This window comes from Rhineura floridana, chromosome 5 (assembly GCF_030035675.1).
Source record: "Rhineura floridana isolate rRhiFlo1 chromosome 5, rRhiFlo1.hap2, whole genome shotgun sequence".
NCBI lineage: Eukaryota > Metazoa > Chordata > Lepidosauria > Squamata > Rhineuridae > Rhineura > Rhineura floridana.
In genome coordinates this window covers 61329610-61617967 of record NC_084484.1, presented here as the reverse complement: position 1 = coordinate 61617967, position 288358 = coordinate 61329610, and the positions used below count along the sequence as shown (strand labels likewise).

General features: G+C 42.3%; 1 protein-coding gene and 1 long non-coding RNA gene across 7 annotated transcripts; one reads left to right on the top strand and one right to left on the bottom strand.

The window, feature by feature from the left end:
* Nucleotides 1–97475: 97475 nt before the first annotated feature.
* LOC133384954 (uncharacterized) lies at nt 97476–106580 on the bottom strand. 2 transcript variants are annotated; one of them, XR_009762731.1, is made up of 4 exons: nt 106407–106580; nt 101354–102470; nt 100190–100528; nt 97476–98482 (listed from the first exon to the last, which is right to left on the bottom strand). It is a non-coding gene; the product is annotated as an uncharacterized LOC133384954 (long non-coding RNA). The 2 variants fall into 2 exon arrangements; XR_009762730.1 differs by having other exon boundaries at nt 100190–102470.
* Nucleotides 100491–279727, top strand: ATP10A (ATPase phospholipid transporting 10A (putative)). Of its 5 annotated transcripts, none has more exons than XM_061626940.1 (23): nt 100492–100600; nt 101303–101453; nt 101893–102338; nt 180575–180779; nt 200486–200571; nt 215383–215489; nt 215596–215727; nt 217779–217912; nt 221606–221858; nt 229887–230104; nt 233715–233909; nt 236218–236776; nt 242655–242758; nt 243000–243126; nt 246974–247158; nt 249135–249456; nt 253819–253895; nt 257809–257934; nt 266340–266540; nt 268245–268325; nt 275474–275578; nt 277000–277187; nt 278493–279727. In XM_061626940.1, the coding sequence occupies exons 3-23, from the start codon at nt 101896–101898 to the stop codon at nt 279190–279192; spliced, it is 4548 nt and encodes a 1515-aa protein (XP_061482924.1). In that variant the 5' UTR covers nt 100492–100600; nt 101303–101453; nt 101893–101895; the 3' UTR covers nt 279193–279727. The 5 variants fall into 5 exon arrangements, with proteins under 5 accessions (XP_061482928.1, XP_061482924.1, XP_061482923.1 ...); XM_061626939.1 differs by having other exon boundaries at nt 100492–100604; XM_061626943.1 differs by lacking the exon at nt 101303–101453.
* Nucleotides 279728–288358: the final 8631 nt, after the last annotated feature.

The following is a 288358-nucleotide window of genomic DNA, read 5'->3' as shown; positions in this document are numbered from 1 at the left end:
GCATGCCCAGGCACAAACTGTGATACATGAGAGATGTGGCACTTCCAGGACAAAATCTCTTGCATCCGCCAGGACTTAGACTGTAATGTTGCAGCAGTTGAATCGAATGAGGTGTCCAGTGCACAGTCTTGTCCTAATTCTTTGGATGAGTTTCAGTTGGTACAGCTTGAGGACGTTGACAAGGTGCTTGGACTGGTGCGTGTGACTACTTCTAAATTGGATCCTTGCCCTTCTTGGCTAATAAAAGCTAGCAGGAATGGAACAGCCGGTTGGGCCAGGGCAGTGATAAATGCTTCACTGCAGGAGGGAGTGGTCCCTGGCCTCCTGAAAGAGGCAATAGTGAGACCACTCCTGAAGAAAACGTCCCTGGACCCGGCAAACTTTAACAACTATAGACCGGTAGCTAATGTTCCATTCCTGGGCAAGGTCCTAGAATGAGTGGTTGCCAACCAGCTCCAGACACTCTTGGATGACACCGATTATCTGGATCTATTTCAGTCAGGTTTTAGACCTGGGTTTGGCACAGAGACAGCCTTGGTCGCCCTGTATGATGACCTTTGTCGGGAGGCAGACAGGGGGAGTGCGACCCTGCTGATTCTCCTTGACTTCTCAGCGGCTTTTGATACCATCGACCATGGTATCCTTCTGGGACGACTCACTGATCTGGGAGTGGGCGGTACTGCGTGGCAGTGGTTCCGCTCCTACTTGGTGGGTCGTCTCCAGAGGGTAGTGCTTGGGGAGCATTGCTTGGCACCCTGGGACCTCCAATATGGAGTCCCACAGGGGTCAGTTCTGTCCCCTATGCTTTTTAATATCTATATGAAGCTGTTGGGTGCTGTCATCAGGAATTTTGGAGTGCGTTGCCATCAGTATGCTGATGACACGCAGCTCTATTTCTCCTTTTCATCTTCTTCAGGTGAGCCTGTCGACGTGCTGAACCGATGTCTAGCTGCGACAATGGACTGGATGAGAGCTAACAAACTGAGGCTTAATCCAGATAAGACTGAGATGCTGCTGGTGGGTGGTTCTCCTGATGGGATGGGGGATGTTCGACCTGTTCTGGATGGGGTTGCACTCCCCCTGAAGGAACAGGTTCGTAGCTTGGGAGTTCTTTTAGATCCATCCCTGTCACTTGAGGCTCAGATAGCCTCTGTGGCACGGGGTGCTTTTTACCAGCTTCGGCTGGTGGCCCAGCTGCGCCCCTATCTGGACAGAGAGAACCTCGCTTCAGTAGTTCATGCGCTGGTAACCTTGAAATTGGATTACTGCAATGCGCTCTACGTGGGGCTGCCTCTGAAGACGGTTCGGAAACTGCAGCTTGTGCAGAATGCAGCGGCCAGATTGTTAACAGGGACCAGACGGTCCGACCATATAACACTGTCTCTGGCCCGCTTGCACTGGCTGCCTATTTGTTTCCGGGCCCGGTTCAAAGTGCTGGTTTTGACCTATAAAGCCTTACACGGCATAGGACCACAATACCTGTTGGAACGCCTCCCCCGTTATGAACCTTCCCATACACTACGTTCATCATCAAAGACCCTCCTCCGAGGTCCTACTCATAGGGAAGCTCGGAGGATGGCAACGCGGAAAAGGGCCTTTTCTGTGGTGGCCCCCGAACTGTGGAACGATCTCCCAGAGGAAATACGGCTGGTGCCATCATTAATATCTTTTCGGCGCCAGGTTAAAATTTTTCTTTTCACCCAGGCTTTTTAATTAATTATGTTTAGTATACGCTGACATTGTTTTAATTTTTAATAATTTTTAACTTTTTATATGTTTTATATTGATACATGTCTTGTACTTTGTTATTTCTTGTCTTGTGAACCACCCAGAGAGCCTCAGCTATGGGGCGGTCTATAAGCTTAATGAAATAAATAAATAAAGCTTAATGAAATAAATATGGTTCAGCTAAGGACTACTGCAATTGCTTACACTGCCCTTGTATGAGGTTTTAATCCAAGCCAAACAGACAACTTTCCCCTGCCTCACAGAATCTGGACTGCTACCTATTTAATTTCATGAGCAGCTTAGCATTCCATGTCATCAGAACAGCTCATCCAATCACAGCTGGAGGCACTACCTCCACAATCAGAATGCATTATATGCTCCATTGGAACATTGGAAAGATTGTGTTTCAGGCCCTATTGAAAGTGGATGTGTTAGGGAAACTTGTCATCAGAAATGGTTAATGTCATAGGGAATGCCTCAACCTATAGAAGCTGAGATCAGCTGAAAACAGGGCAATATGTAAATATCAAGCAGCAAATATGATACACAGTGTGTGAATAAAGCACAAAATTGGTTTGGAATAGCATTTGAGAGCTGCTGTGGAGAGTGACTAACAGTGAAAACCTAACCATCTCTACTCAGAAATAATTCCTGTTGAATTCAGTGGGTCTTACTCCCAAATAAGGAGAGTTAGGATTGCACCCTAAAAGGATGGCTTAGGAAGGCCACTTTAATGTCCACATCAGCCATGAACTTATAGATGGTCCTAGGAAGATGTAATTCTTTAGCCTTAGGTACCGCCTGCAATATAAGAATAGCAACACTGGCCTAAATTACAAGTTTGTGTAAAGGTTATTGGGTTAATATGTGAAGCATGTTGACTTTAGGGAAGAAATACTGTTTTATCATCATCATTAAAGTATACATGAGTGTACCTTGCATTTCGAGAATAAAGAATTATGGAGAACTCAAGCTTAGATATTGATAATGTATCTATCATGTAAGTTCAGACACTGTATGTGTTTACAGAAAATCTGTGTATTCAAAAAAACAAAATTCCATGATGCTTTTTCCTTCAAATAGGCACTGTAGAAATTGTATGCAAAGTTCATATCACTGGCTGGAATGCAGAACCAAACATGATCCTCCTGTTTGAATCTAAAATAGTACTGCAGTTGGCAGAAGAACTCTCAAGTGAGTAAAGATGTTATTGCACAAGGGCTGGCTTAATCACTGTCTCTCAAACTAATCCACCACACAGGGTTGTTGTGAGGATGAAATTGGTGTATTCATGGATGTTGCCCTGAGCTTCTTGGCAAAAAGGCAGAATAAAAATGGGAAAATACTGTTAAAAAGTAATAAAGGGTATGCTAAGAAGGTATATGTTTTAGATTAGGAGCAGACAGAAGGTAACTCGTGATCTGTTGGTAGATCTGTGGATGACTTGCTGTAGATTTATATATTGCTTAGAAAGCTGTTTTGGCATTAAGGATATATAAATGAAGAACAGATCATCAAGGCAACAACGAAGTAGTCCCCCCCTCCCAATTTTAAATCAGATTATTAGCATCCCTGGCCTGTAGTAGATATGGATTTGTACTTTTGCGTCTAGGTAATTCCAGTATATGGCTCACAGGGCACAGTAGTCATTGGCTCCACCTCCAGAGCCAACATATGGCATCTAGGTTACACCCCCAAGCTAACCATTTTGCACTTGGCTCCTGTGTATCCCATAAGCCTGAAGTCTGCTGACGCCTGTTTTAGATGATTTATGAACTGATTTCCCACCCTACTCCCAGCATACGAAAAGCAAAAGAATTGCTGAGGCTCCCTCATGAGGCTCCGAATAGAACTGCAGTGTAAGTGCTTTCAGAATGCTACATTTCAGCTGGTCTCTTAACAGAAGATCCCAACTGGTTGAGGAGCAGACCTATTTCCCCTTACTGCATTCTCATTCAGGTCTCCTCTTGGTACATTGATCATTCAGGCTTTTAATAATTCCACTTTTCTGCAACGTTAATCATGAAATTTTAATGTCTGCTTTTTAAAAAAAATTAGAATACAATATCCCTAAATAAAAGAAATCACAGTGTGAATGAACGTTGAGAGCTGCATGTTCCCCCACCCTCTTCCTCTATAAAGAACATAGTGTTTCTTCTTCTTGAAAAAAACTTGGGTTCTTTGATATGAAACAGAATTTTTAAGCCATTGTTTTCCAGTTCTTGATGGGAGAGATTTTTCCCCATGTTGTCTTGTGGAGCAGTTACCATAGCAACCTAACATCAAAGGCCCAATCATGGGGGAAAGCAAAAAAACCCCACCCCAAACAGAGGCCTCATGTCTAGCAGAATATGTTTATTTAAATGTATGGATGAGCTGAAATTCACTGCATCCTTCTCCTTCATCCACATCCTTCCCCTCTGGCTCCTTTCTCCCTCCACTTCATTCTTTTCCTACACCATCCATTTTTTAAACAATTTTTTCTCTCCACTCCACCCCCTTCTTGCTCTCCACCTTCTCCCTCATCACCTCCTAAACACCCACAGAGCACAAGGGAAGCGTGACGCTATGTAGAAGCCCAATTTGGGCACATAATTTTCATCCACAAATCAGAGAAACAAAATTTCCCCTGCTGCCCCTCCCCAACGCCCAAAAGTAATGCTGGAAACATTACAATTACGCTTCAAAAGTAATAAAATTACTCCTCATTCTATTAAAATGTAAAGAACTTACCCACTCATTCCTCAAAAAAAAAATTACAAGTAATTCCTTTTTCCTAATGAATTGTTTCCAAGCTATGATCCAGAAGGGTGTGACCAGCCCTCCCTATCCACCCTGTGGCACCAATCTGTGAGCCCTGAGGAGGGTCAATACATCCTGTCCTGAAGATGGAACCACTCACTCCACCTTGCATCCGTCCCTGAAGTTATCTGGGGGCAGGGGGAGAAGGACCATAATCTCCTTCTCCCCACAGTCCCAACTGAGAGCAGTGAGTGGAACTGCACAGAATGAATTCTCCTGCTGATCCACTGATAATAGGGTTGCCATATTGCCTGGTTAGCTGGGTTTTACCTGGATTATAGCCCTACTACCCGGAGCCCACTTAGCCCATTAGGTGGCCCAGATTTTCTGGGCGGGTACCAAGCTGCAGAGACTGGTGAGGAGAAAAGAAGAGAGGCACGTGGAGAGGGCAAGGTGGGTGGTGCTCAGGGCCAGCACCAGCCTGCCCCGGGCCCCGGCACATGCACTCACGCACACATGTTCCACCTATCTACCTCTCCCTTGACATAAATGCTGGTCGTGCTGTGGGCACCACTCTGCCATCAACCAAGATGGCAGCTGAGGCTTCCCTAAGGGGCTGATGCTGCCATCTTGGTTGATGGCACACGAGCGTGCTATGCACACGCATCCCTGCCATCAACTAAGATGGCAGCAGGGGCATCACCCCTTTAGGGAAACCTCGGCTGCCATCTTGGTTGATGGCAGGGTTGCACCCACAGAGCAAACAGCACTTATGTCAAGGGAGAGGTAGGTGGAGCATGCAGGAGGGCATTGCAGGCCTGTGCAGTGTTTGTGGGGGTGCCTGGGAGCTCCCTCTCGTGATCCATGGCAGGGTTGGGAGCCCGGATTTGTGGGACTGGAATATGGCAACCCTACCTGTATCACTCTTGGCTGCCATACCCAACCCATAGCAATCCAGGGTTATCTTCTCAGCCCAACTCAGCCAAGTCCCAAATGCCTCCAAAGGCATTTGCAGTTCAGATACTCATACAGAGCACAGCCCTACCAGATACTCATAATCTGGGAATGGGTGGGGAACAGAGCAGACTGTTTTCCCCAATGTTCAGTTCTCCTCTCCTGCACTTTAATTTTCTGCTAGCAGGGGTCATGTTTGGCTGGTCACTTCTGGGAAAAGGGAGAGAGCTTCCTGGTTTGAGGAAGCTCTGGGCAAATGCTGTCTGGACAGTCCTCTCTTCGATCAGTGGGTCCCAGGAAACGTATGTGGTAGTAGTCATGGGCTCTGACTTGTGCTCTGAACAGCAGCAGGCAGCTGGGTCTAGCCATAATTTAAATTTCCCAGAATGCCCCACTGCAGACTCACTGGGGGGCATGTGGAAAATTAAAATAGTGTCCTCCTGGTTCACTGAATCTCCAGTGGGAGATCCTATTGTAATTTCCCACAAGGCTCCAGAATGATGCTACATTGGGTGGGAGTGTTGTAGGTATATTAAAATGGCTACTCCAAGCTGGCCACCTAACTTCTACTAAATGGAAAGCTTGTGGTGGGGAAGAGCCCTGACAAGTATTAGCAGTGGACCCTGCTAGGGTGCTAGGGTCTTGGCAGATGCCTGGGGGTGCTGGATGCTAGCCTGACAGACAGACAGACAGACAGACAGACAGAGATGTCTGGGGGGGGAAACGAGAGTATTTATTACGGCACTGTTTCCTCAACTGTCATTTGCTCTACCCTCTTCCCCAGCCATATTTAGAAAGATAGGAACACGGGAAGGAGCTGTATACCAGTTCAGACCATTAGTCCATCTAGGTCAGTATTGTCTACACAGACTGGCAGCAGGTCTCCGGTGTTTCAGGAAGGGGTATTCCCAGCCTTACCTGGAAATGCTAGGGATTGAACCTAAACTTTATGCAAGACAGATGTTATACCACTGAGGTATGTCCCTCATAGTTCTGAATAAAGGACATAATTGAAAAAGAGCTTAGGAAGTTGCCTTACACTGAGCCAGAGCACTGATCTGTTTCTCTCAGTATTGTCTAGATGAACTGGTAGCAGCTTTTCAGAATTTCAGACAGGGGTATCTATCTCCCAGCCCTATCTGGAGATGGTGGGGATTGAACCTGGGTCCTTCAGCTCTACCACTGAGCTCTAGCCCTTCTCCCAATTGGTGGCTTCTTCATTGCCATCTGCAGCTCAAGAACACAAGAGCCCTGGAGATTATACTAAGGGTCCGTTTAGCCCAGGCTTCTGTTTGCAACAGTAGTGAGCCAGCTGCCTCTGAGAAACTTACAAGCAGTTCATGAGGGCAACAGTCTTTCTTCCTTGTTTGTCCATAAGTACGGGTGAAATTTTCAATTTTGGCTTCTCTCAGTTTCTCATTTTTCCAATCTTAAGTTGAGTTCTCCATATCAATTTGGAATTTTGTATGCTTTATTTTTATTCTTTATAAATAAGTTTTATTGATGTTTATCCTTTTGATGTTATTTTAAACCTTTGTATTATTATTTTTACAGTTGTAAGTCGCTTTGAGACATATTGTGTAATAGGTGATTAATAAATGTTAATAGTAGTAGTAACAATGAATGTTGCTTCAGATTTGGGGAGAAGGAGTTGAGTCGAGTTGTTTGGGGAATTGGAAAGCTGGTGTATGAAATGGAGTGTGTGCTATACATTTCATTCTTTATGCTTTGCCCAAAACATAGGAAGGGCCAAGGGGATCATTAGTAATCTCTCTCTCTCTCTCTCTCTCTCTCTCATTCACATATTGGAATAAAAATCATGTAACAGATTTGTTGTTGTTATGTGCCTTCAAGTCGATTACAACTTATGGCAACCCTATGAATCTGTGACCTCCAAGAGCATCTGTCATGTATCACCCTGTTCAGATCTTGTAAGTTCAGGTTTGTGGCTGCCTTTATGGAATCAATCCATCTCTTGTTTGGCCTTCCTCTTTTCCTACTCCCTTCTTCCCAGCATTATTGTCTTTTCTAGTGAATCATGTCCTCATGATGTGTCCAAAGTATGATAACTTCAGTTTCATCATTTTAGCTTCTAGTGACAGTTCTGGTTTAATTTGTTCTGTCACCCAATTATTTGTCTTTTTCGCAGTGCATGGTATGCACAAAGCTCTCCTCCAACACCACATTTCAAATGTGTTGATTTTTCCCTTATCCACTTTTTTCACTGTCCAACTTTCACATCAATACATAGGGATCGGAAATACCATGGTCTGAATGATCCTGACATTAGTGTTCAGTGATACATTTTTGCATTTGAGGACCTTTTCTAGTTTTCTCAGAGCTGCCCTCCCCAGTCCTAGCCTTCTTCTGATTTCTTGACTATTGTCTCCATTTTGGTTAATGACTGTGCCGAGGTATTGATAATCCTTGACAAGTTCTGCAACAGATTAGTGCATCAAATTGTACAACTTGGCAACTGTTTTTATTATTTTTAAATGCTGGATATTACAAACTGGAGGACTATAACCCACTTCCTTCCTCCCCGCATGAAAGAGGGCTATGTTTGTGGATGATAAACATATCATTGTCTGCATGTTTGTGAATGATATGAAGCTGTGTGAGCAATGGGGTTGTTTGGGTTGGAGGGCAAAGGATGAAAAACATAAAAGGATTTTCAGCACTGGAGCTTCTCTCCCTCTTCCCATCCCTGCTTCACCACACTTTCATACCAAAACGCATACTCACACAGTTCCCTTATGCTACTAATCCATGTGCTCCCCCCCCAAAAAAAAATTCTAGTACCGTGGTGGAAGGAATTTCCTGAATTTCCCATTACCCAATCTCTCATTCTTTGTTTGAAGACTGTTTAAGAAAACCTAGAACTCCAATTAGAAATGTTCTTATAGCAGAATTATATGTAAAATAAACAGGAGACAAATATGTCATTAGTTGAATGCAGACAAATTGGCAAGATTGTAGGAATGTTTATTTTACATGGCATGTTGGCATCATGGTATTGCAATGTTACATTTGGTACTGAACATCATTTATATCTGAAGAAGAAAAAAGCAGTTTCAACACAAAGGTTAATTTACTAGCATAAACACTTATTTTGCAAAGATCCCATTAACCTTTTCAGACTGTGAAGATTTCGATACAGCAAAATACCGATCTTTTAAAAACTGCACTGCCCTGCAAAATGTCTATTCATTTGGAGTTCATTACTGAAGGAACAACAAAAATAAATATTTTTGAGCTTCCTCTGATTTCTGTTATCTCTCGAGCAAGGGAAAGCTATACAAAGTGATATTGCAATTAGCTAGGGTGGGATGTGTCTTTCACCTGCAGAAGATGTGGAAGAAGATGTGGCCTTTTGGACAAAAGACCAAAAGGCTTTGTTACCACCTTTTATTTACCAGCAGTGATTGTCTGCTCATATTTTTGCCCAGCATCTTTTCATGTGAGGATTTCAGTGTGAATAATTAACAAAAGATACTAAACCAAACTGCAGCACAGCCCTCCTTTCTGAATCAGTAGAGCATTTTCCACTGCCCTCCAAGATAATGAAAGAGCTATTCAACATCCCTTAAATATTAAAATCTGAAGCAAAGAGGGCCTGGATCTAGCCACATTAAATCCAAGGGTAGTCTGCTGAATTTTCTCCTATGGAACATGCCGTTCACAAACAGAGGCATCTGTGTAGTTCTATCAGTCATACAACTGCAGCACCTCTCTTTTTGCTCTGTGATTAAAAGCATCATGGAGGATTCCTAGCACCAAGCTTCATTGCACAACATTTGGGTTTAGTGCATTGCTTTCAGTGTTCATGCCATTTCCTGTATTCCAGCTGCCCATGAAACTTCATTATGGATAGTAATTAAAAATCAAGGGTCATTCTTGTACAGATATCACTTCCATTTAGAATAGCTGACTATTCCAATGGGTATTGCATGGCAGGATGTAGCCACTAATTTGGGCATCCTCCTGACACATGAGCATGTGGCAAAAACATTGCCACTCATTTGAAGTGATAATGGGTGCATAGGATAAACACTAGTGGTATGCATTGGCTTTGCGTACACTCTGAATTGTGAAGCAAATAAGGGTGATTTGGGGCAGGTTCTCACATTTCCAAGTCAGATCACACCATTGACAAGGCATCTTGAGGCAGATCAGGGACTCCATAAGCTTCTGAGTGGCTCTGTGCCTTTGGCTCTCCAAAAATTGTATGGCCATTTCCCCTGCCCCCATTCCAGAGAATCAAAACCAAGCTGATTAGGGAAATGCTCAAGAGAGGAATGGGTGGAGAGGTGAGGGAATATTTTGTTCTGATGGACATGTCTAGCTTTTAATCACAGCGTATTATTTTTCCAGGCCACTCCAATCACAGTGATTTGGAAAAGCAATTAAAAATGATGGATCTATTCCTTCATCTAGGCAAATCAATTGAGAGATTTTCATTGTATCTCCAAAAATCCATGGAGAGGGCAGAGGCCACACACACACCAACAACTCATGAGGTAACAAGGCCCTTGCTGGAGGGTGACATACCCCCCCATCCCAGAATGTCATGGGGATCCATGCTTTTTCCTTTCACCTCCACCCAGAGAAGCACTGCAGCTATCGTTCTGAAATTTGACAGGCTTCATCCCCTATGAATGAGTGACAACACATGCAAATTGTATCCAATTTTGTAAGAAAATCAAAAAGTTATGTGTGTTCCCTTTGTTTTTTAAAAAAAGCACAAAATTTAAAGGTGTTTTGCACTAAACTCCCTACTTAGAATTTGGCAGGAGGCTTAATCCACTCTGGAGGGGCTGCTGTGCCTGCAAATTTTATTCACTTTGGCCAAAAGGGGAAAATGTTATAGCCATCTTTAGATTCTCCATTATGTTAATGAGGAACAAAGATCTTCATTTTATACAGAGTGGCTTGGGTGGAGCATAATTCAAATGAGAGAGAACACAAAGAAACTCAGCAACTGACTGGAATTTTTTTAAAATGCACAGATACAGATACAAAGTGAATTTTGCAGCTCATTCACACCCCTAACAGCTTTCTGCAATAGTTAGTTAATAATTTCTGATTTAAAATTTTATATGGTTTTATTCTGTGTTTAGATATGTTGTAAACCGCCTTGATTGTTTTAATGTTTTGAGGTGGGCCTCGCTTCACGGCGTTTCGCCTTTGGGCATTGCGCTAATGGGGCGGCTTTCAATTCTGGAAAGTCCCCGCTTTAAGGCGCTTGTTCCGGTTTTACGGCGGGTTTTTTTGTTGCATGCCATTTTTTGTCATTTTCGCACAACACACACCATTATTATCAATGGGTTCCGCTTTTCGGCGGTTTCTGCTTTTCGGCGGCAGTCCGGAACGGAACCTGCCGTATAAGCGGGGCCCGGCTATATAGAAATATTTTTATAAATAAATAAATAATTACATAAAATTTTGGTACATAGGAGTAAACATAGATGCAAACAATTCAGCATATGAGAAGCAATCCATAATAACTTCAGTAGTTATTTATTCCTACATGTTACCCAGTGCAACAACAGGGCTTTGTATGATGGAGGCAAGGAATCTTCTGTTCTGCTGAGTGCCATTAGTAATATTGTACTTCATTTCCCCAAAGGGAACTTCCATAAAAGGTTTTAAATAGCTTAGGCATAAAGGGATCTCTATTTCTACCACATGTCTTAGAACAAATTTATTAATTTGATATCACTTTTGGGTTTTTATATCATTCTGTGTACTGCTAATGTTTGAACACTCCAGCTGATTCAATTTTAATATTAAAGAGGCCTTTACTTGTTTCTTTATGAAGTCAAATCCATCATTTCTCAAACACGACAATATTCCAGATTGAAACAAAGTGATGATAAATGTAAGAGGATTTAATTAAAAACAACAAATCATTTGGCTACTTGTAATGGGTGAGGCCATAATCCAACACTCTAGCTATGTAAAATAGTGAAATATGAAACAATACCATACCGGAAATGAGATTGCATTGTAAACTGTTAGACCTATGTTGCCCTGAATTTACCTTGCATGGTTGTAACCACTATGGGACAGCGGTCATACTTAATGTGTTTGCACAGCAACAAACACATTGTGCTACTACAGTGGGAAGGGGAATGAGGATTGCAAAACACTTTTCAGCCGAAGCTGGAAAATGCCTTGCCTGGAGGATCCAGTGCCATAGAATATGAAAGTCATGTCATGCTCTGGGGTTGCCATTTGTACACTAAAAACAGAAGCACTGGAAGTTCATAAAGTCTGTCATTTCAACATGCAAGTTCCTTTTGGTGGGGGATTTAATGTGCAGACCCTGCTGTGTATACTTCATATCTTGGGGCTGGCCCTACCAGTGGGCAAAGTGAGGCAGCCTCCTCAAGTAGCTGACTTGAGGTGTCATGAAAGGCAGCCTGCTTGCTTTATTTTATTTTTACTGCCAGGATGTGAGAAAGGTGGGTGTGATTTTTCTTTTTTGCTTCATAAACTAACTTGTATGGCTTTGGATATTATGCACCTTGACTAGGGTTGCCAGGTCAGAAGCATCCCAAAAGCTGAGATTTTAGGGGCGGGCCCAAGTGATGTCATGGGGCGGGCCCAAGTGATGTCACGGGGCAGGCCCAAGTGAAGTCATTAAGCATGATACATTAAGCATCAATCACAGTTGCTTGGAGAGTACAATTAAAAAAAATACCTGACTGGAAATTAAGCTAGACATCTTAGCTAAAAGATGGAGCCTGGGTAGGGAACATTTAATCTAGCCTACTTGCTTTCGGCAAGAAGGGTTTAAGTGCCTTCAGGCCAGGCCAGTCACCAGAAGGTCACTGTAGGAAGAAAGGAGCCTAGTGTTGTGGAGATGTTAGATGGGAGCATTCGGGAGTAACGATGGATGCCCCTGAAGGCTGCAATTCTAAACACACGTACTAAGGGACTAAGCCCCCATAGAACTCAGCAGGACTTACTTCTGAGTAGATATAGTTTGGATTGTGCTGTTGGTAAAGCTTGACTAGGGATCCTCTGCAAATACATCCATATCCAAGCAGGGTTGGCAACCCACTGCCTGGAATGCCCTGCCCTTATCTTTTAATGTGGCTGCTCCAAACCTCTTTACACATTTGACCCTTCACTTCAGAAAGAGGTCTGAGAAATGAGTAAGAGTAAGAAGATTCTCTACCCTTTCTGTCTGCATAGATAATAATAATAATAATAATAATAATAATAATAATAATAATAATAATAATAATAATATTTAATTTATGTGTTGCCTATCTGGCCGTTGGCCACTCTAGGCGACGTACATGTAACAAGTAAAACAAAATACAATAAATACAATAATGCAATGCAAAAACAATACAGCAGCAAAAACAATGTCAATACAGGGTTAGAGGCATTTCAGTCACAACAGTTAACCCTCCCCGGAAATCCCAAAGGCCTGTTGAAAGAGCCAGGTCTTTATGGCTTTACGAAATACATTTAGGGAAGAGGCGTGCCGTAGATCTTGTGGGAGGGAGTTCCATAGAATGGGGGGCGCCACTGAGAATGCCCTCTCTCTAGTTCCCGCCAATCTAGCTGTTTTTGTCGGCGGGATTGAGAGACGGCCCTGTGTGGCTGATCGTGTCGGGCGGCATAATTGGTGGTGTTGAAGGCGCTCCTTTAGATAAACTGGGCCGAGACTGTATAGGGATTTAAAGGTTAATACCAACACCTTGAATTGGGCCCGGAAAACAACTGGAAGCCAGTGTAGATCGAACAACACTGGTGTGATGTGATCCCGGCGGCGACTATTCGTAAGTAGTCGAGCCGCCGCGTTTTGTATGAGTTGTAATTTCCGGACCGTTTTCAAGGGTAACCCCAGGTAGAGCACATTACAGTAATCCAATCGAGAGGTGACCAGGGCGTGTACTACTAGTGGGAGTTTATGAACAGGAAGGTAGGGCTGCAGCCTTCGTATGAGGTGTAGTTGATACCAGGCTGCCCGGCTCACTGCCGAAATTTGAGCCTCCATGGACAGCCTGGAATCAAGTACAACCCCAAGGCTGCGGACCTGATCCTTCAGGGGTAAACTCACCCCATTGAATTTCAGGCCAACATCTCCCAACCTTCTCTTGTCCCCCACGAGTAGCACCTCGGTCTTATCGGGGTTCAACTTCAGCTTGTTCCTTCCCATCCATCCACTCACGGATTCCAGGCACTTGGACAAGGTCTCCACAGCCAACTCTGGTGAAGATTTAAACGAGAGATAGAGCTGAGTGTCATCCGCATATTGGTGACACTGCAGCCCAAATCTCCTAATGATTGTCCCCAGCAGCTTCATGTAAATATTAAATAGCATGGGAGAGAGGATAGAGCCCTGTGGCACACCACAATTGAGAGGCCAAGGGTCTGAAACCTCCTCCCCCAGTGCTACCTGTTGGTACCTATCGGAGAGAAAGGAACAGAACCACCGTAATACAGTGCTTCCAATTCCCAATCCCTCCAGGCGATGTAAAAGGATACTGTGGTCAACAGTATCAAATGACCTCATCCTTCCCCTGCGCCCAGCAGAAGCTCTGGGCCAGGCAGGACGCAGTGGCATCTCATAGAGGACACCCTCCCCTTTCATGGGGTGTATGATTTGTCCTGGCCCAGAGCAGATTTTGGGGTGGGCACCCCCAATTACTTATTTTTCCTGTATGTTTTGGTCTGCTTTGATTTTGCATAGATGCCCTCTTCTGTGCCCTGCGCCCAGCAGAAGCTGGGCCAGGTGGGACACAGTGGCATCTCATAGAGGACACCCTCCCCTTTCCTGGGGTAGATGATATGTCCTGGTCCAGAGCAGATTTTGGGGTGGGCACCCCCACTTACTTATTTTTTATGGTTTTATGACATCATTATGTATTTATGATAATATCAGAAGCCTGATGATTTTGATTGCATAAATGTATTGTTATTCTTGATGGGGAGAGTCCCCCAATCACAGTGATATATCATACAGGGTACCCCAACATATATATGGTTGTGGGATGCTGAATTTTCTGCTTTACTCATAGGAAATATTGTTGTGGTTGGTATGGTAATGAATTTAGGAAATCATCACTGTCTTTTATTTTCCTTTTTCTATTTGCATTTCATTTACCTTTAACCTCACTCCATTACATCCATAGAAACAACAACAGTGGTTCCATGCACTCAACTCAACCCCGTTAAACCCACTGATGATGCATCTTGCAGGTTGTATGACAGTTTGTTTCTTGCCCAATAGTGGTAAAAGAGAATTCACATACTAGGAAGTGTGGCTGCAATTGTTGTTGTTCCCAAGCTGCTGCCTGTGAAGGTAGACCAAACCATGTGTGTTTTCTCTCTGTCAGTTATTACTCACTGGAATCGGATTGGTTGTTAAAGTGAATTTATAGCAACCCTTAGGGTAGACAGAAAAGGGTAGAGAATATTCTTACTCTTATTCATTTCTCAAACCTATTTATGAAGTGAAGGTTCAAATGTGTAAAGAGGTTTGGAGCAGCCATGTTAAAAGATAGGGGCAGGGCATTGCCAACCCTGCTTGGATATGGATATGTTTCCAGAGGATTCCTAGTCAAGCTTTACCAACTGCACAATCCAAACCATAGGTACTCAGAAGTATGTCCTATTGACGTCTATGGGGCCTAGTCTCTTAGTAAGTGCATTTAGAATTGCAGCCTTCAGGGGCATCCATCTTTACTCCTGAGTGCTTCCATCTAACATTTCCACAGCACTAGGCTCCTTTCTTCCTACAATGGCCTTCTGGTGACTGGGCTGGCCTGAGGGCACTTAAACCCTTCTTACCAGAAGCAAATAGGCTAGATTAAATGTTCCCTACCCAGGCTCCATATTTCAGCTAAGATTTCTATCTTAATTTCCAATCAGAGAAATGTTTTTGTTTGAATTGTACGCTCCAAGCAACTGTGGTTGATGCTTACTGTATCCTGCTTAATGACATCACTCAGGCCTGCCCCTGTGGCATCACTTGGGCCCACCCCATGACATCACTAGGACTTGCCCCTGAAATCTCAGGGTTTGGGATGCTTCTGACCTGGCAATCCTAGTGTGAACCAGCACTCATGGTTCCTTTTCCTCTGTTGTTTGTTTCAGTCTGCGGCTTACCATGACATGTGATCAGGCCAGAGTCTCTGCCTAGACTTACAGTCAGCATCATATAGATAAGACAAAATGGTTGGAGAGGGAGGCCTGGGTTAAACAGTAGAGAATGGGATTTAAGTGGCACTGGATGGTCAGATAGGGTGAAGCCAGTATACTTCAGGAAAGACTTTGGTTGCTTCCATGTTGCTCAGGAATTCCCATCACTTTTTATGGAAAATCCACACAAGGTCAGTGTCAAATTGTTGCACTGTAAATTTTCTGTGTTGTCTTCCCATATTATTTCACACCTGATTTGTGCCAATTATTTTGCTAAACAATGCAGTTGTGACACCAACCTGTCCAGTGTGAATTGGCAAAGTGTGATTGAGGCTATATTCTGAGCAAATGTTTCTTTGAATTGAAAGATTCCTGTTTGGAGGTTCAGTCTGCTTCACTGATCTGCATAGTTGATGGATCAGTACAGAACTGCTCCTTAGAAACAGTCAATTGCTATTTCCTGAGGTTGGGGTAAGGAGATGTTAAATTCTGGCTTCTTTCACTGTTAACAAAATAGCTACAATCCATGGGAACAGAAGCTGACAAGCTGCAATTAAGAGACAATTCAAGTAGCCCTAATTGTGCTGAATAGGAAAGCAATAATATAGGTTGAACAAGAACCTTTCAGTTAACATTAGAAAGGACTTTTCTGAAGTAAACTTACTTGTGAGTAGGCATTATAAAAACTTCTTTCCCATGGGAAAGATTGCTGGATAATACTGTGCGTGTGAGGAACCTCCATTTTAATTCCAGATGATTGTGGAGAATCAGTGCCTCAGTAGCATTAAATACAATTTCTATTAAATAAGTAGACCTAGAAAGAAGTTTAATAAATAGTGAAGAGAAGGTTGTATGATGTGGAACACAAATATTTCTTTTTAAAGATGTTCCAGTCCTGGATGCACTTCTACATTCGACTATTTGTGCACTTAACTTATGGCGGGGGGGGGAGGAACTAACACCTTGAGGGAGTTTCAACTGCAAGAAGTTAATATTTTCTCTCTCTTTTTTCCTTTTACAAATGCCATGATAAATATTCCCCTAGAGAGAATGGCACCAAAACATCATTTCATGTCAGTGGCAAACTTTTATTTATAGGTTGTCCACTGATTATATCCGAGAAACACAAAAATAAAAAAGGTCTCTGTCAGCAAGTGATGGACACTAAGTAAATCAAAATAGTTCTGGCTTATGCCCAAACAGCTTCCACTCTTAAAAAAGGGGGGGGGATATAAGCAGTTAACAATAGTTAGCAAGTTAAGAATCTCAGAACCATAATCAAGTTGGGAATAGATGCTGACAGTAACATATCAGGGATGGGTGAACGCTAGTTATAGACCAGACCCAGTCTCTCATTTCAGCATGTGTAGCAAAATAGATTTCTGTCCTTGCACCATTAACAACAGTACAGGGCAGCCCCCAACATCATGAAAGCTCCTCATTCCTGATTTATACTTGCATAACTATTAATGTTTTGTAATCCGTTCATGCTCTCTGTCCACTTCCCATTCAGCTACCCTAGGAAGTACAAAGGACCAGCTTCTAACAGCGCCAGCCCTACCATTAGGCAGAGTGAGACAACTGCCTCAGGCAGCAGATGTTGGGAGGCAGCATTCCTCTAAACTAGCCTGCTGACCTTTGGTGCTGGTCCACTTCTCTCCTCCCACCCTTCTCTCCCTCCCCCACTTGCTGTTTCTCCCCATTGCTCTCTCTCTCCTGGCCATCCTACAAACGGATGTCTCATACTCCAAAACTCCTGTCCCCAATCCTGATGTGTTTTGCCAGCACTTTTTCCAGCAGCTGCTGCTGCTCACCTCATATTCTTTTATAGCAGCCACAATGGAGGGGGCCAGCCATCAGGGGCAGTGATGGTGGCCAAATCATGGCAAATGTAATGTTGTTTTATTCTAAGGTGAAGTTGTATTATTTTATAGTGGTATTGTATTTTATGGTTATTTATATTTGTGCTTTATGGCTTATGTAAACTTCCTTGTGAGGGCCCTAAAAGGTGGCATAAAAGTAAATAAAATAAAATATTTTTTAAAATGTCCACTCTTAATATTCTCTTACATTTTTGTGAGTATCTTTGTCATTAAACAGTATGGTGTTTGTGTCAACGGAGCTCTCCAAGTGATATATTGCCATGGTAATAGAATTATTTATTGAAAGAAATTGGGCAGCATTTTACAAAAGTGGAAAAGTCAGTGATGGCACACATGATTAGTTAGCCTGTTTCCAAAAACAGCAAATTGTGCTCTGCAGGACACATCCTGTCCCCCATCTGATGAGCCATTAAATGCAAGTTGCAACAGGAAGATTTATGGGAAGTGGAATTTCTAGACATAAGCAACCATGAAACTTGCTCTGTGGTATCAGATAGCCACCAGTGGAGATGAATTACATCAGCAGGGATTAACTTGGTGCTAAGGAGTTTGGAAGTATTTTATCTTCAAGGTGGTGTTTTACTATTCCATTTTTCACCCCAATTAAGTAATTGCAAAACTTCTTTTTTTCAGATGAAAAGTGTACACAAGGAATGTGCATGAACAAAACTCCTTTAGATGAGTGTTGGACTAGATTATAACAGTCACTGAGTAAGGCTGGAAGGATAGAGCTGAAAAAGCTGGTTCTAAGGCACAAGTTTTCTTAGGGCTCACTCACATTTTATGTTTTCTATGAATTTTAGCATATGTTAGAATCACTCCTATATCTATTGTATTCATGTTGGAAACTCTGACACTGAAAGTATAACAGATTTAATATATATTTGTTACATTTTTATTCTGCCCTTCTCCAAGGAGCTCAGGGTAGGGTTGGATGAATAGATCAATTTTGGTTTCTCTCCTTTCTCATCTTAAGTTCATTTCTCCACATTTCCACATTGGTTTGCAAATTTTTTCCTTTAAAAAAATTCTTATGAAAATTCATCAGCTTTTAATGCAATTTCCTCCTAATATACACACTTCTATATGCAACTTTGCCTAATATACACAATTTAACAAAGCGATGTTCCCTAACACAATGCATTTTGCACATTGTTTTCACTATGGTAATATGCCTTTATGCACATTTCCTCCTAATTTGTTTTACATCTTGTTTAGTTAGAGAATTGCATTGCAAAATTCAGGGAAGTGTGAATGTCGAGTGTGTTTCAGTTTGCATGAAAGTGCGGATAGTTTCTCATTAACATACAAGTAAAATATAATTTCTCTCCCATTCCTAGCTTAGGATAGATCTTCTCCCATCCAGATTCCCTACTGGGCTAGCCCTGTTATTAGGCAGAGTGAATTGACCGCCTCAAAGCAGCTCATTTTGGGTGTTATGACAAGGCAATACATCTTTAAATTATTTTATTAGACTGGCATTTGTACTGCTGGGGGGTGGATGAGAGGTGCTTGTGGGATTTTTTCCCCATGTGCCAAAATAACTTGGCTAGCCTTAGATTCTATCACAGTGACTTTTTCATTTGCTGCTGCATCTTAAGCAGCAAAATGCCTTGGGCCACCCATGTCCCCTATGCTCCCTCCCAGACAGATCCATAATGCCAGAAAGTTATGGAATGTCATATTTCTGCCTACGACTGGGATCCATGTATAACATTTATTGTATGTTTTACATGCAAAGTGACTTTTGCCTCTGCAAAAATCTGTTTGTATACTCCATTGTATTTAAATTTTATAGGGTGCTGTTCAACAAAGTAGTTCTGTAGTGCAAGGACTTCTGGCTACGCCACAGAACTTCCCTTCCTTCTCCTCTCCCTGGGCACCCTCTAAATTTGGAGCAAATTTGAGGAGGGTGCAAGGAGAGGGAGGGGAAGTTTCATTGCCCAGTTAGAAATTCTTGTGCTAACTAAACTGATTTGTTAGATACCACCTGTTGTTTTGTTCTGCTCTTCCTTAAGGAGCTCAGGGGTAACTGGTTCTCTTTTTCTATTGGATCCTCACAACAACCCTATGAGGTAGGTTCTTCTGTGAGATAGTGACTAATCCATTCCTATTCATAGGTGAATGGGAATTGAACTCAGTCATACTCTCTGATCGCTATGAAAGCTTAAATAAATTCACGGAGAGTAAATTTTGCTCTTCCCTGAACCCAGCTATCCCTCTTCCCCCAAAAAAGTGGTCTGGAGGATGCGGGTACCCTCCTGAGCAATGTATATGGTGCACTGGGAACTGCTGCAGGAAGGAGTGGATGAAAAACTTTCATTCCATGAACTTCCTTAACTTATTTTAGGATCTAAACTGGATTTAGCACTGAGTAAGGAACATTTAATCTAGCCTACTTGCTACTGGCAAAAAGGGTTTAAGTGCCCTCAGGCCAGGCCAGTCACCAGAAGGCAATTGTAGGAAGAAAGGAGCCTAGTGTTGTGGAGATGTTAGAAGGGAGCACTCAAAGAGTAAAGATGAATGCCCCTGAAGGCTGCAATTCTAAACACACGTACTAAGGGACTAAGCCCCCATAGAACTCAACAGGACTTACTTCTGAGTAGATATAGTTTGGATTGTGCAGTTGGTAAAGCTTAACTAGGAATCCTCTGCAAACATATCAATATCCAAGTAGGGCTGGCAATGCCCTGCCCCTACCTTTTAACATGGCTGCTCCAAACATCATTACAGGATTGACCCTTCACTGCAGAAAGAGGTTTGAGAAATGAGAAAGAGTTGGAAAGATTCTCTACCCTTTTCTGTCTTCCCTATGGGCTGCTATAAACTCACTTTGACAGCCAACACAATTCCAGTGAGTAATAATTGACAGAGAGAAAACACACATGTTTCACAGCAGTAGCTTGGGAATGACAGCAATTGCAGCCACCAGGGCCGGCACCAAAGGGTGGCCAGGTCAGGCCATGGCCAAGGGCCCTGAGGTCCACAGGGGCCCCTGAAGGGCCCCTCGTTAGAGTGGGGAGTAGCGCTCCCCTTTCGTGATCTGCACAGGGTCCCTGGTGCGAATTTCAGGGAGGGAGCTGCCTGCCTGCCTGCCTGCCTGCTCACTCACTGGCCTGCCTGTGCCTGCTCGCTCGCTTGGTAGCTGGCCCTCCCCCACTCTCCCCCCCCGCCCACCTGCTCACTCACTCACTTGCCAATTTGCTCACTCACCCCACCCGCTCACTCACCCCACCCTCCTACTCGCTTGCCCTCCTGCTCCTCGCCTGCCCATCTCCCCACCCTCCCACTCACTCGCTCACCCCCTATCCTCCCGCTCACTCACCCTTCTGCTCACTCACTCACCCTCCCACCCCCTCACTCACCCTCCCACCCCCTCACTCACAGGGAAGTGTGCAGAGAACTGCACCCTCAAGTGATAAGGAACTTCACTCACCCAACCCAAAATTCAGAATCATGCCATTGTTTTGCAAGTGTTTTATACTTGTTTATATGGTTATTGAATTTTAAAGGAATTTATTTCTTGTTGTGAGCTGCCTTGTTGTCCAATTGGCAACCCTACCTCACAGGGATGTTGGAAAGACTCTATATATACACACACTGGAGTTGTAAAATGCATATACCCCATATAATTGTCAAAACCAGTTGGTCATTGCAGAACATTTTTAAAAAATCTGCATTGGTTTCCTACAAAATAAAAGCAGTGACACCTAAGTAAGCCCTGTGTAATTGCTTTAAAAAATAGGATTGGAGGGGGAGAGAAAGTTTTACAACACAAACACAATCTTTTGCTATGTTTGCTCAAAAGTCCCATTAATTTACAGCATAATCTTAACCATGTCTACTCAAAAATAAGTCCTATTGAATTCAATGAGGTTTACTCCCGGTATGTGGGATTAACATTGTAGCTTTACTCCCAGAAAAGAAAGTATAGGATTAAAGCTTCATGTTTTCAAAACACTGTCCTCTTCAACAGCCCAAGAAAATGTAAACTTGTTTGACTCCTCATAATTAGAAAAGCATAACACATTGTAATGGTGTTTAGATCTCCTGCAAATACAAAGAGACTTTTGCTACTGCTGAAAGCTATAAACTTACTCAGTTTATGAGATTTTTCAGACAAGCGAGAAAAAACAACAGTTTTCTGGGTTTGCGATGGGTTCTAGCCATTGCCTTGAGATCAATAAATCCCTTGTCAATCACAACCCTGACTTCACTTATTAGCTATAAACCTGAAAGAGTGGGGTTAGAGCAGCCAGCTATGAGCTCTTTTAACAGAAATTGGGGGGTGGCTGGCTGATGTTTTGGTGTATATCTCTTGAACCAGACTACCTAGAAACTTAATTTTAAAAAAAATGAAAGCTGAGAGTCCAGAAATTGAGGTCACTTACCCAGAGACCCAGAGAAGACCTTAAAAATCCAGAGTCTCTGGGCAAAAACTGGAGACCTGGCAATCCTAGTTTGGAAGATATTGGAAATTACATTGGAGCATTTAGCTGAGCTTCATTTAAAAACATAAAATGCACAACAACAACAAAATCAGCAAGGAGGATCCCGCAGGTGTATGCTTTCACACTGGATATAGCAACTAGCATTTTTCTGCACTTAAAGCAGAAATAAATATGCTGCAAAATGAAGTCTAGCCATTAATTGGGACAAGTGATCTTTACTTACAAGGTTATCCCTGCTGTGAGACCCTTTGCAGCCGATTAACTTTCTCATGTGCTTCAAAAGAGGGGGGGAAGGAATAGGGAGACTGAAACAAAGCTCAACAGTCTAGCTCTAAACTCTTTTGAAAACTGGTGCAGCAGTTAGGATGCTACAATTCATAACGTTGTTGCAGGAGTTCAGTTTGTGATGAAAATAGATAGGAACAAACAGTAAACGTAATCCACATTTACTCTACTTTCTGGGTGGCCCCAACTCAGCATTACTAATCTGCTCTTCAGGAGAGTATACTGAGATACAGTAGATCCTTGCTCACAACTGTGTACATATAGACAGTTGTGTGCCATTAATGTTGGAAAATTTAGTACAGACAAAAGAAAGTACTTCTTCATATCACATAGCTAAAACTACGGAATTTGCTTCCACAGGGTGTAGTGATGACCGCCAATTTGGTTGAATAGAAGATTAACAAATTCAATGAGGATAAGCCTATCAATGGCTACTAGCCATAATGGCTATGTTCTTTCTCCAGTGTCAGAGGCAGTAGCCAGGTCCTGCTTGTGGGCTTCCCATAGGTATCTGGCTGGCCACTGTGAAAACAAGATGCTGGGCTAGATGAACCTTTGACCTGATCCAGTAGGGCTTTTCTTATGTTCTTAGACTGTGGTTGCATCACTATGGGTTGGACAACGATATTAGAAGGCAAATAGAGCAGGACATCTCCACACTTTTCTAAACCCATGTGCAGGCAGACAGTCCATTTTGGGATGATGGTGCAGTTACCCCTACAGTAAAAACATTGTAGATTTGGGAAGGCTGTGCTCATCTCAGGATCCTACCGCTTCCTAGAACTGTGCCCCCCCCAATGTTCCCTCCAAAAGTGGTGCCACCACAGTTTGAGGACTGCTGAGGTATAGACTGCTATCAAAATAATGTGGGGTTTAGCAAACCATTTCACCCACATTCATTATTGAACAAAATGCCTTTTCATACATGACTTCTTCCAAAGTTTTACAGAGAAAGGGGGCAATGCATAAAAATGATCCTGGTCCTGATCACAGTGCCATGACCCCGTTCATCTCATCTTGCCTAGAGGAGAACACCATTAGCATGCATCTGGTAAGTGGCAGTAACGCAGCCGAAAGCTCTGCTCACGGCCGGAGTTCGATTCCAACGGAAGGAGGAAGTCGAATCTCCGGTAAAAGGGCTCGAGGTCCACTCAGCCTTCCATCCATCCGTGGTCGGTAAAATGAGTACCCGGCATATGCTGGGGGGTAAAAAAAGGCCGGGGAAGGAACTGGCAATCCCACCCCATATATACAGTCTGCCTAGTAAACGTCACAAGATGTCACCCTAAGAGTCGGAAACGACTCGCACTATACGTGCGGGGACACCTTTACCTTTACCTTTCATGTAGAAGTCCCCAGGTTCAGGCACTGAAATCTGCAGCTATCAGTAAAAGATCAGATAAGGAGAGGCTTCATTGTTTTGAAATCCATATTAGGGCAATCCCTATATTCGGCCAACCAAAATATCACAACATAGCATGCATGCTGTTTTCATCCTTAGACAAAACATACAAGACAGACCTAGGTGACTGTCAGTTCTGTTGTTTTCAGAGACAAAGAATCAGCCATTTTTATGCTTCTTGTTTCTAGCAGGCCTCAGTGCAATCTGACACCTGCATAGCACAACAGCCTCATTTTAAAATATGCTACCACCTCCCCCATTCTATCTTCACACTGTGACCAGATGCAAACTCCATGGCTCCAATACTGGCCATTTAAAAAAAAATCCATCTTCCCACTTGCTGAGATCACCATCTAGTCAGATCAAGCAACAGAAATGCCCTAATATCAATTCTGGAATTTCTTATGGCCAACATGGTTACGTTTACTTTTTGTACTCACTGCTTGGGTTATGCATATGCTGACTGCAGCGTGAAAGTCTGATGCAAAGACATGGAGTTTACCAACAAGCGCTTAGTGGAAAAGGAAGATCAGGGATATAGTGGCCATGAACAAAATCACCAGATAGAAATAGTATGGAAAGGAAAAATCTGTCAATACAGACCTTTCAACAGAATTGGACACTTTATTTTGTACTGGAATCAGTTTAAGACAGATGAACTGGTCGCCATGAATATATTAAGTTTGCGATAGTTAATTGTACAGAAGAGATTGTAAATAAATACAAAATAAAAACATTTTGTTGGAAATGAGCTGCAGTGTACTATTTGGATGGAGCACATTATATTAATCTTATATCATAGTCCTTTCTTCCATTTATATCAGCATGCAAAGAAGAGCCAGATTAGAGCCCATTCAGACATTTAGAGAAAGTGAATAGGATCAGGTTATTCTGGGTGCTTACATTAGTAACCTTGACCCATAGTAGCACTGTATACATCCAGTGAAGGAAACATAATCAGCCTCCTGTTTACAGCCTGATGATGCGGGTATCAACCTTGCACAAAGACATGTTCCACACTATTGGCTGTGCGCTAGAGTGTGTGAAACCAGAACCAAGGTAGCTGTCATTCATTAGCACAAGATATAAACTGTGAAACACACTGCATCCACACTGTAAGACCCTATTTCCACCTAGTGTCAATTACACTGCTGAGTTCCACGGTAGTCACTGACATACCAATTTTTTAAAAACAGCATATTTTGCTCCTTTTAAAAATTGCTTTTGATAAATGTTCATGACACAACAATGCTTTGAAAACAACAAAGGCTTAGAGTGAACATATCTTTCAAGAAAGGAAAGAACTGACAATCTTTTACTTTGGTTGGCCTTTCCAGTTTCTGAAAGATCTACAAATTGTATAAATATATGTGGCTGAATGACATTCTCCCTGTATTTTCCCCTGCCTATACTTGAGTTGACCTTGGCTGCCTTCCCATATCCTTTTCTAACTCTGTGAAAGAAGTGCCTTGTTTTCCATCAGGTGCTACCAGAAATAACTGCTAATGTTTTCAGACATTTTGCCTTGCAAGTCCTAAACATGCAATTCTACACTCCTACAATAAAATAAGGTACAGTTGTGCACCAACCAAAACACTTAGAAACGTTAAGTCTGAGGTGCTTCAGAGGCTGTCTGATTTGGTTAAGCTCTGGATCTGTATTCCAATTCAGGGAAATGAAGCTTCATATCTCCCAATTCCCCTCATTTGTGGGGAAATGGATGAAATTTGCAGTCATAGGAGTCCCTCCTGAGTAGGCAGACTGGCAAATCAGTGACAAACAGGTTCAATGGCTTTTGTACTGGACACTTTTAACTTTTTTTTAAAAAAGGATCTTTCTATACCTTTTTTATTTTTTGACAGAATTGGGTGACACTTTCAGACATAGCAGTCACTTCCGAGGGTGTGAATGCTGCCACATTTGACAAGGATGGCTTCAGTGGTTTTCCTGCAAAGTTTTGGGTTAGTTAAATAAGGATTCACTTAATCTCCTTGGTATTTTATGGGTAAATTGAATGAAAAGACACAAATATGATATTTTGTTATGATAAATAAATAAATAGCATACCTGAGACAGGTGCCCCTAGATAAGAAACCTGCCAAATTTCAGACAAGTAAGCCCAAGGTTGTTGGTTTTTGTTCTAAGCCCCTTTAACATTGATTTTGAGGGGCAGAACTCAAAGGATTTGCTTCCCACTTTTGTGGGCAACAGTTTTATTATGAAAATGTCATACATCAAAGAGGTGCCCCTAGGAAAGTAACCTGCAAAATTTCAGAAGGATGGGAGCAGGGGCTAGGGAGCTATGACGAATGGGGGGAGGACAGCTTCAGACTTGTGTTCTGCTCAAGTAGCACCAAACACCACAGAATCTAAGTGTAAAGCTGATTTGACAGGAGTGGATGTGTGGGAATGTGGCATAGAGGCAGAAAGGCTTGAATTTCTAGCATTTTCCAAGCAAGCACCACTAGCAGAACTAGCAAAGACTACAGAACTGATAAGAACAGAGTGATATATTTCTTCAACACCCTTTCCCCACAGCACTATGATTGGAGAGCCCTATTTGAAGCTAAACCTGTTAGTCACAAAATAACTCTTCCTCTCCCCCTCCTCACCCTGGTGTTTTCCTGATACAGCAGTTTTTCCAGACACACTGTTTGCACAGGGTTTTGTTTTAACATCCTAATATCTGAATTGCCCAAATGTGCTCAGAAGTCCCTACTTCAGTTCACGGTGCTACAGAGAGATCCTGCTTTGGCTCAGATAAGCCCTGAATCTGTCCAAAGTGGCCCACTTCAGTTCAGATTTGTCCAAATCTGATGCACGCCCTTAACATAAAGATCTATAAGGATCCCTGTAGCCATAAACTCCAACAAGAAGTAAAACTGATCATAAGAATTCTTGCAGGTAGACTATTTCTGTCCATTAGCAGGGGTATGAATGTCGCTATTCCATCATATAGTATGAATAATTGAAGGTATTTATAGGAAAATTGTGATTCTGCTTCTTCAGAGTTTCCAAGGCCAGAAATCAGTGTTAGTGTTCTTTCTATCCCTTCGATGGTAAGAATTTGTGCAGCAGAATATATGTTTGAGCCCATTAGATCCTAATGATTAGAGGGAAGACTCTTCATAGCACATTATGCTTGTTGACAGTACCAGGTTCAATCGTAGTGTCTCCAATTATGGAGTCGCAGATAAAGTTAGAAAAAAAGGACCTCAATCTTTACAAAACCAAAGATGGGGAACCACAGGACTCTCCCCAGGCCAGGCCACATTGTCTCTCCTCAGGCCACACCCCTCAAAAGCCTAGCTTTGCATCTTCTTGGGTATTTCTTTATTTGACTGGAATGTGGCCTTCAGCTTAATGCCTTTTGCTTGCCTGGATGGAGGATAGAGTGTGTGTGTGTGTGTGTGTGTGTGTGTGTGTGTGTGTGTGTGTGGAAACTAGCCTACTGCACAAAGGTGAAATTCACATTAATTGCTCCACCCACTTTTGCCCACCAGTGGCATGTGGCCCCCAGAAGGTTGCCCATTAGGGAATGTGGCCCTCAGGCTGAAAAATGTTTCCCACCCCTGGTGGAAATCTATAGCCTTCCAGGCCAGACAACACTGAGATAGATGTCCCCTTGGTTTGATTTAGTACCGCTGCTGTCTTATTACTAGAAAAGTCTTCTGATCTCCACAAACGGTTCCTGGAACTCACTGCTCAGTGCCTTGATTTTTAGTACAGGTCCTCAACTGATGTCCAATGCTTCAAAACAAGTGTCAACATTGCTATTGCTTACAGCACTTCTTGTTGTTGTTGTTATATGCCTTCAAGTCAATTTCGACTTAGGGCAACCCCATGAATCAGCGACCTCCAAGAGCATCTGTCATGAACCACCCTGTTCTGATCTTGTAAGTTCAGGTCTGTGGCTTCCTTTATGGAATCAATCCATCTCTTTTTTGGCCTTCCTCTTTTTTTACTCACTTCTGTTTTTCCCAGCATTACTGTATTTTCTAGTGAATCATGTCTTCTCATTATGTGTCCAAAGTATGACAACCTCATTTTAGCTTCTAATGATTGTTCTGGTTTAATTTGTTCTGTCACCCAATTATTTGTCTTTTTTGCAGTCCATGGTATGCGCAAAGCTCTCCTCCAACACCACATTTCAAATGAGTTGATTTTTTTCTTATCTGCTTTTTTCACTGTCCAACTTTCACATCCATACACAGAGATCAGGAATACCATGGTCTGAATGATCCTGACTTTAGTGTTCAGTGATACATCTTTGCATTTGGGGACCTTTTCTAGTTTCTCTCATAGGTGCCCTCCACAGTCCTAGCCTTCTTCTGATTTCTTGACTATTGTCTCCATTCTGGTTAATGACTGTGCCAAGGTATTGATCATCATTGACAAGTTCAATGTCCTCACTGTCAACTTTAAAGTTACATAAATCTTCTGTTGTCATTACTTTAGTCTTCTTGACGTTCAGCTGTAGACCTGCTTTTGTGCTTTCCTCTTTAACTTTTATCAGCATTTGTTTCAGATCATTACTGGTTTCTGCTAAGAGTATGGTATTGTCTGCATATCTTAAATGACTGATATTTCTCCCTCCAATTTTCACACCTTCATCTTGGTCCAATCCTGCTTTCCGTATTGTATGATCTGCATATAGATGAAACAAATAGGGTGATAAAATACACCCCTGTCTCACACCCTTTCCGATGGGGAACCAGTCAGTTTCTCCATATTCTTGTCCAGAGTATAGGTTGTGCATCAGAACAATCAGATGCTGTGGCAGCCCCATTTCTTTCAAATCATTCCACAGTTTTTTGTGATCTACACAATCAAAGGCTTTGCTGTAATCTTTGCTGTAATTTGTGTCAGAATTGTTTAATATGTTTTTAATAATGTTTTTAACCCTTTTTAAGGTTGTTTTTTTAAAATGTTTTTAATGCTGTTTTGTTTTAATGTATTTTAAGATCTGTTTTTATGATGTTTTAAAGTGTTTTAGTGCTTTGTTTGCCACCCTGGGCTCCTGCTGGGAGGAAGGGCAGGATACAAATTAAATAAATAAATAATAAATAAAATAATAATAAAGCACAGGGTGATTTTCTTCTGAAATTCCTTGGTCTGTTCCATTATTATTATTATTATTATTATTATTATTATTATTATTTATTACATTTATACCCCGCTTTTCTTTTTAGGATAGAAACCCAAGGTGGCTTACATACGGTTCCCAAGCAGTCTCCCATCCAGACACTGACCAGACCTGACCTTGCCATTATCCAACATATGTCTGCAATATGATCTCTGGTGCCTCTTCCCTTCTAAATCCAGCTTGGACATCTGGCATTTCTCACTCCATACATAAGAGCGTGTAAGAGCCTTTGTTGTAGAATCTTGAGCATTACTTTACTTGCATGGGATATTAAGGCAATAGTTCGATGATTATTGCATTCTCTGGGGTCCCCTTTCTTTGGAATTGGGATGTATATTGAATGCTTCCAATCTGTGGGCCATTCTTTTCTTTTCCATATTTGTTGACAATTTTTTGTCAAAATTTGGACAGATTCCATCACAGTAACTTGTAGCAGCGCAATTGGTATACCATCTATTCCTGGTGATTTGTTTCTTCCAAGTATTTTAAGTGCAGCTTTTATCTCTGGTGAAATCTCTGGTTCTTCTTTATTCCATGAATGAATCTGTCATCCTTGCATCTCTTTTATATAATTCCTCAGTGTATTGCTTCCATCTTCCTTTTATTTTATCTTGGTCAGTCAGTGTGTTCCCTGTTGATTATTCAACTTCCCTACTCTTGGTTTAAATTTCCCTTTTATTTCTCTAGTCTTTTGGAACATGTCTCTTGTTCTACCTTTTTTATTCTCCTCTTCTATTTCTGTACAATAATTACTGCAGTAGTTCTCTTTGTCCCTACATACTGTATAGTTGCATTTAGGGTTCTATTTCATCCCTGTGAGGTAGGATTGCCGATTGGACAACAAGGCAGCTCACAAGAAATAATCCAGCTTGGACATCTGGCACTTCTCACTCCGTACCACAATCTCAGTTGCCTAACACTGTCAGTGGCTTAGCAACCCATTGACAAGAAGCCCACTGATATGTCTGTCCCACTGTTTCCAGTCTCAAAAATGTTTGCAGAAGTCTGCAGTGCACCCAGCTATGAATACATATTTTGTCTCTTTCCTTGTAGGCCTTGAAATACTGACTCTTTATCTTTCCTAGCATGTTTCACTCTGTGTGTGCATGTGTGTGTGTATGCTACAAGGAGGAACTGCAACAACATGCTACAGTGTAGAATGTGCTCCTGTTCAGGGTTCCAGCCAGCCATGCCTTTTCCAGGATGCTCCATTCAATCCTTCTTCCTCTCTCCCCTGTACCCACCCACCCCCACTGCCAACCATGCCTTTTCAACCCCTTACATTTCTCTCCCAACAGTCAGTCAGAATTTCATAGCCACTGAGCATTCTCTGCCCTCATTGGGCTGTTTTGTGGTTTTTCCCACCTTAGGATTTTTATTTTTAATAAAGCACTTGAAAAAATAAAAACGGCTTCAAACTCGGGGTTCACCCAAGCCTGCTGATTATGGCCACATCTGCACCATACACTGGAAGCATTAGGTTGCCACTTTAACAGTAATAGCTCCCTCTAAATCATCCTGGGAACTGTAGTTTGTGAAGGGTGTTGAGAGTTGTGAGGAGACCCCTTTTCCCTCACAGAGCTACATTTCCCAGAGTTCCCTGGGAAGAGGGATTGGTTGTTCAACCACTCTGGGAACTGTAGCTCTGAGAAGGGAATAGGGGTCTCCGTACTACAGCACCCTTCACAAACTACATTTCCTAGGATTTTGAGGGGAAGCCATGGTTGTTAAAATGGTATCATAGTGCTTTAAATATATAATGCAGATGTGGCCTTGTGGATGGTGCCATTTTGGTGACATACGTATTGCACTTAACAAATCAGTATGATATTAGTAGATAGAATTCTTTTTCTTTCCTATGTATCAAAATGGTCTCTTGTTCAATATAAACTTCATTTTTAAGAGAGAGAGGGGAGGGGAGACAATCTTTAATGAGATTCTGTATCTAGGTTACGTAACCTGCACTCTGAGTCTTCCCATTAGCTATCTCTCTCTCCCTTCTATTTTGTTTCTGTACTTCATCACTTGTTTATTTCAGCAACTGCAATTTACTCAGGGTCTGGCCTTGGAATGCAATGAAGAAGAATCTGTGTGAGCATGGGGGAAAAGGAAGATGTTGTATAACGTGTTTATAATGATATTGGACCAATTTTTCTTGTTATTGACTGCATTAGATTAAGCCAAATAAAGAGTGCTTTATTTATACTCAGGATTTTGAGAAGCTAGAAGGCAATGGGGTTGCTAATGCAGGATGAGGGGAAATTCTCAAAAGCATGTTCCAGACCCTCTTCATGTTCTCCCAGTGATGGATCATTCTCTCCCACTTTGGCACCAAGAGAGAATCTAGCTGGTTTCTTTTTATGACTTTGGAAGATACAGTGGCCTAGGTTACTTGTCTTCCAAGTGGATAAACTCTTTGGAAATAATTCCAAATCTGACATTACTGGTAAATCATCATTCATTTAGAGCAGGGGTAGCCAGTGTGGTGCCCAGGAGATAATTGTTGGACTTAAGCTCTCATCTACCCTGACCACTGGCCATGCTGGCTGAGGCTGATGGGAGTTGGAATTCTTCAGCATTGGAAGGGTACCATGTTGGCTACCCATTTAATAATGTTATTGTTTATCTTATCATGTATATACTTCTTTATGAAAAATACCGGGTTTGTTAAACAGAGATACATGCCACGTAGGAGTTTATGCCTGTTACATGATTTGGTCAAAATTAGTCACGGTCCCACTCAAGGACCAGATTTAAATGCACATATCACTTTCAAGATGGAAATTCCCTTCTTTGCATGGCAACTGTTAGACTTGCTGTTTAGGAAACTGCTGTGTCCTGTACGCTTTATACAGATTTTCATATCCCTGTGTTTTCTCCCGTATGCCCTTCTCACTGCCATCACTTCCCCTATCTCCAGTTGTGATCATTTGTGAAGGAAGCTGTCTTCATTTTCTTCTAACCTCCTCCAGGTTATTGGTGCATTTCTCCTTCGTTGTTCAAGCCTTGAATACTGTCAACATTCATGATACGTTCGTGTGAGACTATGGCTTTTAAGAAAATATTCTCATCACATCAGAAGTATCCAAAAGAGCCAGTGTGCTACAGTGATTAGAATGCTGGACTAGGGCCTGAGAGACCCCAGTTCAAATCCCCTCTTCCAGAACAATCCTAACTATAGGAAGCCAGCGTAATTTAGGCCAGTGTAATTTACACTGGCTTAAGTTACGCCTGTTCCAAACTCTGTTCAGGAGAGGCTGCTGCTGCCTGAGCTGGCAGGTGAATGTGGGGGTGAGTTTTGAGAATTGGGCCCTAGGTCATATGACCAAGCTGAACACTTTTTGAAATGGGTGTAATTCTTCCCTTGCCCTGCCCCCACTACTCCCCAAGAACACTCATTTTAGGGGACTTACGCCGATGTATGTTCTGCTGGCTTAAGTTCCACCGGCTGAGCCAGTGTGAAGGACATATGATGGCATAGCCCTGGCTGAGCCCTGACTCAGCCAAGAAAGCCCAAGATCTCCTGAAACACTTCCAAGATAAGATCACAAACATCCGCCGGGACCTTGACTCCAATATTGTAGCAGTTGAGCCTAATGAGGTGTCCGGAGCACAGTCCTGTCCTGTTTTATTGGATGAATTTCAGTTGGTTCAGCTCGAGGACGTGGACAAGGTGCTTGGACAGGTGCGGGCGACCACTTCTGCTCTGGATCCTTGCCCCTCATGGCTAATAAAAGCTAGCAGGAACGGAACAGCCGGATGGGCCAAGGAGGTGATCAATGCCTCTTTACGAGAGGGAGTGGTACCACCCTGCCTGAAACAGGCGGTGGTGAGACCGCTCCTAAAGAAACCCTCCTTGGACCCTGAAAATCTTGACAACTATAGACCGGTAGCAAATGTTCCGTTCCTGGGCAAGGTTTTAGAGCGTGTGGTCGCTCACCAGCTCCAGGCTCTCTTGGATGAAACTGATTATCTGGATCCATGTCAATCGGGCTTTCGGCCGGGGTTTGGTACAGAAACAGCCTTGGTCGCCCTGTATGATGACCTCTGTCGGGAGAAAGACAGAGGGAGTGTAACTCTGTTGGTTCTCCTTGATCTCTCAGCGGCTTTTGATACCATTGACCATGGTATCCTTCTGGGACGTCTTGCGGACTTAGGAGTGGGAGGCACTGCTTGGTGGTGGCTGTGCTCCTACCTCAAGAATCGTCTCCAGAAGTTGGTGCTTGGGGAGCATTACTCGAGTCCCTGGATACTCCAATATGGGGTCCCACAGGGTTCAGTTCTGTCCCCCATGCTCTTTAATATCTATATGAAGCCGCTGGGCGAGGTCATTAGGAGATTTGGAGTGCGTTTCCAGCAATATGCTGATGATACACAGCTCTACTTCTCCTTTTCATCTTCTTCAGGTGAGGCTGTTAATGTACTAAACCACTGCCTGGCCGCGATAATGGACTGGATGAGAGCTAATAAACTGAGACTCAATCCTGACAAGACTGAGATGCTGTTGGTGGGGGGGCTCTCTGCCCAGATGGTTGATGTCCGACCTGCCCTAGATGGGGTTACACTCCCCCTAAAGGAGCAGGTCCGTAGTTTGGGGGTCTTATTAGATCCGCTCCTGTCACTGGAGGCTCAAGTAGCCTCGGTGGCACGGAATGCGTTCTACCATCTTCGGCTGGTAGCCCAACTACGACCCTATCTGGATAGGGAGAACCTCGCCACAGCTATCCATGCTCTGGTAACCTCTAGATTGGACTACTGTAATGCACTCTACGTAGGGTTACCTCTGAAGACGGTTCGGAAACTTCAGCTGGTGCAGAATGCTGCGGCCAGAGTTCTTACTGGGACAAAAAAATTTGATCATATAACACCTGTCCTGGCCCAGCTGCACTGGCTACCAATATGTTTCCGGGCCAGATTCAAAGTGTTGGTTCTTACCTATAAAGCCCTTAACGGCATCGGACCGCAATACCTGGCGGAACGCCTCTCCCGCTATGTACCTACCCGGTCGCTGCGCTCGATGTCGAAGGCCCTTCTCCGTGTCCCAACACATAGGGAGGCACGGAGAACAATAACTAGAGCTAGGGCCTTCTCAGTGGTGGCCCCCGAACTATGGAACGCCCTCCCTGATGAGATACGCCTGGCGCCTTCTTTGTTATCTTTTCGGCGCCAGGTAAAGACCTACCTCTTCGCCCAGGCATTTTAAAAATTTAAAAATTTGAATTTAAAATTGAAAATGTTTAATTATGTTTACATCCACTTGTATTTTAACCTGTTTTATTATGCTGTACAACGCCCTGGGAGCTTATTGCTATAGGGCGGTCTAAAAATGTAATAAAATAAATAAATAAAATAAATAAACCAAGATCTCTCATCATGGCAGTTCATCTTGGGTTTGGATTGTGCTCTCAACCGTGAAGCATACTCAGTGCCTTTGGGTCAGTCACTGTCTCTCAGCCTAGTCTACTTTGCAAGATTTTTGCAAGGATAAAATGGGGAGGGAAGGGTCATGCATGCCACTTTTAGATACGTAATAATAATAATAATAATAATAATAATAATAATAATGCCGTACATTTAAAATCTGTAATCAGCTTACTCATTAACATGAAAACTGCCTGGAGGAAACCCTTCTCCAGTAGAAGCTTAAAAATCTGCTTAGTTTCAAAGGGGAGAAGCAGACCATAACAGTAAAATACAGCTAGGGCTCTTTTTCAGCTGCATCCCAATAAGGCAGCAGGGATATTAATAGTAAAGTCTCAGCAGAAAAATGTTCACAGCTCAGTGCTGGTGATTTAGGGTTTGTCAAGGACTCTGGAGACATTTTAATCTAGCAGGAGCAGAAGGTTGAAAAATACAAATAAAAATAAAGTTTATGATATGGTAGGAAATTCCTCAGCATGAAGATACTGAGTCTGAGCAGACTGTTAACACAGTAGGAGGGGCACCATTGTTGCTGTTGGCAAGAGATGCCAAAGGTGGCAGGAGCACCTAGAGCGCCCTCACTTGTTCAACCTTTTTTCACAGAAAGCAAATGATGTGGATTATTTTTTTTGTTTTGGTACTGGGGCCCTACTTGTTAGCTTCCAGAGGAAACTAAGGCAGCTCACAGCAAGAATTAATGCACATCCAACTCACATTTAAAGTGCATGACTTCCCCCAAAGAATCCTTGGAAGTGTAGTTTCCCCCTCGCAGTTAGAGTTCCCGCCACCCATGACAAACTACAGCATCCATCTGTGCTCCCATCTACCATCTCTGCAACACTAAGTTCCTTTCTTCCTATAATGGCCAGGCCTGAGGGCACGTAAACCCTTCTTGCCAAAAGCCAGTAAACTGGATTAAATGTTCCCTAAAGATGTTGAACTATGACTTGGCAGACCAAGGTTTGAATCCTCACACAGCCATGAAGCTCACTGGGTGACCATGGACCAGTCACTGCCTCTCAGCCTCAGAGGAACATAAGAACATAAGAACATAAGAAGAGCCTGCTGGATCAGGCCAGTGGCCCATCTAGTCCAGCATCCTGTTCTCACAGTGGCCAACCAGGTGCCTGGGGGAAGCCTGCAAGCAGGACCCGAGTGCAAGAACACTCTCCCCTCCTGAGGCTTCCGGCAACTGGTTTTCAGAAGCATGCTGCCTCTGACTAGGGTGGCACAGCACAGCCATCACGGCTAGTAGCCATTGATAGCCCTGTCCTCCATGAATTTGTCTAATCTTCTTTTAAAGCTGTCCAAGCTGGTGGCCATTACTGCATCTTGTGGGAGCAAATTCCATAGTTTAACTATGCGCTGAGTAAAAAGTACTTCCTTTTGTCTGTCCTGAATCTTCCAACATTCAGCTTCTTTGAATGTCCATGAGTTCTAGTATTATGAGAGAGGGAGAAGAACTTTTCTCTATCCACTTTCTCAATGCCATGCATAATTTTATACACTTCTATCAGGTCTCCTCTGACCCGCCTTTTCTCTAAACTAAAAAGCCCCAAATGCTGCAACCTTTCCTCGTAAGGGAGTCGCTCCATCCCCTTGATCATTCTGGTTGCCCTCTTCTGAACCTTTTCCAACTCTATAATATCCTTTTTGAGATGAGGCGACCAGAACTGTACACAGTATTCCAAATGCGGCCGCATCATAGATTTATACAACGGCATTATGATATCGGCTGTTTTATTTTCAATACCTTTCCTAATTATCGCTAGCATGGAATTTGCCTTTTTCACAGCTGCCGCACACTGGGTCGACATTTTCATTGTGCTGTCCACTACAACCCCGAGGTCTCTCTCCTGGTCGGTCACTGCCAGTTCAGACCCCATGAGCGTATATGTGAAATTAAGATTTTTTGCTCCAATATGCATAATTTTACACTTGTTTATATTGAATTGCATTTGCCATTTTTCCGCCCATTCACTCAGTTTGGAGAGATCTTTTTGGAGCTCTTCACAATCCCTTTTTGTTTTAACAACCCTGAACAATTTAGTGTCATCAGCAAACTTGGCCACTTCACTGCTCACTCCTAATTCTAGGTCATTAATGAACAAGTTGAAAAGTACAGGTCCCAATACCGATCCTTGAGGGACTCCACTTTCTACAGCCCTCCATTGGGAGAACTGTCCGTTGATTCCTACTCTCTGCTTTCTGCTGGAAGGCAATAGTAAACCACCTCTGAATACCGCTTACCATGAAAACCCTATTCGGGATCGACGAAGGCAGTCCATTTCCATTTTGCATCCATGCTCCCTAATCTTGTGAGAAGGAATGACCTCGTCACTTCAGCTGGACCTGGGAACACCCTCTTTTAGGTAAGATTTCTATTTTAATTTCCAATCAGATAATTTTTTTTTTGAATGGCATGCCCCAAGCAACTGTGGTTGATACTTAATGTATCATGCTTAATGACATAATTAGGGCCCACCCTGTGACATCACTAGGGCCCGCCCCATGACACCACCAGGGCCCGCCCCGTGATGTCACTAGGGCCCACCCCGTGCTGTCACTAGGGCCCGCCCCCGTTTTCTCAGGTTTTTGGATGGTTCTGACCTGGCAACCCTACTCACAATCCTAAATTGTCCTGGGCCTCAAACATCTAAAATGTTTCCCAGGAGACTTTCCAAATTCCCCTAATTCAGCAGTGCTGAAACTATCCTGGATCATAAAATCGTGCCATGAAACTCATGTACTCACAAGAAATACATGAATGAAATAATTAAAGGCTCCTGTGGACCAAACATTTATTTAGGAACACAGGAAGGTGCCTTAGAGTGCGCTAAACCATCTAGCTCAGTATACTGACTGACAGCAGCTCTCCAGGGTTTCAGGCAGGAGTCTCTCCCAGCCCTACTTGCTGGTGACCTTTGGCATTCAAAGCAGATGCTCTATCACTGAGATACAGCCCTTCCCCTACTTGCTCACAGAGGCTGCCTGTTGCATCTAGGGCTAGCTCTGTGTTTGAGGAAGCTCTTGGCTAAGTGTCATCTGGTTGGCCCCTCCTAAATTGGGCTCATCTGGTAGCAGCAGCACTGTTGTCATGAGTACTGGGTGAGTTGGAGCTGCCATTTAAACTTCCCACACCACCCCAAAGCAATGTTAAGTCAGGGGCATTGTGGGAACTTTAAATGACAGGCTGTTTCCAACCCTAGCCCCCTAGTACAGGAGGCTTCCCAGTGATGACTCAAGAGCCAGCGTTTTTAAGATACCCATAAGGGGTGTGTTTGTTTTGCGAATTATCGCCTTGCACCTCTTCTGGCCAGAATGAAATAAAGCTTGTTGGACCCTTCAACCTGGGTGTGGTCTTTTGGCTGTACTGCGCACCGGGCAACGAACCCATTTGGGAGACAACAGTTTCTGGCGACCCAGATGGGACGTGACTGAAACAATATACAGCTTTGCCCGGTTCAGCCCTCTGACTTCAGAAGTGACATGGATTGAACCAAGGCCGAGGCGCCACAGTGATTTCACTGACGGTCAAGTTCTCTCCAGGCCGTGGACGAAGCCGGTGGGTGACACATCGGCGCAATGCCTGAAGGGCCAACAACTTAGGGGAACGGGACGGGGAAAAGACTGCCTGGTAAGTAATATTTACATTGTTTCTCCCCTGGGAAAAGGAAAAGGAAAATATAGTGGGGAGAGTAAAAAGTGTCTGTAAAAATCCTACTGCGTAGACGCTGTGGGTGGCAAGACCGGGTTCATGTCCCGTGAGGCCCCCTTAGCCCATACAGGTTGGGAGCCGAGCAGAGGTCGACACTGCAATCCTACTGCATAGACGCTGTGGGTGGCAAGACCGGGTTCGAGTCCCGTGAGGCCCCCTTAGCCCACACAGGTTGGGAGCTGAGCAGAGGTCGACACTGCAATCCTACTGCATAGACGCTGTGGGTGGCAAGACCGGGTTCGAGTCCCGTGAGGCCCCCTTAGCCCACACAGGTTGGGAGCTGAGCAGAGGTTGGCACTATGGGTACAGGCCAGTCTAAAACCCCTTCTTGCTCTCCTTTGGGATGCATCCTTGTTAATTGGTCTAAGTTTTGAGAGGATCCCCTGACAAAAAAGAAATTGATCATGTTTTGCAATCAATGGTGGCCTCAATATACACTCAAGGATGGAGAAACATGGCCTGAAAATGGATCCCTACAATATAACAGTATACTGCAGTTGTTGTTATTTTGCCGGCGTGAAGGAAAATGGAGGGAAATACCTTATGTGGAATGTTTTATGAGTTTGTTTAGAGATAAAGATGTGCAAAAATCTTGTGGCATAGGCATGGGAAGTGTGATGTTTGTGGCAGGGAAAAAAGAGGTTAAAAAAGTTTATCCGGACGTGCAAGAGGAAGAAATACAGCTCATGGTTGCTCCAAAGGAATGCACCGCTTGTTTTAATTTGACTCCCTCTGCTCCCCCTGCTTGTGTGAGCCAGGCGTCATCACTGGGTTCAGGGGGGGGAGTTGTTAGCTAGCACCCCTGAGAAAGATCTGGCAGCCACCCCTCAGGATGGCCCTAGGCTCCTAGAGAATCTTCGGAAGATAGGGAACTTGCAGGATGTGCCCAGGAGCTGAGCAGCCGAGTAGCCAGTCGCACTCGCTCAAAAGACTCAGAGCGTCCAGTGCTTCAGGCCCCTTTAAGACAAGCTTTGGGAGGAGGGGGGCCAGCCCTCATTTATGTCCCTTTCTCCACTGCGGATCTGTTGAACTGGAAACATTCGATGGGTCCCTACCGGGAGAATCCAGAGGAATTGCACAGACTTACGTCTATCATATGTCTTACTCATAAACCCAGTTGGTCAGATATACAGGCATTATTGAATTCCTTTGTAACTCCAGAGGAAAAGAGAATGATTGTGGCTAAAGCTGGGGAGGAGGCACAACCGCGGCACCCTCAAGAGGAGGCGGAGGAATATTGTCCGGAGAAAGAGCCACCGTGGGATCCAAATGTGAGGGTTGTAAGACAGAGGCTGGAGGAATATCGAGAGTTAATTTTAGAAGGAATTCGAAGCGCAGTTCCGAAGCAGAAAAACTTGGCTAAGCTGTATGAACTATGTCAGGGACCGGAGGAGGATCCTTCCTCATTTTATGGGAGGTTGTGTAAAACAGCGAGACAGTTTACTGATTTAAATCCAGAAGAGGAGAGTAATCAAAGACTGTTTAACACTTTGTTTATTGGGCAGGCTGCCTCTGACATTAGACGGAAGTTGCAAAAGGTGGACGGGGCTGGGGCTATGTCAATCAGTCAGTTGATTGAGATTGCTTACAAAGTATACACAAACAGAGACCAGGTGAAGAAAAAAGAGGAAAAAGAGAAAATGAGAACAAAGGCGTCTTTACTGGCAGTAGCTTTAGTTGAACAGAGAGGGGTAAGAGGACAAGGAAGCACCCGAAAGTGAGACAGAGAGAAAGAGGGAGAGAAAGTTAAGCTCTTGCTCCCGACTCTGGCCTTGAGAGAAAGTTGACTCACATTGAGTCTAACCATTGGTCCATTTTGCTATTGTCTGCACTGACTGGCAGCAGCTCTCCAGGATTTCAGGCAGGGAATATTCCCAGCCTTACCTGGAGTTGCCACTGCCGAATTTGGAAAAACAATTTGATCTGTTCATACATGAGAGACAAGGAATAGCAAATGGAGTACTGACTCAGTCATTTGGTACACAGCGACGTCCAGTGACATATTTTTCTAAGCAGTTGGATCAGACCAGCAAGGGATGGCCAGCGTGTCTAAGAGCAGTAGCAGCAACAGCTTTGCTGGCGGAAGAAGCAAAGAAGCTGACTTTGGGACAATCTATGACTGTTTACACCCCGCATTCAGTTCTGATGGTGATGGATGCTAAGGGAGGGTCATGGCTTTCAGCCAGTCGATTGACAAAGTATTAGGCCCTGCTTCTCAACCAAGGGGATGTGAAGTTGGCTACAACAAATGTGTTTAACCCTGCTACTCTGATGCCTATAGAACAGGAAGAAGGACTTGTTCATGATTGCATTGCTACAATTGAAAGTATTTATTTGAGCAGACCAGACCTGAAGGATCAACCTCTAGCAAATGCAGACCTGGAACTGTACACAGATGGAAGCAGTTTTATTGAGAACGGAGTGTGAAAGGCTGGTTATGCAGTGGTTACTTTATGGACTGTGCTGGAGGCTAAAGCCTTGCCGAGCAATACATCAGCTCAGAAGGCAGAACTGATTGCCCTCACTAGAGCCTTGGAGCTTGCAAAAGGACAAAGGGTTAATATCTATACAGACTCAAAATACGTTTTTGGAGTGTTGCAGGCCCATGGAGCTATATGGAAAGAGAGGGGTTTGTTAACCTCTGCAGGTAGTCCAATAAAGCATGGAATGGAGACTTTTAAGCTTCTGGAAGCAGTAAACGACCCTACAGAAGTGGCAGTAATGCATTGTCGTGCCCACCAGAAGGGAGATCAGGATGTGGTGAAAGGAAATCGGAAAGCAGATGGCTCTTGTCCCACAAGTGAAGTTACCATCAGAAACTCCAAAATATACCGAGAAGGAAGAAACATTGGCCTCTAGATTAGGAGCTAAAGAGAAAGTTGATGGATGGTGGAGGGTCCCTACTGGACAGATATTAGTACCAAAGACAATTCTAGTCCATTTGATTAATCAGTACCATAATGACACTCACATGGGAGCTGATGCAATGACTCAGAATTTACAGAGGATCTTGGTAGGACCTAAAATGTGAACTTTGGCAGAGCAAGCTTCTTGCAGGTGTCTGATATGCTGTCAGAACAATCCAAAGATACAGCCTAAGCCTCCACTGGGGACAGGACGACATGGAACATCAGCTGGAGAATACTGGCAAGTAGATTTTTCAGAATTACCAAGATTTCAACGGTACAAGTACCTATTGGTATTCGTGGACACCTTGACAGGATGGCCAGAAGCTTTTCCTTGTAGAACTAACCAAGCCAGAGAAGTAGTCAAATGGAAGATGAAGGAAATAATTCCCAGATTTGGAGTGCCAGAAGGACTCACCTCAGACCGAGGACCTCATTTTGTAGCAGGAGTTACAACCTCTCTAGCCAAAGCTTTGGGACTGAGATGGGATTTACACACATCATGGAGACCCCAATCCAGCGGGCAAGTGGAAAAATGAACCAGACTTTGAAAAGACAATTGGCAAAGATTTGTCAGGAAGGGAATTTGAAGTGGCCAGATGCATTGCCTTTAGCATTGTTGAGAGTTAGGGTGTCACCAAGGGCCAGGTTAGGAGTTAGCCCATTTGAGCTTTTATATGGCAAACCATATCCAAGGAATCCAATGGTGATGCAGGGTACCCAAATGCATGTAACAGGGGGGTTGTGGGTACAGCAGTATTTGTCTTCTCTGTCTGCTGTGTTATCTTCTCTCCACAGATACGTTCAAGACCATTTGCCGTTGCCATTGGAGGCGCCAGTCCATTCTTTTCAGCCGAGAGACCAGGTGTATATCAGGACGTGGAAAGACGAGCCATTAAAGCCGAAGTGGAGGGGACCAGTGACGGTTTTACTTGTCACTTATGCACCGGTGAAGGTACAAGGTGTCAAGCCATGGATCCACTACACCCAAGTGAAGGCAGCTCCACCCGAAAGAGAAGCACCCCCTGAGAGTGACGCACCGGAAGCCGTCACAAAAGGACAGCGGTGGACAGTAGAGCCTGTGGAGGACTTAAAGTTCCTGTTTAAAAAGCAAGCATGAGCCGAAGGTTTCAGTATGTTATCTTTTTGGGACTGGTTTGGGGGAAAGTTACGGGGTACTTTTATACTCCCTATGAACAAAACCAGAATGTATGGTTGTTTTTAGCAAAGAACGTTTTGAATACAAGTGTGTTTTGCTTGCAGGGGGGAAGTTCCATGGAAGAGATCTTTAGAACATGTCTGTGGGCGGTGCCTACTAGTCCACACATTATTAAGAAATATACTCTGTTCAAGGAGTTTGAGGTGGATACAGGGTTTGACACCATGAGTGGATGGGGTAACCCCATCTATGAGAAAAATAAGCACATGATTAGACTACGAATTAAAGGAACCACCCCAAATCCAACGGATTGTGTGGTGTTTGTAAATTGCACCTCTAAAGTCCCCCACTGTCTCAATGTGACTGAATCGGTAAATAATAAAACCTCCCTCATCCATGACCTAATTGTGGATGAGGCGGCCGATCTGGCATGTATTACCGAGACCTGGGTGAGCGATCTGGGAGGTATTAATCTCTCCCAGTTGTGCCCACCTGGGTATTCGGTTCAGCATCTGGGTAGATCCGAGGGTCGGGGAGGGGGAATCGCTGTGGTCTATAGAAGTTCCATCCCTCTTGTTAGGCACCCTATCCAGGTGGCTAATGGTCTAGAGTGTCTGCACATAACGTTGGGTCAGCGAGACAGACTGGGAATACTGTTGGTGTACCGTCCACCCTGCTGCCCAACAGCCTCCCTAACTGAGCTGACAGAGGTGGTCTCGGATCTATTGTTGCATTCCCCCAAACTTTTGGTATTGGGGGATCTCAACATTCATGCTGAGGCCACTTTATCTTGAGCAGCTCAGGACTTCATGACCTCCATGACAGCCATGGGGCTGTCTCAATTTGCTACTGGCCCTACACATGTGTTGGGGCACACTCTGGACTTGATTTTCGCCACTGGATTAGGGGATGGTGATCTGAGAGTGAGGAATTTTACATCTATTCCTTTGTCATGGTCAGATCACCGCCTATTAAGGTTTAGACTCACATTGTCTTCTCCCCTCTGCAAGGGTGGAGGACCAATTAAGATGGTCCGTCCCCGGAGACTAATGAATCCTGAGGGTTTTCTGATGGCTCTAGGGAATTTTCCGGCTGATAGAATTGACAGTCCTGTCGAAACCCTGGCCACGCTGTGGAATACGGAAATGGCCCGGGCAGTTGACACGATTGCCCCGGTGCGCCCTCTCCGTTGCAGAGCTCAATTGGCTCCCTGGTTTACCCCGGAGCTAAGAGTGATGAAGCAAGAAAGGAGACGGCTTGAGTGCAAATGGAGGCGAACTCCCGACGGCTGTAATCATGCACTTGTGAGGGTCTCTACCAAACTCTATGTGAAGGCAGTGAGAGCAGCAAAGAAGCAATACTTTGCTGTCTCTATTCAGTCATCCCTTAACCGCCCAGCGGAACTTTATAAAGTTGTCCAGGGACTTTTACACTCTGGTCCCCAGGACGCAATAACACCATCAATTGCCCGCTGTAATGAGTTTGCGCGACACTTTCGTGATAAGATCATGGACATCCGCCGGGACCTTGACTCCATTATTGTAGCAGTTGATCCTAATGAGGTGTCCAGAACACAGTCTTGTGCTGTTTTACTGGATGAGTTTCAGTTGGTACAGCTCAAGGATGTGGACAAGGTGCTTGGACAGGTGCGGGCGACCACTTCTGCTCTGGATCCTTGCCCCTCATGGCTAATAAAAGCTAGCAGGAATGGAACAGCTGGCTGGGCCAAGGAGGTGATTAATGCCTCTTTACGAGAGGGAGTGGTCCCACCCTGCCTGAAACAGGCGGTGGTGAGACCGCTCCTAAAAAAACCCTCCTTGGACCCTGATAATTTGGACAACTATAGGCCGGTAGCAAATGTTCCATTCCTGGGCAAGGTCCTAGAGCGTGTGGTCGCTCGCCAACTCCAGGCTCTCTTGGATGAAACTGATTATCTGGACCCATTTCAATCGGGCTTTCGGCCGGGGTTTGGTACAGAAACGGCCTTGGTCGCCCTGTATGATGACCTCTGTCGGGAGAAAGACAGAGGGAGTGTAACTCTGTTGGTTCTCCTTGATCTCTCAGCGGCGTTTGATACCATCGACCATGGTATCCTTCTGGAGCGACTTACGGATTTAGGAGTGGGAGGCACTGCTTGGCGGTGGCTCTGCTCCTATCTCGGGAATCATCTCCAGAAGGTGATGCTGGGGGAACATTACTCGAGTCCCTGGGTACTCCAATATGGGGTCCCGCAGGGTTCAGTTCTGTCCCCCATGCTTTTTAATATCTATATGAAGCCGCTGGGTGAGGTAATCAGGAGTTTTGGAGTGCGTTTCCAGCAATATGCTGATGATACGCAGCTCTACTACTCCTTTTCATCTTCGTCAGGTGAGGCTGTTGATGTACTAGACCGCTGCCTGGCCGCGATAATGGGCTGGATGAGAGCTAATAAACTGAAACTCAATCCTAACAAGACTGAGATGCTGTTGGTGGGAGGGCCCTCTGCCCAGATGGTTGACGTTCGACCTGCCCTAGATGGGGTTACACTCCCCCTAAAGGAGCAGGTCCGTAGTTTGGGGGTCTTATTAGATCCGCTCCTGTCACTTGAGGCTCAGGTAGCCTCGGTGGCACGGAATGCATTCTACCAGCTTCGGCTGGTAGCCCAACTACGACGCTATCTGAACAGGGAGAATCTCGCCTCAGTTATCCATGCTATGGTAACCTCTAGATTGGACTACTGTAATGCACTCTACGTGGGGCTACCTGTGAAGACGGTTCGGAAACTTCAGCTAGTGCAAAATGCTGCGGCCAGAGTTCTCACTGGGACAAAGAAATTTGACCATATAACACCTGTCCTGGCGCAGCTGCACTGGCTACCGATATGTTTCCGGGCCAGATTCAAAGTGTTGGTTCTTACCTATAAAGCCCTAAACAGCATCGGACCGCAATACCTGGCGGAACGCCTCTCTCGCTATGTACCTACCCGTTCACTACGCTCGATGTCGAAGGCCCTTCTCCGGGTCCCAACTCAAAAAGAGGCCCGGAGATCAACAACTAGATCTAGGGCCTTCTCGGTGGTGGCCCCCGAACTATGGAATGCCCTCCCAGACGAGATATGCCTGGCGCCTTCTCTGTTATCTTTTCGGCGCCAGGTAAAAACCTACCTTTTCGCCCAGGCATTTTAAACATTTTAAATTTAATATTTTAAACCTAATATGGATCTTAATTTATAAACTCAATGGCAATTCTATTTCAGATTTTTATCATGTTTAATGTTTTTATAATTGTACTATATTTTTCACACTTGCTCATATTTTAATTGTGATTTTATTTGTTGTACACCGCCCTGAGAGCTTTCTGCTATAGGGCGGTCTAGAAATGTAATTAAATAAATAAAAAAATAAAAAAATAAATCAAATCACAGGAATGGTCTAAATTGTACCAAGGTACACCAGGGAAGCTTCTTTTATGGACATGTTCCCCTCCCTTCAGGTTGGTTCCTTGTATGTGGAAGTCAAGTGTTTTCTTATATACCAGCAAATTGCACTGGAGGACCCTGTGCTATAGGGAGGCTGTCCCTAGCCTTGCCCACAAAGGAACAAGGAGAGGCTCATAAACAAGAAATACTGACCCTTAAAGAAAAAGGGCGAAGAAAGAGATCAGTAATACAGCTAACCCCAGAATGTGATTCAAATGTTAACCTGAAATCTGATAGTGAAATGATTGCAGCAGCATTCTTTACTCCAGGGGTAGCGGCAGCCATGAATTTTAACATGATAAAAAAATTGGCGTGCGCAATGGCTAAAGGTTTGAATTTTACTTCACAAGCGCTTAAGGATCTAGCCTCAGATGTTCAAAGCCTTACAGAAGGAACCCTAGAGAATTGAGCTGCACTTGATTATTTGTTCCTGAGACTGAACATAGGGTGTGAAGCTGTCAAAGGGATGTGTTGCTTTAATCTGTCAGATCATTCTAAACAAATAGAGGAAGACATTCAAGGGCTACAGCACCTAGTACGGAATATTGGGCAAGAAGAGGGAATGGATTTTTCATGGTTAACGTCATGGCTTCCCAATTTTACTTGGTTAAGACAAATGTTTGTGATTGTTGTATTTTTAATTATAGTTGGTGTAATCATATGTTGTTGTGTACAATGCTTACCCTTTTGCACTGCTGCTTTGCAGATATGTATGCCTAAAAATATGATGAGACAAAAGGTAATGATCTTACAGCAACTAGTAGAAGGCCCAGTGGAAAGAAATCACAAAGAAGCTGAAGCGTTCTTACGAATGGGCCAGATAAGTGAGAACTGCGAATCCATTAAATAATGGACTCAAGTCTCAAAGGGGGGAATATGATGACTCAAGAGCCAGTGTTTTTAAGAAAAACGCACAGAAGAGAAACTAAATGTTACAAGGCCTAGAGAAGTTACATGCCCTGCTGAAGCTTCTCAGCAAGAATATGTGCTGGGAAGCTGTTGTGTGATGGCTAGCTTGGAATGCAGATATGGGTGGAGAAATTAATGTGCTGGGTGCATAAGAAATGATGGGCATGCATAAGTTAGAAGATGAACCAATGGAAAGGTGGCAGGATGGCATTAGGGGGCCAATTAGAATGTGTCATGAATTTTTGCTTGCATTGTATAAAAGTGTAGCACCCCCCCCATAAGGGGTGTGCTTGTTTTGCGAATTATCGCCTTGCACCTCTTCTGGCCAGAATGAAATAAAGCTTGTTGGACCCTTCAACCTGGGTGTGGTCTTTTGGCTGTACTGCGCACTGGGCAACAAACCCATTTGGGAGACAACACCAGGACAGATGTCAGAGCATTGGTGGGCCCTGCCAGGCTGTTGAGCCCTGACGTCTGCCCAAGGATGCCACATGCTAGCGCTAGGTCCTCCTGCAATTGTAAATTATTTGCTGTTCTAGTCTTTTCTCCTTCCAATCAGCATCCACCAAGGGACAGGTGGTTCAGCCCCATCTCTGCATTCAGTGTGACTTGATCATTCAAGGGCCCTCAGGCAAGTGATTCTTGCAGAAGGATAGTATTTATCTGTACACACTCAAAAAATGTATGCCTGGGGATGGGCAGGCAAGAGTGAAGTTGCCTCCAACTGTAATTGAGCAAACTGAAAAAAGGGTGCTGCAGCTATCAGAAATTTGGGGAACAGTGGCTTAATTTATATCATTTTCCTTTATCCATGGTACTCCCTGACAAGCAATTATGAGCTAGGCAAAGGGCCAGCCTCCATAGCCTCTTCAACAGTGTTGCATGCTTTATATCCTGGCAACAAATTAAAGGAGATGAGGTTCACTGCAGAATAAAAAATGAATACAACTTGGAATGAAAAGTATGAGAAATTTACCTGAGCTGTTCCAGAGCCTACTTTCCTCCTAGCTGTACAATGATAATCAGAAGCGCTCCGTAGCTAAAAGAATCTGAGAACAAAGTCTCCATTTTCTATAACTGCTTACAAAAACATAAGCAAGTTAGCCACCCTGCTGGCTCCTGGAAAGAAAACTCCAAGGTGGAGATTTGAAATCTGAACTAATTACCTAAGAATACTTTTTTGTGGCTGAACCAGGTATTTCTAATGGGGATAGTACCTTAATTAAGTCTCCAGTGGAAACAGAAGACTTTAAGAAAAACATTAACTGGAATTGCTCAGGCTGATGGAAAAATATTTGCACCTGCAAGCTGTATTTTGTCCTAGAAAGCAAGAAAAAAAATGTCACCTAATTGGTGCCAACTGTTTGCAGGAGAATTATTGAATTTCCTTCCCATCGAAAGAGTGCTATAGAAATGTTCCCAGGGCAGAGTAGCTAAGTCCAAATATAAACCATCGCCTCTGTTAGTTAACGAATATGTTTTTCCTCTAAATAGCCAGCATTGATGCTGTTGATTTTTCCCTCTACAGCACAGTACAAAATTGCATCTATGAGTAGCGAATATTAGATCTGTTGGCAGCAGTGTTCCTATTCCCCAAAGGGAGGCAAGGTGGTTAAAATCATCACAGCAAAAGTATTTTAAGGGGAGGGAAAGAATTAAGCAGAGATTATCCTCTCACAGCCAACCAGTGGAAGAGGATATGGACAGGGAGCCCAGGTAGGCTTATCATATCTAAGGCTGTCCCACCAGGATGAAATGAGGCAGCCAGATGCCTGCTTAGCACATCTTTTTGGTGAGCAAGTGAGCAGAGGCACAGATCAGGTAACCAACTGATCTGCTGCTTGGAGCCAGGGTGGAGTTGCCTATTAAGGAAGACAGCAAGAGAGGTATTCTCTCAGCACTTGCATGATCAGTAGGGGCTGTACCAAGGAATTAAGTTTGCCCACTGATAACATGGGTTTGCTTGTGGACCACTGTATCTCACAGACTGTCTCATATCTTCATGTCAAGTGTGTGTGTGGGAATAAAATGGTTACTGCTATGGGAATGAGTCTTGAAGGACTCTTTGGCCACATGCTCTTCCTTTCTCTGCCCCTCATTGCGAGATCATGTTGCCAGTTTGAGACAAATCATAGTTTGTCACTGCATCTAAATAAAAACTATTGTTTCTGCTTGCCCTGCAAACCAAGACCAGGAGAGCCTGGATCAAGAGTGCATGGTTCCGGATATTGTTTCTTCTGTTCTAATACGTCTTCTGATTGCCTCCAGAAAAACTGAATACCATATATCAGGTGTGGAGAACTTTTGATTCTCCAGATGATTTACAACTCCCATCATTGCTGGCCATTCGCCATGTTTGCTGGAGCTGATAGGAGCTGTAGTTCAGCAACATCTGAAGGACCAAAGGTTCTTTACACCTGACCTATTTAAATACACATATACAGGGACATACGTTTTCATGAACAACAGTTATTGATCAAGCATGAAAAAGGGGGTGCACCACCACCTTGAAAGAAGTAGTAGTGCGTCCCCTCCTTACGAGGATCTCTATTGCCCAGCAGCAAATATCCCCTTTTTGGACAAGGTACTCAAGGGGGTGGGCCACTGTAAGCATGCTTGGAGGAAATTGATTACTTGGATCTATTTCAGTCTGGCTTCAGGCTTGGCCATGTCACTGAAACCTTCTTGGTCATGCTGGTTGATGACATCTGTCAGGAGAGAGATGGAGTGTAACTCTGCTCATTTTCCTTTATCTCTCACCAGATTTTGATGCTGTTGACCACTGTATCCTTCTGCAGCATCTCAGGGAGGTGGGGGTTGGGGGCACTGTGCATCAGTAGTTCCACTCATACCTCCAGAACCATTCACAAAAAATAGTTATGGGAAGCTATTTTTTTGCATCATGGGAACTACATTATAGTGTTCCACAGGGTTCCATCTTGTCCCCCATGCTTTTTAACATCTGTATGAAGCCACTGCTAGCTGTCATTAGGAGATTTGGAGTGAGGTGTCATCAATATGCAGATGACACCCAACTCTATCTCTCTGTTCCATCTGAATCAAGAGAGGTGGTTGAGGTATTGGATCAGTGATTGGAGGCAGTGATGGGCTGGATGTGGGCCAATAAATTGAGGCTGAATCATGAAAAGACAGAGATGTTGTGACCAAAGTCCTCATGTCCAGGAGGTAGGGAGATGCCTGTTCTTGGTGAGGTTTCATTCACCTAGAAAGAGAGGTCTGTAGCTTGGGGGTACTCCTGAATCCAACATTGTCACTGGAGACTCAGGTGGCCTCAGTAGCTAGGAGTGCTGGCTGGTTCACCAGCTTTGGCCACTTTTGGACAGTGATGACTTGGCCACAGTGGGCTCCTACTGGGATAAAGGGTGGGATATAAATCTAATAAATAAATAAATAATCCATGCTCTGGTAATTTCTAGACTGAAACAATGTAGTGATTACTAGAAGCCAACATGGATTTGTCAAGAACAAATTATTCTAGACTAATCTTGTCTCATTTTTTGATTGGGTAACCTCCCTGGTAGACTGTGGGAATGCTATGGACATAATATATCTTGACTTAAACATTGCTTTTGACAAAGTGCCCCATGATATCCTGATTAGCAAGCTAGCTAAATGAGGACTGGATGGAACAACTATCAGGTCAATCCACAGTTGACTACAAAATTGTAGTTAAAGAGTGCTTACTAATGGTTCTTTCTCAAACTCAGGGGAGGTAACGAGGTACCACAGGGCTCAGTCCTGGGCCCAGTGCTCTTCAACGTTTTTATTAATGAATTGAATGAGGAGGTGCAGGGAATGCTTATCAGATTCACAGATGACACAAAATTAGGAGGGATAGCTAATGGCCTGGAAGACAGAAACAAAATTCAAAGTTATCTTAATAGGCTGGAGCACTGGGCTAAAATCAACAGAATGAAAATTAACAGGGATAAGTGCCCAGGAAAAAGAAACCAAATGAACAGTTATAAGATGGGGGATATTTGCAAAAGATCTCGGAATTGTTGTTGATCACAAGCTGAATATGCACCAACAGCGCAAGGTCACTGCAAAAAAAGCAAATGCTATTTTAGGCTGCTTTAACAAAAAGATAGCTTCCAAACAGCATGAAGTACTAGTCCCCCTCTATTCTGCACTGGTCAGGCCTTATCTTGAGTGCTGCATCCAGTTCTAGACACCACACTTTAGGAAGAATGCAGACAAACTGGAACAGGTTCAGAGGAGGGCAACAAGGATCATCAGGGGATTGGAAACAAAACCCTAAGAGGAGAGACTGAAAGAATTGGGCATGTTTAGCCTTGAGAAGAGAAAACTGAGGGAAGGTATGATAGCAATCTTCAAGTACTTGAAAGGTTGTCACACAGAGGAGGGCCAGGATCTCTTCTTGATCATCCAGAGGGCAGGACATGGAATAATGGGCTCAAGTTACAGGAAGCCAAATTTCAGCTAAACATCAATAAAAACTTCCTAATTATTGGAGCAGTACGACAATGGAACCAATTACTTAGGGAAGTGGTAGGCTCTCTAACACTGGAGACATTCAAGAGGCAGCTGGACAGCCACCTGTCAGGTATGCTTTAAGTTGGATTCCTGCATTGAGCAGGGGATTGGACTTGATGGCCTTATAGGCCCCTTCCAACTCTACAATTCTATATTATTCTATATGGATTATTGCAATGCACTCTACATGGGGCTGCCCTCGAAATGACTCAGAAATTTTAAGATGCTCACATTAGTGTTTAAAACCCAGATATCTGAAAATAGCCTCCTTCACTACTGACCCTCTTGGATGTTGAGATCAGCAGAGGGGAGCCCTTTTGGTTGTTCTGACTCATTTGGAAGCTCCGGGGATGGTGATGCAGGAGAGGGCATTCTCAGTGGCAGCCCCTAAGCTGTAGAACTCCCTCCCCACAGAGGTGCATCTGGCAGCTTCACAGTAGAGTTTTCAGAGAAGATGCATTTCCTGACTTTGGCCTTTGACATCTGAGATGTATATTTTAGGACCCACTCTATTTTTGTGATGTGATTTTAGGTTGTTTTTAACTGTTTTTAATTATGTATTATGTAAATGTTGTGACCCACCCTGGGACCTTTGAGTGAAGGATGTGTGGTGGTAATCATCATCATCATCATAAAATTGTTCCTCATGTTTATAGGCTTGCTACCCAGTCTGTGTCTCATAGCTCCCTGGGGCCCTAGCCAAACTATGGTTTAACATTACATATGAACCAGTTCTATAAGTGATCCCACCACAGAAATAAGTGAATGCGCCAAACCCATGCATTATTTCCCTACCAAAATGTATATTTCAGGTATTTTGGTCAGATTTAGCTTAAGGTTGTAAGTTTCATTCCTAAGGAGTTGGAATAGTAATTGGGATGAAAGATGAAGTAGGAGGGGCTATGAGTTCTATTACATGTACCTGGAAGGATCAGAATGAGAAAAGAGCTGATTCCCTTTCAGGCATTTGGAACAATTAGTTTTATAATGCCCCTTCTCCCTACAATGAAAACAAGTAATCCAGCAGAGGGAGCAGTTCTCCAAAACTGTTCAGTGCCTGGGAGGAACTTTATTATAAGACATATTCCAATTCCAAATTAAAGTCCATAATAGTTTAATTGAGATTAACTAATTCAGAGGTAGGTAATATGGTGTCTCCAGATATTGTAGAACTACAACTCCCATCCTCCCTTGCCATTAGCCATACTGGCTGGGGTTGATGGGAATTGCAGTCCAAAATGTTTAGAGGGAACCATTTTGGCCTTGTACCAATATGAAGTTGACATGAAATCTTTTATTAGCTCAGCTGTTGCCTTCTAGTTTCACAAAACTATTCTTCAGGCAAATTGGAACAAAATTATTTTAGAGGCATTTTTTTGCATATAACCATATTGGATACTGGTAGATCATTAGCACATCAAATAATTCTTTCTACCTTAAGGGAAAAATATTCCTCCATATTTAATATTACAATTTTGGGGCAAATTCAACTTTTCTCAACTTTTTTTCTTTTATTTTTCAGCCCCATGCAAAAGGCTTCCAACTGGAAAAGATTCCGTTCTGAGAGATGAGGGCTGGCCATAAGTATGGCCACACCACCATTGCCATGGTAACAAAATCACAACCATCCCTTCAGTGACCTGGTTGTACCTTCCCCTGGGATGCCTAGAGGTACCTCACTCTTCTCCAGTTGAAGCAGATGCCCCATTACTCAGCTCAGCAGCACTGAGTGAACTGATGGAACCAACCCCCAGAATATCAGTGGCGTTACCCAAACACAGAAAGTCTGCTGTGTTTTGCAAAATTATTCAGCCACTTAATTTGGCTGGTTTTGGCACAGAATCTGCTCAGAATCAGCTCTAAACAATGCACAGAATGGGTAGTTCTAAACAAGAGTGGCTAACCTTTCTTCATCCAAAGGCTGCATTCATCTGTGGACAAATTCTTCAGCAGCCGCATGCCCATGGTAGGTGTGGACAAAAGTCTTTCAAACACACTCTCACATACATGCACATGCACACACACAGCCCTTTCCTCTTCAGCTGATCTATGCAGATCAGCTGAGGAGTGGGGTTATTATTGCCCCCTCTCCACTCAACAAATGATTAATCTGATGACCAAGATGAGGGAGAGAATTTGCTGGCCTCTGTCAACCCCTGTGCTGCATCTACTTTATTTATTTTTCTTTTTGCTGCTGACACCAAAATTGGTGAGGTTTTGAGGAACCAGAAAAGTTTGCTTCACTCTAGCAGATTAAGCTTTTCTCACCACTGCAATGTTATAATAGGACAAGCTTCACCAAGCCAAAATCTGTGTTCTGTGCAAGAAGACATAAAAGAGCTGTCCAGTATTGAATCTGTCATGAACAGTACCTGGAATAATTTGCAGTAAAACACTCTTTCTAAAAAAATTGGAACAACCATGGATTGACTTGTTAGGGAGCTCTGGATGTATGGTATACTTCTGAATGTGTCATCCCTGCCACAGTTAGCCTGTGTGGAAGTTCTGCAAAAGCCTTCCTGCCACACAGCATTCAATTTTATCTATTATTAAAAGATTGTGCTTGATATTTGAAGAGTGTGCTGGTGATCAGGGGTGTCAACATGATTTCCCGGGCCCAGTGCACTGTAGGTAGATTGGGCCCCCTACATTTGGCCCCCTACATTCCCTCCCACCCATCTCCCAGCAATCTGTTGACAAGAACTGCTGCTTAGGTGCATTTATTACCAATATTAACAGTTATTTTGAATTCCTGATAACAGCAGCAACAACAAATACTCAGAGTATGTGCAGCTTTACAACACTGGTGACAAAACCAACTCTCAGCCTAAAATACTTCACAGAATTGTTGCTAAGATAAAAGGGGAAGGGAGGACTCAGGAAGAAAAGCAAGCTGCAAATATGTCATGTCATATTCACAAACCATGCAACGAGAGGGGAAAACATGCACAAAGGCAGCCCTCCCCCAGTTGCTTTAAATGCAACATTCCAGAGTCCTGATATTTTGCAGCAAGTTACCAAGAAAGCAAAACAAAACTTGCCAACACACACACACACAAACACAAATACTCTAAGCATGTGCAGCTTGACTGAACCAACTCTCTGTCTAATCTACCTCACAGGGTTGTTGTAAAGATAATAGGGGAAAGAAGGACCCAGGGAAACAAGTGAGGTGCAAATATTCCATGTTATATTTAGAGACCGTACAATTGGGGGGGGGAAACATGCACAAAGGCAGCCCTCCCCCAATTGCTTTAACTGCAACATTCCACAGTCCTGATATTTGACTTACCCCCTAAAATTACCCCGCTAAAAAAACATTTATTTATTATTTGATTTATATCCCACCCTTCCTCCCAGCAGGAGCCCAGGGCAGCAAACAAAAGCACTAAAAACACCATAAAAACAAAAGAACATACATTAAAACAAAACAACTTTTAAAACATTTTTTTTAAAAAGCTTTGAAGACATCTTTAAAAAAAACCTTAAAACCTTTAAAAAAAGGTTAGAAACAGAGCTTGGAAAAGTTACTTTTTAAAACTACAACTTCCATCAGCCCTAGCCAGCATGGCCACTGGACTGGGCTGATGGGAGTTGTAGTATAAAAAAGTAACTTTTTCAAGCTCTAAAAACATTGTGGGTTTTTTTTTAAAAAAAAGTTTGAAAACACATTAAAAAGCAATTCCAACACAGAAGCAGACTGGGATAAGGTCTCAACTTAAAAGGCTTGTTGAAAGAGGAAGGTCTTCAATAGGCACTGAAAAGATAACAGAGTTGGAGCCTGTCCAATATTTAAGGGTAGGGAATTCTACAGGGTAGGTGCCGCCACACTAAAGGTCCATTTCCTATGTTGTGCAGACAGACCTCCTGATAAGATGGTATCTGCAGGATGCCCTCACCTGCAGAGCGCAGTGATCGATGGGGTATATAAGGGATAAGACAGTCTTTCAGGTATGCTGGTCCCTAGCTGTATAGGGCTTTATACACCAAAACTAGAACCTTGAACTTGGCCCAGTAGCAAATGGGCAGCCAGTGCAATAATTTCAGCAACTGGTGTGACATGTTGGCGATACCCTGCCACAGTGAGCCGTCTCACCACCTCATTTTGCACCAGCTGCAGCTTCCAGACCAACCACAAGGCCCCACATAGAGCACATTATAGTAATCCAGCCTGGAGGTTATCAGTGTGTGGACAACAGTGGTCAGGCTATCCTGGTCCAGAAACGGCTGCAGCTGTCTTACCAGCCAAAAGCCACTGAGGTCACCTGAGCCTCTAGCAACAAAGATGGATCCAGGAGCAACCCCAGACTACGGACCTGCTCTTTCAGAGGGAATATGACCCCATCCAAAGCAGGCAACTGACCAATTATCTGAACTTGGGAACCACCAACCCACAATGCCTCCGTCTTGGCCCTCATCCAGCTCACCACCGAGTCCAGGCACCAGTCTAGGGCTTGCATAGCCTTTCCCCATTCAGATGTTGCAGAGAAATAGAGCTGGGTATTGTCAGCGTACTGCTGACACGTCGCCCCATATCTCCTGATGACCCCTCCCAAGGGCTTCATATAAAAGTTAAACAGCATGGGGGACAAGATAGTACCCTGCGGCACCCCACAGCACAACTGCCAGGGGGCTAGAAGACAATCACCCGATGCTCTTCTCTGAAAATAACCCTGGAGATAGGATCAGAACTACAGTAAAACAGTGCCTCTGATACCCATCTCACCAAGTCGGCCCAGAAGGATACCATAGTCAATGGTATCAAAAGCCACAGAAAGATTAAGTAAGAACAACAGGATCGCACTCCCCCTGTCCTTCTCCCGATAAAGGTCATCCATCAGGGCAGCCAAGGCCAATTCAGTCCCATAACCAGGCCTGAAATGCTCATAAATGCAAACGATGTCATAAAATCATACAAAAATAACTGGGTGTGCTCACCCCACAATCTGTTCTGATCCAGGATAGCTCATAAACCCCAGGGAAGGAGAGAGTGTCCTCTACAAGATGCCAGTGTGTCCTGCCTGGCCCAGAGCTTTTGCTGGGTGCAGGGCAGGGATAAGGGCATCTATGCGCAACCCAAAGCAACAAAAATATGCAGAAAACAATAAGAAACTGGGGGTGCCCACCCAAAAATCTGCACTGTGCCAGGCAGTAGTGTAGTGGCATATTCAGAGGTGTGGGGTCTCTTCATGTTAGTCACATCCACGCTCCTCCCCCCTTTTTTTGCTGCTGGGTTGAGAATGAGATCCTTGTTAACACCTTCTCCCACAACAACAGAAGTCCCTAGGAGCCAATAAGCAAGAAAGAGTGTTAGCTACGACTCACCTCCTTTCACTCTGATTGGCTCCAATCAGCAGGAGAGGACAAGGAAGCATAACAGAAGACTCTTCTCCTGGCTAACACACTCCCCTTTCATGCCAATCAGCTCATATGATGCTGGAGACATAGGGACATTGCTCCCAAAAAAGTAAGGGGTCTAGGAATCCCTGAGCCCCTGGATAACTACACCCCTGCTGCCAGGACATATCATGCATCCCAGGAAGGGGGAGGGTGGACTCTACAAGATGCCAGTATTTCCCACCTGGCCTATAGTTTCTGCTGGGCGCAGGACACTCATAAGGTCATCTGTGCAGAACTAAAATAATGAAGAGTAAGTAGAGAAAAATATGTAATTTGGGGTGAGCACTCCAAAATCTGCTGTGGGCCATGAAACATCATTCACCTGAGCAAAGGAGAGAGTGTCCTCAACGAGATGCCACTGCATCCCGCCCGGAATGGATTTTCCTGTGGACACACGAAACAGATATGTGCATCTATGCACAACAAGCAATGTAGAAAGTATATAAGGAACTGTGGGTTCCCACCCAAAGCATGCTTTGGGCACTACAAGTCATACATCCATGCATGCAGGAGAGGGTTCCCACCCAGTTCAGAGCTTCTTTTGCATGTATGGTACAGACAAGAGCATATATGTACTAGAAAAATAGTGAATATGCAGAGGAAAGAAAATAAGAAACTGGAGTGCCCATCCTAAACGATTATTTGGGGCACCACATATCATACTTCCATGCATCTGGGAGAGTGTATTCTATGAGATGCCATCCATGCATACTTTAGGGCAGCCTTTCCCAACCGGTGTGCCTCCAGATGTTGTTGGACCACAACTCCCATCAGCCTCAGCTCTTGGCAATGCTGGCTGAGGCTGATGGGAGTTGTGGTCCAACAATATCTGGAGGCACACTGTTTGGGAAAGGCTGCTTTAGGGCGTCATCTATGAAATTACATCTTCTTCAAGAAATCATTGTTTGTTGACCCTGCCACAAGTCCTTCTGTCACCAACCTCAATGGCTTTTAAAAATAATAATTCAGCTATAACAAAGTAACAGGGAAGACCAATGCAATTTTTTTTTAAATCCACATAGATCATAAGCACTGACATAGCATAGAGGATCCTATCATTTTCTGGGGTGTCTGATTTGTCTTGGCCCAGAGAAGATTTTGTGGCAAACGCCCCCGGATATTTATTTGCTTTGCTTTTTGTCTCTTTTGGTTGTGCATAGATCCCTTTATACATGCCATGAATCCAACAGAAACTCTGGGCCAGGTGGGAAGCATTGGCATCTTGTAGAAGATATCCTCCCCTTTCCTTGGGTGTATGATTTGTCCTGGCCCAGAGCAGAATGTGGGGTGGGCACCCCCAGTTTCTTATTGTTTTCTGCATCTTTTTGTCCATTATGGTTGTGCATAGATGCCCTTAGCAAAAGTTGTGGGCCAGGCGGGAAGTACTGGCGTCAGGTAGAGGACACCCTCCCCTTCCCTGGGGTGTATGAGTTGTCCTAGCTCAGAACAGATTGTGGAGTGGGCACATACAGTTATGTATTTTTTATGATTTTATGACATCGTTATGCATTTATGAGCATTTCAGAAGCCTGATCATTTTGATTGAATAAGCTTGTTGTTATTATTTACAGAGAGAGTCTCCAGATCACAGTGATATATGATATGGGGTACCCCAACATATATTTTGGGGTTCAGAGACATGTTAACTTTCCTATGGAGTTGCTGTAGCTATGAACTTTTCTTGTTGTTTAGTGTTTTGAACTTTCAAGCAAATAAGGAACTGGGAACTAGGAACCAACTTCAGCGTCGTGACAACATAACCAATTATCAGGGATGATGGAAATTGTAGTCCTACAACATCTGGAGGGCACCATGTTGGCTATCCCTGATCTGTAAGGCCCCACAAGTAACTTTTGTTGTTTGTTGCAATACATACAAGAACATAAGAAGAGCCTGCTGGACCCAACCAGTGGCCCATCTAGCGTAGCATCCTGTTCTCACAGTGGCCAATCAGATGCCCTAAAGGGAAGCCCACAAGCAGGACCTGAGCGCATGAGCAGCACTCTCCTCACTTGTATTTCCAGCAACTGATAATCAGAAGCATACTGTCTCTGACAGTGGAAGTAGAACATAGCCATCATTGCTAGGTGCCGCTGATAGCTTTATCCTCCATGAATTTGTCTAATCCTCTTTTAAAGCCATCCAAGTTGGTGCCCATCACTGCTTCTTGTGGTAGTAAATTCCATAGTTTCACTATATGCTGGGCAAGACCACATTTTTAATTGCAGGAAAAGGGATTAAGTTTATGCTGGTGGATTACTTTTGATATGTGCATTTTCTGTTTACCTATGTTATGTCTCTTAAGTTCTGCTTCTGACGGTTCAATTGTGCATACTTGTCTATCCAGTGAGTTCAATGGGACTTCCTGCCTGGTAAGTATGTACAGGAATAAGTTACCTCTAAATTATACTGTTGACAAAAAAAATTACAAAGGCAACTAGTAAAGTACTAAAGTCTGCATTTTTCTTTGATGATAGGGGATTGCCATATTGATCGAAATGTGTTTTAGTTGAAAGGGGTGCTGCGTTGTTTTTCACAGCACAACACAGGCGCGCCTTCAAGCGCTGCAGTAGAATGCCTGTTCAGTACTGGTGGCAACATAATCTGTAAAAAGACATTTCTTGTCTGACGTGCTCTTTGAGCATCCTGTTCTTTTGAGACATAACAGAAATGCATTGTAAAAGCAGCATTTCAAGTGTAAAATTTGATTTCAAGTGAATTATATATGTATTGGGGTATCACCATTGCTGGGGGTGGGGTGGAGGGATGTGGGATTCTGTTATGCCATTCTGTTAATCTTACAGATAAAAAAATATATTCTACTACCCTCTGTGTGTGTGTTCTTATTTTTAATGTTGTTTTAGGCTACTTAGATGTGCAACAGCCAAGGCCAGCACCTTGTAGGCAATTTTTTTAAATAAGTAACTAAAATGTAATTGTAGTGATTACTTTTGAGTAAAAGTAAAGTAATCAGTTACTTTCAGAGCAGTTGTAATTGGAACGGTAATTACTACTTTTTGGGCCATGTAACTGTAATTTATTACTTTTTAAAAGTAATCTTCCAAGCTCTGCCTATGTCTACTGAAAAGTCCCACTGACTTACAGCACAATTCTACTCAAAAGTAAGTCCTATTGAATTCAATGGGATTCACTCCCAGGCATGTGGAATTAGCACTGAAGTTTTACTCCCAGATAAGTGAGTGCAGGTGTAAAGTCTCATGGTGGGAAGGTTTTCAAAACAGGCTATTAATTAGACATATAAACTGACACGTTCAGCAGTCCAGGAATTTTTAACTTGTATGACTCATTATAGTTAGAAAATTATAACACATGTAATGGTATCATAAGCTGTATGTACTATTTTTATTTCTGTTCAAAAATTATTTGATAGATAAAATGTATATGCTAATTTTTGCAAATATTTTTTTAAAACCTGTATGTACACTTTTGATTGTCATCACTGAAATTGTTTACTGTGCATGCCTACCAAGATCCTACTGTGCTGTGTGTGCTTCTTTAATCTTCTGGACCTTGTGCTGGATATGCACACAGAGAGAAAAGTGGGTGGGCAGGTACATGTGGTGCTGCTGAAAGCTATAAGCTCACTCAACTCATGTGATGTGCACATGCACAACATCAACCAATATGCAGAGAAAAGCAGGAAAAGGTAGCTGTTTTCAAGATTGGCAAGAGTTTCTAGCTATTACCTGGTGTTCAACAAATCCCTCATCAATCACAGCTCTGACTTCACTCATTGGCCAAAAACCTGAAAGCATGGGGATTGGAGCAGCTGGCTAGCTCATCTGACAGAACTTTCCAGGGTGTGTGCTACATTTTGGTGTATATCTTTTAATCCAGAGCACTTAGAAACTTACTTTTTTAAAAAAATGAAAGCTAAGAGTCTGGGACCCCTGCTGACCCAGGGCCTGGTAGAAATGGACTCTTTCTACCTGTCTGGTGGCAACTCTTCTTCTGATCCCATTGTTTGGAATGTTTCTTTTCAGTCATGTACAAAAACAGCCAGATGAATTTTTTTTGGTGTTTTAAAACAGAGAGAATGAGAAGGGGGAGGGGGAGAGAAATTTGGTCTGTGAGCTATACTAATTCTCACTTTCTAGATGAATACACAAACTAAAAATGCAGCTGTCCTCTGAAATCTGCACTTCTGCAAACTATGTGTACAAAAAAATGCATGTACTAGAGGAAAGTGTTCAAATATGTGTACATTGGTGAAAGTCATGTTCAAAATTGCATAAAATTAGGAAAAATGGCTTGGAAAGATGTGTATTAAACAAAAATGTGTACAAAAATGTGTATATTAGGAAGAATGTGTATGAAAATTCATATAAATTTCTGTGTATAAATTTAAAAATCCCCCACAGACCAATGCATAACCAGGATAAACTGAACTTGAGAGTGGAAAAAAGAGATATGGGGGTGGGACAAAAATGACAGATTTGTACTAGTATGCTAGTAGCTAGTATGCTAATTTATTTCCTGGGACTTCTTAGCATGTGACAGCATCTCAGTTTTTGAAAAGGGTGCTTAGGTTCTGCCACCACGCTATGCAATTCCTTCTAGTATTTTGTAATAATGAATATAACCCTGGAGACTTGAAATGGATTTTGTGCTGTAAATAGCTTTCAAAAATGGGATTGCACTATACACTTTAATTTTTCATCCGTGCAAGGCTTCAGGTTAATGATTCATATAGAGTAAGGGAACTCTATTGCAGATGTTGAATTTTGGAAAAGTTAATGAGCCTTGGGCTCCTGTATTTATTCCCGTCCTCTTCCCCAGACGAGGCAGGTGCAATCAATGTGTTTGCTTTTCTTTTAAGACTTAACTAACCAGTGGCTCATTAAAAATGCTGGTTTACATATCAACATATTGAAGGGATAGAAAGATCCATGACAGTGTGCGCTAAATGCCTTGCAAAACCTTACAGCAGAGTATTTAAGGCAGTGGGATTCTTTTTTCTGATACTGTGAGGGTCTTCTGCACAAGTCTGTAGAAATGAATGGGATTTGTGCAAGATTGGGCTTTTGTGCATCTTTTACTGGTTTTAGTTGGATATTTTTTTCAGGAAACGTTTGCGATAGATTGCACTCTGTGCCTTCTAAATAATGTTCCCAGTTTATAGTTCAGTGGGACACACCCAGGTAAACATGATTAGGAATACATCTCATCAGCCTAGTCCTATACAAGTTACTTAGAAGTAAGTAAATTACTGAACTGATTCTTCTCTGACAAGGATTGCCTTTGCATGCTTCCGTTGCCACTGTAAGCACGCTTATCTTCAGGAGTGAGTCCCATTGATCTCCAGAAACGTACTCCCAAGTAAGAGTGAATAGGATTGCAGCTCTGGTTTTTATCCTTGTCACCCTTTAGTTCTAAACAGCAATACTGAAAAATGGAAATGGACTGCCTTCACGTCGATCCCAACTTATGGCTACCCTATGAATAGGGTTTTCATGGTAAGTGATATTCAGAGGGGGTTTATCATTGCCTCCCTCCGAGGCTAGTGCTCCCCAGCTGGCTAGGGCCTGCTCTGCTTGCCACAGCTGCACAACCCAGCCCCTTCCTTGTCAAAAAACTGCCAGTTGGGGGGCAACTGGGCTCCTTGGGACTATGCAGCTTACCCATGGCTGCACAGGTGGCAGGACATGTAACCCCTGAGCCACTCACTGTGGGGGTGATCTTTAGCTGGCCCATGACACTGAAGAGGCATGAGCGGGGATTTGAACTCACAGACTCTGGACTCCCAGCCAGGCTCTCCTCCCCACTGTGCTATACCAGCAATATTAGAACTCTGTTTTTTAATATTAGAGGGGTATTATTTTGCTCTATTCTAGAATGCAGTCAGCTGCTATGAAAGGAACAATCATATGTTGATGAAAGCTGCTTTAAGCAACATTTTTTGAGTGAAGCACAATTAACTGTATTCATCTGTGAGTCCAAAGGCACTTCTTTTTAAAGTAAGGATGTTAACCCAGTATCCTGGCTAGCTTCCAGTTCAGACAATTAGATTCTTTCTACAGTGGTTAAAAATCCCTGGATAATGTATTCTTCATCCCTCCATCTCCTAAGTCTGATGAATAGTGCTGCTACTGCTATTACATGGTTGTCGGATTCCAACCCAGAGGTCCTTGAATTTTCGTTATAAATGAAGTGTGTATGGCTTGCAATTTTGTAAAGCACTCTGGAGCTTGTGAGCGGCACCGCACAGACTGATGCATTGCCGTGTTTGATGTTATACACTTGACTTAGCGAGAGGATGAGAAAATATATGGGTAAGGGATAAAATTGCCAAATAGAAGCAGCTATGATGTTTGCAACCTTTCTTCATACTGGAATAGCTAACAGATAATTGCTGGAGTTTCTTTCTGAGGAAACATACAGAACAACTATACAGAGTTGAGCAAGAGCATGTAAGAGGCCTGTAAAGAATTCTACCTTTTCATGGCATCATAAGAAGGTACCTCAAAAGCAGAGCTTGGAAAAGTTACTTTTTTGAACTACAACTCCCATCAGCCCAATCCAGTGGCCATGCTGGCTGGGGCTGATGGGAGTTGTAGTTCAAAAAAGTAACTTTTCCAAGCTCTGCTCAAAAGTCATCTAGTCTACTCCCTTGCCAATGCAGGAAATCAGTCCTACAGCAGGTTTATATGGGAGCAACAAGTCCTTCAAATATCCTGGTCAGTGCCAGGCCAGTTAGGGTTTTATAGGTCAAAATTCAACATTTGAATTACACTTGGAAACAAACCAGAAGCCAGGGAAGATCTTTCATTACTGGAGGCGTATGATCATCGACAGAACTGGGAGTGTTTGGTACAACAACCTGGCTGCTGTGTTTTGAACCATTTGAAGTTTCTGGATGCTTTTCATAGGCAGCCCAGTGTTTAATGCATTGCAGTAAGTAAAGCAGCAAAGTGGTAATTAAAATTTAACTAAACCAAAAAATAAAAAGTTTAATGCTGAGATTTCCAATATTAAGCATCCGATTTAAATTGCTGGGTAACTGATATCAGTAGCGGATGGTGTGGTGGTGTGGAGGCACTCACCTGACCTCCCAGAAGGTAAATTGCTACTGCTTACTGGGTAGCGATGGAAAGGATGTGTCAATTTCAGTTCTCTTCATTTCTGATTTTTCTTATCTTAAATTTGATTCTCCACATTTCTGCAGCAATTTGCTTTTTTAAAAAAAATCCTCATGAAAATTCATCAGCATTTTAGTGCTAATTTCTCCTAATAAAAACATTTTTGAATGCAGTTTTGACTAATGTACGCATTTTTGCAAGCAATTTATCCTAATATAATGCATTTTTGTATGCTGTTTTCACCAATATATTTACTTTGTGCACATTTTCTCCTAATGTATGCACTTTTGCAAACTTTGCTTGGTTGGAGAACTGCATCACAAAATTTGGATAAGTGTGTTTGGGTTCTCTTGTTGTTTTGGAAAGTGCGAAAATAATATTCGGCTTGACATGTGAACGGAATTGAATTTCTCCCCCATTCCTATTACTGGGAGGGAGAGGGAGGAGGAACAAAGTGATGGGGAGCACTAGATTGACTCCTCTGGAGTATTTACATTGTGTCAACCTTCCTGCCTCTTCACTCTTCCTCCTCCCAGTAAGCAGCAGTGACTCACTTGCCAGAAGGTCAGGAAAGTGCCTCTGCCTCACCATGTCACCTGCTACTCGCTGATATCATAGGATCACAGAGCTAGAAGTGAATAAAATGCCATCTAGTCTCACAGCTTGCTCTAAGACAAGATAATCCGCTCACTGATCTAACAAGCTCTGCCGGGATGCCGCTCATCACATGCAAGGGAGGGAGCCGTTTGGACTAGTAAAGCCCACACTGCCCTCTCACCACACATCAACCTAGGCCATGCTAAGGACACAACAATTACAATTGATGGTGGTTGTATCCTTCATGTGAGCTAATTGTGGGTTTTTTGATTATTTATATATTTTCTTCTTTCCTTCATTTCTTCTTATTTTTCTTCTTCTTTGTTATTCATAATAATTTGGGGGGGAAAACCTAGGCCACACATGAGCAAAGTATTGTTTCCCACAGTTTAATGACATGATTTTATTATATATCTTGCATATACACATTACTATGGGAAGAGTGCCCCTTCTTATTAAGTAAGTTGCTTAAGGACAGTCCCTGGTCAAAAACATTATTGCAGATTTGATTCAGACTACCCAAAACACAACATAGCACAAACATCACAAAAGATGTTCACTGAATAAATAAGACTGGGCAAATTCAAGCCGACAAGCAAGCCATGTACACAAAAAGAAGTCCTTCTTCCCACAGCATATACAATAGTTAAAGTGCCACAGCATGTAGTGATAGCCACCAACTGAAATGGCTTTAAAAGGGGGCTAGACAAATCAATGGAGGATAGGGCTATCAATAGCTACTGCTAGCCATGATGCCTATATATTACCTCCAGTGTCAGAGGTAGTACGCCCCGGAATTCCAATTGCTGGGGAACACAAGCGGGACTGTGCTGTTATGCTGATGTTCTATTTGTGGACTTTTCATAGGCATCTGGTTAGCCATTGTTAGAAGAGGATGTTAGATGGGCCTTTGGCCTGGGAGACCAGGGTTCAAATCCCTACATAGCCATGAAGCTCACTGGGTGACCTTGAGCCAGCCACTGCCTCTCAGCCTCATGAAAACCCTATTCATAGGGTCGCCATAAGTCGAAATCGACTTGAAGGCAGTACATTTGTTATTTGTATTCATACTACACCAAAAGAGGGCAAAATGGCTTCCCAGTCCAAATGGTGCTAAATCAAGTCCATAAGCATAACTAACAGTTATCTGCCAGATAATAAAAAAAAATAATTACTACTCTCTAGAACAGAATAAGGTGAAAACATCCTTTCTTCCTCACTGCCCAAGAAGCTAGGGATACATAACCCCAAATGTCTATGTTTCCATGGAGAGGATCTTAGGCAGGAGTGGGAAACGTTTGACCACCAGATATTGGTGAATTACCATTTCCATCAGCCCTAGCCAGCATGGCCAGTGGGCTGAGATGATGGAAGTTGTAATTCAGCAAGATCTGAAGGGCCAAGGGTTCCCCACTTCTGATCTAAAGGACAGGAGAGATGAGCAAATGGTGTAACTATTCCTAACAAGAACAAGTTGCATGGTTTTTTGTTCAACATCCCCTGGTCCATATTGTACCCTCATGCTTTCCCATGATTCCTCTGGCCTGCCACATGGAAAGACGTGGGTATGCAGAGGTAAACAATTGCTATGTGCATTGAACATACCAAACGTGCTAGAACTCAACCCTGAGAATAAAAAAGCCTACATGAGTATGACATGCCAAATCAGATTTCAATGTTGACTGGAGTGTTCAAGTGGGAACTAGGAGGTGTGGGCTGAAATGTAATTAATCAATGCCTCAAGCAAATGGATTATTCTTTTTTTAAATGGAAATTATTCTGTTAATATTTTTATTTATTAGGATTAGACCATTAGCTATGATATGGAAGTGTAGGGATGCAGATATCATTGGACTCCAAATCCCATTAGCCTGAGCCAGCATGGTCACATGGCCACAGGTTCTTCATCCTTGCGTAAGTGGGATATAGAATATAGAAGCAGAATGCATCAGAGACTATCATATACTGGGGACAATCAGCTGGAGTTGACCATCAACTTTCTTAAGGCTACTGCTGGAAAGAGAACTTGGTGGGCTTAAGGCAGATCCAGCAAAGCACTTATTTTCTTAGCATTTTGACTTACCACAGGTCATTTCTGAGACTCAATGACAAATGAACGGCTTATCCATAGCTTTACAAAGCTCCTCCTCCTTTGTGTTGGATTTGCGACATTCTGCTGGCTTTAAAGCCCTGGCAGTGGGAAAATGTGACAATTTATAGAACCCCAACCTGAGATTAGAAGTTGCCACAGAATATTAATAAGGGAAGGACACAAAACTGCTGATCTTCTTCTGCATCCCTTTCTTCATTTGTAATCTTTCTGTCTCCAATACATTATACAATGGACCTTTACGAATATGCTGGTCTTGCTCAATGCAACATTGGCCGAGTTGGAACAAATGATAGATTATGTGCATAACCTCTGAGGCATTCTTTCAAAATGGTACATAGCCTATTACTGGAAGAGGAGCTGGTATGAAGTTGCAGCAAATTCATGAAACAATTATTATTATTATTAAAAAAGTAGAGCAATAAAGGGAAAAAGAACATCGGGGGAGAACATAGAGATGAATTATGAGGCAAGTGTTGCCATTTATCAGTGGAATTATCTGTAGGATTGTAGCAAGCAAAGACCAAATAGGAATGAGAAGCCACTGTGCTAAAATATTTTGCAGCGACATACAGTAAGGGTATCATCCCAAAGGATTTGTGTCACAAAATCATAACTGAACTGGTTTTTGAACCTGGGTTTCCTGACATTCATACTTTCCAACATTGGGTCCTATTTCGAGTAGATTCATTAAAAATTAAGGCAGCTAAGTTGAAAATGGAAATGGCCTGCCTTCAAGTCGATCCCGACTTATGGGGACCCTATGAATAGGGTTTTCATGGTAAGTGGTATTCAGAGGGGGTTTACCATTGCCTCCCTCTGAGGCTGAGAGGCAGTGACTGGCCCAAGGTCACCCAGTGAGCTTCATCTGTGTGGGGATAGTTCATTAACTTAATGGGTCTACTCTGAGTAGGATTAGCATTGGGTACCTTCCATACTTTCTAGCCATTGTACCATCTTGGCTGTAGCATTTGGTTGAGCTCGCTACAACACTGACACTTGGCAAGAATAATGAGCCTTTGTAGGAATGTAAATGGTAGCAAAATTAAACAGCAATAATATCTTGTTTCCAAATGATAAACTGCAATCCTCTGCAGCAGAAGTAGGATGTCACTTTTATGCACGTCATCTGTTTTTCTATTATTGTATCTAATTGTAAAAAATTAGATGTGTGTCACTGCATCCATGCATTTGTATTCATGTGGACTAATTTTGCCAGCTAGCAGATCGTAAGGCATCCAAAAAGTTATCAAAACCAGGTGACCAGTGGGAACAGTGGGACAAAAGATAAGCACACATATAACAATGTACTCTTCGACTCTCTTAAAAATGATAGCCTGTCTTCAGCTTATTTTCACCACCCAGAAATGACTGGACCATGCAACGTAGACATTTAGTGTGCTAATACAATATTTTCTTGCTGCCATTTGATTGTCCTTGCCATCACTGGATGGCAGAAGGCAGAATGTCTCATGAAAGGCAGTGATGCAGGTACTGTAGGCACTTTTACAGAGCAATCCTAATCTCCCCCCCCAATCTGCCATGCTGAAGCAGGTTACGATGTGGTGTTGTCTCTTTGTCTAGTTCTGCTGAGCACCACTGGGGTCCACCATTGGAGTGGGGTGCCTCTGCCGCCATTGAGGTCTCAACTGAGCGTGATGAAAGCGCAGACCCCTATTCTCCTCACAGAGCTACAGTTCGCATTGGTTCAACAATCAATCCCTCTTCCTATTCCTCCCCCACTCTCAGCACTCTATGGAGAGAAAAAATATCACTTCAGCAACACTGGATCCCAGCTAGTTCTTTTGTAATACTAGAAATAAAAGCCAAGGGGTGCCTGCTTCCCCTTCACCATCTGTAAAAGCTCTAAGATGAAGCAAAATGACTTTCACAAGGATTCTTTTGTCATTAAAGTATAATATGAGAAGCAGCTCTCGTTTGTAATGTTCAGGAAGGCGGAGGAGGCATATGTATAGCCTGACAAACTCACGGCTTATGAACAAAAGCTGAAGTCTGTTTGAGGAACTAGCCCACTAATGAAGACCTTTTAAAGCCTCTCTTAAAGGGAAAAATCTGTGCTATGAGTCACATGCTTCTTATCTATTGATTTCCACAGTGCCATTTTGAAGTAATGGTTCTTCACACTCCTGAGTTATATGCTAAGAGTTCAGCTCCTGGCTCGTGTAAAGATTTTTGACTCTGTACCCCAGAAAGGCCCCAAGAGCTACAACTGAACAAGTTAGCCGAGAGAACCTCCGCTTTTAGGTTACTGCCTTTCTGATCCAATCTACCAGAGCACAAATTTGATTAACTTCTTCAGAGGTTTATGGACTAACTGAGGCCTCGTTTGAGGTTGGAAGACCTCTTTTAGCATTTTCTAAATGTTACAAACCTTGCTTCTCTTTCCCCCAAAAATATGCAATGACTTAGGATTGTATTCCACATGGTGCTAAGGAGTGATCTCCCCCTCTCCTCCCCCTGTGTGCCCCCTAAATCTGTTCTGGGGGTTCCAGGAGTGATTTTTTTCATGAAAATTTATCAGCATTTTGTGAATTTCAAATAAACCCATTTTTGTATGTAGTTTTAACTAATGTACATGTTTTGCAAGCAATTTCCCCCATATATAATGCATTTTTGTGTTATTTTCACTAATATACTGTATTAATTTTATGTGCACTTTCCCCTAATATTTGCATTTTTGTAAACATTGTTTGGTTGGAGAACTGCATCACAAAATTCACATAAGTGCAAATTTAGAAGGATGGTTGTGTTTCAGTTCTCATATTGTTTTTGTAAGTGTGGATGTGATAGATTTGTCTTTAAATGCAAACTGAATCAAATTTCTCTCCCATCCCTATTCTTTGATAAGAATTTGTGACAAATTTGGATATATGCTTCATTGCTTCAGTAAGAGTGCACACTCTTTTAGTTTGGAGTTGATTTAACATTGAGTTCCAAATATGGTGTGACCTGTGAAACAGTTCTGCTGATGAAGTTAAGCAGGTCTGGCAACGTGAGCTGCCTAGATGAGAAAGTTCCTATGAACTCTATGCAAACTCTATGACTAAGCATTCTGGATGAGATACTTCCTAAAAATCTGTGTAGGCTTTACGAGTTCCTTGGAAGAACAGATTACTTGAAGTAAATAAAATGAGGGATAATTGTAGACCAGCACAGGTTGAGGCTACACTGCCTTAAAATTCTAAGGCAAAATGTCCACAGATGGTTGTCCCACACACATCATACTGTGCTTTCTTTTACAGGGGAGGCCAGTAAAAAGCTCTATTTAATCTGAGAAGAATGTTACTTAAAGGATACTGCATTTATAAATGTGTAGGATTATCTCACGAAAATTAGAGGAAGTGGTCAGGCTAATCAACGATTATAACAAATTGCATGTCTTCCAGAAGCAATTAGAGAAATTAAATTTTAATAACCAAATAAGTTCCAAAGTCCATGCTTGGCTATGCTCCCTAATGAATTTTAGATGAACAAGGACTAATTAATGATTAAAGTATAGATGAGTTATATATGGATGAATTAGGAATCACACAAAAATTACATTAAAAAAACCCAGTCAACATATTCGTTTTCTTTTCCTAAGTGTATTTGATACATTTCAGAGTTTCAGTGGAGTCTCACAATAATGCAAGATTTCTGTCCCAACTGGTGTGCTTCTTGCAGACAATAATAGTGGAAATGCAGACTCACTATTCTCTCAGTCTGATGTACCTCATAGGCTTGTTGTGAATCAGGGTGGGGGAGAGCTGCCTTGAGATTGATGGAGGAAAGGGTGGAAGGATGGAGGAAAGATGGAATATAAATTTAATCAATCAAATAAATAACAGTGTATTGTCATTTAATGAGAGCAAGAACCTTTTTCTCCTGTTTCAGGCTGAAGCTCGAGGGGAGATTCTAACCAGGTGTGGCAAGGTACACATTAGGTAGCAGAGGGTCAGGACCACAGATTGCTTCCTGAAGAACAAGATCCAGGCTAGGACTGGATACCAGACTCACTTAGAGTCAGTCAATCAGCCAGTCACATTTATTAAGAACATGAGAAAAGCCTGCTGGATCAAGCCAATGGACCATCTAGTCCAGCATCCTGTTCTCACAGTGGCCAACCAGTTGCCGATAGGAAGCCCACGAGCAAGACTGAATGCAAAGAGCACTCTCCCCTCCTGCAATTTCCAGCAATTGGTATTTGGAAACATACCGCCTCCAACTATGAAGGCAGAGCAGAGCCATCATAGCTAGTAACCACTGATAGCCTTATCCTCCACGACTTTCTCTAATTTTAGTGCTTTTGTTTGCCGCCCTGGGCTCCTACTGGGAGGAAGGGCGGGATATAAATCAAAACAAACAAACAAATCTCTTTTAAAACCATCCAAGTTGGTGGTCATCACTGCCTCTTGTTGAAATGAATTCCATAATTTAACTATGCACTGTGTGAAGTACTACTTTTGTCTGCTCTGAATTTTCCAGCTGTCAGCTTCATTGGATGTCCATGAGTTCTAGTGTTATGAGAGAGGGAGAATTTTTTTCTCTTCCCATTTTCTCCATGCCATGCATAATTTCATACACTTCTATCACTTTTACCCACCTTTTCCTTAAACTAAAAAGCCCCTTTCATCTTAGGAGAGTCACTCTATTCCCTTGATAATTTTGGTTGCCCTTTTCAGAATGTTTTCTAGCTCTACAATATCCTATTTGGAATGAAGTGACCAGAAGTGTACATAGTATTCCAAATACACCTGCACCATAGATTTATTGGTTAAAAACAACTAGTCATCACAAAAATACAAAAAGTATAGAAGTACATTTTAGCATAGGTGGTCCCCAGCACATGGGACCCCATGTTTACAATGAAATTTTGTCTGATCCATTGGGTTACTAAGGCAAACATAGACACTTTCTACATAGCGTATTTATCCCCATCCATTAGTCAAAAAGGAAACTCTCTGGAAAATTCCTTTCAGAAACCTAATCCCTAGGAAAATTATGCAGGATATAATGAACTGTTGTGCCCCAGACTGAGGATGAGCTAGATCGGGGAGAGGAGTCAGATGAAGACAAGATCCCTTGGGAAGTTGGGGGAAGGGAGAATATTGGGGAGGGTTCTGACAGACCCCAGACTCCCATGTTCAGCACGTCTGTGGATGCAGTTCCTGCCCCTTCTGCAAGTCCGACGTCTGAGCAGTTGTGGCAAAACTCCCTAGTTGCTCCCTCCAAGCCTGTGCAGGAATCCCCGCCGGACAGTTCGAGCGCTTCCCAGCCAATCAGAGTCCAGCTTCCAGAGCCCACGCTGTCACCTAGAAAAGCCCCCCTTACTGATGTGCCATTTGAGACTCACCCCCCTCACCCCATGCGAGGAGGCACAAGAAGAGAGACCTTCAAAAGTTGGAACTCAGGCGGAGCCGCTGTTTACACATGAAAACCTTCCCTACTTAAGCCAGTGTCGTCCGAGGCACAAGTGCTGAGTCAACTTTTCCCAAATGCTGCAGAGACTGCTTAGTTAGGATAGTTAGGAAAAGTAGTGAGTCAGAGTAGTCAGGTGTATGAAGTGCACCGCTTTGGATGTAACCATAACTTTAATAAAAAGAGACAAAGACATCACCTCGCCTCAGTCTGAATCCTTCGACTCTGGGCAGGACACGAACAATATTTTCTACCTCTCCATGGCTGCAGATATACAAACAACAGTTTACAGGTATTCTGGCATATCTCCCATCCAGATATGCTGCGGGCATAGTTTGAAATCTCAGAGCTGCGTAAATGCTTTCTTCAGTGCATCAGAGAAGTAAAGCAGGGAAGTAGTGGTGGTGTTTCAGCACTGGTCTGGACCTCACTGGTGGTTTATATCAGGGATGGGGGGCTGTGGTCCTCCATATGTCATTGGTCTCCAATTTCCATCAGCAGCAACCAGGATGGCCCATTGTCAGGGATGACACAACTTGTCATCCATCAGCATTTGAAGGGTTCCCCATTCATGGTTTATATAGTCCTGCAGAGAATGTGGCTTGACCACTCTGGACAAATCCTTCTTCCATTTTATTAGAAAGGCATGTATCCAGCAGGTTTGAAAATCCATCCTGTGCTTTTGGGCTTGGTAGGGTAAAGAAGGAAGATCTTCTTGGACTGCAAGTAGTTCAGAGGAAGAGACCTCCAAATCTGAGGAAGGTGGCAGAATTGCCTCCTCCCAAGCCAGGCATGGAAGCTCACTGTCTGCTGAGGCTCATCCTCTGTGATGGGCTCTAGTGAGATCACTGGCTTAGAGAAGCTCTAGTGGAGCTTCAGAGATGAAGTTATCCCAATCCTTGGAGTAGTCAAAGCTCTCCCTAGCTGAGTGGGTTGGAGTCCTGAGCCTTAAGGAATACATATAATTTTCTTTCTGTAAAGTCATGATCAGCTTCCTATTTTATGTGTTATGTTGTTTGAGAGCTGCACTACATTATTGGCAGTCTCAGGAGATGTACTGGTTGCTGGACTGGGCGAGGCCAATGAGTGAACCAGTCCATTTGGAGCACTGGTTCACCCCAGCTATGAATTTTCTGGAAAGCAGACTTTTACATTTTTGACATGACAGCTTTCCATTTATTAGGAATGCTGCTTGTAAAGCAGCATCAAGCAGGGTTGCTGCTTCCCTGAACAGCAGTTCAATGGAGGCAGCAATCCTGAGGGGTGCGGGTGCTAGTTTGCAAGTGGCTTTCCTTCAGGAAAGCTGTTTGCAAAAGAGCACCCCACAGGATTGATCCCCAATCTCATTTGGGGGGAGGAGACATTGCATCTCCTTCCCTCTCCCCTTCCCCCTCCCCTTCCTAGTCATATGTTTAATTGGGGATTCTTTTTACCCTGATTAAATATTAGACTCACTTCTGTACTTATTCTGGCCTGGCTATGGGGCAGGGTGGGTGGCCCCAGGGCAAGTTGGTCTGATGGTCCCCCCAGATTGGGGTGGAGCGGGTGGGGGTACAGATCCATACTTTCCAGTGCATTTTCCTGTCACTTTCTTTATTGCAAAAAAGTATTTTTGGGAAGTGGGTTTGTTATGTAAGACCTCCCAATCAAGAATTTGCCAGTATGCGATTGAATGCCATCCAAGAATAAAGACAGTCTGGAATATACACAGGAAGGCATGCCTTGGTGTCTGATTCTCAACTGGTCCCCTACAAACTCATTGTTTTACCCTGGATATCATCAGTAGGGATGCAGTACTTTTTTGAAATGGTTTTCCCAACCATCAGGGCTAACTGACTAGCTTACTCAAAGTTACTTTGCTTTCTACATACATAGTAGGTATGTTGTTGGGTATTTTACTTTGTTTTAGCTGCTACTGAATTTGAGCCCTAACAGCAAGGTGGACTACAAATCAAATCAAGTTTAAAAGAAATAATGATACCAACAACATTTCTATCTGCACAGTATTCTAAAGGCAAAGAATACCAAGTCCACAATCCGGTCCACTCTTACACATGCTCAAGTCCCATTAAAATAAATGAGGTATGAGCACATATGTTATGGCCTAAACCAGTACATACAATTAAAGGTTTACTAAAGGAAAAGATCTGGGTAAAAAATAATCATATAATGAGGCACAAATATTGTTTGAAATACTCTTGTTTCCAATAAAATATGATTCTAGGAACTTGCTCATAGATTCTAGGACCACACAAAACATAAACATGTTCTTATCAAAGTATTACACTCAACAGATGGTTGCAAAAAAACAGCTGGAACTTAGATGTAATCAACTGTGCTTTAGGTATTTATCTGATTTTTTGACAAATTATTAACCTTCACTAATTAAATTATTTTGAAGGCAGCAGCAGCTGATGAGCAAACCTGTGAAGCAAACACTGAAGATGACTGATTCAAATAATATTTGTGGAAACACATTTTATATTCACAATCTTTGGAATGTGCTGTGTTCACTGTATTCATTATGATTCATTATTGATCAAAGCTGTCAATCTCTTCCCAAAGTGTCATCGATGCTGGGGTACAAGTTTTCTGAAAACTTACAGTAATGTCTTTTCAAAGTTGACTGCTATCTTTACCTCCCATTATGAGATTATAGGGATGAAATAGAAATAGCTTCCTATGGGGGCCAATGGAAACACTTTTAAAATATCTGTTACTTTGCATATTGTGATTGACCAATCATGTGTCAGTATTTACTAGCTTAGAGCAACACAAGTGTAGTGTTTTCTTTCTTCATGATTTTGTTTCCTTTTGAGAACATTTTTTTTAGTATTTGAAGATCCCCTATCTGCTAGTTATAACACACAGCTGTAGAGCAAATCTAAAAGTTAAATGAAAGAAATTGTTAACTTTGTATATGTAGTTGGAATAGTGGGATTGCGTTTGCAGATGTGGTTCTTTATGTATGACCAGCATTAATTGGGAAAGAGAATTTCTATAAAATGATCTCTTTTGGGCATCTTACCCGTTAGGCCATGATGCATTCATCCAGATCATTCAGGTATGTGTTAGAAACGAAACAGTCCTAGAGCAGATTTTCAACAACTTTGGTTGTGTTCAATGAACCCACATTGTCTTCAGATTCATGGTGTAATAAACAAGATCTTAGGTAATAAAAGATACATTGTATACTCTGTTGTTGCTTGGATATGTAAAAAGTACAACTCCAACAAATGTTTACACGCTTCTAGGAAATGTACCCACAAGTAACTGGAGTAAATATGTACATATGAAATAATCTATTAAAATAATTTGAAGTAGCTGCAGCCGCATCATGCATTTATGCATTATGTGATACATTCAAAGAATGGATAAGTCAAAGCAATTTGTTTTCAGCACATCAGCCCCTCACAGTTTTACTACAGTCTGCAAACTACATTGGGTTATATCTAATGCTGCATCACCTGGTTCCACTGGTGCTGTAACAGGACTTGCATTTCCTTTCCTCCTCCCCACATACTCCCAAAATCTGCTCTAAAGGTCCCCCAACTCTCTGAAGCTGATTTTGAGAGTGTGAGGGCTAGAGAAGACAGGAGAGAAAGCTCTGTTGCGCAGACAGAAGTCCCTTGCACCAGTGAAGCTCCAGTGTTGGATACGGCCCACAGTGTCACAGAAAGAGAAAAGAAACAAAGGTACCATGCAGATACAATTCCAAGTGGCTCAAGCCAAGACACATGCGACAGAAAACCAAACAAAAACACATACCCAGAATTCTGAACCTAATTCATAGGGCTGTCCATGGGCCGTCAATCCAATTTGTGGCCCATTCCGGTGCTTTGGAGCGGTCCTGATCTGATCTGGGACAATCCAGGGCCAACTCAACCCCGATCCAGGTCCCAAACTGATTTGTGGGCCTTGCACAATCATGTGGTTGGGAGGGGGGAGAAGAAGAAGTGCCTGCGTGAACCTCTTTCTCTCCCCCAACCCGGTTTCAACCCCTGATAAAACATGTGGTTGGGAGGGGAGAAGAAAATGCACGCAGGTGCTTGCACATCTCCTCCCCCCTCTCCTCACCACCAGAATGCCCCTTCTTTTGACATATCTGGATCATTCCAGGTGGACCCAATCTGATCCAGGACTGCCTCAACTTGATCCAGCCAAATCCTGGGTCAATTCAAATCGGCCTGATTCAGTTTCGGATCTGGGATTTGGCCAGAAGCAGATGACAGGTCTACTAATTCATGTTTGAGGAAGTTGTTTCCTGTCTGAGCCCTTAGGATGAAGCAAAACACATCATGACCTGCATCCCAAACACATTTTACTTGGTGAACATCTACTCCATCCAGTATTCTTTATTGTTTTCATTACTGAAATGGGGGCGGGGGTGCGCTTCCATGAGGTTCCAGGACAGAGAAAGCTCCTGCCTTTAAATAAAAGGGCAATATACCATCCCTGAACCTGTTACAGCAAGAGCAATGAAATTCCAAACCTTTTTAAATAGCTTTTATAAATGTATCCAATTCTGTCTTGAAATTGAAAGCTTTCTTTAACCAAAATGTATGAAGGAAAGAACTGGGTCTTGTGCCCGTAACATTTTCGACCTAATAGCTCTCCTCCATTAATTGTTTATCTGCCTCTCAGTTTCTAAGATTCCACTCGGTTTGCCTGTTAAAAATCAAATACCTTATCTGCCAACCATTCAAGCTGCCTTTCCAGTTAAATGAAACTGGACTAACGTGATTGGATCTAATGTTATTCCCTGCAGCGTGTTATCTGTCATATCCACACTACTTTCCACAATAGAGCACATCTGACATGCTGTCTCTGATATAGCTGGGGAGTGTTGTTTTCTCTTTGCAGATTGAGCAACAATGGGCTGAAGAGGTTTATCATTGAGCACTTTTTGAAACAACTCAATAGCAGCATTGATTTTCCAGTGTATTTAAGGGGAAATGTAATCCTCAGGTAAGCAAGCTATGGACAGTAGTATTTGCTTCCTTTTTATATTGCATGTAAATGTTTGAACCTGGAGGCCTATACAGCTCCCCCTAGAAAATTCCAACAGAGGGTAACTCTAGGCTTAATTTGCAAATGGGTTGTTGGCAACAGGTTTTTGTTTTGTTTTTAATTACTGAATTTTCTTCAGAAAGGGTAAATTAAAATTAAAAGGGGATGAGGATACAGGCTGGCATTTTGATGTCAATAACATTAGAAGGATGCTTAGTTTCCAAATTGCATGAAGTTTCCAATAGTTTCCAATAGTTTCCAAATTGCGTGAAGTACTAGTTCCCCTCTATTCAGCACTGGTTAGGCCTCGTCTTGAATACTGCGTCCAGTTCTGGTCTCCGCACTTCAAGAAGGATGCAGACAAACTGGAACGGGTTCAGAGGAGGGCAACAAGGATGATCAGGGGACTGGAAACAAAGCCCTATGAGGAGAGACTGAAAGAACTGGGCATGTTTAGCCTGGAGAAGAGAAGACTGAAGGGAGATATGATAGCACTCTTCAAGTACATGAAAGGTTGTCACATAGAGGAGGGCCAGGATCTCTTCTCGATCGTCCCAGAGTGCAGGACACGGAATAATGGGCTGAAGTTGCAGGAAGCCAGATTTCGACTGGACATCAAGAAAAACTTCCTAATTGTTAGAGCCATATGACAATGGAACCAATTACCTAGAGAGGTATTGGGCTCTCCGACACTGGAGGCATTCAAGAGGCAGCTGGACAGCCATCTGTCGGGAATGATTTGGATTCCTGCATTGAGCAGGGGGTTGGACTCGATGGCCTTGTAGGCCCCTTCCAACTCTACTAGTCTATGATTCTATGCTGCAAAAACAAAAAACAAAACACCAAATAAACCACCCCTGCATAATTTATTTTCAGAATTTATAATCCACCCAATAATTGAAGTTATCTGGTTGGCTTACAATAAAAACGTTTTAAAAGGTATATACAAAAATAAAACCTTATAATTTAATACATCATAAAACCAGCAGCAGAAGATAACTATAAAACAGAGGTACAAAACCTGCAGCCTTCTAGATATTGTTGGACTCCCAACTCCCACCGGTGCCAGGGGCATGGTCGGTCAGGAGGAGTGACAGACTGTAATCCAGCAACGTCCAGAGGGCCACAGCTTCTCCGTCCCTGCCATTAGCAACACCAAAACTTCTTACCCATATATGCCAGAGCAAATCATCAGTGAGTGACGTGGAACAGCATTTGTCAATAAGGCTTTATGCAGCTCCATAACTCCAGAATGATCTCTTCACCGAGCTGCATCTCTTGCTAAAACTTTCAGGCGGTAAATGTACCTCTTCCACCAGGCCTTTGGAGGTAAGGAGGTGTAATTCATTGGGATCAGTTTAAATAGTACCTGCTGCTATTATATGCTTCTATTTTTAGCATATGCTGAGTCTATTTTACACTGATGTTTTAATTGGTTTTAGAAATGTGTATTGATGTGTTTTAATGTGTTGTACAGCGCCTTGTGACTGTACTGTGAATAGCAATATAAAAATATCTCAATAAATATAAATGTTAGCAATGAGACACATTCCAAGGAGAAGCGATTTTTAAAATCATGAAACTGTACATTTAATTTAATTTAGAAGTGACCATAAAGGTCTCTACACCTCTCCTATTGCCAGTGGTCTAATAATATGATCATTAGAATGTTTTTCTGCTTGTCTGGGTGGGACAGTGATCTTTAACTTTCCCTTTAAGGCATGAGGTAACAATGGCTACAGCACAATACAAATGTTGGGAAGCCGGCGGGAGGGGGGGCAGCAGAGGCGGAAAGCTCCGCAGCATCCATTTCCTGTTTGGGAGCTGTTGGCCTGGCTGAGCGTTGGCTCTGTGAGGAGCTGCTCATGGGAGCCAGCAGGGAAGAGCCGGCTCCCACAAACTGTCCTACTGGGGAATAAGTGGTCCCTGTAGGCCACCATGGGGATATTTTTACTGCTGCAGCCTTTTAGCTGGTGGAATTCTTGTGGAGATTGGGACTCTGAGGGGGACTTGAGTATCCCATAAGCCCCCCGGCTCCCCCTCCCCCTCCCAGAATGTCCCATTTTTATATTGACATACTGCCAGCTTCTGCCGGCTCTCCGTCCACTGGGCTGGCTATCTCTGGAGGACTCCCAGCAGTCCTGGCAGGGTCCTGGCAGCACCTCAGCTCAACCAGGACAGGGGGCTTCTGCTGGTGGAGCTCAGTGGAGCCTGGCAGTGCCAGGAGCCTGACAGCTCAGCCGAGGGTCTACCACATCCACCTCCCCCTAGCCCAGCACAAATAGGACTTGGATTGTGCCCCTAGTCTACTAAGAAAATTTGGCTGATTATTTGCAATGAAATAAAACTAGCTAATTTTCTAATAGTCAATTACAGATAGACTTAAGTTATATCACCTAAAGCAGGGGTGGGGAAGCTGTGGTCCTCTAGACGTTGTTGGACTTCACTTTCCATCAACACTGACCATTGGCCATGCTGGCTGGGGCTGATGGGAATTGGAGTCCAACAACTTCTGGAAGGCCACAGGTTCTCCACCTCTTCCTAAAGGTTCTTTTTTTAAAAAAAAGAAATTATCCAGAAGACTGGGCAAGATGCACCTGAAAGGCACCAACCAAGAGGCTTTTTACTGAGTCAGATTACAGATTAGATTCACCACTGAGAACAGCATCCCTGTCATACTGTGTGAATCAGGGCAATCGTGTCATGAATTTCCAAGCAACTGCAGTGAGCATCATTGATCTTGATTGTAAGCAGAGCAACTCACAACATGATGGCGTTGACTCACCACTGAGACCCACAGGCTTCCCATAGGTATCTGGCTGGCCATTGTGAGAAAAGATTGCTGGACTAGACAGGCCACTGGCCTGACCCAGCAGCCTCTTTTTATGTTCCTTTGTTATGTTCCTATCAACCTTGTCCCCATGCTTACTGGGAGCTCTATAGAATGTCACCACAATGTTCAGGTTTAACAGAGGCTGTGAAGAAATGAAATTGTTCCATCATTTTGTGTTCTGTTTTGTTGTTATAAAATGGTTGGTTTCTGTTCTGGGCAGAAGACTCAGAAGTTCGCAGGAGAGTCAAAAGTTTAGCCCAAGAGCCTGGTATTTAAGGGGAAATGAAACCAAAATAGTTAAGAGAAAAAGCGAGTGGTTGAACATTTGACAGCATCTGGGCTACAGAATGAGTAGGCACAGAGGTCACCTTGTTGTAGTTTCCCCCACTATGGTGAGTTGCACTGGATTTCTATTTAGATTGCAGTAGTTATTTTAAAGTTTGTATCTATTCATATAAATGGACATATGCAAGTTTTATGCAAATATGTGCCCTCTTTTGTGATGATGCGTTTCCTTTTGTTTAGTGAAGTAAGTATATAAGTAGTAAGCATATTCGGTTTGGAGTGCATTGGGGTGCCTTTCTCCATTCATGACAGTTGGAGTGAAGATTAGTTTCATTTTAATCTTTAACATTAGTTTCATTTTAATCTTTAACATTTTATCCAGAAGGTTCAAAGATGCAGCATCTGCCTGGAGAGGTAAAAAAGGAGATATACCTGCTCTTTTAGGACAAATGTAAAAATCAGACCCATTCTGCACAGTTCAGATTGGCCTGCTCTAGTAGGCTTTTTTTTTTGTATACTTACTTTGATGTAAGAGTGATCTTTATGTCGGCAAAAGGTATGTACAATTAATTAAAAAGAAACGTCAGTGAGACCAAATCCAGTATTACTGCTGTAGGCTGAAAGACTTGTGATATACTGGGGTCTAACTTACCACTGTTTTACCAGTGTTGCCTTTGACACTCATTGACTTATATGAATACAGTAGCGCCCCGCTTTACAGCACTTCGCTTTGCAGCGTTTCGCTAATACAGCGGTTGTGAATTGTAGAAAGGCCCCGCTTTACAGCGCTTGTTCCACTTTTACGGCGGTTTTTTGCCACCGGGCACCATTTTGGTCAATGTAAGTCAATGGGATCCGCTTTACAGCGGTTTTTGCTTTACAGCGGGGGTCCGGAACGTAACCTGCTGTATGACCGGGGCCCTACTACACAAGGGATGAAAAGAAACCAGCTTCCCTCTATGCAGTGAATATTAGGGCCCAAAATTAATGACTGTTTTGACACTAGAGACAATGCATGAGACTGGCTTTCATACTCCTCTGGGTTACTACATCAACTGTTTATCTACAATGACTATTCAGAAGCTTAATGTTTGAGATATGTTTGCAAACAACAATGCACATGCACAGACATACAAAGCCCACCCCAAAATTCAGTTAAATTAATGACCCCAAAGTGATTGATGTAGTACTCTGAATTGTGAGTGTATCTTAGGTTTTGAACAGTATATGGTTTTGCAAATTAAATTAGTTGTGATATCACAGTGTATGCTTGCAGAGGTAATTTTTTAAAAAATATATCAAAAAACACATTTTTCAAAACTAAAACCTTACATATTTGCTGAGGTTAGACCTAAAAGAACAGCAAAATGACATGGGAATGGGGGAGTAGAGTCCTGAGGCAGAGTGCACTCTACCACTTCAGACTGCAGGTGAACATAGGAATCTACTTTATATCAAGGCAGCCCATTAGTCCACCTGGTTCAGTATTGTCTACACGGACTGGCAGTGGCTCTCCAGGCTTCCCAACTCTATCTGGATATATCAGGGATTGAATGTAGGAGCTGCAACCATTGAGCTATGGCCCTTTGCCTAAATGAGGGGTGGAGAACCTGTGGCCCTCCAGATGTTGCTGGACTACACCTCCCATCATCTCTGAACATTGGCCATGCTGGCTGGGGTTTATGGGAGCTGGTGCCCAACAACATTCCAAGGGTCATAGGCTTCTCACCCCTACCTTCAATAGTTGCCCCCAGAACATATCTGCAAATAGAATTATTGACCTATATAGTGAAACAAAAAGTGCTAGAAGAAAGAACTGCATGAATTTATGGGTTAGCTGTAGTGAACTGGAGCTGAAACATAACAACAAGCATCTGGTGTTTAATGTAGCCATGGTGATTTTGCAATTAAAGGGAAACAGCTACTGTGTTGAGGCTGGAAATATCAGAAAGCTCTAACCTATTTATCATGCTACATCACATCCCTATGCCAAGCTGGCATAGAGCCTCATGGGCTCTAAATGATAACAAAATGTGTGTCAGAAAATTGCCTTTAGAGAAGCTTTGAAACACAAGGTCATGGTTCCCTGAAATTAAACAATTGTGTATATTGGGCATATTAGTAAATGACTGCCACGTACCCTTTGTAGGCTTAGACAAGTCTTTCCAGATTGGCCTCCAACCGAGCAAGCAATGTGGGGAAAGTCAGCAATAGATAACGCCTTCTTCAGCCAATCATCTCATGTTGGTGTTGGCTGGGGGCAAACCCACATTGCAGGAGTCTATGCCCCCACACCAGTGAAAACAAGACACTGGGTTGGGGTTAAACAGTCCTTCTGCTTTATTTCAGTATGGTTCAAAGCCAACAATAGGTCAGAGTGATTACCTCACCCTGTCTCCTACCTCCTTTCTTTCCCCATGGGATCTGAATGCCTGCTATCTCTCAGCCTCCCTGCAGCACCTCCATTCTCACAGCTCTGTTTCTTTCCTTGCCTCCAGCAGCTTCCGGTCAGGGTCTTGCCTCCATCTCAGCTCCTCTCTGGCTTGGGCCCAGTGGACTTCATTCTTGGCTATCCTCCTACACAAGACCCCCTCCCTGGTTTGAGAGCCATGCCTTTCTTATACAATATTTCTCCTTTCCTCACAAGGTTTCCCTTTCTTATATCCTTGGTCAAAGGACACCTGTCTCTGGAAGCCCCCCTCCCTCCATTAACCCTTCCCTTGCCCAGGCAGCACATCCTTGTTAGCCCCCAGGAGGTTAATGCCCTCCTAGCTACAATGTCCAAGTAGACTCAAAGTCCAGCAAGATGGCAGGGGTTAGCTCCATAGGCAGCCTGAATGAGCTGAGTGAGGAGAATTACAGGAACAAAGTTTGTATTGAGAAAATGCTGGTGCTGGAATAACCCCCCCCCTTATCTTAGCACATGAGAATTCATGTGTTTATCAGTGCTATTACAACATCACATGTTTTAACCTCCAGTGTTGTTAGAACTAGAGCTCAACATTTTCCTAAGCACAAATAAGGCTTGAATCAAATATTATCAGAGAGCATTCTGGTTACTGTTTCTACTTGGTTAGACTGCATGCTGCTTTTTCAGGATCATTCATGCCACCATTACCCCCACTATATGGGTTATTAACACTGAATTGGTAGCATTAGCATTTACATGATCATAGCAATCCCACATGACTCCGTCCTTCACAAATATCCCGAGCAGTGAGGAATAATGGTACAGGAGAGCAGCAGCCATGCTTTTCCCAAAAGTTATGACTTGGGTCTAAGTGTCTTCCTTAAAGTTGTGGCAAATTTATCATGATCAGCAGGGATAGCATTAACCTTTGACCCTGATGCACAGACCTCTGATGTCAACTCTGGATTATCTACATTAGTTTGATACAGTATGCTTAAAGCTCCATATAGTCACCCTGAAAACAATTTTTAAAAAAAGGTTTAACAGGTGATTTGTCTCATGCCTTGATGTGAACTGAGCCCTAAGATCTAACAAAAAATGTAACAATTCCTGCGGGCATGGGCTCACTCAGACCTGTTCTGAATCAGAATGCATATATTAAATATGAGTTCATAGTATGTGTTGCTTTCATAGAAGTTGCTATGTAAGTTACATAGTCTGCTGCCTTTGGGCTCCTTTGGGAAGAAGGGTGGGATACAAATTTTATAAATAAATAAGTTACTCTGATGGCATCAGAGGGCTATGTCTAAATAAGGATGGGGAATCTGTTTTCCCATCAAGGATTGCATCTGCTTGGAGACTGTACCGCTGGATTTGTACTTTCAAAATGCTTGGCTCCCCCGCTCAGGCAAAGGAAGCCTTTCGAAAGTGAGACCTGTGCTTTCAAAATGTTTAGCAACCGGAGTCAGTGATGCCTTTTGTGAGCCAGATCTACTCTTTCTTAGTGCCTTCTCTTTCCTGCCCTCCCTGCTCCATGAGCTGGCTTTTGAAAGCTCCACCTCTTGCCAGGAATGGCTTGAGATTCAAGGGATGAAGCTACCAGAAACACCACAGGTCACATATAGATAATGGGCTCCCCACCTTTAGTCTAAATGGATCCTCAGTGCTTCCACAAGACTACTGTTTGCTGTGTTGCACTCTTTACATAGCCAAGCATTAGAAAATGGAGCCCTTATATTAAGGGTAGAGAGACACTTACTGTTCAGCCAGTTCCAGTGCATCTCCACCTCTCTTTTCTTAAAATGGGGGGACACAATGCTAGTCAAACCCTGCCCCTTTTTACTGTAAAACCTGGAGAGATTAGCTTGAGTGCATTTTTTTTAAATGGCTTCAAAAAGATTTTGCAACTGATAGGCAAATCAACCTATTCCCCCCCCCAGGTGTGGCAAACTGAAACGCTTTGCCTGTTAGTGACTAATATGCTAACAGCCTAATATTTAAAGGAAAGAATGTAATCTTGTTAACTGCTCTTTCACTCAGTAGGTGCAAACTGGCCAGTTTCTCAGAGATCTCATTTTGGAAGACAATAAACAAGAATTCTGGAAATCTAGAAAGGTTGTACACTGGTAGTAGATCTAAGGACTGGCCTAAAATTTATCACACTTTTCTGATGGATTTTCAGGCTCCTTCTAATCCTTGAGAGAATTTCAACGCCCTCCCTCAGATAATATTCATTGAATTCCTCCCCCAACTTCTCTGTTCATGACTATTAAGTATTGCAGCTGTAGCTCTAGATTTTATTGGTTAATGTTATTTTAATATTGTTGACATAAGCAATGGGCTTGGTCTTTACTCCTTCCAGCTCTTCTCTCTTAGCCCACTGGTTCCTTCACCCATCAGCATGAATTAACAAAAGAATTTCATTTAGTGTTAAATGAGGTGTAATTTATGATAAGAGAATTTTCTCATAATTTTCTTTTTGGCCATCCCGAAATGGTTGGAAAATCCCTCAATGGATGTTTTCCCCCCATGTCACCACCCACAGATAGGATCGAGAATTTTGGGAAGCCATTTTTGCATAGTCCTAGTGGTAGTAATAGGGGAAATATTTTGTCTATTAATTTTTTTTCAATTTTCTTTTATTGGAGAGGGGACGAGTTGGACAAAGCGCTAGAGTGAACATACGACCTGGAGAGACTTCAGATATTTGAAACTGTGGAGGGAGTATAATGATCCAACACTTCCTGTCTTCAGAAATAATAATAATAATAATAATAATAATAAATTTCAAGATAGTAAAACTGACATAACAATCATAAATGTTCTCACGACATTTCAGATCAAGAACATAATTTCTCCAAACAAAAATAATCATTGACCTCAAGTTTCAGAACATATATGGAGGTATGAAAAAGTTAATAGATTCTTCTTATAGGTCATATATCTGCTACATAAGCTGATAAACAATAACCATTTAATGCTGAGCAAAGATGTTAATAGCCAGTGCAATCCTATATCACGTTTCTTTGGAAGTAATCCCAAGGTATTCCAGGTAAGTGTAAACAGGGTTGCAGCTGCAGACAATTCTGGCAACTCGTAAGAGAGAGGAGAACAACCATTTCTTTGTAACATTAACTTATCTCCCTTGACCCCCTGTTTTGCATTTTCTATAGATAGGTAAAAAACAGGAAGTGCCAGACTCTCATATTTCTTGTCCACCCTCAAGTTCCAACATCTAAAGCTTTTATATATTGGATCATAAAAATGTGGAGGCTCTGTTATATAACTTTGGTGGAGAAAATGGACTAGAATTTCAAATTTGAAATATTCACTTGATGCTTTTGTTTTCATTGGATTTGAACAGTCAGCAAAAGCTAATTTACAGTGATAAATTTCTAGCTGCTACTTCAACTGGCTCCAGGGAGCATGGCTATAAATTAGCATGGTTAAGTGGACAGTTCCTTTTGTGCTGAAACAAACAGTGCTGGGCTATATAACGAATGCATGGTGGATATGCTAATTGAGCTGTCTAGCCTCTGAAGATACTGAAAAAAGAAAAGATTTAGTATATGGTTGATAGATCCAAATGTGTTTTTTTTTAAAAAAATAGGAAATTAGATATATATGACTTGATTACAGTTTGAAAACCATAAGCCAATGTTTGTGTGGCTGTAGACTAATTGTTGCACCCTGTACACTAGGCACAGTGAACTGGGAGTAACCTCCACTGAACATAGTAGACTTACATATGAGCTAACATGCATAGGATCATGGTCTACAACAATTTTGTACCCAGTTCAAACATGCATTGCAGGGTGCTTCCAGACCTGTTTATTGAGCATTTGTCCTGATTTGTTTGTGGGGAGATGATAAGACATTGCATCAAGCAAGTGTTATCCTATACTTTGTAAGTGCATTTTCCTGTCACGTTCCTTATTGTAAAAAGTCCAGTCTTTTGGGAGGGGGGAGGGGAGAGTGGGTTTGCTGTGCAAGACCTCCCAATCAGCTGTAATTGAGCAACATGAATTTGCTGGTAGGCAACTGAATCCCACTCAAGAACACTGGCAGTGTGGACACAGTCTTCATTTTGGTTTTATTTGCATCTATATAGGAATGCATCCTCTCTAATGTGTCAGAAGCTTGTAAATCCTGCCTAATCTATTTCTTCAGGAGAAGGGTCGAAGCAGACATGATTCAATGCAGAAGATCCATAATTAGTTCTCCCAACTCTCTTCCCCACTCCTTTTTCAAAGCAGTTGATTTTGATTAGATGAGCAATCATGAGGTAGGTGGGAGCTTTCATCATTTTCCCAAATCTAAATTGCTTTCCCCCCAAGCTGCTATTAGATCTGCTGAGCAGGGAGGGGAAAACAGCTAACTATTAATATTTACCCCAACTGAATTTAATAGCAATGGGGGGACAGGGAAATTCTGTGATGAAAAAGGTAACATCTCACCCCTCTCAGCATCCCTGCTCTAGTAAAAAATTGGAACCTCCCTTCAACATCTGCTTTAAAGTAGAAAATAAATCAGAAGATCTTATCATGTAACATCTACGTCAACATATTTTGGCTCTGAGTCATATCTGCAGGATTTAAACCTCTATACCCATAACCCATAACCTCAAAACATACATCTACAGGAATCTATTATTTTTTTCTTTGCAGTAGTTGTTGTTGTTGGTGGTGGTGGTGTGTGTGTGTGTGTGTGTATTTCACATTGACTTTGAGGGCTATCTATAGCAGATATGTTAGGGGAGATGTTTATACCATTTGATTACCTTGTGTTGTGCCTTGCTTTTTATTATTTTGATTTTCTTTTGTTCCATTGTGTATTTTACTATTATTTGTAAGTTGCTTGAAGATGCTCCTGTAAAATGACTGGTAAACTTAATACATAACAAAAATAAATAATAACAATAACTAACTGGAAGAGGAGACAAAGTAACCCTTCATATAATGATAAAAACTGTAACAATAGGCAAAGATTAGCAGATAGTAAGCTTTCACTGTCATAAAAATAGACCTTGATTATTCCAGTATGGAGATTCACTGGCACTCCAAGGTCTATGTATTTGCTAAGTACACCCCTGCCTTGTCCCATATGTACCATTCTGTAATACTTATTACCCAAGACAAAATGGAGAAGTGATTAAGCTTGTCTTTTGAGAGGCTATTAAATGTCCAAGTTCTGGTTTAAACAAAAAAGGTTTTGATTTCATACTCAGACCATGCAATATATCATTACAATCCACCTAACTATCTTATGGGGAAAATACTGAGAGCAGATGGCCGGGGAGGGGGAGACGGACTTGTGTCCTCAGATGAACTTTGAACACTTGATACTTCTCAATAAAGGCATGTTAGGGCATTTGATTGATTCACTAAGGCTGCAGGCCAATGAACACTTCCTTGGGAGTAAGCCCAGTCAAACATTGTGGGACTTACTTCTGTGTAAACATGTCAGTAAATGCGCTGATTTAATGGAAATGTGAATACTCTTGGTCAAAAGGAGAAGGGAAACTTGTACAAGTAGGAGCTTCAACAAAATGTTGCAGTGTGGATTAGGATTCTAGTCAGTCAATTATGCCATCTTCCTGGATACTCCATTCATTGCCCCCCTTCTGGTTTTCCATTCCGCCTTACAACAAATATCCAGAATTCTGTGACAAGTTAAGCATTCAAAAGATCCAACTGCCCTCACTAGTCAACAGCCCAGACCATTGACCATGCTGGCTAAAGCTAATGGGAATTGTTGTCCAATCACATTGAAGGGCACCATGTTGGCTACTCCTGTTTTGGAGGATATTCTACCCCAGAATAATACCATTGATCAGAAAAAGGTAGAAGCAGCCCTAATGTACTCATATTGCACAAGTGGAACCTTTAACCAAATATTGCAATGCATTCCACCTCCTAAAAGGACTGCTCCTATTCAGGGTTCCAACCAGCCATTCTCTCTAAGCAGGACATTCCATTTCCTGGTTTTCCCATTTTCTTTTTTAACTGACATTCAGCATTCCATTCAGGATGCTCAGACCTTGTTCAGCTGTTGGGTGAGGGTTACCCTATAAGATTTTTTTTTTAAAAAAAAGATATTTGTACTTCTGCAAATCATGGGTTCCCTCCAAGAGTGAGATATCTCCATCTTGTTTCTCAGTGTTTCCATTTTAGCTACAAATCTTTTGGCACTCAGCTGCTGAGTTCTTAATTAGAAGGAGCGATAATCCTACATAAGCTACTTTGAGTCCTGCTAGAACAAAAGGCAAGATAGAAAGTAATTAACCACTTTACCCTGGCCTTCGACACCTGAGATGTGTATTTTTAGGGCTTACCCTATTTTTTGTGTAGGATGTTTTTAACTGGTTTTAATTATGTGTTTTAAAATTGTTGTAACCTATCCTGGGACATCTGAGTGAAGCGTGGATAATAATAATAGTAATGATAATAATGATGATGAAGATGATGATGATGATGAAGATAATAAATAGGCCAGAAAGACATGACACCAATCTCAAAATCCTTTGGAAGCAAGTCTCTCAAGGCATGACACAATGACAGCAGAGAGATGAGCAAACCTTGGTTAATTGCATACCCTTCATATACTGGAAGGGCATGTTCACAAGCAACACATACACACACGTTAACACACCTCCCACCAGCTATGCATTTGACAAGTATGAGAACTGACTTTATACATGTATGTGCGTAGAGCATCTCCATGTGTGGGGTGGATGCTGGGTCAATCAGAATCCCTCCTTGAATGAAGAGTTCTATGCACATATGCCAGTACACATGCTGGGCCCATTCTCACATTAACACCTCTGTGGCCAGCCGGCAAGGTGGCATAGGCGTAATCAGTGGAGGGTGGCAGAAGCCCGTGTAACTCTGCAATCCCCACATGCATTCTTTAATGCATTAGAGGTTAGTCTGAACCCCCCTGAGGTTAGGATGTTAAGTCCAGTATTGCAGAACTCTTGAGTCCTGTTCAGGTGGTCCTCACATGTTCCCCATCACAAGAGAAGGAAAGCACAGACACACTTGCTAGCCCTGCCCCTTCTCTTGCATTCCTAACCACCAAGCCTTACTGCCTTTCATGCATTGGGACTGAGTGTCTGCAATGGAGAGCTTGCTCTATGCATGTAGAATCCTGGTGCAATTTAGAACCCTTTCTGTGCCGAGTTTGTAATTTGGATTGATGTGCTTCTGTAGAAGGACGATGGTGGGTTCTTCTCATTTTTGTTCCTCCATTAATGTGAATGACGGTAAATTTGTTTTACTAGAAGCCAAATTGTTGTTTTTAAAGCCTGCACAAGAGCTTCCATGATCATAGTTAACAGGCAACAATAAATCTTACATCTTGGACTAAGGGCACACAGGAAGTGTGTGGGCAGACAGTTTCTGGATATAAAAATTGTGAAGGGTAATATAAAACCTTGTTATTCAAGTTTGAGAAGATAACAATCTAAGGTGTCATGGGTAGGTTTTTGTAAGCTGAAATGAGGGTACTGAAGATAAATAATGTTGTGCGATAAAGATGCAAGGAGCTCATCTAATTGTATACCTAATGATTATTCCAGAAGTCCAAAGATATCCGATTAAACAGAAGCAGACCATTAAACTAGACACAGTAGATTGATATGTGTGCTAGTTGACCATCAGCTGTTGTATAGCAGATTGCTTCTTAATAGGATGATCAGCTGATGGGGGTTAATAACAGGTGATACTCTAGATCAGCCTTTCCCAACCAGTGTGCCTCCAGATGTTGTTGGACCACAACTCCCATCAACCTCAGCCATTGGAAATGGTGGCTGAGTCTGATGGGAGTTGTGGTCCAATCTGGAGGCACACTGGTTGGGAAAGGCTGCTCTAGATAGCTGGGAATGTTACCTAGCTTTTGGAGTGAGATACCTTCCAGAGCTTGAAGAAGATGATGCTCCTCCAGTTATAGGCAGAAGGTCGGGAGACAGGGAAAATAGCATTCTCAGTGAAATCAGAGTGGGATGTTGTTTCCTTGGAGAGGAAGAATCAGTGGGCCATGTAGTGGAGCAGAAGAGCCGCTTCTGATACCAGTGTTACTGAAGCTTACCTGGATGGGGATGGGGCAAAGAAGATATGAGAGACTTGTTTATCAGCAGTTACAAGGGGTCAGGGCTGGCCCAGAAGCCCAGCTGCAGAGCACCCAGCTGGAGGTAGTCGAGAAAATGATGGATGTGCACTTGATGGGCTTGGACTGTGGAGTATAACAAACAAAAGCTGAGAATCAACAAGGTTTGTCTGACCTGAAGCCTTCCAATGAATATGAGTGTGCAAAACTGGATGAACACAACCCCAGGAGTTGGAAAATTACTTGGGAGAGAAAGTGCAGGCCATGCAGGAAGCAAGTGTCTTTAGGCTGAGCACTTACATAACATCACCAAAAAAGAGGATACACGAGGTTGCAGATTTGCATAACATTACAGCACAAAATGATTAAAATGACTGGCTGAGGTTATATGATGCTGTACTGAGCAACTGTTATTCCACGCTTTCCAGCGTATTTTCCTGTCACCTTCCTTACTGTAAAAAGTCTGGTGATTTTTGTTTGTTTTGGAAGTAGGTTTGTTGTGCAAGCGTGCCAAATCCAATGTAACTACCCAATGTGAATTTGCCAGTATACAATTGAATCCTACTGGCAAAATAGCAACATGCTGGAAATGGGTGCTCTTCAAACTAGCTAAGTAATGGGGAGGGGGTTGGGGAGGGGCTGAGAAATTCTAATTTGTTTTTGTGAGGAGCAAGAATGAAACTGGGTTCCTGGAGGGATTATATTTCTGTAAACAAGCTTGTGCCTGTCAGTGAGGCAATTGCATGTGTTGGTAATAGTGATGATGTGAACAGAACAGAACAGAACAGAATTGTTGTAAACCGCCCAGAGAGCTTCGGCTATGGGGCAGTACATAAATGCAATAGAAATTAACAAATAAATAAATAAACTCACAAAAAGGGTTATTATTATTATTTTGGTTTGGAGGAATAAAAAGATTTGTTGGTAATATGTGAAGAATGAATGATAAGTCACCTTGTATGTTTTTCATTTTGTTGTCTTGTTAACCTGCCTAATTGCCTTTCCCTCAAGCAACTTGCAATAAGCCTTTTCAGCAATCTTGGCATGGTAGCCCATTCTTTTTTCTGGAAGGAGCTAGTGGTACGGCAGCTGACTGAGGCTGACTGTCCCTTGGCTAAAAATCCACATCTTTGCTCTTCGATATGCCAGTAGTTTGATAGTGAACAAATTGGCTCTGACCAGCTCATCTGCAGAGATCTTAATGTGCATTTCCTGAATCAAAACATTATTTATTAGGCCCTACCAACTGCTAAATGTGGAGACGTTCCAGGGGCAACACTGTGGGCCCTGGGTTTTTTGGTTGTGAGAGAGCCAGAGACACATGGAAGTTTTATAAGGCTTGCTTTATTTGTACATATACAAGCAGAATATAATGGAAGCAAACTGTTCTGCCTATTAATGCATAGAAAGAATAAAGCATAAAACTACTGAACACGATTACAAAGCTTACATCCCTATTGTTGCTTGGAACCTCCTCATGATGTATTGCCAATCTGCGGAAGAATCTAGATGTAATCAAGGAGCTTAGGAGTGGCATGTGCATGACCTCTGTCCCATAATTCATGTCTCATACCCCTGAGTTATTGGGGTGCTGATTGCTTTGCACACTGTAATTGCAATGTATTGAAGTTTAGAAAGCCCAAAGCACAGGCTTTTTGACATGATTACAAGAAGATGAGAAAAGAAATGCTTCACTCTGTGTTCAAAAACAGCACTTTGGGGAAAAATTATTCAGTTAACCAAAACAATGCAGCTTGTCCCACGCTTCTGCTCTGTCAGGTAGGACTGTGTATAGCTTTCTCAAGTTTTGAAGGGGCAGTGAGCTAATTGGCTTGCAAATGTTCTCACTTGGCTTATGTAAACAAAGCACTTGATAGTCTAAACAAAGCACTTATGCCCATTAGCTCATTTAAGGGAGGGCATGAGCAACGTCTGAGAATAAACACCACGGCTGTATGTCCAAGGCCAAGTTGTATAAGAAGAAGGTAAACAAAATCACCTGAGGGGGAAACCAGCAACCTAGATGATGGGAAGATAATGTTCTCACAGGTATAGGGTGCCCCCTCCCAGAGGGTATTTCAGGTATAAATAAGGAAACCCTAGATTGGGGCAATTAAGCCTCCAGGGGGTAACACAGCCTCAAAGTACCATCAAGAAGATGGAAGAAGACTCAACCCTTCCCAGGCAAGAAGTCTCATCGTGCTGTTGGGAGGTTTCCAGCCAATGAGGAGAGTAAGACCGGGGGGGGGGGGAGAGAGAGGCAGAGACCTGCTAGCTATTAGTTTTGTTTTAGTGTTTTATGACTTGCACATGATAGCCTAAATGCTGACAGCCTAAATCTAAACAGCTTGCTCCAATAAACACTTTAACCTCTTCACCACCAGTGTGTTCATTGTTCTTTTGAAATTTTGAACTACATTGTCTTGTGTCTACCCAGGGCAAGGCATTTAGCAATACACATGGCCAGTATGCGGCACCATCTGTATAGCCTAGATCTGCACTGAGGTTCCCTCTTCCTGAGGAGATGTCCCTCCAATCATCTGGAGCCCCTCAGAACCACAGCTTGGAAAAGTTACTTTTTTGAACTACAACTCCCATCAGCCTCAGCCAGCATGGCCACTGGATTGGGCTGATGGGAGTTGTAGTTCAAAAAAGTAACTTTTCCAAGCTCTGCTCAGAACAGTGAGGGACAAACTCCTCTGAGGTCTGGTGCATAGACTCTTCTGGTCTATGCTGAGGTTCCTTAAGAAGCAGAGCTTCCTACCTCTGTATATAATGTTCTTAATCTCATAGACCAAAATGCATTTTCCCAAAATCTGCCGACAAAGCTGATCACCTGCTATTTGGATTACAATCTACTGGCCTGACAATGTTTTCTTGCACAGATAAGGGATGCAGTGGGCAAGAAGCCAATGTAGACTCCTTTTAACAGGTGGCTGGCCTTGAGAAGACTCCAAGAACTATCTCAAGATGCAGGGGCATCACTGGGGCAGTGCGGCAGGTGCGGGCCGCACCGGGTGACACCACCAGACGGGGGTGACACCCAGAGCCGCCCCCCCCCCGCACTGCCTAGGCTCCAACGAGAGCCTTCGCGTGCCGCGCCGGCTGCCTTCCTCGGCTGTTAGAAGGTGGCAGCAGCTGCGGCGGCAGCAGCGAGGTGGCGGTGCGCTCCCAGGCCCTGTTGTTTGGCCACTACTCACACTCTCAGGAGACAAGGTGCTGAGGGCCGCAGCGGGTGACACCAACCCTAGTGACGCCACTGTCAAGATGAATAACATGCTACTCCCATCTTGTATCAGTCTCTGATACTGACATACCTAGCCAATATGTGGGGAAATAATGAAGCTGGGAAATAGCAAAGAAAGAAGCAGAAAGAGCATGGCATGACTGAAAAAACATGGCTGATCACTAAAAGATTCAGGCAAGCTGGGCATGGAAGGAGGAAGGGCAATCATACCACACTAACTCCTCGATATCACAATGGTTTTCCACATATTCTAGTACACAAACAGGAGCTCTAATTCAGGGTTCAAGCAATGCATTAGTGTAAAATGGGGAAAACCCGGCTAGGACTGCCTTTGATGTGATCTGCTGTGTCCACCATCTTTATGATGAATGTGGACATCTGCAAAAATGAAGCTTCATGTGTACAGATGTACAACAACAACAAAACACTCTGTGCAGACATCCACAGCAATGTATTGACGTCAGGGAGGCAAGGCTGGCAGGGTGCATGATGTTCGTTAGCACATCTTTGCTCATACAATGTGTGCATGAATTTATACCCAATTGTATAATTGGATAAGGAAAGAGAGATAACGATGGGAAAGTGGGTTTTAATTGTACATTAAATCCAATATTAGGTAAGTCAGAAAGTAAAAGGTATACAAGAGTCAGAGTATCACATTTAAGGATTTTTTTAAAAAAAAAGTATAAGTGAATGGGAGGATTTGGTAAGGAAGAGAAGGTTTGAGAAAGGAAGAACCCAGCTGACTGTGAAAATGACGAGTAATTTAACTGATAACAAAGATAACAGTTGCCAGCATTATTCTTGTTCTTGGCTTGTGGACATGTATATACAAGTATTTAAAGTAACACTTGCTCAACAATTTGCTTTTAATAATGTTATTTGTTATTTAATTTTGAGAACTGCTATTTAATTTTGAGAATTGCATTATTTTATTGATGTATTATGTTCTATTGATGTATTGTTATGTTCATGTTTTTTGTAAACCGCCTTGAGGGCCTTTTGGCCATAAGGCGGGGTATAAATTTAATAAATAATAAATAAATAATTTTCTTTTTTAGCCATTGGCAAATCAAGCTGTTGTTTGGATGGAGAAGAGAGAGAGAATACACAACAATCTTCTCTTGCACAAGGGCAGGAGAAATAAATGGGTGTTGTATAATTGTACAGATGAATCTCAGAGAGCCCCTTTTTTTAGCTGGGGCCTTGAGCAGGAAAAAAAGACAAGTTAAAGACATACAGATGTTTTCAAGCAGCATAGCAAAGAAATAAATATGAGTGGGTCCTAAGGGCTTGCTTCTGGTAAATTCTGAACATATTTGGTTTTTATCAAATCTTCATGCATAGCCCTTGGTGGCCTCTGGAGTTTGGATGATTCAGGGGTTGCTCACTCAGCTAAGGGCCAAGCTAGACGAAATGATGGTGATCTATCAGAAGATTGTCCAACTCTCAAATGCAGTCTTTGAATTGGATCAGGACTGTAACACTAGGGGAGGGAAGTAAACCTTTCCTTATTTACCAATTTGCCTATAAACTCCCTCTCGGTTACTATTTGCCCAGTTTGGGAAAACTGATTACATAATTTTTCCTCCACAGGACAAATAGCAGCTTGTTATTTAGATGGGGATAATTGTGCGTTGGGAAATATCAACCCCCTCCTCCAGTGATCTGGTACTTACCCAGTTCAATGGCTTTGGTGGCTGGTTTAAAAAGAAATTAAGGCTGCAATCTTAAACACTTATCTACCATTGAAAACAGTGGGACTTGCTTCAAAGCATTAATAGGATCGCACTATAGAAGAGTTGAATGATCTGATTTTGAATCTCCATTGTTTCACCTAGTTTTGTGAGAACCCTGACCAGCAAGTCCCCAAGTCAACTACACACAGCCTCTCATCTTCCTATGCTCTTGTATTAGGGTTTCCCCACCCCTCTCTCATAAAACTGATCTTGCGTATCTGTCACAGAAACCGCATAGTTTCTGTCCTATGCCTAACCCTCTCCTTGCTGCAGTTAAAATATTTGTGAAAATCCCATGACTTCACAGCAGCTCAGCTAATGGCTGGAGGGCATATTGGAGGAGAGGCTCCTGGACAGGGGCAGGTGGTAGCCAATTGTCAGTTTATAATGTATAGTATCAGCATTGGGTTTTGGGGGGCCCTCATGCCCACAGTGGGGTGGGAGAAGGCTGAGGTGAGGGTTGCCCTTCCTGCTTTGTGCCCATCCCTCACAGCACCAGCTTACTATAGGCTTCTCAAGTGTGCACTATTGTGAAAGGGTGTTCCCATCAGTGTTCACTAGGGATAGGGGAGAAATTCAATTCAGTTTGTATTTAAAGCCAAATTGATCAAATTACACATTCTGAAACAAAGAACTGAAACACAGCCATCCTTCAAAATTCATATTTATCCAAATTTTGTGATCCAGTTCTCCAACAATGTTTACAAAAATGTGTGTGAAAGTGACATGCAAAAATGCATTATATTAGAAGTTGCTTGCAAAAATGGGTACATTAGTCAAAACTGGAGACAAAAATGTGTTTATTTGGAGAAATTTGCACTAAAATGCTGGAGAATTTTCATGAGGATATTTCATAAAGATTTCACGAATTTAAGATTGGAAAAATGAGAAACCAAAAGAACTGAAACAGAAAGATCCTTCCATCCCTACTGATCACCATGGCTAGGGCACTGTTACCCACTACCTCTGTCGATCTTGCAGCAGGACCACAGTGTGCGCAGTGTGTTCATTGCCCCAGCAACACATCCATTCCTCTGTTCACACTAAACCTGATGGCCACAACAAGCCTGGTGGTCACCTGCACTAAGTGGCTTGTTTTGAGGAAGCAAGTGGCTTATCATTTATCCATCCACCTTTCTACCATGGATCTGTCCCTTCCTCTTCTTTTACTTTGGCAGGTGAAGCTGAGCTAGCCTGATCATTCCTCCCAACCTCACCCCTAGGCTGATGACCTGTCCCCCACAAGGAAGGGCAACAGCAGGTCCTATCTCCTTGTCCGCCCACTTCCTTGTAGCCCACATCCCTGTCCCCATAACTGGGGCAGGCATTGATGATGGCTGCTCCTCCCCCAGGGGCTCCTACGTCCAATTCAGACCCTTCATGGACCCCAACAGCTGCTGCACTATGCCAACTGCTGGTGCCAGGCTGTTAGATACATGGATGTGCTGTATCTGTAATAAGCATTGGTCCCGTTGGGTGACAAAATGGCTCTATTATATGGTCTCTAACAGCAATCAACCAGTGTGGTGTAGTGGATAGAGCTTCGGACTAGGGCTTGGGTGTGCAAGGCTCAAATCCCTGCTTGGCCATGAAGCTCACTGGGTGATCTTGAGCCAGTCACTGTCCCTCAGCCTAACCTACCTTGCAGGGTTGTTGTGAGGATAAAATGAGGGTGGGGAGGAGAGCACATATGCCACCTTGAGCTCCTTGAAGGAAAGGTGAGATATGAAGGTAATAAAATTAATAAATAAAACAAAAATGAAGCAAAGTCTGCCCCATGCATTCATATTCCACTGTAGTTATTGTGTAAAAGCTATCCTGCAGGTTTGGGTTTATTATTTTTTTTATGGAGAGAGAGACCATAGCTCCCCCCATACACATGTTTTGTACACTTAATCACTGGTATCTTCTAGTTAAAAGGCTTTCTGGTAGCAGAGGCAGGGAAAGGCCTCTTCCTGCTGTCAATGAACATAGGCCATACTGGCCTAGATGGACCAACAGTCTGACTCATTATAAAGCAGCTTCATAGCTCAGTATTTTCAACATTGACTGGCAGCCTCCCTGGAGAGCTGGGGGCTCTTCTGCATGCAAAACAGGTGTTCTGTCACTAAGCTACAGCCCACATAATTCTAAGGACTACCCCATCCAACTGGCTCTTATTCAGTTATTTCTTTATCATCTCTCAAATTTGCAGAGTTGAGATTCAAATTCGGCAGTCAGAATGAATGAATGAATGAATCTTTATTTTTAACCTGCCCTTTCCCCAAAACTGGAACTCAGGGCGGCTTACAAATAAAAACTACACATAGGTAAAAAAACATACAAAAATAAACAATTAAAATAGAATTAAACTATTTACGACATTAAAACCATACACTTAAGATACTAAGACAATTTAAAACATTAAGAATAGGACCATAGAACAATACAATAGACCTTATGAGGCCCTATCTTAAACATCTTCTAGTCCAAAAGCCAGTTGGAATAAAAAAGTCTTTGCCTGCTGATGGAAGGATAGCAAGGAAGGGGCCATTCGTGCTCCCCTAGGAAGAGAGTTCCAGAACGTGGGTGCAGCCACCGAGAAGGCCCTATCTCATGTCCCCACCAATCACGCTTGCGAAGGTGTTGGGACTGAGAGAAGGGCCTCTCCTGAGGATCTCAACGCCCGGGCAGGCTCATATAGGGAGATACGGTCTGACAAATAGCCTGGACCTAGTCCATATAGAGCTTTATAGGTCAAAACCGTTCCTTTTACAAGTCCCACCCATCTTATTCTGAAAGATCAGAGCATCCTGGATCCTTTGCTATGGCTGCTAATTGTATATGTCTCGCTGCTACTTATTAACACAGATTTAGGATGCCAATGCCATACTAAGCACTGTACAGGACAGAATGGCACATAATGCCTGGATCTTATGTATTTATTTTATTTATAACAGTATTTATAAATGGCCATCTCATTACAAAATATCATGGTGGTACACAATAAAATCATAAAAAATCATAAAATTATAAAATACAGAGCAAATGATCATAGAATAATAGAATAGTAGAGTTGGAAGGGGCCTATAAGGCCATCAAGTCCAACCCCCTGCTCAATGCAGGAATCCAAATCAAAGCATTCCCAACAGATAGCTGTCCAGCTGCCTCTTGAATGCCTCCAGTTTCAGAGAGCCCTCTACCTCTTTAGGTAATTGGTTCCATTGTTGTATGGCTCTAACAGTTAGGAAGTTTTTCCTGATGTCCAGCCGAAATCTGGCTTCCTGCAACTTGAGCCCATTATTCCGTGTCCTGCACTCTGGGATGATCCTCTATGTGACAACCTTTCATGTACTTGAAGAGTGCTATCATATCTCCCCTCAGTCTTCTCTTCTCCAGTATGCTCTGCATAATTATAACAGTATACTCTGCATAATTACCACACACACTGCATAATTACCACACATTGCACACATTATTTTTATTTTAAACATTCTTTTTTAATACTGACAAAAGACCACAAACCAAGATCCACAAACCACCTATGCTTTCCTAGAATTACCCACCCCACCTCTAACTCTACCAGTCATGCATATTATAGAATGTGTGTAATATTCATACACTCAACACCCATGAAAAATACCAATCTTCTCTCCACAGCAGTCAGGGATATCAGCAGTGTTCACTGAAAGAAAAAATGGGATCCAATGTGCAGCATTCCCAGAGTGACAAATTCCAGTTTTGTCACTCCAGAAATGCTGCATGTTGGATCTCAGTGTATCAGATCTTCACAGTGCACACACAGCGAATTTTTGAGACTATGTTAATCACTTCCAACAGCCCGTAAAGCTGACAAAGATGACTAGAGTAGAGGTGATTTGCCATTTTTTATTTTTGGAAAAATAATTCTGGCAAGACTTTTGTGCCTTTGATGGCAACATGACAGGCAAAAATCCAACTGGCAAATCTTTCTCCTGGCATGGAGAACCCATCACCTGTTGAATTTCAACCTGCACAGTAGCACTGGAAGCAGTGTTCCTGGAATGGAAAATAGAATGGAATGCAAGAAGCTGCCAACTCCCAGTGCCTTAAATAATAACTGCTGATAAAACTATTATAAGATCTGTTGACATTGTGTGATTTGATATAATTGGTCTCCAGAGTATTTTGTTTGAGTGTGATCCCAACCTTATAGTGGATGAGTGGGTTTTTTTCTTTGCAAAGTGTTAGGTAGCCAATCTCTTTGGCATCACAGCAGAATGTCACTTCAAGGATTGTTTTTTTACACCTGTATGTTAAGTGCTTTACATGTACACTTAGTTAGTTATGCAAATATATGTCTGCAGCCACCCTATATAACACACAGGTACAGGGAGTTGGGTGTACCTGTAGATCCTTGCTTCATGAACACACGGTGGCAAATACCCACTTATCAGTTGGATTTCTGTCTGTTATGTTGCTGTCATATGCACAAGAGTTCTGCCAGAATAAAAAAAGTGGCAAATATAAGTGAAAGAGCTTACTTTCCCTCTTCCATTGGAATATCTCTCAAGGGGAAACCAGCAGAGCAGACCACAGTTTTCAATAATCTACACTGGTATGGTCTCCATTGAAAGGAGTGGACTTGTCTTCATTAGAAATGTTTAAGCAGATGCTGGCTGACTGGCCACTAATCAGGGGTGCGGTAGCAGTGGGCCTCCTTCATCAAAAAGGGGCTGGACAGAAGACCTTTGATGTCTCCTTGAACTCTTAAGATCTTTCTTATTTGCCTTCTTAATATATGAATCAAGGTACCAGTGGGGTGGTTATTAAAAACAGGTACAGGAACATTACTTGATTGTTGTACGCATCCTAACAGAAAGTGGGAATTTGCTCAGAGCGTTTGATATGAAAGTTCACTCTGTGGTCACTAGATCTCTAATGCAGTGATGGGGAGATTGTGGTCCTCTAAATGTTATTGGGATGGCATCTTCCCAGAGCACTGGCCTTGCTGGCTGGGCCTGATGGAAGCTTGTGTCCCATCAACATCTGGAGAGCCAAAGGCTCTCCATCATTGCTCTAATGACTAATTCGCAGAAACATCTCGGGGGCTGCACTCCAATGCACACTTACCAGGGAATTAAGAGACCCCACTGAATCCGCGGGGACTTACTACCGAATAAACATGCATAGGATTGTGCTGCAAACAGCCACCAATCCATAAAGATCGCCTCCGGGCTCCCACTTAACCGGTGGCTGAGGTCTGTGGTTTCTGCTCTTGGCTGTGCGTCTGTTTATAACATGCAGATTAACGCCTGTCTGGCATCAGTTTCCCCGCCCCGTCTGCTCGCTTGATTTTCTTCTCACTTTTAGTAATTCGAAACTGAACGAGAAGTTCGGGGGGGGGGGCTGGCGGGGAGGAGTCTCGTTCCAGGAAAGAGGCACACAGCTTGAAGACGTTGAAATGTTTCTCTGTATGTGCGTCAATACGTGGGCGGAAAGTTTCGGGACCAAAAAGGAAAAAAAGAGTGTTAAAACAACCCTGTAGGTAGGAGAAATGCGGCATTGTGAGTTCAAAGGGAGGGGGGGTCGTCATTGAAAACGTTTGCGCTCGTAGCCGAGCTCTTTGAAGACAAAACGTTTTAACAAAATCTCTTCCCCTCCGTCCGGACTCCGGAGGTGTCCTGGAAATTCTGGGACAACCCCTTTAAATGTAATCTTGGGAGAAGCAGCAGCCAGGCTTCTCTTGAATCCATCAGGACAGAGATGGAGAATCATGTTGCCCGCCAGATGTTGTCGGACTACAACTCCCATCATCCCTGCACGCTCGCCTCGCTGGCTGGGGCTGATGGGTGCTGGAGCCCGACAACGTGGTTAGCCACCCTGCATTAGGGAAACGAGGCTGCGATCCTCACCCTTCCCTGGGGGCAAAGTTCCAATTTGAACTCAGTGGGCCTTACTCCTGAGTAGAATTGATACAGGATGGCCCAATAAAGCAGCCCGTGTGTGTTTAACTTGGGTTGGGCGTTAGCCCCATTGAACGCAGCGGGAGGCTGATTCCCGCGGAAACCTACCTAGGATCGGGTTGCGCGTGATGTGTAAACTTCCCACGGGCACACGCACGCTGCTGCGCCCCTTCCCTCCCGGCTTAACTTTATACCTGTCTTTTTCTCTCCTGCCGTATTCTCCGTGGTTAATATTTAGGGAACTTTTCTGCCCTCCTCCCGGCTTCCCACCCCTTTTCAGGGAGTTTCCAGAGCCTTCCCCACATGACGCGGTATGAGTGCAACTCTTTACCCCATCTCCAGCGTGCCGGCTGCTGCTGCTTTCTTCGGTCCCTTCCCTTCTCTCCCGTAATCAAAGCCCCTGTTCGCGGCGGTGAAGCGGAAACGAGTTGGTGAGAAATGACATACAAAGACAAGGGTTACTTTGTGCGAGTCGTCTCCCGAGCGCTTAGGAGCCCCGACCACAGGGGCAGTCATTCAGTCGCCTGGCTGTCGGCAGCAAGAAGCGAAGGAGAAAGTTTGGAAAAAGAGACCATCCTTCTAAACTGGGGGAGGGGGGAGGAAAGAGAAAGAGATCGATCCTGATTCTAAACAAAGTTTTCTAGGGGGCAGAGAGAAGATCCACACTTGCCTCTCCCTTCACTTAGGGGGGAAAAAAGTAAGGGCATGACTGAAACTTCAGAAGATGATCACATAGTGCAAAGGGAGGGAGGGAGGAAGGGAGGGAGAGAAAGAGGGTTGGTCACTTTCTCCGCGTGCTGCTGGGAAAACGCAGGATAAGTTCTAACTTTGCTTTTCTGTTTTGTTTTTGTGTGTGTGCCGGGTGAGAAGACCATGACACCAGGCAATGGTGGAGGGGAATCTTCTCAAGAGCAGAAGGTGGAAAAAGAAAGGAAGAGGAGGAGGAGGAGGAGGAAGAAGAAGAAAGAGGCATGCCAGACACGAAGGGTGTGTTCCAACTTGCTGGCAGCCTGGCCTGAAGGAGAGCACCCCACTCCTTCCCCAGCCAACAACAGGCTTAAGACAACCAAATACACCACTCTGTCCTTCTTGCCCAAGAACCTGTTTGAGCAGTTCCATCGCCTGGCCAATGTTTACTTTGTCTTCATTGCCCTGCTCAACTTTGTGCCCGCCGTCAATGCCTTCCAGCCTGAGCTGGCTTTGGCCCCCGTCCTCTTCATCCTGGCGGTCACCGCTCTCAAGGACTTGTGGGAAGATTACAGCCGATACCGTTCAGACCAGGAGATCAACCACATGGAGTGTTTGGTCTACTGCAGGTAACAGGAAGCAATAGAAAGCGCTCCTCACCGCTCCTGGTGGTGGCAATAGTGGAGTGTACAACTTGGAAGGGTGGGCGGACCACCATCTGGGGGATGTTGTGCTTGTGGGCCTCAGCAGCTCAGAGGGAGCTGAAAGGGAAAGTGATGAGAAAATGGGGTGCTCTATCGTTGTGACAAATGATGGTTTATCTCTTTCCCCTCCACCACCACCACCACCACTAATTGTTGAAAAGCTTATATTCCCTTTGAACACATACAGCTACCCCAACTATCCATCCCCTGCGGCACACAAGCAGTTTGTGTGTCGCAACCTCTTTCTGAGTTTCCCTTTCCTTTGCCACAACGAAAGCATGGCAAAAGAGAGATTTGTTACTACCCGATGCTTTTTCTTGCCTGGACAGCTGTCATCTGATTAATTACCTTTTCTTTGCATTTTTTTATACATGTCCTGCTCCTCCCCCTTTGCCCACGCACATACATTTGTCATCGCCCGCTTCCTATAAAATGACACAGTATTGCCTTTATTCCATATGGCTCTTTGTTGTGGAAGGGTGTCCCCCCCCCCCTTGAAGTGTTGGTTGAAGGTTTGAGCAGTTCTGTAGTTTGGTGGTACTATGTATGTAAGCTTTTGGGGTGAGTTGGCCTGATTTACAGGTGGTCCCTAGGGAGTCAATCCCACTGAGCACAGTGAGGCTTCCCCCCCCCAGTAAATATGCTTTGGATTGCACTGTTTTGGCTTGGACGGAAGCCTGTGAATCTCAATGTATGCACAAGCTCACCGATGCAAGCCTTTGTTGATGTGGTGGAGAAGGACCGTAGCTCAATGGAAGAGCACCTGCTGTTCATGCAGAGGGCCCTAGGGTCAACCTCTAGCATCTCCCAAGTAGGGCTGGGAATGTTCCCTGTCTGAAACTTTTGGGAGTCCCTGCCAGTCAGTGTACACTATATTGAGCTAAATGGATTAAGGATCTGACTTGGTGTAAGGCAACTTCCAATGTTAAGTTTCATTGACTCAATGTGTAAGAAGTGCAGAAATGCAGCATTACATTGTGCATTCCCCCAAGCGTATTGTGTCCTTGACTGACCTCTTCAGTTATATACCCTCGGTTACCTCATTTTATCTGAAATTGTTAATGTTCCTAAAATAGTTTCCTTACTGATTTTGGAAATAGGAAAATCAATGTTCAATCCATCATGAACTTTTAATGTTATTTATGTATGATTTCCATAGCACTATTTGATTGACTTTAAATTACCTAACCAATTACTATATTATTAAACTGTTGGGATGCAGGGAGCCCTATAGCTCTGTTGTCAGTGCAATCTCGTGTGATATGAAATTAATTTTATTCCTGAATATGAAATGTGTTGTTCTGTTCATACATCTTTAAGATTACTTCAGTACAGAAAATGGTTATATTTATAGCAGTGCAGTAATTCTGCCCTAGTAATTTGAAACCTCATTACAGCAATATGCAGTTAAATCTTTACTGACCAGACAGACAAGGATAGAGATTCCTATTTTTTCAATTATAGGGTGTATGGCTTGGGGAGATGTGAATTAGTGCAGTTTTGCTGCATTTGCCTCTCTTAAGTGCCAATTCATATGTGCACGCACATCTCTTGATGTTGCTTCATTTAATGACTTGTAGGCGAACACATGGACAGAGAAGACTTCATTGGAAAGCATTGGCCTGATGCACACATTAGATCCCTGGACCTAATCAACCATGAATTGTTGGCTATGAATACACTGAGTGTCTGTGCATTCCATTCTCCTTGTTTCCTTTTTGGGCTCAGATTAACAGAAAGCTTCCTGATTTATAAAACCACAGTTTGCTCTGAATTGAGGAAACTGTGGTTTGAGCACTCTGTACAAGCCAGAGTTGCAAACTATACTTTGAAAGGATGCTAAAGCTCTGTCTGTGGTGTTTAAATAGTATGTGTGAGAAAGCCATCGCAAATAATCACTGGTTTGCGGCCATTGAATGGCAAACATGCATGTACAAACCCTAAGGATCTGAGGTGGTAGTGTTGTGCTAAGCTGCTTTTAATCAAAGCTGTCTAATTTTTATATATGGGTGTCATTGCCCACTCTCTGTTTAGCTTTTAAGAATGGGTGTTTTTGCCTTTTTCTGTCCTCTCTCTTTTTTGAATAAATTGTCAAAATGTAAATACATAGCAGTGCTCAAATTAATAGTGAGATGGTAGCTTGGCCTTTAAAGAAATGCATGAGCCTCATCCCTGATTTCTGATATCCTTCTAAAAATGGTTAGATGGTCAGTGGGCTGGGCCCCCATAAAACCTGAGCACTGATTCATAGTGTCATTTCTGCAACTTAACTGAAATTGTAGTAAATTAATAGAGCAACAGTGGATAACACTTGTGAATTTTGTCTAATGCGAAGCTTAGAGATGTACACGGTATTGGTAGTGATTCATGGAAACTATTTAATCTGATGTATTGGAACTTAAAAGTACTTCCATCACAGTTATTTTAATTGGAATACTAGTTGATACCAATTTATGCAGTTGGCAAATAGCTTCTGTAGCTTTAAAAAAAAAATTACGGTGGTATTCAACTAAATAATTGTGCTAGCACAAGGGCAAGTGCTAGCACAAGAGGATTTCCCCCCCAGCATGCACCTTGCCCCATCCCCATATCTGCTCCAGAAGGTTGGGGAAAACCGCAGAACAGGGACTTGTGGGGAGAAGAGAGAGGAAGAACATTCCATTGTGCAATAAGAAATCTTTGTGCTGACAAAACGAAACAATTTGCTTAGAGTTACATTGAATGCAACCCTTAGATTCTTAGAGATTTAGCAGGTTCACCACCACTCCGTTGCTCAAAGTCCAGGTAGGAGTAGCAAGGGGAATTCATGGGTAATCCACAGATCATGGGTGGTCTCAAATATTCATTGATGTAGAATAACTGATTGTTGATTGAAGTTATTTGAAGTTACACATTTCTACCTTGCTCAGTTCAGACTTGATGGAAACCTGACTTTAAGGTTCAGGATCAGGCTGTGTGGTTGGCCGTGTCTTCCCCTTGCTTCTCCTGCTGATTTTGACATCTCATCAACTTTAATCAGTGTGATAACGTTGAGAACCCAGCTTTAGTGAAATTCCTCTATGCTCCAGAAAGTTACTGGAAGTATAACTCAAGTGGTTTAGCAAGACAACTAGGTACATTAGCCAGTAACAACAGGCTCCGGGGTATTCCCATAGAAAAAAAAGGTTTTATTTTACTTTCATGAAGTTTCTTATATGGAAATTCACAGTGTGGAGAGATTTTTGGGAGTGACAGCAGTAACTCCCTGGGTGTGTACAGGGATCTGTTTTTAAACCATGACAGCTATCCCTAAAGAGATATAATGTCCTTCGGACAGTTGTGGGATATACATGAGCAAGTTTCATAGCATATTGGAGGCACCTATAGAAGATGCCATTTCTGTAGTACGTTTAGATTCTGTCTGATTTTTAAAAAATGGAATAATAAAAAAGCATAAAGCATGAACAAAAGAAGGACTTTTCAAAGTGTTGTGCCAACCTTAGTAAAAGCGTGCATTTGTCTTAACTAATTCTGATAAAAGAGCCCAAGGGCGTAAAAGCAGAGCTTGGAAAAGTTACTTTTTTGAACTACAACTCCCATCAGCCCCAGCCAGCATTGCCACTGGATAGGGCTGATGGGAGTTGTAGTTCAAAAAAGTAACTTTTCCAAGCTCTGCGTACAGGCAGGTATGTAGCAGCTGGCTTCATATTCTTGGGTGTGCCAATAGATAGCACAGGGTGTGCTGAAAGTTTGGCCAGATATAACACGAGAGGGTGGCAAAAAGTGAGAATAAAAGAACTTGGAAGTCAAGCATACTTGGCTGGAAGAAAAAAAGTTCCTCTCGGAACGTGCCTCTTTTTGTCATGCCTGGTTTATAATACGCAGCGAAGTAAGAAGGAGCAGTGGGACATGTTGTATTTTGAGTCAGTGATGCTGGTAGCTTAGAAACTGTGGTCTAAGCTAAGTATCAAATCGAAGGCCACAAGATGCCCAACTCCTAGAGTTCTCACCTACCTTGCAAGGTGGGGAAAGTGCTGTTGTGCTCAGATTCTGCATGTGGGCTTCCCACGGCATCTGGTCAGCCACTGGGAGAACAGAGTTCTGGACTAGATGGGCCTTTGATCTGATTCAGCAGGGCTCTTCTTATATTCTTGTGTTCCTTCAGCAAAAGTCTTTGGACACCTCTAGTTGCTGTTGCTTTTTACATAGACCCTGGCCTCTTTCCTCTTAGTTAGAAGTCAGTGTTTTTCCACCCTTGCCAGACATCACCGCCCAGGCTCCGAGTCATAACAACGCAAGAAGGGAGTTCATCCAAGTAAGCACTTAACTGTAGAGTTCCCAGCAAATCCCGTTATTGATTTCATGGTTTCACATGGATGTTATCCAATAGTGCTGGAAGGTCTAAAAAAAAAATGGAGAGGAGTGGGGAAAAGCAATGATTTCACATCTCTAGTTGAGGTGATATTCCAAAGTTGTGGCTGTTTGGCCCCCCTCTGGCTCTGGCACTTAAAACGATTTTGAACATTAGTAATTAGAGAGGCCATCATGTGAAATCTTCTTACAAACTTGTTTACAGAATAGGTGCTGCTCAATGTAAAAATAAAGGAAGGGCACTCAGTAGGTAGCAACAAATAACTGAAATGAAATGATCGAGGGCCCTCTTACTTAGCCAAGTAGATTTGTTCCAAATTTTGGGAGAACCGTCGCCATAAGTCGGAATCAACTTGAAGACAGTACATTTACATTTATAAGTTGGAGAGGTGGTCTGTGGTTTACACGGCATATATCCTAATATCTCAAGCAATTAGAGGGACCATTGATTCTGAGACTAGATTGAGAGATAGCAGGATAACAGCAGTGGCAAGAATACTTCCTAAACAGTGGCTGTTTGACAGACATACAGAGGATTGTAGTCATGAGATACTGGTTTGGGAATTCTAGACCCAGGCAGTTTGGAAAAGGAAGGCCTAAATATTTGGCCCTCAGGTGTGCACATATTTTAAACGAGTCTTTCTACAAGTCACAAATTCAAAACAGTTTCCTCTTACCCCCAGCTTAGTGTTTTGAATCATGAGTAGCTGACATGGTCCCCTGCAGATATTGCTAGACTCCTTGAATATTAGCAATGCTGGATGGGGTTGATGAAAGTTGCAGTCCCATGATATCTGAAAGCCACTGTGTTGGCTATAGCTTGCTTTGAATCTTTGCACCCAAAATAGTCTGAAACCAGGATGGCCAATTTAGCTCCCCCAGTTGCAGACAAGGAAGGGGCTGGCTTGTGCAGCTGTGGCAAGCTGAGCAGGCCTTACCCAGCTGGGGAGGACTAGCCTCAGAGGGAGGCAATGGTAAACCCCTTCTGAATACCGCTTACCATGAAAACCCTATTCATAGGGTCGCCATAAGTTGGATCGACTTGAAGGCAGTCCAGTCAGTCAGTCTGGTTGCATCCATGCCTGTCCAACATACATATGGAGATACTGGTTGCAAACCTTTCTCCAGCATGTGTAGCAACAATGTAATTTGTTAGTATTGTTATATGCAAAGCTGGCTGTATCACCACAGAGAAGGGCTGTTGATGTAAAGCATCTCTGCATCTCCCAGTGGGAGAACTCTTGTATGCAACACCGGTTTTAGAATCAGTAATCTGCATTGAGCATTGTGTGAATTGGCTTGGCAAATTGTATGTGCACCATTTGCTAAGGTGGTGTTAGTTTAGATCAGGAATGGCTAACCTGTGGCCCTCCAGATGTTATTTATTTATTTTAATTTATTTTATTGCATTTATTCCCCACTTTCTTTCATCAAGGGACCCAAGGTGGCATACACATGGCTCCCAGGTGGTCTCCCACCAAGGCACTGACCAGACCCAGTCCTGCCTAGCTTCAGCAAGGTGGTGGCCTCATGTGCCTCCAGGCCATACCCTGGAACTCCAGCTCCCAGCAGCCCCAGCCAGCATGTTTAATGGTCAGGGATGATGGGAGTTGGAGTCCAGCAACATCTGGAGAAGGGCTGCATGTCAAGCCACCCCTTATTTAGTCCAAATTCTGAAGTGTGTTGGCATTGCCTTTTTTGGTTGTCTAGGCTTTGAACTGGATAGCATAAAGTAGTTTTGTTGTCTCCTCAATTATTCCAGCCTTTGAAAGTCTCTGCTTTGGCATGTAGAACAATCCTGTGCCAGGACTTATTTATTTTTATGGAAACTTTTTACCATCCTAATAGAAAGAGAAGTTTCGGTGAGTAGTCCCTAGAGGCCCAGAAGAACATTGAGTTTATTTGAAGATACTGCACAGCCCCTATTAGTTTAATCTGAAACATCTTGTTATCTGAGCACACTGTCTGACCTCCACCTAATCTGTGTTTAAATAACCCCTGTGTAAACAGCAACTTGGTTAATTGAACTTCGGATCTTTCCAAAAAAGCCTAGGTTGTTCTCCCAGGTTGCTCGGACTAGACCCTTGCTACTGCATCTGCATTTTTCAGCTGGTTTCATTACTTTGGGGGCCTGGAAGGTGTGATTTGATGTTGCTGCACCCAGTTTGAGAGTCTTAATTGCTCTCCCCCACGAGTAAATAATTAAAGTCTCATGTTTCGTAGAAGTTGTATGACAGTTAAGTTTCTCAACTATATTGAGAATTAGAAAACAAGATAGGGTTGGGTGTTTTCAAACTTTATCACAGCTGGGAAAACTGTGAGGCCAGTCTGGCTTCCACCTGCTGTTATGGCCAACTGGCTGCTGTGAAAGTGGAGGGGGATTCCCGAGAGAGAGAGAGAGAAAATACTTATCTTTTCCTACAACACTTCCTGTACTTTTCAATAATTGCTACAGGGTGGAACCCAACTAAGAATCATATAAGAGGATAAAACATCATTTCTCAATCTGGCAGCTTCCAGATGTTTTGTGCTACAGCTCCCATCAGATCCAGCAAGTATGGCTAATGGTCAGGGGTATTGGTAATTGTAGCACTAAATGTTTAGAGGGCAATAGATTAGGGAACAATAGGCTTCAAGATAACCTGTTCTAACTCCCTGCTTCCATTCCTCTATAAGGCCTTCATGGAGCATCTGGACGTGTGTTCAGTTGAAGATGTGAAGCCCATAGGATGGCAAAGTGGGATGTTAGGGAGTTGCTGTTGTCTCCCATTTTATAACTCCCGGTACAGGCTGTCTCACCTTGACAGGGGTATACCACTTGGAATCCACCAAGCTGAATGTAGTAATCCACTGTGGGACTCAAGTAACATTTCTGTTGTGCTGCCTCCTTAGAGAGCTGTAGAAACACAGGCATTGCCAGTTGGCAAACCACTGGTGGGCTGTGTTTAGCTTGGAGGGTCACCAGTTGTACAGGTCTGTACTATGAGACACTTAACTTCAACACTCAGAACCTGCAACGTAGTTACTTCATAAATCCACAATATGAAAATAGTGTATCACTGAATGCTAAAGTCAGGATCATTCAGATCATGGTATTCCCGATCTCTATGTATGGATGTGAGAGTTGGGCAGTGAAAAAAGCGGATAAGAGAAAAATCAACTCCTTTGAAATGTGGTGTTGGAGGAGAGCTTTGTGCATACCATGGACTGCGAAAAAGACAAATAATTGGATGTTAGAACAAATTAAACCAGAACTATCATTAGAAGCTAAAATGATGCAACTGAAGTTATCATACTTTGGACGCATAATGAGAAGACATGATTCACTAGAAAAGACAATAATGCTGAGAAAAACAGATGGGAGTAGAAAAAGAGGAAGGCCAAACAAGAGATGGATTGATTCCATAAAGCAAGCTGCAGACCTGAACTTACATGCCTATGAGTCCTGGATCGCTGGATCGCTGCTGCTGGGTTCCGCTGCTTCTGCCTGCTGCTTTGTTGCTGTTTCATCGTGGCTTTCTGCCTGCTTGCCGCCACTCCATTCAAGTTCGCTGCTTGGGGCGTGTCCTGTCCTTCTGGCTCGCTTACTTGTTTGTTTACTGGGTCGCGGGCAGATATTTTACAACTTTATTTGATGACGTTACTTACGGACGAAGCTTGATGTGGAGGAGAATTTTTAATGTCGGCTGCTATTGCTGTTGTTTGGGTGCATTTTAATTGTTTGTTTGTTTGTTTGTTGTGTGTGTGAATGAGATTGTGTGGATGTGTTTGTGTGTATTTATGTGCATTTTTATGTGTTGTTGTGTGAATGTGCCTGTTTGTGTTTAAGTATTTTTAAATATGTGCCTGGGAGAGCATACTTTGTATTTAACGGGGGGGCTTTTGGGGCCCCCAATTAGCGTAGTGACGGGTTATGGGAGGTATGGCGCTAGGAGAACGTGCCAGGTAAGGGGAACTCGCCCCAGACAAGTTGTGTCTGTGCCTTGTTCCGGTTCTCCTCAAGGCCACAGAACTGCTGGTTGTTCTATCAGCCAGCCCTTAGATCTCCAGGTGCTGCTTTTGAACGCCAGGTCGGTATATAATAAAACCTCCCTTGTCCACGATTTAATTGTGGATGAGGGTGCCAACCTGGCATGTATAACCGAGACCTGGGTGGGTGAGCAGGGAGGAGTTGCTCTCTCTCAGCTTTGCCCACCTGGGTATACGGTGCAACACTATGGTAGATCTGAGGGTCGGGGAGGCGGGGTCGCTGTGGTCTATAGGAGTACTTTCTCTCTCACCAGGCATCCTGTCCAGATGGCGACTGGTCTAGAGCGCCTCCACCTTGTGCTGGGCCAAGGAGACAGACTGGGAATCCTGTTGGTGTACCGCCCACCTTGCTGCCCAACAGCTTCCCTAGCTGAGCTGACAGAGATAGTCTCGGAGGTGTTGTTGAGGTCCCCCAAACTTGTGGTGTTGGGGGATATCAACATTCATGCCGAGACTGTCTTATCTGGGGCGGCTCAGGATTTCATGGCCTCCATGACAACCATGGGGCTGTCTCAATTTGTTACTGGCCCAACGCATGTGTCGGGTCACACTCTTGATTTGATCTTCGCCACTGGTCATGGAGATGGTGATCTGGAGGTGGGGTGTTTTTCATCTACTCCATTGTCATGGACAGATCACCTCCTGCTGAGTTTTAGACTTACGACGACTCTTTCCCTCTGCAAGGGTGGGGGACCTATTAAGTTGGTCCGCTCCCGGAGGCTTATGGATCCTATTGGTTTTCAGAGGGCTCTGGGAGTTTTTCCAGCTGATAGTACTGGCGCTCCTGTCGAGGCCTTGCTCAAACTGTGGAATACGGAGATGGCCCGGGCTATCGACACAATCGCTCCCGCGCGCCCTCTTCGATGCAGAGCACATACAGCTCCGTGGTATACCCCGGAGCTGAGAGTGATGAAGCAAGAGAGGAGGCTGGAGTGCAGATGGTGACGAACTCCAGACGGATGCAGTTATGCTTTGGTAAGTGCCTCCACTAAGTTGTACATAAAAGCGGTAAGGGCGGCGAAGAAGTCCCACTTCGCTGCCTCTATCAGGACATCTCTCTGCCGCCCTGCAGAGCTTTTTAGGGTTGTACGAGGACTCTTACATTCTGGTCCTCGAGATACCATTGAAACATCCAAAGCTCGCTGTAACGACATCGCAGGGCACTTCCAAAATAAAATTGCATGCATCCGTAGGGACCTAGACTCTGATGTTATGACAGATGAATCCACTGAAGTGTCCAGAACACGGTCTTGTCTTTCATTATTGGATGAGTTTCAGTTGGTGCAGCTTGAGGAAGTGGACAAGGTGCTTGGAATGGTGCGGGCGACCACGTCTGCTCTAGATCCTTGTACATCTTGGCTAGTGAAGGCTAGCAGGACTAGTACCACCGGCTGGGCCAAGGAAGTGATAAATGCCTCCTTGAGTGAGTGTCGGAAGGCAGAACTGGGGTCCCAATCCCGGGGAGCTGGATCCCGGAGAGTTGGGAGAAGAGTATTCGGATGGATGGCAGAGGGAAGGGGGAGGAACTTCCCCCCTTTGGAGCGAAGACGAAACAGAGGAACTGCCAGTGATAAGGTCGCTTAGCAACGGGGAGCCTGAGCCCTCCCTGGACATTCTCACGCCTCCCCCTCTTTCAGGCTCAGAGCAAGAGGGGAAAGAGGGAGGGCTGCTCACAGCCGAAAAGCAGGGAGGCAGTTTACCATCAGCTCCTCCCCTATCCCCCATCCTGGAATCGGAAACTTCAGAAGAGGAGGGGGTGATGCTTCCCCCCTCACCACGCACACGCAGACAGCTGAAAAGACAGGAGAGAAGGGGGGGAAGGCGGGCAGTACCTGAGGGGCAGTTAAGGAGGAGCAAAAGATTGCGCGCCCGTTTGGCCCCTTCTTAAAGAACAGGCGGGAAGAAGTCCCTTGCTCTGTCAACTTTCTCCCAATGCCGCAGGACCTGTATCCCTGTATTGCTTCATGAGAAAACACAGTCTTTGTTTGGACATTACCCTAATAAAACACGAATTAACTACAGCCATTGGTCTGGTTCCTGAGTCACATCCTGGGCCTGACAGCTTGACAGAGCCACCTAAATCACCCTCAACGCTCTCTTCACTTGACTGGGACAAGATGTCAAAGGGAGCAGCGGGGGGGACGAACCCCACTTCTGAGATGGAAGAAGTGGAACTCTTGAGGACTAAGGTAGCTGATTTGCAGACGGATGTTCAAGCCCTGCTAGCAGCAGTCAAGGCGCTGAAGACGGATAATCAAACCTTGATAGACCAGATGCGAACAGCCCCTCCAGCTGCCGTAGTAAAGGTTCCCATTGGATTGCCCCCAAAATACGCGGGACAAAGTGATCAGTTGGCAACCTTCGTGGCTCAATGTGAGTTATATCTGGATGTCAGGCACACGGAATTTCCAGACGATGGGGCTAAAGTAGCTTTTGTGATTAGCCTCCTGGAGGGAGAAGCTGCAAAATGGGTGACTCCGTATCTCGTGAGAAAGGATACTGTCTTAGGAAGGTACAGAGGATTTATACAGGAGATGACCGAGATGTTTCAAGACCCGCAAAGGGCTGAAACAGTAGCGCGGCAACTAGGCGCTCTGAAGTAAGCTAAAGGGACTGTTTCCGAGTACACTAACGCTTTTAAAATTCTGTCCCAGGAAACTGGTTACAATGACGCCGCCCTGATGTTTATGTACCGGAGTGGATTAAATGCTGAAATCCTGGATGAGTTGGCCAGGACCTCCCCCCCCGCTGACCTACCAGGGCTCATCCGGCTATGCCTACAGATAGATCACCGGATGGAAGGAAGGCGCCTGGAAAGGAAGCAGGAGGTCCCGAGATACTCAGCCTCGGCATCCCGCAACAAGACCCTTCCCACTGCAGGGATGGCAGGTAATGCAACTGAGGGACAGGGAGGGGCTAGGCCAAGACTGTCGGAAGAAGAAAAGGAAAGACGACGCCGGGAACGTTTATGCTTTTATTATTCAAAGCCGGGCCAATGCCGCAGGACCTGTATCCCTGTATTGCTTCATGAGAAAACGCAGTCTTTGTTTGGACATTACCCTAATAAAACACGAATTAACTACAGCCGTTGGTCTGGTTCCTGAGTCACATCCTGGGCCTGACAGTGAGGGAGTAGTCCCTAGTAGCCTCAAGGAGGCAGTAGTGAGACCTCTTCTAAAGAAACCTTCCTTAGACCCAGATAACTTGAACAACTATAGACCGGTGGCGAATGTCCCCTTTTTGGGCAAGGTTCTAGAGCGGTCAGCTCCAGGTGCTCTTGGATGAGACTGATTATCTGGATCCGTTTCAATCCGGTTTTAGGCCTGGGTTTGGCACTGAAACAGCCTTGGTCGCCCTGTACGATGACCTCTGTCGGGAGAGGGACAGAGGGAGTGTGACTCTGTTGATTCTCCTTGATCTCTCAGCGGCGTTTGATACCATCGACCATGGTATCCTTCTGGGGAGACTCGCGGAGTTGGGAGTTGGAGGCACTGCTTGGCAGTGGTTCCGCTCCTACTTGGCGGATCGTCGCCAGAAGGTAGTACTTGGGGAACATTGCTTGACACCTTGGACTCTCCATTGTGGAGTCCTTCAGGGGTCGGTTTTGTCCCCCATGCTTTTTAACATCTACATGCAGCCTCTGGGTGCCGTCATCAGGAGTTTTGGAGTGCGTTGCCACCAGTACGCTGATGACACGCGGCTCTATTTCTCCTTTTCATCTTCTACAGGTGAGTCTGTGGATGTGCTGAATCACTGCCTGACCGCGATAATGGACTGGATGAGAGCTAATAAACTGAGACTCAATCCAGACAAGACTGAGACACTGTTGGTGAATGCCTTCCCTGCACAGATGGTGGATGTTTACCCTGTTCTAGATGGGGTTACACTCCCCTTGAAGGAACAGGTTCGTAGTCTCGGGGTTCTTTTTGATCCTTCCTTGTCTCTTGAGGCGCAAGTGGCCTCGGTGGCAAGGAATGCGTTCTACCACCTTCGGTTGGTAGCCCAGCTACGCCCCTATCTGGACAGGGATGACCTCGCCTCAGTTGTTCATGCTCTGGTAACTTCTAGGTTGGATTACTGTAATGCGCTCTACGTAGGGCTGCCCTTGAAGACAGTTCGGAAGCTTCAGCTAGTGCAAAACCCAGCAGCCAGACTGCTGACGAGGACCAGCCGGTCAGCGCATATAACACCTGTTCTGGCCCGTTTGCACTGGCTACCCATTTGTTTCTGAGCCAGATTCAAGGTGCTGGTTTTGACCTATAAAGCCTTATACAGTGTGGGACCGCAATATCTTGTGGAACGCCTCTCCCGCTATGAACCGACCCGGTCACTTCGCTCAGCATCTAAGGCCCTCCTCTGGGTACCAACCCATCGGGAAGCCCGGAGGACAGTTACTCGATCTAGGGCCTTTTCTGTAGTGGCCCCCGAACTGTGGAACAGCCTCCCCGAAGAAGTACGCCTGGCGCCGATGCTTCTATCTTTTCGGCGCTAGGTTAAGACCTGGCTATGCTCCCAGGCATTTTAAGCGTTTAATGTTATAACTTTAAATCTTTTATTTTTTGTTTGCTGTTTATGGTTACTGTTGGTAGGTTGATTTTATTGTGATATTCTGTATTTTAACCTTTTTGTACACCGCCCAGAGAGCTACTCGCTATGGGCGGTTTATAAATGAAACAAATAAATAAATAAATAAAAATCTGAACAGGGTGGTTCATGACAGATGCTCTTGGAGGTCGCTGATTCATAGGGTCACCATAAGTCGTAATCGACTTGAAGGCACATAATAACAACAACATGAAAATATGAGAAGGAACTAGATTTTTCCAGACATCTTGCTCAAAAGAAGCATGCAGCATGTTCTTTCTTTGTATTATTGATAAACAATGTCCATGGGCATTATTCTCTGGATGTTGCATTTCTCCCATCAGTAGTTCAGTTACAGTTACTTACCTTGGGTAATTTGCCTATAAGATGATATAATAATAATAATAATAAATTTTATTTGTTAGTCGCCCATCTGTCCGACTTAACGGACACTCTGGGCGACTTACAGCAAAAATACAATATAAAACAATATACAATGAGCAATCAAACATAAACATCAATCCATCTACAATTAATATAATATAAAACCTAGCCCACCCCAAGAATCCCATAGGCCTGCCTGAATAACCAGGTCTTTAAGGTTCGGCAATGATTGCTTTACTTGCCAGTGTCTTAAAAAGCACAGATTCTTGCTCAAAAATGTAAGCTGGTGAAGGGGGCAAAGATAAATGAACTTGGCAGCCACAGTGCCTGCTTGCAGTGGTATTTCATCAGTGCTATATAGACAGGGACAGCGTCTGCAGTAAGAAATGTTTGAGGAGAACCAGATAACTCTTCATGATAACTCTTTGGATAATTGAAAACACATTCATCAGACAATTTGAGCTGCAATCCTTTCCTCCATTGCTTTCCTTTTTAAACAGTGCAGGTGCCGCTGCAGTGTTGATCCAGGAATCATTTGGACTGGACTTGGCAGGAGCATTGCAGTGATAGGGCTATGAAAGATGATGCAATGCAGCAGCAATAGCATATGAAATCAGGGCAGCGGCTGTTATTTGCTTGTAGTTCACACATTCCTTGCTTAATAAGAAAAAGGGAGGGAACGCTTTGAATGAGGTTTCTTACTGTTGGAAAGTTGGGGGCTGTTTCAAAGCTCTTGCTTTCTGGAGTTTGCTAGGTTTCTGAGCCAGCTCCAGATCTGAGGAGACTCTTGGTAGAATGCTGTCTGATGCCCTAAATCCCCAGCAAGCTCACCTTTCAGTGGCAGTGGAAACAGTACTGTCTAAATTTTCTACAGCCTCCCCCCTGCCAACATAGCATAGTGTAAGTTGTACTGCACATTAAAGAAATGGAAAGAGGAAGACCTTGACACAAGATTGCTATTTTTAGGTTTAGGTGACAGCTTCCTGTTTCCTGTAACAAGGAATTTTGCCCTAAGTCCCTGGCACCTAGCATGCTTTAGTGAGTTTTGCCTGATTGACTTCTGTAATTTCCAATCATTTTTAATCTTTGCATTTGCCATCTTGTTTCCTCTAGAATGTTTTGATCTCTTATTATCCTGAAATCAGCAAGCATGCTGAAACTACTGGCTAAGGGACAAACTAGATGAAACACAGGAGAAATGTGACTGGTGTCACATCCACACCATACATTTAAAGGACTCTTATATCACTTTAACAATCATGGCTTCCCACAAAAAATTCTGGGAACTGTAGTTTGTTAAGGGTGCAGGGAATTATACTTCTGTGAGGGTAAACAACAGTTCCAGGATTCTTTGGGGGAAACCATGACAAGTGGAATGAGTATTCTAAATGTATGCTGTGCATTGATCTGGATCTTATGCCTGGGGATGGGTGATTCTGACTGGAATAGTGGTGCTGGGGGAGGGGGGATAATCTATGTAGTTTTCCCATTCTAAATTTTACCCCCCCCTCCCCAGCTGCTATTAGTCCCATTGGGCTAAATCAGGTACATTATGAGGGAAAAACAGGTACATGCATGATGTCTGTGTTTTTTCCCAATGGGGCAGGGTTTTTTGGGGTGTGTGAGACTGGGGAAAATGGTATGAGGGGAAAGCTTTTAAAAACCTTCTCCTGTTGTTGCTGCTTGGATCAGCATTGGAGCCATCCATGGCTGCTTCAGCATAATATAATAGTGATGATGAAATAGAAATGGAAATGGACTGCCTTCAAGTTGATGACAATGATAAAAAAAAATAATTGGAAGAGCCAGTCACTAGTCATCACATGCATCATTTCTGTTTTGGTCCTGACTTGTTCTGCTTAGATCAGCGTTACCCAACCTTTTTTGACCCAATGCCCCTTTGCAAAATATTTTTGTGCCCAACACCCCCCTCAGATTAAGTATATGCCAATGCTTCCTATTCTTCCCTTAAAATATGAGTAATGCATAAAAGGTATTTTCAATGATTATTACTGATCGTTTTTATCATGCCTTTTTATTGCACTTAGATTACACATTGAATTCTTATTATGATTTATTAATATACATACATAGTTATAGAAAAGTAAATAAAATGAGATTTATTATAAAAATACTAGTGTGATCCTTGAGCTTGATGAGTTTTGGCTAACTTCACAATATCTGGAGTATACTTGGATAGTAATAGTCTTAAGTCACCACGACTAACAATATCCAAACTGTTTCGATTCTTCACTAGTACAGTAGGGCCCCGCTTATACGGTGGGTTCCGTTCCGGACCCCCACCATAAAGTGGAAATCGCCATAAAGTGGAACCCCATTGACTTTAATGGGGCACGTCGTGCGAAAATGCTGCAAAAGTGGCAAAATCGGCTTTAAAAGAGGGGAGGAAAGCCGCCGCATTAGCAGAGCACCAGGAAGCAGAGCGCCGGGAAGCGGGGCCCTACTGTATGCGATTCACTGCACTAAATCCTCGTTCAATGACATAAGAAGATGGAAAGGCAATATAAAGAAGTTTTGCTTTTCTCCATAGAGCAGGAAATTTCACATGATGTTTCAGCCACAAGAATCGATGTCCTCTGCTGTTGAAGATTTGCTTCGATTCTTCATCATTTTGAAGCTCAACAATTTCTTCTTGCAAACTAAGTTCTTGGTCTTCTGCTTTGCAAATGAATGGATTTGTTACCAAGACAGGTATTTCCAAATCAATCAAATCTTTAAAGTGATTCTCAAAGTCTTCTGCCAATGTTATGTTTAAACAACTCCAACTTCACGATGAAAATAGATATCGCAGTTTTTGCCTTAACTAAATTGAAATTATCACCCTGAAGCTGCATATTCACCGTATTCATTTTGTCATAAATGTCGGCCAAATATGCCACATCTCCATGCAAAAGTTTAACTTTCTCGCATAATTCATGGTCAACAGACTGCAGAAATTCTATAACGGTGTCAAATAAAATACAGAAACGTTTCAAGCATAAGCCTCTGGAGAGCCAGCGCACTTCAGTATGAAGAAGAAGGCATTCAAACTCCTCATCGTTGTCTTCACACAGCTGACGGAACAATCTGCTATTTAATGAATGTGCTTTAATCTTGTTTATCGCTGATATTACGATGGCCATAGTTGAATGAAGCCGTTGACTTAGCTTTTTGGCGACAAGATGTTGACGGTGAATTACACAGTGGATAGAAAATAGATTTGGAATTTCTTTTCTTAAAAATGCGATTAAACCCGCATGGCGACATAGCATTGATGGTGCTCCATCTGTTGCACATGAGCTGATATTCTTCATTGGAATCTCTTTGCTCTTTAGATACCGTTGTAGCTCTTCAAACATTGACTCTCTCTTTGTGTTGGTCGTCATTGATTTGCAGAACAGCATTTCTTCATATTCTTCTTCGTTTTTGATAAATCGTACGTAGGCCATTAGTAGTGCTTCATTGTCTCGCACCGTTGTTTCATCCATTTGTATCCCAAATTCATAGTTGCACAGATCTGCACACAAGATTTGCAAGTGTCTGCAGCGGAAAGAGACTGTGTACCGCAAAAACTTCCTACTGCAAAGGCGCATGCCGCTCCTGCAGGGTCTTGCCATCTGACTCAGACCCCCTCATATGTTGATGAGTTCACAGCTCTGTAGTTCTAGCCTCCAGCTTACATGTCTTGAGAAGGCGAAAACAGCTGAAAAACAGATAAACATACTTCTCCTCCTCACCCTGACCCTCCAAAAGAACACAGCTTTCTCAGCTTTGAAATGCCTTCTTACCCTAGCTTCTCATTAAATCCTCATAGAAGGAGTGAGGGTATGAGGATATTTAAATTAGGGCAAATCAGAATGTAGGAGAGAAACCTACCTCAAAGAACAGGGCAAAATCAACACCATAAGGTAATAATAGAACCCCCTCATCTTTTCCACCCTGCCCAAAGAAATCTGTAGGTTACTTACCAGACCGAGCCTACAGTCTCCCTTCTTTTGTCTCTGGGGATATAAGCAGATCATGGGGCCTTTCCCCTACAGCTCAAGAACTCCCGCAGGCAACCCTTGCCTCCATTCCCCCAAACATATCTATAGCCACCATCGATGTTACTGGCAAAATAACCCGCTTTACTCTGAAGTAGCATACATGTGACTTCAGGTACAGTTAAGTAAGCCTGGATTGGATTGGCTACATCCTCCTTATGTTTCAGTAGCTGTGGTAGGTTAGTGTGGGGCAAAGAACGACGCTGTGCTTCCGCCCTTCTTTCTATTCTGTCTGTGGATGGCAAACTTAAATGCTTCAACTTCAGACCGCCAAATGTCAACGCCCCCCTAATGAACCCAACCCCCCCAAAGTTTGTAGTGACACCAACACCTCCCCTGAAAAGCTGTAACACCCCCCAGGGGGGCGCTACTGCCCACGTTGGGAATCGCTGGCTTAGATGAACAACAGATTGGTGCTGTCACTCTTTAATGTTCGGGGTCCTTGTGCTTTTTTAACAACCGATGAGAAAGAATGGGTTTATATGAAATAGTGGGTGTGTGAATGTGAAAGTAAGTATATTTTGTGAGGGCAAGGGTTGAAGGTGTGCTTCCTCTGAGATGTATTTTGTACCTAGCAGCAAGGTGCTGTTTTGAAGGTTTACAGAGTTAGACTACCTCTCCTATTGTTGTTTTGACAAAAAAGGAGGTTTGACGTGTTTTATACTTTGATATAACCTATGTTTTGTTATATTAATTATTCTGATTATTTTGTGTTAGTTTTGTTGCTTTCTGTTTACTGTAGGGTTGCCAGGTCAGAAGCATCCCAAACCCTGAGATTTCAGGGCCGTGCCCGAGTGATGTCATTAAGCACAATACATTATGCATCAACCACAGTTGCTTGGAGCATACAATTCAAACAAAAACATTTATCTGATTGGAAATTAAGAAAACTTAACTAAAAGATGGAGCCTGGGTAGAGAACATTTAATCTAGCCTACTTGCTTCGGGCAAGAAGGGTTTAAGTGCCCTCAGGCCAGGCCAGTCACCAGAAGGCCATTGTAGGAAGAAAGGAGCCTAGTGTCATGGAGATGTTAGATGGGAGCACTCAAAGGGTAAAGATGGATGCCCCTGAAGGCTGCAATTCTAAACACACTTACTAAGCCCCAAAGAAGTCAATAGGACTTACTTCTGAGTAGATATGGTTTGGATTGTGCTGTTGGTAAAACTTGACTAGGGATCCTCTGCAAAGATATCCATATCCAAGCAGGGTTGGCAACCCCCTGCCTGGAATGCCCTGCCCCTACCTTTTCACATGGCTGCTCCAAACCACTTTACAGATTTGACCCTTCACTTCAGAAAGAGGCTTGAGAAATGAGTAAGATTAAGAAGATTCTCTACCCTTTTCTGTCTGCCTTGTGGGCTGTTATAAACTCACTTTGACAGCCAACTCAATTCCAGTGAGTAACAATTGACAGAGAGAAAACACACATGGTTTGGTCCACCTTCACAGGCAGCAGTTTGGGAACAACAACAATTACAGCCACACTTTCTAGTATGTGAATTTTCTTTTACCGCTATTGGGCAAGAAACAAACCATAATGCAGCCAACAAGGTGCATCATCAGTGGGTTGAGCTGAGTGCATGGAACCACTGTTGTTGCTTCTATGGATGAAAGGGAGTGGGGTTAAAGGGAAATGAAATGCAAATAGGAAAAAAAAACAAAAGACAGTGATAATTTCCTAAATGCAATACCATACCAACCACAACAAGATTCTTATTAGTAAGTCAGAAAACTACCTCCCCCTCCACCCCCAAAAAACACTGCCCAAAGCCTGTTAAAATCTAAATGAGTCTGATTCTAGTGAAGCTTGTGTGGAAATGAAGCCACAGATATGGTGGCCTACAGGAATGATTCTCAAGGTCTCTTGCCTTCTTCCATCCTATATAATCTTAGGTTTCATGCATACTGGGCATAAGCCTGTAAGTGCTTATATGATTACATTTCCACTTGTGCAGCTCTTCTGCGATGGGGAACAAAGAGATGGATAACTGCATAATTGGAGTTTCTTGCAGTAATACCTACATATGCTCCAGTTTTCATTAAAGGTTATATGCACAATGGAAAACAGTACACTGGCCTAAATCATGCTTTCACAGGCCGCCCCATGTATAACGTCATACTTAGGCTGTGTATCACCTCAATTGTGCTGTGTTACACTTGAGACGGGACCAGTTTCGTCAACCGTATCTCTCCTTATTATGCAGAGATTGACCATGGAACCTCTTGCCATAATAAACCAGCTAGTCTCTAAGATGCCACTGCACATTTTGTGAATTTTGTGTGTGTGCATTTCAGGAATTTCTTCAGGAGAAGTGTCACAAACCAGCATTCATCAGAATACATAATAACAGTATTCTCTAGTACAATAGTCTCAGACATAGTGATCTAAAACAAACCGTGGCTGACTGTGAACGAGCAGCGTGTATGCTGCTCACTCATTTGTGCCCCTTTTCTCGCTGTGCTGCGCCAGAATGAAACAAACCAGAGTGCTGGCTTAGTGTAATGTGCAAACCAGCACTCATTATTTTTCCCCCAAACAAACCATGAGCAGTAAACCATGAACAAACCTTGGCTTCTGCTCATGGTTAGTTTGGAGTGAAACAAACCATTAGCGCTGGTTCACATGTTACACTAAGACATCAGTTTGGTTTGTTTCCTCCTGCTGTGGCACAGGGAGTGCCATTGAGCAGTGTTCACCAGCACGCGGGTCATTATGCAAACCAGACTAATGTCAAGTTTGTATCTTGGATAAAATCCCCACTGAGCATAGACTCATAGAGTGTCATAAGCAGGTAATAACCCCAACCAGTAACATAAGAATGATAACAAGCCCAGACCCAATGGAGGGATAAAGGACTTTCAGAGATTCCCTGTACCTCCTACTCACAATGATTGGTTGACCATAATAAATATTTATTGACCTCCTAACCACTGCTGCTGTGGATGGGACTCGAGTTCAAGCAGAAGGAGCATAGCAATGAGGTCTAGCAGCAGTAACTGTGGTGTAGGAGGAAGCTACTCTAACTGCAGTTGGCATGGTTCCTGGAAGACCTTTTAGTGGAGGGCCACTTGGCAGTTCTTGGGCCTCGGGTAGCTTTTTAGCTTGATCAGCTACTGGTGCCAACCTTGACTTTTATTTCCTGAGGTTGGGATGAGGTCAAAGCAGATAAAGATTGTAGAACATTTTCCTGGTGAAAAGTACTTTATATAAATAGGCAGAATAGCAACTATAGATGGGAGAAAGCAGTGTTCCTCTGGGAATCTCTAATGACATAGTTTTACTGCTTGGCCATCTCTCCATACAGTAATGCTGCTCATGAGCGAGACTGAGAGGTGCACCAGCCAGGCCTTGCCTCATGTCAAGTCGTTTCATAAATTCTAGCCAACTTGGAGTGTTGCAGTAATGATAGATTCAGTGTAGCTGGATGTGTTTTTGTTGTGGTTGCCTAGTAGTGTATATCCCATTACAGGAAGTTAATATTAAAAGTTTCTCTGTTGAAATATATTCAGTGACTTCCCCATTTTAAGAGGTTCAGGCTTAGAATAAGGGTATTTTATTTTGAAATATTTGCCAAGGTACAAAGTACAAATTTTGCACAATTGCATCCTATGCACACTTTTGGTTTGCACCTTGCTCTTGGTGGCATGATGCTGACATATTTCTCTTGCCACATGCTTAGCATTAACAGGTGGGTATTTCATTCTGGAAGGACATAAGATTCTGGGCTATGTGCATGGAAGTAATTACTGCATACAGTTATGAGGACATAGCTTAATGCAGCCACTGACTACAGATGGTGGCACCCATTTAACTGAACCAGCTCTGAAAAATGGGAATAAAATTTGGAATAATTTGTACTCCATATAAGGGCTGTGATGGAGGGAAAACCCTGACGATAACAAAGAAGAGCAGTTGTCTTGCTAGCTGTGGTCCTTGGAACATGCTGCACAAGACAGGTGGGTAGCAGGTGTTGGTGGAGCTCAACAGCAGACTTCCTAAAGCGAACCAGCTGATGATGTATTTTAATAATGTTGTACTGTTGGTTTTTATTTTTTTTAAACTGCTTAGAAGACATCCAGGCATTGTGGTATATAAGTTAACAGATGATTATGATGATGCCATCACAGGGTGATGCCCAGGACAGAGGAAAGCCAAGTCACTGAGAACTAAAGCAGAGATGGAAACCTGTGGCTCTTCAAATATTGTTGGACTACAACTCCCATTATCCCTGATCATTTGGCTTAGACGGATGGGCAGTTGGGAATCTTATGCCTGAACCTTTTCACATGCCTGATTCTGGTTTGTAGTCCATAAAAGCATATGCTGAGATAAATGTATAAATCTGGCACAAGACCCTGCTGCAACAGCAAGGAAGCCCGGGCCTGGGAGCATATAACCAACAGCTACCTGAGACAATTGTTGGGGAAGCCCCACTGGACCTTCCCTGGGACTACTTAGGAGCTGTGTGCCCTGAGGGAAACCAGAAGATAAAAAGCCCAGGCCAGAGACTTAATGCCATCAGCTCCTGAAGTCTTCCTCAGAATATTTTGTACTTTTCATTTGTGTTACCTTTTAAACCGCGTTGGATGCCTTGGTGGAAAGCGGTATATAAATGCAATAAATAAATAAAAATAAACAAACAGCATGTGGAGTGACACAGGTTCTCCGTCCCTGCACTAAAGGGAAGGAAATGGAAGAAGTTTGGAAACATTGAGAGAGATCTAAGAGGAAGGTTGAGATGAGCCTCTGCCTGGCTATTGCTGGGATTGGGGGTTGTGAGCTGTGGTAGGTAGGTGCAGTATCCTCATTTCCATCTCTGAGGCTGTCCTCTGTGCCTTGGATTCTATATCCAATTGGTCCTGGTCAGAAATCCTCAATTTGTGGTAATCAACATGAATCTTTAGCATCAATCTGACTCAGACACGTAGTTTTCTGCAATGTGGTGATTCTGAAAGCATAAAATTAAATACCTAAACCTTGTGCCATGTTGTGGTTAGAGTGTTGGACTAGAACTTAGGAAGCCAGAGTTCAAATCCCCACTCAGTAGTGAAGTTCACTATTAACCTTGCCCAGTTACTGTTTCTCAGACTAGCCTACCTCGCAGGATTGTTGGGAGGATAAACCATGAGAAGGGAGAGCTATGTGTGCCACCATAAGCTCCTTGGAGGAAAGGTGGGGTATACATGCAATAAACAAAACAGAGCTTATTTTAAGGTTATTTATTTATTTATTTATTCAGCTGTAGAAAAATTCCATGGCCAGTTTGCAACATGTTAATAAAACAGCAATAATCCCACCTACAATAAATAGCAAAGGCACCAATTAAAACCCATTAAAGATTAAAAGCTTGTGAAAACAAGAAGGAATTTTTAGTGCTCTGAGACACCATTTGCTTGTTCTTAGGAGTTTTGTCAACCAAATCTAAGCCTGAGATTTTTCCTTTGATCTCAGAGATAAGTTTCTAGAAATCGCATTAAGAGTCAGCAACAAGAGAGAGGTTATATAGTAATTCATTTATATCTGATTGCCTTCTTCAAACCTCAGCCTAGTATCGCCACAGTCGTGTTACCCTTTGGGACAGCTGTGAATCTGTGTTCAGGACTTGTGCTCATCATTCTCCTCTACATCTTCCTAGCTTCTTTGTAGGTATCTGGTGAGAACTGGACAACTGAATGGGGTGACCATCACATCGACTTATTTTGTGTTGGCTGTTGCTTATCATGAAAACTTTTGGAGTGCATTTTAATTAGTTAATGTCTTTATGTAATGCTGTAATGCAGTGCAACAGGATGGATGCTCCTTGCTCTGAGGAGCATAGAGTAAGGGGTGGGAAGCAACATGTGGTTGTTTCAGTTAGACATGCTTAGGCTTCACTAAGGGCTCAGTTACAGTAGGACAAGGGTAGTGAACACGTGGACTACATTTCCCATCATCTCTGATTATATTGGCAGGGAATGATGGGAATTGTAGTCCAAAACATTTGGGCACCACATTGGCTATTCCTGCATTAGAATATGGAATGTAGATGTCCCAGCTTCACAAGTTATAATGAAGAAAAATAGTGAAACAATCACATGGCAATAATGTGTGCATTCCAGGTAATGTTTTCACCCGCTTCTTTTTCAAATTTTAACTTTCTGAAGCAAGTTGTGGGGAGGGATAACTCCAGATTTGGTTGGATTTCTATTCAGACTTGATTTGGTGGTGATTTGCTCCTCTTCAGCTGAACCCATTTTTCATTTTGATACCAAATTGACATTGATGGTCTCTGTGGTATCAGTTCAGATTGTGTAGGTCTGATGTCAGAAATTAGATGAGAGTTCCACGTGCTTCCATTTGGTGTGGCTTAGAAGAGACGCCTAATGTGGACCTGTCTCAAGGGTGCCTATGCACAGAAACTTCCTGAGTCCAGCTTAACAAGCACAAAACACAAACTGGAGGAGGAAGTCCCAGATTGTGGTGGTGATAGTGATGAGATCAGGAATTATGTAGTGTTGGAAAAACAACATTGACATTTGCCCTGCCAGGTAGGTGAAAATTGGTGCCCTCTGTTTTTTGGCATTGCACTGGTAGGAAATTCATGTGATTTGAGAGGACAGCCCAGTTTTGAAATTCTGTGATGAGTGCTGAAACTGTGCATCCAGTTCCCCAAGATGCTGCATGTTTAAGAGGAAACTTGCTCATTCTACTTATGTCCTTACTTCTCCCAAAGTTATTTGTCCATGGATCTCATGCATCTCTCCCATCTGGTGCCCTCCAGAAGATGTTTTGTACTACAAGTCCCATCATCCCTGAGCATTGGTCATGCTTCTGGGGCTGATGAGAGTTGTGGTCCAAAACATCTGGAGGGCACCAAGTTGGGGAAGATTAATCTAAGTGTCAAGTCTCATTTCACACATTGCAAGAGAAACTAGGAAAGCAGAAGCAAGAGTTAGTTTTCTAACTTTTACAGGAATTAGAAATAGGCGCTAAGACAGGGAGTTTTACTTGGATGCTGGCTTGGTAGGACTTTGACTTTTTCAATTTTTTCAGAATTTTTACTCAATATGAGGTAGGTATAAACAGAAGGGAATTACAGTGATGAGTAAAAGCAAGAATGACTCCAAGAATGTGGAGGGAGAATAGCTACCTTGCCTAGATGTCGTAGAAAATAATGCTGTGTGGCCACATTTTACATAAACACATTCTACAAATGGGATTCATAACACTGGTCAACACTAATTTTATTGCCAATGATGTTTGATCGATTTTAGGGTACCTTTGTGTTGCTGATTCCGAATATGGCATCGGTTTTGCTAGATTGGCTCTAATTTTTGAGATAATGGATGCCCCCATTGAAAAACATAACAAATTCAAAAAATTTAATGGTCAGGCATAGCCTACCCACAAATGACATGGAAACTGTCTCAAATCATACAAAAGTAAACCCATGAAATACCTAATGGTGTTGTATTCAGTACAATAACATTATAACAAAGTAAGCTGATTCAGATAATCACAATTAATGCATAGATAAACGCTGTGTGTACGATTTTCTTTTATGTGGGGCATCAGGACAATCACGTTGGAGGCTCCAGCAGTAGTCTGCCATCATGTGTCTGTCCCATCTGCCTTGATACCTTTCCTCCATCACATTTATATCCTGATGGAACCTCTCCCCTTGTTCCTCACTAAAATCACCAAGATTATCCGGAAATCTGTCTAAGTGGCTATGGAGATAGTGTACCTTTATGCTCATATTAGTACCCAAATGTTTAAAGTTAGCAAGCATGTTTTGCACCAATTCTTCATAATTGTCTGCTTTGTGGTTACCCAAGAAGTTCTTGACAACTGAGACATAACTGCACCAGGCAGAAGCTTCAACATCATTCATAAATTTAGTGAAATTCAAATCATTGATGAGTTTACGAATTTTAGGACCATCAAAGATTCCTGCTTTTAGTTTTTCCATAGTCAGTCCAAGGAACGATCTACAAATATATTTGAAGCAATCACCATCTTTGTCCAAGGCCTTAACAAATTGCTTCATCAGTCCAAGCTTGATATGGAGTGGTGGGAGAATGATTTTTTTCTCTGTCAACCAATGGCTTGTTAATGATGTTCGCTGCACCTACAGTCATGTGTTCCCTTGAAGGCCATGTCACTTTTTTCCAATGATCTCGCTTTGCCCTACTATCCCACAAGCAGATGAAACAAGGGTACTTCGTGTATCCACTTTGGTGCCCAAGCAAGAAGTTCACCATCTTTAGATCAACACAAATAGACTACTGGTGCTCATGATAGCAGAGCTTCTGCAAGACCATTCTGATATTTTCATATTCTTCTTTAAGTTTTGTTGAGTGAGCAATTGGAAGAGATGCATAGCGGTTACCATTGTGCAATAAAACACATTTCAAGCTTCTGGTGGAGCTGTCTATAAAAAAACGCCAATCTTCTGGTCGATATTCCGGTAGTCCCATTTGGAGAAGAAGTCCAGGAATGTTATTGCAGTATACAAGTTCTTCATCTTGGCTGAAGTATGGAAGAAGTCCCTCCTCTCTTGTCCGATAAGCTGTTATGTTAGCTTCCGGCTGTAGACAGTTCTTTTCCATTAGCCTGGATGCTAAAAGTTCAGATGCTTGCTTTGACAGACTGAGGTCTCATATCAGATCATTGAGTTCCTTTTGGGAGAACCGCTCAGGTGTTGAAAAGCTTTCTTCATATCCACTTCCAGGGCTACCACCTGCACTACACTCCACGTCCAGCATTTCTTCAACATCTGACAATGGAAGGTCAGGCAGTGAGGTAAACACTGGTATGGGAACGTCTTCGCTGTGTGGCACAGGTCGCCTTGCTGAGTCCAAATCAGGATAATCCCACTTTCGTTTCTTGTAGCGATTGAAGCCTTTCACATTCACAACACAAAAATAACAATCATTGTGATGGTTTTGCGGCTCTCTCCACACCTTAGGCACACCAAAGTTTAAACGTTTCCTTTCTCCATTTTTCCACTGTCATAGGCACTCTACACAGGTTTTGCAAACCTTATGGGGAGCCCAAGACTTATTTTGATCTCCAAGCTTCACTCCAGAATAAGCAAGATATGCTTGTTTTACAAAGTCAGTGATGTTTTTTCTTTGTTTTTGCAGAGTGTATTCGCCATCAGGGCCAGCTCCAGGAATGCAGGGGCCCTTGGGCATTAGCCTGCCCCAGGCCCCTCTGCTTCCCTTCTGCGATCCCATGGATCGCAAGACGAGCTTCCGAACCGCCTGCCATCCCCAGCACTTCACCTACCTTTCTCTGCTGTTCGCACAGGGTTGCCATCAATAAAGATGGCGGCCAAGGTTTCCATCAATAAAGATGGCGGCTGAGGTTTCCGTAAGGGACTGAAGCCTTTGCCGCCATCTTGGTTGATGGCATGCAGTGCGCACATTGCTGCCATCAACCAAGATGGCGGCAGAGGCTTCAGTCCTTTCTGGAAACCTCGGCCGCTATCTTTATTGATGGCAACCCTGCGCGAACAGCAAAGAAAGGTAGGTGAAGCGCTGGGGATGGCGGGGAATGGCGGGCGGTTCGGAAACTCATCTTGCGATCCATGGGATCGCGGAAGGGGAGCGGAGGGCCCCCCAGGGGCTCCTGGAGCTGCGGGGCCCTTGGGCCAGTGCCCAACCTGGCCGCCCTTTGGAACTGGCCCTGTTCGCCACAAATGTAGCAGAATGCATTAGGATTGTTTAAGCAGCCTCTTCGTGACGATCTCATATTCCTCTTCCAACAACAACAAAAAAGTATCAATATGATATTATATGCAATGGATAAACTTGCAAAACAATGTTCAAGAGTAAAAAGACAGACCAAACCCTGCTGCATATGTCAGCAGCTACAGGTCGTATTGGGGTACAATAATCATTTGAGGGGTATCCATTATCTCAAAAACTAGAGCCAATTCTAGTAAAACTAATGTCATTTTTGGATTTAGCACCCCCAAAATACCCTAAAGTAATTCAAACGTCCTTGGCAACTAAAAAAAAGTTTTTTTTTCTTTGTTGGGCTAATCTAACTCCAGGTGCCCTTGATGTGTAAGAATTTTCACCCAAATGTGCACATCAAATGATAAATCTTTTGAAGCCAAAGCGAATTGTATAAAATCCAATCTAGCCAGCTAAGGCATTAGTATAATTACAGTGCCGCGATTTCATCAGGTATTCAGTTGAACTTTGTGGTTCATAAGGTTGCCATGTTTCATAAGGCTCTTTTGCATGCATGGTCTATTTTTCTTTCCCTTTCAGTATTACTTCAGCAGCTTCATTTGTCATTTTTACCAACTTACTTTCCTCCTGGCTACATCTCTAAAAGGCTAGGGTGAAGGTGGGGTGGGGAAGAACTGACTACTTTAGTATTGAGGGGTGTGTGTGAAGAGGCCTTTTTATTTTTAGCACTGAGTTTTAACTCCTCCTTAACGACAGACCCCTCTAATTTCCAGCTAGTATTATGACTTAGGTTTATAAAATATGAGAAAGAATATGTCTTTCCCACTAACTTTGGTCTTGGCTTTCCTTTCCGCGTCTCTGTAAGATCTGCCTGCCCCCAGCTCTCAAAATGAAGGATTTCATTTTTCCTCCCCCATCTCTGCCTCCAGGGTATAGGGCAGCAGCCTGAGTTAGGCTTTTGTAAACTTCTCTCTTTATTAACACAACATTGCCTAATTAGAGTTCCATCACAGGACTTGCCCCACAAAACATTGACTTTCTAGAAGCATCCAGAAGTAAGATTTTGATGGTTCTAAAAAGATGTGTTTGGTTTCAGAACCATTCTATTCTCTCTTTTTCTTTTTACCTGGCTATTGGGCTTTCTTACTCAGTTCACAGAAAATTCAGTCATATCTCTGTTCTGTCAGAATTTTTGTTCCTCTGAAACTGGCAATCTTGTACCCAGTTGTTTAAACTTTTATGTATGTGTCACTAGCAGTTAGTCTTTTCAAGCAGGGAGAACTTTCATTTAGTCATAATAAAATTCCTTCTGGCTATGTTATCTGTTAGCCTCTGGAAAGTTCTTTTTTAAATTACCATCCGAATCCCACTTTTAAGTTTCTAAAAGAGGTTTCCACTGTTAAAAAAAAAAAAAAAAACTGTCAGAAAAGTGGTGGGGAAGATTTAGTGCTATTTTGGTCATAACATACCTCACTACGCACTGCTCTCTCACAAGTCCTATTAGAAAGAAGATGGGCTGGTGTCAGAGCAATTCCATACCTAGGACCCAACCCTCACAGCTGCAAGTACCAAAGAAGGTCATACACCTTCTGCTGTACTCAAGGTTCCAAAGAGTGAAAAGGGCAGGACAGTACCTCCTATAGGCCCACGTAACTTCCTGTGCAGAGGCCTACATCAGTTTGGCACTGCAAGTGAATACTGATAGCCATGTTTTTCAGGTAGTAACTAACTACAGCCACTTGGGAAGTCAATTTCTAACCTCCTGCCATAAGCAGAATAACACTTGAGGAATGTCGTGGGACATGGCTAAGCAATCACCGACCAAGTTTCTCCAGTTTGCTTCTAGACACATTTCAAAGTACTGCTTGTAGCTTTTAAAGCCCTAAATCAAAGGCCATCGATGTGGCAGCCATGGCAGATCATGTGCCTAGCGATGCCTGGTGCCCACAGGGACCTTTCCCCCCCACTGAAATTAGACTTGAAAGAAGCCTTATATTGTAGCCAGTGGAATAGATTGGGGGTGGAGAACCTTTTTGGTTCCATGGGCCAGATCCTTATCAGGATCGGCATTGTGGGCACAATTTGACAGCTGGGCAGTCATAGTGATGTCAGGTGATGCTAAGTTTTGAAGCCCCGATTGTCGAGACTTCAAAGCATAGTGTGGACTATGTAAAAGCCCTTTGCAAGCAGCTTCACATTGCTACTTAAATCTCCAAAAAGCAGAGGTTTAAAGAACAGAGTGGGTCTCTTTACAAAGGGCTTTTAAATAGCCCCATGCTGCTCTTTGAACCTCCAATTTTAAACTCCAACTGCCCACTTGAACACTTTAAGCTTCTGATTGTTCCTTTGAAGCCGCACCTAAACTTGCCCCACACTTGATGCCATTTAGGGCATCAGGTATAGGGTGGGTGACTGGGGGGGTCCCCAAAACAGCCTCAGGGCCAAATGAGGGGGCCTGATGGGCTATGTTTGGCCCACTGGCTGGAGGTTCCCTACCCCTGTTTTAAACCATATTTTAAATGTCTTTCATGTGTTCAGTTGGAATATATTTAAATCTTTTTTTAAAAAAATAGCAACTACATTTCTTTTGAGTGGTGAGCAGGACAGTTTCATGATGTACTGAAGCTCCACCTACATTTCCATGTGACACTATTGTGTTGCAGACATAGGCCAGGCTTACTGCCAAAAGTAGGAAAGACAACATAGAAACGTGAAACTCTGCTTTCCACAGCCACTTGTGAAGAGAGTAGAGGACTTTTTAATTCTAAGTGTATATTTCATTTTAAATACATTCCAAGAGTAGAGCACTTTTAATTGTGGAGGCCTGCAGAGGGCAAATTATTATTTTTGGAAGATCTGCAAGAATGATGGCTTTTTTGGGCCTGTTTTAAATGGCAGCTTAAATCCCAGGCATCACTTTCTTAAAAATAAACACTCATGAATTACATGGCCTCTCTCTCTCTCGCCCGCCACCATCTTACAAACTGTGCCCGATTGCAGCCAGGAGTGGCTGGATCTGAGTTATTAGAGGGTTTTCATGATGCTGTATGAAAACATCCTTAGGTTAGTCTTTTTAGAAAGCAGAGCAAAATAAATAAATAAATCCAAAAACCCCAACCAAAACATTATAAAATGTTATCTGCCCAGCACTGGTTAATATTCATTGGCTAGCAATTGACTATCTCTTCCTTTGCATAGCCCTATCCTGAGTTCTGTTTTAATGTTGCTGCCACAGCCTTTACCAGCCTGGTCCCCTGCAGATGTTTTGGGCTTCTCTGTAGCTGAATAGCGATCCTCTGATAAAGGAGGCACCTGGGGAAGGGCTTCAGCAGAAGATCTTAATTCACAGAGAGGTTGATATCGATAGTTGTTCCTTCAGGCTAATGTTAGTGCCTGAAAACTCAGTGTAACACATAAATATGACTGCTGCCTCTTACAGAGATATGTCTGAAAATCAGAGAAATAGGTATCTATTTTCAGGCATCAACAAAAAGTTCTGGGATCATCAGGGTTCACCAAATTTTAGGCATTCACTATAATGTATATATGATTTTTAGTTTTATATTTATGGAACTTCTCCTGGAAAGTTTACCAAAGAACTAGCATGAGTCTATTTCAGAAGCAGTATAAAGTTTTATTGTTTTTGGCAGGCATTTCTTGACTGGGATTAAGCAAATTGAGGTGTTATTTTGATACATTTTAGATTGCTTTTAATAAATTGATGATCCCATCCACAGCCTCCAGTTCAAATTACTTCCTTTTTTAAAAAAATAAGTAACAGCTGTTAACACAAGCCTATGGGTGCATTAAATATTTTATAGTAAAGGAAACTAAATGATATATATAATGAAAAAATACAGCTTATATTATGTGTGTATGCCTTTAATTCCTATTATATTTACATATTTGTACACATCCTCCTGACATGTATAAACGTGGTGTGAACTTGTTTGCCCCATATAAGGTTGCAAACAACACACATGGCAACTATATAGAAGACAGAAGAAGAGAAGGACCGAAAAAAGACTCACAGTTTTGACTTGCTTCTCTTTTGAATAAAGGAATAATGAATTAATGGCACATGAGGTACAATCCACAATTTGCCCATGCACTGGTATCCTCCAGGCTGGATTACGTAATGCGCCGCTCTATATGGGGCTGCCCTTGAGTTTGGTCTGGAAGCTGCAGCTGGTGCAAAATGTTGCGACGAGACTGCTCACTGGGGCAGGGTATCACCAACATGTCACCCCACTGCTGAAAAAATTGCACTGGCTGCCCATTTGCTACCAGGCCAAGTTCAAGGTTCTGCTAATGGTGTACAAAGCTCTATACAGTAGGGCCCCACTCATACAGCAGGTTACGTTCCAGGCCCCCGATGAAAAGCTGTGCTACAGCTGATCGCGTACTACAGCTCATCAGCCGTAGCGCACAATCAGCTGTAGCGTGGGGAGCTCCAGCCGCCAGGCGTGCTACAGCTGATCACTGTCAGCTGGAGCACGGCGGCTGGAGCTCCCTGCGTTACAGCTGATCGCCCCGCTGGTGCCGCCGTATTAGTGGAACGCTGAAAAGCGGGGCCCTACTGTACAGCTTGGAACCAGGATACATGAAATATCATCTAACCCCTTATACAGTAGGGCCCTGCTTTTCAGCGTTCCACTAATACAGCAGTTTTCAATTAGAGTAAGACCCCACTCATACGGCGCTTGTTCCGCTTTTACAGCGTTTTTTGGGTGTTGGGCGCCATTTTATTGACAGAGTTCTGCTTTTTGGCAGGTTTCGCGTTTAGGCGGGGGTCTGGAACGTAACCCGCCGTATGAGTGGGGCCCTACTGTGTACCCATTGAATCACTATGCTCTGCAGGTGAGGGCCTCCTGCAGATACCATCTTATCAGGAGGTCCGTTCTGCACAACATAGGAAGTGGACCTTTAGTGCAGTGGCACCTACCCTTTGGAATTCTCTCCCCTTAAATATTAGACAGGCACCATCTCTGTTATCTTTTTAGCACCTGCTGAAGACCTTCCACTTTCAACAAGCCTTTTAAGTAGAGACCTTATCCAGAGCTTGGAAAAGTTACTTTTTTGGTCCTTATCCCAGTCTGTGTCTGTGTTGGAATTGCCTTTTAAGATGTATTTAAAGCTTTTTTAAAAATATGTTTTTAAGGTTGTTTTAACATGTTTTTAAAGATGTTTTGTTTTAATGTATTTCAAAGTCTGTTTTTATGATATTTTAGAGTGTTTTTAGCGTTTTTGTTTGCTGCCCATGGCTCATACTGGGAAGAAGGGCAGGAAATAAATATAATAGTTAAATAATAAATTTCCCACGCCCTTGTAATACCCAGATTAGACTGCCTCAACCTGTAGTGGGGCTGCCTCTGATGATGATTGCTCCTCTGATAGATACATCCTGGTACTAGGTATATCTTTCCAGTTTTGAAACAGCTTCGTTGGTTTCCTGTTAATTTCCAGGCACAATTCAAATGGGTGGTTTTAGCCCAATCCCAAGCCATATAGGGGTTTAAAGGTTATCTTCTTTCATATAAACCTGCCTAAGAATGAAGATCTGCAACAAAAGTTTCTTGGAGCTTCCACACAGGAAAAGAGTCAGGTGGTGGCACCCCATTTATCAGCATCAATCACAGGTGGGTGCCGCCACTCTACAACTTCCCTGGCAGAATCACCCTCCCCCACCACACCTTGCACCCTTATGTGTGCCAGCAAGGCTTGGGATGTGATGGTAGATCTACCACAGAGTTCCTACCCACCACCTCTGATTCTTTAGTAAGTCCTTTTGTATTCAGTGTTGCTCTCTAGTAAATGTGCTTAGTATTGGACATTTTAGCATTGATTGTTTTATGGCCCTGTTATCCAACCCCTTAAGAAAAGAAGACTTCTAGTCCTTCTCAAAAAGCAGACTTAAAAAACCTTGGCCAGTAATTTCCCCATTTTCTTTTCCTATGTTTAAAAGAAACTCTGAAAACTGAACTAAGTTTAACTTTTTGATTTCTTATTACATGACAGCCTAGTTGAGCTGCTAATGGTGTTTTGGTCACCTGCAACACAAACTAGTTTATATTTACTTGGAAGGAAGTCCCACTGAGGTTAAATAGGGCTTACTTCCAGGTAATTGCATAGGGTTGCCATTTAAGAGAGCAGAGATTTCTTAGTGGCCAAACCACATGACTGAGCCATGAACTACTGACCACAGATTACTAGTACGACCTAGAACAAGCTCAGGCAAACCTCAGTGTCCTAATTTGTAACATGAGAATAATATTTGTCTCTTTGTGGGGCATGGTGGATAAACAAGAAGTTGCTCTCCTGTCCTGCTTTTTAGCTTCTCTGGTACACGGTCTTGCTATTTGAGATGAGCTTAGTCTCACCGAATTGGTAAACTTCTGTTTGGGATGTGCCACTTCAGATTACAGGTGGCACCTAATGTGACAGAATGCCATTCAATACAAAATATTTCTTTTATCTCTGTTAACTTTTCAGCACCTACTGAAGACCTTCCCCTTTCAACAAGCCTTGTCAGTTGAGACCTTATCCCCGTCTGTGTCTGTGTTGGAATTGCTTTTTAATATGTTTTTAAACCTTTTTTAAAAGATGTTTTTAAAGCTTTGAAAAAATGTTTTTAAAGATGTTTTATTTCAATATATTTTAAAGTCTGTTTTTATGATGTTTTAAAGTGTTAGTGCTTTTGTTTGCTGCCCTGGGCTCCTAGAGGGAGGAAGGGCAGGATATAAATCAAACAATAAATAAGTAAATAAATTTTCATAGAAAACTATATATCATTGGGGAGGCCAGGTAAGGATCCTCCTCTATGGCTAGCATTTCTGTTTCACTTTAATGGTACATGTGAGCAATCCATCATGCAGTCTGAAATGGTATAGTCCAGCCACAGGTTTAGTACCTTAGTGCAGAACAAGGCCAGAGACTGCAATTTAATGCTATTTCATGTGACCCAACTTGCCAATTATTTGCACCTGGGCAAGGCTTAAGCTACCTGAACCTGTCAACACCTGGGATGTACTGATAAAAAAGTGTCAGGCCCTTAGATTCAAGAGCAGGTATTACCTAGAGCTGAGAGGCAGACGGTAATCATACAGTGTTCATACATTGGCCAATCAGCCAGCCAGATGGTGGAATTACAGAGAATAGCCTGTAGGCCCCCCTTAGCAATGAATTTCCAAGACTGAGAAGTATAGCAGATCTGGGGCTCCATATTGGGGATCGTGTAGTTAGTGAGATGACATGAGCCCCTTTCACACACAGGCAGGGTTCCAGGATCTGTGGAATCCTTCAAGCACAGAGGTGAATGCATGAAGGCTTCCCCACTTCAGACATCCATGCTAGTGAATGGATAGCAGGAGGGACAGTATGAGAGGAGCCATGTAATGTTAGGAACAGAGCTAACAACATGATCCTGTAGGCCCTTCAACACTGTTTGCCCTGCCTAACGATGTAAGAAGGCATAGTTTTCTGTTCTGCCTTGTATTGGTCACATATAACACTGTGTCCATTCCAACTGTTACTTATCTTCCATCAAAAACTAGATGATTTGTCTGCTGTCCACTGTGGCAAAATGATGTTACATAATTAATTACATGTTATATTGCCATTATGTTATCCCACCCCAATTCAAGGCAAAAGAAACACAATGGAAATGGGGGGAAATGTAATCAATTATGGATTGTTTGCAACAGCGAATGCTATCTGTATTCTCTCCATTGATTTTTCTTCCAGACATGGGATGAATAAGCGAACACTGGCAATTTCCATTTCTGTTGGAATTATCCAACATCCCTAGCTCCTTCACATGAGTAATGCATGAAGAACCTAATGTTAATCTGATTTGGCTATGTAGCATCATGACTGAGAGCAAATGTAACACCATTGTCCTTGCTGGGAAATGGTGAGAATGGAAAGGAGCATGTTCCTGCATTGGTGAGGCAATGTGGCAACACTCCTGGTCTTCCTCCATTGTGCTCTGAGGGTAGTTTCATTGCCTGTGCAGGGAGAGAGGGAGCATGTCCCTAACCAGGTTCACACATAATGCTAAGCCATAGTTTATTAAACTATAGGTTATTAATCCATGGTTATTTGATGGTGCAAACCCTGTCCAGCTGCTTAACTATGGTTTGTTTCCTGCCAATAAGCCATGATCTGAAGTAATGAGCAACCTTACAAACCTTATTAGAGCTGGCCCTTCCATTAGGCAGAGTGAGGTGGCTACTTCAGGTGGTAGATGCTGGGAGGCAGGGAGCAGTGACAACATGTTGTAGGACAGAGCTGCGGGTGCCACATGGCTGCCCTGTTCCCTCTAAACTAACCTGCTGCACTCAGTTGCAGTGCAGGAAACCACAAATGTTCAAATAAGATTCAACTGTTAGTCTAGTCAGCATCTGAACATGGAATGGAGGCGCCATCCTATCATTCACCTCCAGATGTTTTGGACAATTTATTATTTATTTATTATTTATTAAATTTATATCCTCCCCGAAGGAGCCCAGGGTGGCAAACAAAATGCTAAAAGCACTCCAAGACTCTTACAAACAAAAGACTTTAAAACATATTAAAACAAAACATCATTAAAAATATATTAAAACAAAACATCTTTTTAAAAAGCTTTAAAAAATCTTAAACAGCAATTCCAACACACTTAGACTGGGGTAAGGTCTCTACTTGAAAGACTTGTTGAAGGAGGAAGGTTTCAGTAGGAGCTGAAAAGATAACAGAGATGGTGCTTGTCTAATATTTAAGGGGAGAGACTAAAGGTCTGCATCCTATCTTGTGCAGAACAGATCTCCCGATAAGATGGTATCGGCAGTGATCAACTGGGTATATAAGGAGTTAGACGATCTTTCAGGACTACAAGTCCAATAACCCGTGACCATTGGCCATGCTGGCTAGGGCTGATGATAATTGTAATCCAAACCATCTGGGGTGCACCAGATTGGGGAAGGCTGGTCTAGACAGACCTAGGTCCAATCCCCAGTCAGCCAAAAGGTCTTTTGAGTGACCCTGGGCCAGTCACTATATCTCAGCCTAATCTACCTCACAGGGTTGTTGTGATGATAAAATGGGGAGGGCCATATATGCTGCCTTCAGCTCCTTAAAAGAAAAGGCAGGATATAATGTAATTAATATATACAATACATATTTGAGGTCTCACCCCTTTTTAGACTACATTTAAGGGGTATTCATCACAGGGATGCATTTCTTTTCTGGGCCTGTAAAGTGGAGAAACACTCTTACCTCTTTGGAAGATAACTGGGGGGGGGTATTTTCAGAGGGAAGCTTTTTTGCAAAAAGCCCCTCCCCCAAAGCCCATGTTTTTGCTCAGACCTGATCCAGGTTAAGTACATTTTGTAGCGTTACAGTTCCACTGCTAATATATCCTTAACCTGCCCATGGTTCAGAAAGGGGGAACTTTAGGTGCTGGTGTTTCTCTATTCCTAGCCATGATCACATTGTTTTCCAAAATAATTAGCCGCTCCAAAACTGTAGAGGTATTCTGACTCATGCATAGAAACAAGAATATTGTCAATAATTTTCAGCATGTCCTTAAAGCCTTCAAGTTAAATATACTTTTAAAGAGACGGGTACAGGGAGAGCTTAGTTGAGAACAAAAAATAAATAAATAAACTCACATTTTATTTCCAAGCTCTGCTCTTTTCATCCAAAGGAAACGTTTTTTAAAAAAGATTTATAGTTTACCGTAGCCTCAAGGCATGGCACAGCAGCCTATGGTACATAGCACAGTAAGTTTCTCTTCCCACTCTTGACAATTTGGTCTCCATATTGATTTTAATAGGGTGACTTAACATTTGTTTTAGGCCAGAAATCTGTATTTGATGTGCAGAGTCTGCTTTCCAGGCTGATTGGCATCAGTTGAGAGGGAAAATGGAACATTCCAAGGCAGACAGGAAAACTAGGGTGTTTATCAAGCTTCTGGAGAGCTGCCCTCATGGCTGATGGTTTCTTCTGGGCTTGGTGGATCACAAGCTTTAGAGCCCTGCCTTGGATCATTCAAGAAGAAAGAATCCGTTTCTAATTGCTTTGGAGCCAGAGTTTGTGCTTTTTGTTTAAACAAAAGCAACATCAACTCACAACTGTATACAAAGCATTATGATATTGAACTCTGGAGTTTATCCCACCACCACACCATGTTATGGGGGGAAATGTTATTTTGTTTTGTGGGACTGGCAGACTCGTTACTGATGGACTGAGTGGCTTTGATGTTGGCAAAGGATATTTACTAATCTAACAACCATTCTGAATGTACTTGGACGGCAACTCTTTGGGTGGGGACAAAGCAAAAAGATGCCTTTGTTGTGGGGCAAAAGTTATTCATTTTTAACATGTTTCCTCCGGATGAGTTTACAAAATCATTTAAATCTACACACTGAAGTACATAAATAAATATACTTTTGTTGAAACGTATTGGTTACAAAACAGTGATATTGAGATGTTGACCTGATTTGTATCTACTTCCTGGTTTTGTATGAGGCTGGCTTAACAATATGCCCTTTGATAATATTATCGAGCACAATCTAGCAAAAATTCAACTCTTTTTGTTCCTATTTAGTTCAGCAGGACACAGGGTGGATTGATTTAAATCAAGGCAATTTAAATAATTGATTTAAATCACCAAGAGAAACCCTCAACTTAAATCAAGTTTGTCACTTACGGTTCTTCACATATTTCTTAGAATCATAGAATAGTAGAGTTGGAAGGGGCCTATAAGGCCATCGAGTCCAACCCTCTGCTCAATGCAGGAATCCAAATTAGAGCATACCCGACAGGTGGCTATCCAGCTGCCTCTTGAATGCTTCCAGTATTGGACAGCATTGGTGCAATGGTGCAAATCTGATTACTCAAACATAGTAATTTACAAATCAGTGTAGCATTTTACAAGGAGAATACACTTTGTGTAATTGTTTAGATAACTTGCTTTGTATTAATTTAGGAAATAGTACATAATATTGCCTATGTCAAGCTGCAGATGCTGCAGCTGTTCATTAGAAACGATAAGAACTAAATCACAAACACAATGAAAATGGAAATGGACTGCCGTCAAGTCGATTCCGACTTATGGCGACCCTATGAATGGGGTTTTCATGGTAAGCGGTATTCCGAGCTGGTTTACCATTGCCTTTCTTTGAGGCTGAGAGGCAGTGACTGGCCCAAGGTCACCCAGTAAGCTTCATGGCTGTGGGGATTCGAACCCTGGTCTCCCAGGTCATAGTCTAACACTAACCACTACACCACACTGGCTCTCGAGCTATACATACTTTTAAATAAATAAGTAAATGTTTGAAAGACTTCTGGCAGTTGCCTGGGAGTTCTCAAGGCAGGAAGGGCTGTTTATGTGTGATGCACATTTGAGACCAAGGTTTGCAATCCTATGCATGGATTGCACTGCAAGACAGTCCAACATTCTAACCGCTGCGCAACAATAGCATTTATATTTTATTAAACTAAATCTTAAATGTTACATAAAAGTTACATCAATATTTTAACACTGCCCTTAAACTCTTGTTTTTAACTTTCAGATTTTATTAACTCTTAACATACAAGTCATCAGAACACTAAACATACATTGCCCTTAAAATGTCTACAACTAGATTTCATTTCCCCACTCCCACTGTCATTTTTATTCATAGATTGAAACAGAAGATTTTTCCTATTTTTTCAACTCCTGTTTTTTTGCCCAGGGAAAGAATTTATTTATTTATTATTTGATTTATATCCCGCCCTTCCTCCCAGCAGGAGTCCAGGGCGGCAATATTTCTTCAAAAAATTCCCAGATGGGATCTCTCTTACACTGATAAAGCCATGACACTACTTCTGTGGCAAAAGTGTGTGGGAATATAGGAACTGGAATCTGTGTCTGTTTTATAATGTCTTCCCTTTTTATTTTTTTTAGTCTTCTTCACTGTCCCTTTCCACTCTGCCTCCAACTTGATTGTCTCTCTCCTAATTTCTTTGCACATGTAACTTTAGTCAGGGAAACAGAAACTGAAAATCCAGAACTCCCAAGAAGGGTTTGAAGTTAGGCTGGGCAGAGCCATTTTCATGAGATGATAAAACTGAAATGAATGTCCGTGTTTGATTGGTAGGTAACTCAATGCGTGTGAGTGTGATAGAGCCATTAATTCATTTTATGAGGCTGTAAGTGTAGGTTTAGCATGTTTGTAATAAGATTGAACTGAATGAAAGAGAAAAGTACTATTTGATACTTTTTAAAAATAAAAAATCCAATTTAAATTTAAAAAATCCCATTTTACATATATTTTTAAAAAGCACTAGTTTTTATCCACCCTGGCAGTACAGTTAGGGCTACATTAGATGTGACATTAATGTATTTTTTTAAAAAAAATCTGTGAATAGACAAGATTGGGACTATGAATGGGGGAGGAGGCTTTATCCTTTTACCCCTGTCACAACTTTGATCAGAAGTACACCCCCCATGTTTGCTATTTGCAATGAGAGGAATGTTTCTGTTCGTGCTAATGGAAGCTTTCCTCCCATTGCAAACAGAAGATACTGGTATGTGTATGGGTCTTATCAGGACTGCAGTTGAGACAATGAGTTAAAGCCCTCCTCCTTGCCATGCCGGGGCAAAGGCACTAGCTAAACCTTTTTCAATGAAATCAGTGGCATCTATTATTATGGTTAGATCATGCTCAAAAATAAGCATAAGTGGGAGAAATAATTTCCATTTGTGAAAAGGTTTAAAACAGGAAAGTGCAAGTTTATGTGATGAAGACATTTAACCATTCTGATTCTTAAGGTGTGTTCAGATCACAACTTTTCTTCACGGTATATAATTTCAGCTTTGTTTCTCACTAGCTTGGACTAAATTAATTTACACACGCTCACACATGCTCCTAATTGTGGGCCACATTTTTTCCCAGTCTTACTAAATACTGAGCTTGCAAAATTACAGCCAGACTGCCCCTGATAAATTTGATCCAGACTAAAAAATGAATGATTCTAGGTTGCAAAGTAGCCAGTTAATGCTAAAATAAATTAGTGGTTAAAATTAGCATGGCATCCAGGGCAATGGAGCTACTGGTGGAATGCTGAGAACTGGTAAAGTACACCAAGAATAGTGTTTTGCTAATGATGGGACAAAGTGAGTCTTCTTTTCCTAGACAAATGTGCAAAATCTCTGACTGTCTTCTAGTGAGTTAAGTAGCTTGCCAGGCTGAAGACACAAACTTCTCCGAGCATGTGGGTAGGTAAAAAATACACATTGGCTCTGATCCAGCTAAATATGATGTTGTTATATGCTTTCAAGCAGAGCTTGGAAAAGTTACTTTTTTGAACAACAACTCCCATCAGCCCAATCCATTGGCCATGCTTGCTGGGGCTGATGGGAGTTGTAGTTCAAAAAAGTAACTTTTCCAAGCTCTGCTTTCAAGTCAGTTACGACTTGGGGTGACCCTATGAATCAGCTACCTCCAATAGGATCTGTTATAAACCACCCTGTTCAGATCTTGTGAGGTCTGTGGCTTCCTTTATGGAATCAATCCATCTCTTGTGTGGTCTTCCTCTTTTTCTACTTCCTTCTGTTTTTCCCAGCATTATTGTCTTTTCTAGTGAATCATGTCTTCTCATGATGTGTCCAAAGTATGATAACCACCGTTTCCTCATTTTAGCTTCTAGTGATACTTCTGGGTTAATTTGTTCTAACACCCCATTATTTGTCTTTTTCACAAAGCTATCCTCCAACACCACATTTCATATGAGTTGATTTTTCTCTTATTCACATTTTTCACTGTCCAACTTTCACATCCATACATAGAGATCACGAATACCATGGTCTGAATGATCCTGACTTTAGTGTTCAGTGGTATACACTAATTTTATTAAGACTGAGAATTGTGAGAATTAATATGGCCAAGACTGACTTTATTCATTTCAATGAACCAGCTAAAGATAGTTCATTGAAACGAATGTAGTCAGTCCTGACCATATTAAGTCTCACAATTCTCAGTGCTAACAAAATTAGTGTATATACTAGAAGAAAGAACTTTATGATCCCTCAGGTTGTATAGCACCACCAGGAAGGCATGTTTCATTGATTGCATCCAAATGGTGTTTCATTTCACAACAGCAAAGCTGCAGTCACACCATAATTTTATTCCAATATTATTCCATTTTAAACAGTCATGGCTTCCTCCAAATAATCCTGGGAAGTGTAGACTGTTAAGGGTGCTGAAAATTGTTAAGAGACCCCTTATTTCCTTCATAGACCTGCGGTTTCCAGAGTTCCCTGGGTAGAGGGATTGGTTGTTAAACCACTCATGAGAACTGTAACTGTGAGGAGAATTGGAGTATCCTAACAGCTCTCAGCATACTTCACAAACTACACTCCCCAGGATTCTTTGGGGGAGGCTATGACTGTTTAAAGTGGAATAAGAGTGGAATAAATGTATGGTGTGAATGTGGCCCAACACACACAAGCAGCAAACAAGTTAGACAGCAATATCACATCGTAAATTTATCTGCCAGCAACATATCTCCGAGGGGGTGGTGGAATGGTGGTGTGTGCACACATGTGCTACCAATGCTCTGATAATGTTGCAATGCAATCTGATCACCCACTGTGTTTCTCTTGGATGTTACTTCTGTGGTGTAGATGCCATGCCGAGGCATGTTTTGCAGGGGCTGCCATGTTATTATTATTGTTGTTGCTATTATTAGGGATTTTTTGTGGTGGAGCTAGGTGGAACTGAGTTCCAGCACCTTTTGTTTTTTTGGTGCTGTGCTGCCACTTAGGCAGGGGAGTGGAAGAAACAGCACAGACACAAATTATGTAAGGGTAGAATGCACTCAGATTCCATGCTTTAAAAAAACTGCCCAAACTAGACCAATCATAGGCCTACACAGAGTCTGACCATCTAAGCCTAAACCATCTAAAAACCCTCTGTAAAGGCTTCATTGGGTGGTAACAACTTGATTCTGCAGATAATACAACATACTCTGGCAGAGGGAACTGAGCAAACCATCCTGCAGATTACACAGTAAACACTGAACGCAACTGCCTGTCGACTCTGGCTCTGCTTTGACTGTACCAAGTCACCTGGCTGTGCAGAGTTTATTGCTGCTTCATTGTGGATTTTTTTAAAAAAAACAAAACATAAGGCCAAAAATTAGTAGTTTTCTCTCATTCCAAGGTATTTTTCAGACAAGCAGATAAGCATATATTTCAGTAGATCTATTGAGATTTTAGTAGACCTAGCAATATTGGAATAGGTTCATGGCACAGACTTATATCTTACTGTCCTTCAGTTTGTCTGGAGGCCTTGTGTGCCATCCCGGCCTACCTAGTTCAGCCTGTCGGGCCTAGTAGCTGTCACTTGGGGAGTCTCTCCAAGTTTGCGCTGCTGCAGCTGCTATAAAATGAGAAAAGTAAGGTTTGAGAAGGAAGGATGATAAACCTGAAGAAAGAGTTGGGGCCTATCCTGTTATATTTTTCTAAATGGAGAGAACCAACAGTGAATCATTGCTGTAAGAACTTTGTGGAACCAGGACTGAGTTCTGCTGAAGGGCGAAGGAAGACCTTCAAGGGCATAGGAGAACTCTAACTAGCTGCTGGAAACAGTTTCTAGAGTTCCTTGCCAGTTTGGACAAGCTTGAGCCAAGGTCTGACTCTGTGCAGGGATGATTTTAGTCAAGAATGGAGGGGGGAGGGAGTGGTTATCCTGCTTTCTTCTGTGTGTGTTTTTTAACCCATATATATGTCCCCTACCCCAGAACCCACAAATACCCAAACAATGATACCTTATGGTGTCAAGAGTTGTCCTGTTTCTTCTGTGAACCAACAGCAGTCTGCAATGCAGGCCCTATTCACTAGTGTAAAATGGCCTAGTTTTAAGCCACCAGCTGTTTTTATCAGGCAGTGTTTGATGAGGCAACTGGGATAGATAACTTTCAGGACTGTTCTAATGGTACTTGCACTGGTGTAAGTGGCACTGAGTTGGGCCTTACATTGATGCAAGAGCTATTGGATTGTCCTGTTAGTGACATAAGGCAGATTCATAAATGAATAATTGCTGTATAGTAAATAAGAACTATTATAAGAAATAAGAACTATGACTCCTGTGAAGAAATTGCCACTGATATAAGCAAGGACTAAAGTATGCTGTGTGTTTGGCTTTTTTTTTTAATACAGTAGGGCCCCGCTTCCCTGCGCTTTGCTTCCCGGCGCTTTGCTTCCCGGCGCTCCGCTAATGCGGCAGCTTTCATTCCCGGTTTTAAAGCTGCTTTTGCAGCATTTTGCGTCATTTTCACACAATGTGCCCCATTATACTCAATGGGGTTCCGCTTTACGGCGATTTCTGCTTTACAGCGGGGGTCCGGAACGGAACCTGCCATATAAGCGGGGCCCGCCTGTAGTGTGGGGTGTCCAATGGGGAAATTGTGCAGTTGGAAAATCTGCTTTAAAAAAATCCTGTGTCAGAGCAACAAGCAGCAAATATGAGGCTACCTGATTGCTGTTCTCTTGGCTTGTGGTGCCTTTTTCTTAAGTTGTAGCAGAGGTGGTTGGATTTTTTTTGTGGCTTTCTGACTCCATTCTCCTCACCTTTATTACCGATGTGTGGAGATTAGGCTGTGAGCTGGGCCATTGGCCTCATCTAGCAGTCTCTTATGTTCATTACTCAGTCAGTCCCAATCCAAAAATATCCATCTCCCATCCATCTCCAGGCAGACGAATAATGTGGATTTTGTGGAATCATTTTATTTATTTATTTATTTTATTAAGCTTATATACCGCCCGACTAGCAACAGCTCTCTGGGATTAAATGCAAGTAGAGATTCCTCATTGGTGAGACAGGTGCACTTTGTACATGCTGTTCCCATTTATTTCTGAGGCTGATAATTCCTAATACCTGCACATTTTCCTTCTCAGTAAACCAATTGGCAATAGCATTGTCTTTTCATTTTTGTCAAAAAAAAAGAAAAAGCCAACCCTCCAGAAGATCTGGCCTAATTTAAAATTCATTCTCTTTTCATTGGTACTGGGTATATATTACTCTGGTTCACTTTCAAACAAAGGGCAGAAACAAAACAATAGTTCAGTAGCACTTTAAAGGCTAGCAAGTGTATTTTTACATAAGCTTTCATGTATTACCAAGAATGATAAAGTAGGCTGTATTATTACCATAATTTGTTAAAATTGCGCTATGATCTACTTTACAGGATTTTTATGAAGCTAAAAAGAGCATTAAAACACTTTGGCAACGTTAAAATGCTATTTCAAAATGTAGGATAGGCAGGGGGTGGTGCAGATCACAACTCAGTGTGCTGAGTCTATATCTAGTACGGGAGCACAGATTGCCCCCTGCTTGCACACCCCATCAAGGCAGTCCTTCCTGGCAGACAGCTACACATTAGATTTGCTGAGGATTTCATAATTCTTAGCTTGGCCACACATGAACACTTTCCCCAATTCAAAATCGGGGGCAGACAAGCTGGAGATAGACTTTTTATTATTATCATTATTTATCAGCATTGAGTTTGTATCCATTCTATGTTTCCTCCAATTGAACTTCTTGACCATGTGGTGATTTTAGCCCTGCTCTCTCAGGCTCTAGGCCACTTAATATTCCTCTACCTTATTCCACATTCCAGGGAAAAAAAGATTTAGAAGTAAATAAGCTGGGGGAGGATCTGGAAACAGTCCTGTGTGACACCTTTAAGACTAACCAATTCAGGCTGCAATCCTGTACACACTTATCAGAGAGCATTCCCCATGGAATTCAGTTGGGCTCACTTCTGAATAATTTGTTTATTGCGACATGAACCCATACTAGAAGTTGCGACAGCAAGGTAAGACGCTTAGGTGTTAAATATTAATAAAAACTGCAGTCTTTAAGTGTCCACTGTTTCTTTGCAATGGAAAAAAATAAGGAGTAAACTAGAACGGGAGTGGGGGCACACACCTTTTCTTCTAGCAGAGAAGCAACAATGACAGCAGGGACCCCTTTTAAACACGTTTCAGTTAGCAGGACACTTCAGTTTATGTAGATGCTCAGTATTTCCACAGCTGCAATGCTTAAGTGTCCATGGTATCTTTGCAAGTGAGAAGATGGGCAGAAAACTAGGAGAACTGGCTACGCCTCTGTAACCTCATTGCCCACACCTCTATGACCCACCAGGTCCAATGACTATCAGCCGCCACCAAGGAGTGGTTGCAAGAAGAGGAGAAGGAATGGAAATGGGAAAGGCATCTTATAATTTATCAAGATATGAGTCCTGGCACTCCAATTTTTACCCAAAAAAAGCACTGACAATGATTTATCCTAAGTTGTACTGTGCCATGTCAGAGCTGGCTGCAAAGCAATGAATATGTTTATATCTTTTATAAGCCTCATTTCAAGAAGGAAATCATCAACATGGAAGGCAGAATAAAACTGTCAGAAAATATTTCTAAAGGAAGGGCCTGATGGAAAGATGTCTAATTCTTAAGAGCCCTGCTACCTTATTGTTGTAGAACCGCTTTTTCCTATTTCTCTTTTTGAAATCAAAACATTTTCTTCCTTTTTCTTAAAAAGAAAAAAAAGGTATAGAATCAAGGGAGGGAATTTAGAACGTTATGCATTCTACAGGGCACTAGCCGTTGTGATTTTTGTAATGTAAAAGCACTCATTAAACTCATTTATCCTCCTAGCAGCTCATTCCAAAGGTATGGCGAGACATTCAGAATGCCACTTGATCACCAAAAGGTCACAGTTCTCAGAGATAGTAGCTGCAAGCAGTCGACACTCCTGTTGAGTTCAGACTTACTGTAGCAATTCCCCCAGGCAGTTCTCCGCAACTGAGTCAATGGCTCCATGTTTAGTAACCTTGTTTTGAAATTATATACAGAATAAACCTCAAGGAGAGAGGAAAAAAAGATTTTTGAAGGGCCTCACTTGCCAATTTATCTTCTATAAATGTGAAATACCAGGCAACTGGCACATGCTGTGGGATGAAAACAGGATGTTTTTCACTTTTTAATGAAATGGCTGCAATTCAGCTCCAGTGGATGGTGGCAGCTGAGTTTAGACTTCCCAACAGTTTAGGACAAGTACATCTAAGGCCTCGTTTTCATTTATGATAACCAAAAGGCCATAATTAGTACAGATCCTTTTTAGATTCCCTCAACAAAGATATTTGGGACAAAACAAAACAAAATCAACTTTGCTCTCCTGTTGTTGTTATGTGCCTTCAAGTCGATCACGACTTATGGTGACCCCATGAATCAGCGACCTCCAAGAGCATCTGTCATGAACCACCCTGCTCAGATCTTACAAGTTCAGGTCTGTGGCTTCCTTTATGGAATCAATCCACCTCTTGTTTGGCCTTCCTCTTTTTCTACTCCCTTCTGTTTTTCCCAGCATTATTGTCTTTTCCAGTGAATCATGTCTTCTCATGATGTGTCCAAAGTATGATAACCTCAGTTTCATCATTTTAGCTTCTAGTGACAGTTCTGGTTCAATTCTTTCCAACACCCAATCATTTGTCTTTTTCCCAGTTCATGGTATGCACAAAGCTCTCCTCCAGCACCACATTTCAAATGAGTTGATTTTTCTCTTATCCACCTTTTTCACTGTCCAACTTTCACATCCATACATAGAGATCGAGAATACCATGGTCTGAATGATCCTGACTTTGGTGTTCAGTGATACATCTTTGCATTTGAGGACCTTTTCTAGTTCTCTCACAGCTGCCCTACCCAGTCCTAGCCGCCTTCTGATTTCTTGACTATTGTCTCCATTTTGGTTAATGACTGTGCCGAGGTATTGATAATCCTTGACAAGTTCAATGTCCTCATTGTCAACTGTAAAGTTACACAAATCTTCTGTTGTCATTACTTTAGTCTTCTTGACGTTCAGCTGTAGTTCTGCTTTTGTGCTTTCCTCTTTAACTTTCATCAGCATTCGTTCCAAATAATTGCTGGTCTCTGCTAAGAGTATGGTATCATCTGCATATCTTAAATTATTGATGTTTCTCCCTCCAATTTTCACACCTCCTTCATCTTGGTCCAATCCCGCTTTCCATGTGATATGTTCTGCGTACAGATTAAACAAATAGGGTGATAAAATACACCCATCTCACACCCTTTCCGATGGGGAACCAATCGGTTTCTCCATATTCTGTCCTTACAGTAGCCTCTTGTCCAGTGTATAGGTTGCGCATCAGGACAATCAGATGCTGTGGCACCCCCATTTCTTTTAAAGCATTCCATAGTTTTTCATGATCTACACAGTCAAAGGCTTTGCTGTAATCTATAAAGCACAGGGTGATTTTCTTCTGAAATTCCTTGCTCCGTTCCATTATCCAACGTATGTTTGCGATATGATCTCTGGTGCCTCTTCCCTTTCTAAATCTAGCTTGGACGTCTGGCATTTCTCTCTCCATATATGGTAAGAGCCTTTGTTGTAGAATCTTGAGCATTACTTTACTTACTCTTCTTTGAGTCAGTGGTTCAGTCTGATTGACAGTCTCTTCCATGGAGGCAAAGCAAACATCCACGGGACTTCCTCTAGACCTTCAGATTATCAGTGCATTTGACAGCAACTTGGAGAATTACATTTATAATATTATGAAACCAACAGGGAAGTCCTCTGTAATCCTCTTTAAGAACTGTGTTACAGGATGAGCTGTATGTAGAAGGTGTAGAGCAGGGACATGGTTCTCTCAACATTGTTGGGCTATAGCTCTTATTATCCCTGACCATTGACCATACTGACTGCTGCTGATGGGAATTGGAGTCCAACAACACCTGTCCAAATGGCAGCCAAGCATTTTCCCACTCTAGGAGGACTGTTGCAGGCAGAGGACAACCTTGCTCACCAAATGAAGAAGGGTCACACTGTCCCTTCTGATGTCTCTGATGAGAAACTCACAGGTAAGACTTCCGGGAAGGGTGACTTCGCTTGTGCCTGCTTTTGAGACGGGCTCCCGCCTCAGAAGAAGCTTTTTCAGATATAAATCAGTCAGAACATTTTTTTTTTGGCTGATGAAATTTCTCCCGGGCAGGGAGAAACGTAGAGATCAACCTCAAAAGCCTGTTTTTGTTGGGAGGACTGGATTTCATTAATTTATGAGAAAAGGTCCAGCCAGCAATGCCGGACGGACTTCCGAACAAGCTCTATCTGATTAATGCGACACGTTTATCTTTTCTTCAAAGAGAAAACGGACTAACAGGCAAGCACCCTTCTTTCTATCTTTTTTTTTTACTTGGTTTAAATTGTTGCAGCAAAAAGAGATTTGTCAAATGAATCAGCTTTAAAGAACTTCTGGGTGAGCTATAACTCTTCTCTGTTATTCACGAAATTAACAGCTTATCTCTGCTTCTATTGCAAAAAGCTGTCCTGGAAGTGCATTCTAAAGATATAAACAGAAGAGAGATTTCTATTCCGAGGAGAAAAAAATAAAAAATAGGAACTTTGGAACATTATATTGTCTGGGACTATTCTCTTTTTGGTCTATTTTATTTTGACGAATCTGCTTCTTCACGACGCCACTAACTGTTTTGATGCTGGGAACTAAATTTGTTTTGTATTCTTGAACATAGAGAGATAAGGCAGGCTGCTCTGTTTATACTGTGATGTCATCAAGCCTGGAATATTAACCCAATTGTTGCTGAAATAAGAAGTGGTTCTTCTTTATTTTTGTTTTGTTTTGTTTTCATGGTTTTAAAAATGGCAATCAAGAAAGTGGCTGAGAATCTGGAAGTAATTATGTTTCAGAAAATAATGGATGAGATTGAGATAACGAAACAAACCCTGCGACAGGGCAGTAAGGAGCTGAAAATTGAACTGAGCAAAATGACGCAGGAGCTTAAAGAAATAGGGGATCCTGTGAGAGAGGAGAATGAGATCAGAGATGAGAAAAGAAAAAATAAAGGGAAGATACAAGCCCTGGAGATTGGAACAAATGTGGAATTGGAAAAAGATCTGGAGTTTATGGATATTAGAAATAAAATCTACTGTTTGGAATTTAACGTTATCTCTGAAGAAATTAATGAAGATATTAGAGATAAAGTTATCAATGGCTTGGATAATTTTCTGGACTGGAATGACGTGATGGAGCTTGATATAGAGAAAATTTATGGAATTAACTGCAGCCATGTGACAATGGAAAAACTCTCAAGAGATGAGCCAGTGCATTTTGTAAAAAAGAAGAACAGAGATATGACTTTACAACAATATTTCAGCAACTTATTCAGAATCGATGGCAAGAAAATATTTGGGATAGAAGAAATTCCCATCAGACTCTTATTATATGACTATGGCTATGACAGCAAGATTATTATGGAATACTGATAATGGAAGATTGGACACTGAAATTACTGGACTTAACAGGACTATTGAAGATGGAAGATGGAATTAATATGGATAATGGAATAATGGCTATTGAAATTATTGGACCTAACAGATTTTGATGAGATGGATTAATCGATATGTTTATTTGGACTATGGCTATGACAATAAGATTATTATTATTATTAACGAGATGGGTTAATCAACATGTTTATTTGGAGAAAAATTGATAGATATATTTCTTAAAGAATTGAAACCTCTCTTTGACTTTTTGTGGAAAGAATAAAGTAATGTTTATGAGATTTGATGATTAATTAAGATAACTACTGGAGGAAAGTGATTTTATAATATAATTTAAGAGACAGGATTGTTATATATTGTAGACCTATAACTGATCTGCGACAAATGGGAAGTCAACATTTTATTTTTTTGTTTAATCATTTTTGTTTTGTTTTGTTTTTTGTCTTTGAATGTTTTATGATTTTGTTTTGTTTGTTTTATGAAAATTTGAATAAAAATTATTGTAAAAAAAAAAGAAACTCACAGGTAAAAGGCAGAATTTCCTGCTCTTTCCTTGGTGTCAGTGGTTCAGGCTGATTGAGGTTGTAAAGACCAGTGTATGGGGGGGGGGCAGATCTCTACCAAGAACTAGGCCTGCAGGACCCACTGCCAAATGCAGCCTCCACAGAAGTAAGGTTCTTTAGCTCCAGACTCCATTCTTAAGTTAAAGATCCCAATGACTCAGGGTCAGACGTAATGAAATGGGAGTGGCTGTAAGCACAATTCCTCACCCCGGGAGAAGGCCTAGTTGAAAGAGAGCCTTTAAAGGGCTTTTTCTGCTTGACTAGAGATTACTAACGAGTCACTTGTTTGAGGATGAAGAAGCCGATTCCAGGGAGTGTTTAGTGATTCTGGGTGAGTATAATGGAGTTCACTGCAGGTTCTGTGCTCCAGTTTGTCATCTGGCAGGGATCCATACATGCATGGCTAGATGAGGAAGGGCTGTGAGCACATTTTCTATATCTCCAGGGGGCAGGGGGACCTCAGGCTTGGGACCTGATGGCAGCCCTCCAGGCCTCTCTCTCTCTCACCGTCAAGACTCTCCCCAAGCAATGTCCCCTCCTTAGGCCACCTCTTACTGCCGTGCTCCATGCCCTCCTTGAGTACTTTTTCTTGGCTAGAATGGGTCCTTGAACTGTGATAATGCCTCTGTCTTGCCTAGAGAGAGATGCATGTGTAGAAACCGCTCACTTTTGCATGGCTGGAATATGCCCTACTATACAAATGTAAATTACATCACTTGCTCTATCCACCTTTGCCTCTAGCCTGCCCATCACTGGCATGCAGGCCCTTTGAGGCAATGTGGCCCTTGGGCTGAAAAAATGTTCCTCACCCCTGTTGTACTTGTCTCTTTCTTGATACAGAGAAGGGGAAAAATATATTCATGAGGGTTCCTGCACCCGTAGGGATGGGTTCACTTGCTAGAATAGCCTTTACAAACATTCAGTGCTTGTAATGTGCAAGTGTGGAAGGGGGAATCATGGCATTGCAGTGGCAGGCTCTGACCCTCTGTGTTTGTAACAAACACCTCTCTGTGTTTGTTATAACATCTGTCCCACGTGTACCATTTTCTTTGTATGTCTGGGACTTCTGGGTTCCCAAACATATGGAGGCCACATTCACACCATATGTTTAGGAGATCCTTATTCCCCTCACAGTCCTGCAATTCCCAGATTTCCTTGGAAGAGGGATTGATTGTTAAGCCACTCTGGGAATTGCAGGTCTGTGAGGGGAACAGGGGTCTTCTAACAATTCTCAGCACCTTTCACAGACTACACTACCCAGGATTCTTTGGGGGAAGCCATGATTGTTTGAAGTGGAATAAATGTATGGTGGGAATGTGGCCAGAGAGAGTCTTCTGTATGAATGCCCTGAGGCTCTCTATAAATGTTATAATTTATGGTCATAGGTCAGGGGCAGAGTCTGCCACTACAACATCACTCCCCCCACCCCCAAACACATTCATTGTACCCATTTTGAAGTCTGCAAGGAGCCTTTATCTGCCTTATGCCCATTTGCTGAAACAAGCTGTTCTGTTCACGTTTTTGGGTGGGGGAGGGATGTTACGTATGAAGCAGATACATTTGCCTATTTTCCACCCCACTACACTTTTCACTACACCTATACCAGTTCCCATGTATGCTGCCCATATGGACATTAACAGTACAAATGAGGTGGATCACATTCATTGGAGAGAAGCCTTAAATCATGGCTGATTTCTGGGAATTGGCTAGCGCAGCTGTGCCTAGGTTCCAAAGCAGTGTTTGTTGTATATTTCCAATTTATTTTCGAAATAATTCCAGACTAGTCTGCTTGGAACTTGGAGGCTTACCCAAAGCTGGTGTATGCCAGATTGAGCTTTTTCTTCATTTTGGACTTTTGCCTTCTTTATTTCTATATGAGAGAGCCAGTGTGGTGTAATGGTTAAGGTGTTGGACTACTACCTGGGAGACCAGGGTTCAAATCCCCACATAGTCATGTAGCTCACTGGGTGACCTTGGGCCAGTCACTGCCTCTCAAGCCTCATGAAAACCCTATTCTTAGGGTCTCAATAAGTTGGAATCAACTTGAAGGCAGTACATTTACATTTATTTCTGTATGATCTGGGACTGCTCTCCCTTTTTCTGCAGCCCTCTTGCTCGGAGTGGCCTAGATCCCTGAGCACATTGGCTAATGTTAACGCCAAAAGCAGCAACCATCTTCTGCAGTGAGGAAGGTATAATAAAGTACATGCATCAGGATAACCATGGAGACTTACTGTTATTTCACTTAATGTCTGTACGTCAGACTGCAGTTAAAGTCAGCAGAGCAGGACCAGAATGTCAGTGATCAAGGTTGTCACTTGGCACATGAAAGCATACATTTTGGGAATCATCCCACAGTTCCTGCACTTCAGTGGAAGCAGGCTAATCTTTATATATGGATTTAATTTTGAAGAAGTGGGAGGAAGAATGCATAGCAGCTTCTGCATTGGGCAGTATTCTAGCTGTCAGTAATAGAAGCCGATGGAGGAAAGCAATACAATGCTGTCAGTGTTATTCTACCCTGCTTGCAGGTACCTACAAAACATGATCAACATGTGGCTGTGGAAGCTCAGGACTGGTTCCTGCCTGCTGGCCACAAGACCTTTTCTGGGTGTGATTACTGATATATTTGAGGGCTCACAGTACTATTTAACCATATAAGCAGATGTTGAAACAGCCACAGAAGCTTCTCTATTAACTGTCAAAGAGGAAGAGGTCTATGTAGCCTTGACAGGTAAAGGCTGCAGAGCAGCTCACTGGACTGTCTGTTAAAATGTGCAAAGTAACCTGTATTTATGTAAAATAAAGTTTTGACAGTCTTTGGGCTGCTGCGCTAATCCAGCTGTTGCATTGGACCACTGACCTAGCATGTTAAGAATGCGCATAAATTTTCCATGACTAAAACAAAATATTGAAATAAGTTTCCTAAACCCTGAAGCACATTAATCTCACTCACACATGGGCTAAGCTCGCATTTTTGAACTTAGGTCTGTAAACCTTTAGCACAGACATGCACAAGTCCTGCTCTAAAGTTGCTCTTGTTTTACAGAGGTATCGTAAAGTTGTTGTGTGTTTTAAAAAAAGAAGAAGACGGAGCCAAGGTTTTCTGTCCAGAGCATTTTTTCCTACTTGAACACAAGTTGGAATAATTTCACAGTGGAAAAAGTGATACTGAAGGCAAATGCTGCTGTTGTTAACATCTCAAAATACGTTGTCTGACCACAAGGCACATTTTCTTTCTTTTATGGATAATGGTAAAATTGAATGGCAAGCTTCTTTCTTTCTTTCTTTCTTTCTTTCTTTCTTTCTTTCTTTCTTTCTTTCTTTCTTTCTTTCTTTCTTTCTTTCTTTCTTTCTTTCTCACATGTGTGCTGAGTGATCTACATGCATTCCTAAGTATTATATCGTATCCAAAACACTGAACTGAATTCTTTCTGGCTTTGCCACAGAAAAAGAGATGCCAGAGAGTTTGCAGTTGTTGCTGCCCCAAATCAACAGTTACTAACAGTTAGGTTCAGATTCCCAGTTGCAGTAACACTATTGCTCCTTTGCCCCTTGTCCCCTCATAGTAGGAAGTTCACAGCAACATGACACAGAACACCATGGTGTCATTTTTAAAACACTGGAAAGAGAGTGTTTTTTTTTTCCTGTCCCTCTAGTAATGGAAGTATTGGTAATCCTAATCAGGCATTTGGAATTGGGGTTAAAAATCAGTGGTTGATACTTTTTTAGGGCCTGTAGGGAAATTATGAGACAGCACCATGGGCATTACCTTCCTGGTTGTGGCTCCCCCCTAACATAGCAGAAATAAAGTGTGCATATGACCACATGCACATGCACACACATCTTCCAGCAGTTGATAAAAACTGGATCCAGTAGAATTCAACAGATGCTGTTGAATATCTCTGATTTTACATGGGGTTCCCTAAAAACCAGCAATGGTAGAGTTCACAGTAACAAAAATCTCAGATCTGGTGCTCACCAGCACCACAAAACACTATTCCAAGACATGAATCCTCATGGAGTTTTACATAGAATGATGACAAAATCATTGGCAGAAGGCACATATGTAACCTATGTTGTGGTGGTATTTTTGAGGGGATCTCTTGTAATAATTATGAAGATCCATAAGGAACCATGTTTTTATGGCAGTGCTGGAAAGCATCACATGCATAAGTGTTTATGGTTCAGTCCCTGGAGACAGATGTGATCTGTGATTTGTTGGTGGTTTGGGGGGAAATTATGCTAATCCAAGACTATTGATTTTACTGGATCCAGCTTCTGTGTCTGCATGCATGCCTGCATGCACCTTCTCTCTCTTTGGCAACTAGCCTGGACCTTGAAAAGTACATAAAGCTGAAAGAGGAAGTGGGAGAAACAAGATGCTCTTCCCACTTCTTCTTTCCCATTTATGTGCTCTTCAAGGCTCAGATTTTTGGCTCAGATGTCATTTAGGTGCTGATCTGAGCCAGTGATTTATCATCACTGATCAGAGAAAAGAAAAGCACATAAACCTGAAAGATTATGGGACAGAGCATCACAAGCATGCTAGATCATCCCCACCCCTGCCCTTTTTTTTGCTCTCTGCATCTTCAAGGGTCTTTTTCTGAAGCAGGGAAGCTGCCTGTACTTGTGGAGGCTTCTGCGCATTTTGGAACCCTGACTTTCCATGGCTGTAAACCATGTGGGAACCTCCATGAGTACTGAAGACTTCTTAGTGGCCGACAGTCACCTTGAACATGTGGAGGGCAGAGCTAGTGCGCTCATGCACACTCTTCCTCCTTGCATGTTTATTTAACCCCAATAATGAATGTCTTGAATAGGACTTGGGTTACCTATCAAAGTTGATCTGTGCCGGGTTCAGGACAGATAGAAAGATGTGCTTCTTCATAGTCTACATAATTAACTTATGGGACTGATTACCACAAGATGGAAGGATGGTTTTAAGAAAGGATTTGATGCCTTCAGTTAACATATTCAGCAAGCCTGCAAGTTATCAAGTGTTGAGTAATCCAGTGAACAAAAAAATGCAGCTCTGGGTACGCATCTGTGCAGCACTTTCCTTCACTGTACATATTTAAATCAGTGAGAAAAGGTGTCAATACAAGTTTAAAAAGTAGAACTGGGAGAAGAGATGGGTAATGTAAAAACAAAAGGAGGGGACATCTAACAGTCATTTTTGGAGCAAAAAAATGCCCACTTCTTTCTATATGCATCTCCCACTTACACGTTCTCAGCCAATATATGCAGGAAGCAGGGAAGTCCTGCAGTTCTGGAACTGGAAAAGGAACTAATTCATCTGTGGCTTCCCCAAGTCCTTAGTAGGAGCAGGGAACTAGCAGAGAAAAGAAGGAATTCTTGGTCTAAACAAGGGGTGGGGAACCTTTTTGGGTCCATGGGCCAGATCATTATCAGGACTGCCCACCTGTCTATCACATGATGTAATTATGCTGTCACATGTTTGGCAGGCAGGTAGGTATGCCCATCTGTCAAATTGCTTGTGCTTCCCATACGTCTTTATGGTCAGAGACTTAAAGAGGGAGGATGACCTAGTGTATGCAAAAGGTAGATGAAGTTGGGAGATAGTAGATTTTCGTTGCAAGTGTTGGAAATAGATAGAGAGCAATCAACCTTGTAAATGAGTCCATAAAAGTTGCTATCCTGGAAAAAAAATTACTAGCCTATTGGGTACTGGGAGAAGAAGGATGTAGAGTTCCATCTCCCCTGCCAGACTGCTCACCTGCCTGCATGGAATTCCATGCACTCACCTGCAAAGTGAGGGGCTATTGAGACCGCAAACCATGTTTTACTAGAATGTATATTTTATAATGATCTCCGCAGATGATTTATTACCCCTTTTCTTCAGAATTTACCGGGTAGGGACATAACTTCCTATGTGCATTATTTTTTTGCAGACACAGATTCTCGTATTACATATAAGGTCACGATTTTTTTTGCTGCAGCGATCGACTTACGCAAAGTACTTATAAGCCAGGGACCGCCGCACCTTGCAGCATCTGCCTAGATATCTTGTATATGCATACTTTTAGTGGCTACTGTATAGTTAACCCTGTTTTGTAATACCTATGTCTGTCTGTCTGTATGATATATCTTTCTGGTCATTGACCGTAATAAACTTACTTACTTACTTACTTACTTAATTACTTACTTACACCTGCAAAGTGTTCTTTCTTGCCTATAGGTATCAGGCTAGTGCTTAAATACAAGGCTGTTAAAATGGAAAAAGAAAGGAGGAGGTCTGTGAAGGGATTGTGATTTTAGTCCAAACTGTTGAGTCTAGCAGAAGGGCTAGAACCAGGTGAAGTAACCTTTGGCCCTCCAGGTTTGGTGACCCACAACTCCTGTCAACCCCAGCAAGCATGGCCAATGGCCAGGGATGATGGGAGTTGTACTTCAGGGACATCCGATTCCCCACTCCTGGGCTAGAACATTGTAAAGGTCCTAAGCATCTCCCAAATACAACCTTGTCTGAAACCTGGAGAGCCACTGTCAGTTGGTGGCCTGGTTCACACATCGTACTAAGCCAAACACTGACTTAGTGTGAGCATGCAAGCATATGAGCTTCCGGAGAATAGCTTGTAGTCACTTTGCTCCATCCCAGTCCTTGTTGCTGCTATGCTATACTTACCGAATAGCATACTGTCCAATCCCAGGCTTATGGTTTAGCTCTTCCAGACTAAGCCCACATGCTGAGACATTTGTGCTAAGCCATGGTTTAGCTTAGTGTGATGTGCACACTAGCAGTATAGACCATACTGAGCTAGATGGACCCGTGGTCTGACTTGGTATGATTGTGTTCCTAGTGGTGACTTTCCATTATCTGTGTAGGAAGGATGTGAATTTTGAAAGCAAGATATAGAAAAACAACTTTTGGAGTGATGTTGCAATACATTTTAATGTAAAGTATATGATTAACATATAGCTGAGCAAGATTACTTTGTGAATGTTTTTCTGACTAACAAGGAAGAAATAGTACATTGACAGTACTTCCTTGCGTTTGTGGTTTGTTGTGGTTGCATTTATAAGCTAATAAAATTGCTCTCTCCTCTACTGAGCCAGTTGTTTTTGCCACCACTAACTGCCCTACCAACATGGCATTTTACTACAGTAGACAGACCAAAGGTTTTAGGCCTGGAGTCAAAACCTTATGTGTATATTTGCCCCTACTTTTTTATATGTATAATACAATTGTGCAACCCCAGCCACCTCTCCCCCTCTCATTCAGGCTACCAACAAACACTCATCATGGACAATGGTTGTTAAAATAATGTAGACTGGTATTTATATAGACCAGGATGGTTCATTGGCTAAAAGAGATCTATTAATAGATTTATTCCTGTGAATAATTAAGATTTAACACCAGAGAGACTCCATCAGGGTGATATGGATCCAAGGTATGGTCAACACATCTTTGCAGGAGGGAGTGAAAGACACACTTTCTGAAAGAGGCGGTGATCCAACCTCTCCTGAAAAAAGCCCACCCTGGACCCATTGGTTTGTGACAACTACCACCTGGTTGCAAATACCCCCTTTTAGGAAAGGTGATTAAGACAGTTGTGGCGCTGCAGTTGTAAGCACTATTGAATGAAACAGATTATCTTGACCCATTCCAGTCTGGGTTCAGGCCTGGTTATGGGACAGAATTGGCCTTAGTCACTATGATGGATGACCTTTACCAGAAGGACAGGGGAGTGTGCCCTCTTGTTACTCTTACTTGATCTCTCAGCTACTTTTCATACCATTGACTGTGGTATTTTTCTGAGCTAACTTGGTGAAATGGATAGCAATGGCACTGTTCCAATCTGATCTCCAGAGTCAGTTTCAGGAATAACATTGGGTGATTGTCTCTTGGCCACCTGGCAGTTATGCTATGGGGTGCTGCAAGGTACTGTCTTGTTCCCAATGCTGTTTAGCATTGATATGAAACCAATGGGAGTGGTCATTAGGAGATTTGGAGCAAGGTGTCAGCTGCTGATATCCACCTCTATTTCTTGGTCACATCTGAATCGGAAAAGGCTTGTGCAAGCCCTGGACTGGTGTCTGGATTCAATGGTGGAAGGAAGAGGGCCAATAAGTAACTCTGAATCCTAGCAAGACAGAGGTGTTGTGGGTAGGTGGATAACTGGTTGATTACTTGCTTTGGATAGGGTTGAACTACCTCTGAAAGAGCAGGTTCATAGTCTGGGGGTGCTCCTGGATCCATCTTTGTCGCTAGAGGCCCAGGTGACCTCAGTGGCTAGAAGTCCCTTTTACCAGCTTTGGCTAGTAAGACAGCTGCGGCCATTTCTGGACCAGGATAGCCTGACCATTGTCCATGCACTGGTAACCTCCAGGCTGGGTTACTGTAATGAGCTCTGTGTGGGGCTACCTTTGAGGTTGCACCAAAAGCTGCAGCTGGTTCAAACTGCAGCAGTGCTACTGCTCACTGGGGCAGAATATTGTCAACATGTTACCCTGCTGTAGAATTGCACTTGCTGCCCATTAGCTACCGATCCATGTTCAAGGTTCTGGTTCTGGTATATAAAGCCCTATGCAGCTCGGGATCAGGATACTTGAAAGGTTGTCTTATCATTATATGCCCAGTCAGTCACTGCACTCTGCAGGTAAAGGCCTCCTGCAGATAACCATCTCACCAGGAAGTCCATTTCACATAACATAGAAACCATGCCTTTAGAGTTGTGGCACTTACCCTTTGGAATTCCCTGCCCTTAAATATTAAACTGGCACCATCTCTGTTGTCTTTTCGGCGCCTGCTGAAGACCTTTCTCTTTCGACAAGCCTCTTATGTAGTAGTAGGCCGGCTGCATCTGTGCTGGAGTTGTTTTTAAGATGTTTTTTAAAAAATATTTTGTTTTCAATGTGTTTTGTTCTTATGATATTTTATGGATTTTTGGGTGTGTTGTTGGGCTCCTTCAAGGAGAAAGGGCGGGATGTAAATTTAATAAATAAATACATGAATCTATATCCTGAATCCATAACATAGCCCACAGAGTATTTCCTTAAGGCAGCTAATTTCCTTTGATGATGTAACAGATAAGATAGATGATAATTACATACCTTAATAAAAATTCCTGGGCATGGTATTAAATATTTAGCAACCAGACTTTTAGCTTTTCAAGCACAGTTAAAGACAAATGATTTCTAAAGGCACAACCCTCTTCATTTTGGCCATCCAAGAAACAGCATTTCCCATCCAAGCAACAAGTTTTTAAAACTTGTTTCAAAAGGCCTGGGCATGAGTTGTCCCTGTTAGGGATGATAGCCAGAGCAGCTCAACCGTTTGTGGTCAGGGTTTTTTGGGGGGCGGGGGGCAGGAAGGAGGGATACACACAGCCTGAGAGCAAAAACTATACTCATAACCATTCTCGCATTGCTAAATACATGCTTTTTCATATGCAAGTGTGGAACACCAGTGTGAGATAAAGTTTCTGAAATTCTTTCTGAAAGGTTTCCCCCCACACACACTTTGAAGAATATCAGATTTTACAGCAGGCTATGGGCAGAATCATGTGTTGCAAGACAAACATAGGATTCCTAACCCCATGTTTGTCTAATAAGGCTACTGTGGGGGCTGGAGCATATTTGCAGTGGGTGGGAGAGGAGTTCAACCCTTCCCCTGCCTGTTCATGCTTTCCTGCACATGTCCCCTAGGACTTTTTTTTAGTATACTCTCCCCTACAGCTGGTCTCCAAAAAAAATAAAAGAAGCCTGACCTTGGGGGAAAATAGCCTCAGTGGGTCATTTTGCAGGGCAGAATTAACAGGAAGAGTTTAATACTTCCTCCTGTTGTCTGCTGATTCTTCCCTACAAATACCTCTGTAATTAAAGGGAGCACCTTCCCCAATACCATTCAGCCCATGCCTTATGATCAGTGGGGGGATACCCTGCCCATTGTCCTATCTTCTGTGATGATTAGAAGAGTGGTGACACAAGATAGGGCATTCTCACTTGTGCCCCTCCCCCCCAAAAAAACACTTATGTAACTGCTCCCAGGCGACATTCAATTCAGTACAGCCTAAAGATGTTTTTATTTGCTCAGGCCATTGATTTTTATTACAGTGGTACTATAGTATAGGGGTAACCAACATAGCGCCCTCCAGATGTTTGTGAATCACAGTTCCCATCAATCCTAGCCAACATGGCCAGCAGCTGGGGATTATGGTAGTTCTAGTTCAACTGCAGAGAGCCAGTGTAGTGTAGTGCTTAAGATCTTGGACTATGACCTGGGAGACCAGGGTTTGAATCCCCATACAGCCATTAAGCTCAGCCAGTCACTGCCTCTCAGCCTCAGAGGAAGGCAATGGTAAACTCCCTCTGAATACTGCTTACCATGAAAACCCTATTCATAGGGTCGCCATAAGTCGGAATCGACTTGAAGGCAGTCCATTTCATTTTTCAGCTCAACTGCATCTGAAATGTAATGCTTTGCTAACCTTGTAGCGGATACTTGTCAGAGTTTGATTGTGTGGTTTTCATTTATGGATTTATCACTGTATGTTTTGTTTTATTCGGTTCATCTTGTTCATTGCCTGGTGCTCCTGAATGGGGGAAGGGTGGTAAATAAAAATAATGAGTTAGTAAGTAAATAAATAAATATTGATGTTACGTTAGCAAATGTGAAGTGTGTGTGTGTGTATGTTTGCCAAGATCATGTGTAGTTTGGTCTTATAACAAGTCCTTGTTTTCTCCCCCACTCCCCAAACAAAAAAAACACATTTTGGTGTGAAAAACAGCTTGAGGCTTCTAGCTGCTCTGCCTACCAGCATGCAACTTCAGGTGATTTACTTTCTTTCACATTAGTATTTGTGTGGTATTAGGACAAGCAGCGATATATAAAGTTAAGGATGGGCTTAAATCTGGGGGAGAGAGATTATACATACACTTTTATATGTCACTGTAACTGTGTAGTTAAAGCTTTGAACAGAATATTGAAGATTCACCAGGAATAAAGGTGTCCGACCCTTCTTGCTCTTTCGTATTTTTGGGTGCACTAAAAAGAAGAGTTTTTGCTTTAAAAAAAAGGAAGCTCTTTCTTCTTGTAAAGTATTTGTGCTGTTTTTACTTGCTTTAGCCAATCTTAGATCACAGCTTCTGGAAGTAGCAACAAGTGACTTAAATACATAAATGCACACAGTGCATAGTTAAATTCACTAATAGGCAAAAAAAACCTTGCGGTTTAAGAACGTACCTATAGCCCACAGATATTTCTATCAAACTTTAAAAAGCAGGGAAATTGGGCAGCTCTAGGGAATGCACCAGGGGAGCAGGAGACCTGACCTCCTCTCTGAGATATTGGACTGCCCTACAAATTTGTCAAAATGCAAACACAATTTGGGTTGGTCTTTCATAGTCCAATTCACTTGCTGTGTAGCTTGGAAGAATTTGGTAACGTGCCTCTGAGCATATGGTGAGTGGTGGCAACACCTGCCATCTCCAAAGATAAAGAATTATATTTTTGTATGTTTGTTGATGTTCTTCTTATTTTGCTTCTTTCCTGTGTTACTAATGTTTCTACAGAGAATCTAACCTAGAAACTTTTATTTCCCTCATTATTCATCCTAGAAATCTTTGTCAAATTTATTTTTATTACTTTCAAAGCCTTTTTATTGGTCAATGTCATACGATGGTGAAGACAGCCTTTTGTGTTTCAAATTGGAGGTTATGTTCTATTTCTATTTTGGGTGCATTAACAGTTGAATCTAAGACTGCAGTTTGATGTAAAATCAGGCTGATTACAATATGTTGCTACTTCAGCAATAACTCTTAGCTGCTGGAAAAAAGAGGATGCATGTTTTCAGCTTGCTATGTTTAAACCACTTTATTTAAGGCAACGTGGGCATGGTCAATTAAAAACATAGAGCACACCTAGAATTTTGCTAGAATATATTTCACCTCCCACTGTTTTATCTTGAGCAAATTGAAACACTCTTGAGGGCCACTGGAGACCATTCTGCAGAAGTCAGTGCCATTATTCCACAATTATGTTCGGAGTTTTTTAGTGTAAATTTTGCAAAGTTGCTGTACTTCACATATTCACAGAAACAGAAACAAAAGAAAATGATTTCCTATAGGAAACTTCACTAAAATTGCAAAGTAAATCAGACATATTTAAAGTGACCATCTGAACTATATCAACTGTCTTAATAATGTTGCTTCCTCCCTGCTAAAACAAGAGCAGCACAGCACATGTCTTGTTTCTATTATTTGGGCTGATTGCAGGTGTTGCCACCACTCACCATATGCTCAGAGGCACATGTTACCAAATTCTTGCAAACTACACAGCAAGTGGATTAAACTGTGAAAGACCAACCCAAATGGTGTTTGCATTTTGACAAATTTGTAGGGCAGTCCAATATCTCAGAGAGGAGGTCAGGTCGCCTGCTCCCCTGGTGCATTCACTATAGCTGCCCAATTTTTCTGCTTATTAAAGTTTGATAGAAATATCTGTGGGCTATAGGCATGTTCTTAAACCGCAAGGTTTTTTGCCTATTAGTGAATTTCTCTGCTTTTTAATCCGGGAGGTAAGAAATGGGATCCTGTCCAAGTTTGCTGAGAATTGATTGATCATTTGCATGCTTATTGAGTTCAGTGGGATTTACTCCCCTGCAATCATGCTTAGGATAGGTGAAACTGACCACGGGAGGAGGAGGAGGAGGGAGGGGTGGAAACGCAGAGGGGAGGACTGGGATGGGAGCAGGCAGGATGGGGAGGGGAGGAGAAGGACAGGTTTGATCATTTGCATGCTTATTGAATTCAGTGGGCTTTACTCCCATGTAATCATGCTTAGGATAGGTAAAACTGACCAGGGGAAAGGAGGGAGGGCTGGAGTGGGCAGGGGAGGAGGAAGAAGGAAGAGGGGAGGGGAGGGGGAAGGGAAAGGAGAGGGGAAGGAGAGGAAAAGCAGGTCTAATTATTTGCATGCTTATTGAGTTCAATGGGATTTGCTCCTATGCAGTCATGGTTAGAATAGGAAAAACTGACCATGGGGGAGGAGGAAGGGGAGTGGGAAGGGGAAGGACCATATTGGAGGGGGGCAAAGGAAGGGGGAGGGGAGGGCAGGTTTGATCATTTGCATGCTTATAGAGTTCAGTGGTATTTACTTCCATGCAATCATGCTTAAGATAGGTAAAACTGACCATGGGGAGGAGGAAGGGGAGGAGGAGAAGGGGGAAGGTGAAGGAGGACATTGGAAGGGGATGGGGATGGGGAGGGAGGGGCAAAGGAAGGGGAAGGGGCAAGAGGGAGGGGATAGGAGAGAGGAGAAGGGAGGGTGGGTTTGAATGTTTGCATACTTTTTGAGTTCTGTGGGATTTATTTCTGTTCAATCATGTTTGAAAATTTAAACCAAAGCTGTCCCTGGCCACATCCACACCAGGCCTTTATTTCACTTTGGACAGTCATGGCTTCTCTCAAAGAATCCTGGGAAGTGTAGTTAGCGAAGGGTGCTGAGAGTTGCTAGGAGACGCCCTGTTCCCCTCACAGACCTTCAGTCAGAGTGGCTGACTGTTAAACCAGTCTGGCCGCTGGAGCTCTCTCAGTGGAACATGAGTTTCCTCTCAGCACCCTTCATAAACTACACTTCACAGAATTTTCTGAGGGAAGCCATGACTGTCTCACATGAAATCAAAGTCTGGTGTGGGTGTGGCCCCCTGATTAGACAAGCCCAGCAGCTGTGAGTATGGCTTTTAGAACTCTTGACAGTTGGTTCTTACTGAGCATGCCTGATGTTATCATAGGGTGCCAGCCAAAAGTTCTTAAATTAATTAAAAATCAGCCAGGCATTTTTTTTTAACTTTTAAACTGCAGAAGATGAAGGTCAGAGTATGGGGCAAGGTCAGTATTAGGATTACAGGTACTCTGTGAACATGGCTGATTTTTAATGAATTTCAACAGATTATGAGAACTCTCAGAGAAAAAAGTCCAAAAGGGCTCTGGGTTTTGTTTCTCTCTTTTTAGACTTTGAACTCTCAATCCTCTCTGACTGTTTTGTGTATCGTCATGAAAATTGATAGTGTTTCTGAGTTCAGTACTATAAGTCTGAGTAAGTAAGCGTTTCTGAGTTCAGGACTATAGGTTTGGAAGGTTTTGTTTTGAAATGAGCTTATGGGAAGCATCAGAATGGCATGGGGGTATTTTCAGTTTAACATTGCGGAATGTGAAAAATCCACGCTGGCTGTAGTATACAGCCACTCTCGTGCCTGTATAACTATGGAACTCCCACAAGAGGTAGTGATGGTGTCCCACTTCACTGGCTTGAAAAGGGGATTGGACAAATTCATGGAGGATAAGGCTATCAATGGCTAATAGTCACAGTGGCTATGTTTTCCCTCCACTGTTGGAGACAGTAGGTTTCTGAGTACCAGTTGCTAGGAATCATGGGTGTGGAGAGTGTGGCTGCACTCAAGTTCTGCTTAGGCATCTGGTTGGCCACTGTGAGAACAGGATGCTGGACTAGATGGGCCGTGGCCTGATCCAGCAAGGCTCTTCCTATGTTCTTAATAAGTGCTTATAGAAATCTGCATAGCTGTGACTTCATTGCTACCTATGTAGTATTCTTTTTATTTATTTATTTAACACCAACTATTCTTGTGGCACTTTACAAAGGACAGATACAACAGGTTGTAATGCCCAATGTAAAACAGACACAGGGGAACAAGGGGGAAGCAGGGAAATGGAGGCATGGGAAGGCAAGGGAGGAATATATGAACATTTCAATTACATAAACTTTGGCTTAGTTACAATAAAGCATGGGGCAAGGGGGATGAGGGAACAACAGTTTCAGAAGGGAAACTGAGCACAGTGGAGACAGTGGACAGGAAAGAGATTAGGAGAGCGAAGCTGGGTAGGTGCCACAAAGGTTGCTAACAACTAAACTGAGTCGGTGCTGATAATTTGCTGTGATGAGATTTTACTTCTTTTATTGCTGTTTGTTTTAACATTTTATTTTATTAATGTGCTGTACAATTTGTATACTGCTTTTCATTTCTGTGAGACTATCAAAGAAGTTCCCATGATAAAGCCAACAATACACTGCACTAATCAGTAGTCAGGTGGTGTTGTGAACGACAGTGTGGGAGAGGCAGTGATGGGCAGCCCAGGAGAGCCAGAGCTGGCTGCAGCAGCCCCCCACCTTAACTGAGTCCTCAGCCTGCCAACCTTGGGTGTTCACCTGGCCTGGTAATCCGCTGCCGCTAAGTACGATGAAGAGTCAGCTCCGCAGGAAAAGCAGCAGCAGCAGCTAGCTGGCCTGGTAATCTGAAGACACTGCCGATTAGGATGAAGAGCCAGCCTGGATAAGGCAGTGGCTGAGGCAGCAGATCTCGCAGCTGCCTGCTACTTCCGGCCTCCTTCCCATACTCCTCCTTCTGCCGGGCCAACTCTTTATCCCTCTTGATGGCATGAGATGGAAAGGGAAAGGCCTGAAGGATTAGTGGGGGTGGGGAGTGGTTGATTGGTGAGATCTATGGGAGTAGGGGGGAGATTTGGTGAGGTCCAAGGAGTGTGGTAGGAGTGGAGAATGGGCGAGGTCTAAAGGCAGTGGGTAGGTGAGGTCTGGGGGAGATTTTTTGGGGGAAATCTAAGGCGGATGGAGAGTTTGAGAAGTCTGAGGGAGCAGGTGGTGAGGGGTGGGGGGTAGGCGAGTTTGGCAAATGAAATGAGCAGGGATGCAGCCCTGTGTGTGTGTGTGTGTGTGTGTGTGTGTGTTCGTTTCTCTCAGGTAAGTGGGATTAGAATTGCAGTTTCATATTGTAACCCTTTATTATTTATTATTATTATTATTATTATGAGAGCTAACAAACAAACTCAATCCTGACAAGACTGAGATGCTGTTGGTAGAGGGGCCCTCTGCCCAGATGGTTGATGTCAGACCTGCCCTAGATGGGGTTACACTTCCCCTAAAGGAGCAGGTCCGTAGTTTGGGGGTCTTATTAGATCCGCTTCTGTCACTTGAGGCCCAGGTAGCCTCGGTGGCACAGAATGCGTTCTACCAGCTTCGGCTGGTAGCCCAACTACGACCCTATCTGGACAGGGAGAACCTCGCCTCAGTTATTCACGCTCTGGTAACCTCTAGATTGGACTACTGTAATGCTCTCTACGTAGGGTTACCTTTGAAGACGATTCGGAAACTTCAGCTAGTGCAGAATGCTGCGGCCAGAGTTCTTACTGGGACGAAGAAATTTGACCACATAACACCTATTCTGGCCCAACTGCACTGGCTTCCAATATGTTTCCGGGCCAGATTCAAAGTGTTGGTTCTTACCTATAAAGCCCTTAACGGCATTGGACCGCAATATCTGATGGAACGCTTCTCTCGCTATGTACCTACCCGTTCACTCCGCTCGACGTCTAGGGCCCTTCTCCGGGTCCCAACTCATAGGGAGGCCCGGAGAACAGTAATTAGATCTAGGGCCTTTTCAGTAGTGGCCCCCGAACTATGGAATGCCCTCCCAGATGAGATACGCCTGGCGCCTTCTTTGTCATCCTTTCGGCGCCAGGTAAAAACTCACCTCTTTGCCCAGGCATTTTAAGCTATTTTAATTTTAATTTTAATTTAATTGTAATTTGTAATTTTTATTTTATTTTTATTTTAGTTTGTTTTAAATATGTTTTTTATTGTATGGCGCAGTCCACACCTGCTCGTATTTTAAATATGTGGTTTTATCTTGTTGTACACCGCCCTGAGAGCTGTTGCTATAGGGCGGTTTAGAAATGTAATAAATAAATAAATAAATAAATAAAATATCTTTATTTATACCCTGCCATTTTTCCAAAACTGGAACTCATGGCGGCTTCCAGATAAAAAATACATATAATTAAAAACATACAAAGTCTACATTAAAATAAGATTAAACTATTTCCAATATTAAGACCATACACACATATAGCTATCCTGCCCTTCCTCCCAGCAGGAGCCCAGGGCGGCAAACAAAACCACTATAAACACTTTAAAACATCATAAAAACAGACTTTAAAATACATTAAAACAAAACATCTTTAAAAACATTTTCTAAAAAAGCTTTCAAGACATCTTTTTTAAAAATGGTTAAAAACTTAAAAAAAAAAAAGGTTTAAAAACATATTAAAAAGTAATTCCAACATAGACTGGGATAAGGTCTCAACTTAAAAGGCTTGTTGAAAGAGGAAGGTCTTCAATAGGTGCCGAAAAGATAACAGAAATGCACCTTTAAGGGTAGGGAATTCCACAGGGTAGGTGCTGTCACACTAAAGGTCCGTTTTCTATGTTGTGCAGAATGGACCTCCTGATAAGATGGTATCTGCAGGAGGCCCTCACCTGCAGAGCGCAATGATCCACTGGGTATATAAGGGATAAGACGGTCTTTCAGGTATCCTGGTCCAAGCTGTATAGGCTTTGCACACCAAAACTAGAACTTTGAACTTAGCCCAGTAGCAAATGGGCAGCCAGTGCTGCCTTTCTGGGATGCCTTTTTGGCAATGAAAAGTAGGCTATGCATGAAATGGAAATGGACTGCCTTCAAGTCGATCCTGACTTATGGTGACCCTATGAATAGGGTTTTCATGGTAAGCGGTATTCAGAGGTGATTTACCATTGCTTTCCTCTGAGGCTGAGAGGCAGTGACTAGCCCAAGGTCACTCAGTGAGTTTTATGGCTGTGTGGGGATTCAAACCCTGGTTTCCCAGGTTGTAGTCCAACACTCTAACCACTACACCACACTGGGTCTCAAGCTATACATACATTTAAATAAATAAGTAAATGTTTGAAAGAGGTGTCTCGGGCAGAATCACAGACTTCTGGCAGTTGCCTGGGAGTTCTCAAGGTAGGAAGGGCTGTTTATGTGTGTAGCACATCTGAGACCAAGGTTTGCAATACTAAGCATTGATAGCATGCATGGATAGTCCAAATGCCCTAAATAATAGTCCTTCAATTTGAGGCTTAGCTTATTTCCATGTAGTGTGTTCAAGGTGTTGCAGACTTAACCACACTTTAAAAACATGTTTGAGCTGACCATAATTGTCTGTAGGTTTGTGACTCAGCTACAGAAATGCTTGTGCCTACTACTGTATTAGATAAGGTGCACCCGACCAGGTAGGCTCACTCCAATGAAACTGGAGAATGCCCCAGGTTGTCTGAATTTCCCAGAGGTTATTCTTTGGCTACGGAACATCTACAACTGCTAATATCTCACTTGTCCTTTATAACAAGACATTTCCTTAAACTTTGATGCAGTTGTTCACTGACTGGCACTGAACCTCGAGGGGAGAAAAACCTGTAGTGTTTTGGTACCTTTATTTTTTAAAGTGTCAAGGATAACACCAAGATGATTTTAATATATTCTGCAATATAAAATGTTAGAAGCTGCTCTGGATGGAAGGCATTTTTTATTTAGATAACATGTTTTATTCCCCCACACCCACCATGTTCTGTCTATCTCTTTTAACCACTGAATATTTTTTTCAAAGGCTCTGCTTTTGCACAATGAGTTCCCTGGCTGAGAGAGAGAGAGAGAGAGAGAGAGAGAGATTTTTTTAAAAAAAAATTCCAAGATTGTAGCATTTTGTAAAAGTGAACAATTGTGATATTTCATCCAAGGCAGGGTAGTAGTTTTGTCAATTGCACCATACCACTACCACCCCGAATCAGAAAGATAGCAAATGCTTTTATTTATAATTCTAAAAAACTGAGTCACCCAGATTTCTTAGATGGGAATTTTCAGACCAAATTGAAGTCAGCTGGCTTTACAAAAGGAAAATTAGCACTTTCAGAAAGAGAAAGCCATTTAATAGTGCATTTAAGCCTTATTATTCCTACACATACCTTGTTCGCTTGATAGGTTAAATGTAAATTAACATTGCATTGCTTATCTTGTTTCCCAGTGTTTAATACCCAAATCTTTTGGAACAATGAAAAAGGATTTCTTTGAAAGCACTCTCATTTTATTGATACAAGATATTGACTCAGTAACTTTCATCTTATATAGTGGCTTTTTAATAAACATTTTGCTGGCAAGTCTTTCTCTGATTAGAAACAGATTCAGGCTTAATTGATGAATCATACATTCACAGCATGTTACACTTTATGTTGGAACAGATAAATACACTTGACATGATGTAAATTTATTTTAAAATTATAACTTCCTCTATACGTTCTTCCTTAAATGCCACAGCCCTGCTATTTTGTGAGTCTCTCCTCCCCCCTTCTAACCGCAGGCCTGCACTCCAGAACTATTTTAGTATATAGAGGCTTTCTTTAGAAGCTGATTAAAGACACTTCTAAGTTTTAAGTTTATTAAGTTGAATTGCAGGGCCGGAGGCCAACGCAAGTAATACAGTAAAAATACAATACAAACATGATATAAATACAATAATTTATAATCAAACAAGGGGAATTAAAAACGTGCCTAGATGATATTTGTTGAGGCGATGTGATTTGCCCGAAGTTTTCTGGCTGCTATTATAAAAAGGGATACATTATGGGTTACTTCTCGGATATGGTCAGCCATTAAGAAAATAATTTTTTCATCAGGTGAGATAAGCCAGGGAATGTCTAGCCATTTCTTAAGGAATCTAGATCTTGGTTGGATATATATTGGGCAATAGAGCAATACATGAGGGAGGTCCTCCAGTGTTGGAGAACCACAGACGCAAATCCTTTGATCCTTAGGGACACCAGCTAATCGACCTTCCCTATCAGCATTTGGTAGGGAAAAAAAGCGTAAGGCTGTAAAAGCCTGTCTAAGAGCAGAGGGTATAGGTTGTGTGAGGTACGTAGCGCATTGAGGGACGAATTTAAAACGCCAGAACCAAGGAGAAACCTTTGAGTTGGTAAGAGTTAGCATATCTAATTTCAGGGAGTAAAGAAATATACGTTCACGTAAAGATTTGTTGTTTAGGTCTGAGTTAAACTCCAAAGCTGAGAGAAGGTATGTAGATAACAAGTTAGTTAACTTAGAGCCCTATCAGGCATGATTTTGGACTAGTTTGTTGGTTTACGGGAGTAGCCCACTTGTGTAAGCATTGTAACAGTTCAGGAATATCAGCGGCATCATCTTTGGTTATTTCAAACATGTGTTTCAGAGCACGAGAGATAAAAGAAGTCTTATGGACATTTTTCACAATGAGGGGAAGTAAACAGTGGTGCACCCAATAGTCTCTTATTGGGACTAGTGTTTATTTTACTTATTAATAGTTGATCTGGAGCCAGGAGAGGACAGTGGGATAATCTTTTTTTTTTTTTTAAGTAATGAAGTGCGTGCCAGATTTTATATTGTCACAAGAATATAGATTGGATAGTGGCCCCTGTGTGTCACATTGAAAAGTGGATTTTGCAATTGCAGATTGCCCACCCAAGTTGTAACACTTTCCTCAAACACAAGATGAGCATTATCCCCAGATCAGATTTTATTCCAAGTTGGGGAAAAATTGAATGACAGCCAGTGTCGTGTAGTAGTTAGAATGCTAGACTTGGACCTGGAAGACCGGGGTTCAAATCCCCACCCAGCCATGAAGCTCGCTGAGTAACCTTGGGCCAATCACAGTCTGTCAGCCTAACCTGCCTTGCAGGATTGTTGTGGGTTCTTTTTCTTTGCTTTATCATCATCATCAATTATTATTGCTATTTGCATTCAAGTTAATTTCAACTTAATTTCAGGGAACTGTGCAGCATAGTTATCATGTCCTAATATTTACTTGAGAGTTAACCCCATTTATTTGCACAGAACTATTTCTAAGTAAAGGTGCTTAGGACTGCAGCCTTAATGATGAAGCTCTCTTTTACCCCTTTCCAACATTCTTTGATTTGAATTTGATATATGAACTGTTCCAAGCAATGCTTTCATTGTTTTTATTTATTACACACCCTATTCCATTACATTCATTGGGGGTTGTTTTTTTGGTAGCAGTTTTAAATTCTGAAGGCCTCCAATGCTACTATTTACCTCCCTTGGGTAAACAAAGCACTTTGCCTCTTAAAATGAAGGCAATGTTCCTTCCAAAGCTGACCAACAGGCAGTGGTTGGGTGGGGTTCAGGAACTTACTTCCAGTTTGATTACGGCAGCAAGATTATTATATGCACAAAAGTGGAAAATGGAATCAACACCAACAACGGAAGAATGGCTATTGAAATTAATGGACTTAGTAGAGATGGATAAATTGACATGCTTACTTAGAGAAAAATCAACAGACACATTTCTTAAGGAATGGAAGCCTCTCTTAGACTTTTTGTTGAAAGATCAAAATAAAACGATGATATTGGGATTTGACGATTAACTAAGATAACCTATGGAGAAAAGTGATCCTGTATGTATATATTAAGGGACAGGTTTGATATATATTATATACTTATAGCTGATCTGCGACAAATCGGAAGTCAACTATTTTTTTCTTTTGTTGTATTGTTATGTTTTTGTTGTTTGACTTTGTTTTGTTTGTCTTTTGAAAAATTTGAATAAAAAAATTATATATAAAAAAAAGGAACTTACAAGGCCTGCTGAATAACATGCTTGGATTTCTGAAAAACCAAGAGATGTTCTTCCTATATGCTTCCCTAAGATCTTAGGATGGTGAAATGTCTCTCCCCCCCCCAAATCTTGAGATTTACAAAGCCTAAAACTGCAAAACCCACAATAAACTGAAATCAGAATCTCATCTTTTAAAGTACCCAAACATTGCAGAGCGGTATTTCAGAGAGTGCTAATACAGAGATCCTAGCCAGCTCTTGCAAATGCTCTGAATTCTGCACATCTTCTCTTCTGAGAGGGTGATTGTTGCGCGCCTCCCCCAATCTCCTAGCGGTCCCTGCGCTCATCCAGGATCTGGTTTCCTTTGGGAAGAAGGTCAGCGGAGACTGTGGTGTCTTTATGAAATAGGGTTTGTTTATTTACAAACATTCCAACCTGAGCTTAGGATGGAGGGGTTAAAGGCATCAGCAGTCCAATATCCAGCTTTCCCATCAGTGTTACAGGAGGCATCCTCTAGCCATGATGCAGAGAGCCAGCCTCTCTGCTTGCCTCCAGTCCCCAGCAATTCTTCAGAGACAACTAAAAACACAAGCCTCTCCTAGGCTCCAGGAGGGGTGGGGAAGGCTCTCCTGAAGAGTTTCAATGACAAAAGGGTCTTCTTGGCCCATTCACCAGTTGCTGGGCAAATAATAGATCCATTCTCCTACCTGGCCACTCTATTAACTTAACAAAACAGAGACTTATCTGCCCAGCAGAGTGAGTTCCTCATTCCAAGGCACAGGATTCCAAATCAGAGGTTGGAAAGGGGACCCACAGGGATCATCCATTCCAACCCAAACTCATAACACTAGATTTACAAAGCCTAAAACTGCAAAGCCCACAATAAACTAAAATCAGAATCTCATCTTTTAAAGTACCCAAACATTGCAGAGCGGTATTTCAGAGAGTGCTAATACAGAGATCCTAGCCAGCTCTTGCAAATGCTCTGAATTCTTAAGAATGTGCACATCTTCTCTTCTGAGTGGGTGATAAAAGCCGGTGGAGACAGCCTCACAATAGAATCAATTAGTTCAGTCAGCCAGGACAGAAACTGATGGCTAGAACATTCCTTTAAGTCTCTATTGTCCCTTCCTTTTGAGTATGGCTAAAGTGGGGAAAAAAACACCTAACATACAAAAAACACACATCAGAGCAAGGGTGATCAATATAGTGCCCTCCAGATGTAGTTGGACTAGAAATCCCATCATTCCTGACCATTGGCCATGCTGACTGTATGTGGTGGGAGTTGGAGTTCCAACAACATTTGGGGGGCACTACATTGGCTACTGCTGCTTCAAAGAGTTAACAGCCAACTAAACTTGGTGTGATGCTATACATGTCTATGCAAATAATGTCAGTGTTACTGGGTTTAAAAAAAGAAAGAAAAAGAAATAGCAAGCACAGGGAGCTGTGCTATTCACTAGACCAGGGGTTCAAAAAGTGTGATCCACTGCACATCTTTACAAATACAATTTAAAAAACTACAGCATTTAGCATAGTGCATTACAGTTGCTACAACAGGCAGAAAAATCATTAAGCGGTCCACCAAGACCCTTAGCAATTTTCAAGTGGCCCACGGGGGGAAAGTGTTTGGGAACCACTGTACTAGACATAGGGAGAGGGAAGTTTGGAAGCTTTAGACTTAACACAGCTGACTAAATACAACTTAGTGTTATATTCTAATTCTTAACCAGGGGTAGGGAATCTATGCCCCTCCAGATGTTATTGGACTCCAGGTCCCATCAGCCTCGGCTAGTGGTCAGGAATGATAGTAGTACAGCAGCATCTTTTGGAGGGGACATGTTACCCTGCTAGTAACTATGGTTAGTTGAAGCAAGCCAACTTCTTAACTTGTGGTTTGAAGATGGCTTGTTTCACCTAATTAGTGAAGACCAACCACAGTTTGTCCAGATCCCAACTTAACATTAAACTGTGGTTAGTCTAAAGCAGAAGTGGAAGTTTCTGAACTACTACTCATGGCTGCACTGGAGAAGTGAAAGGGAGGAGCACATAGACTTGAACTTTGTACACATAAGCTGTTGCTTATTGCTACATCCAGACCAAGCCAAAGTATGCTTTCCACAAGTTTTTGTGTGCATGTCAATGTATATGCAAGTATGTGTGCTAATGGTTGGCTGTGACACTTTGTGCTATGTATAAACGTATGTGTGTCACCATGTGCTATTCTGCAATGCATAAAGAAGCTGTAAGTGATGGATAATTGTGTTCCTCCTATTTTGGCACGTGGGTGGTTTAATGAGTCTTTAGATTCCTGTACCTTTTTCACTTGTGTGAAGGCATCTCTGTTCTTCCTGCTGAAAGCACTGGTTGAGTGTGACAGCTACCAAGCATGTAGGAGTTTAGAAAGTCAACATGGAGGAAGTGTAGTGCTATGTGTGGAATACTGCTCAGCATGTAATATTTAAGACAATGAAACACTGAAGACAGTACCTGTCGTAGATGCTGAGTGCATGTTAATGCAGTTTTTATGTGGATTGCAAAAATGCACAGTCAACACTGGAATAGTCACCTCCATGTTTTTTCCCTCAGAGCGCTTTTTATTGGGCATTCATCCTGATTTCTTTGCAAGGAGATTAGACAACAGGGGCTATTTGAAGAGCATTCAGTCTTATTTGTGGGGAGGTTAGATGACTGTTTCATCAAAGCATGTGTTATCCCACACTCCTCTATGCATTTCCTGTCACTTATCACAAAAAGTCCAATTTTAAGAGGAAGCAGTTTTGTTGCACAAGACCTCCCAAACAATTCTAATTGCACAATCCAAACTTGCCGGTATGTGATTGAATCCCACTCAAAAATACTGACAGTCTGGAAGTGCCCTCAGTATTGCTTTGAAAGCAATCCCATTAACTGTGAGCCACTGCTGCAGTAGCTATGGGGAAGACTCGTGTCATGGACAAAAACCTTCTTAAAGATAAAACCAAAGCCTTCAAGAAGGCTCTTGACCACTATGTTCAGCCAACCTCTGCAGTGATGACAGTTTCCCTTGTGGGATCCAGCTTTCTAAGGTCCCCGTTACTTTGGAGGTGACTGAAGGGGCACTTGAGTCTGGACTCTCCTGCCCTGAACATCTCCCTCTTGGGGTCCTCTTCCACATCCTCCAGGAAAGTAATGCAACAGAGTTATACATCTCAAAGTGAAGGGTATGGTCAGTGAAGTCCCAAGCTTCAGCAAGGACGGCAGGCTGACCAATAACCAGAACTAGAGCAATCAAACTGCTATATAGGCAAATAGAGTTTTGCAGTTGTAAGAGTAAATTGTGCTCATTTTTCAACCCAGGGAGAAAGTGCAACCTGGGTATCCAAAGTTGGGAGCAACAAAATGGCATGGGGTGGTGCTTTTAACACTTTTTTAAAGCACAGCATGTGCAAAAGCAGTACAGAGGCAATGAATGAATTACATAGCAGATGTGGAGGGAACATAAAAAACCTAAAAATATCATTTTCCCATACTTGATCTGTGTCTGCATTTTTAGCAGAATGCACACAGTGACTGGCTTTTTTATTTATGCTGCAATGCATTTTGATGCTATATTTTTGGCTATCTCAACTACATTTCACATTCACAGAGTTATTCATGTTTTCTCCTTATAAGGCAGCCTTTCCCAACCAGTGTGCCTCCAGATGTTGTTGAACCACAACTCCCATCAGCCTCAGCCAGCATTGCCAATGGTCAGGAAGATGGGAGTTGTGGTCCAACAACATCTGGAGGCACACTGGTTGGGAAAGGCTGTTATAAGGAATAATGATTCATAATCGTAGGAATGCAACTAGTTTATGCTGGAATCTTAAAAAAAAATCTTCTTAGGAAAATACTACTCTCATAGGTATTTCCTAAGGATGTTAGGAGATTATTTTGCTTGTTATTTGGATGAAAATGCATGATACTATTTTTATTACTACTTCTGTCTGAATTTCTCTGAGCCCATCCATCCTGGATCATGCCACAGACAAAACAGTCAGGAGGAGTTGTGCCTCCACAGCTGGGATCCCATCATGATGTCATGACTCAAATGGGGGATGATAATTTGAACCTAGTGATGTTCACCTCTGTTGACTGGGTGATGACTGTTCCCAAGTACCATGGAGATGAGAAAAAACTTGGGACACCAGCCTCAATTCTTGTTTACTTTGGGCTGCTCTCTCTCAGGTCTCCGTGGAAGTGAACTAAAGTTAAGTGAGGCCCTTCAGCAGTCTTGATTTCTTTTGTTAACTGTTTGAAACATATTACTTATCCCTTTACAATAGGTATTGGGTACTTATGGCCCTCTCTAAGTTGCTGGACTGCACGTCCCTTCATCTCTGCCCATTGACTATAGTGGCTGGGGCTGATGGGAACTGGAGGCCAACAACCTCCTATTCCCTGTTCCTGCCTTGAACTAATACCACTATTTATTTAGATTTTTATTTAAAAGAAAATTCAAATTTCTGCTTCCAATTAAATCAATTCTGCAACAGGAAAAATCAGTTTTTATTATTTGTGTAAATTATTATGTTAGGGGTCTGGCCTGTTTTTGCATACATCTGCTAGGCATCTTTACAGAACCCTGAAACTCTACCCCATGGCCATTTGAAATCCTCTGGTTGCTGAGGTTCACTGGGTGTGGCTTTAACGCATTTCAAGTCTGTCTTTGCATCCATAAGAATTAAAATCGTGCTTTTTGTAAATGAATGCTGAGGTTCTCAGAAAGCTACATACCATGCCTTTTCTACACCCAAATAGGAGTACAGAATACCCTCAGCCCTTGAATGCATGTTTTTCAATTTCTTCTTACGAAGAAAAGTGTCAAAGCACTATGCTGAAATATGTTCTTTGGTCCCTCACATCTCCTTCATGAATCTGTCTCTCCTGTGTACTTACACTGAAATATGTGCATATAAATCAGTTCAGGAAGCATGCTTCCTCTTCTCCGTGCTGTGCCTGTCACAGTGCTTGCTTAAGACATTTTTGTACTGGGGCAAAAAGTCTCAACACTACTCCTCAAACATATCCACTTTATCAGTGCCCCCTCCAGTGTGTCAAGCAGATTTTGGAATAGGTTTTTTAGAAAAACACACCTCATAAAGCTATATAGGTGAGAGAGTCAAGACCTGCAATCTTTGAACTTCCAACAGCACAGTCATCTTGTGTGTTACATTCCCCATGCTGTATATTCCTTTGGAAATGCCCTTTCCTGAGCACCTAGTGACTGAATTGACCTCAGCGTAGTAGCGTTTGAATTTACAGACATTTCAGAAAGACAGAGCTTGTACAAACCTACCAACACATGCTTACCAGCAACACTGCCTCATTTCCCTTCAGCCACTGTGTTCGCTATACCTGCAGCAGAGTGCAGAAGGAGCTGGATTTTAATTCTAGAGCCTTCTGGGTGGGAGCAATCCATACAAAGTATAGCATGCCATCTAGCTGCGGGGTGTATGTGAGGAAATAACTGGTTAACGGATGGCTGTGGACCAACACTAGGATGTGCACGTTATTATCAGCGCTGCTTTGAACAGAGACCTGTAAAGATTTTACATACCTTTAAGATTAATGTAATTGTCACAGGCTGTAACTTTTGCATTTCATTTTCCTCTGCCCTCTTTGCGTACAATTCCACTCACCCCTTCCCAACCATATGTATGTGTGTGTGCCCACCAACAACTGAGGATAGCACATCATGCAGCTGGTTAAAGTAGACTCTACACCACAAAAGCTTATGCCAGCTTTAAGGCAAGCATGGGAAACCTGTGGCCCTTCAGCTGTTGTTGGACTCCTGCTTCTATCAGTCCCAGCCAACATGGCCAGTGATCAGAAATGATGGGAGATGTAGCCCAGGAACATGGCTAGAGGCCCTCTATCCCTGCTTTAAGGTGCCTTTGGTTGTTCATGAAAGACAGATTGCAGCCTTAAAGTATCATATCCGCTTTATAGACACCACCCGCTTCCAAGGGGCTTCCTGAGTGGCAGCCATATAGTAAGAAAGTATCAAAGTCAAGTAAAGTGGAACTAGAACCTTGAAGTCAAGAACTGGCTTGGTTAGTCCATATCAGGGTGTGTAATTCAGAGTCCAATCCCCTTCCTTTGCATGTTGGCCCTCATTGCCCTTCAGGATTCCATGTCAGCATACTATGCCAATGAATGATGCCTCAGTCAGTAGAGTTTTTGCTTCTGTGCTACTCTTTAAATGCACAGGAGGCCTCTCAAGGCTAGATCTGACATCTATATGTATTAGCTTCCTAGCCTACAGTCCCCAAACATCTTCCTTAGTGTTTTTCCTGCCCTTCCCTCTCATTCCTGTATCTTCTCCACTGGATGCTCCCCCTTTCCTTTAGCTACCCTGCCTGCAGTCTGTCTGTACTTTGGGTTTCCTTCTCTCCGAGACCTTGTCCCAGTATTCTAGTCCTTTGCTTCCTTACGTTCCCTCCTTCCATAGCTCCTGTGTGAAGTTTCAGTACCAGCCAAACTGACGACTATCCCACCTCACAACAGGAGTGGACATTTTTTATGGCATTCTTTATTCCTTGTACTAGTTGGTGTCAGAGGCTTCACTGTAGCAAGCACAATCTGATACAGATGTCCATGCAACAAATTGAAGTCTCTCAGGAGCATTTAGCAGCTATGTTATATTTATGGAAATGCTAAATTTATCTCTTGTAAAACATTTCTTTACCAGGACTGAAAGGAAATACACCACCAGATACTGGAAAGAAGTGAAAGTTGGAGATTTCATTCAGCTACGTTGTAATGAAATAATTCCTGCTGATATATTGCTGCTTTCTTCAAGTGACCCAGATGGCCTGTGCCACATAGAAACTGCTAATCTGGATGGGGAGACCAACTTGAAACAAAGACAAGTTGTGAGAGGATTTTTAGAGCTGGTAAGTTTACACAAATATATATTTAATTTAAGTCGTTGCTTTAGAAGTACTCTTTTGTACTCTTATGGCCCATATTGCTCACAAGGACTATTTTGTGTGTACAACACACAACTGGAAGGAAGAAGAGGCCACACAGCACTCGCATGCCTCTGCTGACGAGAGACCTGCGGAGAGTACCCACAGCCTTCCTTGGGTTCAAGACCCAGTGAGGGCGGAAAAGAAGCTTTTTTAGAGAAAGGAAGGGATCAAAATACCGAACAGGGGGAAGCCACACATACACAGTTACAACAGCAACATCCAGCCTACTTGGCTTTTATACTGTGCTTATGTATATGGATATTGTTCATGTATTTTGCTTTATAAATTAATTTGATGTTTTTTTTAATTGTACCTTGTGTATTCTATTGTAAACCACTTTGAGATCTTTCAGATAGTAAGCGGTCTATAAATGGAAATATAAATAAATCCGTTGATTCACCCAAAAAGGCATGAGGCTGGGAAGCAAGAGACATGAGTTGAAGCCCCAGGAGGGGAAATGGGAGGAAATTGCCTTCACTTGCCTTTTACATGCCTTGCCAGCAATACTTCTGGCAGAGACAAATGTGATGGAGCTCTTTGAATCCAAACCCACGTTGCTTGTGGACTTCAGTCAGGACTCCCACCATGTAACATGCTATGCTTCCATTCTGCATATGAAAGCTTGTTCTTCGTTGGCTGAGGCTTGTTGACAGTAGAAATGTCACCATTTGCTTCGTAGACCATTTAGTTACTGTGATTTCAGGCATTAACTGCACCTGCTGAAGGTGATGAAGATGTATGGTGGACTCTAGGGTCAAAAGTGACCTAGGACCACCTTCATATCCTCTTCAGACAGCATTTCCACACACCCCAGTGGCATTAACCAAGACTTAAGATGTTGAGAATCTAACACTATACTATTTTTCATAGCATTCAAAGTGACTCCACCATGTTTTCACAGATTCATGCCCATTTCTTGTGACCAGGGCCAACAAGGCCTCTCTGTAGGGTGGTGGAAGCAGTGGATTGCGCTATTTGGGATTGCATGAGTATGCAGAAGACAGAGAGTCTCTGCTCTGTAGATTCAGCCTTTTGAATCTGGGTCTTGGTGTTGGAAGTTCTTTGTTAAGGCTGCAAAGCGTTTTGAAAAGCTTGAGATCGGTTAAGGTTTTCTGCCAGTAGGTGGCAATAATAGAGTGTTTCCTTGGCGTTGATTCGCCATTAAACTCTGGAAGAAGAAGGTGGTTCCCATTTGTTTTGGTTTATGAAGGATTCACCTTGTATTGATTGAGAGGCTTTGAGGTCTCCAGGAAAGTGGATTATGAAATTCCATTATCGAGCTATATGGAGACTTACAACAGTTGTATTTATGACCATGTCCAGCTGTTTTTTTGTGGATCAGGACCATAGCTGAAAAAAAACATGGGGGCCATTAACCTCCTTCTCCCTGCCCCCCACCATACATGCATACACAAATGCATGCCTCTGATGCCAGTGTCTTAGCCAAGGTCTGCTGTCATCTGATCAGGGGCCTCATGACAATACTCCTTAAGTGAAAAAGTGATCCATCAGATGCCAGTTATTTTTGTTTAATGGGAGTCTGTTAGATCAGTAGTTGAATATCAAGAAAGGGCTATATTGCTGTGTTTGTGGCCACAGAATGGGAATGTTGTTTCACAAAAAAATTATCTGTTGTGCTTTGTCCTTCACTTTATAGCAGTCATGTTTGGTCATGTGGTCTATCATAAGCCAAGGGGCAGTACAGTTTTTAATAGGAGCCTCCTTTTAAGATATCAACATTTGTCACAGGGCTGTATTCATTACACTGAAGTGCAATAGCTCAAGTGCTTACAAAACTGTTAGCACTTTTCTGTAATGTTTTCAAGAGAGGAAAAATGACCCTACAATCAGGTTAATAAGCACTGCGGAGAGTCACTGGAGCTTACAATGGACGTTGGAGTGGGAAATGCAATGCATGTATTTGGCAGAACAGTTATTTTTCAACTAATAGGCAAAAAACCTTGCGGTTTAAGAACGTACCTATAGCCCACAGATATTTCTATCAAACTTTACAAAGCAGGGAAATTGGGCAGCTAGAGTGAATGCACCAGGGGAGCAGGAGACCTGACCTCCTCTCTGAAATATTGGACTGCCCTACAAATTTGTCAAAATGCAAACATAATTTGGGTTGGTCTTTCACAGTCCAATCCACTTCCTATGTAGCTTGGAAGAATTTAGTAACATGTGTCTATATTAAATTTTCAGCTGCATTCAGAATTGCATATATGCATTCAGTTTGACCCATAAGAACAGAAGAAGAGCCCTGCTGAATCAGGTCAGCGGCTCATCTAGTGCAGCATCCTGTTCTCACTGTGGCAAACCAGATGCCTGTGGGAAGCCTGCAAGCAGGACCCAAGTGCAAATGCACTCTCCCAACCTTGCAGTTCCCATCAAATGGTATTCAGAGGCACACTGCCTCCAAAAGCAGCAGTAGAACATAGCCTTATCATCCATGACAGTTCAGTTAATTTGAAGTGATTGGATTTAACATTAATGCAGTCCTGGATGGTAGATTGGGATGAATGCTCTTGAAACTGTTGGACATTAATAAATAATATGGTTAGGGCAATGGAGAATGGATTAATTAGCCATTTAAAATCAAGCTCCTATAAATACTGTCTATGCCAATAGCAGATCTGTTAATCAATAAAAACAACAACTGGTCACTTGGCAGTTACTGGACAAAAGCTGACTGTAGAAGATTACTGAAGATAAAAACAATAGTTTATTGCTGATGCCTTGTGTGACTAAATGAGAGATATAAACCAAACAGTGAAGGTGGCGCAAGTGTGCTCAGGAGGTTGGTTGCTCAGGATGCCCCCCAGCCTACTATGAAGCAGCTTCTCTTGAAAGCAGCCTGGCCATCCAGGAGAGTTCACCCCCTCTCATCAGAAACCTGTAGCAAACTTGTTCATCTTTTTCTGTCCCTGGAGTGTGGAGTATGGGACAAAGCTGGGCAGCCTCCTGTTTCAACATCAACTACCCAGGCCATACCGCTTGCTGGCTTTTTCAGATTTCTCTTCACTCTGGCTGGGAATCTTTTGCCCCCAAGCCAATTTTTTTTCCTGCAAGCTTCTGGGATGTAAGGATTTATTAAGCTCTAGGCCTGTTACAGAAGATATAAATCACCACCAAAGTACTCACCAGTGGGGGCAAGGTTGCAGAGATAGCACACTCCAAACAAACCAAGGTCAAGCACAGAGAATCAGTCTAGATCCAAACAGGATCCAAAGAGAAAGTCAAAGAACAGGCCAAGGTTACTATCACAGAAAGTTACAGCAAGATAAAAAACTAGGGACCACACACGTGCTATTTCCCACAAGAGGGAGGCCTTGTACTCTGTCTCCTAAACAACACCCTAAACACAGCTGCTGGCAGTGATGGTGTATCAGGGCCTGATTATTCACAAGTTGACACCTTGCACACAAGTAGACTATGGGTTGTGCTGTTGCTCTTGGCCTGGACCCGAAGCTTTTGGCGCTAGAGGACTTTGAGGGTGTGTGCCTTCACCTCCTCCTCTGATAGTTCCAGAGGAAACTTCATCAGGAATCAACCCAGAGGGCCCCTCAAGGGATCCTCAGCATTGGATTTAGGGGGCCCTGCCTGCTCTTTGAAGTCCTTAACCTGTGGGGTATCTGGAAGATGGCGTCATCCTCAGAGGACTGCACTTTTAATATCAGGTCAGGGCTAAGCATGATATGTACCCAGGTGAATGGCAAGCTCAGAACCTAGGCACTTGGTGAAACTTAGCATGAAAACCAATCAACATTAACAAAAGTCAAATCAAGATGATGGACCAAGAGTCAACCCAGTTTAAAGAACAGTCCCCCAAAAGTCAAATTAGTCAGCTTTGTTTGATTTATATGAAGCAAATGCTGTGTTCTAATAAAAATTTCTCATTTTTCTCTAAGGGCTTGTAAACTACAGTGAAAAAAGCAGTTTCTGTTCAGTAATGTGGATCTGTGCTTATTTCTGTCCTGCGTTGATTTTAGTGATTCTTTTGTGGAATCCTCAGGATGCAATTGTCGCTGCTGGGATGCTAATAAATATAGTTTCTCCATCAGAAACAGATCTAATTTTTCTAGTGTTGTTTCCTATCTGTAATTACATGTCCCATATTGATACCCAAGCAGTGAAAGAAGTCATTGATGCCATGTACAGTTTTAATTTCATAAACTGCACTGCCAGTTCTCCAGGGTCTGAAAAATTCCATTTGAATGTATACAGTAAATATTGTGCGCAACATTGCCTGTCTGGTAGCTTTGCAAATAAGAGATCAGTCAAGCAAAGAGGTGGGAGGTGGGGGGAATATTATGTGCATAACTGCAGTTTAAAGATCTGATTTTCTGGGATCCAGTCAGTTTTTGAAGCACTGTTGCTGGGTAGCTGATTTTAGAAGTCTTTATCTCTACCTTGCCAGGAAAATTTTCTGTGCCAAAAAAAGAAAAACCCCAAAGAAAAACAAAACAAAAAAGAACCGTCATTAACAAGTAGCCTTTATTTCAATATATTTATGTAAGGGAATATTTGGAAATTGTTTCATTTAATGTGAACAAAATCACCACTGTTTTAAAACTTTTTTTTAAAGAGGAGTATGGAAAAAAACCCTCAACCCCCCCCCAATGAAATAACCCCATGATTTATGACTGCTCTATAAATGAACACATAAAATTGGGATATACTGAGTCAAACCACTGACCCTTCTAGCCTCATATTGAGATCCAGTGTGGTGTAGTGGTTAGAGTAGGTGTGGGAAACACTTGACCCTCCAGATGTTGATGAGCTACAAGTCTCATCAGCCCCAGCAAACATGCCCAATAGCCAGTGATGATGGGAGCTGTAGTTCAGCAATATCTGGAGGGCCAAATTTTCCTCACACCTTAGAGTGTCAGACTAGGACCTGGGAGACCAGAGTTCTCATCCCCATTCTGCCATGACAGTCATGTACCATGCTTAATATACGGAGGGGGATATTTGCTTGAAAGCACCTGTGTGGGAAAATCAGCCTTCATAAGTGTATCATGTGTTAGAGAGAGAAAATGTATCACATGTCAATCTGCCATCTCATTATGTGTATATGAAGTAGCCCTCAAGTATAGTCATGTGCAGACTTGCAAGAGGGTTCCAAAGTGAGAGAAGCTAATGGGAATTCCTCTGCTTGAATCCAAAAGGGTTCTGTTAAGAAACATAGGGAAGAGAGATGCTCTTTAAGAATCTGCACCACTGTGCCGCAGCCAGTTCTTATTCAAATAAACACAGCATCTCCCGGTTCTTCATCATTATTTATTTACAAAGCACCATCAGATGTATATGGCACTGTACATAAAATAAAACAATAAAAACAAGTCCCTGCCCCCAAAAGCATACAATCTAAATAAGATTCAGGCATTATATATACATGAAACAAGGGAAGTAAAGAGAGGATAGAGGTGAATAGCTAAAGTCTGTTTCTGGTTTTCTTTTATTATTATATTTACATCCTACCTTTCCTCCAAAGGGGATCAAGGTGGTACATATGGTCCTCTCCCTCTCCAGTTTATCCTCACAGTAACCCTGAGAGGCAGATTAGGCTAAGAGGCAGTGAATGGTCCAAGTAAGTTTCATGTGTGAGTGGGGGGTTGAATTCTGGTCTCCCAGGCCCCAGTCCAACAAGCTAACCACTACACCACACTGGCTTCCATTTCTAAGAGGGTTCAGATGACCCACCCCCACACATTGAAATAATACATGGGGGCAGTCATGGGATCAAGCCGGTGAGCACCCCCACAGTGCCCACACATTCAGCTAGCATGTAAAAAAGGCTACATGTGTGTATAGGAGCCACCTCTGTGGTCTTTTCGGCACCTACTGAAGACCTTCTGCTGACAAGCCTTTTAAGTAGAGATCTTCCCCAGTTTGCATCTGTACTGGAATTGTTTTGAGATGTTTTAATTGTTTTATCATTTGTGTGTTTGCTGCCCTTTGGGAAGATGGGCAGGATATAAATTTACTAAATAAATAGATAAAATAAGATGGATGTGAAGGCGCAGAGCTCCTCCTCAATTGATGGGACTTGGCCCAGTCAGGGTCCTCACGTGACAGAGCTTTATGCCTGCACCTCAGCATGCACGTAGAGCCCCGTCACATGTCAGACAAACACATGGGTGGTAAGGACATGACTACTGTACATGACAGAGGTAGCCTGCATGACCCTGTGGTGCTCCTTTTTTACTACAAGAACCCTCCTCTTTCTTTCTTTCTTTCTTTCTTTCTTTCTTTCTTTCTTTCTTTCTTTCTTTCTTTCTTTCTTTCTTTCTTTCTTTCTTTCTTTCTTTCTTTCTTTCTTTCTATCCCACCCTTCCTCCTAGCAGAAGCCCAGGGCAGCAAACAAAAGCACTAAAAACTTTAAAACATCATAAAAACAACTTTAAAACACATTAAACTTTAAAACACATTAAAACATAACATCTTTAAAAAGTTTCTTAAAAAAAGCTTTCAAAACATCGTCTAAGATTAAAAACATTTTAAAAGAGAAGGTTTGAGAATATATTAAAAAGCAATTCCAACACAGACGCAGACTGGGATAGGTCTCAACTTAAAAGGCTTGTTGAAAACCTTTTACTACAAGATTTGTGTTTCAAATTGAAATTTGTAGCCAAATACATCCAAATTCTGGGTTATCTTCAGTATTAGTCTTACTCAGAGTAGACCCATTGAAATGAATTGGCATGATTAACAAGCCCATTCATTTCAGTGGGTCTACTCTGAGTAAAACATAATTGGATACAACCCTTTATAACTGGAAAAAATAAGGGCTGTATTCAACTAAGCCCTACTCAAAATAGATCCACTGACATTAATGAACCTAAGTTAGTTATGTCGATTAACTTTAGTGCGTCTGAATAGGACTAGTACTGAATAGCACCCTAAGAAAATGTGCAAAGTTTTGCTTAACTTAGATTTGTTCTACTTCCCAAAAGGAGCTGTGCAGTGCTGAAGCCTGTTACATGAATGTTAGGAATCAAGTTCAGACCCCCTCTGATGCCTGAGATTTGATCAGGCACTGCTCGGGTGTTTCCAGCGGTAGCTCTGTGGTCCATAATGTTTAGACATTTAAGGTATTTTTGAAAGAAAGAAAGAAAGAAAGAAAGAAAGAAAGAAAGAAAGAAAGAAAGAAAGCTTTTCAAGATGTGAATTTCTGCATCAGATATAAAGTCTTCCTTAGTCCCTCCTGCCAGCTGTAGTATTCAACACCACAAAAAAGCCATTTCTGAGGATTGGGCCAGGAGTTCCCAGTGTGGTGGTGATGGGGTGTGTAAGCTAGAATCTTAGCAAGTGAGGTTTGCTATGAGCAACAGTCAGGAACTTCTCAGTGTAACCAATCTCTGCCCAAAGCAGGACTTCTTGCAAGCACCAATCAGCTACTCAGCACTTACAGCAAACCCCACAGGGACTCTAGTTCAAGGATCTTCCTTCACAGTTCAAGCTGGGTTGCAAAGGAAAGAAGGAAAGAATTGGGTTGTGGTGATGTCAAGTGATTGACAGCACTGTCCACCTGTCATAACGGCCCACAGAGTGGTTAAGTTCATTAGCCAAATCCTGTTCCCCACCCCAGTGCTAGATAGATACCTTTGGATCCAAGCTCAGATTTCATTCTTGTGTGGTACAGTCACACAGATGGCTGGGATGCTCATGATCCTGATTTTGATTCAAGTGATATCACCAAAAGTAAAAGCATGCCTTTGAGTTATGGCTTTCAAGAGTTCATTTTTTTTTTACTATTAATTTTCAGAAAAATAAATCATACATCCATTGGCAGTAAGGGGTAAAACAATATATATATAAAATAAGATTTTCTGCACTTAATATACAAGCAAATAATCAGTTATTATTATTTGGTCACCTTTATAAGTTCCATAAATTTTGAAAAGCTTTGGGAACCTTGTTTTTATTGTCTGCTACATATGTAATAAAGCTCCCCTACTCTGCCATACAAGAATTTTTACATTTCTGTCCTTTTACCATCTTTAGCTTCTGCGACAATTTCTCCATTAAGGCTAATTGCCAAACTTTACCACAACGAAATAGATACACCTTTCAGATCCTTCCAAAATCATGCTATTAATAATCGGGCTGCCACTAAAAGAGACCTAATCAATTGTTCATCCTTAAGGGTCTGGTTTCTGTTCAGGAATAGATTTAACACGGCTAATTCTGGGGTTTTATGTATCACCTGCTTTGTGATTTTTTTCTATTTCTGTGAACACCGAAATCCAAAATTCAGCCACCTTGACACATGTCCACCACATGTGGGGGAAATAATCTTTCTCAGAGCATCCTCTCTAGCAGTTTTCAACAGATATGACAAGTCTGCATTGGGTGACAAAAAATAAAAAAGACAACGTATCAAACATGGAAATTTTAACAAGGCTTCTTTTGCCACAAGCCTTAGAACTAAATATTCTTTTAAAAAAGCCACTTTATAAAGGAGTGAACTTTACGTTTAATTCTGTAACACGTTTTTTCCCCCTTGTGATTAGTTGTTTCTTTCAATTGCTATTTTGTTTCCTGGTGATGGATCCCCCCCTCACTTCAATATGCCTTCAATATGCCAATGATAATGTAGTCTCCGCACATTCAGAGAAAGATCTTCAAACTATCCTAAATGTCTCTGCAGAAGCATATGGAAAACTTGGGCTCTCTCTTAATATTAAAAAAAACTAAAGTGCTTCAACAGGTGCGAACTAATCCTTCTGTAGCACCATCAATCTAGCTTAAGGGTGTGATGCTGGAAAACGTTGATCACTTCCCCTATCTTGGCAGCCATCTCTCTGTAAAAGCTGACATCGACACTGAAATTCAACATCGTCTGAGATCTGCGAGTGCCGCATTCTCTCGAATGAAGCATAGAGTGTTCAAGAATAGAGATATTCACGGGGAGGCCAAAATGCTTATTTACAAAGCCATTGTACTACCGACCTTACTGTACGTCTGTGAAACATGGACCATTTATAAACGCCACTCGCAACTTGAAAGATTTCACCAATGCTGCCTCCGAAAAATTCTGCAAATTACTTGGGAAGACAAACAGACTAATGTTAGCGTTTTGGAAGAAGCAAAGACTACCAGTGTTGAAACAATGATCCTTCAACATCATAAGAACATAAGAAGAGCCTGCTGGATCAGGCCAGTGGCCCATCTAGTCCAGCATCCTGTTCTCACAGTGGCCAACCAGGTGCCTGGGGGAAGCCCGCAAGCAGGACCCGAGTGCAAGAACACTCTCCCCTCCTGACGCTTCCGACAACTGGTTTTCAGAAGCGTGCTGCCTCTGACTAGGGTGGCAGAGCACAGCCATCACGGGTAGTAACCATTGATAGCCCTGTCCTCCATGAATTTGTCTAATCTTCTTTTAAAGCCATCCAAGCTGGTGGCCATTACTGCATCTTGTGGGAGCAAATTCCATAGTTTAACTATGCACTGAGTTAAGAAGTAAAGTAGCTGCTTTGGAAGACAGTGATCAGGCATTTGAACAACATGGCCAGTCCAGCAAAGATGATGAGTAAAGAAGTACTTCCTTCTTTACTCATCAACTTTGCTGGACTGGCCATGATGTTCAAATGCCTGATCACTGTCTTCCAAAGCAGCTACTTTACTCCCAACTTAAGGATGGAAAACGGAATATCGGTGGACAGCAAAAGAGGTTTAAAGATGTTCTTAAAGCGAATCTAAAAAAAGTAACATGAGCATCGAGAACTGGGAAGTCTTGGCCCATGAAAGTCCCAAATGGAGGTTGGCTATTATCAAAGGTGCTATGGACTTCGAAGAAGCACGAATAGAGGGCGAATGGGAGAAACGAGCTAAGCAGAAGGCACGTCAGACAAATCGTCATCGCAACTATCTTCCATCTGAAAACATATGTCCTCACTGTGGGAGGCTGTGTGGATCCAGAATTGGCCTCCACAGTCACTTACAGACCCACTGTTAAAGACCTTATAGTGGAAGACAATCTTAGTTGGCCACGAGTGATCGCCAATGATGAATGATGGGTCCCATTTGGCAATATGTGCAGAATGACTCAGTCTGCTAATATCACTCTTATTTATGTGGAATTTTATGTACCTGTTCTTAAGTTTATGGATTCCCCAAAAATGAAATAATGAAATGTGTAGAAAGCCTTCACATAAAATCTCAGCAAACATTGTTTTTTACCACATGCATATGTTCACCCTTATTATTTACCTGAGCTGTTTGTATCTCTAAACAAAAGCTAACATGATAATGAATCAAATGTCCTCAGTTCAGTAACTGTGGTCTTGCATATTAAAACAATACTACTCAGAAGGCAGGAATATTTATTTTTTAAAAACCTTTTTATCTGATCCTTCATCCAAGAAATTCAGGGTGTTGTATATAATTCTCTGCTCCCCATTTTATCCTCACAGCAACACTGTGAGATAGATTAGAGAGATGGTGACTGGCCCAAGGGTACCTAGTGGAGGGAGATCCTGAACCCCAGTCCTAGCTCATATCTCTATCCCAGGTGTGGGGAACCTATGTAGCTCCAGATGTTGTTGGAGACCAACAGCATCTGGAGGGCCACAGGTTCCCCATTCCTGATCAAACACACTGGTTTGCATTCCGAAATTCATTAAACTATTCCTAGGCTCTTGGAGCCAAGATCTTCAAAGAGCTGAGCATTCCTTAATTAAAGCATTGGTTTAATTTTAATCTAGGCACTGTAACTCAATATTATACATGTGGAAATAATGTCTTTAAGGAAACTGCACTGAGATTGACTCAGGTCTGACTCAGACAGTTATAGCCCATGGGACTTTCTCCCCACTAAATGAAAGTCCACGGACAGAAGACTAAAGTTGGCTGTGAAAATAAATGAAATGTACAGTTGAATGCTCAGGGAACATGAGAATGAATTCTAATGAATAACAGAATGCTGAAGAATGTGGATGGGATATTTATAAAGTAGGACAAGTTCAAAGGAGACTAATTGGGCAGGGTAGACTGTGAAGCTGTTACATGAGCAGAACAAAAATGCATTCGGCTTTTCCCTAAATGGAGGGGCTTCAGTAAGGTCATCCTGTTTTCAAGAGCAGAAAGCTATTTCATTAGAGCCTCGTTCATGAGTTACTCCTGCCCTATCTACAGATGCCCTTTAGAGTGGTCACCTGCAGGGAAGAACCTAAGCATGAGCAATTCCTTGAGCGTAGGCTCCCATGCGATTGCATTCTGAAATCACTGTGTTGTTTTTAGATTTCCAGATACCTGAGATTTTGATGGCTGTGTTGGAGAGTAGGCGAGGAAGCTCACCTGAAGCAATACTCGGCATGATTGTGCCCCTTCCAATGGCAGAGAGGTTGCAGAAACTCCACAGGCCCACAAGCACAAAGGGATCTCGTTAAACACACACACCCCAGTCCTGCTGATAGCTTTTGTCTGTAGGACCAAGGCACAAGTGGTGTGTGTGTATCCCTCTTTCTGCTCTCCTGTTGTCAGGACTACAGCTATGTTGGAAGCTTGCAGACTTCCCATAGGCATCTGCCACTATGATAACAGAATGCTGGACTAGATGGGCATTTGGTCTGGTCCAGCAGGGCTCTTCTTGTGTCTTCATGTTCTTACTCCGCAGTGGATTGTAGCACCCAGGGCAGGGTTAAGTTCTTCTGCATGGCCACAGCCAGATATTTCCTTCAGCTAGGTTAAACTCATGTCAGAGGAGAGATGATCACCCTATCAGGCCCTCTCTCATAATATTAGAACTCAAGGATATCCAGAGAAGATGAATGGAAGACTTGTGACAGACAAAAGAAAGTACTTATTCACACAGCATATAGTTAAATTGTAGAATCTGCTCCCTCAAGAAGTAGTGATGGCCACCAACTTGGATGGCTTTAAAAGAAGATTAGGCAAATTCATAAAAAGGATAAGGCTACCAATGGCTCCTCGCCATAATGGCTGTGTTCCACCTCCACTGTCAGAGGCAGGATGCCTCTGAATACCAGTTGCTGGGAATTACAGGTGGGGAGAGTGCTCTTGCGCCCAGGTTCTGCTTGCAGGCTTCTCATGGGCATCTGGTTGGCCACTGTGAAAACAGGACACTAGACTATATGGGCCCTTGGACTGATCCAGCATGCCCTTCTTATATTCTTAAGTCCAGAGGGCTGGGATAGAGAGAAAGGTCTGACCAGGCAGTTGCCTCCTGATTCCACAGAACAGAAGGTCACTGGATGGATGGCCCACTATGACACCGCATCTCTTCAGAAGCATCCACATAGGGTAACCTTCCCCACAGTAAGGGCTGCATCTCCCCCCACCAGCCCCTGCAGCTGTCTGGAGGGCCCTAAGCAGCATCACTTCTGTGCTGTCCACTCTTTCCAGTTGCCTTACATATTGGGAAATCACTGGTTGCATCAGGTTCCAGGTGTGTGTGAGTTAGGTGGCTCACATTCCACCCCCCCCTCAATCATGAGCCAGCTGTGGAGAAAGAGAACCTTCACAAAGCACCTTTTCACATTTTAGTACATTTCTTTTCCTGTAGAAGCCTCTCCTGAATCAAATTTGCCCAAATGTACTCTCAGAGCTGGCCAGTAGCTTGAAAAACTGTGCCGTGGGTCATCAACAGTCCCTGCAAGAATCTGGAGAAACAGGCCATACTTTCTTGCACACTGTTAGCTCTTTAAACCCCGATGAAATCAGTGGGATTTAACCAGCACAGCGGTATGCAGGACGGAGGCAACAATAAGTTGGGTGTGCTTCTTTTTAAAAAAAAAAAATTGTTGTGATATCTTTATTTTTATATACTGCAGAGAATTCAGGATGTAAATATTTTCCACCAGTATAGGTTAAAGTTTCAAAAACACTGTAAATCATTCTTATGAAACCTGACTGGAGCAAGCAGGGAATAGATCAGCCCTGCCGATCTTTGCGGCGTGGCTGACAAAATATTTCCAGCTCACATAAAACATTCCATAAGCAATTACTGAGGGTGTGGCAGCCAGACAGGCTGTCCTGTAACACTGAAAACACATTGATCCGTCTTTCACAAGCTCTCTTCTCTTAGGCTGGAAATATTTGCTATGACTTGAATGCAAGGAGAGCTGGATAACGTTTAGAGCAGGGGTGGCCATCATGGTGCCCTCTAGATGTTTTAGGCTGCAACTTCCATCATCCCCAGCCAGCATGGCCAATGGTAGAGGAGGATGGGAGTTGTTCTGGAGGGCACCATGTTGGCTACCTCTGCTTTAGAGGGAGAATGGTAGTTCAAACCCCGGTTCTTATATGTATTTTTCAAGAAATCCCTCACATGTAGTAGTTCCACCACTGCATATGTGTGGACGAGATAAATGAAGGCTTTCCCAGCTTGCTGTCTTCCAGGGGCTGTTGGACTCAGCCCCAGTCAAGAGAGCCAATAATCAGAGATGATGGGAGTTGTAATCCAACATCTGGAGGGCACCTGCTGCTGTGGATGCAAGAAATAGAACCAGCATCCTTCCTGTGTGGCTTGCTGCCTTGTCGAATCAGCAGCATGGTACAAATGTGTGCCACTGAACTGTAGCACTGATTGGGGTGGGATGTTACTGGCAAGCAAGGCAAAGCCAAATAGTTGCAGTATGGTTGGTGGAGAAGCATAAAGGTTAGGAGTCTCTGGAACTGTATTCCACATGTAAATATTTTGGAGATGCAGAGTCCTGGCCCAATTTATCCCAACTATTACCATGAAGGACCTATAAGGTACATGGTGTTTACTCTGACAAGGGGGTGAATAAGAGATGGAAGGTCGGAAGGAGATACGCTAAATCATCCCAGAATGGTTATTAGATATAAAGTATCCTCACTCCATCTGTCTTTGTGCTGATGCTGATAATCTGATTGGTGAACTTCATATAACCCAGTCCTCTTTCTGAGTGTGCGATAGCTGTGCAAATCCTGTACTAAAACAAACATGAGTGAGCTAGTAGATGGAAGAACATCATTTCATGCTTACACAGAGAGGCCAAAAGCTCAGAACTAAATGGGCAAAGAAGTGTGAAATGTTCTTGTTATTCAAGAAATTTCATTCATTTTGTGCCAAGCCAAATGGATGAAACAGGGTGGGAAAATATGCAATACCCACAGTGAATTGTTTCTGGGGCCAGGATAAATTTTTTTGGAAACATCTGAACCTGCCTTCCCACCCCTCCACTCCCCTCCCCACCCACCTCTGGACTGCCTCAAAATGAAACTGATAAAAATCACTGAAGAAATAATTTTGTTATGATTCCTCTAGTACTTTAGAATGTGTACGATGCATTGTTGCAGTTCTCACTCCTCCCTGAAATAACCTTGTGAAGTAAATCATTAAATATTCCTGTTTTGTAGATGATCACGGGTGTCAAGGAAGGTGTGACTTGACTAAACCAACAGATAAAATGTGTGGCTTGGGGGAATCTGAACCCAGCTCCCCATGGTTCATGTCTGACATTGTCTGCTAAACCATATTGTCTCCCAAATCATAGCAGCTCTCCCCATTTGAGGACACTGCATGTAAATAAATATCAACGGGAATCTTTCCATTCAGATTCCAAAATATCTCCAAGACATCTAAATTTGATGCATTTTTGTTTGGAGAGAAAAAAATGTATTTCTTGCTGGATGCCAGTACAGCTCTTAAAACTGCCATGGGCGCTTCCAGACTGTTGCTATTTTGAGGTGGGATTCAATCACATATCGGCAAATTCAGGTTGTGTAATTATAGTTGACTGGGAGGACTTGTGCAACAAAACCACTTCCTCGTAAGATTGGACTTTTTGTGATAAAGAAAGTGACGGGAAAATACACCCAAAAGGGTGAGCTAACATTTGCTTTGATGCAGCTATCTTCAAACCTCCCCACAAACAAATCAGAATGAATGCTCAGTAAATAGCCAGTGTCTCCCTGCAAACCAATCAGGATGAATGCTCAATAAACAGGTCATCTGGAAGTGCCCTGTAGCAAGTATTTGAGGATATGTTTTCACAGGTGTGGCAGAGGATTACGCTCTTTAAAAAAAAAAGTAATTCCCAATCCCTCAACATTAATGTTTATGCATAATCCTGTTTGCTTATTGTATGGAGAAAAGGTTAACTTTGTACCTGTTTCATCTTAGTTGTACCAAACAAATAGGAGGGGGTGAAGGTTTCTATCTCTATTACAGTGGAGGGCAAAACAGCACCAGAGTTAGCAGCAGCTGCTTTATTTCATCCTAAGTTTTTGTTCAGCACTTTTCTAAAGGGGGGAAAAAGTAATGTCTTAATACTTTTGACAAATGTTTAAGAGAAAACCCTAGAGACAGCATTGAGTCCTCTTGCTGAAGGCCAAGCTAATCAAACAAAAGTTCCTTGTGGCTGCTGAACTCAGCAAACAGACTGATCTCAGTGCTGGGTAGATATATTAAGTTTTGCACCAATTGTAGGTTTATGAGCTACATTTCCTTTCTCCCAGGAACACATGCCAGCAAAGGGCAAATCTGTTACATACATATATATTTATATTAGTTTGATATCTAGAGATGCAGTCTTTCTTACAAAAGAAATTGTCAAGGCCAAAGGGAAGTAATTACATTGGACTCGGTTATCAGCATTGTAAAATGTTCTCTCTCTCTTTCTCTCTCTCTCTCTGTTCCATTTGTTGCATAATTGTCATACATCAGCTCATCTGGGAATGAAAGGCTATGTCTTTCTTCAGTTCTGTTGATTATGTGATTGTGATCTGTTACAATGACCTTTATATGCATCAACCACCTAATGTGAGGAGGAGAGAATCCAATTACAGAAGTGGTCCAAGAAAGGAAAGGGAATCTTCCTCTCAAACCACTGAAGTTGGATTTTCACTTTTTGTTGTGAAACGAAAGTTCTGCTGCATGCCATTTGGACGTAGATACTGACACTGTTTTGACAGGAGAATTCTTACTCACCAATGAGTGAGCAAGTACATTAACTAGTGCTTGATGTGACTGCTTTGCAAGCACCACTGCAAGTTGGCACTGATCAAAGTGGCGCCCTTCTTTGTGTTTGCCATCGTACTTCAGCAAGCAAGATCCCTGCTGTGTCAGTATTCTCGCATTAACAGCATGCAAAAAAGGAGAAGCGTTCCTAATATGAATGTGGCCGACTACAAAAAAGTTTTGATACATAGAGTTGTATTCAACTAAGTACCATTCAGCATAGACCCATTGAAATGAGTGACCCTTAGTCGTGTCTGTTAACTTCAATGGGTCACACTTGCACATGCCTTTGTATACATTTATCACTTTTATATTCTGCCCTTTCTCCAAGGAGCTCAGGGTGTTATCCAGTAGTGCAGGGGTTACAACCCATTGCCCACAGGCACCATGGTGCCTTTGAAGGCCTTCAGCGACACCCCCAGAAGGTAGTCCAGAAACTGAGCTTCATTTTTTGAAAAAGTAAATATCCCTCCCAGAAAGTTATAAAGCAACATGTGCAGATACCCTCTAAGCAATTTCTGTGAAATGAGCCAACCTGGCTGCTCCTGCCTGCCAGTGTTTTTAGCCAATGAGTGGAGAGCTGCTGTTTTGCTGTCCCTTTTAGTGCACTTTTCTTGCTTCTGTCTTTCCCCCCCGTCCTTTGAATCACTATAGTTTGCCCCTCTTTTTCTCCCTAGCAACCAGGATGTGTCTTTCTTTTGCTGGGTTCACCTTAAAGTACCTAAAAGTTATTTTCTGCAAATACTGCTATAGAATAAGTGTGGGTGATGTTAAATAGTCTCCCTCATCACAAAAAGCAAATCTGGAAACTTTGCAAAGAGACTTAGGCATGGTAAAGATCAGGGACTCATTAAGAATTCACTGTACAGTTAACTTACAGTACATTAGTATACATGTCTTCTCAGAAATAAGTCTCTTTATGGTTAATGAGGCTTACTTTTAAGTAAGTGGGTACAGGATGGCAGCCTAGGCTTTGATTTAGAGTTATCATTGAGGAAAAACAGAGTTATTGTATCTTTTAACAGATATATGGCAGGCAGAAATTCAGCAGGTCAAGCTTTTTCTAGTATGGTAATACAATTATGAGAAAATTTCTCATTACTCCTTAATGTGTCATGCCACTCCCCCTTGGCAGCCATTTTGTGTTATGCCATGCCCCCATGGCAGCTATTTTGTAACTGGTGCCCCCAGCACTCTCAAAATTTGAAATGAACCTTCTGGTCCAAAACATTTGGCAACCCCTGCAATATGTATAGAAATTCCCATACAAATTTCATTGACTCCCAGTTCAAAAACCAACAGCTTGCTCTTTTTCAAGTTATTCAGAATTTTTCTGTTTGTGGATGTGTTGAGCCAACCATAACTTGTAAGGTTAAGAAAATAATGCAGAAGGAAACTGTATCCCCATTCAGTGATACCAAAAGATACCAAATAGGTATCCATACTTTCACAACTTCACCCACACAGCAATTACAAGGGATGCTTTAGTAATTCCATTGTTGTGAATTGACGCCCTGGGCTCCTACTGACAGGAAGGGTGAGAAATAAATCTAATAAATAAATTCCAAGCCAAATTGATCTGATCTGCAAATTTGTAAACCGGCATTTTGTGGTCCACTGCTCTTCGCAGTTCACCAAATGTAGCAGTGCAATTCTTGGCTCTTTACACATCTAAAAACATGTAGTGTGTTCATGCATACTTAAAGTTTTAGGATATTTCACTCTTGCAAATGCTTAAAACTATGGTTTTGTATACATGCACAATATTAGTATTGGCATTTATACAGAGAAGAATGTGAAACTTGTTATATTAATCCTGCTGAATCACATGTACAACTACAAGAAACATACAAAATCACAGTGATTAACACCAGAAGACAACAGATTTGGACCATGAATGAATCTGAGTGAAAGGACACTGATTTGTCCACCCTAGAAATACCAAAGAAATCTATCTGTGGGAAGTTATTAAGTTCCACACATACCACTATTATGCTTTGACCTTTTTTGAAAATGCAGTTTCCTCACAGCAGCTTTCAGAGTAGACATCAGAACTGTGTGCAACAAGTAAAAAAAAAACTGCACTTTTTTAGTGGGCAAAAAAACCCTGATCATGCGGAAGGGCTCTTAATGAGTATGATTGTTGCTGAAAGAATGGAGTATTTAAATTTCCATGTCTAAACAAAAGAGGCATATGCTCTGCCATGAAAGTCCAAAGATAAAGCCTTATCATAGTGGGTAAATGCTCAGTATATGCAGACAGTGCAAGTGCCAGCTTGAGCCTAATTAGGAAGTCAAGAAGAATTTTAAATGTTAATTAAGAAAGAAGCATCCTACTGTATGTGCCTAATTTATTGTACAGGATTAATTTAACTGAACTACCATGAAGCAATTAAAAAGTCCTGATTATATTTTCAGAAGGCTTGTATTAACATTCTTTTGATTGACAATGTATTGATTTATATTCTCTCAGATTGCTGTCCGGCTTTGCTTGAGCTTGAAACATTTGAAACCTGTCAATGACAATTTTAAATATTTTCGGCCTGCCTGGACATCTTTCACAAACCAGAATAACATGATGATGATGATGATGATGGCTTTATGTCAGGAAGCAAGGTTGCACCAGAATTGGGTTCATGTAGAAAAATCTAGCGTGTCCCTGCTTCTGCCATATAAAATACAAAGTAGCTACACGTGTTTTACTTCTTTGTACACTCAGTGAAAACAAACTCGGGGAACTGCATCTGCACCTTTGCCCTCATGTGTCTTTCCATGGTTAATACTGTTTTTCCATATCACAGCTTACAAGGTTAGAAGCAAATAAATGTTAAAAATTTAATGTGTACTCCCTTTTAGTGTAAATGTGACCCTTTACAAATCAAGGTCCTTTATAGAAGATGTGGTCCTTCGGATGTTGCTGGGCTGCAGCTCTCATCATCCTTGACTGTTGGCCATGCTGACTAGGGGTGATGGAGTTCCAACAACATCCAAAGAGTGACAGATGCCTCATCCCAGCTTTATAGGTTTATCCTGAACCGATTGCTTTATGTTCTGTCATATTCAGTATGGTATTTTATTGATATAAATTGTTTGCTTTTATTGTTATGTGTCCAATGCAAAGTGGTATAAACATAAGAGGAACAAAGACCAGCTCTGCTGGATCAGACCAAGGGTTTACCTAGCCCACCATCCTGCTTTGCCTCTGAGAAGTCCACAAACATGACATGAGAGCAACTGTCCTCCCCTGGTGTTCTGTGCTTCACCTACGGCTAGTCAGAGGTACACTGCCTTTGAATCTGGAACTTCTGTGCTGGTTGTCATGCCTAATAGCTGTCAGTACATTGATCATCTGTATATTTGTCTCATCCCTCTTTTAAAGTACTCCAGAACCATTTGCCATCTCCAGATTTGGCTGGCGGCTGTGGGAAACAGGAACCTGGGCTAGACAGTCATGATCCAGCCGGGCTGGATTAGTTTTATAGATTACAGCTTTATTAGCTGTATAGGTTAATTTGTATTTTTATGTGCATGCATTTTATCCCTGGGACTTTTGGGTTCTATATCAATTAAATAAATACATTTTGTGGACAGCGACATCCCTAAAAGCAATTGTAAATTATTCATGTGTTAATCTTTTTGCTGATTGCTAATTCTATTGTTTTCTTTAATCCAGGACTCTGAATTTGACCCTTTGAAGTTTACTAGCATCATTGAATGTGAGGAACCAAATAATGATTTAAGTAGGTTTCGAGGCTTCATGTAAGTATATTCTAACAATTTCATCTTCTATTTGATCCTAACAATTACATCTACTATTTAGAATTGACCTACAGCTATAGATTGCAATCTTACTCACTTTTACCTGGGAGAAAGGCCCATTAAGTTTAATAGGGCTTACTTCTGAGTAGACATGCATGGGATGGCACTGTTAAATATGTATATAGTGAAGAGTTGTTGATTCATATGAACTTTTTTATGAGAGGACAGGGTTGATGGAAATTAACTTGACTGGAAAGTGGGAGCGGTAAGGAGTGAACCTGTTGGCACATGTCATTGATTGTGTGAACATATTTTTGATAATACCTGCACACTTATCACTAGTTGAAGCAGGGTACAGGACAAATCTGTGAAAGGCTTAACTTGAACGTATTTCAGAATATCAGAAACAGAACCTAAAGCCGCTCACTGGATGAATTAAACAAGAGATACAGCAAGGACAGTAAATTATGAAGCAAAGCCAAAACCGTTTGGGGAAGATTTTTTTTAAAAAATAAAAATTTACATGGGAAATCTGTTAAGAGTTCAGTGCAACTCCTGTTCATCTGAGCATCTGACATCAGTTGATAGAATGCAGATACACTGTGTAAATTCTTGGGCAAGGATAAGCATCCAATTTTTCATAGATTACTATTTCAATCCTGTGGCAAAATTAAGGCCTTTGTGATATTAACATAAGAGCCGCCATGTTGGATCACATCAAGGGTACACCCAGTGCCCTGTTCCCACAGTAGCCACAGGAGGCAACCTCCTGTTTGGTTTTGAGCTGTTGGATTAGATAGGAGAGTTTATTTGTATTGTTTCAAACTGATTGATTTATATTTTTATTATGTATTGTCTTATTGACACTATGGATGCTCGTAACTGTTCATACTACGTTTTTCAGCTGTTACCTCTATTGCTGCTCATTTGATATGTTGTGAATCTCGATAGAGATACACTTACTGTTGTGCCGGTTCCAGTCCGTCTCCACCTCTCTTTTCTAAAAGCAGGGGCATACAACGCTAGTCAAACCTGCCTCTTTTTACTGTAAAACCTGGTGGGATTAGCTTGAGTGCATTTTTAAAAAATATTAGCTTCAAGGAGATGTCATAATTGATCAGAAGATCAACCCGTTCCCCCTCCAGGTGTGGCCAATGGAAGTGATTTGCTGTAGGTGATTAGTGTGCTCACAGCCTCAGTTTGGGCACAGTCTTGTGGGAAAGTGGCATACAAATGATGGTGATTTTTGAGAAAGGTCCTTTCTTGAAATTAAATATTGACTACACTGGACTTTGTGGGCAATTTTCTGCCTACATTATATACATTACTATAGTCAGCATGGACATTTCGCATTCCGCAATGTTAAATTGAAAATACCACCACATGCCATTCTGATGCTTCCCATAAGGTCATTTCAAAACAAAACCTTACAAAACTTATAGTCCTGAACTCAGAAATACTTGCATAACAACCCTCTAAACTTTCATGACGATACACAGAACAGAGAGAGAATAGAGAGTTCAAAGTGTTAAAAGAGAGAGAGAGAAACCAGATCCCTTTTGGACTGTTTTCAGTCAGAGTTCTCATAATCTGTTGAAATTCATTAAAAATCAGCCATATTCACAGAGTACCTGTTATCATTTTACTAACCTTGCCCCATACTGTGACCTTCATCTTCTGCAGTTTAAAAATTAAAAACATTCCTAGCCAATTTTTAATTAATTTAAGAAATTTAGCATTGAACTCAATGATAAGGCCGGGCATGCTCAGTAAGAACCAACTGTCAGTGTTCTAAAAGCCAGAGTCACAGCTGCTGGGCTTGCCTAATCAGGGTCACACCCACACCCAACCTTGATTTCACTTTAGACAGTCATGGCTTCCCCCAAAGAATCCTGGGAAGTGTAGTTTGTGAAGAGTGCTGAGAGGAGACTCCCATTCCCCTGACAGAGCTCTAGTGGCCAGAGTGGTTTAACAGTTGACCACTCTGATGGAACCTCTGTGAGGAGAACAGGGCATTCCTAGCAACTCTCAACACCCTTCATTAACTACACTTCCTAGGATTCTTTGGGAGAAGCCATGACTGTCAAAAGTGAAATAACAGTCTGGTATGGATGTGGCCAGGGAAAGTTTTGGTTTAAATTTGGATGGGAGGCTACATGTGCCTGCTGTAGAAGAAAAAGATGGGAGAAACCATGAAAAAGAATGATACTGTTCAAAATGTTTTCCTTTTGGAAAGGAAGGGCTTTCCCTCTACCCAGTGCCCACCCATCCATTCTCCTCCCCTCCCTAAGCCTCTCCTCCTCCTTCCCCTCCCCTCCCCCTGGTCAATTTCACCTCTCCTAAGCATGATTACATGGGAGTAAATCCCATTGAACTCAATAAGCATACAAATGATCAAATCTGCCCTCCCTCCTCCTCCCTCCCTTTTGCCCCTTCCCTCACCCTTCCTTCACCCCTCCCCTTCCTTCACCCCTTCTTCCCCTCCCCTGCCATCTGCTCTCCTCTCACCCTCTTCCTCCTTCCCTCTACTCTCTTCTCTCCTCCTCCTCCCCCATGGTCAGTTTTACCTATCCAAGCCATGATTGCACGGGAGTAAATCCCACTGAACTCAGTAAACATGCAAGTGATCAGACCTGCCTTTCTCCTCCTTCTCCCCTCCTTTCCCTTCCTCCTCTCCTCCCCTCTTCCTTCTTCCTCCTTCCCTGCCCACTCCATCCCTCCCTCCTTCCCCCCAGTCAGTTTTACGTATCCTAAGCATGATTGTATGGGAATAAAGCCCACTAAATTCAATAAACATGTAAATGATCAAATCTGCCTCCTCTTCCCCTTCCTGCCTGCTCCCCTCCCACTCCTCCCCTCCCCATCCCCTGTGGTCTGTTTCACCTATCCTAAGTATGATTTCAGGGGAGTAAATCCCACTGAACTCAATAAGCATGCAAATGATCAATCCATTCTCAGGAAACTTGTACAGGATCCCATTTCTTACCTCCCGGATTAAAAAGCAGAGAAATTCACTAATAGGCAAAAAATCCCCAACCCTTGTAGTTTAAGAATGTACCTATAGCCCACAGATATTTCTGTCAAACTTTAACAAGCAGGGAAATCGGGCAGCTATAGTGAATGCATCAGGGGAGCAGGAGACCAGACCTATTTCTGAAATATTGTACTGTCCTACAAATTTGTCAAAATGCAAACACAATTTGGGTTGGTCTTTCAGAGTCCAATCTGTCAAAGACTTGTCCCCCTGGGGTCACTTGTCCTTAGTTCCCCAAAGGGGGTCCTTGCTTCCGAGAACAGTCCCACTTTCCTGGGTCTCTGCTTCTCAGGCAAAACTCTCTCCCTTCAGGAGTAATTATTCCTAGTAGGGCTACCACCACCCTTCCTCTGGGTTTCCTTCTTTGAGGGAAGGGACCTCAGAGCCCAATGTGAATTCCAAGGGATTAACCCTCATTAACCAACCGCAGTAGCATTCAGTAGCGGAGGACTAGATTTAGAATCCTTAGTTCCAATCCAATACACACCGTTCATAAAGGGATAGTTTATTTAAAGGTAAACAGCATGGTATATACAAAGAGAACAATATTTTGATTCCTTAAAGCCAATCACCCTCAGATGGGTTACACGAGGTACATTGGCATGACAAAGGGAGAGTTCAATACAGACAAAGAAAACAACAAAGCTATATCTATTTAAACTAAGATCTTCTACTTACAGCAGAGCCGCCTGGTTCCCAAAAAGGCTCCTCTCTATCAACTTCAGCGAGTTCAGGTAGATGGAAAAAGGGAACTGAACTTGGAAGATTATCCTTCCTTTTTTATGAGGTTTAACCATCAACAAGGAGGGGGGAAAGCAAATAGCCATATCCCGCCCCTGAAGGGGATCTACTCCTTTGAAGTCTTTGAAGATAAGGGAGCTAGACAGCATCACCCAGGGGTCCTAATCTACAACACCCCCTCTTCCTGACTTTTAATCCCAGGAAGCTGATAAGGGATAACAGCTAGGGATCAATTGCATCCCCTTGCGAAGCTGCAAATTGCCTGTCTGACACTGAACTTCGGATCACCCCCATTAGGGGATCCTAGGGACCAGAGGCTCCCAGAATTCTCTCTGGTTGACCCATTTCAGCTTGACCAAAGTTAGCTATTCTTGACACAATCCACTTCCTGTTTAGCTTGGAAAAATTTGGTAACATGTCTCTGAGCATATGGTGAGTGGTAACAATACCTGCAATCAGCCCAAATAACAGCAACAAGACATGTGCTGTGCTGTTCTTGTTTTAGCAGAGAGGAAGCCACAATATTAAAACAGTTGATATAGTTCAGATTGTCACTTTAAATATGTTTGATTTACTTTGTAACTTTAGTGGTTTCCTATAGTAAATAATTTTCTTTTGCTTCTATTTCTATGAATATGTGAAGAAAAGCAACACTTTGCAACACTAAAATAAAGCTCCAAAAGCAATTGTGGAATAATGGCACTGACTGTTCTGCAGAATAGTTTCCCATGGACATAAGGAGTATTTGAGTTTGCACAAGATAAAACTGTGGGAGGTGAAATATATTCTAGCAAAATTCTAGGTGTGCTCTATGTTTTTAATTGACCATGCCCACCTTTCTTTAAGTGGAATAATTTAAGTATAGCAGGCTGAAAACATGCATCTTGGACAGGCCAAGTTTGTTTTTTCCAACAGCTGGAGTCATTCCTTAAGTAGCAACACACTGTAATCAGTCTGATTTTAGTTTGGGCTCCTGCTGGGAGGAAGGGCGGGATATAAATCAAATAATAATAATAACAACAACAACAACAACAACAATTTACATCAAACTGCAGTTTCAGATCCAACTGTTAATGTGCCCAAAATAGAACTAGAGCGTAATCTCCAGTTTGAAATGCAAAAGGCTGTCTTTACCATCATACGACATTGACCAATAAAAAAGCTTTGAAATTAATAAAAATGAATTTGACACAGATTTCTATGATGAATAATGAGAGACATATAATTTTCTAGGTTAGATTCTCTGTAGAAACATTAGTAACACTAATGTACACTACGGTCTACTACGAAGGCCCTCCTCCGGGTTCCGACTCATAGGGAAGCCCGGAGAGTGGTGACAAGATCTAGGGCCTTCTCAGTGGTGGCCCCCGAACTATGGAATGGTCTCCCCGAGGAGGTGCGCCTGGCACCGACACTATCATCTTTTCGGCGCCAGGTTAAAACCTTTCTCTTCTCTGAGGCATTTTAATTCCTGTTAATTCTAAATTATTATATTTTGATTTTAGACTGTACAGTTTTGTGTACAGTTTTGTGTTATTTTTATTGTATTTTTAATGTTCACCGCCCAGAGAGCTGTTGCTAGTCGGGCGGTATATAAGCTTAAATAAATAAATAAATAAATAAATAACACAGAATGAAGCAAAGTAAGAACACCAACAAACATACAAAAATGTAATTCTCCATCTTTGGAGATGGCAGGTGTTGCCACCACACACCATATGCTCAGAGGCACATGTTACCAAATTCTTCCAAGCTATACAGAAAGCGGCTTGGACTGTGAAAGACCCAAATTGTGTTTGCCTTTTTTCAAATTTTTAGGGCAGTTCAATATCTCAGAGATGATGTCAGGTCTCCTGCTCCCTTGGTGCATTCACTCTAGCTGCCCAATTTCCCTGCTTTTTAAAGTATAATAGAAATATCTGTTGGCTATAGGTACATTCTTAAAGTGCAATACTTTTTTGCCTATCAGTGAATATATATTGAATTTGGTAGCATTTGGTCACTATTTCTGACTGGTAGTTATATTTTATTTACTTATTTATTGCATTGTAAAGTTCTCTGGGTGGCTTACAATAAATAAATAAAAACAATTTAAATACAAAGTAAAACTCAAACCATATGTCCCATACATATATTATATCTCACCCGAAGTTTTGTCTCCACCTGGGACCAAGTCAAGGGTCACCTTCTCTTGGTTCAGCCCATCACTGTTTCCAAAAGGAAATAGTCCTTTCTATGATAATCGCTTATCATATTTAGAAATTTTATTTCTTTGTTATTGACTAAATATATCTTTGCCTGGTTCATGTGAAAGTAAATGAAGTTATCATGACACTTTCTGCTTTGATTGCCTCTTTGATTTCTTCCTCCATCTCAGGATCATCATCAGAGTTTTGATCAGGAGAGATAGTATGCCCCCAGTACTAAATTACCTTTTGGCTCAGTATTTCTACCTATAATGATTCAGAGAATAAAATAAGTTATTGGACTCTGGAATTTTCCCCAGTCTGGCCTTCCCAGTCTTTTTTTATAGATTCTATATTCATTTTATTTATTATTTGATTAATATCCCACCCTTCCTCCCAGCAGGAGCCCAGATATATTTCAAGAGAACTATATCCCCCGATGTTCCCTTTTCCTCTATGTTTCTGAAATGCCCACTATATGTATTCTCTTAGTGTGAAAGACCCCAGTTCTCCTGTGTTTGCAGCAATTCATCCCTCTCCAAATTCTCTGTTTGTATACAGTTTTTCTTATGACTCAATTTCTTTAAGCTGCTGTTATTTGTTTCTGGCCTTGTTCATATGTCACAGTAAACTATAGCTAATGTTTTACCAATACAATACAAACTTTTATTATATGCTCACAGGACAGTTTGACATGGCCACTTTGCTCCTCTCTAGTCACGATGAGAAGAAACAAAACATGATCTCTAACTTAGCATTATATATGAAACAGGAGTCTTACTTTGTTTCACTCCAGACATACCACAGTCTGATACCAAGGTTTGTTCTTGGCTTACCGATCATGGTTTGTTTCCTCATTATGCTAGCAGCCCAAAAGCGTATATTCATGGGAAACCATTAGCTATGGTTTACCGTGATGTGAGAACTAGGCCATGGTGGGTTCATTACCAAGTTTAACATTATTCCTGTTTTGAAGATCTGGAACATCAACATCTTCACCCCTGTAAGATGAATCGTATTGCATAGGATACACATGTTGTGCAACCTTTGTGATATAAAGCACCAGCAGTCTGGTTCTTCTGCATTCAAACAGAAATGTCCAAGTTTATGCTACTGAGATCTTTTGTGTCTCTTCTGTCAAACTGATAGACACACAAGACACAGATTAAACAGCAGACCCTAGAATTCTTCTGATTTTTTGTCATATGTTTCTTTGGTTGCCTCTTGGCTGGGGTGCCCGATGCTGAATGATGACAGGGATGGGGAAGCTGTGGCCCTTCAGATATTGTTGGATTCCAATTCCCATCATCCCTGACATTGGTCTGATGATGATGAAGGCTGATGGGAGATGGAGTCCAACAACATCTGGAGAGCCACAGGTTCCCCACCCCTGGTCTAGGAGTGACCACAATTTGGCATAATGTGTTGGGTGCATCTTCAGTCCTTGAGATAACTTGCGGCCAAACTCATCATGACATTAAATGCTTCTTTGCATGTAATATGCAGGCTCTTAAAAAATGTAAATAAGGGGATGGACAATTATCAGGGCTAGAAGAGGTGCAGAGGGAAGAATTTCCCCTTTCCTCTGTCGCCCTGAGAAAAAAAAACCCATTTGCATTCTTAGATATCTGCACGTTAAATGGAAAGATACATTTAACTTCATGCCTAGTTTGGCCTTCAAATGAGTCGAGATGAGTCAAGCTACACACTAGGGAAAGACAAAAATTTATGTCTAGGAGTCTGAAGCAAAGAAATAAAGCAGCAAATTACAGACAAAGACATGAAAAGGACATCTTTTGTTTTGTGGCATGGTGATTTTCTAAAGTTAGAAGCAACAAATACAGGACATCTGGCAATTTAGATCTTCACTGGATTTTATCATCTCAACTGGGCCCAATTTCTGCATAATAGACTGTATGGAACTTCAGACAGACAGATAGCAATGTTATAAAGAAAAAAAGAAAAGATGTGTGCATGTAACTATTTGCTTGACATTCATGCTAAGTTATCCAGGAATCTGTAGTTGTTATTTGACACTGAATGACTTTGAAAATGTTTTGTTTTGTTTTTCTAAAAGAATATCTGGAAATGCATACTTTAATGATAAAGGTATATTTCTCACAGAATAGTAAAAAGCCATGTTTGCAATCTTTTCAAACATTAATATCTGTTGTTGTTCCAAAAATTCAAGTCTCCTAAGCATCATCTTGGCTCTTCTCTGCTGAAAGTGGTCCAGCTGAAAATAAAGAAATACTATTGGCGATTTTAAAACAGAAGGAATAGTTTTAAGCTGATATTGAACCTTTCTCCATTTTTATGCTTTTTATTTTTTATGTGTGTGTAACTTTTCTGGCAAATAGCAGTTGTCATCAATGTTGTGTTTCTGTATCTCATCTTTGTGCTGATCAACAGAGGCATAGGGGCAAACCGCGAACTATGTCAGTCAAGCATTCAGGACAAAGGGGTCATAACCAGCAGCCTATCAATTCTGTTCCTTAAGCTTCGATGAGATTTTAGGAAATGATAAGTTTTATACTTCCACAAAAACCATTTTGAATTATAGATGGTTCCTATGCTTGCCATGATCTGAAAACACTATTGAACCCTGTAATCAATAGATCCTATAAGATACCTATAGCAGACTAATAGGAAAATAGGATGCTGCCTTATACTGAGTCAGGCCATTGGTACATTGATCTCAATATACTGGCAGTAGCTCTCCAGGATTTCAGACTGAGTTCTCTCCCAGTTGCCAGGGATTGAACCTGGGACCTTCTGCATACAATGCAGATGATCTGCCACTAGCTATGAAGAGTTAGTCCATGCCAGACCCTTTTGAGAGTCTCCTCCTTCCACTCTGTTGTCTGTTCCACTCTTGAACATTTAGATTGCATGCTACTTGTAGATAAGAATATTTTTCTTTAGCTTAGACTATTCTGTAAAGCTCCACAGATACTTACAATGCTATGTAAATAAAAACATCATAAAAAGACAACAGTGCTTTAGGTTCTTAGAAACTGGTTGGTTTATGAGCAGCTGCAGTCAACCACATATCACAAGTGGGCTCATGAAAGCTCATGCTGTAATATATTGAGTTAGTATCCTCAGTGTCAGAATGCTTTTTATCACTGTGCCTAGGAGAGATGATGATCAGGAAAGGTATTACCAAACAGAAAATATTAAAATGGATGATATTTGATTTACCCTATATGGCTATTGAAACAATTGCAACAAGGCTGTGCACTGTAGGACTTTGAACACTATGAAGTGCTATATAAATCCTTGATGATGATGATGATGATGATGATGATGGATAATATTTATATCCTTGCACTGCAGCCCATTTCTGTATTATTTCACATCCCAATCCTATGTGATCTAGTCAGCAAAGTGTTGCACTGTTGTCTGTGTTCACCTCATCTCTCAGCCACACACTCAAATCTCCTGCTCCATTCCAATAGGAATGACCAACGTGCAAAAACAAGTCACAGACATGATCAGTACTACCTGGGGGAAAGCCCTCATAAAGCACTGCAGATTGGACACACAAATTGCTATAGACTGAGTGCACCGGTAGCAGCTTGTCACTTCTTTGGGAGAAGGGTGGGAAGACCTAATTCTAAACATCTTCTTGTCTCATCCCCAATGAACAATCATCTTTCTCGGAGCTAAAAACACAATCTTTCTGTCGGGAAAGTTATGATTTTAGCACCAATTGTATGATAGCTCTCTATTCTACATGATTATGTCTGAACCAGGGCCATTGTACCTCAAGCTCAGTCCTACTGTTTGTGAAATGAGAATACTAGTTAGACAACTGCATTTATAATAATAATAAATAAAATTTTATTTTTGAGTCGCCTATCTGGCCGAATTAACGGCCACTCTAGGCAACGTACAAAATAAGATAAAAATACTACATATAAAATACAACATAAGTCATAAACCTCAGACTATAATGAATTGAGGTTGAAAAAGATGAGGACTGTAAAGTAATTTCCACCGCAGAAGTCCTACAGATAAGCTTTCCTGTGCAGGAATGTTTTATTGCTGGATAGCAAGATGTAAGTGCTTTCCAGATAAATAAGTAATAATGTAATAGTTGTCTTAGAATTAAAGTTCAGTATGTAAAATGTATAGTTGGCTTAAGGATTTATTACATCTGCCCTGTGATCCTGTCTTTAAAAGTTTTTCTAGTTTATTTGACTTGGAATATTATTATCATCTTTCAAATATTCCCTTTGTGGCAATGTACTCTCACAAACAGAGTTTACTTCTGTATCTTCTGACCTAGCAAGCAATTAACATAGGAACATGTTGCTTCATTTACTAAGAGCTTTTCATTAATTCTGCTGCCTTCCCTTCGTATAGATTATTTGACCCTTGGCGGTCAATTCTTTCCCCACAGTGACATATACCTTCAATGTCTTAACCTTTTCAATGTCTTAACCTTTTGTACTATTTGGGGGCACTTCCCTGAAAGGAGAAGAACAACAGAATATCCAGAGATAAATGTGTAAAGAACCTTAAAGAAAAAAAGCAGAAAAGAATGAAAAGTTTCTGAGACAAAATGAGCTACATAAAGAGATGTCAGTCAAACCAACTAATGCACTTTAGGGAAACTTTGGATTCTTACCATGATGCACCAGAATATAATAAAACTGGGTTTTTTGTTCCCCTGTGTATGTGCATGAATCCATACATGCTTTAAGGGGGGGGGAAGAATTATTATCCCACCCATTTTAAGAAGTGAGGAGACCATAGGACAGAACAAAATGAAAATTTAGGGCACAATCCAGGCACCCATCTCATTCTCTTCACTCCCTCTTTTGTGTGATGCTGATTTTCATGTAGGAGTTTCCTGCCGCTGACTCACTGAACATGCTCAGTTGGAAGGTCTCCTGTGAGTGAAGAGCTATGCTAAGGATGAGAGGGCTGAGAGCATCTGATGGCACATGTAAGAGACCCAGAGCCAGCATCAGCATCTAGTATCCTTGGGAAATTGCCTAGGACCCAGTTGATGCCTGCCCCTGGGCCCCCTTAGCAGTTTTTTATTTTCTGGCCCAGCACTCCATCCAGCCATGTGGTTCTAGCCACTCTCTTAATTTCTCACAATGCCCTTGGTCTAGTGCAGCTCTGCCACGCTGTGGGTAATTAAAAGGGTGCCTAGATTCAGTGCTGCTTGAAGTGCTCCCACTGCCGCCAAGTAAGCCCACTGGGATCCACTGGCAAAAGAGAGCCCCACAGGAGGATATTTTGCCCAGGACCCTCTCAAACCAGGAGCCAATTGACTAGCTCAGCCCCTTAATTGTTTTTTTAAAACGATAAAGTACACCAATAATAATTTTGCCTCCTTTCTTTGGATAAGCCAAAATAAGTGTTTTGCATTGTTAGTGCATTGTTGCTTTTTGTGAAGGAAAAGTACCCTTTCCTCGCTTCCTCCTGCTTCGTGAAAGGCTTTCACAGTTGCTGGAGATGACTGTGAAACTCCCTCCGAAATATCTGAAAGACTGTCTCCTCCCTTACAGACTATATCAGGTGTTAAGATAGGCAGAGAGGGTCTTCCAGATAGTTCTGCCACCCTTGGAGGTTTGGGGGGAGGGTGGCACTCCAGGACAATTACATATATAAGAACAATTAGGCAGCCCCTAAGGTATGGAATCCCTCCCCACAGATATGCGTCTGGCACCTTCAATGTATGGCTTTCGTCATATGCTGAAGATGCGCCTCTTTACTCTGGCCTTTGACACCTGAGAGAGACATTTTTAGGACCTACTCTATTATTCTGCTTGTAAATTATTTAATTGATCTTACTATTGTATTTTTACATTGTTGTAATGTGCCCTAGGACCTTATGGTGAAGGGCAGGTAAGAAATAACAACAACAACAACAACAACAATAACAATAAAAAAGAGGAAGGCCAAGCAAGAGATGGATTGACTCCATAAAGGAAGCCACAGACCTGAACTTACAAGATCTGAACAGGATGGTTCATGACAGATGCTCTTGGAGGTCACTGATTCATAGGGTTGCCATAAGTCATAATCGACTTGAAGGCACATAACAACAACGATAATAATAATAATAAACAGCGATGATGATGATGATGATGATGATGTAGGCTAGATTGGCCTCCTCATTAGTGGTTTGGAGATGGGTGGTTAAGATGCATCTGTTCTTCTTTGACTTATTTTAATTGTTTGCTTTTCAGTTGGTTTTATTGGTTTGTTTTAAGGTTTTGTTGTACATAGTCCTATACCTCTTGGAGCCAGGATACCTAAAAGATTGTCTTATCCCTTGAATAGGTATACCCAATCAATCATTGATACCATCTTATCAGTGGGTCCATTTCATACATCATAAGAACCAGGCCTTTAGTATGGTGGCACCTTACCCAATTCCCTCCCATTAAATATTTTGCCATCTTTACTGTTTTTTTAGCGTCTACTGAAGGCCTCTCTCTTTCAGCTTGCTTTTAAAGCAGAGATCTTTATCCCAGTCTGCATCTGTATTGGAATTGTTTTTAGTTGTTCTTATGTATGTAATTGTGTTTAATTATTTTTATTGTTGATTGATTTTAGACGTTTTTAGATTTTTATTGTATTGTTTTATCAGAGATGTGTTGCCATCCTGGCCTCCTTTGGGTGGGATATAGATTTAATAAATAATCATAATTATAATAATAATGCTCTCTGTATTTTATAGTTTGCTGTATTTATTTGGATTGTCTGTATTAATGTTGTAAACCACCTTGGGAGCCTTCCAAAGGGCCAAAATATATACAGTGGTATTGAAAACCCTTCAAGAAGAATTATGGCAAAAATCAGTTAAAAAGCAGTAACTTCTCCGCATACAAAAGGTTTACCACCAGTTTTTAGAAACTACTACATTTTTCTGAACTTCAGATTTCACTGAAAGGAAAAAAAATTTCCATGTTAAAGTTTTTTGAAATGCTATTGAAGCATTGTCTGTCTTCCAGCAGCTCAGACAGAGCGAGGATTTTATGCTAGCTCAGTTGGATAAGTGACCCGTTTTTTTTTTATACGGATTAACAGGCAAACATCCTCCTGTCTACATTCATCATTTTCTTATCTATACAGCTAAAGAGATTTGTCAAAGTAACAGCAATTGAGATAACCTAGGTGAGGTAAGACTTTCCTTTTTTTATTCACGGAACTAAGGGGGAAGAAAATATAAATAGCTTATCTTTTTTTTTATTGCAAAAAGCTGACATGGAAAATAGCATTTTAAAGATTACAACGGACGAGAGATTTCTGATTGGAAGACATAAGAAATCTTTTTGATTTATGGCTGGGACTATTTTTCCTGATCTACTTTTTTTTTGACGAATCTGCTCATTCTCTCTGCTACTAGCTATTTCGACGCTGTGAACTAAAGCCGTTCTTACACTTCCGGGCAGATAAGAGATAAGGGTTGTCTAGCGTGTGACGTTAGTTTGTTGGAAAGATTAACTCCTTTGTAACTGGTTAAAGAAATAAGCTGCTCTTTGTTTGGGACATTGAAAATTGAAGGAGTTTTGTTCCTTTGGCTTTAAGAATGACAATTAAGAAGATCATGGATGTACAAGAAGGGACTTTATCTCTAGACATGTTTCAGAAAATAATGAATGGGATTAACTCAATAAAACAAGAACTGAGAAATAATAGACAAGCGTGGAGAATTGAATTTCACGAAATGAGACAGGAGCTGAAAGAAACTCAGGATTCTGTGAGAAAGGAGAATAAAGATAGATCTGGAAAACAAAAAAAGGATGGAAGAGAAATTAAAGGCAAGGTTCAAACTATGGAGATTGGCTTAATTAGGGACATGAAAAAAGATTTGGATTTCCTGGCTGTGATGGATCCTGGAGACAAATATTACAGTTTGGAATTCAGCGCTGTCCCTGAAGGAATTGAAGAGATTGGAGATAAAGATATTATCGGTTCAAAAAAATTCTTGGACTGGAAGGATTTGATGGAACTTGAAATGGAGAAAGTTAACAGAATTAATCCCTGTTTTGTGTCAATGGAAAAACCTTCAAGAGATGTACTAGTGTATCATGTGGAAAAGAGGAACAGAGATGCGGCTTTGCAACAATACTTCAGTGATACGTTTGGATTTGATGGCAAGAAAATATCTGTGATGGAGGAAATTCCTATCAGACTTATTATATGACTATGACAGCAAGATTTTCGGGTGCGTAAAGATGGAAGATGGAAGATGGACCCAATATGGATAATGACAGAAGAGCGATTTAAAATCACTGGACTTAGTAGATTTGATGAGCTGGATTAATTGGCATGTTTATTTAGAAAAAAAAATTGATTGACATATATCTCAAGGATTGGAAACTTCTCTTTGACTTTTTGTGGAAGATTAAAATGATATGATGTTAATGAGATTTGAAACCAACTAAGATAACCGTTGGAGGAAGGTGATTTTATAATCTATTAAGAGATAGGTTTGTTATATATTATAGATTTATAGCTGAACTATGACAAATCGGAAGTCAATATTCTTTCTTTTATATATATATATATATATTTCTTTTTGTATTGTACTAGTTATTGATTTGTGTTGTTTTCTTTTTGTATTGTTTTGGTTTTGAAAATTGGAATAAAAATTAATTGAAAAAAAAGAAAGAAATGCTATTGAAGGATAACAATATTAAGAAATGGGGTTGGGGTGGGGGGGATTCCCCATTATTGTTTGCAAATCAATTATAAAGATGCCAAATTTAGTTTTTCTAGCTTGTGTAGAACTTGGTTAGAAATGAAATATGTCCTCCTTAATTGCAGTTAATAAATAGCTATTTATAAATAAGTTGTTGTATCTTGTGCTTTTTTCAGTGTGCATAACAGTGGGAACAAGGTTGCATTGTATAAAGAGAATCTCTTGTTGCGAGGATGTACGATTAGAAATACAGAAGAAGTCTCAGGAATAGTCATCTATGCAGGTAAGAGGTGGTTGCCATACTTTACTGTGTGCTTTTACACTGCGTTTCTTTAGATCGCTATCCATATTCCTGTGTGTATTATCATATAGTGCAATTCCTTTGGCAGGGCATGAGACGAAAGCCTTGTTAAATAACAGCGGGCCACGTTACAAGCGCAGTAAGCTTGAAAGGCAAATGAATGTCGATGTCCTTTGGTGCGTCCTCATACTTATTGTGATGTGTTTGTTTTCAGCTGTTGGTAAGTTCCCCTAATTTTTAGTTATGAAGCATAAAAAATTGAAGTCAGAAAATTAAATTACAAAAAATGCTGTTGGAATTTACGGGAACAAACACAGTTGGCATAATTAACTTAGTGTTTGACACCTAGCTCTCCTCAACTAAATTAGAAGTTTTGGGAGTAGGGATTTCTTTCTTTAATTTAAGATGTATATACCTGTTTTGTTTGATTTCCAGCAAACAAGATGGTAACTGAAACAGTGTACAGGATAAAAAGGGATACAATAATGTCACAGCATTGAAACATTTTAAAATCAAACCGTAGATTAAAACCCATTATATAAAGCACAGATGGGGAACCTGTGACCTTCCAAAAGTTTTTGGGCTCCAACTCTCATCAGCCCCAACCATTGTTGCCAATGGTCAGGACACTGATATTGGGAGGGCCATCTTGAGAGCCACAAGCTCACCATCCGTGCTATAAAGCCTAATTAAAAAAAACAAAAAGCACGCACACACTCACACCAATAACAGAATTGCAGCAGAAAGAAGAAAAGTATTCTTCAGCCTATAATAAATACTTCCTAAAAATATAAGGATGCTAGCCAGGTTCTTCTGAGACCTGAAGCAGAAACAAAGTTTGGGAACTCTTAAAGGTCCTCATCAAATGAGAAGTGACCTTTTAAATCTCCCAATTTTTTCTGTGGCTCATATTGAAACCCAAGCCAGAGAAGAACTCCTAGCTCTTATGTCCTCCACCAAACCCTGCCAGTGTGTACAGTCCTTCAAAGGGCCTCCTAGCCAATACCCCATCCCCCCATTCCCTTTCAAGTTGCAAGGGTTGCAGGAACAATAGCAGGCTGACAGAGGGTTAGGTCTCACAGCCTGGGAAATCATGGGAGAGCTTTTTCTCCAAAGGGCTGCTCTGCTGTGATCCACTAAGCTTTACATCATGGCACTCTGTTACCCAGAATGTCAGGGGAACAGAGAAAGAGCATGGGGATGGAGGGGGAAAGCTCCCTTTGATCTCTCCTCCTGTACAGCCTGACACCCCTCCTGCATGAAAGGGAAGGGGAAAACATGTCCAGGGGGATGAGGGACTGGCCAAGAGGGTATTAAGGGGAGTGTGAGGGCTAGCAGGGATATGGGGGCTTCCCCCCACCAAATACCTCAGATTAGGTTGGAGAAATAATCCAAACAAACAAATGTTTGTTTGTTTGTTTGAAATATCATTTCCAAGTTAATCCAAATTTAGCTTGGGAGGGCTCACCCATGTCTATAAAAGGTTTTGCCTAACTCCCCAAAAGATAAGGCTCAGTGCCCTTATATAGGCCTCACTTCTGTAAGAAACAAGCACAGAGTAACATCTTTGCTGCCTTATCCCCCCTTTACACAAAGAGTCATGGGAGAGCCACTGCTTCTTTCCTGTGGCTGCATCCCATGGGGCTCCAATATGTGAGTTGCTAAAGTGCTTGCCAAAGCAACCACTTTGGCAAGAGGAAAGGATACAAGTCAGGTCAGAAAGACCAATGTGATCATTCACGCCCATTTGGTTGAAATATTCATGGGAATATCGTTAGCTGCCTAATTCCAAGCCAGACCTTTGGTCCTTCTAGCTCAGTATTGTCCAGGATTTCAGAATGCTGGTGGTGGGTATCTCTCCCAGCCCTACCTGGAGATGCCAGGGATTGAACCTGGGATCTTCTACATGCAAAGTAAATGCTCTGCCTTTGAGCTATGTCCCCCCCCCTGTTGTGTGTGTGTGTGTGTGTGTGTGAGAGAGAGAGAGAGAGAGAGAGAGAGAGAGAGAGAGAGAGAGAGAGACTTTGTTGTAAATAATGTCCTCCACTCTGAGCATCTAAAAAATCAGAGGTTTTTATTGGTTGAATGGACTCACAGTCAGAACAACAGGCTTTTTTTAGAGAGAGAGAAATGCTTCCCCGTGTAGCAGAAAATGTGAGAAAGTGCACAATGCTATTACCTGCGGGGGAGGGGGGAACATATGTCAAATATGTTGACTTTTCCTCTTGATGCTTAATTTGTATTTCCATGTCTCTTCCTCCTGTCCCACAGGTCATGGAATCTGGGTCTGGCAATATGGTGACAAAAAGAAGCCTGTCTTTGAAGTCCCAGGCCCCAGTGGGAACTATTGGTCTCCTAGTCAAGCTGCATTTTATTTATTTTTGACAATGATTATAGTTTTTCAGGTAACCGTGCACATATTGTTGAGACACCTTTTTAGTTGTTTCCGCCAGTGCATTTATGAAATGTATTTTTTTCCTCCCAAGTACAGACAGTAACAATTACGTTATTAACAGTGACCACTCAAAAAGCAGTGTTGGCGATAACACAAACATCTTGGCATTGGTAAGCCAATTAGCACATGTAGTGTGATAAAAAGAAAACTCATTAAGACATCATCAATCTAAGGGAAGAAAAAATTTATTAGGAGCATAGGAAGCTGCCTTATACAGAGTCAGCCTATTAGTCCAGTTAGCTAAGTATTATCTACACTGACTGGTAGCGGCTCTCCAGGGTTTCAGACAGGGGACTTTCCCAGTCCTATGTGGAAATGCCGGAGATTGAACCTGCAACCTTCTGCAAGAAAGCAGATGCTCTACCACTGAGCTATGGCACTTGCCCTAGGATCTAACACTATTAATCACATACAGCACCATGACGAGCAAGACCTCTGATGAATTGCTGGAAATCGCAGGCAATAAATCTAATTGAGAAGTAGCATCGTAACTGCTAGTCTTTTATATATTGAGAACATTTTCAACTTGCCTCTGCAAGTCGCAAGGAAGCTTCTAACAAATAATAAAACACAATTTCAAATGACGAGTCCCATACAAGCAGTATAAATAACGCCTTCAGCAAGAGTAACACAGGCTGCAATCCCCACTGATCTACTTAGCAGCAGCAGAGAACATAGTGGGGCTGCACTGCCCATCTGACCCCTGGCCAGTTGAGTAGCTGCAGCATACTGGGATGGAAGCCGTGGTGGCAAGGTGGCCTGGTGTAACCACGCTGGTGCAACCAACCTGGCATTGCTGCCAGTGTGCTTCCACCACATCACCATCACTATGCCCATCACCCTCTCTGTCCTGGTATGATGTAGTGACTCAGGTGAGGTCATGTGAGCGGAGTGGCCCCTCCACACCTCCCACTGCTGATATTTAGGATCAGTTGGGGTGGTGATATACAATGAACTGCAAGAATACATTAGATGCTTTGGGGACCAGCATTTTAAAACATCTTTGAGTATATTTGGGCCGTGTGCTCTTGAAGTCATGAGATATGTTGCTGAAGGAAAAAGGGGTTAGAGAGTCAGCTGATATCGCACAATGGCTATAAAAGCAGAATTTTTTTAAAAAAATACAATTCAGATACATCTTCCTTAATAATGTACTGAAATCTGCTGTTGAGATATGATTTCCATTTTAAAGGCAGCATTATAAGTCAGGGATCCTTGCAGCTGGGAGTCTGTGACCATCTCCAGTGGATTTCCCATTACCATGAGAGAATAAAGTCTCCGTTTGCCTTGGGAGGCAGGAACCTAGGAAGCTGCCTTATCTTGAGTTAGACCATTTGTCCATCTAGCACAGTATTGTCTACACTGACTGGCAGTAGCTATCCAGGTATTCAAACAGGGAACATTCCCAGCCCTACATGGAGTTGCCAGGGTTTGAACCACGGAGCTTCTGTATGCAAAGCAGCTGTTCTACCACTGAGCTATAGCTGTTCCCAATTCTACCTTTTGAGGCTTCAGTGTAGAACAGCAGGTTGCAGGCTGATTGGGCCTGTCATGGGGTCCTTATTTGGCCGGCAAGGCCATTTTCCTCAAACCACACATGCATGATGCCATATGTCACAGCAGGGGAAGACACGACTGCAAAGGAACAATTGGCAGCCTTTATATGTGCTCCTGATTGTTCCTTGGCAAACAAAGCTGGGATCAGGAGCTCTGATTGGGAACTCCATAGTGTAGCCGATGGCTGCCCAAAGCAGGGCTTGCTGTAGATCTAGTTCTCCATCCCTGATGGGAAGGGAGGCAGAGCCAATGGACTTCAAGATAAACTGGTTGAATCCTTGTGTTGTCCCTCCTCCTAGAGAACATGTACATACCCTTGGCTCTCACTTGTACTCTTTTATCTGCAGCTGAGGAGGTGGTAGCACTGGGGGGAAGCTTCATTACTTTGGCAGCAGTAACAATCCAGAAACTGAGAGGCTCCAGAGATCCCTGAACTTTGATAGCACTATTTTGACCACATAATATTTAGGAGACAAAGCCATTTCTCAGGATGCAAGTTTTGTTTTAATGAACTATTAGGCAAATAGGATTCTGTAGTGATAGGGACAGCATTTTTCCCCCAGGAGCCATGTGCCTCTTTCTCATGCTGCTTATGGCTAGAAGGAGCATCAGTTGCAACTTCACCCATTTCTGAATTCTTGACCAGTTTCTCTTTATTCTTGCCTTGAGGAGGAGAAGCTCACACCAGGGAAAGGACTAAGGTGCACATCTGACAGATTTAGCCACAACGTGTTTCTAAGCCTCACTTCATCTACGCCAGGGATGAGGAACCTGTTGCTGTCCAGATGTTGTTGGACTACAGCTCCCATCATCCCTGACCATTGGGCCATGCTGGCTTGAGCTAATGGGAGGTAGAGTCCTATAACATCTGGAGAGATACAAGTTCCCCATCACTGGTATAAGCTGAATGTGCTCTGTACCTTGTCTGCAGGACTGGTCCCCTGCACAGTAAATATAATAATAATAATAATATTTTATTTATTGGTCACCTATCTGTCCAGGTTAGTGGACACTCTAGGCGACTTACAATAACAAAAAGCTATACATAATATACATATACAAAAACAAACCACAGTCCTAAACAATTTAAAACCAATTTCCAATTAAATCATAAAAAAAGCAGCACACAAAAAACAAACAAACACCCAGGCCACCCCAGCCAGCCGGCTTATGTTTCCCTCCAAAGAGGGACAGGTGGTAGCAATCAGTCCCAGCTGGCTGGGTACCTGGGGCCTGGTCCTGCAGGATGCAGGTCTGCCAGGCAGAAGTCCCACAGGGAAGGGTGGTGGAGGTGGTGATCCCGCAGCAGCAGCAGCAGCAGCAGCAGCAGCAGACTCTCCTTCCCTGGGCGGCGATGTTCTCTTCCTGCAGGCCCTGGGTAAATATGTTACCAAGAGTTCTCTACACTGGAGAGAGGGAGAGAGAGAGTGGGGGAAAATACTACTATGAACAAAGTTTTTTGTGTAGTTTTAGAAAATCCTTGGAAAACTGATTTAAAAAGAGTCTTCCCATAATACTTTTCTGAGCAATAAAAAAGAGGTACATTTGCACAAAAATCTACTGCTGAAAAGGCTGCTTTCTGCACAGGTCCAGACTAAGTTCCCTTGCTTCAGCTCTTGCTAGAGAGACAATTTAAAAGCCTATTGTTTGTGTGTTATATAAACTTGAGGTGTCTTGATTCAGGTTTTTTTTTTCTTTTGCAAAATCTTTTATGCTGGCACAATTCTGACTTCACTCTCTCTTTTCCTCCCCTCCCTCCATCCTTTTTCCTTCTTTTCCTAGCTTCTTTCAAGCTCATTATCCTGAAAACATTTGCTTCTCTCCAAGCTTTGGTAATAACACCACCACACCTAATTATGGATGTCAAGTCTACAACTGCTCCATAGGCTTTCCTAATCTATCACAATAAACCTTTGCAGATATTCTAATAACTTTACAATGTTGGCTTTAAGTCAGAGTATATAAATTCTTTAAAAGGTACAGTACAGTGCTGCAAGTTTCATCACAAGTTGATTCAATTACACATCTTTTCTGCAACCTTCGGTATTTTTTTCTCTTAATGACTCTAGATTTTTATACATTCCAGGTTCTCATTCCCATTTCTTTGTATGTCTCCATTGAAATTGTTAAAATATGCCAAGTATTTTTTATTCATCAAGACAAGGATTTATTTGATGAAGAAACAGAAGTTCAACTACAGTGTCGTGCTCTGAACATCACTGAAGATTTAGGGCAGATTCAGTATATACTTTCAGACAAGACTGGGACTCTTACTGAGAATAAAATGGTTTTCCGAAGATGCACTGTTTCTGGCATAGAATACTCCCATGATGCCAATGGCAAGTATAGTATTTTTTCATGTCATTTAATATAATGCACATAAAATTGGCTCTCATTTTAAAAGTAGGGGTGGGGGAGAAATTCAATACAGTTTGCATTTAAAGGTGTCCCTACATAATTTGCACTTTCTGAAACAATATGCAAGCCAAAACACAGCCTCCTTCAAAATGTGCACTTCTCTGAATTTTGCAGTGCAGTTTTCCATTCAAGTAGCATGTATAAAAATGCATATAGTGGGGCAAAGCGTGCATTAAAATGCATACATTTGAATAAATAACATACAAAAATGCTTTATATGGGGGGAAATTGCTTTTCAGAAATGTGAATATTAAAATTGTATACATGCATGTGTTTATCAGGTGAAACGCATACTTAAATTCTGATCATGGAATAGTAGAGGTGGAAGGGGCCTATGAGGCCATTGAGTCCAACCCCTGCTTAGTGCAGGAATCCAACTGAAAGCGTAGCCAACAGGTGGCTGTTCAGCTGCCTCTTGAGTGCCTCCAGTGTTAAAGAGCCCACCACCGCCCTAGGTAATTGGTTCCATTGCCATAGCATTCTAGCAGTCACAATGACTTTTTAAAAAAAAAAATTGTAAAATGATGTGGAAATGTGGTGAACTGAAGATTAGAAAAATGAAAAATTGAGACAAACCAAAATGAATGGATTCATTCATCCAGTGGGATCCATCCATCCCACCAGCCAAATGCATGATTTTAGATATGCAAACCAAAGCTGAACCAAAATTTGTTTCAGAATTTTTTCTTCTGAGAAAGTTTTTGTGATTTTTTTCATGCACACACACAAACCCCTTAGAAAAAGAAGCAAGAAGGAAATGAGGCCAAAATGCCAATACATGCCCTCAGCTGTTCTGACTTGTTTTTTTAAACTGCCTCTACTGACTGTAGTACCGGCACCATGAGTTGTATCCAGTTGTATCCCTTTGCATGATGTAACTTTCTTCTCTCCCTGTTGCTCCCCCCCAACAAAATCTGTTTCAATGACACCCCCCCAACCCTCTGGAGCAGACTTTGAGGGTATGTGGGGCTGCCTGGGAGAGGAGAGGAGAGGAGGGGGAAGTTCTGTTGCACAAGCAGCATTGCATACAATCACATTTTTAACACCATAGAGTATGCATAGTTCAAAACAAAATGGCCACAGTTGAAAACAAAACAGTGATTCCTTGGAGAATGCCAAGTTACGGGTGATATTTATTTATAACCTGCTTACACAGGCTCTGTGGTGTTGAAACAGCAGCTGGCATTAAAGTGCTGGCTAAGAAGCTTAGCAGCAGAATGTGTGGGTTCAGAGCTTTTGAGAATGTCAAGACTGAGTTATATGTTTCAACATGTTGGCAAAGATGCTGCCAAATTATAAATGAAGCAAAATGGTAAAATAATTGAAATTCACATGAGCTGTCTTGAAGCCCTGCTTAAAACCATCTTGGTACAGGTGACCCCATTTGTCTCATACTTAATTGCATGCTAATCAGGCAGACAGAAGTGAGATTCTTGGTTCACGGGACACACATTAGATTGGATCCTAAAATAAGTTAACTTAAGGAAGCTTATGGAAGGAAAGTTTTTCCACCGCAGCCACCAGCAACCCCTGCAAAGCCTCTCTGGAGGGTTGGAGGCCCTCCCAAACAATGAGGGATGGGGCATGGAGGGCTGCAGGGAAAATTTCCCTTCCATGAATGTCCTTAAATTACCTTAGGATCTCAGCCTGCTTTGGGTCAGTTCCCACCTACCCCAGCAGCCTCTGTACCACATCCCACATTGTTCAGGAGGGTCCCCCCATTTTCCAGGGAGACTTTTTGAGGGGATGTGCAAGTGGCTGCAGGGGGAGATGAGGAATTTCCTTCAGTTAACTTACCTTAGAATTCAAGCTGTTGAATTTATCCACCCCACCCCACCTCGACACAGATACAAAGATCTACATAGGTCGCCATAAGTCGTAATCAACTTGAAGGCACATAATAACAAACAACATACAAATGTTGTATAATAGTCATCTGTGGAAATTAATTTTATTCACTAGTTACTTTTTGTGGTTCTGGAAGGCACATACCTTTTTGCTCTTAATAAAGAGCCTTCTGTTTGGGGCTAATCCAAGAACATCAGAAGTTAAGGAATAGAACTGTTGACATTGGCGATTGTCCCACCATAGCATCTTGTGGACTACAAGATTCATAGAAAATAAATTTCTTGAGTTGGGATGGGAGGATAAGTGGAGAGAACAGAATGTTCCAAGTGGTGTTGGTGAATACGTGAAGTCATCATGCAGATTGAATGACCTTTTATTATATCTAAGAGCTTTTGTATCTTAAAACAGCATATTTTGCATCTACAAGTGAGAAAAGGTACTGAAAGACCTAGCTCTTTTCATTCTTCGCATGAAAAATCAGCATCAGTTTCTGTCATCTAAGCACATCAGTGACCAGCCACAAAGTATTACATGTAGCATACTTCACAGGTTTTTGCAGAATGTCTAAACTGAACAGGGCCTAGCTATGAAATAGTCATCTCCTATGTTTCTTCCTATCTCCGCAGTGATCATTAGCTCAGATGTTCACAGGCAGAACTACACCAAAGAATAGAGCACCATTGCCAAAAAAATTACTGACACAGAAAAGCCATGATTAGATTTTTCCAACATTTTATTTATTATTATTTATTTATTAAATTTATATCTCACCCTTCCTCCTAGAAGGAGCCCAGGGTGGCAAACAAAAACTAAAAGCACTCTAAAACATCTTAAAATAAAAGACTTTAAAACATACTAAAACAAAACATTTTAAAAACATATTAAAACAGCATCTTTTAAAACATATTAAAACAAAGCATCTTTAAAAACATATTTTTTTTTTAAAAAAAGCTTAAAACATTTTAAAAAGTAGTTCCAACACAGACACAGACTGGGAGAAGGTCTCTACTTAAAAGGCTTGTTGAAAGAGGAAGGTCTTCAATAGGCACTGAAAAGGTAACAGAGATGGTGCCTGTCTAATATTTAAGGGGAGGGAATTCCAAGGGGTAGGTGCAACAACACTAAAGGTCCGTTTATTATGTTGTGCGGAACGGGCCTTCTGATAAGATGGTATCTGCAGGAGGCCCTCACCTGTAGGGCACAGTGGTCAACTGGATATATAAGGGTAAGACCATCTTTCAGGTATCCTGACCCCAAGCTGTATAGGGCTTGTACACCAAAACCAGAACCTTGAACTTGACCAAACAGTTGTGCTGGGGGGGGGGTAGATTGACTTTGGGCAATGACAAGGAGGGATGTTTAAACCTCCACATTTCCCCAACAGAATTCTTCACAGAGACACACAAGTGGTGGTGGTGGGAGGTTACTATATTATGCCTATCCTTTGTTCTCAGCAGGACTAATAGCAGGTCGGTGGGATGTGTGATTTTGACTGGGAAAATGACAAGGGAAGAAGCATTAAATACTAGGGCTTTGTATCCGGTCTGGACAAATCTCTGAGCCTGAACCGAATCAGACCGATCTGGGATTTGTCCAGACCAGGTCAAGACAGCCCCAGACCAGGTCCACCTGGAGTGATCTGAGGCTGCCAAAAGAAGTTATGTTCAGGTGACAAGGAGAGGAGGGAGGGAGAAGAAGACAATTCAGGTGAGAGTCTACCTGCACGTCTCCTCCTCACATGGTTAAGTAGGATTTAAATCCCTAATTAAATATTAAGACCGTGCAAGGCCCATATTTCTGTTCAGGGCCAGGGTTGGTATGGGTTGGATCTGGGCCCAACCAGGATTCCCAGATTGGGCTCCAAACTGAATCAGGGGTGCCTTGCACAGCCCTGTTAAATGCTTCCTGTCCTCAAACTAAGCCTAGACAATCACCACATGATTGCCTTTATGTTTTTAAAAAGACAGGAGATGCAATTATTTAGTTTGGCCGTTAGTAGAATTACATGTCAACATATGAGCTACTATATGTGATACATGCTACCTGCAAAAAGACAGAATGGATTTCTGGTAAAATTATGGTTAATCTGCATCAATCCAGTGATGTGTGTTTTCTTGAAAATTTTGAATTGGAATTAGTTTAATTTGTATCAGCAAATTTTCAGTTTATGTCAGAAAATTTTCTGAAGCTCTAGAGAGTGATCCAATGTAGCATCTTTACTTTTCTATATACTTTGAAGCTGTCAAGCTTCTCTAATATTTGTTTGCAGTTGGCATCCATTCCTTGCTCCTAACAAACTTATGAAATGGGGGGATGGGGATCCATGAAAAAATAAAGCACTGGAAAAATTTCCACCTAACATCACTGAACACATCTTGTACTGTTGCTATTTGTTCTCCATTTGGTTTTCCAGTATAAAATGAGGTGCGCCTGGCGCCAACACTGTTATCTTTTTGGCACCAGGTCAAGACTTTCCTCTTCTCCCAGGCATTTTAGCATGTGTTTTTAAATTGTTTTAAATTTTTAAATTGTGTTTTAAATTGTTTTTTAAAAATGTGTTTTAAATTTGTATATTTGTTTGTAATGTTTTTAGTTACTGTAAACCGCCCAGAGAGCTTCGGCTATGGGGCAGTATATAAATACAATAAATAAATAAATTGTGCAACACATTAAAGTATTGAGGGCATTTGGCACAATTTGTGTAGACAGGATCTCACCTTGTTCTTTCTGAATTTGCATCCTTGCATTTAAAGTTTACACATTGTGAATTTTGGTAGCAAAAGAAACCCAAGACCTGGTAACTCCTGCATGTCAGTTAAATATCAGTCCCTTTGCATTCCCTCGGTCCCTTCTTTCTTTCTTTCTTTCTTTCTTTCTTTCTTTCTTTCTTTCTTTCTTTCTTTCTTTCTTTCTTTCTTTCTTTCTTTCTTTCTTTCGCACAAAATCTGTTGTGTCATTTATAGGTGCATAAGTAGAATTGTGTAAATTCAACATTGATTAGTTAAAAGCAAACATGCCATTCCAGGAGAGGAAAGCAGAAAAGTGAAATGATACTCAGATGTGGACACAGCCTCAGAAACCAGAAGGCAGCAAAGCTGCTCATAGTATAAAACAGGAGCATACATGTGAAGGATATAAAATAGGCACTCTTCAGCCCAGAGTACCTAGACTGGCATACCTGACACTATTGTGGTTACTCCCATGCTGCTCTTGGTAACATCTGTACCTTCCTGTGGTGACGTACCACCATGCTGGTGAAGACACAGTTCATGATAGGATGGATGTCATCAGCCCAGTATGTAACCACACAATCCACACTAATGGTTGTGGATGGAAGCTGTAATGAGTAGTGAGCGAGGAGGAGGCAACCATGCTTCAGTAAACATAAAAATAGAGTCATGATCAGGTAAAAAGATGAATTGACAAAGCCAGACCAGAACTCAAAATTGGGAAAGGACAGAATACCTGTTACAACGCATTTCACTTCCCAGTTCAGATCTTTCTGATTCTTCTTAAGTGACCTACAGCCAATTCTAGAAAATTGGTGTTCTTTTAAGAAAATCCTGGGGAAAGGCCATCTTGGCTTATGGGTAGCCTCCTTCCCCAATATAAAATAGTCACAAACCAAAGAACCTGAATCTGTAACAAATCATACTCTAGCGCCATTCCTCTAGCATCTACCCTGGAAACACCATTAATGCCCTTAATGGAAGTCCCAGGCTATGGTTTGAAGGCACATGAGGCCTCTGCCTTGCTGAAGTTAAGTAGGTCTGGATCTAGTCAGTGCTTGGATGGGAACCAAATGTATGCCACCTTGGGTTCTATGATGAAAGAAAGGTGGGGTATAAATGTAATAAATAAATAAAATGGCTGTCCTGTTGAGAACTTATTCATCTGCAGCACAATATGTCCACCAATTGGGGCTTGGCATCCATCTTGTTTCTGAAAATAATATGTCATTATTGCTACATGCAATACACACAATACAAATGAGCTGCCATCATTTACCCAGTATTAGATTTCATATACAAAGCCTTTGGTGCAGATCCAGATTAAGCTAGCAGGTATGTTATCCAGAATGCTTTGCAGATACAGAGTTGCCTGTAAAGAAATAACATTTCAAATGTCTTGCTAGGAAAATTCTTGTAATCCTCTTGACCACTTGGCCATGGCAGTCCATAAATAGATAACTATCAAGCTTAACCTATTTTTGTCCCTTATGAGCTTTTCTAAGAGCCTTTGTGGAGTGAGGTTTTTGAACATCATTATTCATTGCTATTTGCAGTGTAATATTTATTGTACTCTGACCTACCATTTCCTTTCGCTACTAATTTTAATTTAATGCCCTGTGAACAAAATTCTTGGCAAAGTTTCCAACCTTCCCTTATGAGTTGTCTTTGTTTGCTTGCTTGCTTTTAATCATCTTTGCAGCCTCTTTCCTTTTCTTTTTGTCTTTTGCAGACAGAGCTGCAGATAATGTAGCTAGCTTTAGGGAGAGATGTACTGCAAAGGGAGTTTTCTATTGGGCTCCAGTGGATTTTATGAGCTATTTCAGAATGTAATAGCCTTGTCACATTGAGCCAGAAAATGAGGGAAGCCATGTACTGCATTAAATAACTAATTATTTTGTCTATATTAGTCATTAAAAGTTGATGTTCAATTAAGACTCATATGTGTTATCTTGTAATACTCAAATTGTTCATTCTACATCAAGTGCAATGTAATAAGAAATGTGGATGTCAGAGAATGCATTTGGGTGCATTTGTATGGGGCTTTTGAGAGACCTGGTTCCTTCCTGTGCATTTGAGAATGGGATGAAGGCAAGGATGGTTAGTCTCTTTGTTCCTCAGACCAGCAAGGAAGCCTGATTTGGAAACCTCTATAGGAGTCAAGGATGTTCATCTGAACTTGTATGGGAGGGATGAAGTACCTGTGGTGCCCCAGATGTTTCTCATCATCCCTGACTATTGGCCATGCTGGCTGTGCCTGATGGGAAATGGAGTCCAGCAACATCCAAAGGGCCACAGGTTCCCCATCCCTGCGTTATAGCATATTGGTGTGAGCAACCTTCCTTGGCTGATGTGGATGGCCTTCCTTGCAGTTCCCTCCTTTGGCCAGAGCTAGTTATGGTGGTCCACAAGCGGAAGCCTGAAATCCATCAGGCCATCAGTTATCAGCTGTGAGGTAGGGACTGAGAGGGGCTTATTTTTCTTCAAGCCAAATATATCCTGAGCTAAGGCTGTCATGGTCTCTTATGTACTTTCATGGGGGCTAGTAACAGCATTCAGACTGGCATAGGAAGGACTGTGTGGAAGTACAACATTGGTGTAGAGTTCATCTGCACCATATACAAGAAGCTGCTTTACCGAGGATTTTATTGATTCAGCACAAGGCCATTGGTCCATGGAGCCCAACATGCTGACTGGCAGCAGTCTTCTAGGCTGGAACACAGGAAGCTGCCTTATACCAAGTCAGACCATTTGTCCATCTAGCTTAGTATGGTCTACACTGCCTGGCAGCAACTCTCCGGGGTGCCAGGCAGGAATCTCTCCTAGCCCCAAATGGAGATATCAGGGACTGAACCAGGGACCTTCTGCATGCAAAGCAGATGTGCTATCCCTGAGCTACAGCCCTTCCCTAGAGGAGCTGAAGATAAAACCAATGGCTCTATACATGTAAAGCCTATGCTCTGCAACCAAACAATATACCTTTATCCCCATTTGGGTGGGGGGTATCTTTTTGTGGCGTGGCTAATCCAGTGCCAGTGCTTTTGCCCCAGCAGATTAGAGGGGGGGTTGCCTAACTCCCCGTTTCCCAAAAGAGTTAACAACTGAATGTCGCATGCTCAGCTCCTCAGGACCCAAGGCATTTCAACAATAGGGCTTCAAGGCTCCCGCGTCTACATTCTCCAAATGGCATACTCTGAAGTGCATCAAGAAGCAGGCTATGCATTACTTTTCCCAGCTGCCGCTTAGTCATTGTTGTGTCGGCAGTGCTACCCAGTGCATTTTTATCTTTTCTATACTCCTTCAGTCAGTTTCATATATGCATTTGCATTTCTTCCACACCTTTTTTGTTACATTTTTATTTTTTGTCAATAGCGAAACGTATAGCCATGTACCAGGAAGCCGATTCTGAAGATGATGAAACTGCAGCTAAAGCAGGGACGTTGACCCAGCGGGACAGTATTAGCAGTCATCAGAGCGTTAAAGTTGTCCACAGGAACCAGAGCACAAAATCACATAGGCGTACAGGGAGCAGAGTGGAAGCCAAAAGAGCAAGCATTCTCTCAAAGCACACGGCTTTCAGTAGCCCAATGGTAAGTGACCAAACTACTGCCTTATGTACCCTGGGACCTTCCCATGGAGCCATTGGTTAAATCTACCCATATCTGGGTCACAAGCTGTGCAGGCCTGTGCCCATAACGGCCCCTTTCTATTAGAATCTCTCATGTTTTGTTTTCTAATGCATTGTTTCCTGTTCACAATGTGCCATGCTATGCTCACTGCAGGCTTTATGCACATTATATACACACTCATCCAACAATTACTGGTCATCGGATTTTATGGACAGTCATTTTTAGAATCAAAGAGTCTTGGGGCACCTTAAAGACTAACAAATGTATTATGGCATGAGCTTTTGTGGACTCAGACCCTTGTAATCAGACGCATGAATTCACAAAAGTTTATGCTATTGTTCTTGCTTCAAGAGACTTAACATGGCACCTTAATTTTTTATAAGGAAGTCACACACAATCTGTGCACAGCCACCTACGCACCCTTCTTGAATGCTTAATTCTGCTGGGGGTATGCAATTAAAATGAGAGGGTACCTTGAAATCCCTGTGAAGATTTCTAAATAGACATGGGAAGAAAGGAAAAAAGTTGAACCAATGTGTTAATTGGTGAAGATTGTTGTACTAGTAGGGATGTGCAAAGTCATTTTAGGTGTGTACTTTGCACAATGTGCAAAATAAGGCACAAAGTACAATTCTTTAATAAAGGTGGCTGAATAGGGTAAGTGGGGGGGCCTGTTTAGAGCATCTAATGCAGGATTTAAAAAGAAAATGCTAGCAATAGTGGATATGGTCAGTGGTGAATGGCATGGAGAGGGATCCCTGACTATACTCATAGTAACAGTGATTTGACACAGAGCCAGACATCTCGTGATTTTATGATAGTTACTGTCTCTAATTTCCCTGCTTGAATGACATGCATCTTCCAGACAAATCAGTTTCAACTCCAACCATCTTTCAGATTGTCACAAGGGAACAGACTAGGAGAGAGAGAGAGAGAGAGAGAGAGAGAGAGAGAGAGAGAGGATGAAAATAACAGGAAAAAACCCAGAAAAAGATGACAATAAGTGGGTAAAAACACAATGGGGAGCTTGTTATACTGTTGGATTTTTCAGCTCCCTTCCCCAAGATAGATTTGTTCCAAGGACCACCATTTGTCCTTGTTGCATCAGTGATATGCCCTCAATGCTCTCCTTTTGAAATTACTGAGATTTCAAAGGGCATAACTTTGGCAGGATTTTATTCAAGATTTCACATTGTAAGACTGTCCCAGTAGTTGCCCAGAATTGTAATGTGGCAAACGATTTGTACATCCAAGATGCTCCTGGATTCTCAGCATACACATATCTTTCTTAACAACATACAGGTGTATATACTGTTCCCACTATACATTTTAAAATATAGCAGTGACTGGCAAGAGCCCTTTGATAATGCTAGTCACATCTTAGCTGCTTTAATGGATAATGCAAGAGCACTGTTCTTGCTAGATGCAAGGGAGTGAGGGGAAGGGGGGGGGTCAAAATTCCACCAGCTTTTTTATTGGTGCTAGAGCCAAAGGAGACCTGATCCCTGGACTTGTTTATCTTCCTCAGGGGAAGATATAGGTAAGCATACCAGTTGTCAAATGTCAAATTCCTCACTTGATGCAGGAGTTGGACAGCTTCTGATTCAAACAAACATCTAAGCCTCTCTCACTCTTAAACTATCGTAGTGCCTTAATGTTTCTATTCACCCTGAAAAGATGACCCTTTCAGTCTCTGTTCAGCAAGGAACAAAAAAAGAAACCCTGCCCTGCCTGATTTCAGAACCTTAAAGCAGAGTTTCAAGTATTTAAAATATTGTGGTTAAGAGATTCTCCAGCAAACATTTGCTTATGGAGGATTGCATGAGCACCAGTGCAGTGCAGTGGTTAAAGTGTTGGACTAGGACTTGGGAGACCAGGGTTCAAATCCCCATAAAGCTCACTGGATGACCTTAGGCCAGTCACCAACTCTCTACCTAACCCACTGTTCTTCAACCTTGGATCCCCAGATGTTGTTAGACTCCCATTAACTCCCATTAATCCCAGCTAGCTTAGCCAATGACCAAGACTGATTGTAGTTTTAGTCCAACAATATATGGGGACCCAAGGCTGAAGATCTCTGGCCTAACCTACTTCACAGGGTAATAGTATGTAGAGGGTAAGAACCACCTTGAACTCCTTAGAGGAAAGGTGGGATATGATTGCAATGATACATAAAAAATAAAAAGGGCCAAATGATGCTACACGTGCATATACAGAAAGAGACACACATACACCAGTGATAGAAAACTGGATGTCAAAATAGAAAACAAGATGCAAATGTAAAACTAAATGTCAGGGAGAAGGATTCTAGAATTGTTTTCAAGGCATTTTTGTTTAACAATACAAATTGCAAAAAAAAAAATCCACCTGTCTTAACACTCTACTTGCTACTCACCACCACCTTACTCCACTGCACTCTCCAAATCTACCACTGTCAGACAACACATCTGCTTTTTTAAAACTGAAAGGAAAGAGGGTGTGGTACAGAAGGCTCAGGAAATGTTTCTTTTTAACTTTGCACCTGGCCCACCTCCCCCCACCTCCAACCTGATATGATACAGTACAATGCAGGAACTCCTTTGTTTTGTGGCAAGCTGCTTCTCTAGAGAGCCTCTAATACAGGACCAGACTGGGGGGGGTGAGGGGATGTGTTTTATTTTTTACTAAAACCCCAAGATCCACCATGTGGAGCAAGGTGCAAAATAGTGCCTGGGGCAGTATGCTGGAGCCAGATTCAAAAAGGTGGCTCAGGGGAAGGACCTAATGACTTGTACACCATGAATGGTACAGTGGAATGGCCTTTACATACACGTGTACAAGTCTATATCTGAGTTACTGCAGATCAGGAATTCTAGCACAATACTTAAAACTGGCCAGCTGAACGGCACAAAGACCTGGTTGAAGCCAGCTGATCAATCTCCTGTTTTAAAGGTGGGGGATACTGAGGCTGATAAGCCATTAGCACAAACTAGCCTTGGCAATTTTTTTCTTGCAGCTTTACTTACTGTAGTTAAACTATTGGGAGTCAGAAACAGTTGCTGATCTACTGCAGCTCACCCAAAAATCTACCAGTAGATCCCAGTCTACCTTCTGCCCACCCCTGCTCTAATACAACTGCATTAATGCAAGCTTCAGAATAAATAAACGTTACAGTTTGTTTTAGAGAAGTGAAAACTTGTTTTAATCGATATGCATAATGCCAGTGGTCATAGCTGAATACTTAAGATGACAGGCAGACACATGGTCAATCATTGTTCTTAGGCTTCAGCATTAACCATCTCAAGATATGTGGGAATGGCCATTACCTTGCTTTGAAAAGTTTGCAAGTCTGGGGAAGATAATCTCACTCTCCTTGCATGCTAGAGAATGTTATTTGTCAGCACCAGACTTGAATCATGATGTTCTTTGGGGCAAGAGAAAGTAGGTTGGATCAAAAGACACAGATGGGATTATCAAAGATATGCTTGATAGAGCACATCTGCAGAACAAACTCAGCCTGGAGACTTGGAAAGGTACTGTTGAAAATGCACCGACCTGCAAATGATTCACTTTACTGATCTTTCAATTCTAGGAGAAAGATATCACGCCAGATCCTAATTTGCTACAAAAAGTAAATGAATGTGCAAGCTACCTGGAGATCACAAGGAGCCATGACCGACCATTATCCCAGCTGTCCCCTGAACTCTCAGACATCTTTGATTTTTTCATAGCGTTGACGATTTGCAATACAGTGGTAGTTACATCTCCAAACCAGCCGCGACAGAAGGTAGGTTAGGGCAGAGACCGTACGAAGAAACTTAAACCGCCTTTACAAGTGATTATTAAAATAAGTTACTTTTGTATCTGCAGCCTGATCCCATGCTTGTTTCTCAGAAATAAGCCTCACTGAATTTAATGTTTCTTACTCTCAGTAAAATGTACAGTCTGATCCTGACCTCCAAGTGTATTTACTATTATTTCCGTGGAGTTAGTAAAGTATGCATAGGATTGCAGTGTTGATCTCATTAAATTTAATTACAAAGAAGCTTATGCTGGAGCTATTTGGTGGGCATATTTCATAATTCCACTTTTCAGGCAGCATAAAAATGATTTTGCATTGAAAGAAAGGGGATATATTTATTTAAATCTGTAGCCCACCTTATTTAATGGATTCATGTGGGTGAGAACAATTATCAATACCAAAACCTGTTGCCTGTTCCTGGAGGGTTTGCAATCTGAGTCAGACAGGGCAGGGATGGATGAATAGGGACAGATCCCTGGAAAATTATATTCCCTGGTATTTATCTATCCCAAATACAAGCAAACATCCCGATAACAGCTCTGTCTCACTGTTCCTCTTCTTTGGCTAAAGGCCAGTCCAAACTTTCACCGGCTAAAGTGACACAGATAATGGCCACCCCCATGGTTATTCCATGTGTATGTTTGTGTGTGTGTGTGTGTGCGCATTTTGTTTTCATAATTGTGATCTGCCTTTTTTTAAGAAAGGTGCAAAAAACCCCAATAATTCCTAACCACGTCTCATGTAACATATAGGAAAACATAACAAATGGGAAAGGGCCATAGCTCAGTGGCAGAACATCTGTTTTGCATGCAGAAGGATCCAGGTTCAAATCCAGGTATGGCTGGGAACATACGCTGTCTGAAAACCTGGACAGCCACTGCCAGTCAGAGTAGACCAAGGGTTTCCCAACTGTGATCCACAGACCACCTGTGGTTCACAAGCTTCATTCAGGTGGCTTGTGGCATATCTGTGAAGATCACTTACAATTTGAATTCTATGAAATTCAAATTGTAATACAGTAAATATAAGAAATAAAAGAAGCAATAAAGATACAATTAAAAATCATACCACATCTAGCACCGGCGCCTTGCAATTACTACAACAGGCAGAAAAACCATTCAGGGGTCCACCAAGACTCAGCAATTTTCAAGTGGTCCATGGAGAAAAAAGTTTGGGAACTGCTAGTGTAGACAATACTGAATGAGATGGACTCAGTATAAGGCAGGTCCCTGTGTTTCTTCCTATACTGGCTTGGATCCAAAGAAGTGCGAGAGGAATAAGAAAATGTATTGTGCTCTTCCCTGAATTCTTGTGCAACTGCTAGCAGAAGACAGTGCCACAATGTGCAATGCCACAACGAATCCACGGTTATGATACAGGATGGGAAACATGATGAATAAGAAAGATACAGGCTGCATCATGTAAACCTGGGGTGGGCAGACTTCAGACTTGTCAGCGCTACTTTGCTTTTCCCAAGTGGAAAAAAAGCAAATAGAATCAAATAACAGGGTGTTACATTTCTTTCACACAACCCTGGTTAGCTTTCTTCATTTCGACAGACTAATTTAGGAGGGAAAAGTCATTTTGTGGTTGCTATTGCTAAATAATGTGGAATCAGAAATCCTTGCCAGTCTACTGCAAATCCGATCTACTGCCAGTGGAAGGATAGCAAGGAAGGAGCCAGTCTAACTTCCCTACGAAGGGACTTCCACTAAGAAGGCCCTCTCCTGTGTTCCACTAAATGTGCCTGTGAAGATGGTGGGACTGAGAAAAGAGCCTTCCCTGAAGATCTTAGAGTTCAGAAAGGCTCATATGAAAGAGACGGTTCTTCAGATAGCCTGGACCCCAGTCAGATTGCCATAGGGATATTCCCCAACCCTTTTCCCATTAGCGTGTCATTTATGAAAGTATTGATTATTACCATATTAGTGTGCAGGTGTATCAAGTTCTGCAAGTCCAGATGCTGGTGGTTTTATTCCCTAGAACAGAGATTGGGAGCCTGTGGCCCTGCAGCTCCCCTCAGCCCCAGCTAACATGGCCGATGGTCGAGGTTTATGGGAGTTGAGGTCTAGCAACCTCCAGAGGGCCACATGTTCCCCACACCTGCCCTAGAATAACCTTTTGCACGGATTTCTATTTTCAGAAACCTTTTATTAGCTTCCCTGAGTTAATGCAAAATGTGTGCAAAGCATTCACTGCACTTTGTTTCTCTTCATTTGTACTGTCAGATTGTACATGTGCCAGATTTCTCATCCATCTCTCTTTTTTTGGTTGTTGGTCTTCATTTCTCAAGGTTAGACTCAGATTTGAGCTGAAGTCTCCTGTAAAGACCATTGAGGACTTCATTCGGAGACTCACCCCCAGCCGCCTGACCTCTGGCTCTAACAGCAGCAGCTCATCAAGCCTGGCTGCCAGCAAATCAACACAGAGAGCTGGTTCCAGTATGATTTTGTCAGCGTCCACAGAAAGCACTTTACTAAAACTAGAAGAAACACTAACTAACTCTTCCCAGGTGAATAACAACGGCTATAGTTCCCAGCAGCCCAAGACATCAGGGAATGGGCCAGGAGAAGGAGAATTGCGCTATGAGGCTGAGAGCCCAGATGAAGCTGCCCTTGTCTATGCAGCGAGAGCGTATGACTGTGCTTTGGTTGGTAGGCTGCCTGACCAGGTATCAATAGAGCTACCTCACTTGGGGAGATTAACCTTTGAACTCTTACACATCCTGGGCTTTGACTCCATCCGGAAACGGATGTCTGTGGTGGTCAGGCATCCTCTTACTGACGAAATAAATGTTTACACTAAAGGAGCAGATTCGGTTATCATGGATCTTCTTCTGCCCTGTTCATCAGGTACGACTGTCTTGTGCAATTTGTTTCCCATATTAAACCTATAGCATCTTACGGTTGACTTTTTCCAACACAACTCAGATAGATTTGTACTCTGTTGTAAATTTTTAAGAAACATATTTATAGCACCTTCTGTCTTTATGATCTCCTCAGAAGCAGCATCCTAACAAGGAGTCATTGGCCCTTTGCCTGAACAAATCTAAACAAAATGGACCATTTCTGTGAGCTTTCTCTTTGCCCTCAAGATACTGGGTATATTTTTCAGGCTTTCCATAGCAGTTAATATTCCTTGTAGTACTGGGAACACTGCAGCTCCCCTATCTTGCACACCCTCATTTAGCTTCATTTTATGGCCATTTGCTTGATCTTAAGAGCAAGTTCAGACAACCACATTTCCCTGTTACACGTTGACCCCAATCTAATCAAAGTTAACGGTGGCTCCCCCTTTGATACCAATGGAGCAAGTTAATTTCAGCTTGTACCATACCAATTTTCCTGTCCCTTTTTTAGAACTAGGTTGTAAGAATTTAGACAATGAACACTTGCACTTGACAAAGGGAAGCTCAAGAATTCCTAAACTCATGTTGAGAATTTGTTGAGGTCCAGGTTTAGAAAGTCCAGATTCATTTGAAACTGATTGGTCGGCTATCATACACCCTATTCTGCTAGGGCAAAACTGAGTAGTGCAGGAGTGAGGAACCCTTTTCAGTCCAAGGGCTGCATCTGGTTAACTTTCCAAGGACCACATGCCAGTGGTGGGCAGAACTAGAGGCAAAAGTGGGCGGAACAATGCATGCAGAATTGACCTTTGTACAGTAGGCTAGTTAGTATTATGGTTTTTCATAGTCTGTAACCATAACAAGGCCCGATGATCCGTTGTTACCGTGAATCTTCGTCCCCACACGTATGGGCGCAACTTATTCAGTCCCCACACGACCGCTAGGCACTCCTTTTGGACTGACGAATAGTTTTTCTCCCTCGGCGTCAGCTTGCGACTCAGATACGCCACTGGATGTCTGGTGCCTTCTCTCTCCTGCAGCAAGACGACTCCCAGCGCGAGGTCTGACGCATCTGTAGCCACGATGAATGGTTGCTCATAGTCTGGTGCTATTAATATGGGTCCTTGGCACAAGGCTTGCTTCAGCAGATCAAAAGCCTTCTGACGTTCATCCGTCCATACCACACGCTCAGAACACTTTTTCTTTGTCAATTCATGCAAGGGGGTTGCTATTTCCCCAAAATTTTTCACAAACTTCCTATAAAAACCAGCCACACCTAGAAATGCCCTAACTTGTTTTTTGGTTAAGGGGATAGGCCATGCTTGTATTGCCTCCACCTTGCTCCATAAGGGGGTGATTTTCCCACTCCCCACCTTATGTCCTAAATAGTTTACTTCACTCACAACTTTCCCATTCACACGGTACGGCATAGATCTGATTGGGGCATGATCTCCAGTAACAATGGAATGTCTGGCTATACTGGTTCGGCCAGGTTTATTGCTAAAGAGATTCCCATAGTTTTTCAAAACTCTCAGAATCTCTTCTTTCACTTCCTCCTTCACCTCCTCTGACCATTCCAATTGATCTACCCCTCCTTTGTCTTTGCTTTCCTGTACCAAATCTGGAAGTTCAGGCCCACTTCCCTCAGGGAATAAGGTAACTTGCAACACCTTTGCATCCCTGGTATGGTAAGGCTTTAACATATTTACATGAACCACTTTGCTTTTGTTTAATTGGTCTGTGGTGATTACATACGTCACTGTGTCTCCTGCTATGAACCTACCCGTTCACTTCGTTCAGTATCTAAGGCCCTCCTCCGGGTACCAACTCACCAGGATGCCCGGAGGATTGTTACTAGATCTAGGGCCTTTTCTGTGGTGGCCCCCGAACTGTGGAACAGCTTACCGGAGGAGATACGCCTAGCGCCTACGGTTCTTTCTTTTAGGCGCCAGGTTAAGACCTGGCTATACTCAGGCATTTTAATGTTCATGTTTTTATGTTTAATGTTTTAGTTTAATTCTGTTGCTCTTTGTTACTGATTTTATTCTAATATTGTATTTTAATCTTGTTTTGTACACCGCCCAGAGAGCTATTAGCTATGGGCAGTTTAGAAATGAAAATAAATAAATAAATAAATAAATAAATAAATGAGGCCTTATTTGGAATGCAAAGCAGGGCCTGTGAGGGTGTAGCTTGAGGAGAGAAAGTGTGGCCTGGGGATAGTTCCAAGGGGCAGATACAGAGGCCCAGAGGGCCTCATTCAACCCTCAGGGCTGTGGTTCCCTATCCCTGGTGTAGAAGGGTGAGTGGGCAAGTATTGGCCCCACCCCTAGTGTCTCCAGGTGCACCCACTCTATCTCCAATCTTTCCACGTTTATCGTTTAGCTATGAAGGGGAGTTGTACACGCATTTGCCTTAACATGTTTACAAGATTCCTTACAATCAGGAAACTTGGTAAAGCCCTGGAGTGCAGTGGGCACACCTAGCGACATTGGGGGCAGAGCCAATGTGCATGTGCCCACCTTCCCTCTGCACACTTTTGCCCTCTTGTGTCCAAGCTGAGCTTCTGAAGAGAGCTATACATAACCCTGAAACTGGGTCAGGGAAATGAGAGATTCCTGCAAGTGCAGGTGTGGGTCTGCTCCGTCCCACAGCCTGGTCCTGACCTCTAAAGCCTCATTTCAGTTGTTAACCTGGCTAAAGGCTTTTGCCTTTATTAAATATAGAGCCAAAGGGGAAAAAAGCTTTGTCAAATAAGCAAAATATGAGTAAGACAATGTGAGTGGAAGTTTTAAAGGAAGAGATGATTAACGGAGAGTAGATATCTGACTGTACTGAAAGTTTGGTTTTTAATTGAAGAGCATCTCAAAGATATATGAACATGCTGTGAGCCAGAAAGAGATGTGAAATTAGTGCTGATTTTAATCAGTTAGATTTAAAGCCCACCTTTTTTATTTTTTACTTATCTTTTGATATCTAGCTCTGTGGTTCCCAGCCTTTATGAGTAAGGGATGCCCTTCGTAAGCTCAAAAAGTTTTGTGACCCCCACATGCTAATTGTTGTACTTTTAGTCTGTTAACTGAAAAAAATACATAATGAAGCATTAAATAATATCACTTTTTAAGATGTTGGACTATGACTTGGGAGACCACGGTTCAAATCCCCACACAGCCATGAAACTCACTAGATGACCTTGGGCCAGTCACTGCCTCTCAGCCTCACGAAAACCCTATTCATAGGGTTGCCATAAGTCGGAATTGACTTGAAGGCAGTACATTTACATTTTATTTTTATTCATCACAACAAATTTGATAGTGATATTTATTACCTGCCCTTCACCAGAAGGTCCCAGATCAGGTTACAGCAATATAAACAATGACATCTTTGCTATCTTTTCTGCGCCTTTTGAAGACTTTCCTCTTTCAACAAGCCCTTTAAGTTGAGACCTATCCCAGTCTGCGTCTGTGTTAGAATTGCTTGTTAATACATGTTTTTTTAAATAATACATTTTAACCCTTTTTTAAAAGATGCTTTTAAAGCTTTTTTTAAAATGTTTTTAACGTTTTGTTTTAATGTATTTTAAGGTCTGTTTTTATGATGTTTTAAGGTGTTCTTAGTGTTTCTGTTTGCCACTCTGGGCTCCTGCTGGGACGAAGGGCGGGATATAAATAAATAAATAAACAAACAAACAAACAAACAACTTTTAACAACTTTTGAAGGAAATGAAAGAAAGGAGATTAAAGTAAACCACCCATAGTGGTGAACAGAGCTTGGTTAATGACAGGTCATTTGGACTCTGGTTTTAAGTGTTCCACCTATATCCAGTGATGCCCCCTCTTCAGTACTCAGCTCAGGAAGCTCCATATGACAACAACAATAACAACAATAATAATACATCTAATAATGTCAACAGGTGAAGCATTTCCCATAATTTTATTTCCATACTAGAAAAGGCTTAATTTAATTAAATAATTCTTCTCTTAGCTATTTGCGACACCCCTAGGGATCCTGACCCCTAGGTTGGGAACCACTGATCTACCGCTTTCTTTCCTCTTAATTTCCAGAGAAAGTGTATGTGAAATCAATAAAAAAGTGTGGTGTTCTGTAGACATTGCTTTGATGTTACCAATGAAATATGAGGCTGAAATGAATGCTGTATTTCAAGTTTGCTGGTCAAATTGGATTGTTTTCTTTGACACATTTACATCTTGTGGATCCATGATATTGAATCCTATAGCTGACAGCAAATGTTGGTTTCAACATAAATATCTTATCATAATTACCTTCATAATTCTGGAAAATTCTGGAGCAAATCACCTTGAAAAGATTTTGGTTCTGCAATATTTGTTTAATAAAATAAAGAAAGATGCAGCCATATGGCTTTTTGTCTTTCAGAAACATAAGCTAGAACAGAGCCAAAAAAATTAAGAACAGTTGTTGTTCTAGCACAGAAAGTAAGCTTTACTGTTGTGATATGCTATTTATATCTTGCAACCTAAAAGCTGTTTGTCTGGATGCCTCTTTCTCTCTACCTGATTGTTAAAGGGAAATATGTAGGGGGCAAAAAGACTATAATCAAGATTATTATGATTTATAATGTGAACAATTTATTTTGCACATCCATGCATAATAATATACAGAATTGCATACTATTACATACAGAATTGAATATTGTATAGACAGACAGACAGACAGACAGACAGACAGACAGACAGACAGACAGACAGACAGATAGATAGATAGATAGATAGATAGATAGATAGATAGATAGATAGATAGATAGATAGATAGATAGATTCTGCTCCATTTTGCAGAGACTACTGGTGACTCACTAAATTAGAGATAAATTAAATAAAACATCTAAAAATACCAAAATACAATCCAGCATAAGTATTAAAATTTCAGGAAAGCAACCATTAAAAACTAGCCAGTCCAGTGTTGGTGCTACCCAGTGAAGGTTCAAACCCCAAATCCATATCACTCTGTAGCCTTCTGTCTCTCCACGTCTTTTCCTCCAATTTTCCTAAAAAAATAAAAAAAAAGTTGAAAAAAGTTAATAAAAGCTCTAGTGTGGCCCAGCAAATTGAAGTATTGAGTAGAACTGGTATGTGCTCTTGGTAGCATCTGGGACAAATAATCTATGTTAGAGTTTCCCAAACTGTGGTCCGCAAGCTTCATTAAGGTGGTCCATGGCATGTTGTCATATTCATATTTATTTTAATTGTATTTTATTGCTTCTTTTAGTTCTTCTGATGTATCTTAGTGTATTACAATTTAAGTTCTATGGAATGCAAATTTTACTACAAGAAAATACATTTTCAGAAACAAAAGAAGCAATGAAAATGTGATTAAAAATCATGCAGCATCAAGTACAGTGCATTACAATTGTTACAGCAGCCACAACCATGGGAATGACCATCAGCAATTTTCAAATGGTCTGTGGGGAAAAACAAGTTTGGGGACCTTAGTCCTATCCATTTGATCCCTCCATAGTGGGTGCAACCCCATACATCTAATATTATAGAAATAGGATTGCAACTGATAAAGTAAGACAAGCATGTCCCTCTTACAAAGTAAATGATGCACTTATAGCTATATCAATGCAAGCAACCGAAAAGAAAGTAAACATTAACAAAACCTACACAAGACTCTGTGGCACATTTTAAAAAGGAAGAAAAACTATGTTACATAAGCAAAATAACTGTTTTTGAGCAGAAAACATTGGGGTTTCCTAAAAGACACTAGCGTTATTTTTAAAAAAAAACAAACAATTTTAAAGCTTTATTTTCTGCAATAAGAAAGAAAAAAGGATTATTCATTTTAAGGCTACTGAGCTACTAGTATTTTATCATTTTTACAGTGCTTTTTTTCTTTATTTCCAGGTGACCCTAGAGACAAACATCAAAAGAAAATCCGAAGCAAAACTCAGACTTTTCTTAATCTTTATGCTGCTGATGGACTGAGGACTTTGTGCATTGCAAAGAAAGTAAGCACCTGCAACATCCTCAATTCCTTTGGGGGGGTCACTTTTCCCACATTTTTGGAGTTTTAAAAAAATGTTTTATACAGCGCACAAACATTTTAATACAACTCAGCACAACATTAAATGCTTAATCCTGTTGAAATCACTAATTGTTCATTAGGTCACCTGTGTGCTGGACAGTGAGTGGCCTGTTATCATGAATGTTTCCTTTTCTTGCCTTCCTCCCTGTTCCCTTCCCCAACAGGTGCTGAGCAAGGAGGACTATTCTTCCTGGTTAAAAAGTCACATTGAAGCAGAATCTTCTATTGACAATCGAGAAGAGCTGTTGTTCCAGTCAGCTGTTCGTGTAGAGACTGATCTGCATCTTCTAGGTAAGTTCAAAATATGAACGGCGGGGGGGGGGGGGAGGATTGCACAACAGTTGAGATCGTGACTTGAAAAGCCATTCCTCCCAACGGCTTCTCATTAATCTGTGGAATCAGTTACAGCCAGGAGGCTTATCAGTTGGCATGAATGCAGTAAAGCTACAAATTTGGGAATAAAGCTGACCATACGTTTTACTTTTTCTGATCCACCCTATCTCAAAAGCAAGTAACAATAAATAAGAGGTGGGATCCAATTCAGAAGGGCTTTGGATGCATCAGTGGGTGTTTCCACTAACAGAAGAGAAAAGGAGGCCATTTTTGTCAACAGCAACAAACAACCTGTAGCCCCCACACCACCTTCTTCCATTCTGTTCTGGAGGATCCCTCAACTCCCTGGAGCTGATTTTCAAGGGTGCTAAGAGCTCCAGGGAAAGGGAGGAATCAGAAACAATCCCATCCCCTCCTCTTTCCAGAGTGGAGGCATGCCCTGGATCAAAAGCCCTTCCATGAGCACAAGGGCACAAATTGGATTTCACCTTGTAATTCAGTGCTGGGGGACGTATGGCCCTCCAGATGTTGGAACTACACTTCCCATTAGCTCCAGCTAGCATGGCCAATGGTTGAATATTATAGGAATTGTAGCCCAACAATATCTGGAGGGCCACAGTTTCTCTATCTTTGCTGTAATTAAAAAACACAGGAATTATCTGATCTGCAATCCCATGTTCGTTGCTTCTCCAGTCACTTTTTAGCAGCTGCTGATGCATCTGCTTGTGTAGCCAATAGCTGCAACCTATACTGAAGTGAATCTGAGCAGTTGAGCTCCATGAGATCAACAGGGCATTTAGATGTATATCTAATTAAAATTAAATGGCATCTACAGTCAGTGCTTTAAAAAAACCACTGCATCCAGATCTCAAGTAGACATTATGATATTTTACTGGGGGGGGGGGAAACTGGGTAGTGCAAGTATCTGAAGAGATTGCTTAGCAAGTATGGAATCTTGTGTCCTGTGCAGAAATTGGGCTTCCCAACATTTTTCAGTGGTTTAAAGCAGATGGAAGTTTGTTATGGGTGTGTGTGTATGGAGACTTTTTTTTTTTAAAGAAAAGCGCTTTGGGGTAGATTTTGAACAGCAAAGTGGTAAGGAGAGGATGTGGTTGCTTAACCTTTTCCCAACTTACTCGCATTTTGAATTCTGCAGAGGGCACAGCCATATGGGAGAGACAGCTTGGAGCAGAGAAAAAGCAGGTATAGAATGGGTTAAGTACCCTCTCTCTCCATGCAGCCTGCCACTCAAAATCTAAGCTACATACAAAAGTGGCACTGGCTTAGCTTCTGAGCTCCCCAGATGCTTCCAGAGGGTCACTGTTGAAACTAAAGTGCTGGGCTAAATAGACAACCCTTCCCAATCTTATAGTTCAAAATATCTGGAGGGCACAACTCCCACGATCCCTGATATTTGCTCTGCTGGCTGGGGCTGATGGGAATTGTCCAAAGCATCTGGGTAGCACTAGGTCAAAGAAGGCTGAGATAAACATATGCCCTGATCCAGCGCAGGAGTTCTGCCATTCATTGGCTCTTGGAATAGAATTCAGGCTGCAGTCCTGTAGCCATATAGTCCTATATGGGAGTAGATCCCACTGAACTCAGTGGGGCTTTCTTCTGTATAGTTCTGTCTTACAGGGATGAGGAATCTGTGGCCCTCCATTGGCCATGCTGGATTAGGACTGATGGGAGTTGGAGTCCAACAACTGGAGGGCTACAGGTTCCTCGCCTCTATCTTAGGGCTTGTGTATAAAGTCAGGCTTACCCAAGGTTGTTACAGAAAAAATTACTTCAGCTTTGTTGTTGAGTGCAATGAAACTGGTCGTGCATCTAAGTTTGAGCTCATGTAAAAATACTTGAAGAAGCTGGATCTGTAGCACCCACTCTGTAAAATAAGTAGTTACATTTCATAGGGATGGCCTGTAATAGGTGATGTCTGTAAATCTAAAAAGCAATGTTAGTATTAAGCCCCAGCCAGCAGGGCCAATAGTGAGGAAGAGTGGGGATTGTAGTCCAAAAACCTCTGGAGGGCCACAGGTTCTCCATCTCTGTACTAAGCCCTATTGTGTAGACTGGTGTGTCGGCTTACCGCCAACACCATTTTCAATGAAATAGTAATATATATATATTATTTCTTGAACAGTTGTTTGTGTTGGTCCAAACCACTGGGACCACATTAACTTTTTAATTATATTTTTTAAAGAAAAATGTGTTCACCACTATTGACTTTAGATGTACATATGAACTCTAACAAATTGAAGCTTCTTGAACACAGCTGGATAAATAAAAACAGACTCCTGTCAAAGCTAAGCCATCTGTTTTGCCAATTAAGTCCCTGAGCTGCCTGCTCAGTAATGAAAGGACTTAGAATGTAGACTGAGCTACTGTCACAAACCACAAAGCTAACAGAAAAAAAGCCGGGGGGGGGGGGTTCCATTGCCAACTTCTAGAAACAGTGGCAAATTCTCTTCAAGGCTGCTGCTTCTAAATGGCAGAATTCCACATTACAGTTTCCCCTTCTATTGCATTCTGGAAATGCATTCTGGTCAGATGCGATTCTGAAACATGCACTTGGCAAATTGCCTTCAGTCTGCCTCAGACACAGGCCTGAGTAGTCACAAATCACAAAACTGATAAGCTGTGGCTTATAAGGGTAAAGTAACAATCAGAATCAGTCCTAATTGGCACAATGTTCGGGTCAGCTTTAATTCATTAAGGTTCAGCTGTCTGCTAAAAGCTGAAAGTTGTCTGGCTGTTTTTTCAGATTCCCATCTTCCCTTGGGAGCAATACCAAGTTGTTTGGACCTCTGTGTTTATGTTGCTAGACCTCTTCTGTTGGCACCTCTGTTGTTTTACACAGCCCTCAGTCTCTGTAGCTTTGCCGTTCTCTGCTAGAAGTAAAATCTATCCATCTGTTCTCTGCTACAATATATCCATTTATTTTGATGGACAAGTGGCAGTCCAGGTCCAAATCTCTACTCCACATTTTACAGACTGCAGATCCACCTACAATACAAAGGAAAGTGTTGCTTGCACAGAGAATGACCAAGGTCTGAACCACACCAACGCTGTCTTATTATTACTAGTATTTGTTGAATTTATATCCCACCCTTCCTTCCAAAGGAGCCCAAGATGGCAAACATATCAACAAAACAATTTAACAACAAAAATCATATCATCCAGAACCTAGTCACATTTCTGTGAATCACCAACTAGGTCATAACTTGTGGACCTTCATAAACATTTTGCCCACCATTGATCTACATGTTATGGGAAAGCATTTTCCCTGCAAGATGCTATGACTGCCTCAGGGCCATAGTATGTGTGATGTTTATCACATTGCGTGCCAATGTAGGCAAGCTTTTTTTCCCCACAGATTTACCAGTACAGAGGGCCCAATCCAGATCAGAAAGCTCCCATTCAGTCCAATAAGAGCTTTTATTCCAATGCAAATTGCAGGTGCAGGGCTTCCAATCCAAATCAGAACCACAGCAGGGGACAAAGTGTTAAAACCCCCTACCCCCATGCAAGGGCTCCAGTGGTGTGGAGGCTTTCACTCAAGGGCAAACTACAGGATAAATTTCACATGTAGGGTACTTCTCAGTGCAAGGCCTTTGACTGCATTGTGTCCTAGTCTTTAATCCTTCAAGTTCTAAGACTGCAGTCAAAATGGTCTGCCAGGATGTTGTTTATTATCAGAATTGCAGTGATTCCTGTAAGCCGTGTGAGGTATCTTCTTCAGTTAAGTATATGTGGTTAACTATTTATAAAGGCCTAATTTTATTTCATTTCATTTGTGTGATAGGTGCAACTGGCATTGAGGACCGTTTACAGGACGGAGTCCCAGAAACCATTGCAAACTTGCGCAAAGCTGGGCTGCAGATATGGGTTCTAACTGGAGATAAACAAGAAACAGCCATTAATATTGCATATGCTTGCAAACTATTGGATCATGATGAAGAAATCATCACCTTGAATGCTGACTCACCGGTATGATGACACTGTCACACAAGGCCAGGCCTGTAAATCCAGCAGGCTCCAGACTTTGCACAGCATGCCAGCATTGTATTGCTGCTTGCAAGGTGCTTAAGGTTTATTAAGGTAGTGTGCCATGTGCACCCTAGACCACGCCTGTATAACATGACCTACCAAGCCAAGCATAGCCTTCCAGTCATATGTGGAAGCCCCCCAGTGGCTTGATAAACCTAGTACTACAAAAAATGGGGGGGGGGAGGGATGAAGGATTGTCCACCACAATATATAGATGCTGTGCAGCGTTAGCTTGCTGGGTCACAGGTTGTACAAGCCTGGCCTACAGGTAGAATATTCAAGAGGCCTGATGTACAGCTATGGACTGAATGTGCTCGATCATGGAAATTCTGCTGAAATGTTGTTGTGCTATTGAATCTTCAATGTCCCTGTCTCTAAATCAGGGATGAGTAATTTCCAGTTGTTGTTAAGCGACACTTCCCATAATTCCTGACCATTGGCCTTGGTGGCTGGGACTGATGGGAGCTGGAATTCAACAACATCCGGAGGTTCCCCACCTGTGCTATAAATCATCTTAACTTCAGTCCTTTGTGGTGATCTCCCTTTAAGAGGTTTGTTAAGTTTTAGAGGGAAACCCTCTGAGGGGCAGTAGTCAGAGGATGGAGCCTCGAGTAAGGGCAGACTGCAGAAGGTGTTTGTGAGGGAGTTAAGGCAGCACAACGTAGGACTACAGTAAATATTAATGCTGTCGTCTGTTAAATAAATGAAACATTATTTAAGAAGACTAGTGCATATCTTTACGGGTCCATCTGAAAGAGAACATAACATCCATTTAAGAATGCAAGGTACAGAACTTTCCTGTACTGAATGTGCTTTAAAGCGTGCACCCAGAGCCCTTCTTGGGGGGGGGGGGCAGTCACAAGACATTAGGTGGGCGAGACCAGGGAAAGGGTCTTTTCAGTGGTGGTGTCCCAGCTGTGGAATCATCTCCACAGGACTGTTTGCTTGTTGTCTGGTTTGGTTAGTTTGAGGTACCAAAATAGGACCCCACCACCACTCTAGGCTTTAACACTGCTGCTTTATGGAGTTAGAACGTTTCCTGCTGATTCTGCTTTTGTTCATTTAATATGATTTTATTGCTTTAGGCTATAATCTTATGCATACTTACTAGGGAGTAACAATCCTAACTCCTGGCTAGGAGCAGCAGGGCAGAATACAGCAGCAGAGTTATCTCTGCATCTGATCGCAGCAGAATGCGTGGGAACAGTTTTGTCCCATTTTTCTTGCTGTGCCAACTTCAGGGTGGCACAGCAGAGAGATGGGGACTGGGTCCATCACCAGTAGCTGGAGCAGCTTAGGATCCAGCAGATCCTTGGCTGATCCAGCTCAACCCTCTCCCAACCCTAAAGATGCCTTGTTTCGGGGATTTGAGCTGGCTACTGCAGGCAGGGATATTGCTAGCATTAGCTTCCGCCCACCTGCGCTTTTGTTGAGCGGTGATGGAGGTCCTCTGTTTATGGAACCCGGTGGAGCTGGGCAGAGGAACACCTCCATTGCATCCAAACCTGGTCCAGCGTGGTAGATCGGAGGTTTGGATTGCTCTGTAAGTGCACTTAACTGAATAGGGCAGGTATGGTGAACCTTTGGCCCTGCAGGTGCTGCTGAACTAAAACCCCTGCCATCCCTGGCCATTGGCCATGCTTGCTGTGGCTGATCTGGAGGGCCATATGTTCCCCATATCTGTAATAGGGCTTAGTTCTGAGTAGCCATCCTTGGGATTCCACTGTTGTGGTATTTTCCATTTTGTCTGTAAGCTGTTTTGGCTAACCCTGATTTAAAAGCGGGCTGGAAAATTCTTAAATAAATAAAATAAATCAAGATTTTGAAGTAACCCTGCAGCTGCCATTCATTGCTCTTGGCATGCTTTAACTTTTTTCCCACCTACCCACCCCGTTTATTGTTCTCTTTTCTTCTAGGAAATGTGTGCCACGTTACTGGAACAGCACTTGCACTGCATAGAGTCTAAATTTTCAAATGAAGCAGCTGAAAAATATACTCAGAACTCAGAAGTGAAGTTCACCCCCCTCTGTGTGCCATCGTCTTTGGTGCATCCCAGATTGGGCTTGGTGGTTGACGGAAGGACCCTGGCTTATGCCCTAGACAAAGGCCTAGAAGAAAAATTCCTTTTGTTAGCCAGGAGATGCCGTTCTGTACTCTGTTGCCGTTCTACCCCAATTCAAAAGGGGATGGTTGTGAAACTGGTCAGAGACAAACTCAGAACAATGACCCTGGCAATAGGCAAGTACCTTGGTTTTAATTCAAAATGATTGTGCATTTGTACAAATGCAAGAACACTTTTCTTTTGTTCAGTTAGAGGTATTCCTCTTTCATTTAAAGCAGGGTAGGGAATGTTTTCCAGCCCAAGGGCCACATTTCCTTCTACGCAACCCTCCAAGGGCCACATGCCTGTGATGGGCGTGGCCAGAAGCAAAAGTGGGTGGAGCAATGAATGTAGAATTTACCTTTATACAGTAGGGTAGTTTGTACTTGCACCCCCCTCTCTATCCTCCATCCAGGCAAGCAGGAGGCTTTATCAGTTTATCAAGGGCACTTTCCAGCCATGCAAAAACACTCAAGGATGGTGTAAAGCAAAGCCCGTGAGAGGTGTGGCCTGGGAAGGGAGTGTGGCCAGATAGAGGCCCGGAGCGTGACATTTGGCCCTTAGGTCTGAGATGCCCCACTGCTGATTTAAGGCGCTATGTATGCAAGCCTTATTTTTTACATTTGTTGCTGTTTATCAGTTTTACACTTTTAAATGGCTATATTACCTTGTGTGCGTGTTTTTAAAGCATTAACACCCAATCTGAGCCTTCATAACAGTGGGGGATAGAAATCAAATTTTAAAAATATAACCTCATTTGTAGAACTGAAACACGATCGCATTTCAGAGCAACTTATCAGCCGGTGTGGTGTAGTGGTTAAGGTGTTGGACTACGACCTGGGAGACCAGGGTTTGAATCCCCACACAGCCATGAAGCTCACTGGGTGACCTCTGGCCAGTCACCGCCTGTCAGCCTTATGAAAACCCTATTCATAGGGTCGTCATAAGTCGGAATTGACTTGAAGACAGTACATTTACATTTTAAGGAACTTCCATGGACAAAGAGAGATGAAAGAGACGACACACAAATTTAAACAGAGAAGACAGGTTTGTGGGGGGAAATTGTCTTTGCCAAATTGAAAAAAAAACCAAATGACTTTAAAAAGGGGAAAAATGGATTGTACATAGGCTGCAGCATTTGAGAACTCCTGAGTCATTTTGGACTTACTGGTCTTCTGCCTCCCCCCCTCCTTTTGATGGCAATGTGTTTTTCTTCATTATCTTCAAAACGTGCTAAGCCAGCCCTGCTGTGCTTGCCTCCCCCTGCTCAGTCTGCTGTTTGGGGCCCTGGACATTAGCCCCAAAGTCCTCCCTGGCTGCCCCACTGCTTCCTACACAGGGAAGGATAAAAGAGAGTGGATGCTTAGTTCCTGTCTTATGTAAGGCAGAGCAGGATGGGAGCCAAGTAGCTCTTCCACTTCCCCACCCTCCTCTGCAAAGAACAAAGAGAGGAAATGGATCTTTTAAAAGCTTGAAATGGCTAATTCAAGAATACAGATATCTCACCACCACCATCTCCAAAACACATTTCACACTGGGGTGCCATTGGCATGTTTCTGTAATTTCAGGGGAAACCACAAAAAAAACTAGATTTCCTTGGGAGCGTTTGGTGTTCCAGAGCTCCCTTTGCATGCTCAGCCCCCCTTTCAGTTGTTAGAACTGGGAGGAAACTCCAGCATTTTCCACTACTTCAGCATCATGTGTTGCTTACCAAGTGTGTCGAACCACTCTGCTTGGAGCATTCCTCCAGCTCCGCTGGCTCTGAGAACAGTCTGCAAACAGGCCTTTCCTGTCCGATCCCTCTAGTGGGAAGAATAATTATGTTTCTGAAGGTAGAAATGATCACGTATTCCTTGTGTATATACAAGTTTGCCCAAGACCTTTTTTCTGTCTGAGGCAAAGATGGCGTTCTCCTTCCCTATCCATGTACAAAAGCAACCCAGACTGGCAGCTGAATCTTCCTTCGCTGCAGGAGAGAGAGAGCAAGGGGTTTTGGTGTTTTGTTTTGTATGTAATTGGACACAAAGTGTGGAGTTGGAAAAAAATGTATGCAGCTGGAAAGCTGACCATGCGAAGTTGAAAAAATGGGGTGGGGAGAAATAGATACATTGTGCATATGCATTTATCAAGCACTTACATGACAAGCAACATCAGCAACAGCGCGTACACCAATTATATAAGCATAGAATGTGCTCTGTTTCCATTCTTAAAACAAGCTGTCCAGACCATATTAAAACACTTATTCATTTTGGCCAGAACTACTTCTTCATCTCCAGGCAGGTAACACTTTGTTGAATCCTTATAAATACCTTCAAAGTGCCCCTTTTTGTGTGCCTAAGATTCATAACTGAATCGTTGCTGTATAGTAGATAAGAACTATTGACTGCTGTAGAGAAGCCGCCACTGATACAGGGTGTAAGCAAGGAGCAAAGCATGCTTTGTGTTCATTCAGCTTCTTGAATTTCTGAGGAGGAATCTGCTTAAATTAATCCCTTGGAGACACGACAGCGTTGTCCCCCACATGTGAGAACAGCAGCCCAGCACAGGATGCATGGCACACATCTGTCCTCCAACACCTAGCATCTGCTCCCTAACATCTGCCGCTCAAGGCAGCTGCCTCACTCTGCCTAATGGTAGGGCTGGCTCTAAGTGGCTTTATTGAGTTTTATGGAACATGGAAATATTTCCCAGCTTTGTATCTCTGAATATCATCTGTTTTGCATCATTTTGATCAAAGCCAACGGCACTGCACCAAAGGTTTCTTTTTAACTAGTCATCTCTATGATCCTTGTAGCAGAGGTACGTGCCAGCATTTGCCGGCAGCACCCATTAGCAGAAATTGCACTTTCACTTCATGAGCAAAGATCTGAAAATTACATAGTCTAATGCAGTGAGAATCTGGATTGTGAGGGAAAGAGCACTATCCTCTCAAATCTAATTGCTTTAGCTTTAGAGAGGAAACAGGCAAAGGAAATTGCCTTTTTCATGTGTTTCCCTTCAGCACTTCCCCCCCCCCATTGAAAAATACCCTTTTAGGTATATGATAATCATGGCAGATAGAGGAGCAAAGGTTTGTAGCAAGTTCTGCATTATTTTGAAAGATAATACCATAAGGTCAGCAGTAGTGTTTTAGAACAATGAGAAAAGGACAAACCAGCTTCTTTGCCTGTCTATTAAAAGATAAAGCTCAATAGAGCCTGCAGTTGTGTATTATTTCTGCCTTAGCAATTAGATTCATCTTTACTGACTGCAAATTATTTATTACTAGCATTTCTACCCCACTGTCCTGCAAAAAGTCTGTTATGGCTGCTTACAGAAGGTCAGTGAAAGAAGGTAGTCCCTATGCTTGGTTTACAATCTGAAAGACATAACACAAAAGGAAAAAGGAACGTGGAGGGAAGAAGAAAACAAACAAACTGTTGGAATAGAAACAGTTCACAGGGAGAAGAAGCCAAAAAAAGCTTGTCTCTTAGCAGGATCTATAGAGTAGCCCTGCTTCCCTTCAATCACTCCGCTGCAGCTTGATAGAATGGCTGCTGCTAGTTGGTAGATAAGGAGCCCAACGGAGCTAGCAGAGTCAGTGGAATTCACCATAGTCCCAATGACTGGAAAGATACATTTGGATTACACCAATTTCCCCTCATTTAACCATGGCGTGAAATTGAGCATATGATTACAGCTACAATCATAAACAACCTCCCCCAAAGCCACTGCTCTTCAATAGGTTGATCCTATATCCTTCTGTGAAGCTGCATCGGGGGGGAAATGCTGCTGTTCAACAGGTTGATCTTATATGAATCTATGAAGCTGCATCACATTATAGGACTAAGGATTGTGCTCCCAAACCTAGGTGGGAGTCCGGTTGCGCTCAGGTCCTGCTTGTGGGCTTCCCACAGGCATCTGGTTGCCACTGTGAGAACAGGTTGCTGGAAAGATGAACCACTGGCCTGATCCAGTAGGCTCTTATGTTCTTAGCTCGAGGGAACTATAAGCTTGCTCTCTCAGTACTGCATTTATTACAACATGATGCATACCTGTTTGCAGAAAACACATTTCTGATACTACTCTTCTTTTATCCTTTCAGTTAGACGGGTACTATACAGGGTAGCCGGAGGGCAGGGTTCCCACACATTTTAAAGTTGTGCAGAAGAGAGAATTTCCTTGTATGTCATGTTCATCATGCCCAACTATTAACGTTTTAGGAACACAGTCCTCTTTTTCACTTAAGTATCCGGTTCTGGGCTCCCTTTCTCATATGACTGGCAAATTTGCTACGGGGAACAGGTGTGATGCTATATTTTGTACACCATTTGATGGTTGTATGCATAATTAGTAACCTTTAGTCTCCACAGATAATTCAGATTGGGCTTTGAAGCTAATTCCGCAGAGAATGGCAATTTCACTGCCAAAAAAAAGTCCTTTTTTCTGTTCTTTTGATTTTCCTTTGCTTCTTAACCATTAGTCACAGCAAATGAACATCTTTTTCTACTTGTTACCAGGTGATGGAGCTAATGACGTCAGTATGATCCAAGTCGCTGATATTGGTGTGGGGATCTCAGGGCCAGAGGGCATGCAGGTAACGTGAAAGAAAGCACATGATAGAATTGGGTCCATATGTTTTCTTTATGTCCACTTACATCTTGTTCCCTTGTAAGCTGCAACAAGCTGCTTTGTGACAGCTACTGCATATTTCAGAGGTCTTGTAAGCTGCCTCAAGGTGGGCCAGCTGTGTTGTGCAGAAGTTCCTTTAGCAGAGCTCATCTAGCAGAGCTTTCCCTACCTCAGAGCTATGATAATATTGAACGTGTTAGATTTACACAAGTTTCCTTTTATATATAGTTTTTAAAAAATAAAAAATATATTTTAAATAGTTATCCATTTTTTCCCTAATCGTACAATTTTGAACATCCATTTTTTTCTTTACTGTCTTTTGCATCTGCTCTTGTGTTATAAAGTTATCATTCAATATACCTGGGGGAGTGGATATCTAATTTTATTCAGCCAAGAGCACATCCGGATGGCTGTAATTTGGAGGGTTGGTAGTGCTGTTTTATCATGTCTGATCCTTAAGTTTGGATGTGCATCAACCTGTTTTGATTCCCACCAGCTCATCAGGACCAAGGTAGGAGACCAACATAGTCTATAATTTGGTTTCCCACATCTTTTTGAGGAGTTTGTCCTGGGCAAGTAGCTGCCTTTCCCTAGGATACCTCCCAGAGACCTTAAGTGCTATTACACTGAAATAGGGATGGAGGAGAATTTTTAAGGTGAACCAACCTAATCTGCAGTTCCTAGGCTTACACATGGATTGGAACACAGTCAGCAATCAGATTGCACACTTCTCCATATTTTGGGGTGCAGTGACAGTTAAAAAATGCTCATTTTTAATGGGAAAATGCATACAGAAATGAGTATTTTGTGGGAAAATGTGTACAATTGTGCATATATGTGGGAAATGCATACCATCTAAAATGCAATTTTTGTGTAAGAGTTTTTTTTAAAAAAACCCACAGACAATAGGACAGATTAGATTTGGGCTTGAAATCATACTATTTATTTATTTAAGGTGCTATTCAACACTAGTCCTACTCAGAGTCAACCCGCTGAAGTTAGCAGACATTACTAACTTAGGCTCATTAATTTCAATGATCTATGCTGAGTAGGACTTAGCTGAATACAACCCTCATTTATTAGTCGCCTTATCCCACAAAGGTCTCAAGGTACCTTGCAACAGATACAAAGAAGTAAAATATTTTAAAAATTACATACATTAAGCTTTTTAAAAGACCATACACTAATTTCCAACAATTAACCCCCCTCTTCCGAAGTACATCAATGCCACCACCATTAAAACAACGCTATTAAAAACCCATCAAATAGCAGGAGATGCCTGAGAGTAGTCTTGGCCTGATACCAAAATGACAGCAATGTCTGTGCCAAGTGGGCCTCCCTGAGGAAGAGCGTTCCATAGTTAGGAAGCCACTACTACAAAGGTATGCAGAAGTGACATGGAACAGGAAGAGGGTGGTCCATCCATCCCTGCACTCAGCCTGGAGTGCAGCAAAGCAGCATATGGATGAAATCTGAGGACTACTGTGCACTTTGTGATGGTCAACCCATATCTGGTAGCATGGTGCTAAAATCTGTCCTCCAGTTTCACTGAATCTTCTTCCTCTGCAAAAGAAGCAGTTCCTTTTCTCATTAATTGATGGAAAATGTTATGCACTGATGCTTGGTAATAAGCATTTGCACATCTAAGAACTGTAACCAGTCCCAGCTCTTTGATGAACATACATACCATTCATGCAGTTATAAACATGTTTTTCATATTCATACATTACATTTTATGTGTGTACATAAAATATTGTATGAGTGGGAGTTGCAAATGTAATGTGTGAAGAGGCCTTAAGATTCAAAGACTGCTGCTGTGTAAATTCTGGCACAGCTGCATTGGCTACCAATTAGTTTCCAGGCAAAATTAAAAGTGCTGTTTTTGACCTATAAAGCCTTATGCAGCTCAGGACTCCAATACCTCAAGGTCTACCTCTCCCCACATGAACCAACCTGGACCCTGCATTCATCATCTGAGACCCTTCTCTGCATGCCCCTTCTGAAAGAATTGCAGAGGGTGGTGACACAAGAACAGTTTTTCTCAGTGGTAGCTCCCGGTTTGTGGTATGCAGGAAGGTGCTTCTGGCACCATCACTCTCTGTTTTTAAGTGTCAGTTAAAAACATTGTTAGTCACCCAGGCCTTTGTAGAAGCCTAATTCTCTGTTTTTAGTCAGGTGGGGATGAGTGGGATCTTGTTTTTATGTATTTTGAGAGTATTTTAGGATGTTTTTATATCTGCTTTTAGTGTTTGCAAGTTGCTTTGAGTTTCATTTTGAGGGAAATGTGACTGATAAATATAATAATAAAAAATAAACCCCTTTATACTGCTTCCTCACTGCATTCAGAACACTCAAGTGCTAGTATTCCTTCTAGCTGGACATTTTAATATTGTGCTAAAAACATGAGAAGCGCCCTGCCGAGTCAGACAAAAGGCCTATCTAGTCCAGCGTCCTGCTTCATACTGTGACCAATAAGATGCCTGCTGGCTGCTTACAAGTAGAGCATGAGTACAATAACCCTCTCGTGGTACTGATTTCCAGTCACTGTTTTCTAGAGGCATGCTGCCTCTTCCGGGTAAAGCATATAGCCTTATGCTCTACATGTTTGCCTAATCTCCTTTTAAAGCCATTTAAGTTAGTGGGCATCAGTATATCTTGGAGTATTCATCATTTGCAATTCTTGAAATCCATGAATTAAATTGCATACTTGAAATTAAGAGCGTATCTATGCCCTTTCTTGGATTGGAGAGGCTCTGGATGGCGTCATAAGAGAGGCTCTGGATGGCATCCAACTGTAAACGGTGTCAGAATTCCATAAATGCTGAACAATATTGAGAAAATGCAGATTTTCTAATATCCCACTAAATATTTATTTCATCACCAAATGTCTTTCATAAGTGTTCTTTTTATGAATGAGAATTATTAAGTAGCAGTTTGTGCTCGATTGCCATTGTTTCCATAAAATGTGAAACAAAATTGAATCTGTCAGTTTGCATTCAAATAGCTTTTTTCTCTCCTCTTTCACTGATCAGAAATAAAGTGGAGGAAATGCTGTTTGGTAATATTGTGGCAATGAACAAGTAAACATGTTTGATTTTTCATTCCATTATAGAAAGATTGCATAGAATAGAGAAATGGGAATATTGATGGATGGCTTTCTAATATTTATAAACAGCAAGTTAAATGTATTGCATATGGCCAGCCATTCCTGGCCATCCCTTCAGTTTATTAGTAAGATTCCTAGCTTATTTCTCAGTTGATGTCTGCTCAATAGGTGCTAGTGGTCAGAGAAAGATTATTCCTCTAATGTAAAAGCCATCGGCTTCAGAAGGCTTGACTCATCCGCTTCTCCCCCACTAAGGGTGGGAGCTGATCAGCGGTCTGTGAGTGGGGTATGACTGCAGGAGAGAGAGAGAGCACCCTTGGAGCAACTTGGAGTGCAGAAAAGTCTCTCTGGGGATCTGATGCGGGGCAGTGGTTCTACCGATCTATACAGACTTCTTACATTTGTATTAATTGAGAAATCCTGTTGAAATAAATGAGAAATACTATAGAATAAGTTGTTATATCAAGCGATGAACATTCCTGTATGAATCAGTAACATCAACTACAGTAGTTTTCAGTGGAGTCAGTTCCACAGTAATAAGTCATCCAGTGATGAGGTATCGAAAGATAGACACGAATCAGCCCTTGCTCTCTGGACCACTTTAGTAACCTGCTCAAATGGCATTTTTTCCTTTTTGTCGACATATAGTCAACCAATGTTATTTCAGTGACATTTGTGGGTTTCTGCTAGTTCCATCTAAAATTGTTTCAAAAGCATTTGTGATTAAAATAACATCTTCAAAACAATAATTTCAACTCTTCTTGCATTGAAGGCTGTGATGGCAAGTGACTTTGCAATCCCAAAGTTCCGGCATTTGGAGAAACTCTTGCTTGTGCATGGCCATTGGTGTTACTCACGGCTCGCCAACATGGTGCTGTATTTCTTCTACAAAAACGCAGTAAGTGTGTGTTAGCTTTGTAGCCCATTTGAGTTCCTTGGATTGTATTCAGGAGAGCCTGGCATGCATGTCAACTGCTGAGAAGGTTGTAATTCTTTTGCTTTGATTTGAACCTGGTAATCGTGACTCGTGCTTCCAGAACCTTGCATGCACCACATGCGGGGCTACGCTAGAAGCTTCTTCAGAGGCAGAATCTGGAGCAGAACACAGCAGCCTGTCATGATAGGGGAGGACCGCCAGGAGGACATCACTTTGGTGCTGCAGAGTCTGTGTTGACCTCTTATAGCAGGGATAGGGAACCTGTGGCCCTCCAGATGTTGTTGGAGTCCAGCTCCCATCTTTCCCAGCCAACAGGCCAATGGTCAGGAATGATGAGTTGGTCCAGCTACATTTGGAGAGCTAAAGGTTCCCCATCCTTGTCATACAGCTTTCTAGGGGCAATTCACTTTGCTGGTCCTGTACTATAGAAACCAAAATGACTTGGACCCCAGATATCTAAAAGATGCAGTCACAGCCCATAAAAGCAACCCAAAGGTTTGTGTTAACACTACCTTGTATGCGTCATATTCAAGCATGAAATGCACATGGAGAAACATCCCATACAGGTGAAACTCCATTCTTCTTAGAGATTTAGTTAGGCATAAAAAAAACAAGCTGTCTTCCGCAGAAAGGGGTTTTGGCTGAAGCTGAAAGAAGACAATGCCAGAGCAAGGAGCACTCCCAAGCTGCAAGCCTGCTCCTTAAGGGGGAGTGTGACCCTTTGAGGAAGGTGTTGCTAACCTTGCCCTTGCCTTCTGAGAAGAAGTCAGTTCGCTGAGTGTGTTTTCTCTCTCTCTTCTCCTCCTTCCCCCCTTGCAAGAGCACAAGTGCTATTGGCTGCAGTCTGCCATTTCTTTTCCCAGAAGGCAATATCAATGGTAATATATCCAAATGTAGTACCTTTGCCATTCGGGGGGGGGGATAGTGGACAGCAGCACCCTCTCTCCATAAGAGAGAGGGAGAGAGAGAATGAGAGAATGCCTGGGGGATAGCCAATACTATTTATATTTTGAAAGGCAAGGTAAGAAGGGATCCCCTCCACCCCCCAAAAAAGCATTTTGCCCATTTCCTCTACCTTCCCTCAGAATAGCTGAAATGGAACTCCCCATTTCAGTGTTGCCAAATAGGGCAGCAAAATTAGGGTATTTCTGTCCCTAAAGTCCTATATATCCTAATGGATTGCAAAGTGTTATTAATTAAGAATAAGGATTAATTTGGAGGCAACTGAACAGTGCATTAGGGTGAATGGAGCACTGCCCACCAAGCACAGTCTGCCCTCAACCAGACTCCACCTGCCTGCTGTCTAACTTACAACCAATCAGGGAGTGGCTCAGCTTGTCATTGGCCCAGGCTCCACCTACTGTTGGTCTCCCTGCCTTCTGCTCTGCCAGCCACCACTGCACCACTGCCTGATGATATCATGGTGGAAGTGCAGAATTGGTGATGGACTGGAGCAGTCCTCTTCTTCTCTCTAGGATTTCCTGGCATCCAAAGGAGTTGAGGGCTGTGAAGCAGGTAGTGAGAGAGTGAAATATCAGATGGCGGAAAAGTCATGCTGTGTCTGACCAAATATGTCCTAGAGTCCATTTTTAGGCCTATATGGTGGCAGTGATACTAGCAAAGTCTTCACCACCACTATTGCATCAGCAAAGTAGCATCCAGCTGAGCTGTTCCATGGAATGGCATAACTTGAATGTCCAAAAGTGGACCCTTTAGAAGGTGAGTTGTCTGAATCTTGCTGTGATGATTTTGCTCATCACAGCCCATCTCACTAATGAGCTGTGTTTGGCTGGTGGGTCACAGTTTGAACATGCCTTTTTCAAGCAGTGTATCCCTTTATTGTAGAAGCTCTTCCAGTTTTGCATCTTACCAAAGAGAGAGAACTTGAATTTTTAGTTAATAAAATTAGCATTCATCAAAACATCCCAAAACAATGTTGGCAAGATCTGTGCACATAAAAATATTGTCAAACACTAGGTTTTATTCTCACTATCACAGCATCACAAGCTCGTCTATTAGGCCAATTTGCATACAACACGAAGCCAAACCATGGCTTATCATGAATGAGTAAATGTGTGGGCTCCCAGAGAGAGAGGAGGGTTGTCCTATGGCTTTATAGTTCATGGTTTGTCTGGAGTAGGAATGGGTGAGAAATTTGATTTAAAGCCAAATTTATCAAATTCACACTTTCTGAAACAATATCAGAATCAAAAGCTATCCTTCAAAAGTCACACTTACCCAAATTTTGCAGTGCAGTTCTCCAACCAAGCAGTGTTTACAAGCATGCATATATTAGGGGAAAGTGTGCATAAAAATGAATATATTAGTGAAAATAACATGCAAAAATGCATTATATTCAGAACTGCTTGCAAAAATGTGTACATTAGTCAAAACCACATTAAAAATGTGTTTCTAACAAGATATTCACACTATCATACTGAAGAATCTTCATGAGGATTTTTTTAAAGGCAAATTGCTTCAGAAATGTAGGGAACTGGGTTTAAGAATGAAAAATGAGAAACTGAGAGAACCATCCCTAATCTGAAGGGAGCTAAACTATGAGTCCAGGTTCAGACAACATGCTAAGCCAAACCATGGCTTAATTCAGTATTGCAAGAAAACAGCCACAATAGCCTCTCTGACAGCCTGCACATTTGCTTGCTTGTACTAAGCTATGGTTTGGCTTAGTGTCACACATATTACTTGTGGTTAAGCCTTGAAGTGACCAATCTGTGCCTCAGGTAGGGGAGACAGTCACACAGGGAAACGGTGGCACAGCAGGTATATCAAAACAGAGGAAGAAGAAAGGGAGAGGGTTGGGGGTTAGGATTTGGGGATGGGAAATAGGAAGCAGTAGAATTGGAAATAAGGCATGTGGGAGGTGGAGAGAGAAAGGTGACAGATAACATGGGAGAAAAGATATTCTACCAATACCTCTTGATTGAGAAGGGGGTGTTGTGTGCATAGTTATTTATCAGTGTGGCTGCAGGCCTTTAGGTGTAGTAGATGCGCTTCATTTCAGAAACCCAACTCCATAGCATTTTGTGGAACAGATGCCATGGTTCCACATTATCCCTTAATTTTCAGAATTTTTTTATCTGGCAGCACTTGTTAAAATGCAGATGGCTGGCATTTACAGGAATAGCAGACCCTGCTGTGTGACAGGAATCATGTGCCGAAGAATCAGTATGTGTAAATTTGATAACAAGAATAAAATATGCTACTTAAGAATCCTTTATAGAGTAGTGTTGGCAGACTGCAGGCTTGTATAATCTACTCCCCCTGTCCCCACCACCACCAGTGCCTCACTCAGGGTCCACCAGCTAGAATTAATTGCAGTATTACAGGTTAGAGCAGAACCACACACTTACTTGCTGCATTATCTCCATCTGGGAGACCCTAGGGCAGGGATGGGAAACCTGTGGATCTCCACATGTTGTCAGACTTCAGCTTCCATCAGCCCCAGCCAAGATGGTCAGTTGTCATGAATGGACAGTCATGTAGTAGAGCCAGGTAGATGGACACTTCCAAACCCCTTCCAGCACAGTAGATAGGGGGTTAGGATTTCTGTGCTCTCCATTAAAATAAGCTAAAAACAGCAAATCTGTAAGAGCAGCAGAAAAAATATCAAAATTAACCAAGTAAAGCAGATAAAGAAAGTTTAAAAGCCTGCGAAATGAAAAGTATTTGTCGGCAATGGAAAGACATAAGTGTGGATGCCAGGCAAGTCTCACTGGGAAGTGTTCTAAAACTGGGGCATCACCACTGAAAAGACCCTCTCCCCCCCCCAGTCCCATCCTGATAACCACCTGCCCCACCTCAGATTTGTGGGGAAGCCCAGAGAAGAGCCTCTAATGATGACCTCAAAGTGTGGGCATGTATATGTGGAGATTGATTATCCTTCAGGTATCATGGCCTCAAACCGTTAAAGATCAAGGCCACCACTCTGAATTGAACTCTTCTGGATTCCTCGTGCGGCTGGGTCCTCAAGCTATTGGGCAAAAAAAATTTAGGACAATACCTAAAGTTCAATTCACATATAAATAAGCAAGGCCATTTCAGAAGAAGCTTTCAGAAGAAAGGAACAGGCTTCATTTCCCAGCAGCCATTGTGGGTGGCAGCAGTTGCAAAACATTCCCAGATACACTCTTGCTTCTTTCATCTTTCTTAAAGCTTCTGGCAAAATGAATTTCCAGTCAGTGCCACCACTGATCCTACTTTGGCTGTGTTCTTGTCCACTGTCCTCTAGTAGCATCAGTGGATGCTTCCACAAGGATATGGGAAAGGAACGGAGAGAAAACATTTCAAACCATCAGCCATAGAGGAGCATCTGCCTACTTATGGGGGGGAAGTAGCTGCTGAGCAAGATATTCATGGATATGATAGCAGTTCTTCAGTCGCTGGGAACATTGTTTGCTGAGAGCATGGGGCATGGTGAAGGAAGAGTACATGTGATTGGAAGCCTTCACCAGCCACCACTGTCTGTAGTGACAACCAATGGAACTTGCTCTAGAATCTCAGAGACTAATCCAGGCAGAGTGAGGCTTGATTACACATGGTCCCTCATTAAGGGGGTGACATGGGAATTGATCCAAATACATGTTATTGTTCAACTCTTTTTCATAAAAAAAAGAAATAAAACAAGAATTGATTTGCAAGTATCATTCCTCTGCAAAACCCCATCCTTTCAGAGGCAAGATATGACATTTCCGGCCTTTGAAGCTGACCTGTAAAAGTACTCTTAATGTAAGTCCTGAAACACTGGGGTGACTAAAAGTGCAGATCCTTCAGCATCTTTGGCTGACAAGATTTTGCAGGTTTTATGTCAACCTGTTCCTTGACTATAGAGTCATACAGCCAGTGTGTGTCTCCCAAGTTTGCACACAATTGGATTTGGGAGAAGAGACTACTGAGCAGTTCAGCTCTGCATTTATTGTGTAAATCCCTGATATAGTTTGCTCAGAGGCTGCCTGTAAATTAAACATAAATCTTTCAAAATGTATTTGTCCTGAAGATTCTTCAAAGAGGAATCAAAGTTTGAATAGCAGATGTATTTATTTTAATGAGAATTGCTAAGGTAGAAATGCTCATACCATCTTCTGTGGAGAAGCCAACAGAACTGCTCCAGAGAACATAGCTAGATGACTGACCAGGGCATTCTTTGTATTTCTTGCATGTATGGCTGACATTGTACAAATCGAAACATAACACTTTTTAGCAGCTGTGCTCACAGAAATGTACATTTGAAATGTCCAATGATTATAAATGATTTGTAATAAACATCTTGGAATCATACGAGATGAGAGGAAGTATTGGTGGCATCAGGCATTTAGTTTACACATGGGTGCAGGAGGGGACTGCACTGGTCAGAGGTTCCCCCTTGGCATGTCCAGCAACCAGACTCTGGGAATCACTTTTGCATAGACTCCAGCTGGACAATGTAGATTCACCCTCAGGTCATGCCATTCTACTCTCAGCAAGTTGGTATTTAGGCATGTAGAGCCCTATAAATATGTGCCAGCCAATTTGTTGATACTAAGCTTACTCAAGGGGCAGGGGAAGGGCCATAGCTCAGTGGCAGAGCATTTGCTTTGCATGCAGAATGTTGAACTCCAGGAACAGCTGGAAAAGGTCTGAAATCCTAGAGAGCCTCTGCCAGGGAGCTGGATGCAGTATAAGGCAGCTTCCTATGGTCCAGATCCCCATTTATATTTGTGTGTGGGTTTCACATTTGCAACTGTTAAGAGCAATTGTGTATTGCTGTTCACTCTGAATTCACCAGCAAACAATCACATAAAACATCAAATGTATGTTTATATCTATTTATATCTCCCCCCCTTCCTCCTCGCACTGCAACAACTCAAGTGTTAAGTTAGACTCCACCTCCTGACAAGCTCATGACATACGAGAGTGTCCACACAGGAGAGAAACCTTTTAAATGCTTGGAATGTGGGAAGCATTATGCTCAGAAATCACATTTCACAATTCATCAGGAAGTCCACACAGGAGAGAAACCATATAAATGCTTGGACTGTGGGAAATGCTTTGCTCGAAAATCACATCTCATAATGCACCAGAGAATCCACACAGGAGAGAAACCGTATAAATGCTTGGAGTGTGGAAAACGTTTTGCCTACTCTTCTGTCTTTGCGAAACACCAGAGAGTCCACACAGGAGAGAAACCATATAAATGCTTGGAGTGTGGGAAATGTTTGCCCAGAAATCACATCTCACAATACACCAGAGAGTCCACACAGGAGAGAAACCGTATAAATGCTCCGAATGTGGAAAGTGTTTTGCCTACTCTTCCATCTTTGCGAAACACCAGAGAGTCCACACAGGAGAGAAACCGTATCAATGCTTGGAGTGTGGGAAATGCTTTGCTCAGCAGTGGTATCTCATACACCACCAGAGGGTCCACACAGGAGAGAAACCGTATCAATGCTTGGAGTGTGGGAAATGCTTTGCTCAGCAGTGGTATCTCATACACCACCAGAGGGTCCACACAGGAGAGAAACCGTATCAATGCTTGGAGTGTGGGAAATGCTTTGCTCAGCAGTGGTATCTCATACACCACCAGAGGGTCCACACAGGAGAGAAACCGTATCAATGCTTGGAGTGTGGGAAATGCTTTGCTCAGCAGTGGTATCTCATACACCACCAGAGGGTCCACACAGGAGAGAAACCATATCAATGCTTAGTGTGTGGGAAATGTTTTGCTCAGCAGTGGTATCTCATACACCACCAGAGGGTCCACACAGGAGAGAAACCATATCAATGCTTAGTGTGTGGGAAATGTTTTGCTCAGCAGTGGTATCTCATACACCACCAGAGGGTCCACACAGGAGAGAAACCAAATAAATGCATAGAGTGTGGGAAATGTTTTTCTTTGAAATCGGCCCTTCTCAGACACCAAAGAGCCCATGTGGATAAGAAACCTTCTGAATGTTCCAAGACTTTTCCTATGCAGTAGAGAATGAAGCTTATACTCTTGATATCTGAGAATGTGCATGTGCAAGGTCTTTTAACTGTATAATATTAGCCCTCAGAAGACATATTTACTCATTTGTGGGCCCCAGATACTAAGCTAAAATAGGGGTGGGTGATGGATTGCAGGAGCCCACAAACAAGAATGGTGCACTCAATCTGTCTCTGGCTTCAGGAATGTTATAGTTAATATGTAACTTTTTAAATTTAAAATATTTATATGTTGTCTTCATGCCTGTAAAATACCTTCTTCCCACACCTTTGGGATGTTTCTGTTGGTGGTCTAACTACAAATTAAGGGCTTTACAATGCCACAGGAAAAAATATCTTTTCTCCAGTCTTTTAATACTTCTGTTAAATTGGCTCCTCAGATGCCCGAGAGGCTATCCTAAGGCAGGAATGTTTAAAACATCTAAAAACAATGTAAAACATCTTAATTGCTGTAAACCGCCCAGAGAGCTTCGGCTATGAGGCGGTATATAAATGTAATAAATCAATCAAATCAAATCTATCAGCCCAGTGGTCAGGAATGGTGGGAGTTGTAGTTCAGCAGTATCTGGAGGTACCAGTTTTCTCACCCCTGTTGTAAAGGGATTTTGGCTCAGAGAAAGCTTTCTCTAATTCCAGTTGTTCTCTCCAATTGATTCATCAGGGGAGTGGGAGAGGCAGTAGTGGAGATCGGGAACAGAAGAAGTTTTCTCTGAGTGAAATACTTACATGACCATTAGTGGGGGGTGGGGGCGAGAAAACTGATTCCAAGAACATTCCCATGGGTGTGCTGTGTTTGTGCCCAGTTACCCCCTTCGCTGCCCTCTGTGGTTGCTGTGGTCTCCAAAGGAACCCCGAGGGTATCTAAAAACAAGGGAAGGGAGGTGGATGAGAACTGGGAGATCCTTGCGTGGGAAGTGTCACTTGCGTGGGAAGTAAACATTCCACAATGCCATTGCCTGTGCATGATCTTCTGCTACACAACCCTCACACAGGCTGGTTTTGAGGTGTAGGGATGGAAGGAGGGGTTGTTTTTAAACCTCCATTATTTTTCTGCAAAGGTAGCACACCTCTACTATCAACTTTCCTTCTCCGCTGCTCCTCATTTAGGATCCTGCAGATTTTACAGATATGGGAGAATGAGAAATGTTTTTGCTGCTTATATGCATAGTTTTCCTCCCTCCCTTTACAAGTGCACTCATGTGAAACTGGCTGTTTCTTTCATTGAGAGAAAGGCCTGGAACTGGGGGTGAGGCCTATTTTCTTGCAGCCAAAAAGGGAAGAATATTTCCAAAAAGGGAAATGCCACATCCTTCTTTATAGCATTATGTGGTGCTTGGAAATCCTAAAGGCTGTGCACAGTTAATGTGGTTTTCTTTTCTCTTTTAAAGATGTTTGTGGCTCTTCTCTTCTGGTACCAGTTTTACTGTGGATTTTCTGGGTCTTCCATGATTGACCAGTGGTACCTGATCTTCTTTAACTTGTTATTCTCATCCCTTCCCCAACTGATTGTTGGAGTGCTTGATAAAGATGTACCTGCAGATATTTTAATTGCTGTGCCTCAACTCTACACAAGTGGCCAGAAAATGGAGGTAAAAAAAACCACCCAACCCAAACCTTGTGTTTTCTGTGTGTTTTCAGGTGCTGCAACAGGAGGTTGAAACTGATGGATTCATACTAATTTAAACTTTTTAAAAAATTATAAGCAATTTGTGTTGCTAATATTTTTGAATTATTGTTTTAAAATAATTTTTGAAAATTTCCTCAAAGTAAGGGTCAAAGATTGCACTGGTTCCTATGAAGAGGAAACTTAAGGAGCCAGATTAAATTGGGATCAGGATATAGTTCTAGATTTTAGAGCTGGAAAATACAGCATAAAGCCAAATGACGAATCATGAACACCCCCTTCCCCTGCATGCTTAACCCTACTTTCTACTAAAATCTAGTTCCTATTGAAATCAAAGGAACTTAAGGCATGACTAACTTCAGTCATTCAGTTAACTTAGGCTATGAACACACTAGTTGCAAGATCAGAGCTTTTCCATTAGCCACACCTGGAGGGGGAATGGGTTGATCTGCTAATCAGTTGCAAAATCTCTTTGAAGTGGAATTTTTTTTAAAAAAATGCACACAAGCTAATCCCACCAGGCTTTACCATAAAAAGGGGAGGTTTGACTCCTCTTGTGTGCCCCCGTTTGCAGAAGAGAGAGGTGGAGATGCACTGGGACTGACAAAACAGTGAGTGTGTTTCTATTCTAAGGCTATGAGTCACCCACAGCAAAGCGTTTCCATTGGCCACACCTGGAGGGGAAACAGGTTGATCTGCCAATCAGTTGCAAAATCTCTTCGAAGCTGTTTTTTTTTTTTACACAACACACAGTCAAGCTGCTCCCACCAGGTTTTACAGTAAAAAGGGGCAAGGTTTGACTAGTGTTTTGTGCCCCCATTTTCAGAAAAGAGGTGGAGACGCATTGGGACCAGCAGAACAGTGAGTGTATTTCTGCCCTTAGTCTGGATCCAGCACTTTATTTGACAAGTTGATATTGTCAATAACTACAGCCTAAGAACTAGAGTCCCATTCAGGAATCTGATGGTCCTGCCAGATTAGGAGGTGAGAGGCACAGAAAGCGATGCTTCAAAGACTGGGCATTGTCAGAACGATCTGGAGTCAAGTGGGGCTGTGGATGGGACTAGATCAAGCTGTTACATACTCCATGACAGACTGGCTCAGAAAATAAGGTGAACTACTTCCAAAAATATTGGGGGGGAAACCTCCTTCTGAGCCAAACAGACATCCCTAAGTCACCCAGCCTCCCCAAACTACTTTCCCACTTCCATTTCAACCCATTCTGGGGCAGCAGAACTCCATGCTGATTACAAGTGCCATGAATACTCAGTGCCTTTTTTCTAAGGGCTATGGTCACCCTTTGGGGGACTGAAGGGCAGATTGGGGGCTGAGTGTGGTTAAGTTGTGCTGAAAGGGGAAGGAGAGGGGTTTGGGGGGGCTGATGAACCAGGGAAATGTGGATTTGAGACAGTGGGGTTTGGGGGGTAAACTGGGAATTTACTCTGAGCCAGAAAAGAATTTGAGGATTTGTAAAGCTCATTTTTTAGCTGAAACCCTCAAAGCTTGTATCTGGACCTGTGATTAGAGAACTTAAGTGGTGTGTCTAGATGGACCTGACTGAGACTGAAATCCACACTTGAGCTACTCTATGCTTTTTTGCAATTGATTTAAAAAAATACAAATTGTGGCTTATCTTTCGAAGCTCTCACTCTGTGTTTCTCTATTGCAGGAATACCAGCCACATATGTTTTGGATGAACATGATTGATGCTCTCTACCAAAGCCTGGTTTGCTTTTTCATCCCTTACTTTGTAAGTTATCAGTTGTAGGTTCATTGGGTTCTCTCTTCCCCATGTCGCCCCCTAATCTACCATCACATAAGGAGGAGAGCAGGAATTTGGGCCCACCCCTTCCGCCACATCCTTGGCTTCATTGACTTCCATGTGTTGGGAAGGTGAATTTCTGCAACAGGGAGGCTTCTTTACTTGTGGAGGGTCCCTGTGGAATTTAGAACCCTGGACATTGGCAAAAGGGACATGGTGGAGAGGGCAATGCTAACGGGTTCATCCACACCCTCTTCTCACACAGTGGTAATCATGGGGAGGGGAATGTCCTAGTAAAACTTGCCTGAATAATGCTTTGTAGTAGACTCTTCTTCTGCTCTCTAATCGGGAGTGAGGAGGGGAGCCAGGCTTGGCAAATATGCTGTAGACAAGACCACCAATGGAAGGAATGTAGCTTCCAAACATATGACAATTATGGGGCTTCAAACATTATCACAGGCCGGGTTATAGATATTAAAAATAAAGCTGGTGCTGGGAGAGAGGTGGGGTCAGGATGCCAGTAGCAGAAAAAAAGCTTTCTGTGCAATACGCAATGGTGCTTGGATTTTCCCTGTGCCAAGCAGCCTATATATTAGGCTTTCCTCAGTGGTTCCTGGAGGGCATTCAGATTCTCGGGATGGTGCCTCCTCTGGCACGACAGGCAGGGTCCTATCTTCTAATTACCTCACCCAGGGGAGGAGCCATCCCATCCTCCAGACCGGCCCTGCCTTTTGCACTGGATGGTCAGGGTCTGGCTGAGCTCCTTAAGAGCCAGCCTGTCTTCTTTTGTTAGATTCCTCACCTTTCTTTCTTCTTTATTGCTTCTTTGTTCTGGCTTATCCTTAGACTCCAGTCCCTCCCCCTTTCCTCACCAAACTCTTTAGATAAGGACGAGGAGTGTGAGAACAATTAGAGAGCCTAGGAGCCCACAACAAGGGAGCTAGCACCTCACACCCTCTCGCCCTTTCACCTAAAAGATGAGGCACAGAGGCAGCAGCAACTAATATTTGGCGATTTGCAACCTCTCCTTAAATCTAAGGGAGGCGTGAGCTTGCGTAGGAGGGCAGTGGCGAGAGGACACGCATTCTGGTTTTGCTGCGAAGAGTAGCAGGAAAGGCAGTTCAGGCCTCTCCTACCCCCACCATAGGATTGGAGGGCCTGGTAAAGTTCACCCGTGATGGCTAGCAGCCCCCTGGAAGGGTGTGAACCCATGCAAACTAGCGAGATGGAGGAAGAGCAGTCACCATCTCTCTCCCACCACTCGGAGCAGGCCTTGAGAGTGCGGGAGTGCCGGAGGGAGGGGGTAAGTAACGCTTCCCCCCTCTATCCCGGGGCAGGAAGATTTCCCAAAGTTTCTCATTTGGGTCAGAGGGGTGGTGGCAAAAGTGGTTAGGTGGACTGGGACTGCCTGGTCAGGAACCAGTCCCAGGCCCTGCACTTCCCAGTTGCCCACTCTTCAAAAGAGAAGGCATCACCCCCACAAGGGTCACAAAAAGAGGAGGCATACAAAATCGCCCTCCCCCACACCTTCTCATCTCTCTCCTCCATATCCATTTCATCTGCCTCTTCTTCCACACCAATTTATAGGAGGAACCAGAAGGGCAGGCATAGGCCCATCTTCCCATAGTCAGAAGGGGAGACATGGGGCAAAAGAGATTTAGTAATAAGGCCGTTACTGCCTTGGGGCTTCTATCAGGTTCAAGGCACTCCTCATCCTCATCAGACAGGGAGGAAGGGGAACTATCTGATGCGGCATTGCAAGCCCCTTCCCCAAGGGGGAGACTCTTCCCAGCAGAGTTTTCTTGCCAAAACTAGGAGGATCCTGGAATTACCTGAAGAGTAACCTAAGAAAGCTGATCCAGCCACTTCTACTTCCTCCAAGGGGTCTAAATCAGCCTTTCCAGAAGGCCACCCTAGAATAGCTACTCTCCCTTTTCCAGTCTCTTTCCAGGAGCTGTGGTCAGCAGAGTGGGCATCTCCAGGTAAACATAAACCGCTGCACAAGCTGGTTAGCAAGCATTACTCCTTTGCCCGCGTGGTGATGGAACAGCTTCGAATGCCAGCAGTGGACCTGCCAGTGGTCGCTCTCTCTTCCTCTGCGGTTCTTTCAACAGAGGGGGAAGGGGAGCCTAAGGATGCTTGTGAGAAGAGGGTCGAGGTGGCACTGCAGAGAGTCTTCGAGGCGCAAGGCACCACTTTCAGAGCCTGAGCGGCTGCATCAGTGTTTGCTAGAGCGAACATGATGTGGGTGGATGAGCTGACCAACAGAGAGGACGTTCCCAAGAGCATCAAAGATGGTCTGAAGAAGATCTCTCTGGCAGCAGCCTTCCAAGCTGATGCCACACGGTACACTATGAGGTTTAATGCCAGGGCTATGGCCTCCAGCACAGTGGCGAGACGTAACCTGTGGCTCCATCATTGGGACGTGGACCCAGGATCCCAGAGGCGTCTGGCCAACTCTCCCTTTGGGGAGGGGGCAAGCTTTTTGGGAAATCACTAGAAAAGGTCCTTATTGAAACTAGGGACAAGCAGAAGGCGCTGCCAGGGGCAAAGAAGGATGAACGTAAGCTCAAAGCCTTTCCATCACCAAAGCACGTCATCAGGATACAAGGCTCGGTGGGGGAGACAAGATAGATACACAAGTTCCAACCAGCAAGATCCCATCCACCTCACCCCTCCCAATCAAAGTTCCAGAAGGGAGCGAAGAAGGAACAGTTATCCTGATGCCAAGTTAGGGGGGACTCGTGCTTGACTTCAAGACAGTCTGGACCACGACAATGTCCAATCGCTGGGTCCTGGCAAGTTTCCTCAGGGTACTCCTTGGAATTTTCAAGGCACCCCAGAGAGAAATTCATCAGGACCTCGAAGTCAACCAAGTCGGACAAGCACAGGGCCTTCCTCATGGCCATACAACATCTCCTGGACATCAGCGCAGTGGAACCAGTACCAGCTCGGGAAAGGAACAGGGGAGTCTACTCAATGTTCTTTCTTGTCTTGAAAAAGAATGGTCAGACAAGGGTATTTTAGACCTGAAATGGCTCAACTAGTGATTCATAGGTTTCCTACATGGAACCTGAACTGGGTACTCTCCGCCTTGATGGGGCACCCTTTTGAGCCACTGGCTACGTGCGAGGAGCAGTTCCTGACACTCAAGACAGTTTTTCTACTGGCTATCACATCAGCACACAGAGTCTCAGAACTGGGGGCCCTGTCGTCTGATCCACAGCTGTGTATTTTCATCAGGACAAGGTTGTCCTGAGGCCAGATCTGTCCTTTATTCCTAAGGTTAACTCCATTTCTCATAGGGCACAGGAGGTAGTTCTCCCATCATTCTGTTCTAATCCCACTTCTTCCAAGGAAAGGGCCTGGCATTCCCTGGATATGTGCAGAGCTCTTCATTTCTACTTAGATAGGACTTCTGGGTTCAGAAAACCGAGGCTCTGTTCGTTTCCTTTGGTGAGGTTACCAGGGGAAGGAAGGTTTCATCTTCCATCTCCAGGTGGCTCAAGGAGGCAATTGTTCAGGCCTACCAGACTCTGGGGAAATCACCACTGGGGGGACTCAGAGCCCATTCATTGAGGGAGGGTTCCACTTCAACTGCCTTTAAGGGGAGTTTCCCAATTGAGAATATATGTAGAGCAGCCACATGGGCCTCTCTGCATATGTTCTCCAAACACTATAAAATTGATTCCTGGGCTTCAGCTGACGCAGCCTTTGGGAGGAGGGTGTTGCAAAAGGTAGTTCATGCATGACTTGTTGGCATCCGGAATCCCGCCCAGCAGGTAATTGGGCTCTGGTGTATCCCAAGAATCTGAATGTCCTCCAGGAACCACTGGGGAATAAATGGAAATTCTTACCATGAATTTCTCTTCCTAGGGGTTCCTGGAGGGCATTCCCCCACCATTCTGGTGCCATTAGTCTACTCATAGTAGTTCCTAGTGGCTTCTGCTGGTGCCCCACATGAGGGAGGTAGTTAGGACCTCCCTGGGGATTTCATGGCATTATCTAATCTAGTAAAAAGATAGTTCTGTCATTTTTCTCTGCCTAGTTCCATGGCATTTTTTCTTTTTATGAGTCTGGATACAGAGTTTTTCCCATTGAGGATCAAGGGGCCATCCTTGCTCTTCCAGCTGGTCTGGAGAGGATGGGATGGCTCCTCCCCCTGGGTGAGGTAATTAGGACCCTGCCTGTCATGCCAGGGGAGGCGCCATCCCAAGACTCTACATGCCGTCCAGGAACCCCTGGGAAGAGAAATTCATGGTAAGAATTTCCATTTATTCTGGCATATAATATGGGGTGATGATTATTAACAGTGTTAGAAAAGGGAGAGCAGAGAGAAGCTACCTCTCCAGATGATGATGGCAGGCAGCTGTTTTGACAGGCTAGGACACTGGTCTTCAACTGGTTGGCTGGGACACACTGCAAGGGCACAGCATGATCTAAAGCAGGTGGCAATGGCCGCACTATCACCATGCAAATATATGGTAAAAAAAAGAAAGAAAGAAATGGGCCCCCAGATGCATTTTGGGTTAATGGTGGGCCCTAGGTTGGAAACAATCAAAGACCACTGAGCTAAGGGGAATAGTCGTATGGAGGGAGGAGGAATTCCAAAATGGAAGGAGAAACTTGAATGGAGTTACTAAGAATTAAATATATGCTTCTGTTTCCATGGAAAAATAGCTTTGAGTGCATTACGGGTGTGTGATTGTGTGTAAGCATGGCCTCACCCACTTTGGGGCCTGGTCCTGTCCGCTGCTGAAATGTGGCCCCTGACAGCTTTTCACTGGAGTGATGTAGCCCTTAGCCTGAATGTTTTCCCAGCCCTGCTCTTTTTTTTTATCATTAATTTTTATTCAAATTTTCAAAGACAAAAAACAAAACAAAACAAAAATAATTAAACAATAAAATAAAATGTTGACTTCCGATTTGTCGCAGATCAGTTATAAGTCTACAATATATAACAATCCTGTCTCCTAAATTATATTATAAAATCACTTTCCTCCAGTAGTTATCTTAATTAATCATCAAATCTCATAAACATTACTTTATTCTTTCCACAAAAAGTCAAAGAGAGGTTTCAATTCCTTGAGAGATATATCTTTCAATTTTTCTCCAAATAAACATGTCGATTAATCCATCTCGTTCAAATCTGTTAGGTCCAATAATTTCAATAGCCATTCTTCCATTATCAATGTTAATTCCATCTTCCATCTTCAATAATCCTGTTAAGTCCAGTAATTTCAGTAGCCATTCTTCCATTATCAATAATCCTGTTAAGTCCACTAATTTCAGTAGCCATTCTTCCATTATCAGTATCCCATAATAATCTTGTTGTCATAGCCATAGTCCAAATAAACATATAGATTGATCCATCTCATCAAACCTGTTAGATCCAATAATTTCAATAGCCATTCTTCCATTATCAATATTAATTCCATCTTCCATCTTCAATAGTCCTGTTCAGTCCAGTAATTTCAGTATCCATTCTTCCATTATCAGTATCCCATATTAATCTTGCTGTCATAGCCATAGTCATATAATAAGAGTCTGATGGGAATTTCCTTTATCACAAATATTTCCTTGCCAACAATTCTGAATATGTTGCTGAAATATTGTTGTAAAGTCATATCTCTGTTCTTCTTTTTTACAAAATGCACTGGCTCATCTCTTAAGAATTTTTCCATTGTCACATATCTGTAGTTAATTCCATAGATTTTTTTCTATGTCAAGCTCCATCACATCATTCCAGTCCAAAAAATTATCCAAGACATTGATAACTTTATCTCTAATATCTTCATTAATTTCTTCAGAGACAACGTTGAATTCCAAACAGTAAACTTTGTTTCTAATATCCATAAACTCCAGATCTTTTTCCAATTCCACATTTGTTCCAATCTCCAGGGCTTGTATCTTCCCTTTAATTTTTCTTTTCTCATCTCTAATCTCATCAATCCCCTCTCTCACAAGATCCCCTATTTCTTTAAGCTCCTGCGTCATTTTGCCAAATTCAATTTTCATCTCCTGTCTACCCTGTCTCAGGGTTTGTTTCGTTATCTCAATCTCATCCATTATTTTCTGAAACATAATTTCTTCCATGGTCTCAGCCACTTTCCTGATTGCCATTCTTAAAACCACAAAAACAAAAATTATTTCAGCCACAATTGGGTTAATATTCCAGGCTTGATGACATCACAGTGTAGACAGTACAGCCTGCCTTATCTCTTATATGTTCAGGAATACAAAACAAATTTAGTTCCCAGCTTCAAAACAGTTAATGGCGTCATGAACAAGTAGATTCGTCAAAATGAAATAGACCAAAAAGAAAATAGTCCCAGACATATAATACTCCAAAGTTCATAAATCAAATTTATTTTTTTCCCTCCTCGAAATAGAAATCCCTCTTCCGTTTGTATCTTTAGAATGCACTTCCAGGCCAGCTTTTTGCAATAAAAACAAAGATAGGCTTTTTCAATTTCTTTCCTCCTTAGTTTCGTGAATAAAAGAGAAGAGTTATAACTCACCCAGAAATTCTTTATAGCTGATTCATTGACAAATCTCTTTTTGCTGCAACGATTTAAACCAAGTGAAAAAAAATAGAAAGAAGGATGCTTGCCTGTTAAAGTCCGTTTTTCTTTGAAGAAAAGATAAACGTGTCGCTTAATCAGTTACAGCTTGTTGGAAGTCCGTCCAGCATTGCTGGCTGAACCTTCTCTCATAAATTAATGAAATCCAGTCCTCCCAACAAAAACAGGCTTTTGTGGTTAATCTCTACGTTTCTCCCTGCCTGGGAGAAAATCTTTACCAGTCAAAAAGAACGTTCTGACTGATTTTAAAACTGAAAAAGCTTCTTCTGAGACGAGAGCTCGTCTCAAAAAGCAGGCACAAGCGAAGTCACCCTTCCCAGAAGTCCCAGCCCTGCTCTAAATGATGTGTGAATACATGTTTTGAAACAAATGGGGCATACGAGTGTATTCATCCAGGAGTTGTGACTGAGCGTACGTGTACTGGCAAATCCGGGTTTGCCTCTTTGTAATGTGTGAAATTGCCCTAAGCTTTTCAAATATGTTGAACTTTAGTTTATGTGCTTGATGTTTTTTAAAGACCAAATTCGCTTAATCCCCATTTAATGTTTTCAGACATATTATAATTCAGATGTGGATATATTCTCATGGGGAACCCCAATCACCACCATAGCTCTCTTCGCCATAATATTGCATTTAGCTATTGAAACCAAAACCTGGGTAAGTTGCCTGCATAAGCATGGCATAAGAACTTGCTCTTTTTATATCTTTTTATATCTGTCTTGCATGGCACTCTTTCTATATTCCAGTGTTCCTATAATTAGCTGATTTTATTAGCCATTCCAGCAGAGAATGGCTTAAGACTGTGGAGTGATAGTTTCATACATTCTGTTTAAGTAATGGTTTATTAAAGGAAACTGATTGTAAAACTTTCTGCGCATTCACAAGAGAAGAACCGGCTAGCTGCCAGGTTCATTTTTTGGGTCCTGCTCAGGAATTCTGACAGCTTCCTTTGTTCCTATTTCCATCACATCAAGTTTATAGACTCCTGTCTCCTTCTCACCCTGCCTTTAGTCCTTGCCCATTCACCTGTATGAACAGATCCCCATGAATGTAACAAATGTGCCAGTCTTAAGTGACTTCCACTGCCCTTCCAAAATGAATTTCCTGTAATTCCAGGATGGTGGGGAGTATTATCTTCATGCATGTGCACTCAGTGGCCTGATCCATGAGTAACACTAAGTCATGGTTTGTTTACCCTATCTATGGTTTGTTTGAAATGTGTACCCTGCAGACTAACCATATTTAATTGCTAACTGCATTCCAAATCAAGCTGAGAGGAATTGGTCCAGTGCTAGACTTGTGCTCTGATGTCACAGGCACTATCCAAAGGTACCTGTAAGATGCCACTTGTGCTAATTCCACAGCAAATAGACATGAATGCCCATTTGCGTGGGGATTTTTTCCCCCCTCTCCACAGTTCCATCAATTGGCTTCAGTACTGGACAAGAGGAATTCTTCCATAATGGGAGTGTTCAGTGGGATGACATCATTTGGCTGATTCAGTTCTGGCTCCAAAATCCTCTCAGAAGAACAATATCATCTAGAAAGGCCTTTTTACACTAATCCCCTACTTGGTGTCCTTAAATTTTCTCACATGTATGGCAAATCCCCTTTTGGTTGGAAAAGAGAGTGTTGCGCTTCCCTACATTGGCCTAGTTCACATCACAGGACACCATAGTTAATGATTTTCCATGAACACACTTAGCTGGGTCCTTTGTTTCCACTCTGCTAGTATGTGGAGGAAATGTTCACAATCCCTGGCTTAGTGCTATATCCAAAGCAAGAATTATGGTTTGTTTCACTCCAACAAGCCATGATCAATAAGCCAAGAACAAACCACAGTCCGTGGTTCAGATCATAGCTTTTTGGGAATATAACAACCCATGATCAGATATAATGCTAAGCTAGGGGTCATGGTTTCTTTCCTCTTAGTGCAAGCTGGTAAAAGTGGGTGCAGTTCACTCATGCACAGCAAGCCATGGTTTATCATGACATGTGAACGTGACCAGAGGGAAAATCCATTGCTATGTTGTTGGCATTCCAGAATTGCAAATTAATTTTGAGTATGTTTCTTTTAGACTTGGATACATTTCTCATCTTGTGTCTTCAGCATTGTTTTGTTCTTCATTGTGGCTCTCCTCTACAATGCATCTTGTCCAATATGTTATCCTCCATCCAATCCCTACTGGATCATGGAAACGCTGGTGGGAGATCCCATGTTTTATCTGACTTGCCTTATAACACCTGCTGTTGCTTTGCTTCCCAGGTAGAGTATTTTTCTTTGCGTATATTTGTTAGTGGATCGATCTTCTCATTTTCATTCTTTTGTGAAGACATTTGGAACTATATTGCTAAGCTGTAGGCATGTGCATATGCAGAAATAATCTAAATATGTCATAGAGCTGTCAAGCCTAAATGAATCAAGTGCCCAAATGAATCAATTGTTTCATTTTTTTTAGCCATTGGCCATAACAAATAAATGAAATGAATATCAAATAGATCACAGCAAAGCAGATTTGTTAACAAAAAAGCACAGCTAAATTCAGATAACATAACAAAAAACACTATACATCAACATATTTTAAGAGCTGTGTGCAGACAGTCATGTAGTATAGAAATGAATTGTGGGGAGGGATCAGATCATGACCACTGGCTCCATCCCCAACCTCCTCACATTGCACATATTGCATAGGATCTATATAATTAAATATGGATAGTCTCCCTTAAGATATTTGCACAACACAAAATACTCTACAAAATTTTCATTTTGTATCCTCCATTTTTTGCAGGATATAGGTTACACATGAGGAGTCTGCACCCATAGATTCCTTTGCAAATGGGTTCTTTAACACCTGAGGGTCTATGAGCAGGACCAGTGGATGGGATCCTACTCTCCCCTCTGTGCATTCATTTCTACGTGCATGCATGATAATCTGTACAAAGCCAAGATCAAATATTATCTCCTCTGCAACAAACCAAATTGATGCCCTTATCAAAAGGAATGCATGCAGAGCAGCTGGGACTGTGCATGCAGAACCCTATTTTAAAAGCTACAGTTGCCAGCCTGTTATTTGGTTGAGAAGGGGAGTGGACTGGAGAGGGGATAACATGCACAGCACTTAGTCGTTCTCACTGTTCCCCAACTAGCTAAAGATATGCATGCTTGAAACCTGCTCTGTGCTCCTCGTTTTCTTGGGGCATGTTTGCTGTAAAAACCAGACTAGTTTGCCTTGCACAGATGACAAAGCGATTAAAGTTTCAGTGATCCACTTAACATCATCACTGTTTTGTTCTCAAGAGATCAATTTGAATCCCGCTGAAAAGTGCACACCCTTTCCTTACTCATATTATGATTATGAGGGAAGGGGACCAGAAAATAGTTGGGGCGGGCAATAGAGGAAGGGTCTTCACATCTCCGTTCTGACAAACATGCAATCTTTCCTCAAATGGCATTCTAGAAAACCATCCCTCCTGCATCATTCAGACAAAATGTAATTGGGACAGTATTCTTTTGGTACATTTTGTTTTCTTAATTCTTTGGTCCTGTGTGAGCATTTCCTCTCCCTGATAGATTTTTGTACAGAACACTTCAAGGGACATTATTCCCCACCCAGCTTCAGCTTGGACGCCAGTTGTCAAGGATGCCGCCAGATGCTCGCAACCAGCTTATAAACAAATGGAACAACAAGAAGGACACTGATCCCCATAAATACCCCTGTGTTCATTATTCTCCAGAAAGCCCATATTTCATTGCTAGTGACTCTTTAAAGGCTTGTAATCAAAACAGTCCCTCCGAATTATCTCAACAAGGAAATGAACTACCTAAGACACCAAAACCAAAGACAGAGTCCACAACAGGGTTAAACATTCCTGCTCCTCCTCTTGGTGCTCAGTTATGTGAGGAGAATGGGCATTTTTCATTGGCTCATAGTCAAGAAGAAGCATCTTTGGGTTTTCCCAAAGGACCTTCAGAGCTGGAGCCGACACTGGTAGATGAAACATTCCAGTGGAACTCGACAGCAGACCAAACAGACTTCAGCTTATTGAACTGGATCGCATTGACTCCATTGTTTAATGGCATTGGAAGAGAGCTGCCCTGGTTATCGAGCAGTTTACAGAATGTAAGGCAGGACAATGCAGCTCCATGTAGCTACAGTTCTCAGGACCTCAAAGGCTCAACAGAGCAAAGCTCAACCTGTTTTCAGGAGCAAATGAAAAAGGCTGCAGATGGCTGCTTTAAAACTGAATCTCTTGAGTCAACTTGTTTATGACATAGGCATTGTAGCGTATATTTCTATTTGCACAAGAGTATATTGCTCTGTTTCCAAAGATGAAACAGAATATCAAGGTACATAGTTTTATTTTTAAATGAATTTTAAGCGCAATATGTTGAAAATAAGAGCTTTATATACAATGAAAAGATACATATATGTATTTATTTTTCATCTCATTTTATACAAATGCAATGTTTATTTTTATTTGCTTCTGTTCCGGGCTCATTTACCAGGTCACAGCGGCTAGATTTCTCCCCAAAGATAGATGTGATTACCAGTGTTTCAGCCAACATAGGAAGGGAAAATCCTATACTGACTTAATAAAACTTAAGCAGTCCTCAGCACGTTGCTTCGGGGAGGGGAGGAAGGAATGTCTACATGAAAGCAAATTGCTCAGAAATCCATAGGAAAAAAAGCTTCACTCTGTACAGTGATGTTTTATTGTCACAGAAATAATACTGACAATTTACAGGCGTGACGCCCCCATTTTTTATATTTCAACCATAGCAATTTATGTATCGTGTGAAAATAATAAACATCTATATTGCAATGATGTTATCCTCTCTTGCATCAGTGATGGTATAGTTCTTTATTTTAAGTCAGTGTGCCACTTGCAATGAAAGAAGTTATAATATGCTAGGGAAATTGTGGGATTTATGCTACAGGTAACCCAGATTAAGTGTTTGTATAGTACTACAGTTCTGTTGTTAACCATAGCTCAGTGGTAGAGCATCTGTTTGGCATGCAGAATGTCCCAGGTTCAATCTTCAGCATCTCTAGGAAAGGCTAGCAGAGACCCCCATCTGAAATCCTGGAGAGCAGTCAGTATAAGAACATAACCTAAGAATATAAGAGCCTGCTGATCAGGCCAATGGCCCATCCAGCACAGCATCCTGTTCTTACCGTGGCCAACCAGTGCCCATGGGAAGCTTGCAAGCAGGATCTGAGCACAAGATCACTGCCCTCTCCTCCAGTTTCCAGCAAGTGGTATTCAGAAGCATACTGCCTCCAACAGTGGTAGCAGAGCATAGAGGTCATAGCTGGCTAGTAGCCATTAATAGCCTTATCCTCCATGAATTTATCTAATCCTCTTTTAAAGCCATCCAGCTTAGTACTTTCTTTTGTCTGTCCTGAATCTTCCAATATTCAGCTGCTCTGGATGTCCACGAGTTCTCATGTTATGAGAGAGGGAGAAAAGGTTTTATTAAAGTTTATAAAAATAGCAGAAGCATGCTCAATTGATAAACAGATGAGGGAGAGCAAAACCATTTCAGTAGCTTAAAAGGACAAAAAAGCTAAAAAACACTTTGGAGCATAAAATGGCTTTGACCTGGCACTGAAAAGTTAGCGGCCTAGGCACAAGGCAACCTTCCCTGTGGAAGATGCAGAGCTTGGAAAAGTTACTTTTTTGAACTACAACTCCCATCAGCCACAGCCAGCATGGCCACTGGATTGGGCTGATGGGAGTTGTAGTTCAAAAAAGTAACTTTTCCAAGCTCTGGGAAGATGTTCCAGAGGTGCTGTGTCACAACTGAAGAGGCCCTGTCTCTGGTCACCACCTACCATAACTCCCAAGCAGGTGGCAACCAAAGGAGACCCTCAGATGTTGACCATAGTGATTGAGTAGACTACTGTGGGGAAAGGCAATCCAACAAGGGGGTCCTAGGCTGTGAATTGTTATAAAGGTAATCACCAGTACCTTGAATTGACTTAAAAATGGACCGGGAACCAATGAAACTGTTTTAGCATTGGTGACATATGTCAGCAGCCTAGTGACTGTATTCTGAACTCGCAGCCATTTCCAACCTGTCTTCAAAGGCAGCCCTGAAAATTTCTACCTGGGAGGTTACCAGAACATGGATAAATGTGATCAGGCTATCTCTGCCTAGGAAAGGCCATAGTGAGCACACCAGCCCAAGTTGCTGAAAAGAGCTCTCTCCTACCTTCAGTCTCGGGCTGGATATGTGAGTACTCCCAAACTGCAAACCTAATCATTTAGGGGGAATGCAATCCCATATTGAGTAGGCTAAATACCACCTCTCGGGGTGGAGGAACCACCCACCAACAGACCCTCCAACTTGCTGGGACTGAGCTTTCATTTATTGTCCTTTATTTTGTTTATGTAATATTCCTGTCCTGCCCTTCTACCCTACAATAGGGCAGTCAGAGCAGCTCACAATAAAATCATACACAATAAAAACACAAAACATAAAAATAAATAAAAATACATAAAATACAGTTAAAAATATAGGGGAGTGGTATTAAAAGGGACTAAAGAGGTAAAACTAAAAAGGGGGGGATTTCAGGCTCAACCTTCAGCCCCTCCCAAAGGCTCTCCAGAACAAGATGGTTTTCAGGAGCCAATCAGTTACTCTTTCCTGACACCAGTTCAACACTTCTGGTGCCTCAACTAATAAAGATGTAAATGAGAAACAGATTTGGATGTCATTGGCATACTGATGAAAACTCACTCCAAATCCCCAAATGACCTCACCAGTTTCATGTACATATTATATAACACGGGGAAGAAGATAGATCCCCGAAGGACCCCCATAATATGCTTACTATTGCATTGCAATTTTTAGCCCACTCAGAGTTGGTGCTACACCAAGAAACCAGGTGGTCACAGCTGGGTAAGATTCCTATCTGCCAGGTTTCAGTGATATAAATTCATGCCCTGTCTACTTTGGATGGGTGGCTGTTATTTCCCTTTTTATCCTACCCCTTGTAAGGATTGTAGAGTGGGTAGCAACATTTTAAGGGAGAAAACACAATAAAATGGACCAGCAAATGAAAATAAATACATGATTCAGTACAAAAGTCTAATAGTTAATGTTATTGGTTTCATTTTGCAAAGAAACATTAACAGTATGAGCCTACGCATGTTCCCTCACAAATATGTCTCACTGTGTTCAATGGGGCTTGCTCTCAAGTAAATGTGCATAGGACTGCATTTGGTTAGTCAGAGTTGTTATGGCATAGATTCTCCACGGTATCTGTCAGAAACTGGAGACAATTTGGTATTTTCCAGAATCGGAAGAGGCCAAGGTGCAGCATTAAATGAATTGAGGAAGAAAAATACAACCATTTGGAAAAAATATCTGGAAGAAATCAGACCTGTTGAGGAAATTGTGTTGTCAAGTTTCAGTTTCATCTGGAACATTTTTGTGGTTAGGATATAACTTCTACCAGTTCCTGTTGGTTCAAACCTTAGTGTCTTAAAAAGTCATGGCAAAATTCCCACTGATGTTTTTAAGGATTGCACACATCATAAAGGATTGCACATTCAACATATAGTGACAGAATGTGCTCTGACAAGCCATGTGGTCTCTGAAGCCCCAAGGGCTTGGTTAGGTGTCAGGGTGTCCTGTCACTCTTCCACTTCAGAGTTACCTGTAAGACTGAGCTCCAGAATTCATATTGTTTCAGTTTTTAACAACATGTAGTCATGAAGATAAAACACTGAAGTTAAAAGGAGCCAATTTGCTTCTCATTTTCAACCCCTGTCATCTTGCAACATATTCAATGGAAGAATACAAACTCTTCCATCCATTTCCAGTATAGGGTAACTCATGCCTAAGGACAATCAAAGCAGTCTTTCACCCATCAGGCCAGTTTTGTTAATGTATCCTGTTTTTTATAGCTTGCTTAAGCTATAAGAGCAGAGGTTGCAAACCTGTGGTGCTCCAGATGTTGCTGGACTGCATCTACAATCAATCCTGTCATTGGCCATACTGGCTGCAGGCGATGGTAGATGGAGTCCAACTTCATCTGGACAGCAACAGGTTCCCAATCCCTGCTCTCCCTAATAGGCTGTTTGTTGTTGTTATGTGCCTTCAAGTCAATTACGACTTGTGGCGACCCTATGAATCAGTGACCTCCAAGAGCATCTGTCGTGAACCACCCTGTTCAGATCTTGTAAGTTCAGGTCTGTGGCTTCCTTTATGGGATCAATCCATCTCTTGTTTGGCCTTCCTCTTTTTCTACTCCCTTCTGTTTTTCCCAGCATTATTGTCTTTTCTAATGAATCATGTCTTTTCATGATGTGTCCAAAGTATGATAACCTCAGTTTCATCATTTTAGCTTCTAGTGATAGTTCTGGTTTAATTTGTTCTAACACCCAATTATTTGTCTTTTTCGCAGTCCATGATATGCGCAAAGCTCTCCTCCAACACCACATTTCAAATGAATAGATTTTTCTCTTGTCCGCTTTTTTCACTGTCCAGCTTTCACATCCATACATAGAGATTAGGTACAGATACCCATAGTTAGAGAGCTTAGCCTCCTATGGAACTGTGCTCTCCCTTGTTTGGACAAATTTATGCCCTTAAGAGAATTGAGCTCAGATGCAAGCAGTCCTTTCTATTTCCAGTGGAAGTTGGCTGTGCAGGGTGCCAATTGGCTAGCCCTTGTGGCAATACTAAAACTATTTTTCTCTCCCTAACCTTCCCCCAAGGTAGTTTTTCAAATTAACATAATAGATTGACTTTTTTATTTAAAAATAGGTAGTGACCTATAAACATTTAAGCTGATAAACATGCCAGGTTCCTGGCTAATTTTTTTTTTAAATGCCAGAAGCCTGCCTGAAATATTGGAAAAGGAAAAACCCATGCCGGATTCAGAGGTGAGTAAATATGTCAATAAATAAGGAACACTTGTGAGAAATAGAGCTTGCCCCCACAGCACAAAACCTCACTCTGATTCCTGTAAGAAAGCAAGTCTTAGTTCACTTATAGTTTCTATCAGGATCTTTATTATGAGATTACAAATTAATTCTCAACAGTGAAATGCTGGGTTGCTGTTGACTAAGAACTGATTAAACAGGTGAAGTCAGCAAAAGCCACTTCCCTCCCTCCCATCCACCCACCCTGCTCATCTTCTCTCCTGTTTTCAGTCTTTTAAATCCTCTGGCTTAATCATGGTTTATCGCTCTAATTTTCCTCCCACACATCCCAATAGCAGTCCCACTGGTTGAAAATCTATTAGGTAACTGAATTGTCTGCTCTTCAAGACACTATTGGAAATGTAGTGCTGATGTGCAATATGCAGTGGGGATTTTAGCTTAATTAAAAATAATTCCAACAGTCAGTATCACTTTTTACATGAGACTGATCAAGGTTTTGTGATTGTTGGTGGCCATCAGTATGAGTCCTATTAGCACATGATGGATTTTTAAAGTATCCTTATCCCAGGATTGAGGGGAGGGGTGCAGAGTATTTCCTAATCTCTTGCCCTGCACTCCTATCCCTTTCCTAAAATAAACGGTTCAAAAAACCTGCATAACCTCAGCAGCCGGTTGCAATAATTAGTTGCAATAATGCTGCAATACTTCACTCTTTCCATATCAGGAGGAAAACGGACAGATATTTAGCTAATTTGTTAAAAAAAAAACTTATTGTAAGGCTGGAATGACTTACCAGCCTGTTATTTATTAATTACACTTTTTCCTGCCTTCTTGGCTTATCCAGTCATAAAATATTGCCAACACTAAGAAAACACATAAAGTAACAATGAGAGCAGAACTAAACCCACTTTTTTTAAAAAAATGCAGCAACATAGAGCCACTCAAATGGCAGACACAACACAAATAACCTGCACCATCAACCTATTTAGGCTTCCAGAGCAAAGATGAGAATCGGGAGGGGGGGCGCAAGCCATGTGCAGTCCCCTGGAGCCTGCCAATCCAATCTGTGGATCGCCTACATACTCTTCTCTCCCCGACACACTGCAATTAGGCCTGTAAAAAGCCTTCAACTGGAGGCAGTAGATAGCTTTTTCCCAAGCCTAACTGAGGCGCAGTGGAGAGGGACCTTTTCGGCTTCTGGATTAAACCAATATGACATGGGTATCACGTTCTTCAGTTACACCTAGGGCATAGCAGGCACAAGGAGTGTTATTACTATTATTATTATTATTACATCACTTTCCTCACAAATGCAACCAAAAGCAACTTACAACAATAACAAAACACCAAAACCAACTGTAACAAACCAATTAAAAGAAAAGCCTAAAAACACACGAGGTACAGAAGGCAGGTCTTACAAAACCTACCACACTAAAAGAGGTCACCAGTACTTGAAGCCTTTCCAATTAAGGGCCAAAAACTCAGGTAAAAAGGAAGTTTTTTGCCTGGCTCCTAAAAATAAATAATTATCTGTGTGCCTCCCTGGGGAAAGCATTCCACAAACGGAGCCACCACTGAAAAGGCCCGCTCTCATGTTGCAACCCTCTGCACCTTCCTTGGAGGGGGCACACAGAGAAGGGCCTCAGATGAAGAATGCAGAGTTTGGCTTGGTTCAAGTGGGGAGAGGTAGCCTTTGAGTTACGGCAGGCCTGAGCCATATAAGACTTTATAAGTGAAAACCAGCCCTTTGAATTGAGCCAGAAACTAATAGGTAGCCAGTGCGGTCATGCCAGAATTGGTGTTATATGTTCAGACTGTCCTGCTGCGGTCAGCAATCGAGTTCCTGAATTCTGTCTGAGTAGCCAGTGACTGAAGATTCCAAGGTACAATATGCAGCTAAGAAGTAGCATCGGGTGAGATCCAATGCTGTGACAGATGAAATGGCATTCCCTTTACTCCCCTCCCTCCTGCAGATCCCAGCATCCATCTATCTACTCCAGGTAGCCCCCCCAACCCTCTGGAGCAGATTTTGGGAGTGGGGTGGTTGCAGGGGGGAGGTGAGGAAAGGTAAGCCCCCTCTGCACAAGTGGAAGCCCATTGCCCAAGTGAGATGTTATGATGGAATATTATCCACATAATTTATTTTCAATCGGAATATACAGGGCATTTAAATGTAAAACAGAAAAAAAGACAAATACAGAGCTGCTTTCTACATGTCTTGACTCGAGGCGTTAAGCCAGCATAGTCCCCCCAACCTAGCATGGTTCTAAGAGACATTTGTGCCCTGCCATTTCAAAGAGTTTCCGAAATGGAGCCATCCACATGTTAGGCAGCTGCCTTATACTGAATCAGGCCATTTGGTCCATCTAGCTCAGTGCTGTCTACACTGACTGGCAGCGGCTCTCCAGGGTTTCAGACAGAGGCCCTTCCTAGCCCTAACTGCAGATGCCAGGGATTGAACCTGGGACCTTCTCCATGCAAAACAGGTGATGTACCACTGAGCTTCAGCTGTTCTAGCAGCCCTGGCAACCATGTGCTGCACAAGGTAGGCATTAGGGAAGAAAATCCTGATTGCTGATGACAGCTTCATAAATTTGCCTAAAGACCCCTTTTGAATCTGATGGGGTCAATATATCTATCCACATGAAAATGGACATGGACTGCCTTCAAGTCGATCCCGAATAGGATTTTCAGGGTAAGTAGTATTCAGAGGTGGCTGACCATTGCCTCCCTCTGAGGCTGAGAGGCAGTGACTGGCCCATTCTCACCCAGTAAGCTTCATGGCTGTGTGGGGATTCGAACCCTGGCCTCCCAGGTCATAGTCCAGCACCTTAACCACTACGTCACACTGGCTCTCCATCTATCCAGATAGTGGCCAGCAAAGCTGCTTGGCTATTGAGAGCAGAACTGAGAACCAGCCTATCAGAAGAGTGTAGGCAAATAAGGTCTTAAAAACTGGTGTAGATGAAGAAGAAATATTTCATCTGGGAAGTGATTTTCTTGCAAGGAAGTGGTGCAGTGCGTTTCATAAATCTCTTTGCCAAACCATACATGTTATTGATATTCCTGGTAATATAGTGGCCAGTTCAGAAGTGCAGGGTCCCTTCATGTTAGTCATAGTCATGCTCCTCCCCCTTTTTTGCTGTGGGATTGAGAATGAGATCTTTGTTAATGCCTTCTCCCACAATAGACATCCCTAGGAGCCAAAAAGCATGAAAGGGGAGAGGGTTAGCTACTGAGAAGACTGTGGCTGACTCACCTCCTTTCACTCTGATTGGCTCCAACCAGCAGGAAAGGTCAAGGAAGCATGTTAGAAGATTCTTCTCAGTGGCTAAGATATTCCCCTTCCATGCTGATTGGCTCATAGGATACTGGAGATGCAGGGACCCTGCTCCCAAAAAAGTAAAGGGTCTAAGACACATATACCCCGAGACCCTGGATGAGTACCCCCCTGGATATTCCTAATTCATTCTGCAAAAGCAACTTAAAAATTGTTCCCATTGGAATTATCTAAGGCTACTAAGTGAAGATATACTAGGAATAGCAGTCCTTTCTATTTCCTCCTGTTAGAAATTATAATTCCCAAAAAGCCAGGTTTTTTTTTGTTTTTTTAGTGACCAGAATTGGTGGCAAGAAAAAAATAAGATTTGAACTTAATCTTAAATACATTTCAGCCTCTGTATTACCAGCTGTTATCTGTACAAGGGAGAGGCCCTAACTCAATAGCAGCGGACACACTTTGCATGCTTAAGGTCCAAGGTTTGATCCCTGGCATCTCCAGGTAGGGTTGGGAATTACTCTTGCCTGAAACTCTGGAGTGTTGATGATGATCCATTAGAAAATACTAAGTAATACATGGACTAATGGTCTGAGTCAATATAAAGCAGTTTCATGTGAATTAGTATAGGTAAAGCGGATTTTTGCTTAAAACTTATATTTAAGTACTGATACCTAAGTACTGCATGTCTCCTCAAGTTTGAAGAACACAGACAATATACATTCGGGAACAGGGGTTCAGTCCTCTTCATGTTACTTTCTTCTAAGTAGCAAAATAGGAACATGGGTTACCAAACCCCAATGTGCTATTGGCAGTGAGTGATTGCAATGGCATTTCACAAGATGGGACCCTCTATTCTTGCTGCCTGCAGGATGCTACATTGCTTATCTCCAAGATAATGATGTCGGAGGATGATGATTAAGCCGCTTTACCTAGATGATTTACTGAAGCAAATGGCATTTCCATGCAAAACAAAAAAAACAAAAAAAATGAAGAAGTGGAATAAATTTTCAAGAGCAAAATTAGAAGGTGTGCATTTTTACTGAATAGTTCTTCTCTTCTTTGGGGCATCAAAACTAAGCTCAGGTGCCAGGGGGAAAATGTCCTCGATTACTGCATTACTGCAAAGGAAGGCCTGGGTTAAGTGGTACCCAAAGCAATACCCTTCAGAGGTTGTGGACTCATCAGCCCCAGCCAGCATAGCCAATGATCAGGAATGGTGGTAACAGAAGTCCACACAACATCTAGAGGGTACCACGTTG

What these genes read in the sequence shown, in the direction of transcription:
- ATP10A (XM_061626943.1), top strand. Translation starts at nt 101,896, where the DNA reads ATGACACCAGGCAATGGTGGAGGGGAATCTTCTCAAGAGCAGAAGGTG. An exon ending in CAATGATTATAGTTTTTCAG is followed by an intron (nt 217,913 to 221,605) that starts GTAACCGTGCAC and finishes TATACATTCCAG; the next exon opens with GTTCTCATTCCCATTTCTTT. An exon ending in CTTTGTGCATTGCAAAGAAA is followed by an intron (nt 242,759 to 242,999) that starts GTAAGCACCTGC and finishes CTTCCCCAACAG; the next exon opens with GTGCTGAGCAAGGAGGACTA.